Source organism: Oculina patagonica, chromosome 12 (genome assembly GCF_052425735.1).
Source record: "Oculina patagonica isolate OP01 chromosome 12, crgOcupat, whole genome shotgun sequence".
Classification (NCBI taxonomy): domain Eukaryota; kingdom Metazoa; phylum Cnidaria; class Anthozoa; order Scleractinia; family Oculinidae; genus Oculina; species Oculina patagonica.
Genome location: NC_135769.1, coordinates 20,857,402 through 21,144,576, shown reverse-complemented (window position 1 = coordinate 21,144,576; position 287,175 = coordinate 20,857,402). Strand labels below are relative to the sequence as shown.

General features: G+C 37.9%; 22 protein-coding genes, 1 long non-coding RNA gene and 3 pseudogenes across 31 annotated transcripts; 17 read left to right on the top strand and 9 right to left on the bottom strand.

Moving 5' to 3' along the window:
• Positions 1-266: 266 nt before the first annotated feature.
• LOC144633692 (melatonin receptor type 1C-like) lies at positions 267-3,293 on the top strand. Its single transcript, XM_078492552.1, has 2 exons — positions 267-294; positions 1,171-3,293. The coding sequence occupies exon 2, from the start codon at positions 1,198-1,200 to the stop codon at positions 2,071-2,073; it is 876 nt and encodes a 291-aa protein (XP_078348678.1). The 5' UTR covers positions 267-294; positions 1,171-1,197; the 3' UTR covers positions 2,074-3,293.
• A 6,925-nt stretch (positions 3,294-10,218) lies between these two features.
• Positions 10,219-11,599, top strand: LOC144633703 (neuropeptides B/W receptor type 1-like). Its single transcript, XM_078492562.1, has one exon. The coding sequence runs from the start codon at positions 10,226-10,228 to the stop codon at positions 11,105-11,107; it is 882 nt and encodes a 293-aa protein (XP_078348688.1). The 5' UTR covers positions 10,219-10,225; the 3' UTR covers positions 11,108-11,599.
• A 4,946-nt stretch (positions 11,600-16,545) lies between these two features.
• LOC144631566 (QRFP-like peptide receptor) lies at positions 16,546-17,421 on the top strand. Its single transcript, XM_078490016.1, has one exon. It carries the CDS (start codon positions 16,546-16,548, stop codon positions 17,419-17,421), a length of 876 nt encoding a protein of 291 aa, XP_078346142.1.
• An 8,497-nt stretch (positions 17,422-25,918) lies between these two features.
• Positions 25,919-26,952, top strand: LOC144633693 (neuropeptide FF receptor 2-like). Its single transcript, XM_078492554.1, has 2 exons — positions 25,919-26,569; positions 26,722-26,952. The coding sequence occupies exons 1-2, from the start codon at positions 25,919-25,921 to the stop codon at positions 26,950-26,952; spliced, it is 882 nt and encodes a 293-aa protein (XP_078348680.1).
• Positions 26,953-35,869: 8,917 nt separating this feature from the next.
• LOC144632015 (neuropeptide FF receptor 2-like) lies at positions 35,870-36,751 on the top strand. The gene has a single exon (XM_078490598.1). It carries the CDS (start codon positions 35,870-35,872, stop codon positions 36,749-36,751), a length of 882 nt encoding a protein of 293 aa, XP_078346724.1.
• Positions 36,752-43,454: 6,703 nt separating this feature from the next.
• LOC144631536 (allatostatin-A receptor-like) lies at positions 43,455-44,333 on the top strand. The gene has a single exon (XM_078489980.1). It carries the CDS (start codon positions 43,455-43,457, stop codon positions 44,331-44,333), a length of 879 nt encoding a protein of 292 aa, XP_078346106.1.
• An 8,961-nt stretch (positions 44,334-53,294) lies between these two features.
• Positions 53,295-54,176, top strand: LOC144633478 (melatonin receptor type 1C-like). The gene has a single exon (XM_078492337.1). The coding sequence runs from the start codon at positions 53,295-53,297 to the stop codon at positions 54,174-54,176; it is 882 nt and encodes a 293-aa protein (XP_078348463.1).
• Positions 54,177-57,412: 3,236 nt separating this feature from the next.
• Positions 57,413-82,065, top strand: LOC144632553 (uncharacterized; annotated as a pseudogene). The gene is made up of 6 exons (XR_013566918.1): positions 57,413-57,643; positions 58,004-58,107; positions 74,891-78,865; positions 79,647-79,740; positions 80,865-80,914; positions 81,011-82,065. The product of XR_013566918.1 is annotated as an uncharacterized LOC144632553 (transcript).
• LOC144632031 (uncharacterized) lies at positions 62,451-68,057 on the top strand. Its single transcript, XM_078490615.1, has one exon. It carries the CDS (start codon positions 62,592-62,594, stop codon positions 67,905-67,907), a length of 5,316 nt encoding a protein of 1,771 aa, XP_078346741.1. The 5' UTR covers positions 62,451-62,591; the 3' UTR covers positions 67,908-68,057.
• A 1,454-nt stretch (positions 82,066-83,519) lies between the features above and the next one.
• On the bottom strand, positions 83,520-97,834 carry LOC144632552 (ras-associating and dilute domain-containing protein-like). Of its 2 annotated transcripts, none has more exons than XM_078491218.1 (15): positions 97,376-97,834; positions 96,772-96,961; positions 92,892-94,801; positions 92,391-92,425; positions 91,772-92,018; positions 90,402-90,800; positions 89,392-89,542; positions 88,544-88,681; positions 88,369-88,420; positions 87,028-87,215; positions 86,418-86,720; positions 85,280-85,719; positions 84,758-84,823; positions 84,325-84,398; positions 83,520-84,104 (listed from the first exon to the last, which is right to left on the bottom strand). In XM_078491218.1, exons 1-15 carry the CDS (start codon positions 97,622-97,624, stop codon positions 84,005-84,007), a joined length of 4,542 nt encoding a protein of 1,513 aa, XP_078347344.1. In that variant the 5' UTR covers positions 97,625-97,834; the 3' UTR covers positions 83,520-84,004. The 2 variants fall into 2 exon arrangements, with proteins under 2 accessions (XP_078347344.1, XP_078347345.1); XM_078491219.1 differs by having other exon boundaries at positions 88,369-88,417.
• Positions 97,835-98,261: 427 nt separating this feature from the next.
• LOC144632554 (von Willebrand factor A domain-containing protein 3A-like) lies at positions 98,262-138,897 on the top strand. Of its 3 annotated transcripts, XM_078491221.1 has the most exons (41): positions 98,262-98,574; positions 98,676-98,747; positions 99,152-99,326; positions 101,727-101,851; positions 108,663-108,746; positions 108,998-109,052; positions 109,743-109,844; positions 110,730-110,836; positions 111,354-111,479; positions 112,473-112,581; positions 112,809-112,874; positions 113,318-113,476; positions 113,903-114,044; positions 114,248-114,354; positions 114,784-114,861; positions 117,568-117,662; positions 118,205-118,324; positions 118,935-119,009; positions 119,970-120,064; positions 120,205-120,254; positions 120,659-120,854; positions 121,428-121,498; positions 122,037-122,087; positions 122,559-122,675; positions 123,543-123,593; positions 124,375-124,537; positions 125,371-125,469; positions 126,064-126,161; positions 127,238-127,356; positions 127,636-127,669; positions 127,969-128,077; positions 128,388-128,425; positions 129,312-129,418; positions 129,715-129,859; positions 130,397-130,453; positions 132,158-132,252; positions 133,127-133,174; positions 133,264-133,342; positions 136,722-136,819; positions 137,345-137,394; positions 137,767-138,897. In XM_078491221.1, the coding sequence occupies exons 1-41, from the start codon at positions 98,417-98,419 to the stop codon at positions 137,826-137,828; spliced, it is 3,987 nt and encodes a 1,328-aa protein (XP_078347347.1). In that variant the 5' UTR covers positions 98,262-98,416; the 3' UTR covers positions 137,829-138,897. The 3 variants fall into 3 exon arrangements, with proteins under 3 accessions (XP_078347347.1, XP_078347348.1, XP_078347349.1); XM_078491222.1 differs by lacking the exon at positions 123,543-123,593 and having other exon boundaries at positions 137,767-138,870; XM_078491223.1 differs by lacking the exons at positions 98,262-98,574; positions 98,676-98,747; positions 99,152-99,326 and adding an exon at positions 100,103-100,340 and having other exon boundaries at positions 137,767-138,895.
• LOC144632176 (zinc finger protein 862-like) lies at positions 104,507-107,823 on the top strand. The gene is made up of 2 exons (XM_078490774.1): positions 104,507-106,139; positions 106,373-107,823. The coding sequence occupies exons 1-2, from the start codon at positions 104,507-104,509 to the stop codon at positions 107,821-107,823; spliced, it is 3,084 nt and encodes a 1,027-aa protein (XP_078346900.1).
• A 2,276-nt stretch (positions 138,898-141,173) lies between the features above and the next one.
• Positions 141,174-275,086, top strand: LOC144633984 (L-xylulose reductase-like). 2 transcript variants are annotated; one of them, XR_013567130.1, is made up of 9 exons: positions 141,174-141,323; positions 141,517-141,614; positions 142,493-142,647; positions 144,223-144,265; positions 144,592-144,691; positions 147,155-147,219; positions 150,614-150,731; positions 152,145-152,345; positions 274,958-275,086. XR_013567130.1 is itself a non-coding variant. In XM_078492919.1 (8 exons), the coding sequence occupies exons 1-8, from the start codon at positions 141,272-141,274 to the stop codon at positions 152,246-152,248; spliced, it is 735 nt and encodes a 244-aa protein (XP_078349045.1). In that variant the 5' UTR covers positions 141,174-141,271; the 3' UTR covers positions 152,249-152,538. The 2 variants fall into 2 exon arrangements, 1 of the variants encoding a protein (XP_078349045.1); XM_078492919.1 differs by lacking the exon at positions 274,958-275,086 and having other exon boundaries at positions 152,145-152,538.
• LOC144633981 (meiotic recombination protein DMC1/LIM15 homolog) lies at positions 152,390-158,947 on the bottom strand. 2 transcript variants are annotated; one of them, XM_078492916.1, is made up of 20 exons: positions 158,803-158,945; positions 158,508-158,619; positions 158,246-158,290; positions 158,088-158,138; positions 157,804-157,878; positions 157,566-157,586; positions 157,366-157,448; positions 157,233-157,246; positions 157,094-157,132; positions 156,903-156,944; positions 156,700-156,764; positions 156,326-156,333; positions 156,080-156,171; positions 155,773-155,846; positions 154,848-154,962; positions 154,540-154,571; positions 154,337-154,355; positions 154,194-154,203; positions 153,971-154,087; positions 152,390-152,626 (listed from the first exon to the last, which is right to left on the bottom strand). In XM_078492916.1, exons 2-20 carry the CDS (start codon positions 158,568-158,570, stop codon positions 152,557-152,559), a joined length of 1,035 nt encoding a protein of 344 aa, XP_078349042.1. In that variant the 5' UTR covers positions 158,571-158,619; positions 158,803-158,945; the 3' UTR covers positions 152,390-152,556. The 2 variants fall into 2 exon arrangements, 1 of the variants encoding a protein (XP_078349042.1); XR_013567129.1 differs by lacking the exon at positions 152,390-152,626 and having other exon boundaries at positions 154,194-154,355; positions 158,807-158,947.
• Positions 166,614-180,067, bottom strand: LOC144633972 (uncharacterized). Its single transcript, XM_078492907.1, has 13 exons — positions 179,539-180,067; positions 178,019-178,077; positions 176,789-176,896; positions 175,807-175,928; positions 174,371-174,436; positions 173,915-174,031; positions 172,653-172,727; positions 171,376-171,421; positions 170,662-170,787; positions 169,900-169,946; positions 168,359-168,419; positions 167,357-167,446; positions 166,614-166,925 (listed from the first exon to the last, which is right to left on the bottom strand). The coding sequence occupies exons 1-13, from the start codon at positions 179,673-179,675 to the stop codon at positions 166,843-166,845; spliced, it is 1,137 nt and encodes a 378-aa protein (XP_078349033.1). The 5' UTR covers positions 179,676-180,067; the 3' UTR covers positions 166,614-166,842.
• On the top strand, positions 180,396-201,981 carry LOC144633962 (uncharacterized). Of its 2 annotated transcripts, XR_013567128.1 has the most exons (14): positions 180,396-180,536; positions 180,642-180,845; positions 184,538-184,710; positions 186,945-187,039; positions 191,643-191,732; positions 192,222-192,311; positions 192,973-193,024; positions 193,682-193,767; positions 194,307-194,488; positions 195,403-195,509; positions 196,166-196,307; positions 197,132-197,559; positions 198,156-200,167; positions 200,201-201,981. XR_013567128.1 is itself a non-coding variant. In XM_078492897.1 (13 exons), the coding sequence occupies exons 2-13, from the start codon at positions 180,763-180,765 to the stop codon at positions 199,484-199,486; spliced, it is 2,859 nt and encodes a 952-aa protein (XP_078349023.1). In that variant the 5' UTR covers positions 180,396-180,536; positions 180,642-180,762; the 3' UTR covers positions 199,487-201,981. The 2 variants fall into 2 exon arrangements, 1 of the variants encoding a protein (XP_078349023.1); XM_078492897.1 differs by having other exon boundaries at positions 198,156-201,981.
• LOC144633590 (uncharacterized) lies at positions 204,477-212,910 on the top strand (annotated as a pseudogene). The gene is made up of 5 exons (XR_013567074.1): positions 204,477-204,613; positions 205,371-207,751; positions 208,192-208,399; positions 209,167-209,500; positions 211,460-212,910. The product of XR_013567074.1 is annotated as an uncharacterized LOC144633590 (transcript).
• On the bottom strand, positions 211,450-225,556 carry LOC144633591 (zinc phosphodiesterase ELAC protein 2-like). The gene is made up of 14 exons (XM_078492435.1): positions 225,119-225,556; positions 223,424-223,743; positions 222,742-223,031; positions 221,915-222,126; positions 221,529-221,673; positions 218,604-219,124; positions 217,841-217,979; positions 217,236-217,267; positions 215,847-215,951; positions 215,269-215,347; positions 214,276-214,396; positions 214,098-214,176; positions 213,725-213,869; positions 211,450-213,068 (listed from the first exon to the last, which is right to left on the bottom strand). Exons 1-14 carry the CDS (start codon positions 225,280-225,282, stop codon positions 212,973-212,975), a joined length of 2,448 nt encoding a protein of 815 aa, XP_078348561.1. The 5' UTR covers positions 225,283-225,556; the 3' UTR covers positions 211,450-212,972.
• LOC144633477 (putative G-protein coupled receptor No18) lies at positions 225,964-227,720 on the bottom strand (annotated as a pseudogene).
• Positions 229,889-231,670, bottom strand: LOC144633476 (melatonin receptor type 1B-B-like). The gene has a single exon (XM_078492336.1). The coding sequence runs from the start codon at positions 231,065-231,067 to the stop codon at positions 229,889-229,891; it is 1,179 nt and encodes a 392-aa protein (XP_078348462.1). The 5' UTR covers positions 231,068-231,670.
• Positions 234,141-252,226, top strand: LOC144633969 (uncharacterized). Its single transcript, XM_078492904.1, has 20 exons — positions 234,141-234,340; positions 234,419-234,529; positions 243,232-243,307; positions 243,398-243,449; positions 244,186-244,293; positions 244,916-244,961; positions 245,157-245,215; positions 246,293-246,328; positions 246,479-246,531; positions 246,699-246,756; positions 247,232-247,303; positions 247,827-247,883; positions 248,085-248,242; positions 248,863-248,908; positions 249,213-249,278; positions 249,453-249,512; positions 249,825-249,907; positions 250,481-250,547; positions 250,654-250,678; positions 251,340-252,226. The coding sequence occupies exons 1-20, from the start codon at positions 234,298-234,300 to the stop codon at positions 251,372-251,374; spliced, it is 1,311 nt and encodes a 436-aa protein (XP_078349030.1). The 5' UTR covers positions 234,141-234,297; the 3' UTR covers positions 251,375-252,226.
• LOC144634003 (uncharacterized) lies at positions 238,099-242,298 on the bottom strand. Its single transcript, XR_013567139.1, has 2 exons — positions 241,302-242,298; positions 238,099-238,969 (listed from the first exon to the last, which is right to left on the bottom strand). It is a non-coding gene; the product is annotated as an uncharacterized LOC144634003 (long non-coding RNA).
• LOC144633985 (uncharacterized) lies at positions 254,692-256,080 on the top strand. The gene has a single exon (XM_078492920.1). The coding sequence runs from the start codon at positions 254,785-254,787 to the stop codon at positions 255,517-255,519; it is 735 nt and encodes a 244-aa protein (XP_078349046.1). The 5' UTR covers positions 254,692-254,784; the 3' UTR covers positions 255,520-256,080.
• On the top strand, positions 264,992-266,454 carry LOC144633016 (uncharacterized). Its single transcript, XM_078491792.1, has one exon. It carries the CDS (start codon positions 265,153-265,155, stop codon positions 265,822-265,824), a length of 672 nt encoding a protein of 223 aa, XP_078347918.1. The 5' UTR covers positions 264,992-265,152; the 3' UTR covers positions 265,825-266,454.
• LOC144633976 (adenosine receptor A2b-like) lies at positions 271,477-273,540 on the bottom strand. Its single transcript, XM_078492910.1, has one exon. It carries the CDS (start codon positions 272,905-272,907, stop codon positions 271,966-271,968), a length of 942 nt encoding a protein of 313 aa, XP_078349036.1. The 5' UTR covers positions 272,908-273,540; the 3' UTR covers positions 271,477-271,965.
• A 1,717-nt stretch (positions 275,087-276,803) lies between the features above and the next one.
• On the bottom strand, positions 276,804-278,706 carry LOC144633977 (adenosine receptor A2a-like). Its single transcript, XM_078492911.1, has one exon. The coding sequence runs from the start codon at positions 278,159-278,161 to the stop codon at positions 277,229-277,231; it is 933 nt and encodes a 310-aa protein (XP_078349037.1). The 5' UTR covers positions 278,162-278,706; the 3' UTR covers positions 276,804-277,228.
• Positions 278,707-287,175: the final 8,469 nt, after the last annotated feature.

Sequence of the window (287,175 nt, the reverse complement as noted above, 5' to 3'; positions counted from 1 at the left end):
AAAGTCACCGTATCGACTTCAGCAAAATTGTCAGCAATTAATTTAGATTTGAGTTCAGTGGGAGCCTCACTGGAATTGAAAGAAGGGAGATTGGACTGGTTCTTTCTGTACAATCAACGAAGACTAACTGACCGTTAGGTATTCACAATTTGAGTTTAATTTCACACATCCAGACAACATCTGGTTTTTTCGGCAGTAATTTGCTAGAAGACTAATTTCAATATCATCATACGATCGAAAGTTGAAACGAAGAGAGCAGAGCAAAACCGTCCAAAACAAATCGAAACATATTTTGTAAGTATTTCAAGTCTTTCGATTTTAAAACTCTATCTATCTTGTCATTTCAGCTTAGCCTAAATGGTAAACATATTCAATTTAGAAAAAAATGCAGAGATTCCGTCTCCTTTGGACAATTCCAACGATATTCTTTTCAATTTTTCGCATCTGCACGGTCAGTTAAATTCTTATCCATCGTGCAAAGGAATACCAATACTGAACCCTTCATCTTTTGATTGTTGATTATTTATAAGGTACGTTTTTCAAAGCCTCTATGTCCGTTATCGCAATATTTTGTAGGTTTTGGAATAAACTAATTTTTAGACGAAAAGTCTTTGAAAATGTGAATTTATAAAATTTATAAGGCAGAAAGAGCTTTACAGCATGTTTCTCGTTAGACATAAATTTTCAGGTATTGGATTCAGATTTTTATTTTTTGATTCTCTACCTTTTGGTTTAAAATGATTCTTTTTGGTCCTTATGTTTGTAATTTGCTCAACTTGGGCAAATTTTTCAACAAAGAACATTAATGTGTTGAATCATATTCCGTTAAACTTTAAGAAGATGAAGGCAGTAGACGCTATATAGCAAATTTCTCGCTGTTTAACAACTCTGTTGAACAACGTTGACACAGAATTCTGTTTGAGCCCAGTGACTTATGAGATATGCATCTTTATGTTTTAATTTTTATGTTGAATGTGTAATTTATTTTTTAAGCGCTCAAGACTCCTGTTGATAGCAGGTTGCTTTTAGCCCCTGCAATTAGGACTACCCTGAGCTGTATAATTCAATAGAGGTGTCTGTTCTGTATGTAAATACACCCTATTGTGGTCATTTTACCAGTAATAGAAGTTTGTTTACCGGAATTAAATTGAAGTGAACATCTGCTTTCAGAGAATAGTTCCAATTTGGATTCAAAAGATGGAAATATCTACTACCTCTTTGGTGTACGTTCTTTGCCTCACAGCCATGATGATTTTCAACATAGCAGGCAATTCCCTCGTGTGCCTTATGATGTTAAAGAAGAAAGCAATGAAAACCTCGATCAACTGGCTTCTTTTTCATCTGGCCATCGCTGATTTACTGGTCGCTGTCTTCTTCATTCCTCCTTGCATTCTGATCCACGTTATCGAGCAACCAAGTGGCTTTGTTGGAGACATGCTGTGCAAGTTCATTACCAGTGGAACCTTGGGTTGGGTGGCAGCTTCAGCCTCGAGCTTTCTGCTAGTGGTGATAGCTTTCGAACGTTATAAAGCCACCTTACATCCATTGGAACAACTCAGTCGTGATCGTTCATCTTGGTTGCTGCCAACTGCGTGGATTATAGCGATCTTACTTTCAATGCCCTGTTTCCTAGCATCGACCTACGATATAGACAGTCGAGGTTGCGTGAAGCAGTATCAAGGCACAATGGATCAATTGTATAGATATACTTGGGCAATTGCCAATTCATTGCTGCCGATATGCATCATGGGATACCTGTACACGAGAATTATCTTGTGTCTGCGCAACCGTGTTCACGTCCCAAGTTCCTCTCCAATGTCCGTTTCACAATCCAGAAATAAAGTTACCAAGATGCTCATTTCAGTCTCCGCCATCTTTATCGCCTGCTGGACCCCTCCCACACTGCTTTGCGTGCTGACTACCGTGACTCCTTTCAGTGGCTCTACAGTGTCCAACGTGTCCGCAGCAAGTGCGCTGTTAAATTCCTGCCTCAATCCACTGGTGTACACCCTTCATAGCCAAAACTTCAGGAAAAATCTCGCTTCACTGGTGTCTTGCTCTAAGAGAAAGTAGTTTCCATTATCCAGTAAAATGGATTCTAAAAAAATGACCTTTCTTACAAAGAAACAAAACCATACAGTCTGTGTAATTTTTAAAAAAACTTAAACATTTCAGGTTGAGTTATTTAACAGGGGACACAAATACAATAGCCCGATCACCGTGTAATATTTTACAGAAGATTTTTTAATCGAGTACGTAAGTATTTAATGGCGAGGCTGTTTAACTGTAAATGTTTTAATATGGCGGGAATAGGAAGTCTGGATTCTGCTAGATCCTTGTAGCGAGAATAACATCGTAGAAATTATAATATAACTAAATGCACCTACATTCAACTCGTATGACTTTTTAAGAAAAGTAATTAAATATAATTGTTTTCTGGCTTCATGGCACATATAAGTTTTGATTAGCTCACTTGTATTGTAATGATAATGTCATCTTCAGAGCAACCAAGGTTAAGCGTTTGAACCTAGTGACCAACCAGGCTGGAGCTATCCCGGTTTCCGTAGCATTAGGCGACTAGGGGTACTTTTCGTCCCACACCCCAGATGGGATGCTAGTCCATCTCAGAGTTACCTCAGCGTTAAATTCGCCGGTACACATTTACACACCTGCGTGGAGAGAGTGTATCACCTGCTACTTGTTACGACAGTAACAGGACTACTAATTTTTTGCTGCTAATCCTTGGCTTTGCAGATGTCATCAGTTTCTGCAAGACAAAATAAAAGCAAACATTTGTTTGTATTCTGACTGGGCTTTTCACCCAGCTGAATTGATAACTTGTGCTAGTTGTACGTAGTTTTAACCAAAAGAGGGGCACAAAGCCATCACGAAGAGAATGGGGATTATACCGTTTCTTATTCCTTACACGTTTTTAGTCAACTTTAACTCCACAAACGCCGTATACCGTAAAATTCCGGTTATAAGCCCTCCCGCTTATAAGCCCCCCCGGTTATAGGCCCATCTATCTGGCAACAAAAAAATACATCCAATTATAAGCCCTCGCGGATATAAGCCCCCCTCTGTCGGATGACAGTACTGAACAGGGCTAACTGTTGCTTTATTATGCGTTGTTAACTTAAAAACGTATTTCGATCAACACTCCCGTGGCTCGTTTCGAAACGTTTGTTTTATTCCGCTTATAAGCCCTCCCGGATATAAGCCCCTCCGTTTATAAGCCCACCCAAAACCCCTTACGAAGTTGTATAAGCCAAGGGCTTATAACCGGAATTCTACGGTATCGTACTTCTATGGAATATATAGGTTGTAAAAATATAAATGCAAATACAAATCGGATAACAATGGAAATTTAATGTCTTTTCTCCAATGAAATAAACCCGTTTTCTTTCACCAGAATGGTTAACCTAAACTGAAGAAGTAATAGTAAATGCTATAAATGAAAACGAGAATACATTATCACAAACATTATAAATAAACACTGAGTAAGCGCTTGATATATTCTTAAGCGTTTGTAGCACAATCTGTAAAGATTAAGGAGAACAATAGAGGTCACGTGTCCAGAACTTATGACATCACAGAGTAAAAGTTAGGGTTATACTTAACCTATAACCATGTATGGATAAGGGTTGTAGGATTATGGCTTATGGGAAAGGGGTAAGTTTGAGTTGTTGGGTTTGGGGTTAGATTTAGGGTTAGGATTGCAGTTTGGGCCTGGGCCAGTCACGTGACCAGCCCTCCTGCCACACTGAATCTCGTTAGTTGAAGTAATTGTAGCCTTGCTACTGTATTGCGCCCCAATGAAGTTTCTGGCCAAGCTATAATGTCAAATCATTCAATTTTGTGTTGTGGTATGATGATAAAGGTTTTGAGGGGTATTGCCATCTACCTTCCTCTCCAACTTCTTTTCCTGTGCTCAAGCTGACATAAAGATTTGCGTGGGGACAAGTGTTGATGAGCCTTGCATGGTTGAATCGTCTCCGAATTCGAAAGACGAATTGACTGACAAAAATTAATTTTGGTTAAAAGGCACTTACCAATTATCTTTTTTTATTGTTTAAACAAAATGTAAAACTCGCATTCAATTCCTTTTATACGAGCTGCTAAAATCGGTTGCTATTACTTAAAAATCACCAAAAAGGAACTACCGTAGAATTCCGGTTATAAGCCCTGGGCTTATACAACTTCGTAAGGGGTTTTGGGTGGGCTTATAAGCGGAGGGGCTTATATCCGGGAGGGCTTATAAGCGGAATAAAAGAAACGTTTCGAAAAGAGCCACGGGAGTGTTGATCGAAATACATTTTTAAGTTGAAAACGCATAATAAAGCAACATTTAGCCTTGTTCAGTACTGTCATCCGGCAGTGGGGGGCTTATATCCGGGGGGGGGGGTTATAATTGGATGTATTTTTTCGTTTCCAGATAGATGGGCCTGTTACCGGGAGGGCTTATAAGCGGGGGGGGGGGGGGGGCTTATAAACGGAATTTTAAGGTAGTTAATCTGATATGTCAGTTAATAACCTTTGTTGATCAGTGAAAGAAACTTAACCGAGATGTATTTTCCTCTGATGCAGGTGAAAATATATTCGATCTGATTTTACGACTCAGTGATAAGATGTCAGTCGACGCGGGAAATTGCAATAGTTTAACGCAAGCAACATATCCAATTTTTTGTATTTATTTCGTTTTTCTATAGTTTTTTTCTACGTTTTTTCTAAGTGATTAAAAATGCAAAAATGCCTGAGACATGATTTACTTACGACATCATTTACTTAGCTGTAAAAGTATAAAGTAAAACGTAAGGAAAACTTCGAGCCTTTTAAATGGGCTCCAGAACCGTGAAACCAAAAAATCTGCTGTTTCAGAAGTCAAGTTAGGTGAACAGGTTGTGACGGGTTCATCTGATAAAGCTTTTAATTCTTATTTCACCCGAATTAACGAAGAATTAGCTAAGGAAATTCCTAATTCAGATGTAGACCCGCTGACTTATACGTAAAGCCTACAACAGCTTTTTCGGCTTCGGCAAATCACTATCAATGACGTCCTTTCTTTTCTCAGAAACATTGACACGAAAAAGGCTTCTGGGCTTGACAAAATTCCGTCCAAGCTCCTTAAAATAGGCGGAGACACTCTTGCCCCCTCTATCACTGCCATTTTCATCCGATCACTTTCGACAGGAATATTCCCACATGATTGCAAGAAAGCAAGAGTGTCCCCAGTTTTCAACAATGGTAGTAAGCTGAATCTGAACAACTATCGCCTTATCTCAGTAATCCCGCTTAATGCAAAATTTTTAAAAAAGCTTATTCATGACCAATAATACCATTATCTAAATATAATTTATTTTCCGAGTTTAGTGGCTCACAAACACTTTGATCTTCTTCACCTTCCGCCTCGAATAGCTACGCTAATTGCGGGAGGTGAAAAACATTGTTAATATTTATGTGTGAAATAAAGTTTATTGTATTGGTGAATATTGCTACTTCATATCTAAAATTATCCCTGGTTCATTACTTGCTCTATTCTCGTCACTGTTAAAATATTTCATTAAATTAACACAAACCGAAGGTGGAGTCCGATATTTTATTGAGCTTCTACATAAAATATCATATTTGTCATGGTAAAAAGGTGTTTGGAAATATCAAATTCGACTCCTCTTTCCGCGAGGAAGGGGAATGAGGCGGAAGTTTAGTGCTAAATCATTTTGCCTATGACTGTACGTGCGTTGCATTTAAATTCCACAGGCGCATCACCTGTCTTGGTTGCCAGCTGACCTTGTAACTATATTACATATAAGTCATGATACGATTAAAGGTTGACACAGTTAATAAACCAGAAAGGGAACAGGGTCGTCCAAACATTGGAAAAACCATTTTGTAAGTATTACAAACTTTGCCATTTTAGAATTTATCTCGTGTGATAGTTTTTTTTATTAATTTTCCATGTGTGTTGATTTTTTAACAATCGCAGAAAAGTATATGAAATCCTTCTTTTTTTCGTATTGGTAATCATCTAACATATGTTTTTTTTTTTAAATTTCAATGCGGTTTCCTAATGCGCAAAACAGATTTTTTTGCTACACCATATAATTTTAGCTTCGTCGGTTTAAAGTGTGTTCAAACTAAAAATTCACTGGAATTGACAAATTTAAATTCTCAGTATTTAGTCCAACAGCAAATATGTTCAGTTTACATAAAACTTCAGATTCCGTCTTGAATTGACAATTTGTTGCATCTACATGGTGTGTTGAATTTGTTTGGACATAGAAAGGAACATAAAACATTTTCATTTTTTCAAGTTAAAAACCCGGGGGGTGGGGTTAAGACATTCTTTTTGTAAACTTTTATATGGAATCACTTGAGGACGTTCGCGCTATTTGTTTATGCACATCCTTATTGCACACGTAATTCATATCGTAATATCACGCCACTGCATGCATCGAGCACGCCGGCTGAGGAATAAAGGGCTGGTAGCCGTTAGTTTGATCTCTTAAATAGTCAGTGAACCCTACGTTTTTAGATAAACAACTTTCTTTTCCACTTCTCGACAGATTGTAAAAAAAAATAACAAAAATCAAGGTGGGAAGTTTAAAAATGTTAAATCTTTTCTACCCACGCAGCATCGAATCCTGACACCTTGCGGTTGTCAGCCGAGCGCAAGTGTGGGTGCTAAATGATTAAATTTACTTTAAGGAACGTGATAAGTTGAATCAATTTACTCAATAGATCAGTTTCTACAAAATGTTGACAAAGAAAGTTGCATTTCAGGGATTTATTTGCATATTTTTAGACTAACGAAAATTGGACCCATATTCAGCAACAAATATTGATTTGTCAGATTTACGTTGGTCTTTTGGACATCTTTTCTCCGCAACGAATCCGGTGAACCCCATTTCTTGCATTTCTAACATGACTAACTCATTATTTCACAGTGGTGAAAGTTTTAGAAAAACAATTATGTTAGAAGATTTTTACGCGAACGTACTTAAAAGTGTATGTTTTACCAAGCTTCCGTGTAGTTACCAAATTTGCATCAAAGAAGTTAAGATCTTGTCATGAACATTGTTCCTCCTAGCACTTGACATATTTTTTAAGATTGTGTTACACATGTAATCTGTAAAGATTATCAGTGACTGTTTTAACTCTTCTATTTAAAAACTAGTTAAAGCCTGAAGCTTGAAAATACCTAGAATTTAGTTTCTGCAGTCGATTGTTTTTACCATTAACTAAAAACAAGAGAAATTTATAAAGAAACTTATAAAGCTTAGATGTCAGTCCAAACCTTGGTTGATTAATATAAAAGGGAATTTTACAAAATATTTGTTTTTCGCTTTGATATAGAACAGGTTGATAACATCCGGATATGGATAATCCGTGACCCATCATAGCAAATACCTTATCAAAAATATCAGATATCGGACTTTTCATTTCTCCACGTGACAAAAATATTGTAATTAAAGGCAGCATGCTCATTTTGTTTTAATCGTTTTCTATAATCTACAAGTCTCTTTATTACAAATGAAAACTAAAGACCACGTGCACTAAAATAATTACTGGTGAATTTACACAAGTTTGACATATCAAACATTTTTTACTTAGCTGAAAAAACGTTGCTATACCTCGTCTTTTTGTCTCAAAATATTAAATCTCATTACTGATGGTGTACATTTCTGGGAAGTCTAGATGTGAGAGTTTGGTGATACATTAGGGCATTGATTATTTACTCTATTTTCGTCACCAAACACGTCTGTTACAGTAAAAAGTCATCAAACCTATATCAAACAAAGTGGGCATCAATTACATATCTGAATCTTAGATTTGTGTTCGAACAAAAACCTTCACTGGTAATGTCAATTGATAAAATCCAACTGGTTTTCTCATGTGATGTTCGAAGGCTACAAGTAAGTTTTAATTCAGTCAACTGCGACCCTGTGGCATTCTTCGAATACCAGCGACGCATCACCTGATTTTTTTAATAGAACCAACTGCGAGCTGACTCATCCATAAGGCATTTTGCCCATCATATGAAGATAAACTTCACCAGCGACAGAACAGGGTCGCCAAAACCAGAGAAAAGACGTTTCGTAAGTATATTTGAATTATAAACTGGCTCTACAGAACGTCTCAGGATTTAGACCAAAATAGCAAACATAAAACGTTCGAATCAGAAAAACAGACTATGTTGACAACTCGAAACTGACAATTTTTAATCTTTACCATCAATATTTATTTCTAACCCACTGAGCATAAACGTGAATGTCAAACATCCTATTTTTCGAGTAAAAATAATCAGACGTACTTTTTTGAAAGTCGCTTATGTGCATTATGGAAAGTTTTTCGCGAAGAAATTACTCTTAGATCAAACGTCTTTTATAAAATAATAATTTAGCGATAGCATATTTTTCGTAAAGCTTTTATTCCGTAAAGTGATGAGCGCGGGTTATAGGCAAAACCAGTCGAGGCCATCTCCCAAGGAAGAAGTTATAAAGTCGTGCAATATTTAAAACGATACTCGTTCCGCATTTTTGTAATAACTGAAATTTGTCGCGTATTCATTATTTGTCATTATCGATGAAAGTACGAAAATTTTCCTATATTAGGATATAAATAAGTTTTACAATATCTGAAACTTGCGTTATTGCACGTTGTCTGATTTTTATCAGACCAGCTCGTTCTCGGAATTGTTTTCGCTAAATGAAATTCAGATTATTTAGCAGTTTTTCCTCGCGTCTTAAGGCTATGTTTGATTATTTTGGCTTGTTTCTATTGTAAGAAGACATATCGGTGACTTTTTGACAATGACATGACACATGTAGGCCCAGACAGATTGTGCTCGGCAACTTTTGAGCAACTTTTGGCGTTTGGAGCAACTTTTTCCAATTTTAGCAATTTGAGCAACTTTGTATTGATATGCCTAATAAGAATCACAAAAATTAACATGTGGTTGAAATTTTGAAAAGGAAACATCTATTTCTGTAAAAACATTAATACTTTGCATACTAGCAGGGAACGGGTGTTGAGGAGGTGTTGAGAGGATCATAAGCCCACCTCGTCCCCAGTTATTTTTCGGTTCACTACCACTGCCTGGTCGCCCAAGCTTTCTTGGCCTGGTTGCCCAGCGTCGACATTGACATTGCTCAATAAGATGCAAGAGCATTTAATATATTAAGTTTTGTTCTGCAACTGTGCAAACCTTTTATAATATACATGTGCTTAAGATATACACTTCAGATTAATATATTGAACTTTCTTAAGTTCCAATTATCCAAAAGGAACAATGATTGATGATATTTAATAATATTTGTATGAAATATTGATATATTAAAGTAGCAACTTTTGAAGTTTAAGTAGCAACTTTTTGGGTTTTTGGGCAACATTTTAGCAACTTTTTGGCTTTAAAAAGAGCAACTTTTCATGATTTTGCGAGCACAATCTGTCTAGGCCTAGACACATGCATCGTCAAAAGAGAACAATACGTCAAGATTTTTTTCTGGCTTTACAGGTACGTGAGGGAATTTGAGAGACTGAGGGTTATTGATGGTTTGCAACCAATCTCGAGATATTCAAAGAACAAAGATTGGTGGAACAAACAAGAGAAGCTAATAATAATAAGAAATCGTTTGTTCATGTCCAACAACATGACGGTTGTGACGTCACTGGCAAACCAAGAATTATCCTCACCTACGGTGTTTTAAAAATTTTTTTTCGCCAACCATTTTTCTCAACTTTCTCATAATACCAACACAGAGGCAATGCGTTTTATATTAAAAGGGGCTTAAAAAAGGCAAGTAGTGAAGTGGAAGAAAAAATATCTTTGGCATTTCTTATTGCCGCTATGATTTATGTGAATTAGGAAAATCTGTCAAACTTTCACTTGCCTGGTGTATCAACGTCGAAATCTTTTAATACAGTCACAATTTCATCTCAAAAGTATAAACTTGAAACTGAAAATAATATCACATTTCCAAACTTAAGACATGTTCTAGTCCGTTCAGCAACGTTCAAGCCATGTCATTGTTTAGCATAACCAGGTTGCCGATCTATTTAACGAGAAATATCGATTAAATTAACTTAGGTGCACGCGCAGTGTGAGGGCCTTCTATCGATCACTTGCCAAATATCAGCCACTAGGTTCTATTTATCTACATTAGTTTATTTACCATCCTAAGTTAACATATAACTTCTTCTTCCAGAAACGATTTCAAATCAAGAAATGGTAATTTCAACAGCCCGTCTTGTGTACGTACTGTTTCTCGCCGCCATGATAACTTTCGACATAGCAGGCAATTCTCTCGTTTGCTATTTAATACTGAAGAAGAAAGCTTTGAAAACCTCGATCAACTGGCTTTTGTTTTACTTAGCCATGGCAGATTTACTGGTCGCTGTCTTCTTTATGCCTCCTTGCATTCTGAGCCACTTCATCGAACAACCAAGTGGTTTTGTTGGAGACCTGCTGTGCAAGTTCATTTTCAATGGCGTCCTGGGTTGGGTGGCGGCTGCAGCCTCGAGTTTCCTGTTGGTAGTGATAGCATTTGAGCGTAACCACGCCACCTTACATCCATTGGAGCAACTCAGTCGTGGTGGGTCCTCGTCGTGGTTGGTGCCAATTGTGTGGATTATTGCGTTTCTACTGCTGTTGCCCAGTCTAGTAGTATCGGCCTACGATGAAGAAAGTCAGGGTTGCGTGCAGAACTTCCCAGATTACACAATTGCTCGAGCATATAAACTTACTTGGTCATTTTGCAATTCAGTGCTGCCGATATGCATCATGGGATATCTGTACAAACAGATTATGTTGTGTCTGCGCAACCGCGTTCTCGTGCCAGACTCTTCTTCCAACTCCGTGTCACAGTCCAGAGTCAGAGTAACCAAGATGCTCATTTCAGTCTCTGCCATCTTCATCACGTGCTGGACTCCTCCCGCGGTGCTTTGCGTGATGAGTCCCATGATTCCTGGCGGGTACGTCACAGTGTATTACGTGTCCACAGCAAGCGCGCTGTTGAGTTCCTGCCTCAATCCACTGGTGTACACCCTTCACAGTGAACAGTTCAGGAAGAGTCTCGCTTCACTCGTGTGTTGCCCCAAGACCAAGTAGTTGCCCCTCGCAAACCCAAGAAAAACAAACCGTCCTGAAAATCAAATGAATCAAAGTCAATTATCCATGTAACGTAAAGAACATTCTACAAAGTTTTAGGTTAAGTGTTAGGTTAATAGTTAGTACCGTGAATTCAAGAGCCATCATTGTGTATTGTTACTTAAAAAGTTTTTTTCAGAACAATATATAATCCAATGTAAGCATATCAGTGCGAAGCTGCTAGCTAAATATATATGTAAATAAGATGCTAAGAGTTGAGCTTCTATAAGGTTAAGCTGAGAAGACATCTCTTCGCACAAAAATTATAAAACTGTTTTTTGCTTGCTATTGAGCTATTAAGGTAAAACGAAGGTCGGAATATAATGTAAATCGCTTTTACTAGAGTTTTACGGGTGGCAATGAGAGGCGTGTTTTTTGTGATAGCATTTATAAGAATATTATTTTCAAGATAAAAAAGTAAAACGTAAAACAAATTACTGTACAAATAAAACATGATTGATATAAATATATTTAAAGTATCCGAGTCTGATTCCAAGACCCTGGATTCAAAGGGGCGTTTTCGTCTTTTTTTTCTTGTAAAATATGATCACAAGTCATCATATCTTTAAGACTTCTGTTTTATCCCATCTGGAGTATTATTTTGAATTTTCAGGCTCCTTATGTTTAAAGGTGACTTTAAAGAGTTATTTGATACATCCGACGTACGGTAGCTCTTTTAGCCCTATTTTTTTGGGGGAAGGGGCAGAAAGCACCCCCGGTGATTGTAAGTGTTTCTATGGCAAAGGGTGTTTTACTGAAATTTGGAGTCTTTATATTAATGTTCATTTCTAATTAAGTATTCGTTTTCATGAGAGATTTTTACAAAACATTAATAGTGTTTGCATCTTTTTTTCCAAACAAATCACGGAAATTTCTGAAATCTCTAAAAAAAATTGTGAAATCAAAGATGGCGGACTGTTTGGAAATGTATGACGTCACTTTGGCATTTGATATAAAGTCATTACTGACACGTCGCATAATTCCTATTGTTAAGCTCGTCTATAGTTAGTTTTTTACCACCTAATACACTTGAAGAAAATTAATAAAGCAAAGATGTCACTTACAACTTTTCATGATTAACAAAAGAAGTTTTTACCAGATAGTACAACACCAGAATCTCGATATTCCATAGTTCATTCTGTAGAACCATAACCGGAAAACACCGACTCGTATTCATTCATGTTCCAGTGTTATTTTTAATTTTTTTTTTACAGACAACTATCTTCTCTACAAACGCGGACTAAATTTAATATTTTTGCCTCTCCAATACTAGAACAACTGGATCGTTCTTAAAACGCATAATTCCCATTGATCAGATTAACTTCAGTTAGTTATCTTTACCACCAAATACACTAAAAAAACTAATAAAGCAAAGATTTCAGTTACAACTTTGTTGATTAGTGAAAGGAGATTTTACCAGATGTTTCTCCCATTGGTATAGAGTAGATTAAGATATATAAAATTGTATAACACCAGTATCTTGATCTTCCATGGTTCATTCTATATAACCACAACAAGAAATCACCGACTTATATTCATTCATGTTTCAGTGTTTAATTCTTTTCTACTGACAACTCTCTTCTTTACAAATGCGGGCTAAATTATTTAAATTTAAATGATTACTGAAACATTTACTTATAGCTGCGAAATGAAATGCCGTTTTGTCCCGTTTGGTTGCTCAAAATAGGTTGCCATTTGCCGGAATTTAATGATACATCAGGACAATGTTCATTATTTGCTCTATTCTCGCCACCTGCTGCTGTCGGTGTCGGCACCGTATAGACTTCAGCAAAATTGCCAGGAAATGCAAATAATTTTTGATTTGAATTCAGTGAAAGCCTCACTGGAATTGACAGAAGGGAGATTGGACTGGTTCTATTCACAATTTGAGTTTAATTTCACACATCCAGACAACATCTGTTTTTTGGCATAATATACTAGAAGACTAATTTCAATACGGTCGAGAGTTGAAACGAAGATAACAGAGCAAAACCATTGAAACATATTTTGTAAGTATTTCAAGTCTTTCAATTTTCGAATTATACCTATCTTGTCATTTCGGTTTAGCCTAAATGGTAAACATATTCAATTTAGAAAGAAAACGCACAGATTCCGTCTCTGGGTGCCGTCTCCTTTGGACAAATTATTCCAACACACATTCAGACAACATCTGTTTTTTTTTTTGCAATAATGTGCTAGAAGACTAATCTCAATATCAGCATACGGTCGACAGTTGAAACGAGGTGAACAGAGCAAAACCGTCCAAAACAAATCGAAACATATTTTGTAAGTATTTCAAGTCTTTCGATTTTAAAACTCTATCTATCTTGTCATTTCAGCTTAGCCTAAATGGTAAACATATTCAATTTAGAAAAAAATGCAGAGATTCCGTCTCCTTTGGACAATTCCAACGATAAGCTTTTCAATTTTTCTCATCTGCACGGTCAGTTGAATTCTTATCCATCTTGCAAAGGAATGCTAATACTTAACCCTTACTTTTTCGATTATTGTTTATAAGGTACGTTTTTCAAAGCCTCTATGTCCGTTATCTCATTTTTTGTAGGTTTTGGAATAAACTAATTTATTGACAAATGTCGTTGAAAAAGAGAATATATAAAATTCAAGGAAGAAAAAGCTTTACAACGTGTTTCTCTTCAGACATAAATTTTCACGTAGTGGACTCGGATTGTTATTTTTGATTCTCGACCTCTGGGTGTAAAATGATTTTTTCTTGTTCTTATGATTGTAATTTGTTCAACCTAGATAACTGAGTGTCGAATCATATTCCGTTGAACTTTAAAATGATGAAGGCAGTAGGCGTTCTATAGCGAATTTCTCGCTGTTCAGAATATTATTAGCTATTATTTACAAGGCTAAAAAGTCGAAAACGTTTGGTTTCTTTAAAAATTTTATAAAGTTTTAGTCTTGTTAATAACATTTTAGCCAATATTATGACAACAAAGAACAAAGTTTTGAATAATATTCTGTTGAACTTTAAAAATTAAGAAGAAGGCGCGCGGTAAACTCGCTCTATAGCGAATTTCTCGCTGTTTTAAACTGGGTTGAACACCGTTGACGCAAAATTCTGTTTGAATCGAGTGACTTATGAGATATGCATTTTTTTGTTTCTTTTTCTTTTTTGGTTAAATATGTGATTTAGTTTTTGAGCGCTCAGGGCTCCTGTTGATAGCAGGTTGCTTTTAGCCCCGAAAAGGACTACCCTGACAAGTTTAATGTCTTTTCTCCAATGAAATAAACCCGTTTTCTTTCACCAGATACCTATAACCATGTATGGATTAGGGTTGCAGGGTTATGGCTTATGGGAAAAGGGTAAGTTTGAGTTGTTGGGTTTGGGGTTAGATTTAGGGTTAGGATTGCAGTTTGGGCCTGGGCCAGTCACGTGACCAGCCCTCCTGCCACACTGAATCTCGTTAGTTGAAGTAATTGTAGCCTTGCTACTGTATTGCGCCCCAAAAAAGTTTCTTGCCAAGCTATAATGTCAAATCATTCAATTTTGTGTTGTGGTATGATGATAAAGGTTTTGAGGGGTATTGCCATCTACCTTCCTCTCCAACTTCTTTTCCTGTGCTCAAGCTGACATAAAGATTTGCGTGAGGACAAGTGTTGATGAGCTTTGCATGGTTGAATCGTCTCCGAATTCTAAAGACGAATTGACTGACAAAAATTAATTTTGGTTAAAAGGCACTTACCAATTATCTTTTTTTATTGTTTAAACAAAATGTAAAACTCGCATTCAATTCCTTTTATACGAGCTGCTAAAATCGGTTGCTATTACTTAAAAATCACCAAAAAGGAACTAGTTAATCTGATATGTCAGTTAAAACCTTTGTTGATCAGTGAAAGAAACTTAACCGAGATGTATTTTCTTCTGATGCAGGTGAAAATATATTCGATCTGATTTTACGACTCAGTGATAAGATGTCAGTCGACGCGGGAAATTGCAATAGTTCAACGCAAGCAATTTTTCGTATTTTATTTCGTTTTTCTAAAGTTTTTTCTAATTTTTGTTATTTAAAATGCAAGCTAATGCCTGAGACTAGACTAAAATAGTCACTGATCAATTTACATAAATTTGACATGTGGGTCGTGATTTACTTAAGAAATCATTTACTTAGCTGTAAAAGCATAAATTATAACGCTGCTATCTCGTCTTTTGTTTCAAGAGCATGAACAGGGCTTTAATTCTCCTTACTAATTGACATACAGATCCTGCAATGTTAGTTGTAAGAATTTAGAGAAACATCAAGACAATATTCCCAGTTAATTGTTTACTCTATTTTTGTCATCTGTCAGTGCAAAGTCACTTAACCTGATATCAACCAAACTTGGCAGCAGTTACATATAATCTTAGATTGTGTTCAAAGGAAAACTTCATTGGAAGTGACAAAAAGTGAAATTTCTCTGGTTTTTCAGCGTAATCGTCGAAGGCCAACTGTAAGATTTTATTCAGTGTACTTGTGGCTGTGAAGCTTTTTCAATCACTTCACCTGCTTTTTGTATACGTGAACCAATTGCAATTGCTTAATAACTAATTACATAGAAATGCTCGTACGATAAAAAGTTAAACGATAGTTAAAGCAAAGACATGGTCAGTCCAAATCAGGGGACGATAAACATTTAAAGTTTAAACTTTTACCCCCTTTATCATTTTTAGTGCAAACTAGAAAATACATTCTATTTACAAAATTTGCCCAGAATCCGTCTTTTATTTACAATTCAAAATTGGAACATCTGCTGATTGTTGATCTATCGGAAAACTATTTCTTTTTGTCAAGTTTGTATCCGCTTAAGATCATGCCATCTTTTACAAAAAAAAAATTCATGCATGGTGAAAATTTGTATTACAGAACTTTTATTCGGCTACTGCGTAGATGTATAGTCTTTAGGTAAAATGTGATCAAATGAAAATTGACAGGAATTGTCGATGAAAGCGAAAAGTTAAGTTATAATTTGTGTATTTAAATTCATCTGTGACCCCGGATGGCATTTTTTCTGTCACAGGTACATCGTGTGTTTTTCGTTGCTAATGCCCAATAACTAAATTACGTACTCAGTGGGCATAAATTTAAAACAATAAAATAGGGAGACGGACACAGGGATGTCCAAAGTTGGCATAAACTGGCATTTTCAGTGTGTATTTCAATTTCAAAAAATTGATCTAGATAAATCCTCAAGTTTTAATATTCAGCTAAATCTCAATAGGAAAATTGGTTGAAATATCAGTAAAATTGCAGTAATCGGTAAAATTCGCCAATAAAAAATTTTGTCATGTGTCCAATATTGACATGTCGTTTGTGTTCGTATTTAATTCAGTACTAATGTATGTACTGTTTTAATTTAACAGATTACGTCTACCTGTAGAAAAAAATCATCACAAAATGGCATTGCCCTCTTCCCTAGCGTATGCAGTATGTCTAGCTGCCATGATAATTTTCAACATAGCAGGCAATTCCCTGGTTTGCCTTGTGATATTGAAGAAAAAAGCAATGAAAACCTCCATCAACTGGCTTCTTTTCCACTTGGCCATCGCTGATTTACTGGTCGCTGTCTTCTTCATTCCTCCTTGCATTCTGAGCCACTTCATCGACCAACCAAGTGGCGTTATTGGAGACATGCTGTGCAAGTTCATTTTCAGTGGAGCCTTGGGTTGGATGGCGGCTGCAGCGTCGAGCTATCAGCTGGTTGTAATAGCATTTGAGCGTTATTATGCCACCCTATACCCATTTCAAAAGCTAACAGGTGGCCGGTCACCGTGGTTGGTGCCAATTTTGTGGGTTATAGCGATCCAACTGTTGTTGCCTTGGCTCTCAACATCGGCCTATGATGTAGAAAGTCGAGGGTGCGTACAAAAATTCCCAGATTACACAACGACTCGTGCATATAATCTTACTTGGTCAATCTGCAATTCAGTGCTGCCGATGTGCATCATGGGATACCTGTATGCACGGATTATTTTGTGTTTAAACAATCGTGTTCGTGTGCCAGGCTCTTTTCAAAGGTCCGCGTCACAGTCCAGGAGAAAGGTAACAAAGATGCTTATCACAGTCTCTGTCATCTTCGTTACGTGCTGGACTCCTCCCACAGTGCTCTGCGTGCTAACTCCCGTGATTCCTGGCGGGTACGCCACAGTGTATCACGTGACCACAGCAAGCGCGTTGTTGAATTCCTGCCTCAATCCACTGGTGTACACCCTTCATAGTCAACAGTTCAGGAAGAATCTCATTTCTCTGCTGTCTTGCTGTAAGAGCAAGTAGTTGCCACATGATCGGATCGATATTTCTCCCGATATTTCAACACACGTGTAAGAGAACACCCTACAACGGACAGGGCATCTTACATTTTAACACCTTGAGAGCTCACAAACATGCCGCTCTGTATGCTCACAGGCCAATTTTGACATCATCGATCGGGCTTCTTCAAAGCTTGCACGCAAGATCAAAGAAGCGCTTCACATCCGTTGGGTAAAACCAACATTTAACGCACAGGTTCATCACCTTAATTTAAAAATTTCTGCTTAATTTACTAATTTTCCTTACTATTTATACTTTACTGTAACTTCCTTTAAATCACACTGAAGATGGCAAATGTTTCTACCGAAACATGTTTTCAAAACGGAAAAGTGTCGTGTTTTTTTTAATTTGTTTCGTCGCTGCTGTTTCTTAGACCTTTCAAATATAGAGTTATTACTTATTTATAAATGGCTCATAGTGTTCACTAACCCTTTTAATATTTTCTTTGTTATTTCCGTTCAAATGTAGTTTTGTGAGGATAAAAGAACTTCGATGTTAGCGATCCACGTTTTAATTTTAAACCTGATAGAGTACCGTTGCTCGTTAAATAAAAAAATATATGTAATATAATATAATTTAGGTAAGAAACGAAACTCTTACGAGTTTCTGTTTACCGATGCAATTCCCGGTATATTTTAAATACGAACATTTCAATAACAGTTTACATATGATGATAGATGTTAATAGGTTTTTTATGTCATTGTTTGCTGACTAATTGGCACAAAATGGGTCAGTTCAGCCTCGTTATAGTCACACAATAATAGGACCGGTAAATAATAGTATGGCTTTGATCTTGTCATCAGCTTATCAGCTTCTTAGGATAGGAACCCAAATTGACCATATATTATCTAAATACGTCAAAAAGACATCTTCTCATATTAGCCCTTCTATTAATTTAAAAACCCGTGGTAGAATTCTACGTAGATTTTAACAAAGAAACAACAGCGAACTAGTAAGGCATTGCTGCGGCTAGCTTGCTAGAAAGGCCGCCGAAGCGAGGAAATTCACTGCAAAGACAAATCGAGGTAAATACAAATTTAAGTCTTAAAGGGACATTGTCATGGGGATTTTAATGTTTTTCAGTAAAAAGTACTAAAATTGGCGAATAGGTCTTCTCGTACATGAAATGCACCTAGCACATCAGGATGGAGATATAAAGTAAATTGTTGTTGAAGGAAGAATGGAGCCATAATAATTTTTAGGTGTTTTTCCAGTCCACAAGGACAAAACTTGAAAAAATCAGCCTGGCTTTTTCAAGTTCATTGAGATCTATAGTTCCTGATGGCATCACAATAGTGGCATCACTTGTTTTTCGCTTCAGTACACTTGCATGGTGATTTTTAACAAAAATGGACCACTATTCTAGTTTCCATATGTCTTTAGGCTCTTGAGTTTTTGAAGTGAAACTGGTGACAGTGTCCCTTTAAACGTTTTTCCTTCGCTATAATTTTACAATTATATTTATCATATCACTTCGCGTAATATAGTTTATAAATATTACCGTTAAATTCATGTCAAAAACAAATCAATAAAAGTGGTATATCTTTTCTACATGAAAAGCTAGTGAAATCTCACTTGTTTCCTTCTCTGAAAGAAGTAATCATTGATTATTGTTATAATTCAGAACATATTTTTAGAACTTGTTAGCACTGACATCTTTTGTAAGAATATGATGCAGATATAATCTACAAAGCATTCTGTCTGAATTTCGGTCGAGTCTAAAACTAGACTATCACGCCCAAAGCGTAGAAGTTCTTGTTGATGAACAACAGCTACCACCTCATCCGCCAGGAAGGTAACTAATAAAGCTGCTGAATGGCAGTTAGAACCTTTTTGTAAAATTGCAAGACTTGTTACCCTCCAATGCAGAACTGCAGGTTATTTTCCGCAGTATGAGCGATGAGTGACCATGTTAAAAAATCTTTGGAAAAGATAGGAAGTACTCTCTTTAATGCTAAGCTTTCAGCCGCCGTTTTGCAACCTTTCACGAATGATAAACTAACAAAAAAAGAACTATGAAAAGTTGCCTCATGATTTCATTAATTAAAGGTTGCAGACTGGCAGCAGACACCTTATATATTCCTAATCTTTTTTGACCAAAGAACGCTTTTAATCTTTTTCAAATAGGGTTTTTTATATTGCTACACTTCGTCGGATCTCGATATGCCATGACTCATCATGACTCGTAGCCTTTTCTCTATATAAAGAACATTGATAGGGGGTCTTTTACCGGCGAGGTAATATCGATAATATGATAGGGCAATAAGATTGTGAATTACATGATTTTAAAAATTAAGTTTAAAGTGCATATGAAACGAAATAAAATAGTTGCCTAAAATATTAACCCTTTGTTATTTCCGATAATGTTTTGACTGTAAATTTCTCCATTCTACGTTTCTCCCCTCGAGCTTCGGAAAGACCTGTGATCATGGGCGACGTTTCTCGCATGGCCGTCTTGGGTCGATGACGTCACAGGGTTTGCACGTCTCGGACCAAGTTTGAGGGAACTTAACAGGGGAGGGGAATTTAATTTTGAATACTAGATTCCTGCTGATTGTTTCGACCAGCAGAACATGTTTTATTAGTTTTTAAATCATTCAGCCTTGCGTCGTGATCTTAAATCTAATATTAAAAAACAGTGCTGCTCGTTTATAAACATGGCAAAATATAATTATATGTATGCAATAAACTGGCTAATATATATTATTTAAAGACGTCGCATTATCATATTTTATCATATTTTTTTATTAAGCCTATCGCCTTGATAGCTTCATCTCTTTCAAAGTGACTCTTTGTGATGATAATAGGACGGGCTTTCATCATGTTATCATTTTATCAGTTTCTGTAGGAGCCGAAATTATCATATCACCTGAATTTATCAAACATTCATCATTTTTCTTATTAAGCCTTTTATCGAATTGTGATGACTTTTTCTTTACAAACTTGTGGCGGTTGTTCCTAGATTTTACCACAACCAAACGACACCGAACCGAAGTTTTCGCTGCAGCTACAATCATTGACAAAAGTGTTGACCCATTGTCAATTTACGCCCTTTTTTTATTGTTATATGGACCAATTTCATCCTTTTGCCCCACCTTTCCAACCCCCTCCCCCCAATCAATGTTGTAGTTTGTTTCTAGGAGTCCTTTGCTACCATTTTACAACATTGGATGGGGACGAGGGGGCTATTTTAGCAGACAGTCATGGAATTTAAAAACTAGTGGTAAATTTGTCACAAAAACCGCAGAGCGAAGTCAATGTGTCAACTACTTTTGTCAAAGATTGTAGCTTAAGACGAAAACACGAACGGGGCAAAACCTTCGCAAAGAGAAATTCAAGGAAATTACCTCACAAATTTAAATTCTTAGACTCCTTTTTTGTCAGTTTAAATTTTATAGTCGCAGTTTATCATACTTCCGTTCAATAAAAGTAAAAAATGAAAGTTTAATAGACCTTTCCGCGGTAAACCCTGCCATTTTGAAAATGTACCAAACATGTCGCAAAATACACTGTTTGTATGGGAATTTCAGCGATTTCGTTGTGAAATAACTTTCGCGAAATTGAATTTCTGCGTTATTTATCAACCATAAACTTATGATATTAAGTAAATGATTTTTCTGATGAAATTTGAGGGCTGTGGTCTGAGCTTGAAACCTGTAATAGCGTTTTTAGTTTTCCATACAATTGTCTATAATTTTTTCCATATACAACGGCGCCGCTTAGCAGACAAATTGCTAGAAAACTCAAACGTACTGATCTATTCTTTTCTCTATAAAGAATAAACTAGTCGTTAAAAACTTTAATCTTTCTTGAAAGAAGGTATAATAATATTATAAATCAGAACGTACTGCCGTATTTCTAGATCTTGTCAGCGTTACCGCCCTACCAGCTGGGCAATTTTTGTCAACAATATGATGCACATCCAATCTACAAATATTGTTGCTGCTGTTGAGCTGATCTAAATCGATTTCAGCGAGTTTAATTTTCTAGGACTGCAATTATATTCAACGCGACTATAATGTGACTAAAATACAAAGTGTAAATTAGGCCTAAGCTAAGACTTGGAACTTCTGATAATTTATTTCAGTCACAGAACGTGCATTGTAATTAAATAGAGTTATTCTGAGATTGATATACATGTACTTTGCAAAGATCATTAATTTGGCTGAGTCTGTCTTACATAAACTCCTTCGATAGCTTATGCCCAAGGCAATTTCCTTATAAGTGAGACAGTCGGTTGTTCTTACTATCCAATACACCAGAATGGACCTAACATAGAACTGCTAATACCCCCAGACACGTTTAATAAAGGTTTTTGTTGTTGTTGTTGTTGTTAGAAGTTTTGTTGCTTATTAAAAGGAAATTTCGTATTCGCAAGATCATGGGTTTTTGCTCTAATGTAGAACAGGTCAATGTGATATTACAGCAATCGGGTCTGGATTTTCCATGACTCATCATGGCGGAAACCTCATCAAAGATATAAATATTGACCTTTCTGTTTGTCTGTGACAAAAAGAATAATTACATTAGTTCAACGTAAGCAAAATGTACTCTGTTTATTTTTAGTCCTTTTGTCAAAAACTCTTACTTCCGGGGAATGTTGATGCAGGGGCATGGCAACCTGTACGCCAGTACGTACGTTCGTACCTGTAAAATATGACCGGGAAAGATCAAGTAAGCGGTTGCTGAATAAAACCATAAGCGCTTACAGTGCGACTACTCAAATCGGCCACTTGGAAGAAGAAGAGTCTGTGATGGACTAATGACACATTGTTTAGCACCACTGTTTAACACACTATGAACTCACAACTTGGTAACTGGTACTGACAGCTAGCAGATGGCAGCAAAAATCTCCTCCGCGTTTTGTTTTTAAAAATGGCTATTTGGGGACTGTCAATCAAAACCTTCTTGTAACTTTTGTTAACGTAAGGTCATGCGCAGGTAGTAGCAAGTGACAATACGCTTATGCACATGAATGATTGACATGTTTTGACGTGTTCCCAAGGTGTCCAGCCAAAATAAAACAACGTGAGCAATATAAAAAATTTCCACGTGTAATTCTCGCTGATAAAAACTAATCATATACAAAAAGATCAAGAGATTCTTACGCAACAGTCATTAGTTTACGGCAAGAACAAATTGATAATGCAAATTAGCATAACCACACTGACCTACTATTGGTAATCGCGCAATCTATTGGCTACACAGGTGCCTACTATTATCCGTGAGGCTCTCGGGCCGCGCTTAGTTTTCGCTGAATTTTATCAATCAAAACATTCAATAAATCAACTCTAGCTATATTTTGTGTTTAATAGATCGGTCAGTGGTTTATGCTAAACAATTAGACCTCGCTCTCGTTTCTACCGGCTTTTGATATTCTCGGGGCTCGCCCCTCCCAACTATCAGCCGGTAGAAACCTCGAGCTGCCGTCTAATTGTTAAATAGAAGAACAGACTCCAAGTGCCACCTTCCTCCATCATTACCTACAAACAAGGTTACAAGATTTAAAATGCAAACATCCGTAATTAACAAGCAACAAAAACACATTAAGATATTTGCTTTGGCCAACATTTATTATTGCCTGAATAATCGGGACGAAGGATAGTTGCTATAACTCCGTTAAGTGATACTGTACAATTGGTATATATATAAAACGGTACGTTTCAGTACGTAGAAATTGAGAAATTGAGAAATTTGAGAAATTCCACGAAAGGCGAAGCGAAAGATTAGATTTGGATCAATAAGGCCGAAATTCGATTGGCCTTAAGTAAACAGTGGTCAAAAGTAATTATCACACTTCATTCTTTGAGGTACGTATATGGTTTCCTGGAAACAGATCGATCAATTATTTCTACAGGAGATCTGCTTGGGAGCGAGTCCGTACCAAGAGAATATATCATTTAATCATGATTAAATGTAGATAATTGTCAAAACCCATGGCCTACAAGGCGACGTTACGATTTCGATTCTTAATCCGTTTTTTTCTCTTGATTAAAAATACGCTAACTCCTCGCGTAATACAAAAAAATTAAAGGCGAATTTACACAGATTTGATATATTTACTTAGCTGCATACAAGTGTATACGTTACTATTATGTCTTTCGTTTCAAGACCATGCTCAAAATACTAACTCTCATTAGTGATCCCATACATTTCCTGCAATACCAGTTGTGAGAATTTAGTAGCACATGAAAAGTACATCCCTAGCTGATTATTTGCTGTATTCTCGTCACCTGTCAGTTAAAAGTTGGCAGCAGCTTCGTATTATCTCACACTGATTTGTGTTCAAACAACAACTCCACTGAGATCGACAAGTGTTAATAGTTCGACTGGATCTTCGATCCGATATAATCGTCGAAGGCTGAAAGTAAGTTCTGATTCAATTTACTAATGACTGTAGGTGATATTGCCATTTCACAAAAGTACGTAGTTACATCATCTGCCTTTTAAAATAGAACCATTTGTTAGACGACTAATATCTCACGGTATCAGATGTTATCCATCATACGGTAGAATGCTTTAACATTCTAACTTTTAAACCTCTATCACCCCAACTCTCGGGATTTTGCCCAAAATGGCAAACATTTAATTTTAAAAACAGGCCTTTCTATGATCATTCTAGACCGAGAACGTTTAATTATTTGCGTGTAAAAGATGTGTTTATTTTTTGTCTTTTGTTAATGGAATATCAAACCTTTTTCTTCTCAATTGACAACGTTTAAGACGCGTTTTCCAAAATCGACCAAAATTTCAAATTCCATACCATGTTCAAATGGTTTGCATTGAAGATTTTTTGGTAGTTTTTGCAATGAATAAATTTCAGGTCTTACGTGTATTTGCGTCATGTAATATATTGCCAACAAAGCAACACTTTTTTCATCGAACTTTTGCCATATGTTAACAGCTTCTTTTAATTATTGAGCTATAAAAAAAATCAAGATAAGTATCTCTAGCTTAACTGTTCCTCGTCATTCCAGTGCAAAAAAAAAAAAAAACGATTTACTCTTATCCAAGTGCTTGACATATGTTCGCCCCAAGTACATATTTCATGATTTTGTGCAAATATTGTGTTCCCACGATTTTCAATCAGGATATACAACAAAATTATACAGTTGAATGTGGACATGTTTATAGGAATAGAGACAAGTTCTTTTATTTTTTTCTCAAGCATCTCAGCGGTCCGGAATCCTAAATTCTTGAATTTGATTGGCTTATTGCACGCGCTCCAGCTGTCCGGATTTTCCCATCCGGACCCCGCCTACGGACCGCTTACGGCCCATCATTTTGCGGAACAAACCGATGAAAACTTTGCTCACCAAAACCAAAATAGCTGCTCACCAACCGTTTAAACGTGAAAGGACAAAAAAGCAGCGGAATTAAAGCTCTTGAAGGTCTCTATTAAAGGGCGGGTATTTATTCCTTTTTTCGACACAATTAAGTTTGTGCATTTCGCAACGATTGTTGCCGGTTTTCAGACTCCATTTTTAAGTTAAAATGCCTTTATTATCTGCCACATTTTTGCCAAAACCAGACACTATTTGCCATCATTCAAGAAAATGAGATTATTTAATTCAAAACAGTCAAATATTTTGCTGTCCGTTCCACTCTGACAACTATTCATTCAGTTTCATTTTCGCACACTGTTTGTCAAAATAATTATAAGCTTAATTCTGCTAGGAATAAACGCAGAGATTATTCAGTGGATTTGAATACAAGTGTTTATAGCTCACCTAGAGAAAATGCTTTTCAGTCAGAGAAATAGGCTTAAACAGCCCTTGTAGAGACAATTTAAGCTCACAAGCCGACTGATTTAAAAATGTCGGTAATGATTTGATGCTGCATTTTTGACCATTTGTGCTTAATTTATTATTTCAGTTGCTTTTCTTCATACTCTCAAGTGTGAATTTAATATGATGAACCTTTCCGCTAGTACAGTTGATATTAGAGAAGCTATTTTATTCAGATTTATACAGTTTTATATAGCAAACACCATTCTTCGATTATTCTTGACGTAGCTAACCCCGATCGAGTCACTCATCATTGAATGCGCGCGTATACAAACAATGATTTTGCGACACAATCTTTCCAGGTTTCTTTACCAAGCAAATAAAGTAGGAAAAAATAAAAAAGTTTTTTTCAAGGCCTAGGTCGGTCCGTATACGTGAAAACTGTGCCCTAGGTCTTCAGCACTGCCCTCAGCCTTTCCTCCTCACGCCTTCCTTAAGATCTTTGACGCAGATTTCCTTATGTCCCGACAGACAAATACCATATATGTCTGTTCACGATGCACTGATTAATATTTTTTTGACATGCGCAAGATGTTTCATTTGTTTAGCACAAAGAATTTTAAAGCGTGGATCATCGGCTTTGTGAAATATGCAAGTAAATGTTGTGATTTTTCCAGGCTAAAAGCTTATTTCAAAATTTCTCCTACAGAACACGCCTGCTTTCGAATCAAAGAATGGCAATATCGACTACCTCTTTGGTGTATGCACTGTGCAAAGCTGCCATGATTATTTTCAACATAGCAGGCAATTCCCTCGTGTGTCTTGTAATATTGAAGAAGAAAGCAATGAAAACCTCCACCAACTGGCTTCTTTTTCACTTGGCCATCGCTGATTTACTGGTCGCTGTCTTTTTCATTCCTCCTTGCATTCTGAGCTACTTCATCGAGCAACCAAGTGGCTTTGCTGGAGACCTGCTGTGCAAGTTCATTACCGGTGGAAACTTGGGTTGGGTGGCGGCTTCAGCCTCGAGCTTTCTACTGGTGGTGATAGCTTTTGAGCGTTATAATGCCACGGTACGTCCATTTCAAACGCTAACACGTAGTCGGTCGTTCTGGTTGGTGCCAAGTCTATGGATCCTAGCGATCCTTCTGATAATTCCCAACCTCGTGGTATTGACCTTCGATGTGGAAAGTCAACTGTGCAGGCCGAAGTTTCAAGAGGACAAAACGGCTGAAACTTATATTAAACTTACGTGGTTTTTTTCCAGTTCAGGTCTGCCGATATGCATCATAGCATACCTGTACGCCCGGATTATAATGTGTCTGCACAACCGTGTTCACGTGCCCAGTTCCTCTCCAAAGTCTTTATCACTGTCTAGAAATAAGGTAACTAAGATGCTCATTTCAGTCTCTGTTATCTACATCTTGTGCTGGATTTCCCCTTTAGTACTTGCCATGCTGAGTCCCGTGATTCCTGGTGGGTACGCCACAGTATATTCCGGTCAGCATCACAGTCAGCATCACAGTCCAGAAAAAAGGTAACAAAGATGCTCATCACAGTTTCTGTCATCTTCATCACGTGCTGGACCCCTCCCACAGTGCTCTGCGTGCTAACTTCCGTGATTCCTGGAGGGTACGCCACAGTGTATCCCGTGACCACAGCAAGCGCGCTGTTGAATTCCTGCCTCAATCCACTGGTGTACACCCTTCATAGTCAACAGTTCAGGAAGAAGTTCATTTCTCTTCTGTCTCGCTGCAAGAGCAAGTAGTTGCCACATGATCGGATCGATATTTCTCCCGATATTTCAACACACGTGTAAGAGAACACCCTACAACGGACAGGGCATCTTACATTTTAACACCTTGAGAGCTCACAAACATGCCGCTCTGTATGCTCACAGGCCAATTTTGATATCATCGATCGGGCCTCTTCAAAGTTTGCACGCAAGATCAAAGAAGCGCTTCACATCCGTTGGGAAAAACCAACATTTAACGCACAGGTTCATCACGTTAATTTAAAACTTTCTGTTTAATTTACTAATTTCCCTTACTATTTATACTTTACTGTAACTTCCTTTAAATCACACTGAAGATCGCAAATGTTTCTGCCGAAACTGTTAACTTGTTTTCAAAACTGAAAAGTGTCGTGCTTTTTTAATTTGTTTCGTCGCTGTTGTTTCTTAGACCTTTCAAATATAGAGTTATTACTTATTTATAAATAGCTCATAGTGTTCACTAAACTTTTTAATATTTTCTTTGTTATTTCCGTTCAAATGTAGTCTTGTGAAGGTTATAGCACTTTGATGTTGGTTATCCACGTTTTAATATTGAACCTGATAAAGCAGTGTTGTTCGTTTAATAAACATTATATGTAATATAATATATTTTAGATCAGAAACCCTTATGAGTTTCTGTTTACATGCAAATTCCGGTATATTTTAAATACGAACATTTCAATAACAGTTTGCATATGATGTTAGATGTTAATAGGTTTTTTATGTCATTGTTTGCTGACTAATTGACACAAAATGGGTCAGTTCAGCCTCGTTATAGTCACACAATAATAGGACCGGTAAATAATAGTATGGCTTTGATCTTGTCATCAGCTTATCAGCTTCTTAGGATAGGAACCCAAATTGACCATATATTATCTAAATACGTCAAAAAGACATTTTCTCATATTAGCCCTTCTATTAATTCAAAAACCCGTGGTAGAATTCTACGTAGATTTTAACAAAGAAACGACAGCGAACTAGCAAGGCATTGCTGCGGCTAGCTTGCTAGAAAGGTCGCCGAAGCGAGGAAATCCACTGCAAAGACAAGTCGAGGTAAATACAAATTTAAGTCTTAAAGGGACATTGTCATGGGGATTTTAATGTTTTTCAGTAAAAAGTACTAAAATTGGCGAATAGGTCTTCTCGTACATGAAATGCACCTAGCACATTAGGATGGAGATGTAAAGTAAATTGTTGTTGAAGGAAGAATGGAGCCATAATAATTTTTAGGTGTTTTTCCAGTCCACAAGGACAAAACTTGAAAAAATCAGTCTGGCTTTTTCAAGTTGAGATCTATAGTTCCTGATGGCATCACAATAATATCACTTGTTTTTCGCTTCAGTACACTTGCATGGTGATTTTTAACAAAAATGGACCACTATTCTAGTTTCCATATGTCTTTAGGCTCTTGAGTTTTTGAAGTGAAACTGGTGACAGTGTCCCTTTAAACGTTTTTCCTTCGCTATAGTTTTACAATTATATTTATCATATCACTTCGCGTAATATAGTTTATAAATATTACCGTTAAATTCATGTCAAAAACAAATCAATAAAAGTGGTACATCATTTCTACATGAAAAGCTAGTGAAATCTCACTTGTATCCTTCTCTGAAAGAAGTAATCATTGATTATTGTTATAATTCAGAACATATTTTTAGAACTTGTTAGCACTGACATCTTTTGTAAGAATATGATGCAGATATAATCTACAAAGCATTCTGTCTGAATTTCGGTCGAGTCTACAACTAGACTATCACGCCCAAAGCGTAGAAGTTCTTGTTGATGAACAACAGCTACCACCTCATCCGCCAGGAAGGTAACTAATAAAGCTGCTAAATGCCAGTTAGAACTTTTTGTAAAATTGCAAGACTTGTTACCCTCCAATGCAGAACTGCAGGTTATTTCCCGCAGTATGAGCGATGAGTGACCATGTTAAAAAATCTTTGGAAAAGATAGAAAGTACTCTCTTTAATGCTAAGCTTTCAGCCGCCGTTTTGCAACCTTTCACGAATGATAAACTAACAAAAAAAGAACTATGAAAAGTTGCCTCATGATTTCATTAACTAAAGGTTGCAGACTGGCAGCAGACACCTTATATATTCCTAATCTTTTTTGACCAAAGAACGCTTTTAATCTTTTTCAAATAGGGTTTTTTATATTGCTACACTTCGTCGGATCTCGATATGCCATGACTCATCATGACTCGTAGCCTTTTCTCTATATAAAGAACATTGATAGGGGGTCTTTTACCGGCGAGGTAATATCGATAATATGATAGGGCAATAAGATTGTGAATTACATGATTTTAAAAATTAAGTTTAAAGTGCATATGAAACGAAATAAAATAGTTGCCTAAAATATTAACCCTTTGTTATTTCCGATAATGTTTTGACTGTAAATTTCTCCATTCTACGTTTCTCCCCTCGAGCTTTGGAAAGACCTGTGATCATGGGCGACGTTTCTCGCATGGCCGTCTTGGGTCGTTGACGTCACAGGGTTTGCACGTCTCGAACCAAGTTTGAGGGAACTTAACAGGGGAGGGGAATTTTATTTTGAATACTAGATTCCTGCTGATTGTTTCGACCAGCAGAACATGTTTTATTAGTTTTTAAATCATTCAGCCTTGCGTCGTGATCTTAAATCTAATATTAAAAAACAGTGCTGCTCGTTTATAAACATGGCAAAATATAATTATATGTATGCAATAAACTGGCTAATATATATTATTTAAAGACGTCGCATTATCATATTTTATCATATTTTTTTATTCAGCCTATCGCCTTGATAGCTTCATCTCTTTCAAAGTGACTCTTTGTGATGATAATAGGATGGGCTTTCATCATGTTATCATTTTATCAGTTTCTATAGGAGCCGAAATTATCATATCACCTGAATTTATCAAACATTCATAATTTTTCTTATTAAGCCTTTTATCGAATTGTGATGACTTTTTCTTTACAAACTTGTGGCGGTTGTTCCTAGATTGTACCACAACCAAACGACACCGAACCGAAGTTTTCGCTGCAGCTACAATCATTGACAAAAGTGTTGACCCATTGTCAATTTACGCCCTTTTTTTATTGTTATATGGACCAATTCATCCTTTTGCCCCACCTTTCCAACCCCCCTCCCCCCCAATCAATGTTGTAGTTTGTTTCTAGGAGTCCTTTGCTACCATTTTACAACATTGGATGGGGGCGAGGGGACTATTTTAGCAGACAGTCATGGAATTTAAAAACTAGTGGTAAATTTGTCATAAAAACCGCAGAGCGAAGTCAATGTGTCAACTACTTTTGTCAAAGATTGTAGCTTAAGACGAAAACACGAACGGGGCAAAACCTTCGCAAAGAGAAATTCAAGGAAATTACCTCACAAATTTAAATTCTTAGACTCCTTTTTTGTCAGTTTAAATTTTATAGTCGCAGTTTATCATACTTCCGTTCAATAAAAGTAAAAAATGAAAGTTTAATAGACCTTTCCGCGGTAAACCCTGCCATTTTGAAAATGTGCCAAACATGTCGCAAAATACACTGTTTGTATGGGAATTTCAGCGATTTCGTTGTGAAATAACTTTCGCGAAATTGAATTTCTGCGTTATTTATCAACCATAAACTTATGATATTAAGTAAATGATTTTTCTGATGAAATTTGAGGGCTGTGGTCTGAGCTTGAAACCTGTAATAGCGTTTTTAGTTTTCCATACAATTGTCTATAATTTTTTCCATATACAACGGCGCCGCTTAGCAGACAAATTGCTAGAAAACTCAAACGTACTGATCTATTCTTTTCTCTATAAAGAATAAACTAGTCGTTAAAAACTTTAATCTTTCTTGAAAGAAGGTATAATAATGTTATAAATCAGAACGTACTGCCGTATTTCTAGATCTTGTCAGCATTACCGCCCTACCAGCTGAGCAATTTTTGTCAACAATATGATCAGGCGCGTAGGAGGGGGGGTTCGAAGGGTTCGAACGAACCCCCTTTCGAGGTCAATAATGGAGGACCGAAAACGCAAACTGTTGATTTTCAGCTTTTAGCAAATAGTGGGGGAATGGAAAACAAACTTTGAGAGTTGCAGCTTTTAAATTCCCTGCACGAAAACGCTAAAAGTATCGGGAAAGTATTAAATTGTTAGGAGAATGGATCTTAGTGCCCTAGTATTATATGTAGTCAAAATAATCCCATTGCTGAAAAAGTATTTCCTTGACAGGCGTCCGGGATTTGATAAATGGAGTATCAATAAACAAAATGCGGGGATTACAATTTCGGGGGACCCAGGTGATACGTGCATTCATAGTTAGTACTAACTATGGTGTATTTAGTGCATATTGACGATTTGACGCCGCTTTTACTACATTGAAGGTGGAGCCGGGGTGGGAGCTTAACCTTTGCAGCACACATCAAGCTTTTGTAAAACGTTTAGTGTACTAAGCCGGTATGTATGTATGGATGTATCAAGTTAACAAAACGCCGGAAATATTGTTGTTATGACTAAAAATACCTGTTATTTTACACTCCATCGAGTTTGAAATATTGACGTACACAATGCTGAAAATAGCATTTCCGGGCCTCTAGATTCAAAATATTCTGGGGGGACATGCCCCCAGATCCCCCTAGAGGCTCGCGCCTTTGCCGCTCGTATTAAATAACCCCCCTTAATAAATATTCCTGTCAATACGAACACCCTTACAAAAACTTCAGCTACGCGCCTGATGATGCACATCCAATCTACAAATATTGTTGCTGCTGTTGAGCTGATCTAAATCGATTTCAGCGAGTTTAATTTTCTAGGACTGCAATTATATTCAACGCGACTATAATGTGACTAAAATACAAAGTGTAAATTAGGCCTAAGCTAAGACTTGGAACTTCTGATAATTTATTTCAGTCACAGAACGTGCATTGTAATTAAATAGAGTTATTCTGAGATTGATATACATGTACTTTGCAAAGATCATTAATTTGGCTGAGTCTGTCTTACATAAACTCCTTCGATAGCTTATGCCCAGGGCAATTTCCTTATAAGTGAGACAGTCGGTTGTTCTTACTATCCAATACACCAGAATGGACCTAACATAGAACTGCTAATACCCCCAGACACGTTTAATAAAGGTTTTTTTTGTTGTTGTTGTTGTTAGAAGTTTTGTTGCTTATTAAAAGGAAATTTCGTATTCGCAAGATCATGGGTTTTTGCTCTAATGTAGAACAGGTCAATGTGATATTACAGCAATCGGGTCTGGATTTTCCATGACTCATCATGGCGGAAACCTCATCAAAGATATAAATATTGACCTTTCTGTTTGTCTGTGACAAAAAGAGTAATTACATTAGTTCAACGTAAGCAAAATGTACTCTGTTTATTTTTAGTCCTTTTGTCAAAAACTCTTACTTCCGGGGAATGTTGATGCAGGGGCATAGCAACCTGTACGCCAGTACGTACGTTCGTACCTGTAAAATATGACCGGGAAAGATCAAGTAAGCGGTTGCTGAATAAAACCATAAGCGCTTACAGTGCGACTACTCAAATCGGCCACTTGGAAGAAGAAGAGTCTGTGATGGACTAATGACACATTGTTTAGCACCACTGTTTAACACACTATGAACTCACAACTTGGTAACTGGTAACTGACAGCTAGCAGATGGCAGCAAAATCTCCTCTGCGTTTTGTTTTTAAAAATGGCTATTTGGGGACTGTCAATCAAAACCTTCTTGTAACTTTTGTTAACGTAAGGTCATGCGCAGGTAGTAGCAAGTGACAATACGCTTATGCACATGAATGATTGACATGTTTTGACGTGTTCCCAAGGTGTCCAGCCAAAATAAAACAACGTGAGCAATATAAAAAATTTCCACGTGTAATTCTCGCTGATAAAAACTAATCATATACAAAAAGATCAAGAGATTCTTATGCAACAGTCATTAGTTTACGGCATCCCCCCCCATCATTACCTACAAACAAGGTTACAAGATTTAAAATGCAAGCATCCGTAATTAACAAGCAACAAAAACACATTAAGATATTTGCTTTGGCCAACATTTATTATTGCCTGAATAATCGGGACGAAGGATAGTTGCTATAACTCCGTTAAGTGATGCTGTACAATTGGTATATATATAAAACGGTACGTTTCAGTACGTAGAAATTGAGAAATTTGAGAAATTCCACGAAAGGCGAAGCGAAAGGTTAGATTTGGATCAATAAGGTCGAAATTCGATTGGCCTTAAGTAAACAGTGGTCAAAAGTAATTATCACACTTCATTCTTTGAGGTAAGTATATGGTTTCCTGGAAACAGATCGATCAATTATCTGCTTGAGATCTGCTTGATCTCGATCTGCTTGATCTGCTTGAGAGCGAGTCCGTTTCAAGAGAATATATCATTTAATCATGATTAAATGTAGATAATTGTCAAAACCCCTAGCCTACAAGACGACGTTACGATCTCGTACATTCTACGATTCTTAATCCGTTTTTTTCTCTTGATTAAAAATACGCTAACTCCTCGCGTAATAAAAAAAAATTAAAGGCGAATTAACACAGATTTGATATATTTACTTAGCTGCATACAAGTGTAAACGTTTCTATTTCGTCTTTCGTTTCAAGACCATGCTCAAAATACTAACTCTCATTAGTGATCCCATACATTTCCTGCAATACCAGTTGTGAGAATTAAGTAGCACATGAAAAGTACATCCCTAGCTGATTATATGCTTTATTCTCGTCACCTGTCAGTTAAAAGTTGGCAGCAGCTTCGTATAATCTCACACTGATTTGTGTTCAAACAACAACTCCACTGAGATCGACAAGTATTAATAGTTCGACTGGATCTTCCATCTGATATAATCGTCGAAAGCTGAAAGTAAGTTTTGATTCAATTTACTAATGACTGTAGGTGATATTGCCATTCCACAAAAGTACGTAGTTACATCATCTGCTTTTTATAATAGAACCATTTGTTAGACGACTAATATCTCACGGTATCAGATGTTTTCTATCATACGATAGAATTCTCTAACATTCTAAATTTTAAACCTCTATCAAACTCTCGGGATTTTGCCCAAAATGGCAAACATTTAATTTTAAAAACAAGCCTTTCTATGATCATTCTAGACCGAGAACGTTTAATTATTTGCGTGTAAAAGATGTGTTTATTTTTGTCTTTTGTTAATGGCATATCAAACCTTTTTCTTCTCAATTGACAATGTTTAAGACGCGTTTTCCAAAATCGACCAAAATTTCAAATTCCATACCATGTTCAAATGGTTTGCATTGAAGATTTTTTGGTAGTTTTTGCAATGAATAAATTTCAGGTCTTACGTGTATTTGCGTCATGTAATATATTGACAACAAAGCAACACTTTTTTCATCGAACTTTTGCCATATGTTAACAGCTTCTTTTAATTATTGAGCTATAAAAAAAATCAAGATAAGTATCTCTAGCTTAACTGTTCCTCGTCATTCCAGTGCAAAAAAAAAAACGATTTACTCTTATCCAAGTGCTTGACATATGTTCGCCCCAAGTACATGTTTCATGATTCTATGCAAATATTGTGTTCCCACGATTTTCAATCAGGATATACAACAAAATTATACAGTTGAATGTGGACATGTTTATAGGAATAGAGACAAGTTCTATTATTTTTTTCTCAAGCATCTCAGCGGTCCGGAATCCTAAATTCTTGAATTTGATTGGCTAATTGCACGCGCTCCAGCTGTCCGGATTTTCCCATCCGGACCCCGCCTACGGACCGCTTACGGCCCATCATTTTGCGGAACAAACCGATGAAAACTTTGCTCACCAAAACCAAAATAGCTGCTCACCAACCGTTTAAATGTGAAAGGACAAAAAGGCAGCGGAATTAAATCTCTTGAAGGTCTCTATTAAAGGGCGGGTATTTTTTCCTTTTTTCGACACAATTAAGTTTGTGCATTTCGCAACGATTGTTGCCGGTATTCTGTCACATTTTTGCCAAAACCAGACACTATTTGCCATCATTCAAGAAAATGAGATTATTTAATTCACAACAGTCAAATATTTTGCTGTCCGTTCCACTCTGACAACTATTCATTCAGTTTCATTTTCGCACACTGTTTGTCAAAATAATTATAAGCTTAATTCTGCTGGGAATAAACGCAGAGATTATTCAGTGGATTTGAATACAAGTGTGTATAGCTCACCTAGAGAAAATGCTTTTCAGTCAGAGAAATAGGCTTCAACAGCCCTTGTAGAGACAATTTAAGCTCACAAGCCGACTGATTTTAAAATGTCGGTAATGATTTGATGCTGCATTTTTGACCATTTGTGCTTAATTTATTATTTCAGTTGCTTTTCTTCATACTCTCAAGTGTAAATTTAATATGATGAACCTTTCCGCTAGTACAGTTGATATTAGAGAAGCTATTTTATTCAGATTTATACAGTTTTATATAGCAAACACCATTCTTCGATTATTCTTGACGTAGCTAACCCCGATTGAGTCACTCATCATTGAATGCGCGCGTATACAAACAATGATTTTGCGACACAATCTTTCCAGGTTTCTTTACCAAGCAAATAAAGTAGGAAAAAAAAGGTTTTTTCAAGGCCTAGGTCGGTCCGTATACGTGAAAACTGTGCCCTAGGTCTTCAGCACTGCCCTCAGCCTTTCCGCCCCACGCCTTCCTAAAGACCTTGGACACAGATTTCTTTATGTCCCAATGTCCCGACAGACAAATAACATATATGTCTGTTCACGATGCACTGATTAATTTTTTTTTGACATTCACAAGATATTTCATTTGTTCAGCTCAAAGAATTTTAACGAGTGTATCATCTGCTTTGTGAAATATGCAAGTAAATGTTGTGATTTTTCTAGGCTAAAAGCTTATTTCAAAATTTCTCCTACAGAACACGCCTGCTTTCGAATCAAAGAATGGCAATATCGACTACCTCTTTGGTGTATGCGCTGTGTAAAGCTGCCATGATTATTTTCAACATAGCAGGCAATTCCCTGGTCTGCCTTGTAATATTCAAGAAGAAAGCAATGAAAACCTCCACCAACTGGCTTCTTTTCCATCTGGCCATCGCTGATTTACTGGTCGCAGTCTTCTTCATTCCTCCTTACATTCTGAGCTACTTCATTGACCAACCAAGTGGCTTTGCTGGAGACCTGCTGTGCAAGTTCATTACCGGTGGAAACTTGGGTTGGGTGGCGGCTTCAGCCTCGAGCTTTCTACTGGTGGTGATAGCTTTTGAGCGTTATAATGCCACGGTACGTCCATTTCAAACGCTAACACGTAGTCGGTCGTTCTGGTTGGTGCCAAGTCTATGGATCCTAGCGATCCTTCTGATAATTCCCAACCTCGTGGTATTGACCTTCGATGTGGAAAGTCAACTGTGCAGGCCGAAGTTTCAAGAGGACAAAACGGCTGAAACGTATATTAAACTTACGTGGTTTTTTTCCAGTTCAGGTCTGCCGATATGCATCATAGCATACCTGTACGCCCGGATTATAATGTGTCTGCACAACCGTGTTCACGTGCCCAGTTCCTCTCCAAAGTCTTTATCACTGTCTAGAAATAAGGTAACTAAGATGCTCATTTCAGTCTCTGTTATCTACATCTTGTGCTGGATTTCCCCTTTAGTACTTGCCATGCTGAGTCCCGTGATTCCTGGTGGGTACGCCACAGTATATTCCGTGGCCACAGCAAGTGCGCTGTTGAATTCCTGCCTCAATCCACTGGTGTACACCCTTCATAGTCAACAGTTCAGGAAGAGTCTCGCTTCACTCGTGTGTTACTGCAAGAGCAAATAGTTACTCTCAGAAAATAAAACAAGCTTCTTGTTTGGATTGCGACAGACTTTAACTTTGTTGGGAAAACCGAACTCCAACCATAACATTCTAAACTAGGGTTCTACCACAGTTACGTACAGTAGTAGATAACAGTAGATAACAGTAGATACAAATGCAAGAGTCTGACTAGGTATTGTGTAGTGTTACTAAAAAAGATTTTATCCAGAGAATTGTTTACGTTTTGAGTGTCGCTGTGGCCCAATGGTTAATGTATAGCCTCCGGACTGAAAAAAAAGACAACTCGAGATCGGCCAGAGGCCGAGCGTCGCTGGCTAAGGCGCCCTGGCTACGCCGACGCAACAGACACTTAAACGACATCGGAAACCGCGCAAAAAAAGAAATCCTCTGGCATCCAGTGGAGGTTTGATAAACCTGACGCTGAATTTCCATAAATGCCGTCGTTATCGATTCAGAACAACCCATCGACAGTTCCCGACGAGTGTGTTTGCTAGCTTGAATGGCATCTGGACTTATTTGTTATTCGTGATCGGCTCGTAGAATGTGACAACATTTTGCTACAAAGGTTAACCAGTATTGCGCTGTATTGCATTAGTATTTTCTATTGTCAGATAAAGACAATAAGCTTTAACTGTATGTCCGGCTGAAAAAAAAAACCATCAATAATGTTATTAAATTAACTTTAAGAATCAATATCAGCAAGTAGAATGTGTTGCTCAGGATTTTTCATTGACTAAGGAAGATTATTACTGAAGAAAGTGTAGAGCAGAAAGCTGATATAATGAAATCCATTAAAACACCTTTCAGAGCGTGACCGCTTTTGAATTCTTGTGAAAGCAATCTCCGTTCCCAACGATGCGAAAGAAATAAATTCGTGTATCCCCAGGCTAAAAGAAAACAGATGTAGCCATTTTAATGCAATAAATCCAAGTCGAAGTGCCATCGACAACTAATAGAATAACCACATTTTCAGCGTATCTCGCATCCACAATTGGCTTTTTAAATAACCCCCTCATTTTTGTCGGATCGGGCTGTATGTTTGCCACAGAAAGTCAGGTAGGATAAGTTTGAGAATCACTAGTTTTTAAAATTCATTTTGTTCTGCGAAAAAAAGGAAACTGCAACCAAAAAACGACCGTGGATACGCATTCTGCAGGTTTTCATTACTTGAGATAGGACCCCATCGGTGGTAAACATTAATACAATAAATTAGGTAGGTAATATCTTAGTTGTCTCGATAAATAATGCACAGACCGCCGTTCGTGGTTAAATTTTTGAAGTTTCAATTGTCTGCAAACTTAGTATGTTGTAGGAACTTCCCTAAAAGTATGTTTCTCAGACAAGGTTCATGCTTTTCAACAACGAGGGCTTATTTTGTAATGCGTAGTTTATGGTGTGGAACAGTAAACGTGCGAGTACGCGCTTTCGGGAAAAATAATAATAATAATTTCACAAATGCTGGTACGAGTTCTCTAAAAGGTTTCTGGTTTTCATGGGGGAAGTTGCAGGAGACATTCTACTTTCGAAACGGACGGTCTTGTCCTGAATTACAACCTCCGCATGAGAAAAATCAGTAATTATTCATAGCATCTCATCTTTTTAGTTTCGGTAGCCAAGAAGGTCAGATGGATTGCAATTTCAATTTTCAAAATTACACTTTCAAACATATGAAAGAACATACTACAAACGTTTTTTCAACGTAAACAAACTAATGGTCTGCCTTATACCCTTTGAAAATATAAAATGATTCTTTACACTTAATTGCGATGGGCATGTGACGTCACGTAACGTCATGACGTCATGTGACGTCATGGGAATATGACGTCATGTGCCTTTTAATATACATGACAGATGAAAAAGGAGGCAAATAATCACGAATCGGGCGTAAACTAAGGCTAAAAATAGTAGTTTTTAGTCATAATCCTTAAGAGTGCGTCCAAGAGAGAACAGGGCAGAAACAGGCAATAGATGATACAGCTCAAATCACCGATTTCACCCAAACGTAGCATAAATGTTGGGTATGGTAAGCTATTCACTGTGGCAAAACATTAGCTCAAAGTATTTTATTCCCTTAGAGTTATGGCACCTTTTGCAAAATTGGCCATTTTTCACTAATTTATGCATATTTAATTAGCTGACTTTGAATTACCAGTTCCACAAGAAAAAAAGACTTCTGAAAATAAAACTCACTGCATTATATTCTGTGGTTATTAGACTTTAAGTACAATAATTTACTTCAACCGTCCGATTTGATTTCTTCTCCTCAAACAGACTTTTGGAAGGTACACATTTCGTACTGCTGGAAATAGCCTTCAATTAGTGCCAAATATCTCCCATGAGCAACAACTTATATACATTATTCTTACATGGGTAATGAAATCCATCATTTAACTTCACAATCAACTAACTCGTCAAGACAGTGCATTCAATGGTATTTTGGAGGATAATGCCCGAGGCTAAAAAATTGTCCGCCTTATGAACAGCTGGCCGAAAAGCAAAGCTTCGGGAGCAACTGTGAAGTTTTGAGGACAATCTTTCAGCGAAGGGCATTATCCTCCAACATATCGGCAAGCCAGAAAGGGGTGTACTGTATTTATTTTGTTATTCTCCGATTGATTTTTACAATACGTTTTATAGCGGTTGAAAAAGAAAAACTTGCAATGATAAACACGACGTACATCGGGTGATGGATATCAAATTGGACTAGATATATTGTCTGAGCGCGTCGAAATTAGGTCAGTGACTTGATTTCGTAGGATAATACGCAGGACAATGAAAAGAGCATTAACACGATCGAATTCGAATGGCACAAATTAAATAACGGAACGTAACTTGTTGTGGGGAAATATACTTCGTTACTTTACTACGGTAAAAAAGACGTTTCAAACATTTCTGCTTTATTATATTTAAATGAGTAGTATAGTAGGCACTGGATACTCCCCTTTTGCGGAGGAATATCATTAATTTACGGAAAAATACATTAACGGGCGTGACATCATAGACTCATGAATTAAACAGGGAGGATTTTCATTATCGTATAACCAGTTTGACAGACTTCATTTTATTTTTGGATCACAGTATTGGTTTTAAGCATCCTTTTTATTTTATTCAAAATCACTGAACCATTCAGTCTGTAATTATGCAAGCTTCTTATCGCAAAAACTATCTACTGCAGACATCATTGTTTCGGACAGGTGTTCATAGTCGATGTCCTTCAGTGATCTTAGGGGTAAACGCTACGATTTTAGTGCTGACCAAAAGAACAGCAGCCTCTGTGGACGAGATTGTTTACAGTCCGGATCGAGCACATGTCGGTCTTCACAGAAAATATCGAGGTCTACCTGGACCGTCCGGAACAAGCTTTGAAAACATGACTTTACGACTGAATCAAAGGTTCCTATTAGCCAGCTCCTGAGTTAAAGACTGTGGGCTATTTTCTTTTTGGGGGGGAGCATATGTTGTATTTTCTACCTAAATTATGTGCTACGATTTAATGAACACTAGAAGTGAAAAGAACGTGATGACATTGTCAAGACTTATTTTTCTGCCTTGAATGTTTGGAAAATTATTAGGATTTCTACGAAAAGGAGTTGATGGATGTTAAATTAAGGCTTGCCATTCAGCAACATGTTTTGCTTTTAAATCCTCTAGCTTTCTGTTATTCACACTGTCACAAAATCCCACTTTTAATTGTAAGTATCCTCAAAAATGGTAATCTTGGCAAGATCTGATTAGTTTATCACTTACTCTGCATTAATACATCGATTCCTGTTATTTCACGTAGTTTTGCGTAAAATAAATTTAATCAGAAACACGGGATGAACAAACATCTTGGGCTTCCCATGGTTTAGTCAGAAAGCTATCTTGGAAGTCAAAATTGTTAAAGGTCCCTGTTACTTAATAAAAATCAAGCTGCTTATGTAAATTAGTTCCTCTTTGCGGAAGCTGTTTTGAACTAACAATGACACAACATTTTGTTCAATTAAACAATCTACCATTGCTTTTAAAAGAAAAAACTTTCAACTTCCATGCATGTCTTGTAGCAGGCGCTTCGTTTCTCTGAAATCGAAAGTTGTACACCTTTGCAAACGAAATTACAGCTTTTGTATTGATAATTGAAGGATTCCAAACATGGAACAGCCTTTAGTCGTTTTAAAGACCTCTTTGGTTTCTTTTCGGTAGTCGAGTATTTCAAGGGCTATTTCTTCCATTTTGAACTCCAAAAAGGTGTTTCTCATATGTAGGAGAAGAGAAAAACCATCCGAAAAAATCCGAGGCCTTGATGTTGTTGTTGTTGCTGTTTTCTCAATTCCATATAACATGTCGTTGGAAAAAAAGATTCTCTTTTTATGTCGTCTAAAACCTACCAAATAAACAAGAAAGCGATTTGGAAATCAAAAATAGCAGGGGAAGTAGGAGATAAAGTGTTTCCTTCTGTGAAGGATTACCAATGTGGTTAACGCCTGGGCCCATTTGTTCAACGGGTGGTTAACGCCATTCACTGAATAAATCACTGTCCAGCGGATAAGTGTTGACAAAACAAACTACTCTATCCACAGGAGAGTGATTTATCCGGTGGATACCGTTATCCACCCTTTGAATAACCGTAGCCTGATCGATCGTTGGAGCTAGCGAGCGTTTTTTCTTACAAAAACTCGTTCATTACGCTTTGCGCATTCACGAGTGAAGAAGAACTGTAGAGTCTTTACCCAGTCCAATACTTAAAAAATATTGAGCTAGTAATAAAGCATATTGATTGGCACATTTTGGTTATGGACCCTCTGGCTCTTCATCTCGAAAAGCTTAGGAAACATATCAATACCAAACTTTCCATTTTTTCAAGACAAAAAGATTAAACAACGTACACAGTATGTTCTATTTTAATCCTTTTTACAGAAAAGTGTATTGATCACAGCGTGGGCTAAACATAGATAAAAATAATTACTGATGAATTTACAAAAATATGAAAAGATTTACTTAGCTGCAAAGAAAAATGCTACTTTATTGTCTTTTGTTTTAAAACGCAAACTAAAGCCCATGTAGATTAATAATGGCTAAAGGAATTGACTTAAAATTTGACGTCATTTACTCAGCTGAATGTTATCAAACATAGGCTAAAGCCCACGTTGATAAAAATAATTTCTGGCGACTAACTTAGGTGTAAATTGAGAAGAAAATAAGAAAAACGCTGCTCAAATATATAACTCTCCCTACATATGAATTTTGATTGTGCATCAAAAAACATTTTTAGTTGAATGTTTACTCTAATTCTGTCAACTATCTGTTAAAAGGTTTTAAAAGTCACAAAATCAATATCAGCAGAGAGACAGCCAAAGTTGCCATCAATTTCTGTTATCATAGATGTGTGTTCAAACGAGACATTCATTGAGATATTGACAAATAAGAACGTTGACGGGTTCTTTCATGTAATCATCAAATGCTGAAAGTAAGTTTTAATTCAATGTACTAATACCTGTAGGTAGCATTTCCATTCGACATATATAAACCCATCATTTTTAATAGAATCAATTGATATATCAGATGTTAGCTACCACATCGTCGAAAAATCTTAGTTTTTCATTTTTTAACCTTTCCAATCTTCTCTGGATTTAGTCCAAAACGGCAAACACATTTTCAAAACACTCCATCTTCTTATGGCAATACAGAACAGAGAACTTTGAACTTTTTGCATTTACAAGATGTGTCCATAGCTTGCCTATTGTAAAAGAAAAGTGGAATCTTCTCTGTGTAAGACAGAAAGCAAGCAAACAAGCGAAAAGTTGCTATAGGGTAGGTAGGTAATTAGGTAGGTAGTTGGTAAACTAAGTAAGTGAAACCTTTATTTTAGTGCCAATTGATTTAGCTTCATGAAGAAACTAATTGACGACACTTCTTCTACAAGAACGAAACTAAAAATAAAAATAAAAGTTTGAATTTGATGGTATATCAAAGCAACATTCTCAGTTGAATGTTTACTCTGTACTTGTCACCTGTTTGTCAGAAGTCACGAAATCGATATCAGCGCCGAAAAGCTGCCAGTAGTTCTATGTCTTAGATTTGTTTTCAACGAAAACTTTCCTGGGATTGACAAATTAAATACGAAACTTAACTGTTCGAAAATCATAATTACAAATTTTAAAGTGCTAGAACTTTGTAGTTATTTTTCATACGCCGTTTCGGAAATGACCCCTTCTTCTTTGGTGAACTGGTGGGAAACAGTTTTTAAACGGTACATCGCTATAAGACCACCATTTAAGTCACAATTAAACTTTGATTTCTTGACAATATTCAAATGACGTGCATTTCGAATATTCTGGTTTTCATCCCTTGGGCTGAAGGAATTCTTGAGTAAAACGTTTTTTTTCTTTTTTTTAAAAAAGTAATAACAGTATCGTCCTACGTTTATTCCCAAAATGTGTGCTTTCGTCATTCGGGTGCAAAATAACTCACGTTCGTCTTACGTAAATATTTGATAATATAAAAAGCGTTGTTCTTTAGTTTTGCCAAGGTGATAGTTAACAACTTTGTACTTTGAATGTGATCACGTTAAAAGGAATAGAGATCTAGTACGTTCACAACGTACTTGTCAACATTTTTAATAATCGCAATATATTCATTCGCAATTCACCTTCGCAAATGTTAACCTGTGTTCACTTTTTTAATTTAAAATTTCTCATACAGAAAACCTCTGTTTCCGAATCAAAGAATGGCAATATCGACTTCCTCTTTGGTGTACGCAGTATGTCTGGCCGCCATGATCATATTCAACATAGCTGGCAATTCCCTCGTGTGTCTAATAATATTGAAGAAAAAAGCAATGAAAACCTCCATCAACTGGCTTCTTTTCCACTTGGCCATCGCTGATTTACTGGTCGCTGTCTTCTTCATTCCTCCTTGCATTCTGAGCCACTTCATCGAGCAACCAGGCGGCCTTATTGGAGACATGCTGTGCAAGTTCATTACCGGAGGGAACTTGGGTTGGGGGACAGCTTCAGCCTCGAGCTTTCTGCTGGTAGTGATAGCATTTGAGCGTTATAACGCCACCGTACGTCCATTTAAGAGGCTAAAACGTCGTCGGTCGGCATGGTTGGTGCCAGGTCTGTGGATCCTATCGATCCTTTTAACAATTCCCGGTTTTGTGGTATCGACCTACGATGTCGAAAGTCAAGCGTGCGTGCAGAAGTTGCAAGAGGACAAGGCGGCTCAAGCGTTAAAACTGACTTGGTTTTTTGCCAGTTCAGGTCTTCCGATCTGCATCATAGCATACCTGTATGCCCGGATTATAACGTGCCTTTTCAACCGTGTTCACGTACCAAGTTCTTGTCCAAATTCCTCATCGCTGTCTAGAAATAAGGTAACTAAGATGCTTATTTCAGTATCTGTTATCTATATCTTGTGCTGGATCCCTCCATTAGTGCTTAGCATGCTGAGTTTCGCGATTCCTGGAGGGTACGCCACAGTGCATTCCGTGGCCACAGCAAGCGCGCTGTTGAATTCCTGCCTCAATCCACTGGTGTACACCCTTCATAGTCAACAGTTCAGGAAGAGTCTCGCTTCACTCGTATATTGCTGCAAGAGCAAGTAGCTCCACTCGCCCATAAGACTAAAGGAAAACAAACGGTCCTGGAATCAAATCATCAGTTAATTAGGTTTTTGTCTGCATTTCGACAGACTTGAGCTTTGCTGCAAAAATGGAACTTTCAAAACATACCAAACTAGCGTTCTAGCACCATAGTCACGTACCCTTGTAATTTAAGATAAATTATTTGCCTAATAGTAGATACATATGCAGGCGGCACTATTTAGTAATGTTACTAAAAAAAGTTTATATAGAGAGGATTGTTTACGTAACGGGTGTCGCGGTGGCGAAATGGTTAATGCATTGCCTCCGGTCCGGCTTGAGCTCTCTAAGTTCGAGTACTGGGCTTTGTCACTGTGTTGTGTTCTTGGGCAAGACACTTCACTCTTACAGTGTCTCTCTCCGTACAGAAGTATGAATGGTCCTCTGCAGTAAACTGTTTAGGACCACGACAAAATTCTGCAGGCGCGTAGGAGGGGGGGTTCGAAGGGTTCGAACGAACCCCCTTTCGAGGTCAATAATGGAGGACCGAAAACGCAAACTGTTGATTTTCAGCTTTTAGCAAATAGTGGGGGAATGGAAAACAAACTTTGAGAGTTGCAGCTTTTAAATTCCCTGCACGAAAACGCTAAAAGTATCGGGAAAGTATTAAATTGTTAGGAGAATGGATCTTAGTGCCCTAGTATTATATGTAGTCAAAATAATCCCATTGCTGAAAAAGTATTTCCTTGACAGGCGTCCGGGATTTGATAAATGGAGTATCAATAAACAAAATGCGGGGATTACAATTTCGGGGGACCCAGGTGATACGTGCATTCATAGTTAGTACTAACTATGGTGTATTTAGTGCATATTGACGATTTGACGCCGCTTTTACTACATTGAAGGTGGAGCCGGGGTGGGAGCTTAACCTTTGCAGCACACATCAAGCTTTTGTAAAACGTTTAGTGTACTAAGCCGGTATGTATGTATGGATGTATCAAGTTAACAAAACGCCGGAAATATTGTTGTTATGACTAAAAATACCTGTTATTTTACACTCCATCGAGTTTGAAATATTGACGTACACAATGCTGAAAATAGCATTTCCGGGCCTCTAGATTCAAAATATTCTGGGGGGACATGCCCCCAGATCCCCCTAGAGGCTCGCGCCTTTGCCGCTCGTATTAAATAACCCCCCTTAATAAATATTCCTGTCAATACGAACACCCTTACAAAAACTTCAGCTACGCGCCTGTTCTGGTAGGGTAACCTGTACGGCTGTCCACAAAACGTTGCTCGAAATTTCTCAAAAAGTTGCTCGAAAGTTGGTCCAAAAAATCCAAAAAGTTTCTTTTTATTAAAAAAAAAAAGTTGCTCGAAAGTTGCTCCAAAACTGAAAACATTTCTCCAGATATGCTTATTTCTCTTTGAAGGTAAGATTTATATGTATTTCCATGCAATTTCGCTGCAACAGAAGTATCTAAATAACATTTAAAGTCCAAGGATTTTTTTCACTAAGAAAAATCGGCAAACTTCGTTAATCTTCGGAAAAGTTTTTGATGTCAAAATCTTTGTTCTAGAAATCGCTCTTAACGTCAAAAGTTGCTCGAAATATGAAAAGTTGCCAAAAACTTGCCGTGCAACTTGTGGCCAGCCCTAGACTGACCTGTGATGGACTCGCCGATCCCATCCAAGGAAAAAAACAATACTGCAAGCCGAACTTCATGCTAAGAAAACTGACGCCACTGTTCGAAAAAGGCTTGGAAAGGTTTTACTTATTTTAAAAACAGTATTGTAAATTTACGATGGATAACTATATCAGTGTGAGGCCTTTATTAAAATAGAGCTAGGGGAGTGAATGTGAACGGTGAAACATTCTTTCACCGAGGGTTCTTCGCTGAGTTTTCTGCTTTTGCTATCTCCATACAAACCAAATACTAAATACATTTCATATCATAACGAGCTGCTGAGAGCTTTCAGGGTAAATAAAATTACGTTTACAAGGTTACATTTTACATTTATTAAACAGAACGTTTTCTAAATATAAACACTATAATTAAATTAAAGTAACCTTCGAGATTATGATGTACACCTACTCTGTAAATATTACTGGCAATGTAATGCTTTACCTTTACTTCGTTGTATATCAACTAACTCATATTTAAGACAGAATTGCTTTATAAGTGCTCATTCGTTTGGTTTTACCGCCATATCAAACTTTGGGTTTGAATTTCGGATAGATAATATCACGCATTTCCGCTCATTATACAACCATTCCTATTGTTTGTAAGTTTATCATTGTATGGTAAATAAAACAAAGTTTGAATACCTTGAGTACCAGAGATATTTAAGTCCAAAAGCGCGGCGGCGGCAATGGCATTGTGCAGGTTTTTTGAGAGCTACCACTGGTAACTGACCTTCCTCTTCGCTCTTTTCGCCTCCGAAGACAGAAAGATGTGTTGTTCTCCAACTAGGAAAGCTTTACTCATCTCTGCTGTACAGATCTCTCTGCCACTATCCAGTGCCTCCCACATGTACAGTTCTACTTTCAAGCCGGTGGACTTCGTGCCCGTTTTGCACACATCCTTATAACGAAATATCGTCTTCCTCAGTGTGGATTTAGGTCCAACAGATCCACCATCGACATGATCATTGCCCTCCGCCAACTACAAGAGACGTGCAAGGAACAGCAACAACCCTCTACCTGGCAGAAATCGACCTCACTAAATTATTTGACTTGGTAAACAGAGAGTCTCTTCTTATCGTCTGTCCACCTCCGCTACTTATTATAGTCAAGTCCTCCATGTATACTCTCACCCAGGGTAAGGTTTCAAATAGGACTTTCCACAAGTTGCTCGAAATTATTCAAAACGTTGCTCGAAATTTCTAAAAAAGGTGCTCGAAAAATGCTCAAAAAATAAAAAAAATTGCTTTTGATTAAAAAAAGTTGCTCGAAAGTTGCCGCAAAAACCCAAAACGCTGCATTTTATCAAGAAAATTTCTCCAAATATATGCTAATTTCCATTTTAAGGTAAGATTTCTGAGAAGTTTCGTGTAATTTCACTGTAACAGAAGTATCTAAATATCATTTTAAGGCAAAAATTTGTTGAAATACAAGGATTTCTTTCACTGAGAAAAATTGTGAAGATATCGATAACGTCATGTTTGCTGACAAATTTTGTAATGTTTTAATGGGGAATTAGTCGAAAGTCCAAATGTCTTCGGATGTTTCACGAAAATCTTCGGCAAAATTCGTTAATCTTCGTAAACGTTCGTATGCCCTTCGGACAATTCTCGGACAATCTTCGGAGACCTTCGGTCTAGAAATTGCTCAAAATGCAAAGTTGCTCGAAAGGAAAAAATTTGCTCGAATTATGAAAAGTTGCCAAAAAGTTGCCGAGCAACTTGTGGAAAGCCCTAGTTTTAAAGAACTGACGCTGAATCTTTTTGAATGCCATTGTTATCGATACACCCATCGTCAATTCTCGACGGGTTGGTTTGCTAGCTTGAATGGCATCTGGACTTATTTGTTATTCGTGATCGGCTCGTAGGATGTGACAGCATTTTGCTACAAAGGTTTACCAGTTTTGCGCTCTTTCGCACCAGCATTTTCTTCTGTCAAAAAAGACAATGAGCTTGAAACGCATGTCTGGCAGAAAAAATTATCAATAATCTTATTAAATACAACTTTAAGAATCACTATCAGCAACAGGATTAAATTTCTCAGAATTTTTTCATTGACTAAGGAAGAACATTACCGAAGAAAGTGAAGAGAAGAAAACTGACTGATATAACAAAATAGATTTAAACAATTTTCAGACCGTGGCCGCTTTTGAATTCTTGTTAAACCAATTTTTGTTCCCAAGGATGTGAAAGGGTCAAATTCGTATATCCCCAGGCTAAAAGAAAACAGATGTAACCATTTTTAAACAATAAATCACCAAAGTCGAAGTGCCATCGACAACCAATAGAATAACCACATTTTCCGCGTGTCTCTCACGCACGATTGGGTTTTTAAATGACCGTCCTCATTTTATTCGAATCGGGCTGTATGTTTACCCCAGAAAGTCAGGTAGGATAAGTTTAAGAATAAGTAGTTTTTCTTATTCGTTTTGTTGTGCGAAAAAAGGAAACTGCAACTAAAACACCCAGCCGTTGATTCATATTCTATATGTTTTCATTATTCACCATCTGCGGAAAACAATAATACAATATCCAAGGTAGGTCAGGTCTCAGTAGACTGGATAAATAATAGACAGCGCGCCGTTTATGGTTAGATTTTTGAACTTTCTATTCTTTGCAAACTTAGCATGTTGCAGGAACCTTTCCTAGAAGTTTGTTTCTCAGACAAGATTCGTGCCTTTCAACAGAAAGCGCTTATTTTTATTATGCGTAGTTGATGGAGTGGAGCAGTAAACTTGCAAGTGCGCGCCTTTGAGAAAAATAATAATAACTTCACGAATGTCGCCTGATGGGACTTGGTTTCTTTTATGTGCACGTAATCCAAAATTAAAGAAAATATAATTGAAATGAACAAACAAGTATGTACGCCATAAGTGATCCTTAGCGGAGTTAGCAAGTTCAACCAGTGCCTTATCTTTCTTCTTTGTTTACTCGCGCTTTGTCATTAATGTTTAAACGTCTTTTCGTTCGGCCTTTTTCAAAGTAGAGTGTTTTAAATTATTGTTTACAATTATTTCTTTTTTAGCGTTATGCATATACTTTCTCAAAGTCGTTTGGCGGTTTTGCTAAACGCGCTCTTCGTTCGTGCGAGCTCGACTTGTAGGCAAGTCTACGTTATGCAACTGGCTGTCAGAAATTTATATCAGTTAAGTTGTGGACTGTTTGAGTTCCCTCGTTCCGCTGTGGTTAAAAGAGTAGCTTTTGTAAACATAGTATTTATATTTTCATCTCGCCTTAAAAGGTTTGCTAATAGAAAGAATTACCGTAAAATCAATAGGAAACAAAAAATTAGCATAGCTTAAATCGAGAAAGCAAAATAAAATAAAAAGAGTATGAGTGACACCTTTTTTTTATATATAATTTAATAAGAATATCGGTGGCTGCAATTCTAGTAATTTTCATATCTTACAAGGTAAAAAAATATTTTACTTTACCATACAATCAATATGTATGCATGTACCTCTGTTTTGGCTACAGGTTTACGTGCTTTTCCAAGTCATTTATTACCATTGCCAAAGATGCCAGATTTTACACACTGTAGTCTGTTTCTGGACCTTTCTGTGGTTTTGTAATGTAATTTGTCTCGCGTTTACTTCTTTTCAAAATTCGTACTTATCTCATCACTTCAGCCTATGTATCAGAAACAACGACTCTTTGGACTTTTCTAATATCTTTGTCCTTTATAGAAACAATTTTGAGGATGTGCGCGTTTTTGAAGAAAAATTCTGTTTTTACCAATTTCTCCAATTAACAACTGGCTGGTCTTTGAATTTCATGAGACAGAGAGTCTGTGTAAAAATGTATAGTTCTATTCAACCTTTTTGCAACAATAGAAAAAATGTTCAGCTCAAACCGCAATATTACAAGCGAAATTATATAGCAAGAACTGTACAGCAATTGCTTATGAGCATGTGACGTCAAGGGACGTCACGACGTCATGGGCATATGACGTCAGCTGCCTCATATGAAAAATGAGGCAAATAATCACGAATCGACGTAAACTAAGACTTTGAAAGAATGATTTTTGGTCATAATTCATAAATCAGACATGACAGTTTCAAGGCAATCAATCACCTAACTCGTCAAGACAATACATTCAATGTGGTATTTTGGAGGATAATGCTCGAGGCTAAATGGTTATCCGAAATATGAACAGTTGCCCGAGAAGCGAAGCTTCGAGGACAACTGTGAAGTTTGAGGACAATCTTTTAGCCGAGGGCATTATCCTCCAATAGACCAGCAAGCCGGAAAGAGGTTTATTAATTTCATCACCCACCGCTTAATTTCTTAAACGCGCTTTCTCGCGGTCAAAAGAAAAAACCTGCAGCTAGTGTTAATCACGGCGTAACTGCGGGTGAAATAAATGCAAGTTGACTGGTTTACTTAATTTATTTTAACATTATGATCCGATTTAAAAGTTAGACCTAGAGAGGTGAATTTGTTCGTTTGTTTTGCACTTCTCTATAAAATCGGCGACGGATAACACGACGGATATCGAATCTGACGCCACGGGGTATACTTTGACCACGTGAAATGTTTTGTCCAATGAGAGCGCGAAAGTTAATCAAATGCAAAAACTCGTTCATTAAGCCCTGGCCAAACGGTAACGCAAGTGGACACAAGCAGTCGTAAGTTGAACTTGCGTACAGACTTGCGTTGGCTGGCCAAACGGACTCGCAAGTTTACTCGCAAGTGCACGCAGGTTGTCAAAAAGCCATTTCAATGCCACTGCGCGCGCTGCAATTCAGTACTATTATTTGAAGTAAGCAGCAAAACTTGCGTTGACTTGCGTTGGGTGGCAAAACGGTGAAAAACTTGCGTTGACTTGCGTGCAAATTTGATCTCGCCAAAGTGAACGCAAGTCAACGCAAGTGCACATATGTCCTGGCCAAATGGAGTCGCAAGCGGACGCGAGTTTTCGACTTGCGTCTGCTTGCGTCTCCATTTGGCCAGGCCTATACGCTTTGCGCATTCAGAAGTTAAAGGAGCTGTAGACACTACCCAGTCCAATACTTAGAATATATTGAGCAAGTAATAAAGCATTTTGATTGGCGTATTTTGGCTATTGATCCTTTGACTCTACATTGCGGAAAACCCAACAAACATATCAATATCAAACTTCTTATTTGCTCGCGACAAAAAGATCAATCAACGTACACAACATGTTCTATTTTTAATCCTTTTTACAAACAAGTGTATCGATCAGAACGTGGGCGCTAAAGCCTACATAGATAAACGTTTTTACTGATGAATTTAGAAAAATCTGAAACGATTTACTTAGCTGCAAACAAATATGCTGCTATATTGTCTTGTGTTTTAAAATGCATACTAAAACCCATGTTGATTAATAACGGATAACGGAATTGACTTAAAATTTGACGTCATTTACTTAGCTGAATGATGTCAAACGTAGGCTAAAACCTATGTTGATAAAAAAAAAACTTTTGGAAACTAACAAAAAAAGAAGAAAAATAAAGAAAACGCTGCTCAAATATATTAAATCTCCCCACAGATAAATTTTGATTATGCGTCAAAAAACATTTTTAGTTGATTGTTTACTCTATTATTGTCAACTGTCTGTTAAAAGGTCTTAAAAGTCACAAAGTCAATATCAGCAGAGAGAAAGCTAAAGTTGCCATCAATTTGTTGTTGTCTTGGATTTGTGATCAAACGAGAACTTCACTGAGATATTGACAAATACGAAACTTGACTGGGTCTACCGTGTAATCATCGAATGCTGAAAGTAAGTTTTAATTGAATTTACTGATTACTCTAGGTTGCATTTTTTATCTTCTTTTAAGAATCAATTGATATATCAGATCATGGGGTTAGCTATTATATCATTGAAAAATCTTAGTATTGCATTTTTCAACCCTTCCAAACTGTGTTTTTAGTCCGAGATCAGCTCAGTTTCTCATAATCGTAAACGCATTTAATTTTCAAAACACTCTTCATACTAATGGCAATACAGGACAGAGAAGTTTTAATTATTTGCATCTACAAGATGTGCATGTAGATAGCTTGTTTATCGTAAAAGACATATGGAACCTTCTATGTGTAAGTAAGTAAAAAATAGATAGATAGATAGATAGGTAGGTAGGTAGGTAGGTAGGTAGGTAATTACATTAAGGTATGTAGGTAAAGAAAGTAAGTAAAGCCTTTATTTCAGTGTCAATTGATTTAGCTTCATAAAAGGACTAGCTGACGGTACATCTTCTAAAAGAGAACGAAACTAGGAATAAAAATTAAAATTCTAAAGTTTGAATTTGATTATTCACCAAAACAACATTCTCAGGTGATAGTTCAAAGATTCCAGGGAGGCCTTAGCTACTGTGTTATGTGTTATGCTACTGAAGGAGAACTTCAAACGTTAAATCAATTCTCAGTTGAATGTTTGATATGTGCTATCCACCTATCTGTTGACTGGCACCCATCAGTCTCAGACTCAGAAGAAGTCACGAAATAGATATCAGCGCCGAAAAAGCTGCCAGCAATTACATGTCTTAGATTTGTTTTCAATAAAAACTTCACTGGGATTGACAAATTAAATACGAAACTTGACTGTGTGAAAAATCATAATTACAAATATTAAAGTGCTAGACTCTTGTAGTCATTTTTCATAAAGCGTTTCCAAAATAACCCTTGCTTCGTTGCTTCTTTAGTGAACCGTTGAGAAACAGTTTTTGAACTGTTTAACGCTATATGACTAAGATTGTCTAAGCTTTTTCTACCAAAATCGACCTAAATTACACTTTGATTTTCATACAATGTTTAAGTGACATGCATTCCAGATATATTGGTATTGTCTTTTGGGATGAATAGTTCTCCAGTAAAACGTATTTTTCCAGCAATAATAATAATAATAATAATAATAATAATAATAATAATAATAATAATAATGATAATAAGAGTATCTGCGAAATATTGTTTGTCAAAGCCAAGAAAATATTTTGCATTTACGTTTTTTGCCAAAATGTCTGCTTTCGTCATTCGGGTGCTATTAACTTTTACTGGTCTTGAAATAGGTTCGTCACACGTAAACATTTCATGCAAAAAAGGCATTGTCCTTTAGTTTTGTTAATGGATGGAGAACAACAGTGTACCACATGTATATGCTGTTGAATGTGATCACGTTAAAAAGAATAGACATCAAGTCTGTTCACAATGCACTGTTCAGCATTTGTTAATAAATAATAATCGCAAAGTACTCATTTGTAAGTCAGCTTCGCAAATGTTAATCAGTGTAAACTTAATCAACTGTAAACCTTTTCATACAGATAACGTCTACTTTCGAATCAAAGAATGGCAACATCGACCCCCTCTCTGATGTACACACTGTTTCTGGCCTCCATGATAATACACGACATCGCAGGCAATGCCCTCGTGTGTCTTGTAATACTGAAGAAAAAAGCAATGAAAACCCCGATCAACTGGTTTCTTTTTCACTTGGCCATTGCTGATCTTCTAGTCGGCGTCTTCTTCATTCCTCCTTGCGTTTTGAGCCACTTTATCGAGCAGCCAAGTGGCCTTACTGGAGATCTGCTGTGCAAGTTCATTACCGGTGGAGCCTTAGGTTGGGCGGCGGCTTCAGCCTCGAGCTTTCTGCTGGTGGTGATAGCATTTGAGCGTTATAACGCCACTCTACATCCATTTAAAAAGCTTAGAGGTAGTCGGTCATCTTGGTTGGTGCCCGGTATATGGATCCTAGCCATCGTATTGATAATACCTAGTGTCGCAGTATTCACCTACGATGTGGAACGACAAGGGTGCCTGCAAACGTTTCGAGAATACACGGCGGCTGAAACTGCATATAAACTCACTTCGACATTTGCCCATTCAGTACTGCCGATATGCATCATGGGATACCTGTACACGAAGATCATTTTGTATCTGCGAAATCGTGTTCATGTGCCATGTTCCTCTGGAAGGTCCCTTTCAAATTCCAGAAATAAGGTAACAAAGATGCTTATTTCTGTTTCTGGCATCTTCATCGTGTGCTTCATCCCTCCCACAGTGCTTGCCATGCTGAAGTCCGTGATTCCTGGCGGGTACGGCACAGTGTATCGTGTGGCTACAGCATGCGCGCTGTTGAATTCCTGTCTCAATCCAGTGGTGTACACACTTCATAGTCAACAGTTCAGGAAGAACCTTGCTTCACTGTTGTGTTGCTACAAGAGCATGTAGTTGCACGAAATCGCCTTGATATAAGATACTGTGCAGAAATTAATGGTTCTGATTGGTGTCGTGAAAAAAGCAAGGTTAAGACTTTTTCATTTTTGGTTACTGAAAAAACTAGATAATAAGTAATCAGTTATTGTTATATGGATAATAACGGAACGTTAAAGTCACTGAACGAAGTTTAAGTTCCATGATTTGATCTCTTACTCTAAAATTCTCAGTGATTCATATCTAGTCATCAAGAGTATAACATGGATGAAAAGTGAGTATCCGTGATAGGTAGAAGAGGCCGTAGCAATTGTTTTGTTTTCTTCTGTAAAAAACATTCTCTTTTCAGCATTAATCAAATCCTAATCTTCTAATCTAAATCTTATTACTGTACATAGACGTTATGTATTTTGTCATAGTTTTGTTTGATATTTTAGTAGCAGCTTTATAAGCTGCCTTTTATTGCCCTGTATGTTAGTTATGTTATGTTGTTATGTTATGTTATTGTATGATATTACTCTTCGCAGCCTTTTCTACACTTTGTAAGCATATAAGGCATTAGTTGCACTTAATTCATTTTATAAGTGACGATGGATGTTGTACATCCGAAACCTGTTTTGCAAATTTAAAAGTGTCGTTTCCTTTTTTATGGAAAATTTTTTTCATAAGGAGCTTTCCTTGTGGAAGAAATCGGAAGAAAGTAAATGAAAGAGGGATAATGTAAAACTAACGGGAACGTAAATTGAAAGAATTGAACATATAACAGCATTGTAAAGTAAGAATATTAAATACGTTTTTTGAAGTCTCTTTTGGCTAGTTTTTGCTAACCACTCCTGTACGTCCTTCCAAACGTGCAACCCCCTCCTCTTCCCGCCCCTGCACAGTAACCTTAAAACTCATGGATCACATGTTACAGAAGGTACTCAAACGACTCAATCTCGTCCCCAGGGTCTTTCAAGAGTTTAAATCCAAGATGGCGGTCACAAATTGGATTTGAACGCTTGATATACCCTAACGACGAGTTAATAGGAACGTGTCTGGATTACGAGGGAGTCAAATTCTGAAATACTGAGCGAACTGTTACAGTGAGATGTTGCACGGACAAATCACAACATGAACAAACACAAGAAAATGTAGCGGGACTTGTTGCAGGCCTGCAGCGACACGTCCCCTCGTGTGTGCTGATACTTTCCGGGGACATGTCACTGCAGTATGTCCCGCTTTATTGTGCGTGTACGTGTTTTGAATTGTCCCTGTTACATTTCGCTGTAAAATGCCGCTGCGACACGTCCTTTCGTGTTTTAGCACCTTAAAGCTTTGTTTGCAACTCGAAAATAGTCGTCAGCTGCAATGTAAGTAGTTTGGTTTTTATTGGTTTTCAGAGATTGGTTTATCTTTTATTTGTTAATTGATAATATTTGCTGTGTTTTTGTTACAATGTTTGGAAAAAAATACTTAAACTGCAATCACTAGAAGTAATGCCCTTAGTTCCACTACGACCATTAGAAAATTACAGGAATGTTTTTATAGGATTTTTTTTTTTAATACTAAACTAGCAAGCAGTTCTTCTGCGAACTGAAGTTGTAAAACTTGTTTATTCTTCGACTCATGTCGTCTAACCATCGTATACTATCATCGTAGACTTCTTCAGAGAGTTTTACAAACACACACTTAACGCCTGTACTGATTTAAGCCGTGCATATTTAAGCCACACGCACTAGGAACACAAAAAGTCTAAAACCGCAAAGTGTTTGGCCGGATTTACGGAAGGGAACAGGCGCAGCTGTGAAATATTTATGTAAAGCGTGAAAAGGTTTTGGGCGCCACGGCTTTAGCTGAAACTGTGGCTCACAGACCAAACCACAACGGCCAAACCCTTTGCGTCTTGTGTTCCTCGTAATAGCCGCTTAAATTCAGGCGTTTAGTGCATGTTTGTAAAACTCCTTGAAGAAGTCTACGCTGTCTAATGTTTATAATGTGGCACAAAAGTACAAGAACAATAAAATGTCGCAAAGCTAATTAAAAATCACTGCTAAATAATTAACAAAGGTTGAATTCACCAATAAGAATTCGAATAAAAACAGCCAATCCCAAACAGAAGAAAAGTTGAATTACCGTTGAATTATTGTGCGAAAAGCGACTCGTCCCAGGCCCAGTGGATTCGATTTTGAGAGATTTGCACTTTCCGCTTATTCACTTATCGCGCATTGATATCTCAAGTAAAAAAAAAATATTGAAACCGTCTTTGCAGTGTAGACACAAAGTGTGTCCTAATGACAAAAGAGCAATGCGTTGAGCTCACAGGACTGTTAATCATGCAAGAGCCACTTGCGCTTACAGGAACAAATTGTAGCCGGATCTTTGTGTAGATCAGGATCAACAATGGACTCAATAGTCTAAACAACCTTAAGAAACAGCTGAAAATGCGTTTTATGTGGCCCAATGTTCTGTTTGACAAACGTATCCTATCCGAGCGCTTTTCTCAAGCCGTAGTGAGTCAACAAATAACAGGAAAAGGAAAATAACGGTACAGTTTTCCAGTTGTCCACTTCTTCGGTAAGAGGAAATCGGCCGTCTCATTTTCGCTTTGCAGATGGAAAATATAGAGAACACAAAGTTTATAAAATCTGTTCATTTCTTTTGCCCGTTTCTCAGCTTCTTTAGAACAAATATCATTTGGATGCTGGGAGGGTTGTCTGCCTTTTTCCTGGATCATACAATTGTCGAAAAGCGGAACTTGACATTTGATTTCCGTTTTCCGAAAAAAAATCCTGAAATTTCGGTTGGGGTGTAAAAATTGGTTTGCCCGAATGAATACATTTCCAAAATAAACGGAACGTCTTGAAAGTCTTGAAAGGTAGTGCAAAATTCCCAACTGGAAAATGTGCTAAACATTTGTTTCATCTACCAGTTCCAGGCCTTTCGTCACCAGTAAATTCTGGTATAATGGAACACGCCAAATCTCACCAGAAATAAAATACAAACAGCGGCAACAAACATAACACACGGACTACACATGGTCTGAAAAAAGAATCTAAATTTACTTGACGTTTCGCAAGCGAAAGATTCAGTTTAAAACTTAAAAAAACAAGAGCGTTTATGACGCACAAATCTCATTCGGAATTTCCATTCAGGGTTTTTGTTTACCATTTGCCTGACCATTTGCCCAAACTGTGAACTAACCGGTTTCCCTGTGTAAATTGTAAACAATCACGGGAAATATGAAAATCGAGTCTACTTTCAATTTCGTCGGAAAGCTGTCGTCCGACTTTTTACTTCCTGTTCGCCAAGCCCGCCAAAGAGACTAAGTCGAGTTTCCGGTTTTCGCCGCTGACCAGTCGCGGATTGGTGAAATGTGAACTGCGAGTAAAAAATTGTGTTGGCAGCGAGTCATGTGGGCGATTCTCCTGGTGTAAAAGTCAAAAAATCTTGTGCTACAATCCACCAGTAATCACAGAAATCAATAGCCTTGCTTCACCAATCCGGTAAGTTGAACGCAGTTCCATTGCGCGGTGCCATTCGCCAGAAATTGTTACACTTTTGTCCATGTCGGAGTGTGGAAAATATAGGAGCAACCGACATTTAGCTCATGATAATATTGTAAACGCAGACGGCGGAATTATTAATTTGACCTTTCATGACCACAGGCTTTGCTGCGTCAAAATTGGTAATTAATGTTGGTGCTTGAAGTTTTCTGTGATCCTGGGCGTGCAAAGATTACCTCTTGGTGGAAACCAGAGGGAACCGGCATGCATGTCGTGGACCAACGCGCGTGTGTATGTGCGCTACGCGAGTTTTTTCAAGCGGCGTATTAAATTTGTATTTTTGGCTGCGGATTCTTTCAGATATGGAAGGCGACGGGGACTTGATGAAAATGCTAATGCATGCTGACCCTTCAGATGAAAATATTCAAGGGCCCATGGATGAGACCGCGATGGTACAATCAGGGGTATGAAGTGAATAATTGTTGATTTTTGCATGACCAGTCTTTCTCGCTCGCTTGCAACGCGCGCATGTGCGTCGAACTGAACAATACAATCATTGATGGCATAAAACCAGATGTATCCACAGATCTTTGTTTTCGTGCGGAAGTTAGAGACATGTTACTTCCTTGAATAATGCGAGCTGTGTCTCGTGTTATTCCTTGAGGCGGTGGGTTGCCGTCTTGAATAATATCGCGTCTGAATTTTCACATAATTGTGGTTTTTTCGTGCAGTTTCGTGATACGATGTCGAAATCAATAATGTATTTGCCTACTGTTGAGGGAAATTCAACAGGTTGTGAGTAAATTTTGAGAGTGTTAGTAACAGAAAAACTGTCTGTTCTGTGCTAATGAACCTCAGATGTCATACTTTCGTTTTGTTATCCTTGCTTTCTTTCGTTATTCTACTTCATCGTATTACAATCATTTCAGATTGCAATCTCCTTGGTGTTTTTCAAACGTTGCTTTCGATTTTAGTAGTGAGTTTTGTTGTTACATCAAGAACACATCCCTTAATTAGCTAGTGGTTTCCATTTTATTCATTGCCTGCCTGCGTGATAATTTACATGAACATGTATGTGTTAATGTTACATCACATGTTGATCGCTTTTAGGCAATTGAGGGTTAGGCAAGTGACTTGTTTGGTTCATTTGTGGTTCATTTGCATGAAAACATTTCAAGCTTACAAAAAAACGTGCAGTTCCCAAGAGTAATTGTAGCCCTGGTGTTCATGTAAGGAACAGACGGAATGTAACCCAAAAAAATAATAAAATTTATTTATTTTAATTTTATTACCTTTTTAGTGCAGAATGCACTATTGTGATGGTTTGGTGGGTTGGCGGTTGCTAAACCCCTAGACCGCTAACGCGGTGTAAACTTTTAATCGCCAATTAATTAATTGATATCAATTAATTAATTATTTCTGTGAAGGGGGAGGGGATGGAGAGCACCTGACCGTGTGCCCTTGGTAAAACGGGAGGTATATACTTACGACACTTACAATTAATATAAAGAATTCAAAGGTATATATTTGTTTCAGAAAGCACTATGCTCTCCTTGTGGTACTATTCTTTCTGAAAAAACACTTTGTGCTAAACGCATGCGCAGATTAATATGCGTCACGAACATCGCGTGTTTCTTCCTGCGGACGGATTCCTGTAGACTCCGTGGCTCCAAGTTAAAACCACAAATTAATTGGCGTTACAGTAGTTCATGTGAAATAATTCTTGAGATGGCAACGCTGTTATCTTAGAAAAGGTGATCTAGCATAATTCAGAAAAAAACATTCCTTGAATTAATCAGCAATATCTGTGTAATAATCGATGTTGCCCTGCTTGCAGAAAATAAATCACATTACCACGTCATCTCGTTACATATGTTTTCGAGAAAAACAAAATCATCATGTTACATATGTTTTCGACAAAAACAAAGGTTACATGTTTTCGACAAAAACAAAAGTATCTCGTTTGCTGTTTCAATATCAATCTGAAATTCAAACAAACGAAAATTAAAATAACAGGGACGTGTTTAGAAATTTTGTATTAAAGCCTAATGTGGTGCGCTTGTAGAATCCGTGACGTTAATTTAGCGATCTAAGAGAAAAACAGAAGTATCACGTTACATCCGTCACTTCCTTTCCTTTGATTTGTTCTCCATCGGTTGAACTAACTTCGGTATTATTTTTTAAAACCTCTGCCAGAGAGGGGCTTCGTGTGGAAGCGAAAAAACTCTTTAGTATTCGCACACGCTTTCGTGACGGTTCCGACATTTCCTGAAAGAAATCTTCACACTACGTGCTTCTCGGCTTCATGCTTGAGTGAGCGTGTGACGTGTTCAGCAGACCGTGGAAAAGCCGCAATTTTTCAGCGACAGTATCGGGGGAAAAGCCGCAATTTCGAACATTTTGTATGCTTTGTAATTCGTAATTTGTGCTCTGCTTGTACACTGTTCTGAAAATTGGTAATTTTTAGGTCTTTTTTCTAAATGCTGAAGGGGACAACTGATGCGGTAGGATTGTTGTAGAATCCGTGGCGTTAATTTAATTAGACTTTAAGGCGTCACAACGGTCTAAGAGAAAAACAAAAGTGTCATGTTACATACCTTTGCACGAAAAGTACAAATGTCGCGTTTGCTGCTTCAATAGTCTTTTTGAAATACAAGTTAGCGAAAGTTGACATAAAAAACAACGGTTCAAATGACAAATGACGAAAAAATTGTGCTCTAGTACGAGTCCTCTTGTGCTATAAATCGCCCGTGTGTGTGACGTTTCAATTAGGGCAATCTTTTTCCCGGATGTCGGTTGTCACGTGATTTAGTTGTTTGCTACATTTTTTACGATCCGCCATTTTGGAAAGTGGAAGGAGATAGCTTGACTGATCTGCTGATTAGTTCGTGTACAAGAAACATTAACGAGTGTTGCAGTGTTCACGTTTATGCTGTACACTGCTTATCTGCATCTGAGCTCACTTACTTACAATACGCACTACGCGTTAGCAGGCGCCCACACTAAATTGAAGCTTCGTGTACGTGAGCATTTGTTTCGGCCGGGCAAAGGCTTGCTAACCGAAGTACTTGAGTAGTATTTGAGTGGTAATTGTTGGACTTGAATAGTATTTGAAGTTTGACTGTTGTGAAGACTAGCCAGTTTGGAGGAAGACTTGACTTGCGTGAGAATTCAAAACAAATTTGAGGTAAGACATATTTTAGTTAACTCAAGCTTTAATATATCTAGTTCTTGTTTATTGAAAACAGTTAAAAGGTAACGTCAATATCTTACCATGATTTCACTCATGCAGTATAGAGTGGCCGTGGGTTTGCACTATACTTTTCTGAAAGCCAGAGAAATATCCCGCTGTGTAAAAGGGCAGTTTTGGTCGACTTTGTTGTTTATGTTTTATCTGGAGGCGATATACTTGCCTGCATTACAGAGACAAGCACGTTTATGGCAAATGAATTATTATGTCAGGTTTTGGTTCACTCAAATGTGGTTGTATCGCTTTTACCTTCCAATGGTAATTAGATTAGCTAACGATGTTGAAACGAATCCTGGACCTTTCTTTTCTGTGGACACGTCAAAAACAGTTAAAACTGCTCATAGTACTTCCATGAAGGTGTTAGCATTCAGATTATCTCAGCTAGGATTAAGACCCCTGGATGTTGGTGGTGCTGGAGATTGTTTTTTCAGAGCTGTTTCACATCAGTTATATGGTACTGCAGCTTATCATTCACAGGTGCGAGCAGTAGGTATTGATCATCTTAGAAACCACCCTGAACATTTTATTGAAAGCAATGTTGAATTTTCTTGGTTAGAGTATCTAAATAACATGTCAAGACAGGGAACTTGGTGTGACAATCTCATTATACAGGCTGTAGCTAATGCATTAAACTGTACAATTTATATCGCGGAAAGTGCTGAAAACTTTGCGGAGAGTAATGTTATACATCCTGCCGATACACATGAAAGACCCGGGACAACAATTTATATAGGACACTTGGATGAAGTTCATTATGTTTCAACTGCTCCCATGGAGAATGAAGAATGCAACTTTCACGGACAGCAGAGTCAAGTGGCTACTCCAAGCAAATTACCAGCTGTAGAAACTGAAGAGAGAATCTTATTTAATGATAAAACTCAAGTTTGTGTTACAAAAATAGACAGTCCAATACTTCAAAAGTATTCTGATACCCCTCCTATTAATGATAAAGCGGAAAAACGTAGAACGTATATTAGGCAATATATGCAAAAGAAACGGGCTGATAGGCAATTCAGAGAAAGAGAGAATAAGCAGAAACAACAAAAAAGAAAGGAAAACCTTGAAAACTCACGAAAAAACCAAAGGGAAGCTTTGACAAGTTATGAACAAGTAAGTCCAGAGAAATTCAAACAAAGAGACAAGAAAACAAAAACAAGAGGACGAGAAAGTAATCTAGAGAAAGTTAGAGAATGCCAAAGACGGCGTTTTCTTAAATATAAAGAAGCAAATCCAGAGAAAGTCAAAGAGAGGGACAAAAAAACAATAACAAAACGACGACAAAATAATTTAGAGAAAGTTAAAGAGTGCAAAAAAAGGGGTTTCCTAAAATATAAAGAAGCAAACCCAGAGAAAGTCAAAGAAATGGACATTAATAAAAAGAGAAAACGACGGGAAAATAATCCAGAGAAAGTGAAAGAATGCAAAAGACGAGGTTTTAATAAGTATAAGCAAACAAACCCAGAAAAAGCGCAACTAAACTACACAAAATACAAAGCTCTCCTCCAAAATGCGAGAGAGAGTCAAAACGTTGAAATAAACATTGAAAACAAGTGCAAAGACCCTGGTCAAAATAGAAAACGAACAAAGGATTCAGGCAACCAAGACCAATTTCAACAAGAAACTTGTAAACGAAAAACAACTGATGAATTTGTGCAGGAAAATAAGAAGCTAAAATGTCAACGTTCGCTCGACCAAACAATGACTGAACAAATTGAAACTTTTCATAAGAATATAAAATGTGGCCCAGAATATATCTGCACTTGCTGTGATCAGTTATGGTACAGATCATCTGTGACAAAATGTAATCCAAATGTTTATAAAGTGTGTCCACAAAACATTCTTAAAATATCCCTAACTGGAGTTAAAAGTTTGAATAATATTGAATGGATTTGTTCTACGTGTCATTCTAACCTGAAAGAAGGCAAATTACCAAGTTGTGCCAAAGCTAACAAAATGACCTTTCCCGATAAACCGAAAGTATTAAATCTGACTGTTCTTGAAGAAAGACTTGTATCACCACGGATACCATTTATGCAGATAAGGGAATTACCTAGTGGTGGTCAGTTGAGCATTCATGGTAATGTTGTTAATGTACCAGCCAATGTCAACTCTACAGTTAATGTTTTACCAAGACCAGTAAACGAATCACAGACTATTCCAATTAAACTAAAGAGACGTCTCAGGTACAAACATCACTATCAATTTCAGAACATCAGACCTAGCAAAGTTTTAGAAGCTGCGAAATATTTAGTTCAGACAAGTCAATTATTTCAGAATGAAGGTATACAAGTTTCCGATGGTTGGCTGAAAACATTGAATGAAAATAACGAGGAGTGGTCAGAATTTCTTGAAAAGCCAAACAGCAAAACCTCAAATACGGTTGAAGAGATTTATGATACAGATAAGAACCAGGATGAAGAAAATACATTTGTGAACAAAAATGATTGCAATGACGACAGTGATAGTGACGATGACTGGTCTGAAGAAAGAGAACGTCCATCAGGAGTTATGGATACTTTGCTTCAAGAACCAGACATGAATGAAAATGGGGATAACATAATGAGCTTTGCACCTGCTGAAGGAAACAGACCATTAGGACTGTTTATTGATAGAGATTCTGAATTTCTGTCATTTCCAACGATATATTGTGGAAAACGTAGAGCAGATAATAATGACAGATTAGTTCCTGTGCATTATAGTACAATCTGCAAATGGGAGCTACGAAGTCAAGACAGAAGGGTTGCACAAAGTGTACCAAACATTTTCTATAAGTTAAAGAAGTTGCAAGTCAAGCAAATTCAAGGGAGTGCATCACTCTCTCTTCGGAAGTGCAAAAAAAAGGGTAAAAAATATACAGCAGGTGATTTGAAATCAGCAGGATCTTTGGAAAAATTGATACATCTTGATGAAGGCTTCAGAGTCTTTAGAAATCTTCGGGCGTCACCTCCTTTCTTCGAGAGATGCAAAAGAGACTTGTTTGCAATGATCCGTCAGCTTGGCAAACCTACGTGGTTCTGTTCATTTTCAGCAGCAGAGACAAGGTGGACTCATTTGCTAAAAATATTAGGACGGCTTGTCGATAAAAGAGATTATACTGACAATGAAATCCAAGATATGACTTGGCAAAAGAAATCAGACCTGATTAAAAGTGATCCTGTCACATGTGCGAGGAACTTTGAACACATGGTCCAATTATTTCTACGTGACATTATAAAAAGTCAACTGAAGCCTATTGGTGAAGTAGTTGATTTTTTCTATAGAGTTGAATTCCAGCAACGTGGTTCTCCACACATACATTCTTTGTTCTGGGTGAAAAATGCTCCTCAATATGGAGAAAATGCAAATAACGATATTGTTAAATTTGTTGATAGTTATGTTGCATGTAAGGTTGATTCAAATGAACTGGGTGATCTGGTTAATTTGCAGAGGCATCGGCACTCAAGAACTTGCAAAAAACAGGGTCATAAGATTTGCAGATTTAATTTTCCATTACCACCAATGCCAAGAACGATGATTTTAGAACCCCTTTATGACGAGAAGGAGAAGTGCTCAGAAAAGAAAAATTATGAAAAAATAAGCGAATTATTAGATAACTTAAAATACGATGAGGAAATGAATTTTGAAGAATTTCTTCAGAAACTTGGTTTTACAGAAGAAGAATATATCATGGCTCTAAGATATTCACTAAAGCGTGACACACTTTTGCTGAAAAGATCTCCATCTGAAATAAGAATTAATAACTACAATTCTAACTTGTTGAAAGCTTGGCAAGCTAATATGGACATTCAGTACATCTTAGATCCTTACGCTTGTGCTGTATATATTTTGTCATATATTACTAAAGGACAAAGAGGAATGAGCAAGTTACTGAGAAGAGCATCTGAAGAAGCAAGCTCTGGTAATAAAGATATCATGAACAAAGTCAGACATATTGGAAACAAATTTCTCAATGCTGTTGAGATAAGTGCGCAAGAAGCAGTGTATTTGGTTTTACAAATGCCTTTAAGAAGGTCATCTCGTGAATTTCAGTTTATTAACACATCCAACCCAGAGGAAAGAACGTTCCTACTGAAAACAATGGATAAGCTTCAAGAACTACCAGATAATTCCGAAGATATTGAATCTGATAATTTGATCAAAAGATATCAAAGACGACCAAAACAAATGGAAGAATTATGTCTAGCTGATTTTGCGGCGTGGTACAATTGTAAAAAGCAAAATAAAAGCCAAATAGAACATAGGAGTCAAGTTGAAACTTCTACTTCTGATGACTGTCTACCTGAAAATGATTTTGATGATAATGTTGATGACGATGTCAGTGACGATGAAAAAGAAATGTGTATTGAAATCGAATTAAAAGGTGGATTTAAACTTGTCAAAAGACGCAAGCCAAAAATTATTCGTTCAGTACGATTTAACAAAAACAAGGACCCTGAGAATTACAGCAGAGAACAATTGATGTTATACACTTGTTGGAGAAATGAAGGCAAAGATCTTATCGAAAACTGTAAAACTTACCAAGAACGATATGAGCAATTTAAGAACACCATAGCCCAGAACAGACAACGATATGAATGTCACACCGAAGTGCTTGACAATGCTTTAGAGAATAATGACGATGATGAACTTGAAGAATTTCCAGATGTTGCACCAAATACACAACATATTGAGAAACAGGATCGAGAAATAGGGGCAAAACCAAGTGCATTATTTGGATGCTTTGATCCAGGAACAAATAAACAACACAATCAATATGATTTAATGGATGATATTGGTATTTTTCCAAGAACTAATGACGATGAAGACCTTGTGCTTAAACGCATGACTGATGATGATTTCAGAAAACTTGTTCGTTCACTTAACATTAAACAAATGGAATTTTTCTATCATGTCTTGCATTCCATCAAAACTAGTGATGAGGCACTTAGACTGTTTTTAAGTGGTGGAGCTGGCGTTGGAAAGACTACGGTTACTAATGCTCTGTATGAAGCCTTGATCAGATACTTGAATAGTGTACCAGGTGAAAATCCCGATGAAGTCAGAGTACTTAAAGTAGCTCCGACTGGGAAAGCGGCATTTAATATTAGCGGCAACACTCTTCACTCTGCCTTTAAGATACCTGCCAACCGAGGTTTTCAGTATTGTACACTTGATAGAGACAGACTTAACACTATTAGAGCACAGTTAAGAAGACTTGAAGTTATTTTCATTGATGAGATAAGTATGGTTGGCAGTGGCATGTTTACATTTTTGAATTTACGCTTGCAACAGATCATGGGAACAGAAAAACTATTTGGAGGAGTTAATTTGATAACTGTTGGTGACCTGTTTCAATTGAAGCCAGTATTTGATAAATGGATTTTTGAGAATTCAACAGATTCCTATAGTGCATTAGCCACAAATATTTGGCAAGAACATTTTAAGATGTATGAACTATCGGAAATCATGAGACAAAAAGATGACAAAGAATTTGCAGAGCTTTTAAATCGATTGAGAGAAGGGAAACACACAGAGCAAGACGTAGAGGTCCTAAAAGGAAGGATTTTAAAAGTAAAGCCAACTGAAAGTAGGGATTATCCTGTGAACGTCACTCACTTATTTAGTACTAACAAAGCAGTGGACAGTCATAACATTGAAATATTCAATAATTCGAAAAACCCAAAAGCTCACATCTCTGCAATTGACGTTATAATTGGAGATTTGTCTGATGAACTTAAGGAAAAAATGAAACAAAAAATCCCAAATGATCCAACCAAAACCATGGGATTGTATGCTGTCTGTTCTGTTCATGTTGCAGGGAAGTATGACCTAACAACAAATATTTCGGTTCTTGATGGCATGACCAATGGAGCTGAATGTACCATTGAAAAAATTGATTATAGAGTACTTGATTCGACCAGACCAAGTGTTATATGGGTTTTGTTTCATGATCCTCACATTGGCCGTCATTTCCGAAGAGAATATGCACATTTATATAATGTACAAATACAGAGCACTTGGACACCAATCTTAGAAATCACAAGACAATTTAGAATTTACAAACGAAATCAAGTTCAAGTTCTTCGTAGACAATTTCCTTTACGACCAGCAGCAGCAAAAACAATACATCGTTGTCAAGGTGATACACTCAACGAAGCGGTTGTTGATTTGCCAGCTTCAACAAGAGAACACATGCATTACGTTGGTCTTAGCAGACTTAGGAATATTTCGGGTTTACATGTTTTAAATTTGAATGAGAAAAAAATTGCAGTGAGCAAAAAAGTTACAGATGAAATGACTAGACTAAGGTCGGAAGCATCTTTAAAACCATGCATCCCTTTTCTTTATGAAATATCAAATAGTAAAAGTAACTTGAAGATTTTGTTCCAGAATGTAAGATCTTTGCATCTCCATATTGAAGATGTAGCCTGTGATTATAGTGTTCGAGCAGCTCATTTGAATATTTTTGTCGAATCAGCTTTATGCTCAAGAGACAATGATGAAGCATATAACATGGATAATTTTCGCCTCTACAGAAATGACCACGATCCAAAAAGTAATACTGGAACAACATACGGAACAGCTATGTATGTCAGAAATGATATAGAGTGTGCCTGCAATCCCTTTAGATGGAACTACAACAATACAGAAATGACTGTTGCCATTATAAAGTTCCCTGTTTGTCAAGTACATATTGTTGGTATCTATCGCTCAAAATCTAAAGTTGTACTTTCTAAATTAATCGAAGCGTTAGAACACTTACATCAGACTATTCTTACTGAGCCACAGACTCCAGTCATAATTTTGGGTGACTTTAATGTGAATCTTATGGAACCCTCTTCTGAACAAAAAGCGTTTGTGAGATATATGATCGAGCAGAAAGGTTACACTCAGCTAGTAAAACAGTACACGACAGATTATAAAACTCAGTTAGACCACATATATACAAATATTCCCCATAAAGTTCAAAGCTCTGGTACATTAGAGTCATACTTTAGTGACCATAAACCCATTTTTGTTTGTCTTAACCTATAAAATTTAGCTTTAAAACAAATGATTTTCCATTGCAGTTTGTTATTTTCACAGGATACAGGGATGATGAGGTTTTTAGTTATAGCTCAATTTGTTGTTACCTTTTGTTTATAATTTTCTGCCTTAAGATTTTTTGTCTTTTTACCACACTCTTTGTAATATTGAGAACCACAAGGCCAAAGGGGAAATGTAAAGGTATTGTTGTTATTGTAGTTGTTGAGTAAAATGTTTTACCTCACTCGTACTAGTGTTACAGTGGTCAGGTAGTGACACAAGTCACTACCTGTTGTCCCTCCCCGGAAGCTGTCACAGTTAAATGTAAGTTGTATTTACTGTCCATGATGTTAGGTGTTAGAAAGTGAAGTTTGTTTTTGCAATGTAACTTGATATGTATGCTATAAACAAGGCTAAAACATTACATTTTAGCCTTGTAAATAGCATACATTTTATGAAGCGAACATTATGGACATTAACTTGATATAATATGGTTAAATTTTTGTTTTTTGTTATGCATTGCATTGCAGACTGCTGTTTGGAAGAAAGTAGACAGAATGATGATGCTTTCCACAAACATTTAATTTCAAAGGATGTAGTGTACTTTCAAGACACCTTAAAGTACTGCAGATGCGATCCTTTATACTTTCTACTTGTTTAAAGATACTGAAGAACAGTAATGGACGTTCTTCTTACATGTACTACATGTATGTTTCATATGTAGATGTTTCATACATCGAACTTCTGATATTTTATGGAATGCACAAGATCATCCCATTTCCAACAATACTAGATGATGCTCTAAATATCCCGCTGAAAGTGTCTGAAAAAGTTTTGCCAATGGAAGTTATTCTGCATGGTCTACAATTCCACTAAACTGAGTTCCAGGAACAGTTAATGCATGTGGCTGTCAGCTGGTCTAAATATGTCACTGAAAAGATGAAAAAGATTCGTGTATGTGCAGCCCATGGTCTGCTTTATAACAATTCAAGAGACACTACAGATGGTACTGTGGAAATACATGTGCATCTCTGATTATGTAAAATGACCCTTCAAGGATTTATAAAAACACCAAAGATGTTACTCAAAAAATGTTGCCATAGTCACCAACGTTTATAACTTGTAGATGTACATAATTATACAATGTACATATACAGTAAACAATGTGGACATCAAAAGAACAGACCAAAGTTACCAAGTTACTGCCATTGCAGATTTAACGTAGGGCTGGGCTACTCAGTCCAAGAAATACTGCAGTAGTGTGTCTCAGTTGTATGTCTTTCAGTTGTAATCAACAAGGTATCTTAAACATGCCATGACGAGTAAGAGATAAATATATATATTTTCTGTTCAAAAAGTACACACGCTGTTAAGATTATGACTGTTAATTAAGGTTCCTAACAGCCTACAGATCACGAGGGGCAAAGCCTGAGCCAACTGTCAAAGTCTTGTACTGCGTTAACACACCCGCTCCCACCGCCCCCCCCCCCCCCCCCCCCCCGCCAAAAATAATCAGCAACTGTTCTTTAGACGAACCATTGGTGGACAGTGTGTACTTTCAACAGCCACCGTCAACCTAAGTGCATTAGGTTTGGATGGGAAATTGAGAGGCAAGGCGATGGCGTGTTCATGACAAGGTCGAAATGTATTACGTTTCGCCTTTCAATGTCTTACCGGAAATAAATTGAAGCAAATAAACATAAAAACAGCGTTCCAAACTGAAGAGTAAACTCATTTGACTTATTCTCAAGGGAAATTATTATTCTGTCAATTGTTTTTCCATATTGCATTCTGCACTTACCAAATCATCGAGATTTTTTTACATAAATTTACACTTTCTCTAAGAGATAGTTGAATCTGAGTAACAAAATTGGCCATCTGCTAGTACATGTACATTTAGGTGCATTCTTTCTCCATTAAATAACATGTTATCGACTGTTTTAGAAATCCACACTTGAACGGGAAACAATCCCGATTTCATAACAGATACTTTAAACCCTACATCAAATTAAAGGTTTTAAAAGCCTTCTGGCTTGTCTCTTGGTCTGGTTTTCCGGCTCCTCCTCCACCTTCGCCTCTCTCTTGTCAGGACTATGCAGTGAATTGTACTCAGAGTCACTTTGAAAAGCGCAAAAAACTGTGTCTCCATTTTCTGTTAATTAATTCCAGTGAAAATATATGCATATTTTTGTAAATTGAGGGTAAGAAAAACTGGAGTGATCGCACGCGAATTGCCATTAATGAGACAATAATTTGAGAAATGTGGAATTTGCTGACATGGGTTTTTGGTGGATAATGTGCTAATCTATGCGCTCTCCAAAGTTGACAAAGATAGGACAAATTCCCTTTGATTTGTATTTCTTTAAACGCACTGCTATTGGCCCAAATATATTTCGGGAAAACAGCATAACAACCCAACCAGTAAAATCTCCCCTAACGAATTTCTCCGTCGTTTTTTACTCAATTTCCACTGAATGAAAGATCAACATGGAAACTTCATGTTCTGTGGAAAAAAATAAAATAACATGTACTTGAAAAATGTACATGTTGCTCCTAGATTAGTACTTTTTATTTGTGATATCTCATGTTTCCTGTATACTTTATGCACCTCAGATAATTATATTAAGGTTACCGTATACCTTCAAGGGGTGATTTTTTCCAAAATATTTTTTCAAGCCAAATGAAAGATTTAAAGTTTATATCCATTTTTCAAAAAAAGGTATTTTAAAAAACTAGAAACGCTCCTGAGTTATCTACAAAAACATATTTTTGCAACATAACTTTTTAGTCCGCTAAGTGTTATAAGCCAATTAGAATGTGCCAACCGCAGAGCCTACGTGACATCTTTTTGACATCCGCAGACTCGCGTGTAATTATTATACAACAATCTAAACTTTTGTCGGTCGGGAATAAACATTTGATCTTTTAGCTCATCGCGTCGAATTCGGTAGCCTGCTAAAATCGAATTCCGCAAACAAATTTTGTACTTGCACTTCTAGCTCTATTCAAGGCTTTGTGTGAAGATGGAATTGTGTGAAAATTTCCCCCAGGAGGTAACCAGACAAAAACAAGTCAAGCACTGATTGGCCCAGTCATCTGAGGGCAGTTTGTGGGCGGTGTTGTTTGTGAAGCGACAGATTTTTTTTGAACACTATTTTCTTCCATAATATTTTTCTCTTGATAGGGACACTTAAAAGAGCTAAAACTCCTTTGGACGCGATTTTGTTCAATTGACCTCAAATTTTCAGAGGAGTTAGTTTAATATGTCAGCAACAAAAACTTGTCCACAATTTTTATCGTTCTTAATTTTCTTGCCTTGAGAGGCATTTCTGTACAATCAATCCATGTAGTTTTAGCCCTTCTTCGAAAATGCTCTGTAACTTTTTAGTGTAATCAAATACGACAAAGCGCCAACACATTTTTTTTTAGCGCTTTGGGAGCGGAAACCCTCGAACAAATCAAATTAGCGAAATTTAAAATTTGTTGGGACTTAAAGCTTTCAATAGCTGATTCCGACTTTTGCATTTGTTTGTCGTGAAGAAATCAACAATTTATTTTATCACAAAATGGATGAAATATTTAGAATAGCCAGTTCTATGAGGTTTAATTTAATACAGGGTTTAATGTATCTACAATTTTACCCGGATGCACTACAGAGTTTTGAGGTGAGACACCCCTGAAGGTATTTGGTAACCTTAAGGTAAAGAAGTCACTATTGCCTGCTCTTTGTAGAGACAGAGACAGTCACTTGTAAAATTGGGGCCTTGGGCAAGCCTGGTTCATAATTTGATCAGGAATTCTCTTTAGCTTTTTGGTGATTAGATGTTGTGTGTGCCATCACATAGTGTATTTTTATTTCTTTGTATTAATAGTTATTTCATTAACCGAGCTGCCTGGGGTGACCCATCTTTAGTGGTCACCTGGGACTTTAAATCTCGTTTTGATCAGTTTTGGTTTTGTACCACAATCCCTTGTGTTTCATTTTGTGCACTTTACCCTGGCAATTTATCCATGCTACAGATTTTGCTTCTAAATGCTTTCTACCAGTGGTGTTGATTCAAACCGAGAAAAGTGTAAACTGTGTGAGTTTTTAGGGTTTTTGTGTTCTGGTCACGTGACTTACCAAATAATATTGTCATGACTACCGAAAATGAAGACAATCTCCAACAGAACAAACATGGCCAAAAACTAAACCCAGGATACTAATGGAGCCAAAGATATGATGGTAAGAAGTCATCCATAACAACCATTTTGTTGTTAAGGGTCACCCCCCTTAAGATTTACCAGTACATGTAAAATGGTTTACTAGATTTCAAGAATAACTCATTCTCAAATATTTTGCAACTGAATACCCTGGAGTTGTGCCCAGTATTGCTTTTGCACCCGCTTGCCATTTTAATTTGGTCCTGACAACAGTACTGTTAATCAAATTTTGAAGTCTACACTGGCCTTTACTCCAATTTATTTGCAGATATTTTTGTTTTATTTTTGGTAAATTGCATGGAAATTTCCTGAAAATTCCTTTGGTTGATTATTAATTGCCATGAGATGATTTAAAATATAGAATAAAAAGATTAGTCATTGGCTTGCAAAGTAATATCATTGGCTAAAGGTACCCCACCATTTCTGAAAATGTCAGCTTTAGAACACTTATTTTTCATGAACTGTTTAATTTACATTTCATGGGAGCAGAAAACATTTGACAAAAACAATACTAAAAGTATCCCATCAACCATAAGGAACATTTTGGAAATGTGTTTCATGATAACAACACATCTCTAATTGAAAATGGGTGAAGATGTTCCTTGTATGAGTGTTGCCAAGGTAACAATAATCTTTTCAGTGATTATTTCCAGTGATTACTAGTTCTTTTTCTCATATTAAGAATGGTCTTCATGCACTTATTGAATCATTCTATACAAGGTGAATGATTAGGGTGCCACCACCTCTATGAGAAAATGGACAAAATTGTGTGCAGTGATGAGATAGTTTTAAATTGCGACAGTGCCCATTCTCTTCCTTCTTCCCCAGCCAAGGTGGCGCATTTTAGGGTTCAAAATAGCAATGTTTCTTTGGTGAAACGTCGCTGGCAAGTGTGCCAGCTGGCAATGTCATGCTTTGATTGGCCAACTTAAATCAAGTTCGCTGCAATGTTATAAATAACGTTTCATATCAGACAATTAACCAGCCAAGAAACGCTTTAAGAGCTTTTTGGAAAATTTTTAAAATGAGTAGAAAGAGCGGACAAAAGGTTTGGAAATTTGAAGTGTACAAACGTTGAAATCAGGAGAACTCTTGTTCACCATGAATGACTAAAAATATCAAAGATCCGATACCATTATTCATCATAAAATAGTTATAAGGCGTTCTCTGGTATAAATGATTTAAAATTATAAGCTTTAGGCAGCTAGTCTGCTGTCTTTGACGGATAAAAACTATGTGATAAAAATAGTAGTACATAGTTTTCATTCATTGAAGACAGCAGACTGGCTGTCAAAAGCTTATAATTTTAAATAATTTTTACAAGAGAATGCCTACATTCGAAAGCTGCAAAAAGACAAACATCTCACAATTGATTCTTCTAATACAATCCTAAGTAACATGCAGGATTTGCAAGCAGTGGGTGGTGAAATTATGGGGAACAAATGTTTTCATTACTGAGAGCCGGGGAAAATGAGACCTGGCAAAAAAAGCATACACAAATTCAGGCCAAATGCTGTGATTTTATTTTGAATCCTGCATTTAGACAACAAGATATTATCCCAGGGCAGGTCATTTTAAATTTTCCCTTGGCCTTCTAAAGCCATCAAAGCCAGGAATACAAGGAAAATGCAAATTTTTGTAGCTGCTACTCAGATAAACTTTTGTTTGTGTCTGAGAAAGTTTTTTTTTTTTGTATTTCTGCACCTTTAATTTAGTGTCTTCTTATTAGTTGTGTTCAATGTGCGCATGCAAAAATTAATTGGTGGGTTATAAAACTAAATATATATAGCTGACAAAGTCGCGATGAAGTTCAATACCATATTAAAGTTCAAGTTGAACTGGAAATGAATGGGTACAGAATATTGAAATGCTCAATTCAAACAAAATTTTGAAATCAATTTCCCAAACAGTTTCAAGAGTCATCACAATCCTGAATATTCTCATCATTAGGACAGTGAAAGACTGTTTGATCAAAGAGAACAAGACATGGATTGCTGCACTTTCATTTAAAGCCCAAGTACAAATTTTTCATTTATGCTCAAGGGGCTTAATCTGTGCCATCACACAGCATCACTTAAACAATTCCTCATGGCCAGTGAGCAAGCCAAAATTTCAAAAGTTTCAGTATATGGGCATTTGCCTGGAAATGTTACCTGTTCCAAGAAGCAAGCAGTGTTCCAAAAGCAAAGCTTGATGAAAGCTAGGATCTTTGTAAAACAGTTAATATTCAAGGACAAATCCTTGGACATGTTTTTTTTAAGCCAAATGGAGACTGTTTCGATCATTAACTTTGAAATATTTTCAAACTGAGCCATTTAGTTATGGCCAACTAGTCAAAAAATCTCTGCGTCCATTTAAAAAAAAAAACTTGCTACATTCAGTTCTACTGAATGGGTGAACAAAAGAAACAACATTTTAAATCTGAGATTTGTTGCTGCCACTTCAAGATTTGTTGTCGCCAAAACAGTCAAGAATGCTAAGGGAGTGTTCATTATTTATGGTTGAGGGAGACAGAAACGTTTTCGGTGCATCCTTGGTGGGGGGTCATTTGAGTTTCATTAGACTTTTTCTAACAAATTCAAGTAGACAAGTAATGATTATCTTGAGAAAATGCTTTCACTAAAAGGCAAAATTCTCTTACTGGGAATAAAAGAAAATGTAAGAAAATTGGTGAGGAGAATTAACATGCTGACTTTAGGGCTTTAAGGTTTCAAAAACTTATTTGACTGTTGTTATCATGTTGGCAATGCACTTTAACACATCATTTGACTGTTCATGTTTGTTTATAGGGATACCCCCAGACAGGCATGGGATTTGGTTCTGCCCACTATGCAGGCATGCAGCAACAGATGCCCACAATGAGTCCCCAGCGACAACAACAACAGCAGCTTGGTTCTGGTTTTCCATCCATGAATCCAGGCCAGATGATTCCTAGAAGTCCAAACAATGGAATGATGCAGCCAGATATGGATGCAGTGCTCCAACAGCAGCAGTATCAGCCTCAGCCTCAGCCTCAGACTCAAATATATGGTAACGGAAGCTACCAAGGATACAATGGAGGTTACCAGGGTCCTAGCTCTGTGTCCCCCCAAACTCACTCCCAAACCATGAATCCGTACCAGGCTGGTTTTCCATCAGAACCTGGTTACCCTCCAGGAGCCAGTGGTGGCCAGGTTATGGGGGAGTTTGGTCCTCAGGCAGGTCATAATCAACCCATGGGAATGCCTGGACCCGCTTCCTTGAGCCTGGCAGCCATGAGTAATAGGCAGCAGTTCTACTCTGATGGTTATGGAATGAATCCACCGGTGTCTCCAGTGCAGAAGCAGATGTCACAGGGTGGGGGATTTCTACAGCCATCTGGGATGCCTTACTCCCAGCAGGTGCCGTCATACCAGTCCGGTTCATACCCCAAGAGGCCACCATCCTCACCAGTGCAAACACAGATGCAGGGGTTTAGCTCTGGTGGATCTTCCTATACACCGAGATCAAGTGCAGGGATGCAAATGCCTAACTTGCCGTACCAGTCCTCCACCAACCCATACCAACCACCACGTTCTCCCAGTAGAAGGTCTTCTTCCACATCCCCAGTGCCCCAGCAAGATACAGGGATGTATGGCCGGCAGCATGAACCCTTTCCACAGCCCAGGTCACCATTTGGGCCAAGTCAGGGACATTTCCAGCAACAACAGCCACAACAGCACAGTTCTTGCATGTTTGTTCAACCCAGCACGACACCGCCACAGACCCACTACCAGTCACAGCAGCCAATGGTTGGCACCAAGGCTGGAGGGGTTACTCAGCGCCGAGCGTCATATCCTGGACAGCAAAGCACAGTGCAGATGCCTTCTTCTCCTCTAAAAAGATCTCCTCCATCCAAGACCCCATCTCCAAACCCCAAAAGTCCGGATGTCTCAGGGCAGGCCAGCTTGGTTTTGAAGAGAGAGGGTCCATCAAAAAACCAGTAGCAAAGAAAGTAAAGGCTTCCTCTCCACCAACCAGTGATCCCAGTCAAGGAATCTCAGAAACAGCAGGAGCTGTGTCAAATTCTGTGCAGTGTTCCTTCAAACAGAAAGCAACTACTTCAAAGAGAGTGGCTGAAAGTCAGAAAGGTGCACCTCGCCAGCAAAGGAGCGCCTCCGATGCTGAACGTCAATCTGTGTCACCTCCAACTGGTAATAAGAAGAGCTCTGATGAAAATGCTGAAAGAAAATCTAAGGAGTCCAACGGATCAAATGGAAACTCAAAGACTGAAGTTTCAAGTCATTCTCCCAAGATGGGGGAAGGTAATCAGAAAGAGATGGGTTCGTCGGGCAGTAAAGGGGGCGAGTCTTGTGTCAATGTTGGGGAGGAAGGAAGCCAAAGTGAAGATAACAGAGCAACACCAGATAAAGGAGTTGGAGAAGAAACAACCTCAATATCTTCTCAGTCTACTTTTAATATTAAAGAGGAGCACAAAGAGGGTGATGCTATCAAAGCGGACATTGCTGAATCGGGAAGTAATGCCAGGGTTCCAGTCAGCGAGTCCGACAAAACTAAAGCCTCTCTGCGTGAGAATGCCGAATCCATTGAAAAAGAAGAGGTTTTGTCCAACAAAAGCCAAAGAAATAGTTAACGAAACTCCCACTGAAGGCAAAGACCTCTCTAGCAGTAAAAATGTTTATTGTAAAGGAGACGAATTGACCGGTAAAATGGAGCAGAAGAGTGCTCATACAGAAAGTGAACCCGCCAATCCTGTGACGACTGTCAAAGATGATGATAAGAGCCTCAAACTTGGTGCAGACACTAGTCAAACCATCTGGTGAAACTGATAAAGCTGAGGATGAAACAAGTCAAGCTGGTTGTGAAACTGGCAAAACTAGTGACACTCTGCCAATGCAGATATCAAATCTGAGGAAATCGTCTCAGAAACAATAAAAACTAGTCAACCGATTGATGGAGCCATTGACAAGTCCATTTATTCCGGCAAAGAGAATGGAAAATTGGAGATAAAAACCGGAGATGAAACCAATCCTGGTACGTCTATTGCGGCTGTTGTGAGTATCGATAACACAAATACTGCTGATGAAAACAAGGAAAGGGACAGTGGCGATAAGGCAAATAAAATACAAGCTTTGACCAAGGGAGCTCACAAACCTGAAGAGGTTAAAGAATCAGTTAGCAAAGGGAATCCATCATCCGATGAACATGAAGCAGGCAGCAAAATTGATAGTGGCGAAGGAAGCAGTAAGGTGTCAAATGCAGCTAAGGAGGAACAATTTCCCCAAAGCACCGATGGTGAACAAGCTGCAAAATCCCAGGAGAAAAAAGACAACCCAGTAGTGCCTTCCTTGAGATGTGACGAACACTTGTCCTCAGATGATGATGACCGCCTACTAGATAAAGCGAGAGCAGAAAGTGACAGCACTCGTGTTGTCGAGAACAGAACGCTGGGAATTCAGACAGTACAGCAGAATACATCTACAACTCGTGCTACCCACCAACAGGCGGCTCCCATCAAGGCCACAATCATTGCCAAGGGCAAGTCTTCACAGAACAATCAACAGGTCATGGTGGCCAAGACCACAAATGGGCAAATGTACCTCATCCAAGGCAACATCTTGGTGCCAGTGCAGACGGTTAGTACCAAAGATGACGCATCCAAGCAGAGTCCCCAGTTGATTATTGTGAACCCGGGTAAGACGGCTTCAGGGCAACAAGGAGGAAACAAACAGCCATCTACAGCAACTAAGGGTGTCGATGGAAAAGAGGCATCTAAAGAGAAGAAAGATGGGCGAGCTCAGGCTGGAAATTCCCAGAGCAGTCGACAAGTCAAGGCGTCAAAAGTTTCAGGCAAAGCAAAGGCTGCTGATGAAAGCTCATCCTCTAAAAAGAAGAGCGAAGACATTGTTCAGAAGTCAGAACGTTCGCCTAACACCAAAACTGCTGTTAAGAGTGACAAATCACCAACCTCAAGAGGCCCTAAAATGTCACCGACACAGCCTGAAAAAGGCAGCGACACAGCTGTGAAAGAAAAACAAACTAACAAAACTGAATCTCCTCGCGGTAAACACAGTCCAGACTCGAAAAATCCCGATAAAAGTGAAGAAAAGTCCTCTCCAAGCCAAGCAACGTCAACGCAGACAAATCAAGAGTCACCGCCAAAGTTGGCCCGGGGCCGGCCTCTTGGAAGCAAAGATAAACAAAAGCGAAAGTCTTTCGTCCATAAAAATAAGCGAAAGCAAGACGAGGTAGAAGAAGTGAACGCACAGGAACTTGATAGTAATAAACGTAAATTCTCAAAAACTGCTGTTGCTGTGCAAGAAATGTCCTCGTCTGCCGAATCTTCAGCTACGTCTAAGCGGCCACTGGAAGTTCCAACGGTTAGTGCGAGTAAACCTCCGAAAAAACGCAAAGTTTCCACATCGAGTTCACCCGTAAAACACATCTCAACCAGACCTCGTGGTGGCATCGATGGCGACTCGTGGGTTTGCTCCCTTTGCGGTAAGCGAAACGGTTATAACTTGTTAGGAGATCTCTACGGACCTTACAAAACAAAATTCTCGAAAGAGAAAACGGACAGTTCCTCTAAGGAGGGCAAACAGTCGCAAAAATTATCCTCGCCGAGCCGTAAGTCAAGCTCGAGTTCAGATGTGCAAGCGGATAGCGAAAGCTGCGATGTAGACTTGTGGATACATCGAGATTGTGGTGTGTGGTCCCCTGGGGTCTTTATGCTCGGTAGAACCATTCATGGATTGGAGCAAGCTGTGGAAAGTGCCGCACAACATGTAAGTTTTACTTTCTGCCTTCTTCTAGATCTTCTTTAGTATGCCTTTGTAGTGGCGTTGACGCCTGTATGCCAAATTCTTCTTTCGGCGAACATGTTTCTTTCGAGATGTGATGAAAAGTAATTCTACTTTTAATTTAAACTCGGGGAAAGTAAAAGTTTCAAGATACCTAAATATCACTAGATTTGTCATATTTAAGGTATTCGGATTCGTAAGGCGTTTGCATTACAGAGGCGTTAGGTTCGAATCCGTTGACAGATGCCTACAGCCCGGGGCCTACAGGGTCACTGAACATTTAGTTTGCGAGTTGTATAATGTACGTAACCCAAGAAGTATTCGAATTCACAATTATTTCTGTTAACCTGCCAACTGTTCTGGATTCATAATTTTCGGTTAAAAATTTTCCAATTTAAATTCTGGAATGGATTCATGCAGGAAACAGAACGTTTCACATTTTATCAATGAACTTTTTTCCGAAACGTTTGCTTTAGTGTAGCCGAGATGACCCCATTAGTTGAGAAAGCGGTCGTTTTATGGGTTGCCGCGCAACGATGTGGCGTGACGATCGCACTCCTAGTGCCAACTGAGTTGAAAATGTCCTGAAGTTCTCGGCCAGAAATGATGAAGTGTTTACTAAATTTTGGGAAGGTTTCGTTCAGTTTTCTCTCGATCCTGTACCCTGTCGGCGTAATGATGCCAACAAAGGAGGGTCTGGGAACAAGTGTGGTCCTTGTTTCGTCTGATAATCATGCTTGTTAAGTTCTTGTTTTCTTTTCAACAGAAATGTACCAAGTGTTCAGAACTTGGCGCTACCTTGGCCTGCTTCAAACGAGGATGCAATAAAATGTTCCACTACGCGTGCGCGAGAGATTCAGGTGCCTAGCTTGTAAATTTCATTGGTTGACCATAAAAGAACCATGACGTATATTGCCTAAGCTCAAAATCAGTATTCTTGGTGATGTTTCCTTATTTATTCTTTTTGTCATGAAGATTAATGAAAAAACACAGTATTGGAAACTTCCGAAAATAAGCCCTGGGCTTATGTTCATTTCTTAACGGGGAGAGGGCTTATATATTTCGGGGGAGGGGGGTGTATATTTTCGGAATGTAATTTGCGTTTTAAAAATCCTTGAGTTTCTAGTTGGACAGGGTATTATGTCTGAAATGTTTTCAGTGTACACAACAATATCACATAGTAAAACTCTCGTAACATAACGATATAAAGCCCAAAACAAGTCATACAGGCGTTAAACAAAGATTGCAGGTCTCTGAGCATACTCTATAACGACGTAAAATATAAAACAAGCCCTACAATAGGGGTAAGTTATCTTTTTCTCTATCTCTTTCGGAAAAGTTATCTCTTTAAAGGCTATAACTAAATAGAAGGACATGGGCTTATATTCGGGAGGGCTTATTTTCGTGAGGGATTTTTGCGTCTTAGATTTGGGGGTGGGGAGGGGGGGGGCTTAACTTTCTTTGGAAATTACTGCTATTTTCAACCCATTTAGTTCGTATAGCGGCTAAGAGAAAAGGGGTATATTTATCGCAGACTAAAATTTTTGAGAGAATTTTGAGTTCGCGCAAAACCTTGCGATTGTCTCAAGTCTTTTTTGCAAGGTACTTTAATTAACTTAAGGTAACCCTGTTGACTTCACGAAGGATTATTTCCATTCTTTGTCAAAATCAAAAGGTGCCTAAAATCTGGATAAACTTTGGAATGGTATACGAACTTATACTTATGTCCCGCCTGGAATAACCACTTTCATTGGCGGCCTTTTATCTTTTTTGTGTGTTATTGCCCTCTGGCCTCGTTTTGTACTTTTTTCCCTGCGGGCCAGTGGGCTCATGCCCGGGCCCCCTATTTAGTGCCATAGTGTTTTAGGGCAAATAATGGAAATCGCTACGGGTTCTGTCATTTGTTTGTTTTTCTGAAACTCGTATTAGCCACTGTTTCAGTTAGAACTGTTGTTCATTCTTAGCGTCTTATGTTACTTTCCAGGTTGTTCCTTCATCGAGGACAATTTTACGATATTCTGCTCAACACATAAGGTATGAAAATGTTGCCAAGTTTAATTAAACGTTATAATGAAACAGCGATTTGATTAACTGAACAGATATTTTCCATTTCTTTTGTTTATTTTTCAGTAACGACGACCAGTCCGGACCTTGCAGTACTGTTCTGTTGTGATGCAAAATGCGATCTCTCATATTTTCTTTAAAATTAATTCCTTCTAAAAGTCTGTCTGCCCGCAAGCGTAAATTTACCGCCTCTTGTTGTAAGGAAAGTGGCTGCTTTCTGAACTGTAATCTGTAACTCTCGGTTATGTTTTGTGCAGTGAGACTTCAAAGTTGTTGTTAGGCCTGTAATGTTTTTCTAGTTTTGTTTCTGTACCACAAAATTTGGCATGTTTCTGTGGAGTTTTCGTTCAATGGGCTTATTTCTTTATTTGGTCAATGTTGTATTTTCTTATTCGTAAACGCCTCATTGTACTCACTTGAGGGAGCAGGGCCTTTTTCAGTACGGTGAAAAATAATTTTTTAGGAGAAAAGTTGTAGTAAAAGAGGTCGCTAAGCAACATCTCATATCTACGTGTCGTGATGTCACCATGCCAACGGGTGGTTGAGCTGCGTTCTAATTGGATAATAAAAATTGGACCTCCTCGGATACTGTGATATCATTGGAAAAAGGCACTGTTTCCCTCATTTATATACTGACAAGTCTCCATTCCTCTTGACCAGCGGTCGTTATTTTCATTTATCAACCGCAAGTCATTAGGAACGGAGTCTCAAAATAAGAGCTTGTTACTTGAGGAATAATGAATACGCATGCGCACGATAATTTTTTTCGCGCGCTTGACAAACTCAACAACTGACTGGAAACTTGATTGCATAAAATAAATGTGATTTTGAGAAGTAATGTTTGACGAAATTTCGGGACAGCGGTGGATAGGATGCAAGTTGGGTGCGTAACAAACACTAATGTAAAATCGTAAGTTACGTTGCTTTTTGATCACAAAGATTGATCCTCTTTCCAAATCAATTCGAGCTTAGTTTTTTTTTCGCGGCTGGGATGATTAAGTATCCCAATATGGTGATTCGCTTTCTTTTGTTATGTTACCGAGAAGAAAAGGTTGTGTAAACAGGCAAGTTGAGTTTATTGTGAAAAAGGAGGTTTTTTAAAATAAACATTTGATCATACTGATTTGTTTGCTTGCGTTCCTTGTGCAATGGCATTGGGCAGTGGTATCTCCGCAAGTGGACACGCTCACAACAATCTTTGAGTGATAGTCACACCAAGCGTACAGTTGTACCCACTAGTAAGCAGACAACTATTGTAAGTGAAAAGCTAAACTTTGTTAAAAAGGTATTTACTTTATAGGAGAGACAGGACTCACTGCCTATAAATGGTAGTAGTTTAACATCGATAGTCTATAGTAGACTGTTGGCGCGTTGATGTGTCGCACATCGACACTGCGAGTTTAGTTTTTTTTTAAGAAGGGTGGGGAGGGGGGAGTTAAAATACGACACTTTACCAAGGACGGCTTTTATAAACTGACAAACCTTGATATCCAGACTTCCGCTAACAAGCATAAAGCTGTTTTGCCATGTTTGTTTTAGTCAAGGTCCCATATTCGGCAATCATAGTCTATTTTTGACATGAACAACTGATGCAAAAAGCGTCGTATGGGATAAGGAAAGTTGTGATATGATAAAGACCCCTATGGTATAGACCCTTTGCATAAATGGCGTCTTCATTTGAATAACAATACATACACATCTTAAGCCTCACATTCACGTAAAAAAACCTTTGTCTATAAACATCCACATGAGGTTAAGGATGTACGAAGTATTGTTATGCAAGTTTGGGCGCCATTTACGCGAAGCGTCTATGTGCGTGAGAGTTTGTTCAAAGCGCAGTTTAGGACTGGTACTAGTTCTGCACGTACGACGTTGATTTCGCGATGGCATCCATCCTTAGAACCAACTATTGATTGCAGGCACACCATCCCCATTCCATAACAACAAAAACCTAACACCAACTACAAAAGATACGTTGTTGAATAAGCGGATCCAATTCACCCAAAAATCCCGGAATATATCGCTCTGTGAACCATTTGAAGGTACATACACCTTATTCGATGTTTTAACATATAATATGCACGGATAATTTGTGAGTGCGCTAAGTGTTTTTGTCTGGAAAGTTTTCCCTGTAGGGGTGAGGAAAAGAAGGAGCAATGAGCAAAATCAGTCCGCTTGTATTATATGTTAACCATCGAATAACGGATTTATTATTCCACTACTTTTCCACTAAGTGACCGTGATTTGGTCGCATATAGTCGGTAACTTGATATCGTAGGATATCAGGACAGTAGATCGCGCTTCTGATTGGCTACTTCCGTATTTTTGCCCTGTGGTACAGTATAATAACGTGGCATATTTTGCGCATTTTAGCCCTAATATGGTAAAATGGCGCAATAGTGGAATAATAAATCTAGTATCCGCCTTATCCAGACAATGTTTGGTATTTGGAGAGAAGCAAGTTTTCCCCAAGAGCGCCCGCGGCAAACAGGATCGAAGTCAAGGAAATGAAAACATAGTCAACAGAAAAAGCGTAAAAAAATTAAGTTAGTCAAAGGAAGCTGAATAAATACAATGCGTTTAATATATTCTGTATTTTTACTCCAAAGCACGATATAAACAACCAAGGGCTTTACAGACATACGAAAAGAGTATAAATTACGGTATGCAGAACGACTTTAACTGTCACATCACTCTAAAATGTGTTGTAAACTGGCTTTAAAATATGCACTCTCCACTCTTACACAGATACAAACAGTATAAAAATGCGTTGCTTGCGAGAAAGGCAAGTTAGCAAAAATATTATATTCTTGTGAAACGCTGAGTAAAATTTGTCTGCAAAAGACGATAAAAGCACTAGCATGGTTTAAAACTGTCCAAAGAGTGTTAAAATGACGAAAAATGTCTTCATTATTGTCCAATGTAATTCGAAAACTACAACTCTTGAACTTGAACTCTTAATATTTTTTTATGGAGGCAGCTCGTTGTTTCAGTGCACAAGTCACCTCCAATATCGTCATCGTCACGTGATTGTAGCATCGCTATGGTTACGGGAGAGTATCAGCAGCTGGAAGCAGTTATCTTCATTGCTACATGAATATCGGACTTCGCCACCAGGAAAGATAAATGTTTTCCTGCTTGTCGGATCTGTTGCATGGCACTGAAAACAGAAAAAAGTTGACTTGACATTTTGACACTTTTTCAATGCTAAAATACAGCAAACATTTTACTCTTGGGCATACATTTATTAGGGTGGTCGGAGCACAGGGTAACCGCATAAGAATTGTTCATGGGCTTCCTGTGGGCAGTACAAGAATGGTGTCTTATAAAGATACGCTTATTCTTCGGCACAGTCATACAAATTACTTCGGACCACTTACCTTTGATAATCAGCCCCGACAAGACTTGTTCCATTCACTGCAAGAATACGATCACCGAGACGGAGGCGACCATCCTACAAACAAAAGAAACCAGCCTTAAATTCGTAAATTCTCTTTTCTCTTCTAAAAATAAATTCAACAGGGCAAGTTTTGGGAAAAAAACGCTGAAAAAAATACTTAGTATTTTCAAGTCACTGTTTTATACACAGTGGTGAATAATCTATGCAGGTCCTCGAGTTTGGCACATGATGTTGGAACGATGTAAACAAATTATCTTAATACGATACCAAAAGATTGCTTTGTATGTTGCGTAAGTTTCAACCAATAAAGATTGTGTGTTGTGGGATTCACGTAAAGTTGACATTTGTACACTCAAATAGTATAGGGAAACCAAAGAGGAGAAATTGTTAGGCTATCGCTAGGTTTAACTGACCTTCATAGCTGGGCCTGCTGCCACAAGCGTCCGCACATAAATCCCTGGCGATCGTAATGGTGTGTACTACAAATGAAATTCAACGGTTAAAAGACAGCCATAAGGCAGGTGTGCCAAAGTGGGGCTAAGGGGGAAGCAGAGCCCGGGAGCCTTAAAATTTTCGCCTTGGACGTTGCAGCCCCATTGTTTTGCGGCTTGGAGCCCTTTACTGTGGAGTGTAGAGCCCTAAGATTGTTTGCCTCAAAGCCCAGAGCCCGTTTTGGGAGGCTCCGGAGCCCCCCCGGCTTATTTTGGGCCTGCGAGCCCAAAATGCCTTTGAGACTAGGGCCCTGAAAAGACTGAAATATTTAGGAACCTTCAGCATAACTCGTAAATTGTCCATTTAAAGGTCCCCGCAAAACATGGAATTGGTGGCAAGCGGCGTGGCAAGTGTGGGGAAGTTGTGCGACTCAGCCAATCCAATGGGTCACACCTATTCTACAAAGCACACGAGGCACTGAAAAAGAAATAATAACCCCTTACCAATCCGTCGATCAGTCCCAGGCCTATCCCGTCATCTCCTTTCTCCAGCTCGACAATAAACACGTCATCTTGTCTGTCATCAGTCTCCCTCATTCCTTCTATCTTGGCCTGGAAACCATTCGCAGTCTCTGGTATATCCGCAATGTCGACATCGGACTCGTTTCTCAAGCGACTCAAGAGTTTCGCCTTCTGCAGTGCTCTTCTCTCGTCGAATTCCTTTGAAGTTTCAATTGTGGGATCCATGGCTATCTGAAGAGCCAGCTCTTCGTTGGTTTCCACATCGTCCACAGGAAGCACGGATAACCCGTCCACGTTGTTCACGGCATCACGTGTCACTGCGCCTGTCACTTCAACCCATTTGGAGTTGTCATTGGTGTAAGGCGAAGCTGCTCTCCTTTCCACGTTCTGGTTTTCATCTATAGGTTCGTTAATAAATGCATCTGACGAGCATAAATAACTAAACGGTCATCTTTTGTTGCGCAAATGTGGATGTGAACTTAAAGGGACTGTGTCACGCCTGAGTTTAGTGTGTTTTATTAAATTTTGACAAATACTCGCTATGAAACTTTATGTTTGCGAAGAAATTACTTCTATACATGCAAATCGACAAAACCCTAGCTTCATAACAACCAAATAGGTCTCCTGGGCATAATATTTAAAGTTACGAACAACCGAGATTAACTTTTGAAACTGTTCAGCCGAACAGTATTTCAAACACCCATATCACAATCTTCCTCAAATATCGTTTCAGTCTTCCTCAAATATTGTCCATCTGTACCTTCTTTTGTATTTGCTGTCGTTATTGAGAATGTTCCTTAACTGTTCTAAGTGGCTATTCTTATATTTCACCCAATTTGGTTGCCATTTTCCGATGCCTAAATTTGGCTAAAATTCGTGATACAGTCCCTTTAAGAGTCATAAATACTTATTTGTCATATAAATCCCATCTCGAAAACCGACTGAGCTCGCCATTTTTAAAGAGTTTGCTCCAAAATAGCCAAAGACGTCATGCTGACGTCATAACTTTCCTCCCCGTTTTTAATTGGATGAAACTAAATGGACCTCTTGAAACCTTCCAGAGAGGTATGCTAAACAGATCAATTAGTAAAGGAAACAAAGCAGAAAACGTTCTTTCTACCTGAGTTCCTTGATTCTTTTTTCTTCAGTGCTCTAGCAGAAACCACAGAAGAGTCCTCAGCAGACGACCCCACGGAATCACGGCCCTCTAAACGGTTCCCTGGATAGCTGGCGGTCACTGTATAGTTTTGGCCGGACACCAGTCTGGCAAGAGGTCTCTTTCCCCCTTGGACAACTTCCGCGTTCGCTGTCGGATCTGAGATTTTTGGTTTGCTTGGTGGCGTTTCTTGTTTTCTTGGAGGACTGTCTCTTCTCTCAACTGGGGTGGCTGATCTTGTGTCACGAGGTCCAACAGTCTCGTTTTCTAATGAGACAAACAGCCACGCTAATTTTAAAATCTGGAGAAACGACCCTAATATTTGTCGTAGTACTTTTTTCGTTTCGCACATTTGGAGCAAACGATTACTCATTCAAAACCAAAGATATGACTTGAATAGCTTGTTTCAGATATTTTGTTTCGCTGGTCGATTTTTAGCGCACTTTAATTTACTGGCCTGAGATACCCATGCCTACTTAGGGCATTTGAGTGAAAGCAGAGCTGTAAGAAATTAGTTTATGCCTGCGCTATACGAAGTTTACACCATCAACTATCATATTATGCCATTCTCTACCTTTTCTCGATGGAGGAGAATTGGACATGACAGTCTCGAATGTGAATTCCTTCTTCTTTCCAGTGGGTGTGTTGGGTTTAGGCGAGGCTGGAGAGACTACCAGATCAGGCACGTGTTCTTGACTCTGTGACAACGACGAAGTACGAATCACGTCCGAGTGGCTCACTTCCGGTTCCGGTTGCTGGACCCTGTAATACAACATTCATGTACAGTTTACTTTATGTTAACAGCATCTCTTTACAACAGCCAGAATTTTTAGTCCCCACCGTGCGCCGATCCACACATTTAGCTCTGAATAAAACAACTAAAAGGCCATCTCTCTACAACAGAGAAGCTGGGCCACAACAGACTAGACTATTCTGGCCCAGCTTCTCTATTTTTCAACGCAAAAGAACGCGAAGGAAAAAGAAAGCGAAGCATCCAGTTCTCTCGCAAATTCTTTTCCGCGTTCAACGATCGAAGAAAAATGCGAGAAAATGAAGGGCTGTGAATAGTCTACATCGCCAGTTAATTCTACCCTGGGGTGGCCATAAAGAAACGTTCTTAACAGTAGTTTTTGAAGTTACGTTTACTTTATCTCCTTATAATACCCCCCCCCCCCCCCCCCCCCCCCAGAAAAAAAAAAAAAAAAAAAAAATAAAAAAACCTTTTTCCCCCCCCCCCCCACCCGCCCCGCCCCCCCTTCTCCCCCCCCCCGGTGTTTTTTTTTTTTTTTTTTTTTTTTTTTTTTTTCCCTAAAAAAAAAATAAAAAATAAATAAATAAATATTTAAACAACACCCACCCGACGGGGGGAAAAAAAAAAAAAAAAAAAAATTTTTTTTTTTTTTTTTTTTTTTTTTTTTTTTTTTTTTTTTTTTTTTTTTTAATAAAAATAAATATTTTTAAAATATTATATTAATTTATTACAAACCCCTAATAAGCGGCCAACCCCCAATAAGCCGCCGCACCAACCCCCCGAGGGTGGCCGCTTAATAGGGGTTCTACTGTAGTTTCAATATGTGTCTTATCCCTATCCTAATTAAGAGAGCTAGTGCCTCACTGATAACCGGTTTTAAAAACTTGTCAAGTTCTCTGTTCCTTATTTGTCTCAGGGTTCCCCAATCATAACCATTCTTGTTCCTTGTTTTTTCCTACTTTAGCAAGATGTTATTCCGAGATTTCTTTCCTATTCAGGGTAATTTTAAAGAAAAAATGACTTAATAAATCGTTACATATCTACACAAGGCTTTCTGAAGGCGACGCGAATTTTGAAGAATTGAAACAGTCAAATAAACTTCCCCGGAAACGAAACTTGTTCCAACAACTACAATCAAAGGTGCAAAATACCTTGATCACTAACCTGTTTATTCCATTAATTCTTGTCATGTCCGATTCTGTAGTACTACGATCTGCTAATTAACAAAAATACCTTGATTATTTGGGAAAGTAAACATTAATTTCGCTTTCTCGATAACTCGGGTTAGTCTTTAGAAACGTTGGTTTTTCTCGAAGCATGTCTAGTTCTAATTTATTACCTGGATTCATCGCCTGTTTAACCGCATCGAGGTAGTGGTAGAAAGACTGATCCGCCGGTCCCGTCTCAAAGTCCAGTACAAATCCTTCAGTCGGTAGTTTCAGCGGGGGATGTTCCGAAAAGTTCAGTAAGATGTCCGCTGTGAAAAAAAGAAACTACGCTTAACTTGTATTGAGCTATAGGCGGTTATAGAATTGAGGCCATTTCAGTCTGCCCATACTTAGTAGTTTAACCATGTTACTCGTCTAAAAACATGTAGACCTGAAAACTGGGAAAAAAGTCATACCATTTACAGTGCAACTTCGATATAACTAGCCTGCGTTGCAGGCGAACTATTAAAACCCGGGGTTTTGTTTGTCTGCAACGCAGGCTACGATACAACGAACTCGCAAAGGGTCTAGCCTGCGTTGAGATGGAGCGCAAAGTTCAGGGATGTACGTAAAGAGGTGTACAGAACACGACCACCCAAAAAAATTAGAATGAGCGTTGAAAACATTCTTTTTTTTTCAGTGCAAGAAGCTAATAGATCTGCTAGCAGTCGAACGCTGTATTTATAAAATAATACTTCACATGGCGTATAAAAGTACCCATCCCTTATTCTTTGTTCGAGTTGCTTAGTGGCAACAACTAAACATGTTTAGGGAAGCAAAGCGATGATATGTGTTTTCTTCTTTTTAGAATGAAATTCTACTTACTTCATACCTCCTAGAAGGGCTATTGCCCGAAAAGTTTGGTTTCTTTTTAAAAAACCCTTTTTGGCACCTTCCATCCCTATTTTATTTCACTTGTAATTTTCTAGTGCCACGCAGTTTTTGGAACTTTTGTTCTCGTTATCGATGTATTACTTACCTGTACGGAGCGCGGGCTCCACTTCCTCTGGAGGGGGAAACCAGCCTCTTGGCCGGGACTTGCCTGGACCGAGTTGGTATTCACCCAGAATTTGCTGCACTTGAGCCGGGTTGAGTGCTGGGAAGTCTCTTCTGATTGTCAACCAGTCAGCCTTCAAGTAGAAGAAGTCACTAATCAAAACCTTGCCTAATTGTTTGCTAATTACACAAATGCCGCGTGCCGTTTTCCAAATGCCGTTTGTTAACTACACATGTGCTGGTATGCCGTATGCCATCTGCCAAATGCCGTTTGTTAACTACACAATTACCGTATTTTGAAAGCTGCAAACGGACGCGCGGTCAATAAAATGACGCCCAGAGATAATGGTAATAATCCTTTGACTATATCGTCTTCAGGTGCCTCAGAAAAGAAGAGAAGCTAATAACGCTTTGAAGATTAATGTAGTAATCTCATCTGACCTTCAAACACATCAACCGGTAAAACATAGGCGCTTTCCATTTGTGTGGAAAAATCGGTGAGAATTTTCCGACAAATGGAACAAACACAATTGAACGGGACGAGTGTGTACCATTTGAAAACCTTTCACTTCTCACCGAAACAGCCGCGTATTTTATCGATGAGCATGGTGATAGTGCAAAAATGCAAAATAGTGCAGTGATATTCCGAGCATTCCTGTACAAATGAGAAAAAAAAATACCTATGAAAGTAATTTTTCCCGTAAATTTCCAGGGGAAAGGACCGCCGGTGACATTTGTTTTTTTCTCCGGAACAACTTGTTTCTCCATACAAAGGGAAAGCGCTCTTTTTGTCGGGTACCTTTTATTACGAACTGTTAATATTTCAGAAATCAGTTATAAGGAATCCATTTTAGTCGAATTCCCGTTAGTTCGCGTCACTTTTGCACCTTACGAAAATTTTGCCTTTGAATTACTTTTATTTTTTGAGTACTGTTATGTAAGGCCACTACTGCTTGGGTGTGTGGAAAACATGCTAAGAAGATAGGAACTAACCTGTAGAAGTTGCACTTTGGGCGTGGCCAACAAATCAGCTGCGGTAGAAAGTCTGGACAAATACTCGTTAGCCTCGTCCTGAAGTTGCACCTGCGCTGCCCAACTCTCCAACAAATCCAGGTTGCCCCGTATCTGCGCTCCTTTCGCCCAGCGGTAGAACTTGCCCCCAGCTCCCCGCTCCATCAACGTGTTGAACAAGGAGGCGTTTGTGAAGAAAAATAAATATGCAAAGAGCTGGTGAATTATGTCTTGGTGGACGGAATACGCTTTAACAACATCGAAAGTGGTTTGGAAGATGCTGATAACAGTTTCTACTTCCTGTGGTTTCTTCTCGCTGTCTTCATCTGTGTCCTGGAATGGATTCGTGTCCAAAATGGCGGGAAGGGCAATATACAAAACCTGAGAGAAAAAAGGCAGGTACGCTTTTAAAAGTTGATTGATTTATCAGATTAATATTTAATTTTCTCCCATGTCGTCCCAAATACAGCAGAAAAAAAGAATAAAAACTTTTCTACCACTTTTGCCATATTTTCGGTTTTCAAAAAAAGTGAAGAACCTGCAAAATTCAAACTTTATTTTCAAGTTACCTAATTTTTTTTTTCAATATTACATGTACACCAGTTTTAAAAGTAATTTATATTAATGCAGCAATATATATGATGTCACAGGTCTGCACAAAGATCTGCAGACATCATAGAAGTTAAGTCGCCAAAAAAATCCTTTAGACTTATATGATCAGGGTGACCATCCCTCCTCCAAGGGGGCGGGGGTGGATGGGCGGGGGTGGTAGGACTCCCATAGAAATGCCTTTCGGATAATGTGTATTAAACCCTACTGCTAAAGAAGACCAATCTGGGTGTGGCTCAAGCTATTTTTGACCCCTCAAAGATGCTGTTTTTCATGTCTAATCACAGTAGGGGGGGGGGGGACAGGGGGGCGGGAGCCCGGGAGAAAAGGGGCGGGAAGCGGGATTTTTAAGGTGGCGGGAACCGGGAGAAAACGAGTGAAATTTCGTAACATTTCATTATATTTCGCAATGGGCATGGAACAAACAGGAGAGAACCGCTACGGAAAGGGGGGGGGGGGGGGGGGAGGGGGGGGGGGGGGGGGGGGGGGGGGGGGGGGGCCCCCCCCCCCCCCCCCCCCAGATTTTATTTTTTATCTGCAACCCAAAACAAACAAGGGAAAAAAAAAAAAAAAAAACAACCAAAGAGACAGAGCTTAATTTCACCCAAAAGTGAGACAACAAAATCCCATCCCTTTGATATGGTAGTCCCCTCCTGGGCACCTCCTCCTGCATACTAGAAACAGTTTAAACTCCAACAGTTATATCAGAGTATCAAACGACAATAATTTCAGCATGCTGTTACCTTAGTAAGATGGTAGACAGTCTGCTGAAAGGTATAAATGATAACTTCTTCAAGAAACATGAGCAGTTCCTCATCAGCGTTGACCAAAGCTTCATCACCATACTCAGCAATTTGAGAAGGATCTTTGATGTACTGAGACATGTTAGCATGAAGATATGGCAGCATCTCCAGACAATTGCCCATCCAAAACACCACTGGACGCAGCTGAGGCAGAAGCTCTTCTAATGCTTTTTCTGGAATTGTTGTTCTGTTGGAACAAATTTTGATGTTCATTTTCATTACAACTGTGCAGCTTTTTCCTTTCTCTGGTATCTGTGACCTGACCTCTTAAATTAAAATGAGCTTACAATAAATATTTTAATAGAGTTCGCTTCAGACATCCTTATTAAGTCATTAATCAATTCTAATTCTTCAGGAAACCACTGTGATTAAAATAAATTGGATTAGGGGAAAAGTTATCTTTTTGATCAATTAAACAAAAAAAATTATCTGAAATGAAATGATAGTGACCTCTGCAGCAATGAACCAAAAGCAAGTTAAAAGAGAATTATGAGGTACTAATGAATTGGAAAGCATGAACTTGACAATAACAGCTGCAAATAATCTCTTTACCCCATACCTCTCTATTGTCTTTGACATTTCTGCTGTCTTCTCCTAAAAAAGGAAAAGAACAAAAAGATTCCATAAAAAATGATATCATTGATTGTCAATTTGTTTTTACTTGCAGGCAGTGCAGCCTTCCAAAGTTGAAAATTATTAGCTAATTAATAACAAAGTTTGTGTGTGGTCAGGCCATTACACAGTGACCCCTTATGAGATGTCCCAGGAGCATAATTGGGGTTACAAATACAATGTTTATTTACTGGAATGATGGAAGGTGTTCCCTGACTGAAGGTTACAAATATTAGCATTTTACTGCATGTGCAAGATCAAATTTACAGTAGTAAGACCTGGTTTATTAGCCTGCAAATATAGCCACCTCTCATTGCTGGGAGCAATGAGAGGCAGCTATATCTGTAGGATATACCCCTTTATAGTAGGTGTCCCAAAATAGTGGAGAAGTACAGTAAGGTTCAAATCAATGTTGGCACAAAAGGGTTAACGAAATTGCTGAACTTACTGATGCAACAGTCTGTATCGCATTTGACATCTTGATGAGAAGCTGCCTTGTTTGCAGTTCCGTGTGATACTTTGCAGAATGTTCAATACACATGATCAACAAATATGCTGGAGACAACTTGTAGCCGTCTCCTGCTAAATCTACAATGTTCATTATCATATCAAGCATCTCATCCTCGTCCTGTGCCAAGTAAGACAACCGTAAACCATTGCTTGGCTCATCTTGAATGCCAACAACATCCACAACGTTTGTCTCAGCACTGCCTGCATTTCCATCACGAAAGCTCTGAAGTCTTTGTGAGATTTGCAACTTGTGAAATTGCTTCAAATTATTAACCCAAGCTAATTTCATGGAACTATCTGCAACCTGAGAGGGATCTTTAAATAAGAAATAGTAATGCTTCCCAAATGAAACTAGGTCCCCCGGGTTGAGTTTAGTTGGTGACGAAACAGCAGCACCATTTACACAAACATCGGCACCTATGGAAGGTTCTAAATACACAGCAAAATTCACATCATAGTCTTCTTGTTCAAAATCTGGAGCAGATGATTCAACTCTTTTACTTAAAATGCAATGCTGAGGTAAAACATCTGGAGCAAACAGTACAATATCAGGAGCTTGGTCTGATTCACCATGATGAACAGGGTGACCAACCACTGCTAATTGTTCATCTAGTCTGTGGTATAAGTAGTCATCAACATTACTACAGCCTTTAAGAAGGAGGAGATAGGGTGTGTCTGTAGGTGCAATAAATGGCGATGCAATCATGGAGGCTCGTCCGGAGCTCCCTGCCTCTTCCACACCAATACTTGACAACCGATCTTCACCTGATATTGATGACATGTGCGACATCTCACTTTGCCCTGTATCTCGGCGGTTTTCTTTGATATTTGGAGGTACACAAGCTTCACGCATTGATGCAGCTCTCATGACTGCAACACTGCCCCTTGGTTTAAAGAATGATAAATCCTGTGTTTCACTTCGTTTTCGTAGTTCAAACCTGCGAGAAAATCCTCCAATTGGCTTCCACAACTGTTGAAGCACCAGAGGTTTCTCTTTGTCACTGATCACCCTGGCGTACTCTGTTATCCACTTATCTGCGTCTTCCTCGGGACTTTTAACGCTGCCTGTCCTTTTTGTAAAGTATCCAATCACATCACAAAGCACATAATCTGAAGCCTTTTCCCTGGACAGTGAATACCTCTCAAGGGCCTGCTGAACAATTTCATCTGCAGCAGTCATCTCAGTAGCTCGCACACTCTTGTAGTTTGAACCAGGTGAAACATGGTCTCCAAAGACCTTAAGAATACCAGGAGCCATTTGCTCAGTGGACAGTTCAGTGTGTGTCTTTTCCTCTCCTTTTTTCTTGATTTTCAGACGTCCTAAAGATCCTTTCCTTTTGTGCTTTGAACGGGCCATTTTGTTTGCAGCATGGGAACTCTGATCAGACTGATTTCCAACTCCGTCAAAAAACATCCCGAAAGCATTTCGCGGTGAACTGAAAAAGTTTCTCTTCTTGTCACCTCTTGATGAAGAAGGCATTTTATCATTTATTGTTTTGTGAGCTAGTGGTGGAGTTTTCGACTTTGTAAATAGCTTTTTGCTTGGAACAGGGCTTTCATTCCTAAACTGCGACTGCCCAGCGGAGCTACCGGTGGAACTATTGTCACTACCAGCAGTGCGTGTGCTGGCCAGTGACGGACTTGGAGAAGGAAAGCTGGGGTTTGTAGGACGATTACTCAATGCTGTTCCATTAGCCACTGATGTCTTGTTTACGATGCTTTCACCATTTGATACGACAGATGTCTGGGGAGGGTTCTTGTAATCCAAACGCAAAACAAATCTAGGAAGCTTTTTGGCATTTAATGCAATTTCAAGAGGAGCATCTGAAGGATCTAAACAGATTTCATCTGCAAGAGAATTAATAAAAGGGCGTTAAGTAACCTTAAATCAATTAAATGTAGTTTTAAATTTCAAGTCTGTGGATAGATCAAAGCTATTGAGCCATACTTTTATGCAGTACTATTTACCCTGCTCTACAACTTAAAGGACCCAAGTCAGCCTCTGCCAGTTTCGATGCCATTGAAATTATGAAACTGTATGGCAAAGCGAAACCATCGCATTGCTGTAAGCTACGGTGTTAGTGCAAATCGTTGAAATACTTGCAGGATCAGTGATCTCTTGTGTAGCTCTGAGTAAATACAATCACTCTCGTGGACAACAAAGGTGTGGCTACTAGGCCCCTTAAAGGTAGTAAGTTCTAACGTAATGAGTATGGGTGACACCCTAGTTAAAAGTATGTTAAAACTAAATGAGAGCTACTGAGCGTAATTTGCAAGTGGCGCTATCTGTTCTTCAGTAATTTGATAAATGAAATTGGAGATTTATTCAGTTTTGAACTCTGGTGCTCTTGGGGTGAAAGGCTAAATAGCTGTAAAATTTCAAGTTTCCTATTAGTATTATGCACTTTTCAGATTATAATTAGACAAACTTCTTAATTCACGAGTGGATGTATGTCTCACATACTCAAGACTCTGCCAGAGATTTCCTAAGCCATCTTGAGAGTACATAATCAATGCAGTCTCAAGCTCGAGAAAATTATGACAATTAATCTCCAGTCTGATCGCTCTGCATATCTTTTTACTGTTCATTGGTGGTCCCTTAGCTAGTACACAATTCTCATTGTTCTTGTAACATAGATCTCTGCTTAACAATGCATTGCGATATATTAAAGATAATTATATGTTTAGCACTCCTGGTAAAACTTGTGTATATTGGAATTTTATTGATAAAGGAACACAGCATTGAGTCTGGTGTTTGTCTTGTTCCTCTAACATGTTTGGTAAACAACTCTGTCATAGAACAAATTAGTCACTTGGGAATAATATTTCATTGAAGCAACAGATCTGATCTGTAGACCCACTCCACAATGCTGTAATCCCACTACAAACAATAACAATCTTTTTCATTTTATTTTTTGCAAACAGGTAAATTTGTAAGGAAAGAAAAAAGCCGACTTTTACAGCTAAGAAATTCTCTATGAGGAAAATGTAGACTACCGAAATTTACTATCTTCATAATTTGCCGTTGTGAAGTATGTGTAAAATCCTGAAAATCTACAGCTTATCAGTGAATTGTAAAAATTATTTTGACCTTTTTACAGCCTTCCTCTAGTATGTTTTCTATGTTGTGAAAACCCTCTTAAGAATTCATAAGAATTTTTAGAATGTAAAATGAACCGGAATTTACACTTTCGTAAGGTAAAAAATATGTTAAAATTGCTTTACATGTACAATCCAAAATGTACCCTTATGAAGCCAATTAAATGCTTGTGAACATCGCTATTTAATAATGGTAAGCTATTAGTCGCTCCATCAAGTTTCAATTACACACAATAATACCCATTCTGTGAATACTTGCAGCACTTCTGAATGGATTTTCCACGCTTTTCCGTGAATTAAACGTTGTATACAAAGATTTTGAACTCGCAATTGAAATTTTTTCTCTTCCGTGTTTAGCTCACAGGAGTTGCAATAAAGATTGTCAACGTTGCTATGTTTGGAATGACCCACAATGTAAACACTACAAACTTTACGCAAAACAATCATTGGCATTATAAAGTTGTGGCGAAAATCGAAGAAAAAAATACCAATCAAAGCTTGTTTAAGTGATCGCTTTGAAATACCCCCATCGCCATGCGGTAATTAAGTTAAATATCACATGTAAAGTGTTTTGATTTCAATGCTGAAGAAAACTGAAATACATTCAATGTAAATTTCGATTCCGGTAATTATTGAAAAAATACTTGAAGGACACAACGCTTTCATAATGTTTGCTCGCTATGGTCTAGTTATGAGTGTTGGTAGTCTCAGATTGTTACCTTCTTCGTAGACTTCGTACAGTTTAGCTTTTTTCTCGATCGCAGAGTTCAGCAAATCAGGCTTGAACTTTTCGATAAGCGTCGGCAACAACTCAGAAACCAGTGTTTTGTTTGTCAGCCGCAGAGCCTTTGTCAATTCTTCTTTGCCGTCTTCAAAGTAGAAACGTAACGCTCCTTCGAAGCCTAAATCCTGAAAGTGAAAGAACAGTATTATACATCATCGGTGATCAAGTGTTCTAAAGCACGCTTCACATGCAAGCAATTCCGAACGCCTTTTATACTGCAGGTCTAATACGATTTATCGGAAATGCAATTTTACCTTCCGTCAAGCCTGCTACATGCAGGCCAGTGACACTGTGACTTCAATAGGATTCTACGAACCGTAAAATGTCAACCACCGAGCGATTAATTTTAAAAGTTATCTGATTGTTACAGTAACTCAATTTTCACGGCCGGATTTTAAGTACTTATTGGTGTCTATGTCCAAGCGAGACACGAGCAAAATAGTGTGCTACAGATTTCTAAATTATCATATTGTTAAGATATAAGCACACATTCCTTCGCCAATATATATCGTTCGTGACAACGCTCTGCGTGCACGCACCTCCTTCAATATCAGTCGGAATGCCCCGTGTTGGTTTCCTTTATTGTATGCCGCTATCTTTAGCCCGAGCTCGCGTTTCGTGTTTTGCAGCTCCGATTCCTCATCCTGCTCGCGGTCCTTCTCTGAGCTTTGCGCCTCCTCGGCCACGATCCGTAAATGAGCTAAAATCCTCGGATCGGAGAGAATATTCGACGATGAACGCTTCGAAAATAAACCCTGAGGCTCCTGATCCTGTATTATGTCATCCATCGGCGCGCAAAAGCCATTCGCACGCTGCCAGTGAGAATGAACTTGAATGGTTTATAGCCAGACTTGGTGAAGTGCGCGGTTATTCAACATCTTTCACGAATCGGAAGTTGTGCACACACCGCACAGCGGCGCTAGGTGATTGACAAGCGAGAGATATTTTAGATTGCTGTTTGACAAACGCTTCGATCATTGGTTCTAGAACAATGCAACATTTATGAAGTTTTCACACCATTGGCTGTACAAAGCGATCGCTTACGCACCAAAACAACAAAGAGATTAACTTGTCACAAAACACTTGGAAAACGAGCGAAATTATTTCTAAACAGCGCTGTAAAATGCTTTGAACGGTCTTTGGATATAAGTAACTGTTTATATAAATAAATAAGGTAAAACAGCGAAATTGAACAATACCATATTAGCGAAACAAGTACTTACGAAAATATAATACATAACATACTGTATTACGTTAATAATTTAATATGCAATTTACTGAATCTAAAAAGACTCTATTAAACAATCAAGTTCGTGGTAGATGTTATCTATAATCTCAAATTTGAGAATTATGCTTTCCGGTCCGCTGACGTAAACTGGTAAATGTCGTTTTTTATTTGGGAGCACTTTATCCGCCAAATCGACGCGCTAAAAAAAGAAACAATTCTTCATGGTCAGCAGTGCTTCCCATAACAACTCGGCTCCAAGGCAACGCGAGATATTCTGGAAGTTCACAAAATGGCGTTCGTGGTTGTTTAGGAATTCGAAAAACAAATTTAAGGCAATTCATTGATCGTCCGAATGAAGGAGAAATGGAAGAAACGTTTGATGAAGAGCTTCGCCATGTCTAAGAGTTCCTCAAGTTCGAGCTCGTCGAGTTCTTCTTCGGGTTCGGAGACGGAAGATCGACAAGATACAGAACCCGCCGCTGTTGTGACCCGTCAACAGCAGGAGACCGAGTAAGACTTTTGCCTCTTGCATTTATCTTTACGCTTATCTATAAAGTCCAATTGCTTATCTATAAACCGATGTGTCCCGTTCTGTTGTTTTCTTTTCGCAGACCTCCCGAAAGGCGATGGAGTATAACTCACTCGAATATCGCAGTCCAATCTCAACCTGCAGTAATTACCAGGTAAATTATCCTCCCTACTTCTCTTAAACAAAAAATATAAAATGATTCTAATTGCTGCCGCTAAAGTTCCATTCATAATAATATTATTATTTTAGTGGTTTGGTTCTTGATTTTGAGAAAGGATTTCGCGCAGATTGTATTCAGAAACAAAGTGCTTTCGTTTCTTTTGTCAGATTTGCTTTCTTCGATTCCTAATGAAATCTGTGCAAAAATTTGACACACTGTTGCAATAAAAACATGTCTTTCAACAAACTATTTTGAACGGTTCCCTTGTAACTAAAGCAAAACCGATAACAATTTTTGTACCCTGTGTTTTCTTATGAAACATTTAAATTATCCAATTAATATCCCTTTTTGAAAGTTCGATTATTAAATAAATTATAATGTACACTGTTTGTATGCAGACCCCCCAAACCCAAGCCTGCTCCAAGAAAACAAAGGAATACTGATGTTGCAAGCAGTTATGCTGAAGAGGTTACAACAGAGATTCGTCCACCATGGCAGATGTTGAAGACAAATGATGCCGTACCACCCAGGGCACTAACAGTCACCTCAGTTTCTCAGGCCCATGATCTTCAGGTAGTCAAATCCAAGTGTTAATTAAAATATTTTATTAATATTTATTTATTATTATTTATTACTAATCTCTGTCAGTGATCTATCTTTTCACTGCAAGCTCAAGATATTATTTCTTCTTAACTGATTACCATACATTTCTTCGATATGTCAGTTCCGAGAGTTTAGTGATTCATCAAAACAACATCTGATGGGATCTCCTGGCTGGTGATATTTTGCATTATATTATGACCTGCCTTATAAGTAATAAAGGGGTTGGGAGAAATTAAATCAAATCCTCCCTTACTGGTTCTCACAATCAGAAAAGCTAAAAATTATATATCTGTAGGACCCTTTATGCCTTGTATGTTATGTTTTTCCACTGGAAAAATTTCTAAAATCAGATTGACATCAAATTTCTCCTTGCAGTATTATCATTTTCGTTGTTGAAATGACAGGTGACGAGATTAACATGAAAACTACGAAATTTAGTCTTGATGTAGAGCTTTAGTGTTACTTTATAATCGATTATAACCACTATGATTATAACGAACAGATTTATAAATTCACTGATCTTTTACAATATCTTTTCAGTAATGTTTATTATAGTTTTATGATTTTTTTTATCTACATGAAGCTCTTTTTTACTCATGTTAATTACCCATAATTTTCAATAAAGAATTCTGTTGTTTATTTTTATAACCAAAAAAATCACAAAGCTTTTGCCCAGAGCACATGTATTATGCACTAGAATGAGATTGTGTGACAATTAGTCTATTTTAAAAAACCTCATGAATAAAAGATCATCATTAACACCTGCAGCTGATGTGTCTTGGTTACTAAGCTCAATGTGTGCCTTTGAATAGCAATACCAGACTCAATATTGGAGAGAAAATTTAGTGATATGTGAGCCTAGAAAGTAATAGCTGACAAAGCAGTGGTGAAATTTGAAATATTTTTTTCAAATAAGTCCTGGTTAAAATGTTGAAGGAAAAGTGTATAATTTTCTCTTCAAATGAAAGTTTGGACAAGGATGAGGTACATTACAAATACTGTAGAAATAATTGATAAACAGAAGCACAGACTTGAGTGTGTAGGAAGAGTATTTAATGTATTGTTGTGTTAGATCTAATTTTAATTTTAGAAAAGAAATGTGTAAAGTGGGTAAAATGTATACATACTTTATGCTGAATTATTTGTAGTACAATTCAGGCATAAATGTTATATTATTCTATAATCTTTCAAACTGAATGACTTTTTAGTTACAATTGAACATGTCGCTCATGGATTTCTCGTTTTTTTCTCAAAGCTACATCAGTTCTTTAAATTTGTATCTACCTAGTCCAGTTGATAATTCATCATATCCATCCATTCATAAATCTAACAGTTAAGTCAGTTGACAGTACTTATTTGAATGAATTCTTTCATGCAATGAATCTGAGAACTCGAAGTTAGTTCTGTGTGGAAAAGTTCCTTTGTCTAATAAGTAAAAACACATGCAGTAGTATTATAAACTCTTCTGTTTTTCGTAATCTAAACCTTCTCACAGCCATTCTATGTGTTTTTGAGTTTCAATGATAATCTTAAACTTGTTGGTGTTAATTTTAATTTTAGAATCATTTGATGTTGCATCTTGATAAAATTGGCCAATTTTTTCAAGTTTGTTATTCGTAATCCGTCTTAATCTTCATCAATTGTAACCATCCTAGTTTCACTTTTTTAGTGTTTTTTTTTTAACCTTAGAAAATTATTTTTTTTAGGTTTCCTTAAATTTGAAAGTAGTTTTTTACATTACAAAATCTCAGACTTTAAATATTATAACATAGCTCCTTTTATTTTCAATAGGATTGACATTTTTACATACAGTAACACTAGCTAGTATGTCCAGTCAGTAGACCCTTCTGTTTGCTATAATTTAAAAAATCTCACAACTATTTTATGTGTTTTTGAGTCTAAGATCATCATAAACTTGTTGGTATTTAATTTTAGAATCATTTTATGTTGCTTATTTAAGAGCTGCAACATCGATAATGCAGCTTGAAAGAATTGGCCAATTTTTCACGTTTGTAATTTGGTAGTTTGTTGTGATTTTAGTGTTTTTTTTTTACCTTAGAAAACTATTATTTTTAGGTTTCCTTAAATTTGAAAGTAATCTTGTACATCCCAGGCTGACTTAAAATATTATGACATAGCTCCTATCCTTTAATCTTCAGTTGTCCAATTTAGCCTGGGCAAATGACTCCCTTTACATGCACTTATAGTATATCGTCCAGTCATACTTAACCCTGACCAGTACAAAATCTCTTTAGACTGCTAGCTGGTAAATTTTGGCAACACAGTACAAGCTGCAAGGACGTTAATTTCTATGTTATTTTTGTGATCTGCCTGTGGCGTGTTGTGACTCAACTTTGTGCCAATTTTTAGGCTGTGATTGGACTTGAGGCAGCCCATGCAGAGGGTCAATCATCATCTGACTGGTTGGGACGACACAGTGTGGAAGCTGGGGCTCTTTCATTTGATGAGATTATGAAATGTGGAGTCCCTGTCAAGTAAGTACCGTCGCTTGCATCTAAGCGTGAACACATGCTGCCGAAACATGATCTAATTGGGTATTAAACGTGTCATAATTGTTCGTCAAACATTTGAATTTAAGAAGACCATAATTAAGGGACCAATCGTTTATTACGTCCCAAGGGGGGGGGGGGGGCGGTGGTTTTGGAGGGGGGGTACAATTTTAAAACAAGCCCTTTTTTTTGGGGGGGGGGGTTAATTTTTCTCTGGTAAAAAAAAAAATGAGGGGGTCAAATTTTATGACACAGCAACAGCAGTCTAGGGAATTTGACGTCAGTGATCTATCCTCGATCCCAAAAGAAAAGAATTTGACGCGAGTTCAGGTCCCGAGGGAAGGGTTGTTTGACATGGTCGCGCTTCAGCCTGGAACAAGCTCTCAATCCGCCATCTTTAAAATTACCCAGACGGCTGCTCGTCAGATGCTCGCCAGTTTGCTCGATATTTTCGCGTTATTTGCCATATTGAATGCTATGTAACCAAGCCTTGTACCCAGCGCCTTATCAACAATACCCTAACTAGACCACCTACAACTATATGAAATTTCTAGAAGCAAAAACGACTACAATTTCATTGACAGACACAAACAGTTAAACTTTAATATTTTAAACAATGTAAAATAATACAAACAATAAACGAGAGAATAATAAAAAAAAAAATCTGTCTCAGGAAGGACAGAGAGAATTATGGCCTCCTCAGGAGGGGGGGTAACATTTTTCAAACAAGAATTGGGAAGGGGGGTATAATTTTTACCTAAAATTTTTTTGGGGGGGTTCAGTTTTGAAACACTACACTTTTTTGAAAACCACCACCCCCTCCCCCCCCCCCCCGGGACGTAATTAACGATCGGTCCCTAAACACGAATTTTCGCAATCAAAATCATAAACACTGAGTATGGGCAAAACTTAGCACAAGAAGTGATTGATTCAAGTGAACCTGAAAGTGCATATCGTCACAATTAGCAGGATCAAATTTTCAGAAGAAGTCTCTATATCCAATCTTTCTGCCATTTCGAAACTGGAATGTGTTGAACTTTCAGCGCGGAAGTTCCCATTATGGTCTGCCAAACTTCAAACGTTTGATGACCAATCATGCCATGTTTAATATCCAATTGCAATGAAATCATGTTTAAGCGGCACATGTATACACTTAGATGTAAGTGAGGGTGTTTATAATTTTGTACTTTAGTCAGTAACTTGCTTACTTGTAAGGTCTAAAGAAATATTTTTATAACACAAGTTTTCCAAAATCTTTTACTAAACTTTTGCTTCTAGTCTCAGACTTTCATAGTTCAGTTCACTTGTTTTTAGCAGACAGAACCAGTTTGGAGGACATGACATCCTCACATCACACCAACCTAATAGCAATCTCACATCACAGTAAATATAACAGTTATACAACCCTCCAAGTTGCGACCATTTTAGTCGCCATGGCGACTAAAATTTTGGCGCTGGCGACTAAATTAGAACGCAAGTCGCCAGCTCGGCGACTAAATTTTACGTGACCTACGCGTCAGGAGCTTGAGCGAACTGTCTTCTGGAGCGAAAAATAAAAACGCGCTGAGCGTTAAGAATTCATTTTGTAAAGCTAATTGTAATGGGATTTTTACCTATAGAAATGGAGACTGAATAAAATGAAATGTTTCACGAAAAATAAAGGAATTGCTTTCACTTGAGTTTGGGATGCGACGCGACGAAATTCGTTCCACTCGACTGAACTTTGGCACGTGAAAATCTTACCTTGAGGCGTGAGACTACGCACGCAATCTGAACATTTGCCTTCGGAAAGAAGAGGAAAAGCAAAAGCTTGGAAAGCTCGACCACAATATATTTAAGAAACATCCAGATGTATTGGAGAAACGTATTTTGTTAAAGAAAATGTAAGACAAGCACTAGAAATCTAATCAAAACATGCGCGGTAATATTTATTCTTTAAATAAAAAAACCGCGATGAAAAGCGGCTCGTAGTTCAAGTAAATAAATTTGACTTGTGTGAACGAACCTGGGTTAATTGTAGGATATTTCATCGATAAAAACTATAGTGATTGCCTTCAAACTTGTGAATTTTTTTTTTCGCATTCTGTTTTTGCATTCCGTTCGCAAATTAAATTTACAACGACAAACAAATTAAGCGTTAACTTTTCTGTCCATTTCAATACGCAGTCTTTTTAATTTCCAGATGAAGTTTTATGTTGTTTGCTGACTTTGCTTATTCAAGCAGAAAACTTGGTTGAACATTTAAAATGATCATAAGCGATGTGATAAAAATAGTTTTCACTTCACGGGCTTAGGAAAAATTTGATACCGCCAAGATAAACAATAGAAAACTTTCCGCCATTCAGCTGCAACTGAGGATATCTTTTATTTTAACTTGATATAACCTGGGTCGTTTGATATGTATTTATTTTGTGTGAATTACAAATTATATATAAAATATTTCTGTGCTTTGTGAAGTGACTTTTTTAATCTTAATTTTCATCAAATATTTTCGCGGGGAAAATGGCGGTAAAATACACGTTTCATTCATACATGCTCACGCTTTTTGATGGGTTGATTTCACAACCAGCTTTGTGCGTCAGTGTTGAAGAGTCGGTCGACTAACAGGAGAGCTTGAGTTTTATACTCTTAGCAGTTGCTATGTCTACATTGAGCCACGGAATTAAGGAAGACCTAATTAATCTCCACAAAGAAATAACAGTTGGAGGCACAAGCCTGGCATTGCGAAAATATGTGGAAAACCTGCAAAAAAAGTACGAAAGCAAAGTGGAGCAAGATTCGCCCTGCGACTTAGAAGTGTTAACAAAATTGAGAAAAGATGATTTTGGTTCGGCCCTTGTTCCACAGGAAGAACTGAAAGAAGAAATGGAAGCTTTAAAAGCGAGTGCAGATGGAAACTGTCTCTTCAATTCTGCGTCAATTTTAATTGAAGGTGGCGAGTCTGCTAACCACGTGCTCAGGTTATTAACCGCAGCGGAGCTCTTCATGAACCCCCAATATTATGCCAACCATCCGAAATTGACTGCTGCCAAAACGTTCTCGAGCTTTTCTGACATCACTTTGTTTTCTTTGCTCTTAAGTGACAGTGGACAGAAAGAGTTTGAAAAAAAAGGTAGCCGGGTGGATGCCATTCAAGCAGAGGCTAAGGCAACTTGTAGATTGGGAAAGTGGGGCACATTTTTGGACGTGATGGCACTAGCAACTGTGTTGAAGCGACCACTTTTCTCTCTTTATCCCTTATTTGAGGGTAACAAGGGGATACGGCCACTTTTGAATGGTCTGTTACAACCCCGTGTAAAAAGTGAGAAAAACAGTGAAGCATTCTACATATTGTGGTCAAGAGAAGGAGGATTTGATAATCGGCCTGGTGTGGTATTTCAACCAAACCATTTTGTCCCTGTCATTCCCCACCTCTCAAGAACCCAGCCAAGCATGACCGCTAGCAAGGACACGCCTTCTCCTAAAATTAAGGCGTCACCCTCATCAGGAAAGCAACAAGGAATCTCTGCATTCTTCCAGCCTAGTAAACATGCTATGAAGAGGTCTTCTTCTGAGGCGGGTTTAACGTCAGTTAGTGAGCATGGTAGCGTCCAGAGTGAAAAGGTGCCCAAGAAGCCAGTTAATACGATAAGAAAATTCCAAGATTCTTGGAAAGTCGAATTTCCATGGGTTATTCATGACGCTGGCTCAAACACTATGTTTTGCGATTTTTGCCAGAAGGCTGGAGCAAAAATTGCTGGTAAAACCGATTTTGTTTCTGGTTCAAAAACATTCAAGAAGGAGACACTGAAGAAGCACGGCGAAAGCCACAGTCATCTACGTGCACGTGATTTTGTACTTAACGAGCAACGCCCAGTGACTCAGGGACCACTGTTTAAAGGTCTCAAGAGAGCTGCTGAGAAGATAGAGGAACAAGCATTTCAAGAAGTATCAGTGAAAATGAACACGGCCTACTTCATCGCTAAGGAGGAACTGCCGTTCACGAAGTTTCCTGGTCTGCTCCAGCTTCAGCAGAAAAATGGCATTAAAATGAGTAATACCTATGCAAATGACACAAAATGCGCGGAAATGGTCTCTACTGTTGCAACTCTAATAAAGGAGGAAAATGCCTTCAAGCTACAAAATGAGGCAAGGTACATTTCTGTTATGATCGATGGTGCCACTGATACCTCCAGCACGGAAAATGAAATTGTTTACGCAAGATGCGTAAACAACGGTCATCCAGTCAATCTTCTTGTGGGGCACAAGCCTGTGGAGCACGCTCATGCAGAAGGTAAGTTCAAATTCAGTAAAAGTACGACCGTGAAAGTAAGGTGTGCTGTATGAAAACACCTGTATGAAATTAAAAAAAAAGTCTTAATAAAAATTTTAAGGGACAAAACATTATCTGTATTAAACAAGTATTCAGATTTTAGATTTTTCACAAGAGTATTTAGATGTTACATTTTTTCACAAGAACATTAATTTTGCATCTCATGCACTCCTTCCTTGGCACTTCCTTGGCAGGTCTTGTGCAAGTTGTTGATGGTTGTTTTCAAGACCTTGGGTTCGAGCACTGGAAAAAAAGCGTGATTGGCTTTGGAGCGGATGGCGCCTCTGTCAATCTGGGAAAACGCCAAGGTGTCGCAGCCTTGTTAAAGAGAGACACCAGTCACTTGATTGATATCCACTGCCTGCCACATCGGTTGGAACTCTCAATGCTTGAGTTGCAACGAGAATGTAAATTTGTTCAGAATGTCTATGATATTTTGCACCTGGTGTGGAAAACGTATCATTTTAGTCCGAAGAGTAGAAGGGAATTAGATGCATTGGGGAAGGAGCTTGGACTGGATGTTCTCAAGCCTAGACCTGTCAAAGGCTCAAGGTGGCTTCCTCATGTCAGTGGAGCACTGAAAGTGTTCATAAAACCACAAAAAGATGGAAACATCACTCGTGATCCAGCCCAGTATGCAGCTGTTCTTACGCACATGGAACACCTTGCCACAACATCAACCAATGCTGATGTCAAAGGAAGAGCTAAGTTCGTCATAAAAGCCATGAAAACGGTTTCTTTTGTAAGCTTTTGTCACTTCCTTGCTGACTTGTTTGAAGTTCTGAGCAAGCTCAGTGTTCAGTTTCAGCGAAATGAGCTCATCCTCCCATGTGCTGTATCTCTTTTGGAGGAGACCGTCTCAAACATCACTCTCCTCTGTAAGCGCCCTGTTTCAGGTGGAAGGCTTCACACTTTTTTGAGTAGCTTACAGGCTTCTAACGGTTCAGCTTCTTTCATGTTTCAAGGCATCATTCTCTCTGGAGATGCCAGTGGTCTAACAACTGTTGAGATCACTCACACAGGTGGTGTAGGGGCCCAGATAAAAAGAGCCACAGACCTCTGTTTATCTGGATTGAAGCAAAGATTTGGTGTGCTGTTGCAAACTGCTGACACAGTTGTGCCTTGTGGTCCAAACCAAGCTGTCAAAGACATGTTGGTCTTTAATCATGATGCATGGCCCACAAATCAATGTGAACTCATTGATTTTGGACAACAGGAAATTGAGCGTCTTGTCACATGGTTTCAGCCTCTGCTTAAGAGTAAAGGTTGCTGCATTGCAGCCATTGCATCCCAGTGGGTATCTTTGAAGATCCTAGTCAGCACCCAGTTTAAAGATAAAGGTTATGTAGATCTATGGGCCACGCTCTTGACGAAGACACCATACAAAGAAGATCTGAAGGATGTTCTCCACCTGGTCGAAATTCTTCTGGTGCTTCCAATCTCTGCTGCACAGTGTGAGAGAGCCATTTCAGCCCAGAACAGAATCAAAAATGATTCACGCTCCTGCCTGGGTGGTCGAACACTGGAAGAATTGATGCGTATCTCACTTGAGGGCCCATCCCTTGCAGAATTTAATCCTGAATCAGCAGTGAAGGAATGGTTCAAATCCTCAAAGAGATCACGAAGACCATTTCTTCAATCTTAAGTCCATACCACACTTGGTGTTTAAGTGTTAGTGCAGAAATATGGATTTCTGTGTGCTGGCTGTAGACTTGCATTGCAAATAAGTGTAACTAGACAAAGTATAAATTGAAGATCAAAAAACCTTTATTTCATTGCATGAAAGTTTGAATTGTTTGGATTTATCAAGCCATTCCAAAGTGGCTATTTAAGTGTGATTATAAAATATTAAAAAATCAAGCAAGAGTTTATAATGAAGACCGTCTGAACATTTGTTTTTTTGATATTTGTGATGTAACTTGAATCTTGTAAATCAATGGAACTATTTGAAGGCATGTACATTTACATTGTTTAATTGTAAAAATTTATCGAAAGCAAAAGCCAATCAATTTAAAATGACTGAATGAGAACTGTGATCAACTCACAACACTGAGGCTAATATGTACTTTTTCATTATGATCAGAAGCTATTCTCATATGATGATCAACTGTTGCAATAAAAGCATGTACTTAATTCAACATTATGTACTTCTTTCACCTTACTCCTTCAATTTTTTAGATAATAAGATTATTATTAATTATTAATTAATTAATTATTAATTAATTTGTTTATTAATTAATTAATTATTAATTAATGCATATATTTTGGCGACTAAATTTTTTTACTGGCGACCAAACCTGAACAGTCAGTGGCCAAATGGCCACTAAGGAAAAAAGTTAACTTGGAGGGTTGTTATACCATTTCTGGTTCAACAGAATTTGAGAACCATCCAAGTCAGTGGCTGAAAGACAATAACTGAGAACTTACATAATAATAATATTACACTATCATAATGGTAAAACGTTTTCATCGCTATTTTTTCAGACCTCCACCCGGTGCAGATCTCAGTCAGGTTCACATGAAATATGATGCCGTTAAACTACAAGATTATGAATTCAAAATAACCAAGTAAGTCATCAGTCTTGCATCAGGGATATCAACAGTACATTTCTTTGAAAATGGAGGTTATCTTCTCGCTTCTAAATCAAAAAGCAAAACTGAAGAAAAAAGGCTTTTAATTAATTTATTAATTATCAACTGATAGAAGAAAAAATCTGTCTAATTTCCTGTTAATGTTACACTGTTTGATGTACATGTAAATGTGGTGAGTGACATATAAACTAAATTTATATTTTGTCATTTGTCTGTTTGTGTTACAGTCTTATCCAGTTATGTCAGCAGAGAATTAACTGGTTGTTGAGAGGAAGTAAAAGGGTAGGTTTCATATAGGACACCTGAAGATTTCCTTCTGACTGAATCTTGCTTTGCTTGTTAGTTAATAACTCTCTTTCTTGAAATCATTGAGCTCATTTATAAGAAGAAGAGTTATCCTTGGTAGGATGGTCACCCTCCCCCCCCCCCCAGTTCACAGTTCACAGCTTTTTATAAAGAAATGTATGAAAAGCTCTATCACCTGGGGTGGTTTGGTACGTAGGGTAACCCTCAAACCATGGGGAACCCTTCTCCATGTGTAAACAGGCCCTCAGTTAGTTGCATACAGTCATGTTAAGCTGAAAGGCACAGTAGCTTAGTGGTTTAACTTAATAGTACTTTGGATTCCAGATTAATCTTTCAGGTTTGATCCCAGGTTGGGGTCATTGTGCTTAGTTCTTAGTTAAGACACTTGACTCTCACAGTGCCTAGCCGGTGGAACTGTGGCGGGTGCCGGCTTGTTTTGAAAACCCTGTAAATTGTTAGCTACCTGTAGCAATAAAGAGGAACCTGGCAAAATGTTGGATGTAACCTGCGATGCAGTAGCTAGCATCCCACCAGAGGAAGTAACAATACTATTACTTGCTTCATTTTGCTTCATGCTACAAACCGGAGCCAACGGCAGCAGTTAATTAATGTGGGCCACTGGTTTCACAAAGACTTACTTTATTTTGTACTTGTGTTTTATTGTAGGCATTTGGTCTGGTGAAAGGTCAGAATGTAGCCTTGCTGGTTGATGCATCAGATTCTAATTGTGGATATGGAAGATTACAGCTGTTCCAAGAGTCATTAGCGGTATGATGCACTCATTCAAAAGTTTACATTAAATTTTACATGCATCATAGGCTTGTTTTTAATTGACTTTTGAGAAGGTTGACACCCACTCTTAGTCCTATTCATTCATTTCCATGTCATGCAGGGCTTGAAAAACTTGAATATTTCTAGCTTGCCCTTCAGACAAACAACTGTCTATAGTACGTAATTGATTTTCCTTACCCAGGGCAGTTAAATACATGCTTGCCTTAGGTTACTTTTTTTGTTTCAAAATCATAAATTAGTTTGCAGACATCTTGTCTAGGCCTTGCCCATTCAGGCAAGTGAGCATGAAAAATTCCTCGCCCAACACTAGAGGAAAAGCTACATGTCCCAGATGACTAGACAGGACTTTTGTCAAGCTCTTTCTCCTCAGGGATATAAAAGGGCACTGGCAAACTGATAGGGTAACTTGACAAAGTGCTTGGTCCCAGCATTTTGTCAGATTGCTTTTCTCCCTCTGGAGTGCAGTGTACTGAAGACCCAGTGTTGGACAACTTTATGCTATTAAAACTGGAGTAATTTCTGGTAGTAGCTTGTCCCAAGTGCACATTATGCACAGTCATGTACCCTGAATTTTGTAAGTGCGGTAAATAAATATATTATGAAGGGCTTTTGCTCGTAAAAGGTCTGACTCCATATGGGTATGTAGTGATCTTAATATTGTGTGGTTCCAGAAAATGTCCATACTCCCCCATAGAAGGGATTGGAAATTCCTGGGGGTGGAAGAGGTCTCAAAGGCCAAAAACTTCAAGGAAATGTATGAAGCTTAATTGGAATTTCCAGAGGGGTGGGTCTTAGGAAAAATGCCTTCCATGGGGGAGGAATGGATGATTTAAGGAACTACACATAAATTTTCCATTCTAGGAGCTTATTGAGGAGCAGTTGGTCAACAAAGAGAGACTGTTCTTAGTATCATTTGGAACTCAACCAAAACCATTATGGACTGTGGTCAGAGATGTCAATTGTAGAATGTAAGTTTGCACTGTTGATTGATTAATGATTAATAAAGATGGCATTAATTTAACCAGGAGTAAAGTTATTGAGTTTAAATAAGGCTACCAGCTTTCAAACGATATGGTCAACACTTTACTAAATCTTTACTAAATCTAAACAGTTTTGAATATCATTTATTTTCTGCCAGATGGGATATGCTGGTCCATTGCAAATTAGTCTACTAGTAAAAACTTTTCTCATGTTACCCTTTGTAGCAATTTGCTGTAAGCCATTTTAATTTTTCAACATGATACAAGGGCCTACATGTACTAAGCCTGGTACATGATACCACTGAATTATTTCTGTCTTCAGGTCGTGGATCTCCACGTTACTTAAAAAAACTATAAATATTATATTAATTATTTTCTCAGAGTTTCATGGCACATTTTCCAGCACAGCACATTTTCACCTTCTGAAACCCATGAAATTTAGGAAGTCAATGTACTCCATTTTATTTTGTGGCAGTGTATAATGTGATTTCAATATTGTTTGCAGAGTTGAAGAGTCTCACTGGTGGGCGAGAAGTCTTCATCCTCAAGGAGGATGCAATGTACTGTCAGCACTCAAACAGGTCATCAAGAGAAAAGAGATTGACTCCATTGTTCTTGTCTTAGGAAGCTGGTATGAATACTTTTGTAACTCTTGCTTTGTGAAAGTAAAGTCAGTAACATTGACCTGGATTTGGCAAAAGTAGTTGTTGTTAGGATTCATTTTGACAGGGACTACCGATATCATGACAGGGCTGTCTGGGACTTGTTCAAACCTTGCACCTGATTGTTACTTTGAATTAAAACTTCTTTGAATTGAAAACTTCTGATCCCGCATTAAGCTCCTTGGTCATAACATACATTATACCATAAAATTCCGGTTATAAGCCCTGGGCTTATACAACTTCGTAAGGGTTTTTCGGTGGGCTTATAAGTGGAGGGGCTTATATCCGGGAGGGCTTATAAGCGGAATGAAAAAAACGTTTCAAAACGGGCCACGGGAGTGTTGATCGAAATACGTTTTTAAGTTAAAAGTGCATAATAAAGCAACGTTTACCCCTGTTCAGCACTGTCATCCTGCAGAGGGGGGCTTATATCCGGGGGGGGGGGGGGGGCTTATAATCGGATGTATTTTTTTGTTTCCAGGTAGATGGGCCTATAACCGGGGGGGGGGGGGGGGGCTTATAAGCGGAGGGGCTTATAACCAGAATTCTACGGTATACAACTGTAAACTGATCAATTAAGAAACAAAATAGGTCCCCTGGTGAAATTCCTTCAAGGATCTACAATGTTCTTCCTAAAGGATCTTTGAGGACTTTTAATTAATAGTCCCCAGTATCCCCAAAGATGAATCCTGCAAATAATTTATTTTAAGATCCTGATAAAATTCTCATCAAATCCTTGAGGACCTTGAAGAATCCTTGCAAAGATCCTCATCATCAAGGGTCTTTTAAGATCTTCCTATGATCCGTATCTTTTATGATCTTGAGCAGATCTTTGATGATCTTGAAAAATCTCTAATCCTGCAAGGTTTTTTTTTAGGGGACATCCTTCTAGGACTTAAGAACACCAAATTTGATGCCGGGCATTGTTCATTGGTTTTTAAATAATTATTATTGTTTTTCAGCCCTGATCAGAACCCCAAAGTCATCTGTGAGTATGTTCGTGAGTCTCTGGCAGGAAGACATGCTCCTTTGCACACTGTGGCTTATGACTGCAGCATCTCGGCAACTAATGTAAGGGTTGATGCATTATTTCATTTATTTAAGAAATGTAATGTTTATGACAGTATATACATGTACTGTCTTGCTTTCAGAAGTATGATTAACTGTCAAGTTCTATTCTGGAGTTACATCCTTGACAACAGTCCCCAGAGCGCAAAGATTTTGATGACTACTTAATCAATGCCCTAACTAATTATGAGTTGTTGCAACTTAATGAGATATTTAATCAATCATTTCAGATGTTCCTGAAGGAGTTGGCAGAGCAGACAGGAGGGAGATACCATTGTTATGTTTCAACTAGTGATGTGAGCGCACAAGTACATAAAGAAGATATGCTGTGTTCTACAAAGGCTGTATATTGGTGTTTTGCTTTAATTAGATGATGACATATACAGTCAACTCTCTCAACGCAGACACATATATAAAGTGCATGTGGAAACTTATAAGCTGGACAGGATTTGTAGCCAAATTTCACATGTTTATGGTAGCTTAACTCTTTTTAAGACAGACACTTGTATAAGACACACAGCTAGAACTGCTCCCAAGAGTGTCTGTCTAGAGCTTACTGTTCACTTATTATATAAATTGCACTCTGTTTGGAGGATTCCCTGAGTAAATTTCTGAAGTATACTTCACTTTTATACTGAATATTGCTTTTTGGACCAGCAGCTAAAAGAATGCAACAAGAAAAACCTTTTTTTAGGATCAAATGTTAATATTTGTTTAATTTCTTTCTGATTGTTTACAGGAACAAATTATGACAGGGACTGATCTCAGTTTAATAGCAGAAGAACTGAAGAAGGCTAAGGAAGTTTTAAAGAAAATCCAAGAGATGAAAAGTGGAGTGATTGCTGTTGGCGATAAAAGAATAGCTATTCAGACTAGTGCCAGCGGCACTATGAGCACTGTAAGTACAATTATAATGGATTTAGGAAGTAGTACAGAGAGCTCAAGCTAATGTAAATCTGTTTTTTAAGGGGGAGGGAAAAAGAACATTTGACACATTAATTTAAATAAACTAAGGTGTGGTCAACAACTACTCTTTGTGGTTGGCGGCAAGTTCGGGACTTGGGTATCCACGAGGTGTAAAAACCTTTGCAAAATAATAATTGTGCATACAGCCAGTATTAAAACTTTGTTGTGTTGAAATAAACATGAATTAGGTAGCAGGGTGGGATGGCGCTCACAAAAAATTCATTTACCAGTTGGAGATGCCGTCCCTTTATTTAAGTTTAAAAAGACAGCAACCAAACATGTTCTTTCTTATGAAAATAGTTTTCATGAAGTTGACAAAAACCACCAATTTTGAACTTGTGTCCTTTTCATTTCTAAGATCTCTTCTAGTCTGGACCTGATGAGGCTGCCATCTGAGGAGGTTGAGATAATCAAAACTGACAGTTCTCCCCTGGTGGTTGAGCACCCTTCATTTCCTGCCAGAACATCAGCTGAGTGGCTGCGACAACATGGACTAAAAGGTAACAACAATTAAAAAAGCCTTTATCATGCGTTGTTCTGTTGTAAAGCACACAAGGATGGAAATGAAAAACTGGAAAAGAAATGACAAAGATAAAGAGGTCTATTGTTGGTAATCCAAACAACTCTTGATTGCTTAATTATTAACTTCTGACTTTTAAGCAAACGAAAATAGATTAATGTGTGTTCATTTTTCCTTCTACAGCAAAGGGTCTGAACCTTTATCAAGTGCTAGCCCCTAATTCATTCTCCTATGTGGATGGGTATATTTCTGCCATCAACAGAAATGTGCACTCACTGGTTTATGAAAGGGTAAGGCTTCAAAATCTTTACTTTGCCTCTTACAGATGAAACATTTGTGTAGATTTGTTTTCTGAATCAAATTCCAGAGTCACTGCAGATTGGTATAAAAGGTACCACAATAACTCTAGCAGCTGTCATTTTAGGTTTTAGCCCCCTAAGCAGTACCAATCCCCAAATTTTACTGCCTAAAAGTTATGACTAGTATCCTCATAATTTTAATAGCGGAGTTTTCTTCCCCCGGGTGTACCACCCTGTTTTCTTTTTAAGTCAACAGCATGTTTCTCACCCGACATGGTACTAACTTGCAGTTTATTAAATCCATCTCTTTGAATAACCAGGCCCAGAAGTATATAAAGTAACGAAACAATAGAGTTGAATGTATGCGACCTTACCCTTGCCTATTCTTTACATGTATCTTTATTTCATTTTGCTACACAGAGTATGGCTCAGTTCAAATGGCATGATGGTACTGTAAAGAATGTACATGTTGATCCAACATTACTGTTTGACTATCAGGTTTGTCCAAATTGTTACGGAACGTTTTTCGGTAAAAAGGTAGATTTTGAAACAACACAATATTCTGTTATCGTAAAGCTAGTGTATAGGTGTTTTGCACCTGCTCTTAGAACAAAGCCTTCGAATAAGAAATGAGCTCCAGGTTTTAAGGGCGTGAAAAGTAATATCCTCAGAATTTTCTATATTTGTATAGCTTACGTAAGTCAAACTTAGTTGTCGAAACGCTATTGGCTACAACTCGTTTATGACAATTGTCCTTTTTGTGATAACTTTGAGTTCTGCCTGTAAGCGAGTGAGTTAACATCTCCATTAAACTCCATGTTCCTTGATGATGTTTTGGTCCACTTGATATAAAAGATCCTGGAAGGTGGCAGGGCACTTCCCGCTCAGCCATAGAGTTAAATCCCCAAAAAAGACCCTGCTACATTGGTGGAGAAAGCGGTTATCAAGTGGATCAAACTACACATCAGGAATGGTAAAACAACGTCTTCCAAGCTCACTCTCAAGTAAAGTTCAAGACCAGAAAGAGGCAGACTCCCTCAGTGAAGCCTGACAAAGCAGTGCGTTTTCTGAGTAAATCTACATGAATCACCAGATGGACTAAGAAAGATTACTAAGATTTGTGACTGTTTGCGAAGATAGAATCATACCTGGACTTGACATTGAAAAACCAAGATAAGAAGCAAGAAAGGAACGACAAATCCAGCGACGGATGCCACTCACTCAAAGCTCCAGAAGTATGAGTTCGCTCAGTTTGACTTTCTACCCCAGCCGAAGAAAAACAATGGATTTTGTATCAGCACACCAAAGCAGTCAAAGCAAACACTGACGTGGACGAAGAAAGACGAGATCAGAAAGCCCATCGCCCGGAAAGATACTTCATATTGAACATGTTGATAGTGTTGTGCTTGCCAATTACAAGTATAGTTTTCAGATTCAATTTTAAGCTGAGCGTAATTTTGTGACATCAGTTCAAGTATTTTTCAGTTGTACCGTTGTCGCGCATCGTTTTATTGAAGGCCAGGAGAGCCTATGTTTCAGGTTTAGGACCAGAGGAGTCCACGTTTCCCGTGTCACGAACATCGCTAAGTTAAAAAGAAGAATTTAGTCGCTACAAGTAAGTTTGAAAAGTGCAATGTTTGTCATTTGTTGGATATTGGTTATCTTCGGATGCCTTTTGTTGGATCATCCTATTGCGTAGTTTTTCGTTCTATTAAGATTAAGAACTCTTCGTTAGTTTTTATAATCCTAAGTGCTGCTGTTTCCACTCCCAATTTCTTGTACAGCTGAGGACAGCTGAAACTAAGGAGGGAGGAATGTTACGGAACGTTTTTCGGTAAAAAGGTAGATTTTGAAACAACACAATATTCTGTTATCGTAAAGCTAGTGTATAGGTGTTTTGCACCTGCTCTTAGAACAAAGCCTTCGAATAAGAAATGAGCTCCAGGTTTTAAGGGCGTGAAAAGTAATATCCTCAGAATTTTCTATATTTGTATAGCTTACGTAAGTCAAACTTAGTTGTCGAAACGCTATTGGCTACAACTCGTTTATGACAATTGTCCTTTTTGTGATAACTTTGAGTTCTGCCTGTAAGCGAGTGAGTTAACATCTCCATTAAACTCCATGTTCCTTGATGATGTTTTGGTCCACTTGATATAAAAGATCCTGGAAGGTGGCAGGGCACTTCCCGCTCAGCCATAGAGTTAAATCCCCGAAAAAGATCCACCACTGTGATAATAGGTTTTTTGGCTCTCTAGACTATTTCTGCAATGTCTCTATAGCACTTCAACTCTGGGGGAAACACACGCTTGCTACGGAAAGGCCAGGATCTGTTACAGGAATATTATCATCGAAGACCAACTAGAACAGGCAGACTTGAATCCAACATAAGGTTTAATCCAACAAACATAACCAAGGAATATTTTACAAAGCTCTTCCATTTACAGGGAAAAACGAGATTACATCATATAATTAAAAAGTCTTAACTAACATTAGATCATGCGTTTCAGAAAGCAGGATTGGCTATAACGGAATTCATCTTTTACAACATTAATTACTTTCAAAACAAGAAGGAGGGATTGGTTTAAGCGGAATTTAACTTTTACAAAATTAATCACTTACAAAGCAGGGCAGGTAGATAACAGTTATACAAAAGGCTAGTGCGGGTTCCGTTACACTTGAACGCTAATTACAGTTATTATCTTAAACAAAACAACAGGTGACTGCTACGGTTAATGAACTGGAACATTAACCTGCTATTTCAAAACCAAAACAAATAACTTCTATGTTGGAATTTTCTATTTTTTTATCAGCGAATGCGAATAAATAGAATCAAACTAAATCATCGTAATTTCTCTCCTCACAAAATTCCCTTTACACTTCAAAAAATTAATATTTAATGTATGTTCGTTTTTGGTTCTGGATTTAATTAGTAAATCGTAGGAATAGCACAATGCAGGGTAACTGCTCAGTGGCCAGTTTTTACAGAAAATAATGAGCAAATTTGCTTCTCTATTGTATGCCTTTCTTGTTTTCTTGCATTACTTGCACATGAAATGATAGTTAGAAAATGGGTGTTTTACCAACTCGCGTTATTCCTCTGCAACAAAAACAGGATTGTTCACAAATCGCTTGCCACGAAATGTCTACACAGCAGGCAACATTATACGTGTTAACTATTTGTGATTCGATACCTTCTTCTAACAGCGTCATTTGGAGTCTGCTGTCCATTTGTATAAGAGACGTGTTGACTGGCTGTCTATTGGCTGTAGAAGAATATTTGGCACAGTGGTGGAAAAAAGGTGACTGTAGTCTCATGTTGCATAAATTGAGGAAATAACTCTGACTTCTAGCAGTCTGTGTTTAAGCTTTGTGGCCCATCAGGCTTTAGCTTGTTTCCAGTTTCAGTAGCATGAAGCAACTAGGAGTACCGGTATTTCTCTCTTTCCTCGGATGGGATGCTAGTCCATCACAGGTCATAACCAACATGGTCAAAAGAATTTTTCTTTGATTTGTTGGGCTAATGCTTAGAAACAAACCCATGGGTTTAATTTCAGCACTTAGAATTACATTCAGTAATTTCTCTGATTTCCAACTTGCTCCCAATTGAAGTTTTTTTTAGGATACATGCAGTTTTGACTTTTGTGAACAAGTTTATTACCTGGAACTCTGATTTTCAGCACCAGACAGGCTACTTTTTGCTTATTTCTCTTACATTAATACTGACACTTACTTTGTGGCTAATCCTCTTCAGGCATATCTGCACAAAAGGCTCTCACACTATTCTGCCTCTTCTCCTCTTCATGGACCCTTGTGATGCATTTTATTTTTTTCCTCATTGCAGGGTAATTGTGTTGTTGGACATGTCAATATGCATGTCACCAGCTGTTCCCAAACTACAAGAAGATCTCAGACTTTTACTTGAACAGCAAATGGCTAACAAGACCTCCTACAATGTTATTTGGTAAACTTTTATCGTAACTAAAAAGTCTATGTCAAGTAAATTTTGTGTCAGTGCAAATAACTTTTCAGCAGTATTTTTTTTCTTAAAAACACTTCTTTCTATCTTACTGACTTATTGCCAAAGCCCTAAGTGGGCATAGGGCCGGACTTCTTTCTATAGTATATAATATTTATATACATAACATTACATAGACCAATTCAAATATGAATGCCGTTACTTTTTGGTCCTCAGAAGAAACATTTGTCAACAGAATCAAATCACTTTGCCTTAAAGATCAAGTCAAAAGAAATCAGTGTATTCCTATCTAACTTATGGAAAGTTACCAGGCCATTTATATCATCAAAAACATGAAAACAAGGCTCGTCAGGCCAGAGTGGCTTTTTCCACACAAGTCTCTTAAATTTAAGTCAGTCACAACTTTGCAGCCTTTAAGCCAAAATCAATGAAATTTCTCAGGGTAGCACATTATTCCTGTCCATTAATTTTCAAGTGTCACTACCAGTGCTTTAAGAAACTTGATCAGACAGCTGAAGACACTGGCAGCCTTTTTTTCATAAAGTCTATAGGGGAGCATCAACACACTGTACTTACACTTTGTGTCTGTGTTTAGTTTTGGTGACAAGACAGAGATGTTTCGTCCAGTCATGGTAGAACCTTCTCCAGAGTATCTTGAGGCTACTTGGAAGTAAGTCTTGTTTCATTCAGGGAACAGGAAGCCATTGTTTGGTCTCAATCCTATATAAGATAATTGTCTGTGTTTGAAATGTTTCAGATTTTGACATGGTAATTGCAGCAACTTGCACAATTTTTGTGCTTTTTCTGATTGGAAACTCTTTTGTCTTGGGTACTTCAGTAAGGAAGAAATAGCACTTGTTCCCTTACTTTTATGGTGGCAAAAATGAAATTGTCCCAAAACAACAGCTAGGGAAAGATATCGTTCAGTCTGTGACCTCGTGCACAACGTTCACAAGTTTGACTCTTGTTGGGAGAGCTCTGAATTTGTGGAGGAAGTGCAACCATTAAGGAACTGAATCTACAGTGTATGTGACGTTTCAGAGGGAATACGCACAAACTTTTATGTGGGCTGGCTTTGTTCAAGTTTGATCAAACATTATTTGCCCATTTGCCACCCCATGTTGTGTGCAACAAACGTGATGTTGGACGAAAATGTTTGTTATTATAAAGACAATCAGTGTTGTCACAAAAAGGATAATGAGCCAGTTGGAAAAATAATCCAAACAAAATGTTTGCACTGATTAGATTTGAGCATGTTGCACAGTCCTGCAATAAATGATAGACTTTTGAAAAAATTCCAAGCCAACAAATCATAATGTATTACATCATTAGAATGACTGGAAGTATTCAAAGTATGAAACAATTGAAAGCATGACTACTTTGTTAATTTTGAAATTTTGCAAAAATTCAGACTGTAAAAAGGGTATAAAATAGCTTACTTAACATGATTCTCAGCTTCACATAACTGCAAATGATGTTTTTCAGAAGGATAACCAGTGACTGACGTTGAAAACTTTGGCTGTGTTTCCAATTCAGTTAAAGTGGCCCAACATCATAATCATGTTTAGATGAAAACACACTAGTAACTGCTTGTTTAGTCCAACTGATGTTTAATCCATTATTTTTACAGGTGGCTGCTTCGGAGAGGATGCGCAGGGAGTAGGAACTTTTTAGATGCCTTTAGAAAAGCTGTGGAAAATGAAGAGGAAAAGGCCCATGGTATTGGTAAGTTTAAAACCTACCCCTGCTGAAAAAGAAGCCATGTCATTTGTAAATTAGATGTAATTTGGACAAACTCTGGCAGTATGGGCTAGTGGTCTAAGTGTGACTCAAGCCAAGTTTTTTTTAAATTTTCTTTTGTGCAGAAGTTGAAGGAATTTATGTCGTTACAAGTGGAGTACCTGATGAGCCAAAGGTATAGTAATTACACTGTTGTTTGTATTTTTGACATCGTTGAAGTGTTTTACTCACTTCATATTCGTGGAATTCTTAAGATTGTTGCTATACCTGCATTCAAGCCAATTTTTCCATGCCCCTTATTTCTCACACAACCAAGTAAAGACAAAGAGTAAATACCGGCACAAGGTGTGGGGGTTGGGGGTGGGGCGGGCAGCGAGCCCAGTTCTCTTACAATTCTTTTCCAGCGTTCAACGATCAAAGAAAAATACCAAAAAATAGAAGGCTGTGAACAGTCTAATCAAATAAATGAAAATGCTACACTGAAAAAATAGCACCTCACGGCTCAGGTGACCCATTAACTCTAATTTAAATTTTACATTTTTTGTTTTACGGTGACTGCAATTTCCTTTGTCTTCATAGGATGTAGTTTGTGGATTCTTAAGTGAAGCCCTAGCTGGTACCAATACAGCAGTGCACACTATTTTCTATGAAGTTGATGATGAGGATGGCTTGGTAGCTATACCAGGAAAATATGCCGACAGAGGAGAGACCGCTGAATGTCTAAAACAGATGGCTCATGCTGTTAATGGGCGGTTTCATTGGTATAGGAGTGGAGGTGAACTTACTCATTACATGTGTCTGTAAAATCGCATTTCTCAAAGAATTCTTACGTTCAGATTAGCTAATGATGTGATAGATTAAATGCTGAAATAGAAATCTTAAGCACTGACGTTTTTGAGCCACAGATAGTAGCTTGGTGGAAGCTGGTGTTCCTTTTTTGTTATTCTTATTTTTTGGTGCGCTTTCCCCTTCCAATGGGTTGGATGGCTCTCGTTTTAGCTTAATTTGCAAAAGCCGATAATGTGCGCCAAACAAGAGAACATTAAACCTCTGGTTGCCGTCTAAGCTTATTATCTGCCTATTGTGACCGTTGATTACACACTAGGAAGATTAACGAAACATGTAATTTTCAGATAAAACTGAAATAGTTCTCTTCTTCACTTCCCATATTTATAAGATTTGAAGTCAGTTTATCACAGTTTTATCGCTGATTTATCACCTAGAAACGGTTAGGAGAATCAGAGCTCACAATAATTTCAAAACTTTAAACACCAAGCACACAAAATGTTTGCAAACTTTTTTTGGAGTAATAACAAATTGTTGACTTGAAAATTGTTGTTGTTTACAGCCATAGTAGAGAGTGATGACCTCAGGGCTGTGATCAATGAAATGGATAAGGCCTTCAACTACTCTCAGAAAGTAAGTGTGCCTCCTTTCCTGTTTTATGTACAGTAGCTTTACTGCATGTTCTAGCAGTCATTGTAACTCGTTTATCTTTTGCCATAATCTTCCGTATATTAACTGTCATTGTAACATTTCCAGCATTCAAAGTGCTACGTAGTGACATACTTGAACATCAGTGGCCTTCGTGGTCTTATCTCGTGTTCTTTCCTAACTGCAAAATATACATGTAAATCTTATTTTCGTTTGAGTGTGAGCTTTGTGGCACACACAACGTATGAAAAAAAGTTTTGGAAAGTTGTGAAGTGTGAAGAGAATTGAGGAGAATGTCGCTCGTGAGTAACAGTGCTTAAGTCCTCAATGCGCACTTCCCGCTACAATGTTTTGGGAGAAAGGAGAGATTGTTTTTCAGTCTTTCCTATCTCCTGATTGTTGTTAAGGACCCACAAGAAATCTATTATCTACTATTATATAAAGTTTAGATAATAAGAGAACACAAAACGAAGCCATTAGTTTGATAGTGTTTTACTGACTTTGTAACGTACGTTCATTACAGACTGCCATTCTGTTGGAAACAGTTAGAAAGAGAAAGCCAATGGCACAAGTGGTATGTAAAAGAAGCTTTTGTATTGTTTTCAGTAGCCTTCAAAATGACTCTTTTGGCTTTCATATCTCTTTCTTCTAATACAAAGAGAAGTGTCAAAGAGAAATTATGGTGCTGACGCGTTTGTGACCAAGAAAAGGATTTCAACTTCCAGTTTTAATTATGCCCATCAAGAAGGCAGCCAGTCTTAATTTTTGGAGATTGGTGTCTGACGTTACTTCTGCAATTTTATCTCGTTTCCTGTTATTATTTAGTGGTATGGTGTCTTTTGGCTCTCAATTACATGATTAAACCATCTTGAAAGTCTTTACCTAAATCCAACCTGATCGAACTGGGTTCATGCACCCTGATTTTAGATCTAGAGTGCTGCATCTTGAAGTATTTTTTCTCGAGTAAAGAGCATCAATAATTGCTCAACATCGATATCCTCACCATCATTATTCTTTGCTTGCTTTGTTCTTTTTCTTCTACTAGATAAGTGACTCTACTGACGGTGAAAGTCAACAACTTGTACCCAGGCCGCCATCTGCTAACAAGTCCCGTTTACCGCTGACCCCACCAAGACATACTGCACTCACCAAAGCCCGAATGGTACGCGATCTTTTTTTTCTACACTACCAAAGACCCTCATGCCGATCAGTGGTCATTCTATCTTGCTTTTACCTTACCTTTTCCCGAGTGACGTAAATTATCAATAGAATGAGACGTTTTATTTGTTGATCTATTTCTGTTCATAATTAGCCATTCTAAAGTTTAAAATGGCCCAAATTTGCTAATTTAATCTAGTTAAATCTCGTCACGAGGGATCATGTTAAAATGAGTAAGGTGACAATGATTCATTGAACAGTTCATGCGAGTTTTTAAACATCATTTCCAAATCTTTGGTAACGTCTTTCTTATTGAACCTTGATCCTAGGACTAATCCGCCTTTTTATAAAAGAAAGCGGGAAAGTGGTTAGGGTGGTGTCTCCAAAGTACATAATAACCTTACCGTACCTTACTAAAACCACAGCCATCTGTATCAATACAACCTTTGCCAAGTCATCTTAATAACCTTTCATCTTTGGAAACTGTAAAAGACACAGGGCAGTAAATCAACATGCTGTAATAAGTAAAATAATTGACATATGCAGACGAAATGGTAACTGATTCATATCATAAGTGATATTTTAATTTTTTTATTTTTTGGGGTTGTTAAAAATCGGTATAACAGTATCAAAGCAAAAACAAGGTAATGAATCATTTTCCGTGAGTGTTTTTAAATCATTTATTTAGCTGCTAAGTCATTGGTAAACTACTATGTAAAAAAACTTAGCTTCAACGTTAAATAAGAAGGAATGGTTAAACAGTAACCTCCTAAGACGTTACTTATTAGGCATACCAATTTACAAGGTGTTTAACTTTTTAAACTTTTTAAACGTTAGACACTACAGTTTGTTTTGTGTTTTGTTTGTTTAGAAAAAGGGTGGCTGCTCTCTGCCTCCAATTAAAGCTGCAAGCGAAGATTCCGTAAGAATTGAACGTTTTGAAACTTAAAAAACTTTTCTCTTTTCTGTCTTCAAATTCTTTGAGTGTAAAATCACCATCGTCTATTCTGCGGCACTCACATTCACTTTGGATTGTGTTGATAGTTAAACTGACTTTCAAGCTAGCACTTCTTCAGAAGTTTTATTTACAACAAAGTTATGTTAAATTTTATTATAAAATACCCTTAACACAGTTACACAAATAACATATTTTAGTTGTAAACAATAAAAAACAATAAAATGAAACTAACCTTGATGCAAAAAGAAACAGAGCAGTTATAATCACCGCACAAAAATCAAACTTATAAGTCAAGAGTAAACAGGTGCAATGCAGCTAACTTTTAGCACAATATAAAGCACTGCCGTTAAATTTCACTTGGATAATATGTTAATTCCAAAATATCCCTCCTAGTGATTCCTCTAACACTTCGATGACTAACCCAGAATTGAAGCAACTGCAATAAAATAAGTTGAAAAATGCCTTTTTTTGGAAGCCTCTTTAATTGCAAGGAAAACTCTGAGAATCTTTTCCTCACTTACATGTTACAATGTATCCACAGTTCATTTACGATTTCGTTCATTACGCATCACTTAAAATTCTTTTACTAAATCAGTGCCCTTTCATTAACTTTTTTTTTATTGTATTTACTTATTTTATCAAATTTACAGTAAATGCACGGAAAAATGGAAGTAAAAATTTGAAGCCAAATCACACCTTATTGGGCTTAGAAGACCTCATCGTCTTCGTTCAATTTCTGTTTCAGAATGTTCGTCCCCAGACTGCAGGCTCTAGTCGACCCAGCTCCTCAACAAGTGGTAAAAAGGCCAGGCCGCACAGTGCATCATCTCAGACCAAGGAATCAACGTTGAAGGCGTTACAGTGGAAAGCGCCCACTGCAAACAGTACCACCTCACTAATACCTGCACGTGAGTTGAACTATCTATGTGCACAGGTGCAACATTTGCATTACCAATGACTTCTTATTATGTAAAAATGCAGAGGAACAACAGTTTAAAAGAGAAAATTTTTATTCACATTTACATAGTAGTTCGCTGATGATAAATACTGACTTTCCTTTGTTTGGATGTTACCTTACGTTTGGAGGAAATGGAGGGTCCTAAGGGCCTCTTTACATGAGAGTTTTCGTCTCGGGATGAATTCATCTCGGTGTTTGGTCATTTTCGTGTTGCTGTTTACATGATGATACATGATTTCGTCCCGGGATGAGTTCATCCCGGACGATTTCATCCTGGGATTAAACACCGGGATGAAAGCCCGGGATGAGTGACGAAAAACCTCATGTAAACAGTCCTTCCCGGGATGAAATGTAATGTTATGTAAGCACGGGCGACATGAATTTAACTCGGGCGGGACCACTTATCCCGGGATGAACACGCTCATGTGAAATGAATTTTTTTTTCATCCCGAGACGAAATTCATCCCGGGACGAAACTCATCTCGGCTCTCATGTAAAGAGGCCCTAAGAGTAGTAGTAGGTATTAGTAGACTTTATTTAAAGAGGGTGACCCGTGACAGTAACTTATAAGTTACTGATAAACTTGGGGCTCTTTAGCTTAAAACAAAAGGATGATTAAATATATTATTTACAATAAAATGCTAAAATATCAAGCACAGGTGGTGACTGTGGAGAGCTTATCTCCCGCTAACGCCAACACTTGAAGCATATTGTTTTATGTTAGTAAAAACTGTTAGATAACACAGTAAATGGTTTGAACCCGTTATTATCTCTTTTACACAGCTCCTCCTTCTAAAACTGTTATCAAGGAGAGAAGACCATCCTCAGGTGGCGTCAGACCGGTTCAGCAGGTTTTCTATACTGAATGGAAAAATGAAACAGGTTGGTCACAGGTTCTTATTTTTCCAAGCTATGGTACTGTCAACAAATTTGCATGGTGTGATCAAGTTGACCTGGACTATAATAGTATAGTAATCGCTATAAAAGTAGCAATATTTGAATACAGTGTTCAAGAAAACTGGAGGAAGACGTAGGCAGGCGTTTTCATATAGCTGAAAGCGACATTTCTTGCAGCGTTGGAGTAGTTGCAAAGAAATCCCAAATCAAATCTGAGTCTCTTGGTGGCTTCATTGTTGAGTTTTTAGAACATTTTCATGGTATGTTGAATTCTATTAATAAAAGTCTTAGATTTTGTTTCTCAGATTTTCTTTGCAGCTGCTTAAGTTGGTTCACAGCTGCAAAAATTGCTTTTATCTTTATTGTTTTTATCTTGTATTGTATAGAGCGGTTTTAGATTGAGTGTCGTGAAGCCAAACCCAAAGTTATCACCCTGACCATTTACAAAGGACACGGGCAATCTAGTGAACCAATCAAAACTCAAAGCAAATATATATACGAAGCGCGGGAAAACATGTGTGAGTGAGTCACGATTGGTTTGGTATACACATCATCTCAATGTTTCTGCTGTTTGTATAGGTGCAGTTTTCAGTCAGTATCCATCAAAAAAGAAATCTAGAAGGCCAATCAAACATCCATTTATTCCTGACAAAGAGGACAACGTTAGCACCAGAGAGGTAACATCATATTTTCTTTATTATAAATTGCCAGTTGTGCGAAAGGGTCACTTTTTTATCTTTGCCCCTTCTTTGAGGCTCCGAATTCAAAAAAGTTGCGTGCAAATTTTTGTTTTCATGCAAGCATACCATATTCCATGGGAATTTCCCTTAAGGTGATTCCACGGAATTGCATTGCGCATCCTTGCTGCGCATAAGTTTTCGCGTCATTTAGCGCGCGCACACAGAACACTATGAGATTCCCTTCAGGCTAAGCTCGGTAGGGAATTAAATGGTTGTTTTCTCTTAAACGAGCACGGTGACCCCCATTTTTTAACGCATTAATTTAAATGTCATACGGTTGTCTACAATATATCGCGATTTAAAGAAAAGTTTAAAATTCTACATTGAGATATTTTAATTTCGATGACGTAAAAAACGCGTTTTTAGGTAGTGCCGTTAACGTGCGCACAAAGCAGAATCTTTCATTTCTTTTATTATCTTAATTCCTGTACAAAAAGAATAGTTTTTAATATAAGATCAAAGTCTATTTTGTTGAACTAGACTAATACTTTAATGCAAAAAATGATTTTTTTTCTAGAAACAATAGCTTCCCATTCGGGTTACTAGGGTTCCTAATATATAACTCGCGGGTCGTATATTTACTATAATGCCCATCCATTTGTCACAAAAACTAGCGCGGTGACCCCCATTTTTTATTTCATTTTTTTAATGCTCATAACATAATTGTAAACTGGACCAAGTTTCAGAAAATTTTTAATACTCCTTCTATTTCAGTGGAATCACCTTAATTCAAGTAATTGTGACATTACTGAAGAACATAATTTGTGACATTCCTTAGACTTTAAACAGACCCTCTATAAATTCCCGCCCATTGAAAGAGGAAAAAACAAGAGATAGGCCTAGGGTTTTGACAGCTTTCTTTACCTTCATACCCTAAGTAGTTAAGTTTAGTCCTGGCGTCCTTGATGTTGCTCCGAGTTCAATAGGTAAACGTTATTACCCACATCGTTCGTAAATTACCTTGTTGCAATTTTTGCCAACTTAATTATATCAAAACTTCGTTTATTTTGCAGTGGATGCGTCACTATAGTCTTTCAAAGGTGAAGTTGGACCTTAATACCATTGTGGGATCTGCTGAATGTTCCCACGCTAAAGGAAAAGTGTCATCTTTAGGACAGTCAGTACCAGCAAGGTAAGATATCAAATTCAGTCCAGAATTTACACCAGAAAGATATTTTCTATTTATCATTTAAATGTGGAATCAAGCAACTGCGGTTTTTTGTTTGCAGAACTCTGCAACTGTTTAAAAACGTAAAACTTGCTCAAATCATAAGGATGCAGTTGTGGTCTTCGCAATCAACCACACTTAATCTAAAAGCAATGAATTTTTTATTAACCATTAAGAAAACCGCTGTTTTGAAGTTTGTCATACATGTTACTAGTGTTGATTTGTTTTGGTTGCCTTTTACAGATACTGCAACATTTTCCCAAGTGTAGAAGTAAAGGTAATGTTCTAAAACTGTACTTAACGTTGTTCATATTGAGCCTTGTAAAGTTTCACAACCGATTACCAACTCTGTTTAGTTTGCTCAACATTTCGAGGAAACTATTTTAAAGTAAGGGACTTGGTGTTCTGTTGTGTCCTTCACCAATTCTTGAAGAGGTGATTGAGGGTAAAGGAGGGGGCTGGGACATCGTTGATTTGCAGGGAGAGGGTAAACCAACCAGGGGGGATTTGCTTTTACCAGTCTGATGGTATTTTACGATAATCATTCAGGAGTAAACTAGTGATGTATTGTTTCAGGGAGTTGTGAAACATCTTCATCTACTGCCACATGAATTAGAAGATTATGAAGAACAAGTAGAGAAAGTGTTAAAAAGATACGTGAAAAGACTACAGTGGCTGTTAAGTGGTAAGAATGACCGGCTTGGTTTCACAGTCAAATGAACAGCATACGTGGGCTTTGATTGGTTGATGGTTGTCGCTGGAAACCATTAACCAATCAGACTTTAGGCTAATTTGCCGAAACGACCCCATACATTCTAAATAGGTCCCAAAGCTATTGTTCAACCAACGCCGGAATTCCTAGTGAAGATTTGTTTGGTATTGTACCGAAAACTTGAAGAAACTCCCTTGTTTTTACTCTTGTGGCTTCGTTTCTTTCAGAGCAGTTCTGCTCTCGGCTGTGAAGTCTAATCATCATCAATGTTTTCGTATTTTAGGTAGCAGACGCGTGTTTGGCACGATAGTCGAGAAAAAAGTAAGTACTTGGCTGAACAAATATATACTGTTTTAATGGTTCTATAAAGTGAAGCTATTGATTATATACCATTAAGACGGAGTACATGTATTTCATATTTTAGAGACTATATATGTTCTTTTTTTCTGGTTTCTCTGTTCGATGCTGCAATTTGCTTATCCATTCAAAAAGGGCTTTATCCTGTAAGTAGTCGCCGTAACTTTTAGAAGGAAAAACGATGCAGTGCATGATTCGTAGAAGTTATAGAAGTTAACCCTAAATCTAAACCCTAACGTTGACAGTGAGGTAGGTGATGTGAATAAAAGGGGTATCGAATGGTCTTTGCGAGCATGTGCGAGCATGCGAGCACAGCGCTTTTCATTGCGATTACGAGCACTGACAAAAGCTAGCCTTGCGAGCAACGAGCACTTGTCAAAAAGCTACCTCCACTTAAAACCGAGCATGTGAGCACTTGTAAAAACATGCGACCACGAGCAAACGAGAACCTACTAAAATTTTGCGTGCATTCCGAGCACAAGCCTAATTAAGGGAGCACTGCAAAATTGTGGTGCACCATTCATGACCCCTAATAAAGAAAAAATTCAACTAGGGACTGTACTGTCTTTATGTACCACCAAATTTTTGGAACTGACATTAAAGAAATACATGACAATCAGTGAGTTGAATAAAATATTTCAAGTTTGAAACTCATAAGGAGCAGTGTAATGTTATGTGTTAGTTCCTCTCAAAAGTGTCGAAGAAATCCTTCTAGATCATCCGCAGTTTTAACCATCTTCATTCCTGTTTGGTGTCATTCTACTTTAGTGAACAATTATTCTAAGGTTTCCTTCGATTTAGAGGCAATTTTAAACATCACAGAAATGAATTAATCTATTCGTTTTCTTAGGTGGTGGTGTTAATCGACACATCAGGCTCCATGGTCAGCAGTATGGATGAACTCAAACGGGAACTGGCCGCGCTTGTCTGGGACCAAATCAGACACCACGCTACTAAGTAAGTTTACAAAACAGAACTTGAGTGGCGCCATTACTCGTGCCAAGGCCCCGCCGGCTAAGAAAAACGAAAAGGGATATGGGGACGAGAGTGGCGTGGCGCGCTCACGAGTAAACCACAAGCGCCAATTTTTATGTTTTGTTTTTTGGGGGTGGGGGTGGGGGTGGGGATGAAAAACCTCGAGGAGAAGGTGGCACTGCTTAGTTGTTTTACTATCGATGGACATTTGTTTTGCTTCCTTGCTCCAGTCACGTGAAAGTCAGTTGTTTAACCCAGTCTTTCACGTTCACTTTCAGGTTCAATCTCATCCGGTTTGCGTCTGAAGTAGTGTCATGGAAACCAAGCTTAGCATCAACATCCGATGACAGCTGCCAAGATGCAGTTGAATGGGTTTCTGATTTTGACGCCAATGGAAGCACGTGCACATTAAGTGCCCTTCAGGTATGCTTGAAATTTCATGGATACCATTGCTGTTGGAATTCCTTTCAGTGACAACAATGTGAAGAACAAGTTACAACTGTTACGGTCGGAATCGTGTCTCCGAGCACGGACTTATTGAGCCCGCGGCTTTCGGCAGGGATGTAACTAGAGGACATTACATATTCTTGTGACGTCAAATTGACGTAACAACTTTCGTAGTGCTCGTTCTATTTTCTGTTTGGACAATTTATAATTAAAAGTTCTTCGGGTACTTCAACTAGGATTTGCCAAGTTTGGCGATTATTCCTCTGACTAAGGAAGTCAGATAGTAATAAATACAAATTGTTATTGATACTATAAGACGAAACGCATGCCTCTGCCCCTTGATCGTATTTGTTTAAATTCTCTGCGAATATTCACTTTTGCCCCTAGCGAAAAGCCTTTGAGCGGGCTACTTTTTCTATAACTGGACGTCCTCATACCAAATACTTGTTTATGTGTACGTATATGTATCTTGTCAAAGCACAACTTAAATGGAAAATTACCTTGTTCTTTCAGCTAGCATTTGAGGATCCAGAAGTGCAAGGGATATATCTCCTTACTGACGGAAAACCGGTTAGTTTACTACGACTTATACGCTTTCAGTGTTACGTGCATAGCTACCTTTCGATATGCTGTTTGAAATGAGCCAATCAAAACCGATGCATACAGGTGTTGGTTTCATGCAAATGAGCCCACAAGTTCAGAAAGTCATGTAATGGACTGTGATTGGTGGATTTCGCTCCGTCTTGTTTGTTTTGTACGTCGAAAGATGGATGTCAATAGAAAGCCGCTATGCACGTAACACTGAAAGCCGTTGTAAAACCATTAACGTACCAAGGTAAATGTAGTTCAAATGTCACAGAAATGGACATTGGCATCTATTTGGATTGCGCGTGCATTGACGTCACAAAGCCCCTAACGGTTTAAAAAACCATTTAAAAGAGTCGAAGCGCAAAAGTACGACTTTCGAACGAATTTTTGAGTGAACTCACCTTTCTCTTCTTTCTGAAACTCAACGCTTGCTTTCTACTAAAAACACAGCCCATCTTCAAGTAGATCATGGCTTTTTCCAAATACAAACTTTATCAACTTCACTCTACAAGAGCTTACGGTAAAATGACGATTTCTGTAAACGTGCGTCTCTTATATACCTGAAGCCATTGTGACGTAATAGCGCGCGCTGCAGAAGCTGACGACATGCTTGTTTAAAACCCTGAAGCAAAAGCGGGGATTGGTCAAGGAAATGCGGCCACGTGTCGATCACATGAATCTCAGTAGCCGTGCTTTGTCCACCCGGACTGTATCAGCAGTGTGTTTTAAAATTATAAAAATCTAAAACACTTTCTGTTAGGGACGGACCATAATTTTTTTTGGAGGGGGGGGGGGGGGATGGAAAATATTAAAAAAAATTGTTTGCAGGGCCTGGTAGACAAAATAAATTGTTTGCAAAAACGATATGTATAACAAAAAATAGTAAGAATTTCGAAAAAAATGTTTGCAGAGGTGCATAAACTAAAAAAAAAGTTTGCAGAGGAAATTTTTTTCATCCCCCCCCCCCCCCCCCCTCCAAGAAAATAATGGCCCGTCCCTTACTGGCTGTTGAAGGTTTACGGTGGAAGAATAAGTTCAGCCTGCAATGAATCGCACTGAAATCGTGCGGCTGAAATCGATTCTTGTTCACTTCCGTGAATTAAAATTGCAACATGTGCGCGCAAATTACACCGAAAAGTATTTGAGCATAAGAACAATAATGTAGCTTATTTTCTTAGGCTTGGGGTTGCCAATCTCTAGTCTCTCCTCATCCTGCATTACTTTTTCCGCGGTGATTTTGCTCGTTTCTCCGTAAGATGCGCTGGGGAGCGTGTAGTCATGCTTTTAGGGACTGATCGCTATTTAGAGGAGGGAGGCTGGTGCAAACAGGCGGGTCAATGATTTTTATGCAGGAAAAAGCGGGGGCCACTTAAATTTCTGCATCGATATTGAGTAGTTAAATAAGGGAGTGGGAAGGTCAGCAAAACATGTGCTTCACCAAGGGGAGGGTCAGGAGAATTTGAATATGGCCTCGCTCCATTTGCACTAGCCTTCCCCCTTGAATAATGACCAGTCCCTTAGTTTCCATGCTGATACACTGGTCTATTGAATGATCGTATGTCCAATGCAGTGGTAAAGCACTACAGTGGTACATCACGGTCTACAACAGACTCTAGCTTCTTCGTAATGCAATGCTTGCTAAGGATCGTTTATCTTGTTAACACTTTTTGTTTAATTTTGTTATAGGATAATAGTACAACTATGGTGCTACGAGAAGTAGCCAAGTTAAACTCAGGAAGAAATGTTCGTGTTCACTGCATTTCGTTTAACTGTGACGACAGGTGGGTGGTGGCACTTGCCGATAACGTGTGCAACTAGATTTGTGCTTTTGTTCAGTTGTGATCAATGAGAGGAGATAGCTTCAAGTGTTACAACTGTTAGAGACCAGGGCTGGGTTGTTCGAAAGCCGATTAACACTAACCCAGGATTAAAAGTTGATCGAGGGTTCAATTTCTCTTGTATAAAAGTGCTTGTATTGCTTATGTTTTGGTGGAATTTGTGATAAGTCGACGTCAAAAACTGGAAGGCGGAAAATATAAACAATTAACTTCTGAAATCAAAATTCGCGCTAATCCGGGATTGTGCTCTTGTTTGCGTTGGTCTTGCGCTTGATCTAATTCCTGCTCCAACTAATTAGAATTAACATGCTGGTGTCGCTTTTTTCAACCAATACCGTACGTGACATTGTTTCGAGCTCTGGTTCATTTTGTTGTTATTTGTTTTTGTGGTGACAAGCCAGATGTGACTATTTTAGTTTTGGTTTCAAGGTAGTCATTAGAATCCGTTCTATCCTAGGCTTTAGCACAATTTTAAGGAAAAGAATAACAGAATTGGGAAGGGGGCCAAGTTTTCTTTTCCTACCCTCTACCCCACCCCACCCCACCCCACCCCACACTCTTCTCTCGTATTGTTCTGTTGCGAAACGTATTTCTGCTCGACGAAATCAACTCTACACTGATGTACAGTGGAATCCGGATTTCTCGAACCTCTGTCTCTCAAGTCTCCCGATACCACTCGACGCAAGAGTCGTTTCCCTCTTTCAGTCGAACGCTGTAATGTTTGGAGTTTCCACTGTATACTGTTATTCCGTTAACAAGTGATATAACTTTTTTTCTCTGGTTGCTTATTTTCATTTTTTCTAATCATTTTATTCAGTGTGGCCAACAAGTTTTTACAACTCCTCGCCTCCCAGACCGGGGGAAGGTAAGAATGATTGACACTTTTCTGTATATTGCGATCTCAGAATACCGTTTCCCCCCAAAACCTGTCTTACAGGTTTTTCCATTTTGCAGGTATCACCGTTGCCAAGGTGATCCAGATGGTCACCTGTTCACTCACAGGCTTCTAACTGAAGGCTTTCGAGAAGACGAGGTAAAGTCAACCTGGAGTTGTAGGCTTTCTTTAATCACAATTTGCTTAAATGTCGTAGTGTATATGTCTTTTGCAAGCTGCCCTTTTGCAGGCGACCCCAGATATGCTTCAGGAACTTAATTGGGAAACCCTAGCCACCAGACGGAAAATCGCTAGACTATCTTTTATGTATAAACTCTCCCACAACCTGACCGATTTCTCAGTAGCTGCCCATCTTAAACCAAATTATGAAAGAAGAACCCGTGGGAGCCACGATTTTAAATTTTTAGTTCCTAGGTCAAAGAAAGATGTTTTTAAATTTTCTTTTTTCCCACGAACAATCTGTGAATGGAACTCCCTTCCAGATTATATTGTAAATATAACGTCTGTAAATAGTTTTAAATCTAAGTTAGTCAATAGTTTTTAATATTTTATTGTATTAGTTTTATTTAGTTTTTGTGTGGACTTTAAAGTCTACACATTGTTGTCATGCAGTTTTTTCCGATTGGGGGGTCACTTTCCGTGAAAACTCGGGTTAGTGCTTTCGGAAGTTTTCGACAGTGATCGGAGAATCCGAAGTTTCGGTGAGATGGGCAGCCAAGGCAGTAAACCCAGAAATTCGATCAGTATCGAGTAAGTCGCACTTTATTCTTGAATCTAGAAGCCTTTTTTGACACATCTTTCGAAGAGCATGTGGTGGCTGGAAAAAATACATCAAGGAACAACTTCAAAGGCAGCGGTGGCGTAGATGAAAAGTGAAATAACAATCGCGACGGCTGAAATCTGCATATCTAATGAGCTGAACAACTGCGGTCGTAGGTCACGTTTCTTTTTTCACACTTTTGACTCACTTTCCGCAGTGTTTGTTTTTCTGTGTGGCTTGAGCATTTTTGATTCGCATATTAAAACGAATCAAATGTCTGGTTATTTATTTCTTTCAGCTTTGCCACACACAATGAATGCACAACGAGTTGTATCAAAACAAGTTCGCTGATCATGTTGTTTTACTTGTCTTGGACTCCGGGATATAATTCACCTGCTCCATTTCTCTCAAGTAGTATACTTAACAAAAGACCGATGTCGAATTCAAAACTGAACTAAAACATTGTCATGAAAAGAATAAAAATAACATCGAACCGTAGAATATGCATATATCCAAACCGTGCGACAAAATAATTTAATTGTCGGTTCAAATAACGTCCTTCGCCGCCTCTCAAAACACCGACTTCAAGTGAATATTTCGTGAACAGAAAAATATATTTCTCCGCCTTTCTACGCAAGCTACTAAGAAATTATTTGTGAAAGCTTATTGAAACGTTCTTATTCCAAAAAGGTTAAAAAAAGAACTCATTGAAAGAAAATAAGTTTTTCGATGAGTTGTTTACACAAGCTTTACACAAAAGTAAGGGTTGTGTAAACAAGCGATGTGAGACAGTTCACGTGCTCCACGCAACATTTCTTTTTTAATGAAAATAGTATCCTATCTTGCTAGCGGTAAGGAAAGGCTTTTGGTCTAATAACTGTTGTTCTTGTAGGATTCTAGGTTTTTATTTGCATGAAAAAAAAGGGCATTTGCCGTGAACGACGTGACAAAGAGTCACACCACGCTCCTTCACATTGTGTGACATCCCAAGTGGCACTGGTAACGCGTGTTTCTTGAAGCGTAGTACATGAGACAAGTAATAGTACACTTTGTTCTTGCAACAGTCTTGTAAAAAATAAATTGATTGATAAGTTCTTTGTTTTCTCGCCTTGTATCTCGAATTACTCGATTGGAAACTTGAAGTTGTTGACTGCTACAGTAACTCATTGATTAATTCGGGGGGTGGAAGGGGAATAATGAATAATGAATAACGGGCTAAAACAGAAAATGAATAAGGAATATTTAAGGTTCAATGCTAGGAATAATGAATAAGTCATTTCCAGTAAAGGAATAATGAATAGTGGTTATTTACCGTGCTCAAACATAATCTTCTTATCTTCAGGCCAAAGAGAGGGCGGGACACTCAAAATAATTACCTTAAAGTGTTGTATGATGGGCACCTAAAATAGTGCAAAACTTCTACCAGAATGCCTAAAATAGCGTTTGTGGACCCGGACCCCCCTACTTTGTTATGTATCGAGCAGCATCAAGTCCATCCCACTAACTATCTGGTTGCAAACAATCAAAGCTGGCCCACAATTATTGACACAACAACAATCACGTCCCATCAATACACTATTAAAGTATTTTTTTATCACTTTAAGCTGCAATTTTGTCTGATACCGTATTTATTCGATTAAGCGCCCAACCTCGAATAAGCGCCCACCTCGAATAAGCGCCCACCCTGTAGGTGGGAAAAGTTAATAAGCGCCCAGCCTCGAATAAGCGCCCACCCCTAACCCCCTAAAATGAGGATTCAAGAGGAATTTTGATTATTGTTGAAGTTGAGATTAAAATTGACTAAGTACTACTAAGAGACTATCCCAAAGACCGAGTTTTTTTTAATTTTCTACTGAAAATTCAGCTTTCGTACACCTTCACGCTTAGTTATTACATATTGTTTTCTTGCAAAATAAACATACTACTTGTTAAAAATGGTGACAATTCAATAAGCGCCCAGCCTCGAATAAGCGCCCACCTCGAATAAGCGCCCACCCTCAAGGTCCAAAAATTTAATAAGCGCACAGGGCGCTTAATCGAATAAATACGGTATTCAAAATTTAGCTTGATATGTTGTCATTTTTTGGGGGGAGGGGGTCATATAAAAAAATTAATATTAGTCGAAGGGGGCAGCCAAATTTAGGCAATAGGGAATAACGAATAACAAGAAAAGTCTAAAAATAAATAATGAACAAGTCATGCAAAATGTGAAGGAATAATGAATAAGTCAGTTCCCATAATTCCTCTTCCACCCCCGAGATTAATTCATAATGTCAACTTTGATTCAAATGAAAGTCCACACATGTTCGCATAGCGGACTCACTTTTACTGTTATTAACATTTTTAACATTCATTTTAGTTTTTAACGGTTGGTGTGATATCTTAAGATTTTTACCGACCTAATTATATGTAGATGTAGATGAAGATGAAAAGACAGGGAAATTTATTTTGAGTCAGGGTAAATTGACATTTTGAATAAAAGTCAGGGAAATTGAAATTATGTAAGACATAAGATTTTCTACCATTAAAGTTGGAAGAAACATTTCAGGACAATGTGATCTCAGCGACGTTCTTTTTGGAAGTGGAGTCTGGAGGCTGCTACTATATCTGACATTCTGTATTGATTTGGTCAGGGAAATTTTATTATTATTGGGGAAAAGTCAGGGAATTTTGAAAACTGATGTCTGTGGCAACCACGATGAACAAATCAAATCAACAACAAACCTCTTTGACACATGAATATTTTTGTCCATTCAGCCACTGAGCATGCCTGTCTTTGAAGGGGATGACCTCCGTAGATTAGCAAGTGAAATCGCTCTTTGTAGAAAGTTCCTATTGCAGTCCAGGTCATACAGGTAAATGTGAAAGTATTTTACTGGCTAATTTGTTGGGTAAATCACCTTAACCTATTGCTAGAAACTTCAGCTACATTTTTGAAAGCATTCTTGTACAATAGCATCTTAAGGGATAGCCTAAGACTGGTACTGGACTATTGTAACTCCTTGGTATACGTTAAGTATCTTCTAATCGAGCTGCAACATAAACAAGCTGCTTTTTTGAAGCTCCTTCTGGCTCCTGAAAGGTTAACGCCATTACTGCTGACTTGATTAAACTTTACTGCCTTTCTGGCAGCTTTGGCTAACCACATTACACGACGTTTTCGTTTTCTGATTGGATTGATATCATTTGGAATTTTCTGGATGCGTCAAAGAAGGTTTGCTGGAAAGAAGCACTTCTTTTCTCTACCATTAGCTATTAATGGGCTCCAAATTACTTCGGTTTGGGTTTTATGGATTATCAAAATTTTTTGGAGCAAACTTCTAACCTGCACGTTTGATGTCGTAATGTACTGACGCTTAAATGTACTGTCTTTTGTACAGGGCGATGTTTCCAGACAACACGAAGCAAGGAAAATCTGAAAAGTTAAATGGTAAGTTAAAATAGCTCTTCACTGGAAGCTGCATTTGTCTCCTGATTGAAAATATCTTTGAAAAACTGATATGGCCTCGCTTCCCGAACCCTCGGGAGAGATACGTAAGATTAGAATCGAAAAATTTGTCCTGAAAAAATTATTCTTAAAAGGGTATAGTGTCTCGTTTTTGTTCATGCAGGAAAGCAACCAATCAGGCGCTACCTCCATTAGCAAAGTATTTTTCCCGCTCGAATCCCAGACGTCTCTTCGTAGGACGCGCGACGAGAGAAGTTTGTTTTCTCGTTTATTGTCTTGTTGTTGATTGGGGTAAGTAGAAGCGGTGAATCTTTTGATAGATAATAAAAAGTTTGCTCACTTTTATCTTTTTAGGACAATCCCTGCCACCACAACCAAGGAATTCTAGATCACAACTGGAAGTCGCCGCAAGATAGTAGGGCTGCTGTCAGTGAATAGATATGCGACATGAGTATATAGAAACATCGTATCAAGTTAAGACAAACAAGTACATTCCGTCTCCGACAATCGACTGAGCTCCGTTATTAACCTTGTAGCCCCCGCATTCACCTTTTGGGGTACTGTTTATAAGTGTGCCCTGTAGGCAACTCTATTTTCTGAAAATGGCTTTGCCATAGAAAAGTTGTACTGTGTTTGGTTTCCTTGTGTCCTGTGTTGTTACCAAGGCATTAGCGTTTTAGTCGGGTTGCCTATAAAGTTCCGATTGTTCATAAGCCAATCAGGAAAGTGCTCGAACACTCCGAACACCACAACCGCGAGCTCAATCGGTTCTCGAAGACGGTGTTTTGAAGACAAATGTTTATTTATGAGAACTGTTTCCACTGATATCCCGGGGTAAACCCCATGGACAAGTCATTTCGTTCATTATAAACTGTAGATTTTAGGATTACAGAACAGAAATATAGAGACTTCTATTCAGTCTCAAAAAATGTAGTTTGATTTCGTTTAGCTGAATATAGAATTAGTATTAACAGAAATTGGTGCAAATGTAGTGTTATTATGACTTCGGTGTGGTTTGTTCGTGTTATAGTCAGATGTAGAAAGTTGAGATGAAAGATATTGAAAATCTTTGTACAAACATTTGTTCTATAGTATAGTTTTTTCTACGGAAACATTTTTGTCGTATTGTACAGATCCCCCATTCACCTCATATGAAAGCAATGCCTTTAAAAGGTATATGAAAACAACCCGGAAGTTTAAGGGGCCTACGTCACGGACGGTTCATCTCGAAACATTTTGCAATTTTTTTCAGGTTTGTCGTTCGAAATCCCTCGTAATCTTACTCATTCGTATTTAAACCCCCCTTGTTTAGTTTTGGTTTGTTTTTACTTCTCTGGCGACTTTATACCTAAGAAAACTATTTTTTGTGGTTGTCCTTCATAATGAAGGCATTTTTTTTTTACATCGTTCAATAAAATATCAGACTTTTCATGGCAAAAGTGGTGTCTTGTAATGTGTTTACACATAATGATTTCCCCCGGTCTCAAGACCTCAAAGGCTAGCCAGGGTACAATAACAACAAGAAATGGCACCGAGACTTAGGAGAATAAAACAAAAAAGAATTTAGTATTTATACATACCAAAAGTACGATATGTTTTTTTTGTTTGTTTTAGTCTCTAAAGGCTCGTTGCCAGCATGTTAGAATTTCAATATATCGAAATGAACAAGGGAACATACTAGCTTGGAAAACACTAGGGAACGCACTGGAAATGCATAAGGAACACACTGGAAACATACGGGTGAACACGAAGGATTGTATTGGGAGTAGACGAAAACGAACAAAGAGGTCTTTTTTTAGGGGGGGGGGGGGGGGAGAAAACGCACCAGGAGGAACCGCACAAGAAAATATACGAGAATAGGCACTAGTGAAACCACGGGGGAAGACAAGGGAACTCAACGGCCCGTTGAGTTCGGAACACATGGGGATTTTTATAAAAACGGAACTCGTGGGGAAATGTACAGGCAAACAGTAGGGGTAAATCTGAGGAAACGCACAGGGGATTCACCAGGTCTAAACTCCGTAACGCACATCGTATAATAGGGAGAACAGGGGAGAATTGCAAGGGAAAATGCACCAAGAGCGCAAAGAGGAACACGAGAGTGCGCCAAAAGGAACGAGGAAAAAACGCACTAGGGACACAGTAGAAAGCCACGTGGAAACGAAGGGCCGAACACCCGGGTGAGCGAACAGAGAAATCTTTGGCGGAGAACATTTGATATACATGTGGAAACGCCTGGGGAAAATGATACGTTCGCACCGGGAACGAGTTGGGGATTGCAAGCGGAAACGCACAAAGGAAGGTAAAGGGAACCCACGCGGTGAAATGCTTAACGTATGGGGGGAGCGCATGGGAACGCACGGGGTTGGGTTTTGGCCCGGACTTTGAGGTTGGCCCAGGAGGGCACGGGAAAGATACACGAGAGCGCACGGATCGAATGCGTAAAGCACAGGGATTAAATAAAATAAATAAATAAATAAAATGTCTTTATTGCGCTTATTAAAATAGTAACAAACGTTACATGTAAAAATCACTTAAATTATATTGAAATATTAAAAAGCCAGATTATACTTAAACCTTAATCTATTAAAAAAAAAAAACTATTTTTAAAACGTTCTGTATTAATCCTTGGTAATTGACTCGCTTATGATCTTAGCCTCTTGGATGACTCTGACTTCCGGCAAAAGGGCATACAATGGATGGTCAACATTGCTCTTGATCTTGATCTGCGGTCACACTTTTCCAAAAGATCGGAAATACTAATTAACACAGATGTGTAACGTCGCTTATAGCACCTTTTTAGAAAGCATTGTATAGTGTTTAAATCAGCCTGGCTGGTTCCGTAGACTGGAAGTGCGTACGTAATCTTTGTCAGAACAATAGCCTTAAAGAGATGATCTATCTCTACCCGCGTGTCCGATCTTAAAATGTACAGACACTTGATAGCTTCTCCAAGTATTCTCTAACATGAGATGAAAACTTACAGTCGTTTTGTAGTGTGACACCTAATAAAGTAAGACCGTCATTCTGTTCTATGCCACACAGAGAGGGGAAAATTAGTTGTTACACCTTTTTTAGCCATACAGAGTTTTTTGCATTTGCTTGTGTTACAGCTCATTCCATTAACCTCCGTCCACTCAAAAAATACATTAAGTGCCTTTTGTGATTCATCTACACTGTTCTTACGCACAGTCACAAGAATAGAAGTGTCGTCTGCACGAAGTATTTACGGGGAATGCATGGAAGATGCACAAGGTAACGCGGGAGGGGAGGGAAGGATTGGGGTAGACAGGTTGGGTGTAGATCCAGGGTTAGGGTGCTATGGCTAGATTGGCTATAGTTTATCCGCTGATTGAAGAGGTGGACCGTGTAACGGACAAGGGAATTTAGGAAACGCATAGGGGACGCACGTGAGAACATATGGCTAATCTCACAGGAAAAGCATGGGAACGAGAGGAAGAAAGTAAGGTCTATCGCATTCAGCTTTCATTTTAAAGTGTTCCGTTCCTCCGTATTTTTTTATTGTGTCCCCAAGAAGTCCTAAAAGCGAGACGCAAGAGGTGCAAGCAAGTAAAGACTACATTTCCAGTGATCGCTCGCATAGCAGCTTTAGGTACGAGATTAGCAGACGCATCAGTTACAGCATCACCCAACTTATATCTTATTCCTTATTCACAGTCCACGGAACTCGAGAACTTGTGTGTGGCAGCGCACCATAAAGAGACTGGGTACCAGTGGAGATCGCCTGGGACCCAGGTCTTTTTGGTTTCTTTACCGGCAGAGAAGAACTCGGCGCGGAACGTGAATCACGCTCGAAATACGACATTGTGTGTCTTCATTTGTCACTATTCGAAAAGCTATGGATATAAATTTTAAAGGGAAACGCGCTTTAGTGACCGGTGCTGGGAAAGGTAAGTATTCCTTCTATGAGTAGTAAAAATGGAGTTGTATTTAGAAATAATGGCGCACGCTCCTCCATCACGTTCGTCACGCAAAATTTGAAACAATAAAATAAGCCAATTGCTAGATCCACACAAGACAATTTGTAAAGTCGACTTCTCGACTGAAGAACACGGTGATGTTATCTTTTCTTTTTGTTCAAAGGGATAGGTCGCAGTACTGCTAAGATGTTAGCCGAATGCGGGGCTGAGGTCATCGCTTTATCAAGAACCCAAGCTGACTTGGACAGCTTGAAAGAAGAGGTAAGGTCACGCCCTGTTAGAAAATAGGGCACGATTTTCAGATAGCCCCATACTAACTTATTTATACACTTTTGTAACTCTTGTTCCTTAGAGTTAAATACCTGTACACCCCCCCCCCCAAACAAAAAAAAAAGAAGGGGGGTGGGGGATTGATATTGAATTTTGTTAACAAAAGTAACAGCCAATCAAAAGAACCGTTTTAAAATCCCTTTGATCGAGTTGAGTTGATTGTCTAGATTTGAAACTCCTTTTGTCAAAATCTAGCCAATCAAATCATGTGTCCCTGGAGCCACTTGTTTCTTGTGCACAGACCCAGCCAGCTAAGTTGGGGATAGGAATGGCTTGACTCCAGATTGAGTGGTCTGGGATCTAGCCCTAACTGGGGGTCATTGTGCTATGTTTTGGGAAGACACTTAACTGCCCCAGGGTCTCCACCCAGGTGTATAAATGGGCTGCTGAGGAGTAACCTTGCAATGTATAAGCATCCCATGCTGGGGGGAGAGTAGAAATACTCCCAGTTGCTTCCAATGAGCATCGGCCTGATAGGCCTGTAGGCGTGAGCCAAGACTACCTTTTTTGATGTTAATATAAACAATATTAAATGAATTATTTCAAGCAGGACAGGACAATTGTTACCTCTTTGTTAACAATCATTTGCATGGTTGGCACCTCATTATCTAATCCTCTCTTTCCAACGGGCAGTTTAGGGCCTCCAAAAATAACTCAACAAATGTGGCAATCAGCTTTAGTTAAAATTTGGTTCCACTGACAGCAAAAAAGTACATCCCCTTTCTATTTGTAGACTTCATTAATTTAATTTGGACAATAAGTACACTTTTAAGCTAGCTTAAAATGTATTTTTTTTTCTGTTTGATTAGGTACCAGCAATTCAAACAGTTTGTTTGGATTTGTCTGATGTTGAAGCTGCAACAAAGATCATAGAGGGCCTTGGTGACATACACCTGCTTGTTAACAACGCAGGAGTGGCAATATTGGCTCCTTTTGAAGAAATCAAGTTGAAGGATTTTGACAAGTAAGTATTCCTTTGTGGTGAGTTTTTAGGTCTTGTTAAGGAGGGTCATTATCTGTTTCAAGTGCATCTCAGCATGGGGTCCAGAGTCCACAGTCCTTGAGCCTGGTTCATTTATTACAGTCAAACCAGATGTTCTTTTGATGGGAACTTTGCAATGTTGCGGCGCAATGTTCCAATATTGATTGACAGTTTGCTCATCGCAACTTGCAACTTTCAATTCAAATTTGCTCGAGCAAGTTGCCAAGTTCCGGTTTTCATTTTGCCGTATAAAACGAGATTGTACCACCTTTGTTTCAAAGAAACCGAAAATAATTGCCCCTTATTCGACTGTTCATCAACAGAATGCGAGAAATAAGCGACAGGCTTAGTTTACATTGCTAAGTTAGGAATTACGCTTCAAAATTACAAACGTAGGCCGTAACTTGCGGAGCAAATATGAATTTTTAAGCGAAATTCAAAGTTTGGCGATTTCAACTAAGCCTGTCGCTAATCTATCGCAGTCTGGTAATAAGCAGTCGACCATAGGACAATTATTTTATCCTTCTTTGAGACAGAGGTAGAATTATTATGTCTCATACGGGAAAAATGAAAACCGGAACTTGGCAACTTGCTCAGGCAAATTTGAATTGAAAGTTGCAAGTTGCGACGAGCAAACTGTCAATCAATATTGGAACATTGCGCCGCAACATTGCAAAGTTCCCATCAAAAGAACATCCGGTTTGACCGTAATTACTAGTTTAGGTCCATACTGAAAGACTAAGTGCAATGTTCTTCCAATATAATTTTTTCAGCACATGGCTAGAGCTTCTTGAGAAGTAGCACATGCTGTGACTAGCTACAAGTCAGTGCTGTAATGCCCCCAGAAATTATGAGAACTGTTATTGCCCAATTACAGGAAAAGCAGGGCGACTATCTCAGCCAATCACTGGATGTGTTATATCTTAAGAGAATTCCCCTGAAATAGAACTCAACTAAACATAGAGTTCCATTCAAACTTTTCCTATTGGTTGCTTACTGTAGGGAAACTTAAATTTTGAAATAAAAAAGAGGGGTCACCATATTTTGTTTAGGAGCAGGAAGACCTGGTATATACCGCATATAATAATTTCTCTGAGAGTACTGGCAAAGTGCATGTTTCTGGTATTAATTTATATTTCAAACATAGAAACCAATCTGTATTCATTTTATAGAAAAAATTGATCACTACACCCAAAAATGAAAAGGACTGATAGATCACCATACTCGTTTGCGAAAAAATGACAATTTTTCTCTCGCGCAAAAAAAGAAAGAAAAGACGAACAAGGATCCTGCAGTTACCGGTAGCTTATGGTGTGGACCAAGCTAATGAGACTGATCGATATAAGATGACTGTATGATTAAGTTATTTTTTGCACTAATGATTGTTCAATTTGCAGTCCACACTATACCATCCGAGTTTGAACTATAAATTGAACAATCATAGTGTGCACATCAATTACTTAAATATAGCAATATACATGTAATAACAGACCATGAAATCAACTTGGCATTGATTCACAAGAGTTGAGTCAAAGCAGTTTTTTTTCTTTTTGGTAGGATATTTTCAATAAATGTCAAGGCACCTCTGTTCATTGCACAGGTAAAATTATCAGTAAGCTAAAAACTATCAATTGTAAATTATGCTTAATACAAATGAAATGTAATTCTTGGTAACAGAGAATTATATCATCTTTCAAAATGGCCAAGGCATTTAGCTTAAAAATTGAGAATAACATAATGAATCCAGGGTGAAATTGATTCTTTATTTTTTAAACATAAATTTAATTCAAATATCAAATGTTGACTGGACTAACACAGTGGATCCTGATTCAGTATTAAGCAACCAAGCACTGAAATTAATTTTTAGCCCTGTTAATACAGTGTATTTACTCTTTTGAAATCATGAATGTGTTGTTTTATCATTAGGTTGTTGCTAAAAAAATAATTGCCAGTGGGAGTGGAGGAGCTATAGTTAATGTTTCCAGTCAGGCCTCAATGATGGCTCTGAAAGACCACACCTTGTATTGTAAGCAGCTAAACATGTTTTAATCTGGTTACATTCTTTTTCAAGCCTTAATACTTTTATCCAATGTGAGGGCATGTTACACATGTTGTTGAACTGATTAACAGACAAAAATTCTGTAGTTTGATAACTCTTAGGACTCTTGGCCATTGAAACAATGGAAACTGGTGTAACTGATTTAATTGGGTTATGGTGGCTCGTACCAGTTTTCAGGTTTTCGACTGTGTGACCTTTGGAAGAAAATGGCCAAAAAATCAATTAAAGATCGTAACAAAATTTTTAGAATAAAAATCAGCGAAAATAAATGACATTTCGATGAATCGCGGTTCGTCATTATCAAATTCTAAAAAAGTCAGATTCTGATGAGTTCAATATATATTAAGAGTGCGTGTGAAAATCTCGTTTCATAAGATTAAAGACTATACAATGTGAATTGTATAGAGTGTTAATTACGAACTAAATAGTTTTGCTTTAATGGAGTCAGATTGAGTGTTCAGTTTAGGTTTTAACTCCTGGATAAAGAGCATTTCGAAGATCAAGCATTCGAATTTCCCGCGACATTTCTTCAAGATTGTAAATTGCTTGTTAAGATCTTTGTTACTCTGGTTGTGGGCGTCACGCAGGTGGTTTCCAATAGCTGAGTGCTTATGTTCATCAATGCGTTGGAAAAGGTGTCGGCGAGTGTAGCCTACATAATCCGCATCACACGAATCACATTTAAATTTGTAAACAACACATTTACAATCTTGAAGAAATGTCGCGGGAAATTCGAATGCTTGATCTTCGAAATGCTCTTTATCCAGGAGTTAAAACCTAAACTGAACACTCAATCTGACTCCATTAAAGCAAATCTATTTAGTTCGTAATTAACACTCTATACAATTCACATTGTATAGTCTTTAATCTTATGCAACGAGATTTTCACACGCACTCTTAATATATATTGAACTCATCAGAATCTGACTTTTTTAGAATTTGATAATGATGAACCGCGATTCATTGAAACGTCATTTATTTTCGCTGATTTTTATTCTAAATTGTATAACGAAAAACAAAATTTTTGTATGATTAAATTACCCATTGTGTTGTTGTTCCAAAATACCAATAATTACGTCATCAGTGGTTACCATGGCAATGATAGCCAATGATTTTTAGAACCCTTTTTCAGCTTTCAGTGCTTATATCTTGAAAACTAACTTGATGACTCCCCTTTTTTCTCTCCTGATAACTTTTGGCATCTGAAAAAGAAACTGACTGTATATTTATTTTAAAAAATTTCTATGGAGCGGACTTTTTGCAAATGCAAAAAAGGGCAATTTGTATGTAATTAAAAATTCCTTTCGTAGAATTTTTTTAGATTTTTTCTGTCATTTCCTTTACATAAAAGGAAAATATTAGGGCAATAAAAAATAGGGGTCATCGGGTTAGTTTTCTTGCTAAAGCCTTCGCAATTCCCATGTGTGTTTCCGTGCACTTTAAAATTTCGATTTTATAAGTTTGGTTTTCACTCATGCTCAGTTCTGACTACCGCTGATCTTTGCGGCACATACGCGCGCAACACGCGCGCGTGGACTTTCCCTCGCTTTGTCTGCGAAACTTTTCGGCTAAGGATTGCATGGGATTTAGCTAGTTTCAGTTGGCGCCAGTTGTGCCTCTTGAGTCTTACTTTTAAGTTTTTCTTTGTCTGAATAATCATGTGTTTGACAGCGAACTCAAATGAGCTGAAACGAAAAAAGTGGAATTGACTCACGATCTCGGACAAGATTGATCCTAGCACATGCGAATTTGCTTTTGTAACTCCAGCAGTGAGATCCGAAAACATTTTGACTGACGAACATTAAGTTTACTTAAAATGTTCTTGTTGAAACAACTTCAGTTGAACGTGGAATTTTTCTTAAATTGAAGAAAAGCAACCTCGCGCATATGGCCGCCATGTTTGTTTTCCTTTTCAAAGCTCGCACATGACTCGTGAGTATGAAGCGTGATGCGCGCGCTAGTCACCAGACTTCCCACACAAGAAAAACTGGTACGAGCCACCTTAAGTACTGAAAGCTGGGCCATGTTGACAATTTATCACAGTGTAGATCACAATTGCACCGTTTTGTTTTTGAGAAGTTTCATGACTTGGGTTTTGGCAGAACGATTTGCATAGTAAAATATATGCAATGTCAATAACAGAAAAATTCCTAGTAATTGTGAGATCATAGAACTTGATAGCTCTTACCCTTTGGAATTCCTTACCACATGTGGTTACCTTAGCTGACGGTTTACATACATGTACATTCAAGAAGAAACTGATAAAGTTTCTCTTTAACAATAGGAAAACAGCATTTTTGGAAAGGAATCCATTTGATTTTTTTAAAATTTATTTCTCCCAGTTATTCAAATCTGCCATCCATTTTGCTAAAACGCATGGCTGTCAGCTGTAAAAGCTTGTTTAATACTTACATCACTATTACATATTAGGTTCTACAAAGGCTGCCATGGACATGTTTACAAAATCATTGGCATTAGAACTGGGCCCTCATAAAGTAAGTAATACAAACTGTCATAAACAGAAAAAAAAACTTGCTGAAGAGATGTTTAAATTGAAAAGAAAACAGCAAGTTGACAAGGGAAATGTTAATTTTTAGAATGTCTATGCAGTCATTCATAGCAGAGCTCCCAAAGGGCTGCAGAGCAGAGCCCCATACCCATAGAAAATTAACAGACCCATGCTTTTGGTTTTTCTTGGTCACAGGGCTCAGAATAACAGCCAGTCAGCGGACAATGTCGGTCAAGATGACAATTTGTCCGGACAAAATTTCGGTTTGCCAGTCATTTTGACTGGTCACGTACATGGCTTTTAAAATGATAACTGACTACCAGAAAATATCTTACAGCCAAAACAGTGAAGAAATAGCGGGTCTTATTATGCCACGCAAACTAAGACGATCTAACGAACAGCAAGACGAATGGTAGTTTAAAATTGCTATTTTGACCGGTCACAAACAACATGTGACTGAGCTTAAATCTGTTTGGCTCGTCAAAATGACCGGCAACTGTCAGAAAATTATTTTGAACCCTGTGGTCATCATGGCTAGCGGTATGGTTCATGGGCGCCTGCGCCCTAGCGACGACGACGATGTTGGCCCAACATGGCGGCCATACTCCAGAAGTAGGTTTAAGGTTATGGCAGAAACCCATAAGGGTTGAAACGTGTAACTCCCTATGATTCGCATTGTACAAAGCGTTTGCACATTCGTCTACACTAAGTACCATATTTGGAAAATCACAAGAAACATTTGACCAATCAAAATTACTATATTTGAATTAAATAAAGTTAAATTTGGTTAAATTCTCGGCTGTTTCATCTTCTTGAAGTAGTCTGGAGAACTTCGCTTCGATACACTTAATGCATTTCTTTTGTTTCTGTAAGAAATTTAGGTCGAAATTCAAGCAACTTACCGCAAAACCAAAAATTATGTTGCGTGTCATTACGTGTAAAAAGCATTTGTAGAAGACCTAAATGTAATAACAGACCCTAAATGTAATAACGTTTGACCTTAAATGTAATAAACTCCTAATTGTGACAACATTAAGGCTTATAACGTTATTATAACGTCAACGTAACCATCACCTCATTGACCCTATCCAGACCGGGGGGGGGGGAGGGGGGGCACGCCGACTTTGAACGCTTATAACTTTATCAAGATTCAACCAAACGCTGCCAAACTTTGCGAATTTATCTAAAAATTATCTGAAAATATTTTGGTGGGATAGGTTGCTGTGTCGGAAACTTGACGTTACCATGGCAACTGCATTTTGACAAACATGTTTCCCCAAATTTGTAATTTTTGTGTTTCTATTAACGAAAATTACCTTTAATGCAATTATATTATTTTCACCTTTTTAGGGGTTTTTGCACCGTTTTGAGTTTGAGTACTTTTCAGTAATTTTGCGCCGTTTTCTGACGTATGGGGAAAATTTTGAAATCCAAGATGGCGTCGGTATCCAATTTGGCGGCTGTTTTGACATCACGATGGAATTGTCACGTGATGTGGCGTCATCATCCCACGTGATGTACATCAAAAGATAGATTTTTGGACAATGACATTTTAGGCATTTTAACACTAACAGTAAAACCTTAACTGTAACAGTAAATTTTATCCAGAAAAAACAAACAAAAAAAAAAAAAAACGGCTCCAAAAAGGCCAATATTATTTGATTTAGTATATTAAGAAGGTTTCAGCCATTTTCCGACGAATCCCGATCATTTCGGACGATTTCCGAAGACTACCGAAGATCTCCGAATACAGCAGAAGATTTCCGGAGATTACCGAAGATGTCCCAAAAGTAACGAAGATTTCCGAGGAGATTTTTAACTTCTGTTAACCGTAATGGAAATAAATTAACCGTTAGCCGTAATAAAAAAGCCCAAATTTTAACCGTTAACCGTAAAAGCCACCACCCCATTGAGTTGTTTTAGACTGAGTGGAAAGCCCTGCGCGTACTCTACTGTCTCTACAAGATGACATAATTTTTGTTGGCTGTATGACATATGATGTCATTAGAGCCGTCATCTTGAGTCCGCCATCTTGGATTTCTTTTTTTTGTTTTGTTTCTCTCTTACTTTCTTAAAATCAAGCCATAATGCTTATAGAATATAAAATTAAAAAAAAAACTGGAAAAGATAAAGTAAAATGTAAAAAATAACGATTTTTGGGAAGACCAGCTTGTTATTATGACGTTGCTATGGTCACGTCAAAAGTCATGGACACATGGTTGACCTATCAAAATTTCTGCAAGGGTTGAAAGGACAGCTACTGAAGGTACAGCATTATAGAGTAAATCTTTTCAAAATTACGGTAAACTTCAAGGGGGGTGGGGGGTTGGCATCCCCTCCACCCCTGTACGGCCAATTAAGGGTAAAGACGTATTGGTTACTTCATTGATGACGCTAGTATCACGTTATATATCTAAGCCCAAATGTTGTCACACTTACTAGGAGCTTATTACATTTAAGGTCAAATGTTATTACATTTAGGAGTTTATTACATTTAGGTTCAGTTATTACATTTAGGTCTTCAACAGCATTCGCATACAAATTCTTCGTGTTTCCAAATATGGTACTTAGTAAAATGAATATTCAAACGCTGTGCGCACGCGTTACACGTTTCAACCCTTATGGGTTTCTGGTTATGGTCAGCTTACATCTTTGATATTGGACATCCATGTCATGGTCAGTTGACAGCTGTCAAAACAAGGTATCTGCTGACCAGTATCACATGACTATATTGCGGGCTCACATAATAGAGCTCATCCAGGTCGAATGTTTTTTTTTGAAGTTTACTGCTGACCAAGTAATGGTTTGCAATGGATCAGTAAATTCGGATTTTCAAAAAGGGTGAAGCAAATAACCGGGGAGCTCCGCTTTTAGGCTTGGCTAAATCTCTACTTATAATTTTGGACCTATACTGTAAGTTACAATGCGAATTTTTGCTCCATCAGATGTTTTTAAAAGTTCTTACAAAAGATTTGTTTAAAAAAAAATAATAATTTATTTCCACTTGCGTCAAGGGTTGTACGAATTTTCAATTTTGATTATGAGGACTGTTAAGCCTAGTCCTAAATCTGAAAATTAGATTGTTAAGAAGATTTTGTCAGGAAAGACAACCACACAATAATTAATCTCATATGCTTCTTGCCTCTTACATGTACTTTAAGAAAACCTATAATATTATCAGTTTGTCAATAAAATAATGTCTGTCATTTTATTTTGTGTTTGAGTAATTTGAGAGATGAAAGTGAAACAAAACTGGACTCACAAATTTTAAATTACTTTTTTTTCTGACATAAATTTTTTATACCACCAGTAGAAAGGTATATGTACCTCTTATACTTCCTGATCATGAGCTGAACAACTTTCAATTTTTTTTCTTCCAGATTAGAGTAAATGCAGTGAACCCAACTGTTGTAATGACAGATATGGGTAGGTTAGGATGGTCAGATCCTGCTAAGGCAAAGCCAATGCTTGACAGAATACCACTTGGAAGATTTGCAGGTAAGGTGTGAATTTATTTATGGAACTTTTTAAAGTGTTACCTTGCTTACATAAATCACTATCCAGTGAATGGGTGCTGATAGGTGCATGGTTAATAATACATAGAACTGTAAATGTAGACAGTGGAATAGAGTGATTTTCGATTGAGTTTTGTAAAACCAAAACCGATGTTATTTTGGCCAACCACACGGCAAAGGACACAGACAGAGTCCAGCAAACCAATCAAACCTCAAGTGGGAACATCCCGGGGGGGGGGGCACTGGCCTCTCAGAACCCCTAGACCCCATTATAGTCATATTCTATGGCCAATTATAGACCCCATCTTAGTCACTTTTGGGTAAATTTAATTTTTACGACCCCAACTTAGTCACTTTCTGGGAGCTGTTTGTCAAATATTGAACAACAGTAATAAATACGGTAACATTTTTTTTGGCGAATATTTCCGTTCATAAATCACAACTTGCCAGAATTTTCGTACTCTCAAAATCCCGGAAAAGTGTGACCCCATTCTAGTCACCCTATAAAAAATGCTTGAAATGGCGACCCCATTATAGTCAGTCCAGTCGTGAAAATGCAACCCCATCCAGCGGCACATCCCCATTAGCCCATTTAAAGGAAGTGCCCCCCCCCCCCCCCCCCCCCGGGGGAAACATACATGCACGCGAGTCATGCTTGGTGACATGATTTTTTAAACCAATCTAACTTTAAGATAGTATTGCAAAACCAAAGAAAATGTGTTAATACATTTGAAGTCAGATCAATTTTCAGTAGTTGGTGTTTTTGTGGTTATGGTAAGGACTCCAAACTTCCTCAGTGACTTGACTAATAGAGCTAAGTTCCCAAACACCTCAGAAATCTGTCTTGATTAAATTTTTTCAATTTCCAAATTTGCTCAAACATTTTATAGAATTTTTTGGGTGTGACTACCTTTGCAAAAGCTGATGGACCAGTGCTCTTACTACAATCATGAATTTGTTGCAAGTGAGTAGCACTGATGAATAAAGTCAGTGTTCACTTGTAATAGAGCAGTTTTCAATTGAGTGTCGTAAAACCAAAACCAAAGTAATTACTCTGGCCAATCACAAAGGAAAACGGCAATCCAGTGAACCAATCAAATCTCGAAGCAAATACATGTAGCTGGCACGAAGCGAGGGAAAACGTGTGCGAGCGAGTCACGATTGGTTTTGGTTTTACTCCTGATTGGCTGAGAAAGTGGCGCGAGATTTTTAAACCAATCACTAAGCGTAGTAATGCAAAACCAAAGCAAATGCAATTTACTTTCGACACTCAAGTGAAAACTGCTCTATGTGCCCAAAATTAGGGGCAAAATGTTCAATTGTCAGTAGCAAATACAACTTCTGTCTTCTGCAATAAATTATTAATGATACCTTAAACTGGCTTATTTTCTTGCAGAAGTAGAGGATGTTGTTCATGCCATTGTTTACCTCTTAAGTGATAAAGCTAGCATGGTAACTGGCACTATGTTACCTGTTGATGGAGGTTGTCTTGCAAACTAGATAGACTGTTTATAGTTACACAAAGAAAAATATATTTGCAAATAAGAAGAAAGTAGATCAGAAAAGAAAGTTTGACTTTTAAATATACAGTTAGAGTGTAGTTCTGTGTACAAGGTGAGATAAAAATTTCACGAAAAAATGTCACAAATATATTATTCAGTTTATTGCAGACAATTTTTTTTAGTTTTTCACAATCAAATATTGTATGATTTCCTCTTTGTCTTCTATTAAACATTTTCAAAAGTGACATATAATTAATAAATGAAAAAGATTAAATGTTCATTTATTTTTGTGTTGATTGTAAAACATTACTCTTTGGCATCAGCAATTCCCCCTGATGTAACTGCAAATGTGGCTTCATTTTCTGGAAGGTCAGGACTGTAACACAAGAAAAGTATTGTCAAGGTTAGGTACATCCTCAGAGACCCTGGGGCAGTTAGTGGGGCGGGGGAAAGTCTATAGCGGGCGAAAAAAAAAAAAAAACAGCGAAGAAATAGGTAAAGAACCAAAAGAAGAACTCTTTTTTTTCGTTCTTGACTTTTCTTCACCAATTATTTTATTTTTTGCACATATAGACTTTCCCCCACCCCTCTAACTGCCCCTGGGCCTCTGAGGATGGTTTAGGTAGTATAATGATGTCTTTACTTATTAGATCAGCACTATGCATCTAGCTTAACTAGTGGCCAAGTTTTGGTACATAAATAATTTAAGACTGTAACATAAATTGTCTAGTTTCGAGTTGACTGAATGAAAAGACTTCACCTCTATACAGCCTCAATCTGAAGTAAAATATCCACAAAAACTAGCAGTAAAGGGCTGAGGCATAAAAGGAAACAATTCACTGAGTTGCAAGCAGTTCAACATTTTCTCTAATATTTGTGAATAAATTGTACTTCTGATCGAGGCCAACACTATACAGATGGAGTTTGAATAATGTGCCAGCCAGCAAGCCATGCAAGCCAGTGATCAAATTTATATGATGTTACATAAATCTATAGTATTACCCTTACCTACAAATGAAAGCTAACCATTCTCAGGCTAACTGAAGTGCTATCTAGGCTAACCTTTAAGCAAATCATGTGAGCCAGTAGGTGAGCCAAATGAACCAGAATCCCTAATCCCAATATAAAGGCTTACCACAAGCTACAATGTACCTAAGTTAACAGTAGACTATTTGGAGTGCTATTTAGGCTCACCAGTATAGCTCAGCTCACATGACTGGGATCTATTTATTCAGTGGTCTTAGTTAACTGAGAAGTTGACTGTTGTATTTGATAGTTATTTCAGATCAAGATTGCAGTCCATTAGGCTCAAAACAGACATTTGGTGATTCAAACTTGATGTATAATTTAGACTTGTTACCAGGAATGCCAAGCCAACGACCTTGTGCTTGAAAACCGTGTTTATTTCTTGTTTTGATTTCAAGGCCGTGGGTTCAAATAATTTGGTTGCAATTAAGACCTCAAATAGTTGACAAGTCTACAGTCCTTTACTTCAGGCAACATACGATCACTAAGTACATTGTGCTCTGATAAGTATATCAGCATGGTAAATTTGGGCTAGCAAATTATTTTGCAAAGTCTGGTCCTGGATTTAGACATTCCTGTCGATACTGGCATTTTCAAGTAATCAAAAATCAGACGTTACAATCATGAACTAGTTTTAATTTGTTGTGTCTCTAATTCATATTGCTATTTGGAGTTGTAAAAGTAGTTCACAAACCTGTCATATATCTTGGCGATTCTTGTTTCTCCTCTACCTTTCCTTAAGCTAATACGAGTTGTAGAGGCATGTGCGAGTATGTGCCCACCAATCGGTTTCTTAGGATCAGCTTGAAAGCTAAAGAAGGATGAACAAACTAAGTTTATTATCATTTCTTGTTCTAAACAATCCCAGCATTCTAATTTATTGGAAAATGATTATATATGCAATCAACGGCAATTACCTCATTGTTGCTGTTTAACCATCGACATCCAGCCAGCCATGGAGGAAATTCGAAAGAAATGTAAAATAAGAATATTGATTAATTAAGTTAATATAATCTTGACAGTGACACCAATGATCAATAAGTGAAAACTGAGTACAAACCTCCTGGGTCTGCTGTCATCTGCAAACAGAAGAATTTTTGTATTAGACAAACAAACAAATATTTTTAAAATTTGAAATTAATCAAAGCTGTGAGTTTTTAGACAATTTTCAGAAGAGAGAGTTCGAAAAAAAATGAAAGAAATTATCTAACAGTAATTCCTCTGACTGATCATCATTGGTTTAATAAAATTGACATACAGTACCTGATTGGTGATGAAAATTGCAACATTGAATTCTGTAAAATAGAACCAAGAAAATAGTTGTGAGAAAGATTTGCAATTTTTCTTGTATGACTAAACTGTCAAGTTACCTTTTTTATGTGACGTGACAATCACATAGCTTTGCTTTTTACTTTTTAAGGTAGGATCACAAAAATAAATTAATCTAGGCAACATATTTGCATGTCAACATTGTAAATACACAAACAGAATGTAAGAGAGAAAATGTATGCTAATAAGCACAAACTATCATGAAAGTGAAACTATCTCAGAAAATAAATCATAAAGCTCACCCTCAGAGAGTTTTTGCAGTCGTGATAACATCTGTGCAAGTTTTTGTTGCCTGTCAGCCAGTTCTCCTCTGCCACAAAAATCCACTCTGAAGAGTGCCATTATTGAGTCAATTATCTAATAAAATTAAGACAAAACATTTGCTGAAATATCAGAAGTGACAAACTATCCTGCACGCAGTTGATGTTGTGAGACAATAGCGAGACACCTCATGACATATTTATACCCATGTAACACTCAGTTCATGTAAAATGCTACTGACTAAACAGCACTGCGGTTAGCTCCGGTTAGCCTAACTAGCACTCCGGTTAGCCTACTTTAGCTTGGGTTGCTCATGGTTAGCTTTTATCGTAGGGTTAGGATTTCTATCTAAAAAATCAGGATTCTTGGCAGCTAGTCGTCGGGGTGGCCTAGTGGATATCGCTCCTGCACGGCATGCCGGCGACCCAGATTCGAATCCTCATGGTCTCAACTTTTTTTAACTTAAAAAAAATAAGTTAAGTGTGATTTATACCTCATGTATGAAAAAATAAGGAGTCTCACAACATCAACTGCATGCTAAATAGTCACTCCCAATAGCAGAAATCCTTTTAACTGAATTCATGACTGACAGGGACTTGAAGTGTTATAAAAATAATGTTGACATAATTATACAGCATTTCCTTGTTTAAGTTTCCTTGCTTAAAGCTTCCCTTCTCAATATCCATTATTTATTGAACCAGCTTCATTTTTAAACAATTTTATTTTGGAATGGCATGGGCACTTTATCAAGGAAATTCATTAAAGTAAATAATAAACATGGTAGATTTTAAGCTCGGTGATAAACAGTGAAGAAATTATTCTACATGACACGAGCGTGGGACAAAGAAAGAAAAAAATTAATCACGAAATTCATTAAATTTAAGTTTTTGATTTGTGAATATATACCATAAGCTTGAATACTCCTGGTTCTTCATGGAACTTTGCAGCCACAGTATCCATTAACTCATACTGGTGTTCACCTATGGATGGAAATTAATTAAGATAGTAATTATCTTAATTCATTCTGATTATTAGAGCTTAAGTAATAACGATAATGTACATAACTTTCCACTGTAATCAAATAGTGGCTATCTTTATGGTCTTCAGTTTTCAACTGTACATTATTGTGTACTGTGATAAACTCGAAGCCACATGAAATATAAGCACTGACAAGGTGAACAGGCACTGATCTCTAGTTGACATTTTACTTTACTTGTGTAGGCTCTGCAGTAGAGAACATTATCCAACATTGCATTCTGGTCCAGGTTGAATCTGTCTGCAATCTCTCTGAGTCTATCAGGTCGACTATTATTGGTAAAGGAATTTTTCTTTAAATTTTGTTGGGCACACTGGAATAACCAGTGACAAATTTGAATAATACTACATTAAAGATACCATTAAAGGAACATGTAAATCAAATTAAAAGAACAATTGTTAAATTATCATGTTCAAAGGATACAAAGTGTTCTACAAAAAGAGTAATAAAAATAAAACAAATTAATAAATAAAACATATTCAGGCTAATCACTTAAAGGCTGGTTTGGATATTAAATAATTGCATATTTTAACATGAATTTAATGAGCCATGTACATGTGGTACAATTGAAATATTAAATAGTTGTTAATTGTGGTCTAAAGTATTAATATTGTGAGATTAGACCATGGTCAGTTTGAATCAATTTGAAGTAATTTTTTAAAAGTCGATATTTAAACATTTCATTTTCCTTGTTGATTACAGAAATAATTTGAAAAAACTTTCCATTTTTTGGCATGCACCATATTAAGGTAGTACATTTTGAGTTACAATACTTGTGCAACACTTATAATAGTTACCTCTGTATCAATGAAAATCACTTTCCCTCCTGTGTATCCATTTGCTCCAGGCAGCTGTGCTGTAACTAGTGAATTAAAAATCAATATTGCTTTGATACTGAGAAGTTTGTGGCAAAAAGTGTCCTCTGTTAGTTATGTAAAGGGTGAGGTCATATTAATACTGGTATGAAAGACTGTATTGAACAATATCTGTTAAAACTCACCGCAGAGTGTATGTGACAGCTGCGTTTTGCCGGTCCTGAATTCTGTTTAAAACAAAAAAACAACTTTCAGTTTTCAACTTTGGACACTTAGGTTTTCAAAGTGGCTGGATAACTGTGAAATGTTTTATGTACCTGAATTAAAGTCGGACCTCTTAATATGCTATCACTATAATACTTGTAAGTTATCCTACCTCCAAACACCTCTGTTATTGACATGCTTTCTATTCCTCCTATAACAGTTCAAGAGTCAAAATATGAAATCAAGCCAAAATATTTTAAAGATCACAATATGCAAAAATGTACATGGAAAAAATGCTCATAGTCACATACCTCCAAGAAGTTTGCTGTAAAAAAAAAAAAAAAAAATTGGGAAATTGTTACTACCAGTAATAATGTCTCAGTGACGAATGTTTCAGAATGTTTATAAAGACTATCTAGTAAAATTTGATTTTAGTTTACATACTCTAGCTCGGTGCTTCCAGTGGAAATCCTGAAAACCATTTTCCTCATGTCACTATACTCCAAAGCTGTAACAAAGCCAGCGTTCTGTAACATGAAAAGTATAGATTACAAGGAAGGACTAATGCTTATTAAATGAAATTTTATTTATTATTTTTTTAATTCATTTTCTGTCAACAATTTCAAAGTTTATAAAATACTTACAGCTAACTTAGCAGCAGCTTCCTAAAATTAAAAAAAAAAATAAACATGTTAAATGAGGCAAGAAAAAAATGCCAGAAAGGAAACTGATTAATAAATTTGAAAAAACATTGTGGAATTGTGGCAGAATCTAGCTATTACTTTATGTGGAGTTTGTGGATAAAAATGCAACATTATTTTGTATTAGAAACTTGATTTAGGAGGAATTGAACATTATATTCCCAAGGAAACATTAATTCACCTTGATTTTCTCCATTTTTGCTTCTGATATTCCTTTTATCTGGCACATTTTTCGCCTTGTAGTCATCTGTACCCCCTGTGGAAATTAAAAGTAATCAGTCAATTCAGTGGCATTTAAAAATTATCCAGATTAAAATTAATTAGTAACATTTTGTAATTATTTTTCTAAATGTCCTTTAAAAGAAGTATAGGATCTTTTCATGTTTTTTGGAGAATAATTAAGCTTAATTTTGTTAACTAAAACTTTTCATATTATAACTTTCTACTTTCAACAAGCAAGCATACCTTGACAGTGCATATTCCAGCTGACTTGAGCTTCTTTATATCGGCAACATTCTTCAAAAACAGTAAATTAATAGTAAGAAACAAATCAGGAAGACAATTTCCAAGTACTCAGGGAAACACAAATTAAACTACAAGAAATGACTGCCCTGTGTACTCACAATTCCATGGTTCTGTAGAAGGTCTATGTCTTGATAAAATGATTCCTAGTGTAAACAGAAGAATAGTTTTTAAAAAAGAATCACACATTCGTGGAAAGAACAAGAATTTATTGTGCGTTTTATGTTTTCGTTTTCCACAGTCATTTTTGTTCAGGCTAAATGTTATAAATTGATTTATTTTGAAATTCTACAAACTGAAAGCCCAAAACATTGAACAAAGATTTTTCACAAATTTGACATCCTAAACTCAATTTATCCATACCTCTTCTTGATCGCTTAGTTCTTCCTCGACTACCTGGTCGCGAGCAGTAGCAGATTCCATCATATTTGAGTTTCCTTAGGTTTTGTTTAGCTTTAGCGAGCTTTATTCAACCCTGTGGAAGATTGAAATGCCCCATTTATACAGTGCCGTCTGTTGGTGTTTGTACAGGGAAGGTTTCCTTTGAAGAAAGATTGCGTATGTTTGCCCAGGAACCTAACTGAAACAGTGAGCTAACCATAGACATTTTTGCACAATTTTGCACAATATAAATTAGAAACCCCCTTGTCATATTTACCTGCCTTCCAAAATAAAAAGGAGCCTCTAAAATGTGATAAATTTTAGCTGTCGTGGTGAACAGTAGAGCTGCTCAGTGGCTTTGGGAAAACTTTGCATGCAGTGCGCCGGATTTTACCGCCAAAGTTAGCCGCGGGCGCGCGCACAATTTCCCGCCATTTTCAAACCTGCAGTCGAGGCCCCAAGATGGCGTTTCGAGAGTTAGCCCTTTGTTGGAAAACAATTTTTCTCGAAATGTTAATTTTCAATACTTCAGCTTTTCAAATAAATTTGTCTTTTCCTGTAGACGCCAAAAAAAAGAAATGTCAAAAACGGTGACGTTGCAAAAGGGCAATCCATTTTCGGTCAGTGTTGGGGCAAAATAATTTAATTTAAAACGAGGAAGAACCTGGAAGGGGTTCATCTCGGGTCTCTAATGTTGTGAAAACAAAAATGGTTATTGCGAGGAAAATGTGAATGAGTCGTTTTTGAAAACTGCTTTTCACTGCGTATAAAACGAGGTACTAGTAAACAGAACCCTTAGGGAGAAAATTTTGAAGTTAGTGGTAACCCCGCCCTTATAAAGTGAACAATGCAGAGCATGATTGGCTTTTTGTCTCTTTTAAGGTCCGAATCGAGAAGAATAATAAACTAATAGAGAACACGGCAAACTGTGCTTGACGTTGATTCTGTTCAGGTTCTCTCAAAATATTAAAAGAAATCCATTTGAAACATGAAAAATTAAAACGGAGTAAAAACAATACCGTGTGAACGGACAACTTTTTAAATACATAGTTAATAAGTTTTTTTTCTCATATCCCTTTTGCTGTTTTCGATGCTGTTTACATGATAACACGTTTATGTTTGGACAGGGTTGAGGTTCCTTTTATTGATGAAGCACGTCTTCGTGTTTAAAAGTTATCATGGTTAATAGTTATTCAAAACATTTTTTTTTTTCAAAAGAATTTGTGACGTATTTGTAGGTAATTGTTTTCAACTTTTAATCCATATTCATGACAAGCATAACACTTGAAGTCGTTGAAGGAAGGCGTGCTCGTGTTCTTATCGAAGACGAGTTGCACGTTTGAAGAAAGAAGAACCGAGTATTAAAGACTTCTGCAATGAAAGGAAAAGCAACATTACGCCAAGCTTTGCCTACAGTTGATGGTAAGTAGCTAGACATTTTTTGCTAAATTTAAAGTGAACTTGAAATGTGCGGTGTTTAAAGCGTTGGTACGCGCTGAAGGTGACTCGGTAGTTTCGTTCCGAATATAATTTCAAGCCGTGGAACTTACAATTTCCTTTCCGAGCTCTTGGTATTATTACATACGAGAATTTTTACTAAGTAAGAGTTTTACGAAAGAAGAGTTTTGCTTTTTGCTTGGAGGCCGCATGAATTTTCGACGGTGGTCGGCACCGCGGGCAAACTTAGCTTTGACGCGAAATGGGAGCTTCTACACAACAACTTTGCACCTAATATAGTTATGTCTATGATGGTGTCTTTCTATGCGAATTTAATAACGGAACTGCAGGGGTTGATTTGCTGTATAAGTCATTGCACTGCACGGCTTCGAAAGAATCAAATTTCTTGTGCTACACACATTTTACTTTAATGTTACCTGGCGCACAGAACCACTTTGGCGATTGAGGGTTTGGTAATTACAAATTTAAGAAAATTCCGTTGAAGGTAACTTGCATTTTTGTTTGTTTATTTGTATTTTTAGAGGGGACACGACACATGCAAGTACACAAGCAGAAAGGATAAAATCAATTGATTGTCAAGTGCTAGACAAGACAACTCAAAGATAAGCCGAATTTAACGTTAAAACTTAACAAACTTCTGATAAGAATGGTGGCTATATTTAAAAATACACGCGCCTTTTTAATACATTTAAAAATTTGGGAAAAATTGTTGTTTTGGATATTTGACGAACCATTTGATTTTTAAGTCTTCGTACCGCCGAGTGTATAGTTCAGTGAACTGAAAATCACTTCAATATTGAAAATATTTTGATGTTTGCAGAATACACAAGCCACTATTTTTGTCAGAATGTACATAAAATTTTCTAAGAATTTTCTTTTCACGAAAGGCTTATATTGAGCGACCACTTTACTCATACTTCGATATTTTCAACTTATAAAATTATAAGTGAAAAATTCTGACAAATTATTGTGGTCGTTTAATATTTGCTTACAAATTTCACTTTCAAGAAGCGATTATACATTTTCCGGGGCATCCGAGCAAGCAATTAAAGACTACAATTTGAAAAGGCAGTTAATTTTAGGAAGCAAAGCTTAAAGTCACGCATCGTAGCTATTTGGTCGTTTTAAGGTAGTTTAGCGTTTCTTCAGTGAATTTCTATCAAAGTTCTTGATTTCTCAGCTTTTTTGACGCATTTGTATGAAGTCGAAGTTGTGGCTGGGTGCCCCTTGTGTAACGACGAAGTGGAACTTCCAAGTTAAGTCGCACTGTTGTCAATTTTAACAAAACCAAAACAGACAGACAAATGTCGCCATTTTCGTATCACGTTAAATCAAGTTTGCTAAATGAATTGTCTTGGAAACCTCAAAACAATGATTTTCTTACTTGTAATTCTTTTTGTGCTTGACCAGTAGAAAATACGGTTTCTTATGCTCTTGTTCATCTTTTCCTGAAAATTTTGATTTGCACCAGTTGAAGTTCCACCTTGTCTTATCACATAACGCACTGACAGTTTTTAGAATTTTTTTTCTAATCCGAATTCATTTTGATAGTTACATTTGGAAGTTTTCGTTACCAATCTGTAGTGAAGCGAAATTGACTTGAATATTTTCAAAAAGTAAAGTTCATTCAACTTTGTTGTTGTCGTTTTTATTTTGCCATTAACCATGTCTGTTCAGTGTTGCTTGCGAAAAATATTGTCATGGTAACCTCTGTTCAAAATTTTTTAATTTTCCCGCCAAAAAACTTAGAAAAATACGGGGCGCTCAAAATACGCATGCGCCAAATTTTTTTTACATTTTTCAAAGGTGGCTTGAGTAATTTTAAAGATATTAAATGGCAATAAAGTTTGTATTGTTATTTCATATTGTTTTTGTTGAAAATAAAGTATCAACAATTGTTTTCTTGTGCTGTCTATTTTCTCTTTATTGTTCTTCTTTTGTTTACAATAAATTACAAGTCAATAATTTAATTAATTAACTTAAATTCAATTAAAAATAAAGTCACAAGTTTTTTCCCCTCTATATACTAAGACTTTTGGCGGGAAAATTTAAAGAAATTTGCACAGCGTTTCCCTTGACAACAATTTTGGACAAAAATTAATATGGAGTATGCAAAAAGAAATTTTCCCGCCAAAAAATATTGTACAGCATCTCGCACAAAAACTGAACGCAATTTTCGAGTTTCCTAAAATGTGTAGTGAAATATCTCAACAATAAAATCCCCAAATTTACGAACTAATTTTTTTAGAGCCAGTTTGGTGTGCGAGATGCTGCACTTGAACAATAATATGGACGTAAAGTAACATATATAACAGGCCTGAAACTGTTTTTGCTGCGAACATTGGCCGAGTAAATGCGTTTTTGTCGAAATAAAACACTGTCTAATTATCTTAGTGGCCTTAGTACTCTTTACCGTACATTTTGTACAAAGTATTCTAATCTTTTTGTTGTCAACTTACGAGTTTCAAAACAGTTTGTAGCCTGCTATGTTACCCCTATACTCCATAAAAACCAGAAAATGTTACACAGGAACCGAGAAAGTAGAACAAAATATATGTTCTTTGCCAATTCATGGTATACAACCAGTCTCCGATATTTTTTACAATTTAGAAAAAACTGTCAATTCGCGACGACGGATTTAGTTTTACAGTCAATGTAAAGAAATGATTTGCTTCTTTCTCTCGTCCTGTGTTACATACTAATTTAATATACTACCGAGTCCTGAAAAAGCAATGTCTGGCTTTAAAGAAAGATTATTTTTTCACGACCGTTTTGTCTGCTTTTGTAGTTCGTTTTTGTCACATTAAACAAATTATTTCACGCTTCGAAATTATTTCCCAACGTAAATTTTACTACTTGAAGCGTTTTGGGATTTCTCTGATCAGACAATTCACACTTGAAAGCTTGGACGTTTCAATATTGTAATCGCAAATAGATAAAAGAAAACATCCTTCTTAACCCAGACATTACCGATTGCTACATCCGGTATACCCAGCAAAACAAAAAATCAGAGAATGTACGTGCTTTAAAACATTTTCCGTAGCGATTATAATGCAAATCGAAAAAACAGAAAAATAATGGTTTGGTCAAATAACTAACAAGAATTAACTCGAGAGGAAAATAGAAAATAACATTTTTGCCTTACAATTCAAATGAAAAATATATGCGGTTTGTTCAAATTAAAGACGATAACTCAGTGGAGAACTGAAAGACATTCCATGCATGCATAATCGTTGCGTTGAAGGAAAATTAACTCAGGAGAAAAAGTAAAACATTTTGTCACCCGAAAAAACAATCAAGTTATGCAAGTTCGTGATTAAACAAAACTAACGCAGAAGGAAAACGCAAAAAAAAATAATATTTTGCCGTTCAAAACAAGACAATCTAAATACTGTACACAGGTTCGTTACAATAAGGAAAACTTAACTCAGGAAAAAAAAGTGAAAAATATTTTGTCGTTCGAAACAACTGGGACAATTCACATATGCGAGTTAGTTCAGTAAAATTATGAGCTTGTAACTCTAGAGATAAAAATGTAACGTGCATAATATTGTGGTTCTTAAAACACGAAGAATCATACAAGCTCATCAAAATTAAGCAAAACTAAGTCAGAAGGAAACTGTAAAATAATGTTTTTGCAGCTACGGAAACTAAACAAATCCAAAATACAATTTTGTCAATTTTTTAGTACTCGAAACAAGACAATCCATATACGATCAACTCGGGAGGAAAATTGAAAGATATTTTTCTGCTCAAAACATTGTTGATACGCATTCGTTTAAAATTAAACTGATAAGGCGAATTAATTCAGCAAAATTGTTTTTTCAAAGCACGTACAGGTTCTAATAATGTTTAAAGTTAAGATGGCACTGAAGTTTGGTTTGAATTTTGCTTACTGTAAATTCCGACTACAAAACAAGCTATGCACAATATTTTTTGGATATTCTAAGAATGTTGCAGTTGCAGTTACTGAAACCAAACCAAAACCAAACAACCAAACTGTTTCCATTACCTGGAGCTATTTTCTTAACTAAAACTAAAATGCAAAACGTTCAGTGCCCATCTTATAGTTGCATCTAGTTAGAAAATAATACAACATTGAGCTATCGGCTTGACATTTTATATCGCCCTGTAAACGGGCGAACATTTACTAAGAAAGCCAATTACACGCGCGCAAATAAAGGCCACGACGCGATTTTAAAGATTCATAAAAACAAAGGACCTTGTCGCTTAAAAACTTCTATATAAATGTAAAATAAATCTTACTACGAAAAAAAAATTGAAAAGCAAAAGATCGCTCAATGTTGGAATACCTTCAAGGAATCTCCGATTAAGATGGTGGCCAAAACATGCAGTTTTGTTTTGAAGTGAATTTCTAAATTTAAAACGAGAGGATGCAAATTGACTTTTACGTGAGTGCAGAAAATGAAGACCAATGAACTGCCAAAGTTACGATTAAAATTTGCTAGTTTGTATCGATTTAAATTGAAATTGTACCATACAAAGCCACCATTTTAATTGGAGTTGATTACTACTTTAATATCTTATCTTTGCGATCCCTCCTCCTAAACGTGATGTACAAATCTTGTCCTGCAGAACTCTTTACTTTGTCCTGACCATTCTTTTTAAGTCCTCTCTCTGGAAAGAAAATAAGAAAAGACTTAAGAAACCAGTAAAATTCGAGGTTACACGAAAACTTAACAAAATGGGACAAAAATGCATGCCGGCTGAAGGAACAATTTCCGAAAATTTTCCAAAACTGCTACGAGTTGTTGATTTTTAATGGTGAAGTAATTCTAAAATTTCTCGACTTGTCAAAAAGTATCTGCTACATAGCGCCACCTCATAGTCAATCTTTCTCGTTTGACCAACAAAGAAATCACGTTCCCGGTATCTAGGAGCATTGTTATTCTGCTATCTGGCCAAAAGCAACAAATTTGTTAAACGCCGTTGTAGTCTTAAATTTCCACGCTTTTAAGCTCAACACATGTACAGAAATGTGATTCTATTTTTTTAATATCGAAAGAAGTTTGTGGGCGGCATTTTGAAACAACGCGCCGAACGAAACCACAAAGCACGTGTTCACTGCAACTACTTTTTAATGGCTTTCTTTGGCTAATTTGTGAAGGAAAACGTTCAAATATAAGTACTCACCATTATTTTCATTCTACGGAAGCTTCTGTGTTCCAGTTTGTCTTCTCTGTCCTTTAATTGAGTTTTCTTCGTTGTTTTAGAAGAAACGACTCTTCGTCTTCACACGAACACGTACTTCTCGAAATGAAGCAAAAAACAAGATCTCTGATGAATATGGATTATAAGCTGGGGCCAATCGCTGGAAAGCACGTCACATACCTTGTAAAAACGCACGCTTTGCATGCATGTTTATTAATGAACAGATGACGCTTATTAGCGTCCAAAGTTGATAAACAAGAAGAGATAAAAGTTACCGCGGTAAACAATTTTTGGCTGACTTTCATGCAGAAAATCTTGCTGTCTTTTCGTTTTTGGAAAACGCAATGTATGAATTCAGCGCATTTATCGGAGGGAACCTAAGACTCTTTTGCGAAAATCGAATAAGGGTTTTTTGGCCTGCTTGAAGCTGTGTTATGGCTGAAATAATGAAATAGGAAGAAATTGAGAGCGAAATAAAGGGAAAAAGAAATTTGATGTAATTGTAAGGGAGAAAACATTGTTGCAGAAACATTTGTGAATTTCAATACTTCCATTTCTGCTTACCCGTTAACGCAACGTTTGTCGCGGACGCAAAGTTTTCTTCCAAGAAGCGAAAGTTTACCTGAATTCTTTATCAGAATCTGATTATTTCACATCCGTAACGAATGTTTCCCATTTGCAATGTCTTGCTAGAACATTACAGTCTAATCAACATTTCCAAACTCCCCCAATAAAAAAGAAAGAACCCCACCTACAGTAGTTTATTTTAATGACGGCACATAGTGGAAATACAAAACAAAAACCATTTAAATACGTGTTTGTACCTCACCCTCCTCACGCCTTTAAATGTCGGATTGTTTGGAAGATTTTGTTTACTGTTGCAGTACAGTGTTTACGATAAATAGCACCCTCAAATGCCAGCAATGAGATTCGTTCATGATCATATGGCTATGGTAAGGGAAAAGAGATAGCTTCTGTTCATCAATATTTTTCGCCACAAATTTTCAAGATAAAAGTTGAAACTTTTCCAAAAGGCGTGCATGGGAAAATGTAGAAGGTATATTAAGTAATGGGCCGGAAAAAAGCAGGCTGTGCCAAAAGACTGAGGTCAAATGTGGTTAGTACTGGACCAACTATAGGGCAGCTAGTTTATGGAGCCGTGTTCTTCGTCCATGCATGGGAGTTTGTTGCATCTTTGGACACCCTGGGGCGGTTTACAGGGGAGAGGACGGGAAAAATGCAGTATTGTTATGCTGAAAAAACTGACTACAAGTCCGAGTGTTTCTACGAGTGAATAGTTGGCCAATTAGTGCAATTTTGCCAATAGCAAGATAGTAAGACTAGGGGTTTTTCGAAGGAGAAAAGGGGGGTGGGAGGATAGCGGTAAGGAACCCAAGCTTCTGGTTTTGAAAAATATCACCACCATTTATCCACGAACCAGTTCAGAACAACAGTTCATGAGAATCTTTACTTGTTTTATTTTTTTAAATAAAATCTATTTTTTTTATATTATTATATTATATTGTTTCTCTGTTTTCATATTTGTTGCTCTATATCGACTATAAAAAGCTCTGTACACAATTCACTTACGCGACCTATTCAGCAAGTACTAAGTACTCCGTCTATTGATTACAACACACAAAACTTCATAAAATATATATCCTAATTTGTAGCAGCTCAGAAGGCGTTATCCTTGAATGTAGTCATAGTACTGCTCCACAAGGTGACTTATGTGAGCAAAAGCAGTTCTAAGACCAATCTTTAAAAGACCTGAGAAAACAAATAAACGACAAATGAGTAAAAACAATGTACAATATTACTACAAAACGAATTTTGGTTGAGTTGAACATTACCTAAAGTTTTGGTAATAAAAATAGATGAGCATTCAAATGATACCTTAAGAATTTTTTAGAGAGGTTTTCAATTGAGTGTCGTTAGACCAAAACCAAACTAACCACTCTGGCCAACCACAATGTATTAAACCAATCAAAATTCGAAGCAAATACGTGTAGCCGGCACGAAGCACGGGAAAACTTGTGGAAGGCGGTCGTAATTGGTTATGGTTTTCTTTTGATTGGTTGAGAAAGTTGCGCGAGTTTTCAGTTTAAAGCAATCACTTAGCGAAGTAATGCAAAATAAACCAAAGCAAAGATAAATTACTTTCGACGCTCAAGTAAATAGCTCTAACCATTAGTTTTTACCTGATTTGTAGCTTCCTTCCAGCATTGTCTGCAGTGAGTCTTGAACGTCAATTTGAACTAGTAATACTGCTTTTGTGTGCACCAAGGAGCCTGGAGGAACAATGGAAATGGTCTAGATTTTTTATCAGAACGATGTATAAATTATCCTTATGGACGCTAAGGGGCTATCTACAACGCATGAAACCCTTGAGGAATAAACAGAAAGAGGGCCTTAAAAGAGTTTTCATCAGCTTAAAGCACATAAAGATAAGCTAAGATAGATGTAAGACATGTTCGTAGCCCTTAAAAAAGCAATACCAAATATAAGATTGTTTCCCTATTAGAGAGTGTCTTGGTTTTAAATTGCTTAATAAACATTAAATTTGTAATTAAGTAGTAATTAAGTAGTTAAGGGTTCTAATGACAGGGAAGGCTCGATATTAAGGCACTTTGTGAGCCCACGTTCCATGAAATTGAGCCTAACGAGAGGGCGGTGTTTTGACATCTTAGGTAATCGTGTGCCGGTAATCCTCGGGAGTTTTCGCCCATGTTTGGAATCTTTCGTGTGATCTTCGGTGATGTGCGGAAATCTTCGGGTGATCCTTACTATGTGTTATAATAACTGGCCGGTAGCCCTATAGATTCCTTCTCAATTCAATCCCAAGTTACAAGTAAATGAATCCAAGCAAAGCAAAGTAAAATCTTTAACCTCGGGTGAGATATTCTTTGAGCAGAAGTCTTCCGTTGCCAAACCGACTAAGCCGTTCGATCTAACCCATATCAGGACTTTCGGGATTAAAAACGAGCGTGAATGATCACATGTTCTCTAGAGACTTCGCAGACTACACACAATCTGCGAGCACGCTTACGACTGGGCAACAGTTAGGCCCTAAACTCGAGCACGTTCCCAGACTACATGCACGACACAAAGTAACGTGCCATCACACATTCAGCGCATTCTCTTCGAGGCGACATGAACTGCTAAATAACAAAGCTCACAGAAGCGTCGAAGAAACACATTACCTGATGTGGTTATAGGTGATAATACAAATCCCGACAAACCCGCCTGAACTCTCGTGAAACCCTGAAATCAGACATATTAGCGTGTTATCTAATTATCAACTCACCCACACCCTAAAACTGAACATGTCTGAAGATTAACGCGCGCAGTTGATGCATTATCACCTTATCACGCACAATCCTATTAGTACATAGTTATACTGATCCATGATGCTCTGACAGACCACCTCTAAGCTTTTTCCTAAGTCTTGCATGTCTTATACGGTTGCCACAGGCATCAATTTCCAAAATTCCCTGACTTTTCCCTGACTTTTTCCTGATAAGAATAAACTTTCCCTGACCATGATGCTCTGACAGACCACATCTAAGCTTTTCTTAAACCTTGCATGTTATATACAAACACGCAAACTAGCTATGTCACGATATTCATAGTTGCCACAGGCATCAGTTTTCAAAATCCCCTGACTTTTCCCTGATTTTTTGGAAGCCTCTGCTTGCAAAAAAAAACACATGGCTAAGATCACACTGACCTCAAACGTTTCTTCCAACTATCAATGGTATTAAATCAGAGGTGACATAATTTTAATTTCCCCTGAATTTTCTTCAAAATGTCAAAAAGACTCAAAATAATTCTCCCTGACCTTCAAGAATTTTATTTTTCCCTGACCATTCCCTGACCTTTGGAAACCTTGGATATGCCTTTAAATCGAAAGAAACTTTATAATAACAGTTTAGTAAGCTAGAAAAACACAACAGAGGTTATATTAAACCCTAATCGAACAAGATTGTTGCAAGATTGACACGGATCAGCAATGCACGAACTCGAAAAAATTTAGGAAAAGTTTTACAAAATACTGTCAAAATGCACTATACATGACGAATGCTCCTTTAAATTGAACGAAGCCGCTCTCTACAGCGTTTCGAAAACTCTTTAAGAAACAAAAAGTAAATCCAAGCAAGCCGGAAAACAGACCGATTGGTCAAGGTTAGAAAAGAATGAAACAGATTGCGTGGTTTCTATTGTTCAGAAATCATTCTATTTCACATTTGGCGACTTTTCAAGCGGGTTATCGCCTTTGAGTAGCAGCTTCCTGTTCGCTTTGTTTGAAAAATGTATCTGACGGTTTATCTTTTAATCAAGTCGGACAGGAAAATGCTATTACTAGGCCATGGCCACGAGAGAAGACTGAGCGGTGAAACTGTTTGAAATGTTGCCAAATTCACTTCTTAACCTTGTAAATCCCTTTCAAATAACTGAGCATAAATAAAATAAACATAATGATAAACCTCATTTTACTTTGCTATAAATATAACAGAGCCAAATAAGTGCCGTTTTGGCCAGATCCGACTCCCGAAAATAACCCTCCTCCCTCAGAGAACTCAGTGTGATCCTTATTGTCCAATTAAAACAACACAACCACTCAAATTTGTGACGACAGCTTGTCGTCCTTACAAGACGTCACGTGACTTCGTAATGCCGCTGTCAAACACTGCAGGATTGGTGAATTTTTTCGGATACGAATTCTTTCAAAAATGGTACTTGCCTGCACTTGTGGGATTTGCGAGTGATGCGTTGACCATAATACCATTCCTACAATATAGTATTGTGCAAACGAGAAATTAGCTTAGTTTCAACACTTAAAGTTGATCACTTTAAATCGATAGATAAAGCATGCTCTGTTAAAGGCTTCCGCTAGAAACCACAAGTAGTAGATATTTACCTCATCAACTTAGCGGCAAGTAAATCATGGGACTTTGAGCCGGTTAAGAGTTACGCAAAATGCGGAGAGAGCGGTACAACTTTGAGCCTTGTTGCAGTTTCTCGTAGCACAAATGCCTGTTGCTACAAATCCGAAAGATGCGCGGAGTAGTTGACAAACAAAAACGCGCAAATATGCACACTAGGCTGCAACTTGCAATATTGCACATGACTACAAAGCAATTGAAAGGTAAAGTCTGCGTTCGAGCCCAGTAGCCTAGTGGCCCATCAGGCCGGAGCTTATCCCGGTTTCCGTGGCATGATCCAACTAAGAGTATTTCTTCTCCCCCTGGATGGGACGCAAGTCCATCGCAGGATAACCCCCAGCATAAAATTCGTCGGTGCCCATTTATACACCTGGGTGGAGAGAGGCGCTATGAAACTAAAGTGTCTTGCCCAAGAACACAACACACTGACCCTGCCCAGGGATTGAATTAGGACCACCGCGCCTCCCACAATGGCTACATAACAAGTTGCATAAAATTGTTTACAGTACAATTTCAACTTTCTAACATTTTGACCTGTCCCAAACTTAAAATCTTAATACCTGACGTTCCATTTCTAGTTAAGTATGACGGCATCCACATTCTCTGCAGGCACACATCCCGCGGGGAGGCACTCGGGAGAGGAAGACTGTATTTATTGTACACGATCCAAGCATGTGGGATAGACTCTACAAGCAAGATAGATAGAAATATGATGTTAAAGAAAATAAACATACTCAAAATTTTTTTTTTTTGAAAAAAAAAAAAAAAACAAACAAAAACAAGAGCCGAACACTGCGAATTTTATACGCCCGATTTCTCAAACTAATTTCCCTTGCAATTAGAAGTTAGAGAAATAAGGATTTCACTGTCAGTGGTATATGAACGTGGGATAAGCCCCCGCCGCGCCTCCTGGATTGGCCACACTCCCTCAGAAGAGAATGTAACAATGTGACAAGACAAGCCTTGCACTACCACCCACAGGGAAAGAGGAAAGTTCCCAAGGAACAATTGGAAGCGATCCATGCTGCAGGAGTTGGAAGGAGTAGGCTACACCTGGGAAAAAGCTAAAGCATTAGTAAAGAACCGTGTGCGCTGGAGGAAACTGGTGGACGCCCTATGCTCCCAAGGGGGTGAAAAGGAACAATGATGCGCCTCCTATTTTCGCGCTCTTTCCTGACGAAATTCAACGGTGCCTGGGAACAAGGCAGTAAATTTTACAAATCAACAAAAGTATGGTAAACAAAAAAGTAGAGAAATCAAGAAAAGTGTGGTACCATCTATTTTCTGTAGAACCTCTTCTCCGCGAAATGGTTGGTCTAGCTGAAACAAAAATGAAATTTAAAATTGACTAAGTATCATCTTGCATTAACATACCAGCGAAAGGTCTCGTTAGCCCTCTTATGCGAAGAAATTTGATCAGAATTTAAAGTTATAAGCATAATGAGATCACACTTCCTAAAAAAAGGATTGCTATATGCAGGGGAGCAGGGATGGTGCAGTGGTGAGAGCGCTCGCCTCCCACCAATGTGGCCCGGGTTCGATTCCCGGACCCGGCGTCATATGTCGGTTGAGTTTGTTGTTGGTTCTCGTCCTTGCTCCGAGGGTTTTTCTCCGGGTTCTTCGGTTTTCCTCCCTCCACAAAAACAAACACCTCTAAATTCCAATTCGATCGGGAATCCGAGGGCCCCAGGTTTGTCAGTCGAAAGACTGTTATGTGCAACCCTCGTTAAACAAAGTTGATTTATTTATTTATTTATTTAGGCTCCTGCTATAGGGAATTTAATGGCAGGCACCCTTTTTCTCCTGGAAAACAACTACATTTGTGATCCATCTGTCACACTCATTTCGTAACAGGCCCTTAGCCTATTGAATCCAACCAAAACCAGCGATGGGTTTCAAAGGGAGATTGGAAACATAAGAACTTTTCCAGTGGTACGGAAAATTTCCGACTTTGCGGTCGGCGGGACTCCTCTGGAGGTACCCGACAATTTCCGAACGGATTTTCCGATATTGTCTGATCCATTTAACTTTCAATCGAAATAGTCCGGCGGCGGTCTGAGGGTTAATGGTTTTAAAGAAACAGAAGAATCGTTCAAAGTCTTCAAATGGTGCGGAAATTTTCGTACGTTCCGTTCGAAGGAACGCCTCTGAAGGTACTCAACAATTTCTTAACGAGTTTTCTTGAGATTGTCTGATCCATTCAACTTCCAACCTAAATATTCCGGCTTTTTGGGCTAAAAAAAAATCGTTCAAATGGTGCGGAAAATTTCCTGTGTTCCGGTCGGCTCTGCGGTCGGCGGAGCACCTCTGGAGGTACTCAAGAATTTCTTAACGGATTTTTTAAAGATTGTCTGATCCATTTGACTTCCAACCGAAATAGTCCAGCTTTTTGGGCTAAAAAAAAACAACAGAAAAAAAGTCGTTTAAATGGTGCGGAACATATACTAATTTCCGGTCGGTGGAACTCCTCTGGTCCCCTCTGGAGGTACTTAACAATCTCCGAACGCATCTTCCTCAACTATGAATTCCTGTAAAAGGATTTTTCTCTCACCTTGCCGCCTTTTTGCATCGCTAGCCGAAGATAATCATAGGCGATGTCTGGATGAACTGGAATAACTCCCTCGACCTAGGATTAAAAAAAAAAAAATGTGTGTGTTTAAATGAGTGTTTTTTGGGGGTTCTTTATTTTTTCCGCTTTTTCTACTATTTTCTTTTAACGTTTTGTTGGGCCTTTTACATCGCACTCATTCAGGCAGCTTTTCAAGGACTTTTTTACGCGTTATTAACTGATTCTCAAGAACATCTTCTCAAATAACAAATGAACTTTCTCCGGGCATTATCCTTATGCAGTGCTGTCCATCGCTATGCCTGCAGTGTGGGTACCTCAGTCTGGAGATGCTACCTGAGTGTAGTGAGTCCATTTGCACTATTAAACATATTAAGACGGAATCTACTAGGAAGTCGAGTAATATTTATTAAAGTTGGACAAAAATCAAGTACCAGAATAATTTAAATCCTATTGCGTTATTTCCTACCCTTAATAAAAAGTAAAGATGTAAGTAATTATCCGTGGAAACACCAACAACAATTTCTTATCAGAGTCTGAGAAAATGAATTTCAAAGTTCACAAGGTATAGGCAAAAGCTCACATCTTTTAAGCGATTCATGGGAATTCAGTGGAACTTCGAAATTTGTTTTCGATGTTTGGTGTTGTTAGAAAAGATTTCTTTCGATAAGATATTTGAAGCAGTAACACAAAAGCTTGCAATCAGGCGTAAATAGCTTTGGTACATAATTTTGTCCAATAACTACTCGAAGTCCTGGCGGATTTATTTCCTCTTAACTATTTTCCATCAGGGCTCCTGTTGATAACAGGTTGCATTTAAGCTCCTGAACGAACTACCCTGAGCCGTATAATTTAATGAAGGTGTCTACCGCTACTACTACTGCCTCAGGTGTAATCCTGTTCCTTAAGATTACAAGCACTCACTTCAGTTTTAAGATAGTTCTAAAATTAATAATACAGTTGAACCCCGTTATTTCGAACCGTCAGGGGAAACAAAAAATACAGTTGACCCCCTTATTTCGAACCGTTAGGGAAAACAAAAAATAGTTTGAAATAGCGGGAGTTCGAAATAGCCGATAGTAAATGACTGAAGGGCAAATCCAAGGGAAACGGGTTTTAGTTCGAATTAACAGGGAATTCGAAATAACCGAGTTCGAATTAGCGAGGTTCAACTGCTGAACTGCGTATAGGCATCATAGGCACACGAGGGCTACAGCACTCAGGCCTTTGCATGGATTGTAGTTTACCTTTACAGCAGCCTTGTCATTATGTGTAAAGCTAAGTCGTGATATTGTTATTCCATTCTTGGTATCAGTTTTCTTCCAGTTCCCACAATCAATGATTCCGCAAAGATTCGTCCATTGCTGTAAAATGCCACAATGACAAAAATGAATAAATTATCCTAAAGTTTACAAACAAGCTAGAGGTTACTGTACTTTGGAGAAATTAAGACATACTAAACAAGAAAATCAGGGTGGATCCAGGTTTTATTGTTATTGGTTGTTATTGTTTTATTGCTGGCAAGTGAGTGGTGAATAAGTCTATGTCCTTTGTCAACAACTGGATCATTATTTTTGCAAAACTTGTGCAGCACTGTGTATGAATGTGTTTATTGCTTTTATTATTATTTTGTTTATTTCTTAGTCAGTTAGTCTTACTTAAATATTAGTTTTAAAATAAGGAGCTGCCTCAGTAACATTTACCTCCATCCTCTGAAGAGGATCCAGACATACTTCTTCTTTGGTACCATCTGTCCCCTTTTTGCCAGACTGTAGACAAAGCCAAAGGAAATACAGAAATAAATTATTAAAAAACATAAATGTATGTTTGTAGTGGTCATGCACTTAGTTTTGAGTAAGCTATCTTCCAGGCATGCCACTCAAACAGGGGTTCAATCAAAAAAGCAGTAAAAGAGTAAATTAGTCAAATAAATATAAACATGCAAACTGTAGACAACTTCAAAGTTCTAGCACAAGGCACAGGCCTTTTGGATGCATGCCAGGTGTAGGAGAGAAAACGTTTTTGTGTGTACTTTAATTCATTTCTAATGTTTATAGAGTCTTAACTACTTGCATTTGATTTATATGTTTTCATATCTTATGTTGTTATATAGCTGGAATTTTTTTCCCAACAATGCACGCTCTCATTGGCTACTTGGAGGTCACATGACATCTAACAAGAAAAATGTTTCCTGCTAGCAGTCTCTGAGTTGGTAACATTGCAAAATCTATGATGTCAGAATGTTGATCAATGACTGCCGTTTTTCCAAGTCTTCATTGTGCTATAAAACAAATTGCTTAATGACTGGTCAAGATTCTGGTTTAGGTTCTTGGGAAACAAAATTAACTGTTTCCCTCAGAACCAGTCATTAAGTATTTAATGCATACTGGCAAACTGTTTGGAAAATCTGATGAAATATAATCCCATCTAGGAAGGGAAGCAATATTTTTAGCCACTTAATACTGCAGAAAAAAAAGGGCAGCCCCGAGCCAAGTGGCCCATACTGACAGAGCATATCTCGGTTCCAACAGCATTAAGCAGCTAGGAATATTTCTACTCCCCCCTGGATGGGATGCTAGTCCATCGCAGGGTACCTCCCCCCCCCCCGCTCCACCCCAGCATTATTTCGCCGGTACCCATTTATACACCACCAGGGGTGGAGAGAGACACTATGAGAGTGATCTTGCCCAAGAACACATGTACAACACTGACAGTGACCCGGCCAGGGCTCAAACCCAGAACCTCCAATCCTGAGTCTGGTGTGCTAGCCAGTAGGCCACTGCGCCTCCCACTGCGCCCTCCCACTGCGCCCTCCCACTGCACTCTCCCTCTCTCATAACCAGTAGGCCACTGCGCCTCCCTGGAGAAATATTAGGGACCTTCAGATTTGACTACGAGTACGACATTGAGTATGAGTATGACTTTGGAATTTCTACGCTTGTATCCCCCAAACTATAACTCTTTCCTGTTGCTGACTAACACATAAATAAACGTTAGGGATAAGATTTGTGTGATAAGTGATTATAGGAGGCACACGATTTGGTTTGAAAACTCGTACTCGTACTCAATCTCGTACTCGTAGTCCGATCTGAAGGTCCCTATTATTATTAGCAAGCCACTTGGCTCCCAAAAGGCTTACCCTTCTGTTCAGCCTCTTTTTAACACTTATTCTTCTCTTGTCAAATTTGTCTTGTGTCTCTGTTTCAGACTCTGTCGCAGCATTAAGCACTTCCATCCAGCTCAGCTTGTCATCTACAGTTTCTGTTAGGTCAAAAAATGCTTACACTATCATAACAGAACTTGTTATTTACTTAGGGACGGATCATTACTTTCTTGGAAGGGGGGGGGGGGGGAGTATGAAATATTTTCCTCTGCAAACTTTTTTTTAGTTTATGCATCTCTGCAAACATTTTTTTTTCGAAATTCATACTATATTTTGTTATACATATTGTGTTTGCAAACAATTTATTTTGTGTTTTTTAGGCCCTGCAAACAATTTTTTTTTCAATATTTTTCATACCCCCCCCCCCCCCACCCCCCATCCTAAAAAATATGGTCCGTCCCTTAGTAAATGTACCTGAGTAGCTAGCTGGTTGAACCACTAAGGAGCAGGCCAATGGTCGTTGGAGAATAGTTCATCAATTTGACATTCCAGAGAGCCCCATTGGGCAAAAATACTGTAGCTTCAGAAGAGAATAATTTCTTATAATAAGCTAGTTCTTTTAATAAGCGTCACTTCCAGACTATAATTATTTTATTTTAATTTTTAATTTTTTTTTGGACTAATAAATTATACCTGGAGTGACTATTAACATCTTATATCTTGCCAACAATGAGTTTTCAGTCAGCAATGCAGGCACTCTAGGAAAGATTTCTGTGTTCTCCCAACAAGAGTCAAACCTATGACCTCCTGGTAACTAAACTGATTGCTCTAACACTGCACTGAGCTACAGGAGTTCTACTAATCAGAGCCCATTGACCATTGAACTGTATAATTTAGTACATCTTGTTCTTTACCAAAAGATAACAGTTAAAATGATAGTCAGTCACCCTACCTTCCACTGGCTAACACATACACCCACCACCACCCATAGGGAGGAAAACATTTGAACTCCTCTCACCACAACTGATATAATAAGTTCTCCTGGCAAAGTTGTCAAACACTGGACCAAGAGCAAAGCAGTTTGGTTTTTTCTTTCTTTCCCCTTCTTCAAGTTCACGTGCAGCATCTACAGCAGGAAAAAACATGTGTAAAGTTCTGACAAATCTACTTGAGAAAAGATGTATAATTAATTACACTGTAAGTATAATAAGCTTAAGATATCTAGTACAAGTCTAAGGAGAGTTTCATTGCCACACACAGCCATATAGCTTATCCTGGTTTCCACACCATGATGTGGGTGGCTTAAAGTATTGATACTCCCCCCCCCCCCTGGATGGGATGCTAGTCCATCGCAGGTTAGGCTTCAGCATTACATGTATGTCAAGTTTCCCTAATGGGTTGTGATACCCATTTCTACTCCTGGGTAGAGATCAAGAGAGGTACTGTGAGAGTTAGCTTTATCCAAGAACATCCAATGATCATGACCAGTATGTATAGGCAGATCCAGGGAGAGGGGTTGAAGGGCGAGGGTAGTAACTCATATTATGCATGCACCTTGTCAGATAAGTCCAGTTCGATTTTTTTACCGCTAAATGAGAGGTGCATGTTCCCCATGACAGGCATCACAAAGTGTCCTCATTGGGTAAAAGTTCACCAAAACACACCAAATTCTGTCAAACATGAAGTAATATGTAAATGTCAAATAACACAGTCAAACACGAAGTACTCATTAAACAGATACTTGCTTTCAATCCTGGACATAAGCTGGCTCCTTGACTCTTTTGTATTGCAGCATTTTTCTGAATTTACCCTTGAGGTGTCTCTTATATTACTGTAAGTTTCAGCAATAACTGTATCGATAAATAAATACTTATGAGCCTCTTTATGGGTACCCGCAGACTTTGTTTCCGTCATATTTTTTTGTAAATCTTTGATTTTTTTAAGCAGATCTCCGTTTTATGTATTTTTGTAGTTTTCACCATTATAATGACTTTCTGTGGTTTCCTTGCAATCATTGTTAATAATGCCATGAAATGTCAAAAATTGAGAGATGAGCAGAGAAGACAGATATTTCTTTTAGTTTTTATGCATTTTATATCTTAATATTCTATCTGATCACGCAAATTTTTGAAAATCTTCGCTTCAAACTTGAGATCTTCGCTTTTTTTTTCGTGGTAATTGTCGCATCTTTGATTTCTTAAGAAATACCCATTCTGAGAGGCTCACTTATGTTTGGTCAAAGCCTTACAAGTTGAATCAAGTTCGATTCTTCCAGCTGGCTGATTTGACGCTATATCGTCCATTTTCCTACAAAATATAACCAACAACAAAAATTCTTGTCATAATTTGCTTGTCATACCATTTCATTCTTACAGTTGTACCCTTTTTATATTCATGGGCATCATCATTGGTACTCAGAAAAAATGTTTTTATTTATGAGGGTGATAAAGGGGGTGGGGGGGGGCATAGAACACATTTCACAGAAAATGAAACAGCCCTTTCACAATTCACGAAAAAATGATAATATTAGCATTTCATGCTTCACGAAAAAAAGAAGCCATTTTGGAAAATCAGGGTTCACAGCTACTATGGAAATCATGATTCACAAGGAAAAAATAGGCATTCACAGCTCATGCGAAAAAATAAGGGCCGGTCACGGGTCATGAAAATACCCTCACTCTCATTATTTTATAGGGTGTCTGTATTGAGTGGACTCGTATGGATAGCGTCACCAAGTTAAATGTGTTTTTAAGAAAACAAGAAAAAAATAGCAATGAAAATACACGATTATGTAAACTTTTGCAAAGTCTTCACACATTTTGGCTGCAATATGTCTTTCACTTAATTTTGAATTACTTAACTTTTTTGTGAGCCGAAATGATTCAACTTATAAAAAAAATAAAAAGAACCTTATCTAAATGTCGGTGAATTTGCACTGTTGTGCTAATTGTTTGACAATGTAAATCAACAAACCAAATATATGCAAATTGGACAAAACTTATAAAGAGTCCCAACAGTGGGGAGGGAGACTTTATGGGCAGTAATTGGCTATTCAAGCTAAGGTAAGGATGTGAATACTAGACGACTGCAAACAAATCAAGTTCTATGGAGGATTTAAAGCAAGGACCTCAAGATTTCAAATCTGCAAGATGACTTTTAACAGATGACATTATCACGTTCCAAAAATCATATAATGTAAAAGCGCTAAATGTCTGTTAATGAATTTAATATTTGAAAGTGTCCACAGTAATGAAGTTGACTTTGACATAGAACACTGTGCACATAAAACTGTTTCTGTCAGGGCAGGTATAAATAAAAGCTATTCACTTGTGGGTTATTTCGTGATGAACCATTCGAAAGTATTTTATATCGAAAGTACTCTTTCTTTTTTTTCAAGGTTAATCATAAAATGAAACCTTCAGGTGTCAGCTGTAATAGAATACCTTAAAGTTTGTGTAAATATAAGCTTATGAAGGTTAATGCGATTGTTATCAAATCACGAGAACAATATCACTCAGAAAGGTAAACTCGGACGAGCCACAAAGTCTCGAGTATCTTTATAAAGGTCCAAAGATCTTCCACAATATAACCTTAATGGCAAGTTGCGGGTACGTTTCACGTTCTTGTCACGTTGAGTAATAAATATATTAATAATAATGTTCGAGGCCATGACTACTCATAAAAGCCTTGGGCTTGCATCAAATATTTATGTAAGCTTTTGCTACCGTTAACAAAAGTACCAAAAAACAATTATTACAATCGACGCACCTGTAGTAGGACCATGATGTCCCGTGCTGATTTCGCACTAGCCGGCACCATCGCTTCCGCCAATTTGTCTGACCAAGGACAGCTTGCCCGCTTTCCTTTACTGCCCAGCCTTCCTTAATAACAAACTCGTCCTCCATAAAGCACACAAATATTGACTCAGTCAAACAAACAAGATATTCTTGAGCGCAAACGAGCAAATGGAAATGAAAGTTTCTCGTCGGCCATTTTGGCTTTTACCCATAATTCATTTCCCACCTGCATCACGAAATCTGAATGCAAATATCGCAGAGCGAAAATACAACAATTTCGCTGCCGTAGGGTGTACCGGTCATACGGTACGGGTAGTCATATTCATTGAAACAGTAATCGAAATTTCTCAATTATATACCCTATTCAAGACTTCTAGAAATGATAAATCCACAGAAAATTATTACTTAGCCCAAGACAAAAGCCCTAACCTCTATTCATTTAGTGGCTTTGGAAGGTCCCCGCATTTACAGCTAAATGATGGGCACCCCCTCACCGAGAACACCTATGGTGCTGAAAATTACCTTTTAAATTAGGATCACGTGATTCCCAGCTGCAAAGGGCCAATTCTGGATATGCAAGATGTAGCTAAATGTAAAATAAACATTGGTGAAAGCAGAAAATGTCGGGTAAAGAACGCATTCTCACGTAATAAAAAGGTAGTTTCTTTGAAAGGGAACAAAAGAAATTTAATCTCCAAGAGGCGAAAAATGAAAGAAGGAACCAGACAAACGAAATAAAAAATATCAAAATTTGTTTTATGACCAGAAAATTTCGACTAAAAGATAAATACGCGTAAGACAATACTGCTATTGTCTCCGAGACCAGACCCAGTCTATTTGGCCGCGCTATCAATACATGGTATCACGCATTTGGCTCGCGGTGGGATTCCAAAGGCCGCATCGCAAGTTCTGGTTAGAGAGTAAGTCTTTTCAAAGGGTTTAAAGTGAACAAATTCGCGATTCTTTGAGGTAAATAGAAACGGATTTCGTTGTTTACATGACTAAGGCGATGTCTGATATCATTCTGTTTGCAAATGAAGGGGCTAATGCGTGGCTATATTGTGATTTTGACAGACCTACAAAGCTCGGGAAGATGGCGACTTGAAGAATTCTGTGCGGTCCATCGATCGGTGTAGCTAGCCAAGAAGGATGTAAGTGCTTGTGATGCCTTAAGTTATCGCGGAAAATCAGTACAATGAAAGCTAACGGTGGTGTAAACCCTGGCGGAAAAGACAGAAAACGGAAAATTGCGAGCGACCCAGCGACTGAACAAGATAGGTGAGCTAATTCATGTCCGACTATAAATAAACGTAGAAAGGTGTCACCTTAGTAATTTAAGTTCACACTGCATTCTCAAGCACGCAATTATAGAATTCATTATTCTAGCTGCATTTAGGTCGCTTGACTGCAGTCATGAACGTTTGTAGTGGGGTGATCTAAAGTTCTAGGAGGGAAAATCGAGCGAGCGAAACTTCATTCTTTTGGCTGCCTGTATTAGATCTAATCTTCTTAGACTTCCATTTTCGCCAGCGAGTAAATATAATAGTCTGTTTTGTGGCTTTGTTGCAGGAACTAGCCGTCATTAATCAAAGAAACTGTGAAAGACGCCTATGTTTTCATTAAATTCACGTTAATTTGTACAGCTTTTGCGCTGTCAAATATATTTACGCTCGGCTGACTTGTTTTGTGATGGGAGAGATTATCAAACGCTTCAATCTTTTATAATTTTTAGCACCGGCACGTATAAAATAGGTGTATTGTGAAGATAAAATTCACAATGTATAATTTATAGATTATTGTGCTAGGTGATGGTGCGAAGTGGTACGATAGTGCAGCCGAAAAAGAGAGAAAATTAAGTAGAAGAAGGAAATTATGAAATAAAAGTTTGCCATCCTAATTTAGTTTATTTAAGAAATTGTCTTATCCGCGAAAGATTGTGAACGACTGTGGCGGAAATAGGCATAGCAAATTAATGAGACACTTGAACCTTCATGTATGTTTTTTGCATTTGCAAGTATTCTTTTTCCTTTCCTTTGTAATATTTCATTGGTGAATCAAGTGTTTATGCATTCCTTTTTACTCTAGAATTTTACTTTAGTTTCAGCCAGAAGGTTTCAATAATTAAGGGTATTTTAGGGACAGTGTTAGCTTCAAGGTTAAGGAAGTGTAATGAAGCCCCAAGGAGTGTTGTGGCCACCCTGCGTGAATCACTTTACTCTCTGTGAGTTGTCCCTACAAGAAAATCACTAATTATTATTTCACACCTGTTTATGTTGGGTGAATGGTTAAAGAAAAGATAAAAATGCTTAATGATGCATTTAAAATTTATCTTTCATTGTGAACTGCTACACAGAGGATTTGTAAGAAGGTGCATGGCTTGATTAGCTGATGTCCTTGAAACTTTAAATTCAAAATTAAATTTCCTTTGGTGAAGTGATTATGTAATTATGAAAATGTTCCAGGTTAATCTCTGCATCTGTTGCAACAGTATTGCTGTTGTTAACTTCAAACTTCTGTTCCTTCAAAGCTTGCATTCAAAGGGTTGGGTTGGTTTTGAGAAAGCTTTATTGTTATTTTGAGTGATAATATTTTTTTTTATCTGAAAATCTGTTTGTTCTTGAGGAGTGGCAGCTCTGATGAATGGCTGCAGTGCAAAGTGCATGAAAACCACACATTCCCAGATATCAGATTTAATGTTAAGCTTGAACAGAGGGATGGTGTAAAGAGTCTTAAATTTTTTGAAACAACAAACAATTTCAGCAACTAAAATTAGTTCTTGTGCGGTGGTATGGGTCTTGTAAGCTAGCTGGTGTTTAAATATAGAGTGGATCGATGACACATCAATTGTCGATGAGTGATCAGTCTTTTAGAAAGTTGCCTGAGGGTGAAAATGAGTTGATTCCAAGTTGTAGAGTGCATTTAATTAACAATAGAAAACTCTGTGAGCAACATTTGAGAAGTGAGCTCAACCTTGAGAAAATCTGCAGAACAATTCACTGATAATCTTTAGAACTATGCAGACATATTAAGTTGCTTATTAGATTAAGACTTAAAGGCAAAAAATTCTTTCGACCAAAAATTCAATTCAGGCTATACACTGAGAAAAGTTAGACCCACATTGTTTTATAAACATCCCAGAGAGTTTTCCTCGAGATTCTCTGAAATATACATAGTGCTGAAGGTACTAAAGTGTCATCAAGAGTGCCATCTCTAAATTCCTTCCTTAAGCCTTACTGACAATTAACACACTTTCAATATCAAATTGGAATAAAGCCTCACACATGCACACACACAAAAAAACCCTGCCAAGAGTTCATAATGAAGACTGACAACAAAATTAATAGTGTCTCTGAGAGCTGGAGAATAGAAAAGTAATTTTAGGAGTAAGATCTAGTTCGGCAGTTACTGACTAATGAAACAGGATTAATCTCTAAAGAAAGTTAAGTTACACTATACAGGGAGACAAGGGCATAACTGTAAGCCTGGAAGTAATGAACGTCCGTAAATTACTAGTAACCATTATTTTTAATGATGCCTTAAATAGTAAATAGCTTTTGAAACAAACCAAGAGTTAATTTAACTCTGTTTACTTTAGAGATGTGTCTGTTACGTGATCATTATGCTTTGCTTGTTTGTCTTATTTATATATGAATTTAAAAAAAAAAACACATCTAATCACATGGCTATGATCACGAAGTTGTATTGTTAGTTAACACATTCCGAAACAAAATTATTGTTATTTGTTATGACGTGATAAGTGTTAGCCTTGTAGAAATCACTGACTATCAAACCCAAAACCAAAACCCGAAATTAGAAATAAAATGATGTATTAGACTGAATGGGAAAGCTATACTGTGTTTTGTGGACTCGACATTCTTGGCATTGCTTAGCCCAGCTTGATGTAGTTACTGAACGTTCAGGCTCGATACCTTTATTTACTGACTATGTGTGCATTCTTTGAATCATTAAGTAAACCTGCCCCTGTGTATTTTAATTAAAAATGATTTTTTGTGTAGGGCACTTTAGTGAATGTAACTAAATATGATCTAAGTTATCTTATTTTATACCCAAGATATTCTTTGTGAATGGTTAAACCTGTCTGTTTCCGTAGGCTAACAGATGTCTGTGAATTTGTAAATTAGAACCATTGATGTTCGGTGCATATGTAGTCCCACCATCTTTAATTTATTACTGCTGCAGTAACTTAATTAAAGGTCCATACAAAATGAAATTAAAAAGTGTGTTTATGACTTGTTCATGCTAAGATATTTGAAAGTAAAACCACAAGAGATGTGTTATTCACAGCTGGTAATCCTAGCCATTAGACAACATTAATTTGCATTGCTAACGACTTGCTAAAAATAACGCACTGCACTTAGTGTGGAATGATTATAATGATCCATTTCCTTTATTTTTGGCATAATTTGTCATGCTGATTATAAGTTTCTAAATTGCTATCAATGATTCTCATTATTTTTAAAGTGAAATGTTAAATTGTTTTCACTTCAGAAAGAAAGGTGAAGATATCATAAAGTGTCTCCCACTCTGATTTTGTTATACAGTCGAAGCTCTCAACGGACACTCCCGTAAGCGGACAGCTCTACTCGGCCACCTTGTTTGCCCGTCCCCCCTCTTTTTCTCTCTGCGACATTCCTGTGCGGCCGCACCTCCGCTTTTCTTTGTTTTTGCTCCCGTGCGGACACCCAAAAATCTCCTCTTTTGTTTTTTCTATTCTTCCCTTCGTCACTTTTGTGTCGACTATTTCTGTTGGTTCTCCCGTCCGGTACATTTTTACACACTTGTCTGGAGCTCCCGTGCGGCATCTTCCCTCCCGTGGCGCCGGCCATTCGGCGGCGCTCCGCGGACACTTTTTCTCGTCCCGGGTGTCCGCTCGAGCTTCGACTGTATTACAATGTGCGATGGTGATAGTAACTATTTTCAATTAAAACTATATTCTGTCGCAAACACAGGACCAAAGTGCCACAGAGTGCATCGCGACGCCATAGAGAAAAGATAAATGCAACTTTAGAAGAGTTAGGAGGTCTTCTTCCGCTGCCTGAGGAATCAAGGTCGAAGTTGGATAAGCTCACAGTGTTGAAATTGTCAGTTAGCTTTTTCCAAACTCAGAATTATCTCCAATCTGGTGAGTCTATATAAGTGCATGTTTGGCACCTCTATGTGCCTAATGCATTTTGCTCCACAATTTGTTTTGTTAAATAAATGTTGTTTAAATGTCAGTTAATTGCATGGTCAAATACCTTTTTCAGCGAAAAGAATATGGTAAAAAAAGATAAGCATCTTATGCACACATGTAAGAAAACATAAGAAAACATAACCTGCACGCAAGCGTCTGAAAAAAACCAAGGTTAATTATCACCACAGTGCTAATGCGATTTTTCGCATTAGCATTAGTGCCTCAGATCACAGATTGTAACACAGTATATGAAAACAAAATTAATACTATAATAAAGTATTATTTCGTTTGTCTCACGCGTAGTCATGTGTGATGGAGATCGCACGCGCTGCTACTGCTAGTCTTCATCAGGCGATAAGGTGCTGGTTGTGCGTAGCTTATAAAGCACACGCTGCGCTGTGATTGGTTGGTTTTCAACAGCTCTGATTGGTGCATTTCGTCCTCGGTGTTCTGCATGCTGGTGTACTGTTGCTCCCTCGGCGGTCCGCAGTCGTACAGTTCTCCTTTGTTGTGTTTTTTGTCGTGGCTTCGGTTTCATCCACTGTCCCTGTTGATTTATTGGGTGAGTCTTTGTGTCGCCTCTGACCCGGCGTGTGTACCAGTGCGAGTCACGATCAATAAACTTTACCTCATTCCAAAGCGGGTAGTGTCCGTGTTGTTGGTTGCTCTGCACGGCGGAGTCTGGGTGCGTGCGGTCGGTGTCCCGGTCGTGTTCTTTGTCCTATCTTGCTAGGTCTTCCTCTTGCGTGAAACTTTGCCACATTACGGGTCCTGTAAACAACGCCATCTTGCTTAGTCGAATCAACAGCGTCTTTCGGCACACGCGCGCCGTGTGCTATAAGCTACGCCCAGTCAACCTATCCCTGATGAGACTAGCAGTTGCGTCGGTTGCGTTCCTCAACGGGAAACGAAAAATACTTTATTATGTACTACGATGAATACAACATTTTTTATGAAAAATTCTTGAAGTCCAGTCTAACATGTTTTTATAGTATTATTCCTCCCAAACTTTTCTTTAGTATTTTTAGCAATTGTACTAGGATCAAAAATATCTGTTTCAATTGAATGCACACAAACCTTTTCTGCCTGGACATCTGACGTATATTTTATGGACTCCATTGTCACAATGTGAACTCTGTTAAAAAAAAAAAAAACATTAAGAAATAGACAGTAGGGTCTGCTTAATTTTTATCCACATTTTTATGGTTCAAACTAACAAAATATTGTGTGCATACATCACTTACTGTACATGTAATGCAATTTTAATGTCTTTTTTTGGTAAATAAAAAGGACTGCTTTCTATGTTAGTTTTGAACAAATTTTAGTGGTGATTTATATTGTTACTAATATATAAATTCAGTAACTGGGAATACTAAACATGCAACAAACTCAAATAAATATCCATAATTGTTAGTGATATTGTAAAAAATGAGTGATCAAAATAAAGTTTGTACAGTCATTTAGCTACGTTTTTTGTCCCAAGGAAACACCAATCTTGCAGTTCTTGCAATTTATCACGATTCAATTTGGCACTTACCGGTACAAAATTCTGTTTATATCATGTCTATAACAGTACATATCATTTTGGAAAATAGACCTATTGTATTTTTTGTAAAACCTTGTAAAAGTTTTCAAAAAAAGTTACAGATAAATATAATGGAAAAATTTAGGTAGCCTGATGAAATTCCACTTGATTTCTGGCACATTTAATAAATTATAAGCAGCCTTTAAGCTTTGATAAATATAGAAAAAAATGTTACAGTAAAATATGGAAACTACTACATGTACATGTAATTAGATAGTCTGATTGAATTCTGCTTGATTTCTGGCACATACATGTGCAGCCCTCAAGCTTTTATTAGCTGTCTTACGATTTTAACACCTCAAATATTTTCATTTTTTTCTCTGAGCACTATATATAGCTTCAACTCTGTATTCTAATTTAATTTGATAAATGATGACATGGAGAAAAATTGTTCTATCTTCTTGTTGCTAATTTTTTATTCTCAAACATTTTTCATGAATGCCCAAAAGAATGTAAGCTGTTAAGTGTGTAAGTGAATAAGGATGTAATCTAGTTAAAAAATTAATTAAAGATAATTTTTGCAGTTTAGTGCAGGTCAAGCAGTAATAAATGAACGCTAATTGGTACACTTATGTTAAATATACTTCTATTTTAATAGGGAAGAGAAAGAGAAGAGGGGATGAAGCGGCTGTAAATGAGATTACCAAAAAACTTGAAGAGTGTAACATCAATGTCAGTGATATCTCTTTGGAGGTGAGAAGTTTTTATATCTTATTTGGCAATTTGCGCAATTGCATTCATCTATAAGTTTTTCAGTTAAAGGGGCAACAGGCGAATCTTCATTGGCTGTCACTTGAGAAAAAAGTAGCTGCTGTTCTAGCTTGAAAGTATGTACAGTGGATCCTTGTTAATACCACCGCAGACTGGCAGTAAAACTTGATCACATTAACAGGGTGTCTATATTAATAGGCCGGCTACATTGCTGTGACTGTAATCATTGAATTTTAAATCCCCAGAGACTCCTGTGACACAAGCAAGTTTAATTGTTACGGAACAAAATATTTTAACTACAGTATGTCTATTGACAGTTCTCACTCACTTGTCATAGAGTGGCCTAATAAAAAAGATTATTAAAAAAAAAATAAATAAAAGCTGGGGACTTAAAAAGGTGGTGGTTGACTATATTAACAAACCAGAGCAGAAAGGGTTTTTATTTTTTAGATTAATAAAATGACTGTAACGAGGTTTTGTTCGTACCAAAAAACAGCTGTAATAACAACATGAATGTATTAACAGACTGGTCGTAAGGCAACATTACTCTGCGCAGGATATTTTTGAGCAGGTTATCTGATGCAGGCCTGCCTGTTACTTTTGTTTAGCTGCCCTATCTAAAAACTCTTGAAAACCTAAAAACGGAAAAAACCTCAGGGTGTCCTATTGATGTTGTTGTTGTTGTTGTTTTATTTTGTTATTTTTTTTAGAAAATGCTGGAAAATACACCTTTAAAAATGCTTCATTTCCTGGAGATACATGCTCCTCCCCTGGACATCCCCTTCCTATATTGACCACTTTTCAAATTCAGTTGCACATTGTTAGTGTTCTTGGTTTACTGGTAATACTGAGTTGAAGATTTATAACATTTGTTTTCTTCTTCTGCCTTTCTTACATGTTTCTTTTTGATTGGTTATAGTTTCAATAAATTATAATTGGCATACTGTGTCCTGCATGTACTAATACTAAGAATATTGGTACCAATATAATTATTTTTGTTTTTTCCTATTGTGGTATTTGCTTTCAAGCAAAACTTCATATTACCGGTATTTTTTATAACTTACTCTGACCTTAAAAACAATTGCAGATAAAACCGAGTTGTTCAAAAAATTGTGCAAAAATTTTAAAGGCTCTAACTTGTTAGTCTTTCTCAAGGTTACTCAAAAAGCATTTGAAATTAGTTTTGTAAACATTTTAGATGCTCAAAATTCAAAAACTGTTACGAGTAAAAACAAATCAATATTCAACTCACGTTTGCTTAGTACTGGCTGGCATTGTTACAGAAAAAAATAATTTTTGATCATGAATGATTAATTAAATACTGAGTACTGCTTGTCATTGATAGGTTTAATGGTTTCAAATCAAGGTTAATATTGAATATATAAGGCCGCTTAAATTAAGAAGTAAATTTGTCAAGTTAAATAACTATTGTGAGTTTAATTTTTATTATGAAAAGAGTTTAAGAGGGGTGGATGACAGGATGTGTGATTAACATCTCAGCCGTGTCAAGTCAAGCTGTTATTAATAATGTATCATTGTCCTAGAAATTAAATTGTCGATTTGCATTTCAAAGAGAAAAAAATTAACATTAACCTAAATTTAGATTTGGGGTCAAATTTATGTGGCTTGCCCCCTTGTGTAAAAGTTTATTCCTCCCTTCCATGGCACATGTTATGTTTCACGCACTCTGAGACAGTTTTCAATGTGTCTAACTACTACTAAAATTTGTTTGCACTTCTTACTAAATCTATTTAGTAAGAAGTGACTTCATGTGCAACTGTGAAAATTGGATAGTGAAAGTTGCATGGTTGAAGCCTGTTTGATTTACAAATTCATGGCTAATAATCATCCAACTTCAAAACAAGTGAAGTCAATCAATCATGTAATCAATCTTGTTAATCAAGTGTGAAGTTGCTAGCACCAGGAGTCTTAAACTACGTGACTAAACTTTTACAAACCACCAATATAAATGGAAGGCACAAATGATTTGTGAAAGCCATGGTGACTAGTAAACAATGTGTTTTTGTTTTTTACGAATTTACTTTACTAGAAAGTTCAACAATTCAGCTTTTTAAACAGCTACTGGTCGCATTATTTGTATGTTAGTGAGCGTGGAAGATATAAAGGTCCCTAATTAACATGTATGCAAAATCTTTGCCTTCATGATGAGAATTGACAAAAAAAACAGTAAGCTTTAAACTAAATGGTTGGTTTATATTTGTGCCTCTTGGTTTGTGGGATTTTGATAGCTCCTGTAAAAATATTTAATGTTATGATTATCTTATGATAAAGGGGCAAAATTATGAAGGGGTGAAAACTTGCTTTGCATGGTCAAGAATAATTAACTACTTAAGCTGCAGTGAAGAAATTGTGAAATACCGGTAATATAATCCTCTGTGACTCTTGACAAACAAAATAATACTGTAATAATTATTATAGCCTGTCAGGGTTTTCACAACAAGACGGTGACTGCCGAAGTTCCGCCAGCTACTTGATTATATGTTGCCAGTTATTCTGGTCATAGCAATTAGCTCGCAACAAACAAGCTTGGCGTTGTCACAGCCGCCTACTCTTCCTGTTGCTGACACCTACTTCAAAACATTTTGAAACCCCTGGCCTGTAGGATCTTTTTGTAGGTCTTTTCATTCTTTAACTTTCAATTTTAGAAATTCATTCAATTTAAAAACAGATATGAACAAATAATAAATTTATTATAACTGGAAAAAGTAAACAAAGTTTAGTAATAGTGCCAAGTTTGGAAGGAAATGGCTCAAAATCTGCTTCAATTGATGCATTAAAATATTTGGAAATTTTCAGGCATTTGTATGTCTGGTATTTGGCTGGCAGCTATTTTCTCTCATATTTGTTACGGTTACTAAATGGCACAGCTGGTATCAATAAATTGTATCTTTAAGTTTTCCAGACTAAATTTAATTTTCAGATTTAAAATTCAAATTTTAAAAACCACTTTATGCTTAATGCAGAAGATCAAAAAATGCCGACATACTTACGTAAACAGATCGCCCTTACCCTAAGTACGTCTGCCCACCTCCCTCAAGAACAAATGTGAAAAGGGCATCTGTGTTGCTGTCATTAATCATGTTTTAGGGTAATTTAACATGAATTAAAGAACACATGATTGTGATTCTGGCATGGCACATGGAGAAAAACAAAATACTTTTTCAATAATGTGGTGTTTGTAAGAGAGATAATTCATTGTCCTTCCAGAGTTTGGTTGTTGGAACATACACTTTTTGTATAAACAACAGAAATTATGGAAAATCTTTATTTGAATCCTAAGACATGGCTTGTTATTTTCATTCATGAATGCTCATTCCACAAAACTTTGAAATTCTTCGTGCAAATCTGAACACCCTGTTTTCTGGTGTATTTGTATGAAATTATAAGTCAACTCTACATTTTCCCTTGTTTGTTGTGTTAAGTCGAGTTCAAAATCCTTTATTAGTATTTATTAGTCCTCCTTTGCTCTTATTTTGAAGTGTCAATTCTCAGACAGATACAGTCTGCTACCCACCGGCTCTGCACAGTGTACTTTGTGTGGGCTTGATACATGAATATATAAACTATACCAAGCCACACCTTACTGAGGGAAGTCTGGAGCCCAGGGGGGGGTACTCCGGCTTGTAAATGACGGGGATGATCGAATGGAGGCAAAACTCAGGACCCAAAAAAATCCCTAAGTCTTCCGACATTACCCAAAAAAATCCCTGGACCAAAAAATAAATCCCAAAAAATCCCTTGTCAAATATTACCCCTAAATTGCCAGGAGGGACAATAATATAACACAAAGAAAACCATAAAAAATTGAATGCTCGTGTTTGTTTGTTCATCATACCATAAATACGCCAAGGCCGCGCCAAGGCGCTTAAGTTCGTTTTTAATACCCCAAAAAATCCCCTATTTAAATCAAGTCACCCAAAAAAATACTTGCCAAATTTTCCAACCCAAAAAATCCCGGAATCGAAAATTTCAAACCCAAAAAAATCCTTTGATCATCCCCATCATTTACAAGCCGGAGTACCCCCCTGGGGTCTGGAGGCCACCCTGATGGCAAAAGCAACCCTAAATGATTCAGAATCAACATTGCCAGGGTTCAAATATTTAGCGCGTTACATGTAATTTAATAACTTCGGGCATAGCTACCAAGTCAAGGATAGCCATCCACTTATTTTTTAGTTTTCATGTCACTATTTTGAGCCTATGATATTAAATCTTTACACATTACTGGTACATATATGTTAAAGCCAATGAACATGATACATACTGTAGTTGCTTGCAACTGTTACATGCAAGCTACACATCAAATAATAAATTTTGTGCTGGCTAAATCAAACCAACAACTCGTCAGTGTCACAGTTAACTGTAAAGACACCCCAAGTTAAAGCTTTGTACAGTTCAGCTAACTCCTAGTCAAAAATATTTTTGTCCATTCATTAATGTTATTAACTTTGATTGTATTTAACATGCATTTTTTAGGGTACAGGCTACCAGTTATTAATAATGAAAAATGTTTTACAATGTTGGTGAAATATTTATTTTTGTAATAATCTTGTTATATCATCAGGCTTTGGATTCTTTTTTCTTGGTGCTGTCTGAAACAGGAGATGTTTTCTTTGCCTCAGAAAATGTCTACAGATATCTTGGATATACACAGGTAATTCACAAAAAAGAGCCTGAAGCTCAGTCAAAATGATTTTCAAGAGTAGTAGGCAAGATGGCTGGAGTAGTAGGCAGCAGACAAGACCTTATGAAGTCAAAGATTTTAATCACACTCTTCAAATCCTTTGAGCAATAAATTGTATAAATGGAAAACTATAAGTTTCTAAGTTTACATACCTGATACCTTTGAAAGAATTTAGAAATCTACAAAGTAGCTGTGGAATTTTTGCCATCAGCTTGTTTGGAAGCCACTTTGGAAGCCATGGCTCATTTTCCCACATACATACATGCAATGCATTGTTAGAGGATAAAGGCATTCCTAGGCCCCTTTAACTTCACCGCTCAACGTGCAAGGTCCAGTTTTGCAGGGCTTGGTTGGTGAATAGGGTTTGACTTTACCATTCCATTAAAACATTCATTTAAAGGAAGTATGCTTGTAATAGTTTGCCTTTTTTATGATACATACTGTGTTATTTTTCAACAGACATTTTTGATGCACCAGAACTTCCTGAATTTTGTGCATCATGATGATGTTTTAGGATTTGAGAGATGCCTACGTCGGTCAGCAAGAGCAGTGAGTAGCAAAAAACAAAGGCACAACTATTTCAAAATCTAGGGTCTTATCACAAAGGGCAATGGAATCTTCTCCAATATTTTAAGTTTGCTTTAATAAAACATTTTGCCTCATGTGGTGACACACTTGAGGCAAATAATTATGTGAAATATGCCTTCCCCCGTGGAAGGCATATTTCAGTGGGGTGTAAATGAAACCTGTCGGAATCTGGAATTTAGAGTAAATGACAGGTATCAGAATCACCATTTTACCCTGTATTAGGGGTGTTGGAAACGTAATTTTACATTATAATCACAATTTACATTATAATCACAATTTTACCCTATATTAGGGGTGTCGGAATCGCCATTTAACCCTGATTCTCAGTTTTCCATTATGCAGCAACACCTATCTCAGGGGTGTCAGAATCTAAATTTACTTAAAATCAGGTGTGAGAATCTGAATTGGGAACAGGGTACCTGTCGGAATCGTGCCTTCCAAAGGGGGAGGGGGTGCAGATAAAAACTGGAATGTCCCATTGTCTCAATGTACATGTAGTTGTACTTCCAAATTCCAAAATATTGAAAGAAACCCATTTCTAAAGTGAGATTTTATCTGAAGTCCCGAGTTGAGTTTGGTCTGTTTGTTTGTTTGCTCATAATCTCATTTTAACTTTTTTCAGAGGATTATGGAGCTGGATGATGGACTTGGACTTGACTGTCAACAGTTCGAAGGTATTGATATGTGTTTTAATAATGATGATGATGATATAAAATAACTATCAAAAAGTCTGCAGGCCTACGCTGTGTTTTATCTTATCCTGGTTTCCATAGCATGAAACAACTACTGAAAGAGTATTGTTGATGAAATGCTGGTTCATTGCAGCTTATAGCCTTCAAATTGTGACGTCATTGGGCTTCTGGTCCTGGTTGTTCAAATGATGGACAATGCTATCCACTGAATAAATCACAATCCAGTGGATAGCATTGTTTGTTTTGTTAACACTTATATATTTGATATTCACAGGATAGCAATTTATCCGGTGGATAGTGTTGTCCACCCTTAAGATAACCAGGCCCTGATGTTTGGTTGGCTGAGTACCAAACCTCTGCATTTGGTTTGTCTCCAAATTTTAGTACATCCTCTTTAGTGCAGGTGCAAGCAGGTTGTTAAAAAAGTATATCCGGTACTTTCCAATTTCTACATGTGAAGATCTGAAATCATTGGGAAACACTTGTAAGTTCCAGATCATCCGAAATTTTCCAAACAAACCCACATGATTTATTCCAAGCAGGTTATTTTATGCAGGTTACATATTGTACATATAGTAAGTCATTAAAATTAACTTGTTTAGGAAAAATTTATAGACCTGTAATAATCTTTGTTTCCAGAGCAACCAATTCCCCAAGTGTGTTTCTGTAGCATCAAATGCCATGCTGGAAGACAGTCAAGCCATGTTAGCCCCTTTTATTATAGGGTAGGTGGTGAACAATAGTAAAAATGTTCAGTTATTTGTAATTATGTAAGTACACAAACTGGAGTGTACAGTTGACTAACTTTTGTCTGATCAAGGCAAAGTTTGAAAGCTGCTTGTCTGAAGGGCGAGCTGGAACTATTTTTTTTTCCAAGCCCTGATGAGTCAATGTTCTTTGTTTCCCCAAAAAAGTGCATGTTTTCATCTTTTTACCCAGTAGTCAGAGGGAGACGGGATAGCGCAGTCGTTAGAGCACTTGCTTCCCACCAATGTGGCCTGGGTTCAATTCCTGGACCCAGCGTCATATGTGGGTTGAGTTGGTCTCATCCTTGCTCCGATGGTTTTTCTATGGGTTCTCCAGTTTTCCTCCCTCCAGAAACTGCCAACACTTCCAAATTCTAATTCAATCAGGAATCCGAGGGCCACAGGTTCATCGGTCAAAAGACTGTTACATGCAACCCTCATAAAAACAAAGTTGATTTTTTTTTTTATTTAATCATTATTTATCTTGATGTTTTTTATCATTATTTTTTACAATACAGTCATTTAAATTTGATGGCCACATTAAGCCCCTGCTGAGTGGTAAAATGAAGCAGTATGGGTTCTTTGCCCTGTGTACTCCTGTCAACCCTGCCAACCCATTTACAAGTACTCCTAAAGAGTTACTTCAAATGTACAGCTGTAAGATGGGTCTTGATCTCAGGATACGCAAGCTGGACAACAGGTAAATGTTGCCAATTATTAAAAACTAGCAATGGCCTGTATATTGCAATTCCTATGTTTTGATTGGTTAACATGCAATGGTATATGAGCTCATATACCATTGACCAAACAATGTGGTAGCCGATGGGCATCAATGAAAACAGATTGGGAGCTAAAATAATGCAGTTCTTTGAGCATTTTTAAAAAAACAATTATTCCGCTTGCGCTTGTTGGATATGAGATCGTTTTAGCAAACTCATATCCAGTGCCCACTCGTGAAATAATTGTTAAATATTCGAGTCTGATTCTGAGCTTCTTGTGTCATGGCCAAGTGATTAAGGTTGGTTGATTTGAAATCTGGAGGTCCCTGGATCAAATCCTCCACCCACCTGCCACTAGCTGAATTTGTTCTGGGTAGTTCGAGTTTGACTCCTCAGCTATGCTTTATACATAGCCAACTGGCCAGCCTTCCACTAGTCTGTGATTCTTAGCATGGTTTTGTTCCATTCACAATGTTTTGTTTGCTTATTTTGAGTGTCCTCAATTAGCAAAGCAGTGCTAAATAGCACTAAATGGTCTTTGTTTAGTATGGCGTTACGCATCCTTTCTGTGCATAATTTCATGTGTGATGACAGAATGTGCATTAAAAAATTGTACCTTCTTTATCTCAGAGAGGTAAATGATGGCCTATTATTTTTATTTTTGCTTTAAATTGAGCAGTAACATTTTTTCTGTAAAATACTGGTAAATGAGACCAGTTGAATGCCCAGTGCAGAAAAAGATAATATCGTCTGAAAGGTGAATTTAGCAAGCAATCGTGCATATAATAATGACATTAATATAATTATGAAATTTATTTTTTTTTTGGACATGATCTCTCCATTTTACTACTGAATAATCACGTTAAAAATGTTCTTGACTGCTTTGTATTAACAGAGGACAAAAGAGTTTGTTCTATAGCGACAAGGAGGCTCACAATTTGTCTGGCTACATGGTTGCTCATCCTGACGACATTCCATGCTTGATGTTGGCCCATCAACAACGTGAGTTATTTTTCTTGCTTCAACTAATTCTTTCTTTAAGATTTTTCAAATAATACTTTTCATTTAAATACAACTCTAGTAGTAAGCATACTTTTTCAAAGAAAAAACAATGAATTTATGCCATTCTAGGTTTTCCTTTAGTTATAAAAATGAAGCTGTTTTTTCCAAGTGGTTTACTCTGTCTGCTAAGCAGGCTACAGTTCAACTTCACGATGGCTTGTGCGAAACGTTGTCTGACACCCTACAAACTTTGAAGGTTGATGACAAATCATGCAACATTTAAAAACCCAATTATATGAGAACCTGTCTTTGTCAGAGGATTCAATTCCTCACCTTCGCTTTAATTCAAATCGGGCCGCTGCGATCAGAAACTAGATGTTGATTTGAACACTGATTGGTGCTTTTATCTTTAATAAGATGAATGCATTCTTGAAATTGACTAACAGATTCAAATTTCAAATAATCAAATCATTAATGTACTCTAGGGGGGTACGCTTCACTTGGCACGACTGTAAGTTGTTTTAGGATTGCACATGTCTACTGAAATGCTAAAAAAATTCTCAAGGATGTTTCAAAAACTCCGCCAGAGCTATAAATAGAGGCCTTTTATAGTCCTACAGAGATTTGATTTCATTGTCTTTTTTGTTCCATTGCAGTTACTGTTGATGGCGTCACTGATATAGTGTTTCGACTGACAAATGGTAAAGGGGTGTACCAGTGGGTCAGAGGGAAGGCAAGAACTCTGTATGACAAAAATGATAAGCCAGAGTGCATAACTGCTGAAAATGTTCTTTTGAAGTAAGTCAAAAGTTTCATGTATTGTAAACATGTCATAATGTGATGACACCTTCCAAGTTGAGGTTGCAGCACAGGGCTGCAAATAACAGTTGGTCATCAGACATTGGCTGACCAAAATTTGCTCATGTCTGACGAGATGCCAAGTGTGGTCAGACATAATGTCCGGACAATTTTTTGATCGTAAATCAGTTTACGGCAATGATGAATAAAAATTCAACCACTTAATTTTTGGCAATGTCCGATCACAATTTTGTTTTGTCCGACCATGATGGTGTCTTAGTATGTCCTTTCAAGTGAAAAAATTATTTGCAGCCTTGCAGCATATTATATTATGGTACATTACAATCAGTAACATTCACATCAGCAAATTTCATCTTTTGTAAAGTTTTATCCTTACCTTTAAATTTGGAACATTTGAAAGCCTGGGGATAACGCAATGGCTTAGAGTTATCTATAGAAATTTGGTGGTTAAAAGCACTCTTCAGAGTGTATTCGAAAGCAACACCCCGCCGCGTCGCGCACTGAGAATGCTGTATCGAAATTTTATCAGTATGTGAGACTTGATGGTTGAGATCATCTCAACTCTGCCCCCATTATCTTTTCTCCCCATTATATTTTTGAAAAAGATGACCCTGAGAGTTGATGTTCGACAGCAGCATATAAACTCTTATTCCTAGAGAATGTGCTTCTAGTTCTTAACACTTAACCTGCATCAGTGTGCTGAAACGTTGTAGTTGGACTTCCTCATTGATCATTTGATGTGATCCCTTCACATAGTTGGATACTTTAAACTACATTAACCTTTCATCTCTTTATCATTCTAGCGATGACCAAGGCCCTTACTATCGAAAGATAACGTATGAAATAATGTGTGAATGGAAGGCTAAGCACAAGGGTCTTCCTTCTCCAATGAGTGAAGATGACAGGTCACCTGCCAAGGAGAGTGATCAAGATGCACAACTTCCAAAAGGTGCACCACCAGAAGCAATGCTCACTGCAGGCGGACCACCTCCGTCAGGTGTACCACTTCCACAGGGCAGACCATGTCCAGTGGGTGGACCACATATGCCAGATGGACCACTTCCACCAAACAGACCATGTGCACAAGGTGAAGCACATCCACCGGATGGACAGTTTCCACTGGGTGGAGCACTTGCACCAGGCAGACCCTTTCCACCTGGCAGACCTCTTTTACCAACTGTACAACTTCCACCTTCAGCAAGGGAGAATGAAGGCATGAGTGGTCGGCAAGGTTGGTTGATAAAATATCAGTTGTTTTGTAACAGCGTTGAAGATGTATGTTTACATGTACACGGTAGACATCCTCAGAATGTAATTTCGGGTTCTTCTGTTGTCATGTTTTTTCATACTGTACAGATTTCATTCTGGTATGTGTTGATTACTAGTATTTCTGCATTTTTCATTTCAGTCTACTAAGTCACTGATTCCGTTCTGAAACTAGCAGACTTTCATGTTTTTTCATGACAGTAGTGTGGTGTTTTGTTCAAGAGTGAGAATTTGGATCTAAGACAATTACCGAAACGAACCAGTATGAAACATTGTAGTTGTATATTGTGATGAAAAATTGTACCAGCTCTCGAGAAAAGCTTCAATAGGTTCAAACTTATGGAGAGTGCATGAGAGTTGTTGAAAGTTCATGCGAGTTTCAGGCCAAACGAAATTAAGTGGTCGAACTTGTTTAGCTACTGGGGTGGGGTTGCTATTCAAAACTTGTAATCTCGAATGGGTTCGTGTGGGGTGGAGGGATTTTGAACGATAACACCTAGGCTGTACAACCCTTTCTTGCATCAGTACTAATTAATCGTATCAAATGCAATGCCTCTGCAGAGCTGACTGTCATGCCTGATGAAGAGATGTTAGAAGATTCAAAGGACATTGAGATCATCGAATACAGTAGTCCAACCACTGCAGCTGAAAGCAATGGGCCTTTGTTGCCATCTCTTTGTCTCTCGACAGGCTCATCAGAGTCGTGCATGTTTAGCTCACAACACCTGAACAGGTCCCCAGTGGAGGAGAAGCCCAGCATAGCGCAGGATGGAACGATTTACGGCTTCAAGACGGAACACAGGAATGGCGGTTCTGCTCATATCGACTCAAAACGCAATCACTCTGCATACGAACAAATTAACCTCATCAAGCAGTTCCTGATGGGTGCAGATGCAAACCCTCTATCAAATGTGCACCAAACTGACAACAACGTTAGGGTAAATGGAGAAACCATTCATGATATTCCTCCGCTTTGGGCGGATTATCCCGTAGAGAGATCGCCAGTGCTGACAGAAATAAGCTACCAGCAAGATAATAGAGGTCAGGGTACTTATCCACCGCAGAACGGAATGCCACCATCCTTTCAATCAAATGATTGTCGTGTTCCAGGGATGGGACAAGGTCTCGCTAATGGTCCACAGTTTGGCAGACCTCAACAGCCTGATACAAGTACCCTTATATACCCATTTCCACCAGACATAAATGGCCACGTGAATCCCACCAACTCATTTACAAACGGTGTAAACAGACAGGACATTCCTAAACAGCCACTGCCAGTAAGTATCGACAGCTTCAACAAGTTGCAAAATGGTTCGGAGTTTATTCCAGCTTTCCCACCACCAGAGGGAAGCCTTCATCATTCTTTTCAACCGCAATACCAGACTACCCAAAATGGACCTTATCCCGCTGAAAGAGAAGGTGGTTTCTCAAAGGTAGCTGGTCCCACTACTGGAAATCACCTTAGACATGATTTTATCATGAATGCAAGTGTCACAGGAATACCAACAAATGCAAGTGTCACAGGAATACCAAGGCAAGACACCGGCCTGTGGTTTTCATCAACCGACACTGCTCAATTAACTCAGAACGTGCAATTTCCTCCGATTGAAGACGTGTTAAGTGTGGATGAACTAACTCCCAGCCTGTGTGTGGAACATATGGCTCCTTATAGAAATTCTGGAAAGTACCACAACGGTTTCCACAACGCTAACGTCACGGAATCCGTGCATCCAGCGAATGTGTTTCCTCCTAATGGCATTCACTTGAATCAGCCGATGGGACAAAGCTTTCAAAAGCAGAACTTTCAGAATACACCTGGAAGTACTGAGGGCGTGGATCAAACATTCCAATCAGGTGGTAACAGCTTGCTGAAAATGATGCTAACCTTGTGATTAACTAGTTTAAACTCTACCTGTTGTTTACATGAAGACGGCATTAAGTGGAGGCGTTAGAGAATCAAATGATGACCACTCATTCTTCATCTGTAAACAACTGCTCCTGTTTAAACGAAAGCTAGGTATGTGTTATAAGAAAGAGGACGAGCTGTTCACGGAGTGTGCAGCCGGTGATAGTCCTTCATTACAAGGGTTGATTTGTACTTAAAGTGCAAGAGAAATAGCGAGGCTTCGGGTAAACATAGCGAGCAGCTCCAGATTTTCACCTGTGGCTCAAGTGTTGGCCAACTTTAGCCGAAGAGTTGTTGATAGTTCGTTTGTTGTTTGGAATCTGTGGCTGGTTGGTCGGGTTGTTTGTTTGTGGAATGCCCGTGGAATGTTAGTAGTATGTCGGTAGTAGGTAGAAATTCGCCAGCTGGTCGGTAATCCGTTGATTAGCTGTTGGTAGTTTTTCGGTAGTCAAGATTGTTGGTAGTCTGAGGAACGAAGAAAGCCGGATGTTTGTCTGCAGAATTGATAGATGTCTGGCCGTAAAATGTTGGAAGTCTTAACAATGCCCGTAGAAAGTGTGAAGTCTTCCCGCAAAATGCTGATAGTTCCTCGGTAGTTTCATAGAATGTCGGTAGTCTATCGGTAGTTTTTCGGTTGAATGTCGGTAGCCTTTCGGTAGTTTGTCTGGTGAATGTCAATAGCCTTTCGGTAGTTTGTCAGTTGAATGTCGATAGTCTATCGGTAGTTTGTCGGTTAAGCGTCGATAGCCTTTCGGTATTTCGTCGGTTGAATGACGGTAGTTTCTCAAAAGTTTGTTGGGAGAAAGTGAATGCCCGTTGTCGGTGAATTAGTCGGTAGATTGTCGATAGAAAAGGTGAAAATGGGGGCTGTTCGCTAAAATACCACGTCTCAGAACTCAAGACCAGATATTTGTATGAGGACATTTAATTAGTTTTATGAAAATCACTCATAAAGAGATATTATCGCGTCTAATTAAGAGTTATGTAACATGCAACATTCAAATACAGCTGAGTTGTAGAAATACGAGCATAATTGAAAGAGGTGTCAAACCCTGCGTGTTTGACACGCTATAGTGTCTATAAAATATGTAAAACGCAAGCGTTTACCTGAACTTTGTTAAAACAAAAGTCTTTCTCGTCTTCTGGCAAGTCTAAAACAGGTTATTTCGGTGCGCCGTAAGAAATGGGTCTGTAGATGACAAGTATAGAGTATATTTTCATCTCGGTTAGCCAACCATGCAGTCATGTAGTCAGCACATTTCGTTATTTAGCATTTATACCATAACCATCAGTAGGTGTTGTGTTTTTAGACTTTTTACTCTCACAGTGCCTCGAGGTGGCCTCGCTTAGGAGTATAAATCTTAATGGGTACTGGAGAATTGTTAGAGCAACTTGAAAAAAATACTTGAAAACCAAATTAAGCAGTGTGGTCCTTCTGGCCTGTGAGCAAACTATACACTTAATTTATGACAAGAGTTTTATGATAAGTACGGGTCCATTATCATAATCATTATCATAATAACGTTAACTTATAGATCAAACATAATTAGCAAGGACACTTGACCGTAGAACAGAATGCGCACGCATTCAGTGAGCTTCCTCTTACTGGCACCTCTGAAGCGGACACGTGATGGCGGCCCCTGTCGATCTTTGCAAGTTCTTTGTTCGTAATACGTCTCCATCTTCCCCAATCTTCAACCATCCTCGTTCGCTTCTTGTTTATTGATACCTCTTTGATATTTTTCTGCTTTAGTGAAAAGTTATTTCAAGGTTATTGCATTTGATTTGAAGTAACTTGACTTTGCCCTGAGCGTGCCCGCTTCTAAGGAGAATCATTGTTAGCAAATAGAGCGATTTTCGATTGAGTGTCGTCAAACCAAAGCCAAAGTAACAACCGGCCAATCACAAAGGACACAGACAATCCATTGAGCCAATCAGAACTCGAAGCAAACCCATGTAGCCGACGCCAAGCGCGGGAAAACGTGTGTGAGCGCGTCACAAATGGGTTTAGTTTTATTTCTGATTGGCTGAGAAAGTGGCGCGAGTTTTTTTAAACCAATCACTAAGCACCAAAGCAAACGCGACTTACTTTCGACATTCAAGTGAAAACCGCTTTATGCAGATTCACATTCCCTTTGAAGTCCCAGGTCATTCTTATCAACATCCAACAAGGTGTTCTGTCATATTTGTCTGATATTGTAGCTCGCCAGTAAATCTATTGGTTTTGCGTTCATTTGCATTTATATTTCATTTGTAACCTTGGATTTTTACATTAGTTTAATAATTTAATAGTACAATTGACACGAGAACGTAATCTTGATTATAAAAAAGCTTATTACTGTATATAATAATATATCCAATATATGATCAATCGTGTATTATATGTACATAATTGATTAATGGTATTTTATCTCGAGTTCTTCTTGTATTAGACATAAGCCATTTTGCCCAGTGCAAGTTAAATTGTAGCTGTTTATAATTCTTTGGGGCATTGTCATGCATTTCAGCTGTATTTGTGTCGTCACGTGACGCTTCTCCCACCAAGGGAGCGTTGCGTTATTTGAGTCGTCACGCAACACTTCTCCCCACTTGCCGAGCGTTGCGTGACGGCCTAACTAACGGCTTCGAAAGAGACTATCCTCATTGTGCTTCGTGAAACACTGAACGCGTTGATTTTTGTAGGACTGTATTCGGCAAAAAATAGGAGCCAGTAGGAAGAAGACTAGCGATGGCAAGCATCTTGTTGCAACAGTATTTCAAATTGCTTTCTAAATTTAGATTCCATAAAGAGAACTTTTTATTCCACCCATCAAGGAACAATTTCTTGCCTTTATTAAAGTTAAGTTTTGAGCGAACAGCCGACATCAGTTCTTTCCATGAGCAGTTTTCAATAGTGGAGGGGGACAGGGGGGGGGGGGGTCTGACCGTCTGCTTCCCGAACTTCTTCTCTCGCTTGACCGCTTCCCGCCCCTTCGCGTAGTGGTTCCCTCTTTGTTCCATTTCTTTTGTAAAACATAACGAATCGTTGTGACATTTTTTTCAATTTCTCCCGGTTCCTGCCACCTTGGTAACCCCGTTTCTCGCCCTCCCTTCTCCCGCCCCTTTTCTCCCGGGCTCCTGCCCTTCAGTCCCCCTCTACTCAATAGACTATATTCGTATTCTCCGCATTGGAATGGAACTGCACATGTAATGGAGGCTAATGCGGGGGATTAGCATTAAAAAGAGTTTTAGTTCATAGCATTAAAAGCATTCTCCCACCTTCGCCTTTATTACAAGCTACGGTAGTTCCAGTCCAATATCGAGAAAACGGATATGTTGTTGAAGTCCCCTCCTGCAACATTTCTAAACCAATCAGAGAAAACACGTGGTTAAAGCAGCGAGGATTTCCCGGTACAATATTGACCGATCAGTGTGCGCGTAAAGCACGCACGTGACGTAAGGCGCGCTGAGGAACTCAAACTTACCAGTCATAATTTTGTAGACAAACTGCAAAATGCAATAAACGGCACGCAATGCATGCAGAAGTGATGACGTTTCTCGTGACAAGCGCCTCTTTAATATTTTTTAAAAGTAGCTGACAACTTGTGAAGCGTGCCACTGATTTGACTGACTCGCCAGAATTTTAAGAATTTTAATTTGATATTACAGGAATCGTATATTTAATTTTAGATATCCTGTTGTTTTTTGTTGTTGCTGCTTTAACAAAATTTGCGTTACATTTAAGAGTCACATTTCGTAAACGACATTCGATACCTGGCGTGGGCATGAGCTAGTAGTACTATATAAAGGTCAAATGCCGTCCTTGATTTCGAATTCTGTTCACTTATATTCGGAAAATGCACATTAGATCATCTTCAAATAAGCCCACTGTGATCGTTAGAGTTTTCGGATGTTATGGTTATGCGTTTTTTTTTTCTAATCGAATCCAATAACTTATTTTCCAACACTCTCTCCTTACCCAAAGTCTCTGTTTTAACAGGAAAAAACAAAACAAACAAACATAGTTTGCCGATAATACAGGTTGCAAAGAAGTATTCCCTTTCACAAATACCTATACCACAAAGAAATGAGCACTTGGGGTCTGTGCCGCACGCAATGTATCAATCACACTGCATACTGATACTACTGCAGATAAACCAGTTCTTCACAAAACTGTTAAGTAGGAAAAGATCCAGTGAATTGAAGGAGAGATGGAGAGGACCCTGGGAACGAGGTCTAATCCTGATATACCCCAACTTGCATCCCGACATTAAGTGATAGCCATCACTTAAAAATGACAGCAAGACAAATTGCAGCCAATGTCATTATAGTAATATAGTAATTGTAGTTTTCTTGGACCATTCTGTCCAAGGGGGAAAGGCGCAATGAGGTTAACCCTTTGTGAAGCACCAACCCGTGAAACAAGACCAGACCACGACACCGGGAACTCCGTGCCCTACACTTTGCGAGAAGTTTGTGGTTTCTTGAACGTCCCCTGCTGACCATATAACATTGAAGATGCAGGAGGCGGGACCTACGGTTTATCGTCCTTTAATATCCGAGAAGACTAGAATATCTAACCATTTGCAGATCTCATATTGCAAAGGCAGCATGTTCTCCTTAGTTATTTTAAGACCCTGAGTGTTGGTCCGGTCTGGGAGTCGAACCCGAGACCTCCCACTCAACAGTCCGGCGCTCCGACAAACTGAGTTATGAAAGTAGTGTTTGTGTTTTTCAAAGAGTCAGAGGGGCAGTTTGGAAAACTTCACAAGTGTTGATGTACTGATCCTGCCCTACGGGACTGACAGCCAAAATTTTGTATTAAATCACGTACATCTAGTATTGGCAATTAGGCAATTTACGAGTTAATGGGTCTAGAATTTGCTAGAATCCAATCCTCTTAGGAATCCCCTTGTTCCAGGCGGTAAAAACACGTGTGCAGCCGACCATAAACAATAGGACCCAATAGTCTGTTTCCATAACAACATTGGCCCATTGTTCGTTTTTGCGCGTGCCCAGGCTTGGCACGCCAAAAAAAACTCACTCAAATGCGGAGTGAAGTGTGGTCACAAAGTGTGAATGGAGCATGTAATGAGATATGCATCTTCTGTTGCTTTGAGCATGAAAATTCCAGGTACGAATTAATTTTAATGTGATGGGGAACAATTGATCAACGGCAAGATCGACAGTGCTGCGAAATTCAAGTCAAAAATTTGATTTGAAGCTGGAAGCACGATCCTGTCAGACACACAACTCTTTTATAAAGTGAAGTCCATTTAGCTTATTACTTCCATTGTACTCGATTTGCTTTTATTCCTTTGGAAATACTGGATTATACCCAAGCAGTTGTTTCTTTTATGGAAGCAAGACTGTTTTAATTTGCATCTAGCAGTGCAAAGTTTGCAAAAGTTTGGAGTGCTTGAATCAATTTGTAAGCTTATATCGTTCGTCAAAACAAATAAACAACTCACTCGAGTTTGAGGTTTACTTGAATCTCCGATCCGAAACATTGCAATACTACAAGATCCATCCCCAGAAATTTCTTTTGCGTTAAATTCTGTTACATCTACGATCTACCATCGTTAAAGACGAGTTAAAAATTTTACTTTTGTCGACTTAGTGTATTTGTGTATTTGAAAGAGGTTCACCCACGCTTGATCGGTCAACTGATTTAAGTTAAATTTTAATTTGGGCACACATGACTATCGATCTTTACTTTGTCCAAAATCTATTCCTTTAGTCTGAGTGTTGCATTCACATTTTACACTTTGATATCTTTCTGTTGCGTGAAAAAGGCGTCAAAAATCAATTAGGCAGAACCTTTTATATATGCAATGTTTTTGCATGGATTGCTCTGACTAATTCAGTGCTATTGTTTATTTTTTTTGTAGTTGAATTCTGTCCCGCTATGTAGGGAAAATGAGAAGTCCTTCTGGGCTCAAAGAGAAGGAAAAGATTTTGCAAAGAGCCAGTAAATCATGTCAGAGCTTCTTGGATCTTCGAGGTCTGCACCTTTCAAGTGTACCTCCAGAAGTTTTCTCAAAGCCTCTTGCACAAAACTTGAAAGTTTTGGAACTAAGCTGTAATGGCTTTCAGTCACTGCCAAGTTGTATTTGCCACTTGACCTGTTTGGAGGAGCTCTACTTGGGACATAATGACTTGAAAGGCTTACCAAAAGAACTTGGGGATTTGTCAAACTTGAAGAAACTCGACCTGGTGCATAATGTTTTCCAAGAAGTGCCTTTTTGTGTTTCAAAACTTTGTAAACTTGAATGGCTTAATTTGTCAGGAAACTTGGTTGAGATTGTGCCACTCTGGGTGTTCCTTTTACCACATCTTCGCCACTTGTTCCTCATTCACAACCTTATTGAAAATATTCCCAGAGATGTCTACCTGCAAGGGATAGAGGAAATACGCAACTACTTTAGATTACCATCCATCAAAGCAGTTGATAGCGAGGGCTGTGACACCAATCTTGTGCTCTTATCTCCTACGAGAAAGAGTTTGAACAAAGTTCAGTTGCGCTCAAAAAACCTTGACAGAGTAGAGTGTGACAAAGTCTTACCATCGCCTAAACTGCAACTGTAGAATCTCAAAATCCCTGTGAACAGACTTCTTCTTGTTCAACTTTTCCACCATCTGAAGATTCCTTGAAACCGGTATCTTCAGCTGTAGAAACTTCACCTGGTGAATATTTGGAGCAACATCAGCATGTAGTTTCCAGTTTGGAAAAATCACATCAAAATGGGTTGCATCTCGTAAAAGAACAGACGAAAAAGATTCTTCTCAACCAGGAGCTTAGAAAACTAAACATTGAATATCTTCGTGAAATCAAGAACCAGCATCAGCCACAGCCATTTCCTTTTCCAAGAAGAAAACTGACCTTTAGCCTTGATTTAGAGAATCTTGGCCCAAGACGAAACAGATGCATGACCACCAGTGAGTATGGAACTTGTTCTTCTTTCACTGGGAGTGTTGGAATTGGAGAGCACTTTCCTCTAGAAAGGAAAGATTCATTCATGAGTTTTCAATCATCGATAGATAATGCTATAAACAACAACATGCGTGTAGTCCCAAGGCAGAAGAATATTTCGAGTGATAGTGACAGCTCATGTTTGAGCGACATCTCTGACAATGATTGTTATGTAAATGACTCCGACCTGGAGTCTATCACAGACAGGCGCAGACACATCACTCTTGGAGACATTTGTGTTATCATCCCAGAGGAAAACCTCTCTGGTCATCTGCAGTCAGAATTCACCCTTGAGGTCATTGAGGACATGTCATTCTGTCCTAAACTAAGTAATCGGCAAGTGCTGGCAAGTGAGGTGATAGAGATGGCACCGCATGGAGCGCAGTTTTACAAAGATGATCCAGCCATTATAAGTTTACCTTATGACGTCAAAGTTGGAAGAAATGACATTGTTACTTGTCTGTGCAGTAACACAGGAATGGGGCAGAGGACAAGGTGGGAAAAATTGAACCCAGAAGACTACAACGTCTTCACTTCCCATGTGGAAATCAGAGCTTACCATTTCAGTCTTTTTGCTATTGTCGTGACCAAAGGATACCCTGAAGCCCGTAAGACCATAAGAGCTGGTGTGGGTGGATGTCTTTACGTCCCTGAAGTACCTGGAGTCGAAGTTCTCTTTCCGGAGACGTCACTGTTTCATGATATTGAAGCATCTGTCAAGGTTCTCTACGCAGATGAGCCTTACGATGTCGACCATTCAGATCCTGAAGCATTTGCTCTTGCAACGCCAGTTGTCCAATTAGGACCTCATGGCTGCGTCTTCAATCCTGACTCTGCCGACTTTGTGACTGTGCGCCTGCCACTACCAGATGGCAAAGAAATTCAGGAAAGGTATGGAGAGAGGCAACTCACATTCTGGTGTAGTTCCACAACAGAAGATGAAGATCTGGAGTGGCAGCAGTTTCAGCCTAGATTCACGCACATTGATAATGATAATGACAACCTGTGCTCTGTGTACTTTTCAGTAGAGCATTTCTCGTACTTCAGAGTTTTATGGAATATCGTTGATGCCATCCTGTGGCCAGCAAAGTTTGGTGCCTCATGCATCAAGCCCATGTTTCAGTTTAATGTCTCATTTCAAGCATTGATGTCGGAAGTGAGTGAAGATGGGTTGAGGTTTGGCATCTGCATAGCATGCTACAGATTTGGCAAGCCTCTGGAGGGCATCGGTAACTTTCCTATTCTTGTTGGTAAATGTATTGCACCAAAGATGTTGAGCACTGGGAAGTTACAGATCAGGTAATGTTGACTACATTCAAGAATTTTTCTATATTTTTAAATAGTTTGCATTTTTCTATTGCATGCTATTAATTTAAAACTTAAGTTTAATGTACCCTGTTACACTAGGCAATGTTTTGAGCAACCTGCCGTGCGATTTTGTTGCACTGCTGTAGGACAAGTTGCATGAATCATTGCTTAATATAACATCACCTGGGTAATGTCCCTAAAACAATTGTTGCAGGGTTGCAACAACTCTTGATAAAAGTAGAACTTGATTCTTCTTTGTGCAGTACATATTACAATGAAAACATTGTGAGACATTCATTTCAGGGTGTGTAACATTAGGCAAAGTTGTAAAAAAAATGCCAACTGGTGTCAGTAACAACATCACCTTAAGATTCGCCAGTCCAAGCTTGTTGTACTAAGCCATTTTCTCAAAACCCCTTTTTCTGCATCAGGTTGGAATCAAACCATTTCAAAGCTGACACTTCAATCGGGATGAAAGAACTTGTTGCTGTGGAGAACTTTACAGGTTGTCCTTTTGTGATTCAGTTTGGATGTCAGTTTACTGGTGAGGCTCCTTATGGGAACTTTGGAAGTGTATTTGTGGAGCAACCCTCGCAGTATGGTGGAAACAAGTCAATTCTGTCATTCCTCTTAAATAAGGTTTGTTACTAAGAAATATTTTAAAATAGATCAAGTTATCTTAGATCTATATTAGATAAATTTGCTTTTAAAGTGTGGAAGCTGAGTGATCATATTCCAGTGATCCTTCCCAGGATTTAAGAAAGGAAGGGGCCATTCTGGTTTGTATCGAAGATTAATCAAGATTAATTTCATTAATTAAAAAGGTACTAATGTACGTAACTCTTGGAGTATCATAGATCGGATGCTATATAATCTGGAAGTGTCAACGACTATAAGAGCTTTGGATCATATTTTACTGATTTTTTCTGGGAATCTGCTACACTCAACCCCTCCCCAAAGGCCTAACAATTTAAAACATACTGTAAGGGCCCATCTGGGCTTAAAATGCTTAGGGTTGAAAGGGAGGGCGCAGTAGGTGAGAGCACTCGTCTCCCACGAATAGGCCTAAATTGATTCCAAGACTCGCTTCATGTGCTGAAAGTATCATACAGCTTTAATTCTCGTCTTTACTCGAAGGGTTTTTCTCCAAGTCTTCCTCCCTTCACAGAAATGAATACATCAAAAGTTCCAATCAATCGGTAGAATACACAAATGCAGGGGCCCACTGGCTTTAAAAGCCTGATGGAGTTAAATAAAGGTAATCCACTACTATTTTAATTGGGGTTATTTTTGTGCCAGGGTATAAGCACTTATGGATAGACTTGCAACTAACTATTCAATGTTGATATTTCAACTTTTGTACTGAATGTAGCTTATTAATTTTCTACCATAAACCTTTATAACAGCCTCGTGATTCTGACGCTGCTGATGCTTCTCTGGACTGGGAATTACAACTAACCAAAGAACTCACAGCATTGTTGAGCATCAAGGCTGAGAAAGACATGGGCGATGAGGTATGGCATGAGGTGGCTGAGAATCTGGGTTATACTCCGAGAGAGATCAACAACTTGAGCAGCTGCGACAATCCCTTGGCAGCTGTTATTGCTGATTATAAACGGCGTGGAGGAATACCACACCAGTTTATCACTGCTCTGTACAAAACTGGGACCCCAGGAAACATGACAAGACAGATGCCAAGTGGAAGTGGATCAGTAAGGATGGTGGAGGATGATCAGTCAGGTGAGAGTATGTCACAAGTACATGTATGATAAATGGGAATCGTGGTGGCCTAATCGTTAGCTTGCTGGACTTCAGATCGAGCAGTCTGGACTTGAGCTGGCTGCAGCTGGGGTCATTGTGTTGTGTTCTTGGGCAAGACACTTTACTCTTACAGTGCCTCTTTCCACCCAGGTGTATAAATGGGTACTGGTTGGTGAATTCATGCTGGGAGGTAACCCTGCTACGGCTAGGATCCCATTCAGGGGGGGGGGGGGGAGGGGGGGTCTGGGAGTAGAAATACTCCTTGTTGCTTCATGCTACAGAAACTGGGATGAGCTCTAGTCTGTATGGGCTACTAGGCTTGATGCAGACTTAAGGTGGCTTAATACAGTTTTGAGGGGGTAAGTGAGCCCAACTTTTAACTCTCTTTAAAAATATTCAGGAATGTTCTTTCTTTCTCTTATTACTGTTTCTTAAAGCGTATAGCCATCATATGCGACAATTTACCAATAAAAATGCTAATAAACAGTCAACAAAGAGCCAAAAAGAATGGCCGAGTGCTTAGGAGGGGACTGGGCACTAGTTGTTTTAACAGCATTTTTCTCAAAATCTACCCGTATGACCCCACCTCAAAATTTCAGAAATTACAAATTGGCTTTGATTTAACATTCATGCAGGATAAAATAAAAATCTGTAAGACAGATTTTTCGCAAAATCGGAAAATGTGATATTTTGCCCCTTTAAAAAATAGCTCAATTTCTGTCTTACAGATTTTTATTTTATTTTGCATGAATGTTTAATCAAAGCCAATTTGTAATTTCTGAAATTTTGAGGTGGGGTCATACCGGTAGATTTTGAGAAAAATGCTGTTAAAACAACTAGTGCCCAGTCCCCTGCTAAGCACTCAGCCATTCATTATGACTCTTTATTGATTGTTTATTAGCATTTTTATTGGTCAAATGTCGCATATGATGGCTATATGCTTTAAACAACAGTAATAAGAGAAAGAAAGAACATTCCTAAATATTTTTAAAGACAGTTAGAAGTTGGGCTAACTTACCCCCCTCCCGGTTTAAACCAAAATTAAAATTAAGTGAAATGAGTAAATCACAAAAAGAATATTTTAATAAAAAATGGATAATAAACCTATTAAAAAAAGTATATTGTTATTTCATGTTACTTCCTTGGCTACCCGTGTGTGTTACTGGTTGTATAGTGAATGTAATATATCATATTTATTAATTAACTTTATTATTATTATTATTTTTTTTTTCATTATAATTTTTTTTTCTCTTTTTTTCCTTTCCTTTGGTACTTTACTGTGTAATTAATGTTCTTTTTTGTAATGCAATAAAAAAAAAAAACTTACCCCCTCCAAACTGAGTCAAAACTGTATTAAGCCACCTTAACCTTACCTTGCATGCATGTATAAAGAAACCTTTAGCCTAGCTACATTCTCATCCCCAGAGGCCACAATGCTCTTTTCGTTCATTAAGAAATTGTGAACTATGGCCAGGCCTGAATCTTTGAGCTTGCACAGATTTCTCACTTTCTATTGTCTTTCACATTTCCTTTGCTTCACCAGCCAAATAGAAACAGATATGAATAAAACTTAGCCTGGACATTGGCATGATTCATAGAAAGACTTAAACACACTCTCTGTTTCCTCCTCCTCTTGTTCTAGGGATTTGTTAAACAAATTTCTGTATCTCTGATGCAAATTTGTGGCCAAAAATGTCAGACTGAGTTCCCTGGAATGCATAGTATAATGTCTGAGATATTCACAGAACCAGTTACAAGTTGCATGTGTACACTGCAGTCAGAAATTTACCAAGTAACATTTTGGTCTTGTAAATCAAACTGTTACAGCAATCTTTACAGCCTTGCTAACAGCACAAGACAGTATAACTTTGAGTCACCAAGTTTTGATGTAGAAGTACAACATAATTCTGTTCTAAACTTTTAATTCAATTTCAATAGAAATGGAACCCAAGATGTGCCCCTGTGTGAAGAAGAATGCCCGCAAACGTAGACTTCATGAGCCTGTTAACTGGGAAGCAAAGTTTCAAGACCTTGCACTAAATGTTGGAAATGGTAAATGGAAACAGCTTGGTCGAGTATTGGGTGTTGGTGACAATAAAATCCAAGAAATTGAACATGACTGTACGCTTGAGACAGGACGGCCTTCAAGAGAAGGCATACCAGGTTCTTATTGCATGGCGTGATCAATATCCTGACCGATGCAATCTGAATAACCTATCATCTGCACTGTGCAAAGTTGGGCTTGGTTATGTGGCAAGGCAATACTGTCTAGCTGTTGAGATGGGTTAATGCCAGCCCTAAATGATGAGAGCTTTTATTTATTAATTTTTATGTAGTGTACAGTTTTGTTTCTCTCTGTACTGTAGGGTGAACATTTTTCAACATGCAGATAGTTGAGGGAGGTCATTTTTTGAAGTGGCCTTTGATCCACTGAGTGGATTTCTCAATAGCAAAGTTTCTGGTAAACTGTAGTGTAAAAGCAAATACCACTCAAACACTCCAGACGTCTTTCTCTTCTTGTACTACATGTAGGTTTATTTTCTGTTTGCCTTATGTGACTAGAATGTCAAAGGTGCACGTTGTAAATTGACTTTAGAAATTTCTACACATACACATACATGCATTGAGGGGACTAGTGAAAGCTCACTTTGAAGAAATGTTTTAATGTGCCAGTGTTAGTATTATAATTAATATTTTTCTCTCTAGTAAGCCAACAATCAGCTTACAAGACATACATATACAGTTAAGAGCATGCCACAAGGTGCATGTACCGGTAGATTTATTTTTGAAAAAATAATGTTTTATACAAAAATGCAACACTGACTTTTTTAGTTTTATAAAATTCATCCATGTTGAGCTAGTCTTGACACTTGCATTTTGTTTAGATTATTTTAAACAGGTTTTATTTAGCTGTTTAATTATTATTTTGTGTAACGTTCTGTCCTGTGAGCTGGTCTCAGCAAAAGCAGTCTGCAAGTCAGGGTAGTTTTGCACCAGGGCCACGTACACATGTTTAGACAACTATGAAAAGTGTTGTCTTAATAGGTTTTCATGTTATTTTTATCGTTTTTGTCTTGTACTGCATTTGTAAAAAAATGCCACTTCCTGGTGGTTGAGCTAACTTAAAGCTTGTTTTTGTTAGATGTATTAATTAATTTTGTAATGTATACTTTTGGGAGACAACAAAGTAGATTGCATTGTCATGTTGATCTGTCATTTTGTAAGTAAAAATACTTAACAAGTGTAATATTTCTGCTGTAACTAAAGAGAAGAAAGAATGAGATATTTTTCATCTGTAAGTAATTTTGTATCTTTGGGAAAAGTGAAAATGAGTTATATACAATAATTTAATATAAATAATTACAATAAAAATTGAGGTATTCAGTTTGTCTCTGAGATGACTATTACATGACAGTTTATTCTCTTGGTGTTCTGTTGATTTAAAAAACTGTCACTTGGTTTTGCTCATTTCATCAATTTCCTCTGCAAAGACAGTTTTCAGTGGCTCAAGAAGTCGAGGAATCTTTGAAAGATTGCTTGAGTGAATCTGCAATGAAAACATATTTTCTGATTGTTAAGGACTTGTTCTAAAAGCAGAAATACATTTATGACCTAAACAAACTGAAAAGATTGGTCTCTCAAACAAAAGAAATAATTTATTTTGAAATAATTTGAGGAGCAGAGATGGCACAGTGGTGAAAGCACTATTCCCACCAATGTGGCCCGGGTTTGATTTCGGCCAGGTACCATATGTGGGTTGAGTTTGTTGTTGGTTCTCATCCTTTATCCTAGGGTTTTTCTCCGGGTTTTCTGGTTTTCCTCCCTCCTCAAAAAACCAACATTTCAAAATTCTAATTCGGACTTTATAGAGGACCCTGCGTGAAAACCAGCTGAAGCTGATGTGGCTTCCTCTCTAAATATTGTAGTTTTTTTTTTTATGTGTGTTAAGTAAATATTAATTAGTAATAATTATTTTCTCCTTACAATTATCAAGCACCCCAGGCAGGCCTGCAATGCATCCAGAGAACTAGTCAGAAAATTATTGTCCACACGAGGAATAGTGCCTACAAACAGACATTTTCTTGATGCTTATGTATCAACAAATAATTCTCAGACCAAAAAGCTTGGGACTTTGTTTCTGATTATTTTTAAGTTTCATTTCAAATGAACAGTCTTTTATTCAATTCTGCCTCCAATGTTTACCTTCATGTGATCAAATGCAATCCCTATGTGGCTGGTAAACTGTTCACTGAACACAGGAATTTTGGGATAACGTTGACTGAAGTGATTTAACATAATAAACTTTGCATCCATCTTCACACCACTCTCAATTGCCTCTGTTGTTGTACTACAATGAAAAATGAAAATAATGTACATTCAATTTTAATTAAATATTCCTCGGCCTACACACAAATCTTAGAAGATTAGAGGTATAAGGGATGCCTTTTTTGATCAAAGGTGTTGATGTCAAAAGTGGAATAAAGGCCAATGCTTGGCAGGGTGGGTTTAGGCTGGCACAGGCATCAATAGGATAATTTTCTACCTACAGATGTAACAATAAATTATATCACAAAACCTGTGCTTTTTTGCAAGAGCTTCAGCCTTCAATTCATCCTCCAGAGTAGCTTCATGAATAAGGAGGTCAGCATCTTTTCCTGAAATAATAAATAACATCCTACCTAAATAAAAATAATCAATTAAACAATATTGCTCACAAGTCAAACAGCATTTTTTATCACTAGCTATAGACTTACCAGCTTCAATCAGTGCTTGACATGGGCGTGTATCACCAGAGTATACAATCTTCCAGCCTCGCTGGTGTTTTAATACCAAACCATAGGCCTCAGCACAGTGGTCTACAGGAACGGTTAAAACCTAAACACAAATAAAATTTATTTTAATATCTGTTGACCAACAACTATAATAATGTCATGCAAGAAGTATTGCGACTGTCATTATCATTTTGATTATTCTCATCATATCAAGCACAACCACCATGAATCCCCATCAGTATCACTATAATGTTAGTGTTACAGTGGAACCTCGATAATTTTATAACGAAGGGCCAAGGGACTGGCAAAATATGTTCACTATAACAAGGTTTCGTTATATCAAGGTTCTTTTCCATATATTTTACTATTTCTGGGGCGAAGAATATCGTTCGTTATATCGAGGACTTTGCTATATAGAGGTTCGTTAAATCAAGGTTCCACCATAGTTACTGTCATCATAATGTTCATAACAGACAGTTATTTTGTCAGTATCGTGATCATTGTCACAGTCACCATCTTCAGTAGCAGCAGTGTAATTAATCGTTGTTGTGGTCATCATCATCATCACCATCAAAATAAATATCAGTGCCACCAACACATGTCAGTATTACAAAGGACCTCTAAGGAGACAAAGGGTTATCACCATCACTTGTACATAACTGTCATGTATTTAGCAAAAACTTAGGCCTTCCTTTTACCAGCAATTTATAAATTGTGAAAAAATTATTCACATAGCAGTAAGCAATATAATTGTTTTATACCTGAACGTAACATTACTGTGATGGTAAAATCATATAATTTGTAGAACCAGAAATTAAGTGCATGAAGAATAGTTTGTCAGGATTAAAACGTTTGCTAGCTACCCTCAGAAATGCCTTAGTTTCATAGCGTACAAATATTTTTGCAAGATATGTAAGAATTAGTAAAACCTTGTTGTAAAACAGTTAAAGTCAGTCATGGGGGATATCAACATACCTCTTTGGCATCCAGATGGCTATTTACATCCCAATAATCACCATCCCTTTGTACAACCAATTCCATACTGTCCACAAACCTGACAACAAATATTTGATTGTCAAAAATTACTGCCAGTTTTATTAATATAACTACAATCATTATGGAATCCTAATTTCTAGAACCTCCCATAACTGAGGCCTTCCAAGGTGTTTTGGCAACAGGCGACATTGCTCCAAAAAAGCTAAAAAAGCAGCGACAATCTTGTTCCAGAGCACCGACAGCTGACAGAAACTAGCACTGACGAAGTGTATATTTGCAACAGCGATGTTTCCCTCACCAAATAGGTGACAGGTGGGTTGGAATCGAGCGACAAAGCTACAACAGAAACCCTCTTGCGAGGCGTCATAACTCATTTACCTTGGAGGAGGGGCAACCATTAGGCGACTGCATTCCCTAAAAGTACTCGTATTTCAGCCTATAGTTTCCTAATTTTCAATTTTGTTATAATATTTTGATCTAATCTTTTCAAAATTTTAATTTTAAATTTTATTAATGCATATAATTTTGCCCTACTTTATTTTATAATTTTAATGTACCTGTAATGAATGTCCTCACACCAGCTGTCATACTCCTGCAACCATTTCCCTATCTTGGCAGGACCAATGATTAGAAGATAGTCCTCAGGAGCCTCATTTTCCAAAAAAAAAATGGTTTTTGCAAGTTTCAGCTTGGGTGCCAGAGTATTTTTCCCTTTTTTCAGCGAAGTAGGCCCCGCTCTTCCGCTCGCTTCGCTCGCGTAAAAACCCCACTCGGGAGCCTGTTCGCAGGCTACAGCGAAGCCACTATCTATTCAACATCTTATCTCCACATACAAAGTCAATAAATTATTGTCAGTACAAGGATTGTAGCAAAGATTAATTGTGTTACCATGATCTTGGGACTTAATTTTTATGTTGTGCAGCCATGATATGACTGAGGGTGATTCCTTAGAAATAAAAGTTGTTGAACAATGTTTTTGGAACCTTTTCTGAATGTTCCCTACCTGATACTGTTTAAAAACACACAATAAAAACTAATATTAGCTTACTATGCATGCTCGCAAAAGAGATATGATGGACCAATATTACCCCATTTATGCCTGTTCTAGCACTAATCCGTATGTTATTTCATCAGTCAACATTACATTTTGCTAGCTGGAAGCAAGGTTTATTTATGTAAAACTTATAAATAAATAAATAAAAACATAAATATAGGTAGAAAGTCTTGAGTATATGGAACATCATAATATGTAACTTATGGAAAAAATCACACAAATCCAAACGACATGGAATCAAAACATTCCTCGAGTCCTTGTTTTCAAGGTCATAATTTGCTTCGTTGAGTAATGGTTTTGTGCAGGCATTCAGCTATATCTTTTTTTTTAAATTTGCTTATGATCAATTTTTTTTACAATTTTCTAACTCAAAGAGGACAATATGTACACCAAAATTATGCAACATATAAAAAAAATAATATAGTTCACCATGCTCATCTTAGAACAAACGATGATTAAACTCCCTTGTGGGCCAAGCTGTATAGCAAAGCTGCCATTTTGTTTAACTTGTGCACTGTGCACAGAAAGGATTGCAATGCAATACTAAGGAATCGCCTAATAAACATGCTAATCAGTTTTAACTGAGTAGACATTAAAATGTCAGACATTAAAACATCATTAGACATTATATCAGACATTAGAAGGTCTGTTTTTTTAAAACTTAAAATAGCTAATACATAGCTAACCAAGAATCTATGATCATTTTTTTTTTCAAGACTCTGCCTGATCATGCATGACATCTTATCAATAGTTGATTCTCTGTTGAATCGTCATAACTTTTATTACAGCTGTTATAATTTAAAAAAAAATCTTGGCACTAATCATAATCACTGTTCATGCCAATAAAGATCAGTTTTAGGCCATTTTTTTAGTCGACTGCGGACTTACCAAATTGAATCTTTTCTCCAGTATACGTATGAGACCCTACAACAGAGTAAACAATAAAATGATTTAGGAAGATATTTATTAAGTTCCATTTACTCAACTGACAAAGTCATAAATACAAATGGAATAATAGTAAAAAAAGGCATATACTCTAGATCTGTCACTACTGACAGTCACTACATGGATATCCTACAGTATACATAGAAAACTAGGGGTGGCAGAATGTTTCTGTACCCCTAAGAATTCTTAACCCACTATTGTTTAAATTAAATTAGATTGTTTATTATAAAGTGTTTTTTTTTGCATAGATGTGTGCCATACCATTACTGCGCTGATTAAGATTGATTTTTTTGACACCTTTTTGGCAACTTTTTAACAACTTCTGATGATTTCATTTTATTTGACTAACTAGAATCTCTGACAAGTGCAGGTTGGTTGAAGCGTCATTGCAAAGTTTGGCATGTGGTCATGTAAGAAAACTCCATATAAAATATCAAATCAAAAAGAACCAATCAGAAAGTTGTCAATTTTTTTAAAAAAGAATAAAAGAGTGGCACAGCTAGCATACGTCTGTAACTGAATTTATATATTATTCTGTGTTAATTTCCATACCAAGTGATGATCAGCATGAATGTGTGATATAAACACACATTTAAGTTGAAACAGCACACGGTCCACATATTTGCCATAATGTCGATAGAGTTGACCGTATGTTCCTTCACCGCAGTCTAGGAGTATTGAACCTTTCTCACTGCACAATACGAAACAAAATAAACAATGGTTGAAATAAAAATAGTTAGTAATAATAATTTAAAATAAATTAAATTATAATGATGATGGTTTAATAATGATCCCACAAGGTGGCTAAAATGCTGCATATACTAAATATACTAAAAACTGCTGTTATATATAAAGTAATTGGGTGCACAGAGATATGAAATTTCTCTTCAAGTGTTTAACTTGATATCTCATTAGCTAGTGCAAGGAACGAGTGAGATATTGAGTTAAACACAAGAAGACAAATTTCACATCTCCAAGCAACCATGTAAAATCTTGTTTATCATGAGGTTTTTGATGTGTTTTCGAAGATTTCTGCCCATTTTCCAAAGATTTCCAAGGATAATTTCTTTGAATGTTGTCAACCAGGTCAAAAGACCTGTCACATCTGTTGGCTGTGATTGGTAGCTTTCAATCCATTTCTTTTTTTTTTTCAAAATTCGTTAGTTGTCCCCAATTGATGTCAGCAAAAAACACAATCGTTAGCTGGGTTTTAAACTTTGGATCAGAGTTTGTGTGTTTCTGAAAAGCGCAATAAACAGTGTGTTCTCAAGGTTATTTGTTCATGTCACTCAAAGGTTGACCTCTCTTCTTTTACCTCATATTGATTAATGTTGAGCTGACATTTCTGTACTTTGATGGAATTGATGCACCAGTTCCAAGGAAAACAACCTCATAGTCCTTGTGTATGCCCTGGCGAGCTTTCATGGCCGTTATTTCGTGCACAGTATAACCATGTTCTTCAGTATCTAGAAAACGTACTCCAACTGCTTCCAAAATTTCTATGGTTGGATTCGGAAATCTACTAAATGGGTCTCTACGTGGGCTTCTGATTAAGTCCCTTGACCCAGAGGAGCTGCTAGTTGACAGTGATCTTGCTGAGCTTGCTGATGATGCTAATTCTGTTTTGTCATGACTTCTTTGTTCAAAGCCTGTTGCACCTAATTGATTCAATTTACCAGCCAATAAGGTTTGAGTTTCTTTGATAATTGAGTCACAATCTAACTTTTGCAACAAGTCAGTCCTATCAAATCCTTCCTGTTTGATTGGTCGAAGATGAAATTTCAGTAAGTTCTCTCCAGGAAAGCAGTTCTTTGGTAATTGATCTTGTCTAACTTCCTGAAATGAAATATAAAAACAGTTTTACCTTGAAAAGCAGGATGCAATTAAGAAAGGTGAGACTGATCTGACCCTTCATGGTTGTAAATATGCTGACCAACATTTATGGTTGGCTTGCTGACCAGTGATGTCTGGGCATCCAACTGACCATGTCTGACCCATCTATGTGACCAACAAGGACTTGTTTGTGATAACATGGATTGCCAGAAATGGTTGGTAAGGCCAACTGAGTATGGCTAACTGCAGCTGACAATTGATTTGTCGGACAAGTACATTATTGATCTCAGCTGTAACATTTATTTTACCTTCACTGTACATTCATCTTAAGTAACAATTAAAAGTAAAGGTGGCAATCACATCTTGCAGGACAAGAACTGCATCTCATGCAACACAATTCTTGAAATTCAAAGACACAATTCTCGTATAGAAAGATGAGGTACTCGTCTTTTGTGAAAGGGAAGCTTTAAAAACTGCAAGTATAATGGCCTAAACTTCTCACAAGATTTTAATGGCCTACTGTAAATCATACATAATTAATAATTAACTGCGCTGCGCAGTTCTTGCTCTGCACGTCCTTTTTTTTCTCAGTGACTAGACTGATGCCCCCGCTCGGCCAGGCTGTGGTCACGCAAGGTTTAAAAGCTAGAAAACACTTACTAATGGGAAATTTTCAAATGCTTTGGTCTTAATAAGCATGTTTAGCGTGAGATGTCCGATTTTGAAGCGTTTTTTTCAAACAAAATTCTAAATTTTCATGCCTCGAAAGAAAAATATATTTCAGCGGGCCAGAATCTGTGAATAAATACCATTACGTTGGTGTTAAAGAATGCGCTGACATGACAAGTTACACATCGAGTCACGTAATGTAAAGGGAATCCTTTGGTCTTTACTTAACAAATATATTGTGAAGTATTTCTCTCTTAAGTGTAATCTATTTTTTGGCTGTACCATTGAAAGGATTTTAGAGATATGAAGAAAAATTCCCTTCACAAACATGCCCTGACTTGTAACGCTTACGTCATTCCATAGTTAATAGAGGGCATTCGGTATGCTAGGGAAATTCCCAATACCATTACGTTGTTGTCAAAGAATGTGCTAGATGACATGACAACTCTCACTTTGATAACTTTGCGTATCCTCTGATCTTTTTCTCCTTTTTTGTCTTTACAAAGACTGTTAAGTGTGAATTATCTGATTTTGAAGTGTTTGACTTATGGAAAATGATAAATTTCCACGCTTTCAAAGAGAAATATAATTTCGCGGGACAGAATCTGTGAATAACTACAAATACGTTGGTGTAAAAGAATGTGCTGATATGACAAGTTTCACTTTCGATCGGCTAGACATCGAGTCACGTAATTTTTCATAGCTATTATTAGCTACCTTTCTTATCTTTGCGAATCCTTTAGTCTTTACTTAAAAAATTAAGTGTGAAGTATTTTGAAGCGTTTGAATCAAAGAAAATACTAAAGTTTCATGCTTTAAAAGAAAAATACGCTTTAGCGGGCAGGAATTTACATTTATTTACATTACGGTTGTGTCCTGGAATGTGCTAGCGTTAGCAAATTTTTAATTTCACAAGGCACTGATCGGCAAGAATCACGCAATGCTCTGAAAGCTTTAAATCTGCTACAAATGGAAACTGAACAAATCCTTTGAACCTAGCATGTTAAGTGTGAAATGTTCGATTTTTGAGCGTTATGTATTTTTGAAGCTGTGTCATCTAGAGGATTTCTGAAATCTGAAGGAAAACCACTGAGACAAACATGTCCTGACTCGCAAGATTTACGTCATTCAGCTAAAAGCAGCTCTAGTGTTCTTCTCAAATTCGATTTAACTATTTGCTCCAATATTAGGAGCGAGATATTCAATCTTTAAACGGGAATTCAATACAACACTGGATGCTGACTTAAAAAAAATTTTTGGTTTCACGGATCAGGATCGTGGGAATTAAATTTGGCCAGCATTAACATATAAGAAAAATAATTAATTGCGGATGGAACTAGTCAACCATGAAATGTCACACAAGGTGTTTTCTTACCATTTTGTTTGTCAGTCGCGACATTTTTTGACGTGACGCGGGTAAAGGGGATGGGGGGGGGGCAATTTTTATTTCCCCCACATGGCTCCCCTAGGGGGGTCACGTGACCAGCGCAAATTTAAGCTCTAAGAGCTTCTTGTTATCATAGAAATTCACAACAATCTAACTCTTAAATCAGAGAAAACTATGATCATTGAAATTCAAATATTTAGTTTTTAGTAAATATTCATGACTATCATTGAGTGATCAAAGATGGAAAAAAATATTTAGAGCGGTTGGACCCTTCAAACTCTACATGTACCTCTAAAGCTGTTGTGCGTGACAAGCATCGCCTATACCTTACAAACTGTAACAGATACTCACAGGAATATCGGTGGTTTCTAGCAACGGGAAAATCTCTGGATCAATGGAATGCAGTTTACACTGAACAGTCGCTTGTGACTGAAACACTATGGGTGTGGCACACACATCCTTGTTTATCAACAAATGGGACACTTTGTCTCCAAACCTGGTAACAAATGAAATTGCACAGTAAATGAAAAAAAGGGCTTTCCACATGCTTACACCCTTTGCTCAAGATTTCAACTGATCATTTGGCTTAGTGAATGATAATCACAGGCTCTAACAAACTTTATTTCATTCTGATGAAGGTGAACAGAGGTTATCGAAAATTCAGTGAGAATTTTGCTCATAGATACATTAACCACTTAAACAACACCTTCAAGCATATCAAATACTTGCATTATTACCTTTTCCTCCACTCTTCGTACTCTTCACTCTGAAAAATGTTCATGGGAGTCAAATGTACTATAACAGCAGGTGTCACACATGGCCCTTCCTCCCAATACTGCCTGAGGTGCTCGTTAGACACTAACGATGAGATGAACATCGGCGTTGGACAATCAACGATGATGAACACTGGACCAAGCTGACAAGGTCCTGTTACTTCCTCAGGTGTTACCTGGAAAAACAAGGTCATGAGCTTGTGCAAAAAAGAGTTATTAATAGTAGTTTATGAGACAGATTGTTTAAAAAAAATTTGGGATCAGTTTTGTCTAAAGTGTTAGTCACAAGGTGATAACCTAAACTGTTCAAAACAGGCCTTGAAGAAGCATGTCCCTTGTTTTGGATAATCAGCTGATAAAATGGAAAAAAGTAACACAATAAACCTTGAATAAATGGACCAAGAAAAACCACCAAAAAATCAAGGCCAACCATAGATCTTTGATCCGAATTTCATTTCATGATCAGAACTTCTAAGTTCTATCTTTAAAAACATAGACAGAGTCCAGAATCTGGGCCAAAATTCTCAGTTTATCTGCAATCCACAATCTATCTGCTTTTTTAAGGCCCAATCTGTTAATCAGTGAGCCTATTAACCCCATTATGTAGACTCTAGCCCCTTCACATTAATTTTTGTCCTGAAAACATTTCATTTTTTTTACGTGCAATTGACACTCACATTTTATGCTATTATTAGTTTGTTTCTTTGGGCCACTGACTGACCAAAATCACAGTAATATCAGTCATTACAAACAGTAATTTATTATAATAATAATTGTGGTTTCAAACTGACCTGCCGTCCATCTTCTAATGTGACAGTTTTTCCCGAAACTAAGTCAGCAAACGAAGGCCCTTTAGGCACTCCAAGCTCAATGGCTTTGTTAGGGAAAAACTTCCCTGGTAAGGAAGCAAGCTGACAGATGTAACAAACTGACGTAGATTCGTTAGAGTCAAGCTTCCATTTCTTGATTGATGGTTGTTCACTTTCATCGCTTGAAGAGGAGGAATCATCTGTTGATTTCATTGTCCCTTCTGTATGGGTTTTTCCAGACCATGATGTTATACCGGTACCTTCACGTTTTTCTATTTACAAAATAACAACAATACAAAAAATAAAAAAATGAAAAAAATGAAAATTATTTACTAAACCTACTCTACAGATAAAACCCTGTTCTATACAGTCGCACTATCCACCCTTGGGGAAATGGTGAGTGTGGCCGCTTAATAGAGGTTGGCCTCTCTTACCACTCTCCCTTCCCTCCCTTCTTACATCTCGTCCTCTTCCCCCTCCCTCCCTTCCTCTACACCTTCCTCTCTTCCTTTCTGCATCCCTTACTCCCCCTCTGTTCCCTCCTCTAGCCCTCCCTCCCTCCTTTCCCCCTCCACTCCCTCCCCCCTGTCTTGCACACTCATCCTTCAGGTCTCACTTCCTATCCTAAACCTTTGACAAGAAGTAAAAATAAAACAGCACTAACCATTTAAAAGAACAGGCCATATTGTCAAATTCTCATCTTCATATTTCTCCCCCTCCCTTCCTGTGAATCCAACACAGTCAAATTTCAACTTTTCATGGTACAGAAAGAACCTTGTGGCATGAATAAAATGAGGTAAGTTACTGGGTCCATTTAAACCAATGTCCGATTTTCCATTGTCCCTTAGCGTCATTGTCACTCCTGGCAATCCTCCGATATACTCCCAACATATTCGCGTAAAGAAAATGTTGTTTACTCTTGTGAGTCTCAGTTTGTGTTCATTAAATATTCTTTGAGTCCCCTCTCCACAGTTGAAAAGATATCTGTTGATAGAAAATAGAACAACATGTTATAAAGAAAGCTATATGCATTAGGCAGCAATCACTGGTAATTATTTCACTGGTTATTTTTATTTTCATGTGTGATCAATAACTAATTTCTTTTTGCAATATCGACACATAATATTTGTCAAACTAAGGCATAAGAAGAACAAAGAATATCATCAACTCATGGATACAGTTTCTTCCCCTGGTGCTTTGCCTTGTCATGGCGGGGAAGCTTGCGTGCCCTAGCAATCCCCTGAGAGCTGTGCTGGTGGAAGCCTTGCACTCCTGGCACATTCAACCATACCGGATTCGTCTGCAGAAGAGGGGTCAGACAAAACAAGCACCCTGGCCCTCCAGGGTTTTTTCTTTTTTTTTTGGGGGGGGGGGGCAGGGATTTTGACAGCAATTGTGTGCCCTTGGTGGAGACTTTTGACCGTTTTAGTGGACTTTCTTACAAAATTTCATTGAGGTATAGTAACTTATCACAAATGCCCTGCAGTACGGCATTTGAATAGAAAATCTCAGTTAAGTTCAAATGCCCCTCCAATGCCCGGCCTCCCCCCCTTGTGGCTTAACACTGATAGGTACATAAATATGTACATGTTTTCACATCTTGCATAGATCTCTGAGTATACTATGTGACTTCTCTTTGTCTTAGTGAGACGTTATTACCTACAGTAACATTACCTTTACAGGATTTTTAAAAGTAGCTGGCTGCTGGTGAAATGTTCTGTCACATTTTGACCGCGGTATGATGCAATCCACCCATACATTATGTAATATTAAGATTACTACTTTAGAGGAAAAGCTAAGTTGCCTATAATTATTTATACCATGCCATAGAAAATACAGCCAATCAGAATACAGGAACCCAACCTTCCCATAGTGCGCTGCGACTGTATTCTCGACGAAATTTAGTAAGCGTATTTTCTATGGCATGGTATAAAATAGTTACACAACACTTTCTCGTGGTATACTATGGAATATCCCACTTGTCACTTGTATTTTCTTGGCATACACACTCGCCTAAAGGCTCGTGTGTATACCGAGAAAATACAAGTGACTCGTGGGATATTCCATAGTATACCACTCGAAAGCGTTGCATAACTAGTATATATCAAACTCCAAGGAAGGCAAATAAACGAGTTAAATAAGTCATAGTTCCCATGCAGAACAAATTTATAGTCCACAAAATGTATAAATAAGAAAAAGTAAGCTAATAATGGGCTGTTAATTTTGTGATAAGGGGAAGCCCTATACTACGTTTTAAAAAACTGTGTATACATTGTACATCCTGGATTGTTAGATGAGCATGAACAGTGATGAAACATGTTAATTTAAGTTAAACCATACTTAAATATCAACAACTCACCTCTGAGAATCGGCAAAAAGAAATAACGACGGAGTTGTGTCCCGGGTTTCTGTTCCAAGAACTTGAAGATAAACTTTTGCGGATGCTTTAGCACTAGTACTCAACGAAGCAGCCATTAGTTTACATTTTCTTTGAATCTTGCTAAGTCTAAATAGTACTCTCATTCGCGATTAAGGAGGAATAATGTGTATAGATGTCACAATGTTTCCAAGCGTGCAGCAGCCATGTTGGATTTTTTTTCGATGTGGAAGTAAAATTGATTCATACATGAAGTACACATGGGCAACTGAAACGACTGCTGACCAGCTCTGCTGATCGGCTAACTAGTTCCCAGTTTTTCCTCGGTTTCAACTAACATGGCGGCGGAAATGATTTTTTTGGCACACAAAAAATTCTCGTTGTGGAAGGAACAGCTCAATATATAAAGTATAAAGTACAGCACCCTTTCAGCTAAGCACGCACTTCTGCGGTAGGAAAAGAATTACTCCAAAACTTGTAAGTGACCAAGATCGTGACTCAGGTAATTTACTGTTTTGTGATTAATGAGTCCACCGCCTCCCACCCGGGAGTTGTTGCATGATGATCGAAATAAGGCTGCGAAAACCAACTAACAGCAGCGAAGGAGTCAAGCTGGTCTAAAGCAGTACCCAGAAATTCTCAAAATCTCACAAGTTGCGCCACAGTGGGAAATTTTTAATTTTCAGACGTTATAAGTACAAGTTACACGAAAAATCGTCTAGTAAAATATAACAGTTCTAAATATTTTTCGCTGTTTAGTTACATCGAATTATTAATGGAGAAAAAAGCACAAAGTTAGATTACATCCAAGTCAGCTTCTGTTCATTTTAGAGCACATCAACACGACTTTTGACGGAAATATTCATCATAACTAACCCAGCTTCAACTACACCAAGAGGAGCATTTGTGCTTGTTTCTAGAAGTGTTACATTTGTGCGTCTGAACCGTCCAGGAACAAATCTCGAGTACAGATCAAGAAATCCCTGCTTGAATGCTGAATTGCGCAATCCATACATAATAGGATTACATATACTGTTCAGATAACCGAGTAGCAACGATGCCATATCCACCGCGCGAGGCAAGGGGCTTGGATAATACACATCAAAGAACATGGTTATAGCAAATGGTGCCCAACAAATGATGAACAGGGCGACCACGAGAAGAAACGTGTTTGTCATTTTAGTTTCTTCCGGTGTGACTTGAAAGTTCTGCGAATTTGTTTCTAAATCCTGTTTAGACTCGCCTTGCCTGTTCATCTGTGGATTGTCAGCCATGTCGTGGTCTAGTTTGCTATCTTGATTGTTTTGAGGATCATTTTCTTCTGTAGGCTCGCGAAATTGGTAGCGTTGAGGTTGTGGCGTGAGGTTATTCCTTGAAACCGCAATTCTTCTTTTCAGATTCTTTGTGAATGTCAAAATGTTGTAATACGAAAAGGCCATTGCGGCTAGAGGCCCGAAAAAGCAGACTGTGATCATGAAATACATGAAGTACACGTTTGAAGGCCAGTAAACAAAGCAGTACGATTTTCCAGGAATGAAGCGGTATTCTGCCCAGCCGAAAAGCGGAGGTAAAGCCAAAGATATCGAGACTGCCCACACTGCGGCGGCGTAGAGCAAGGCTTTTTCTTCGAGAAGGTCTTTCTGTAAGTGTTCCATTTGACGATGTAAAAATACCGGTTGATAGCGATCATACCAAGAGATAAAACGGACGCAATAAAAGATAAAATTGTAAAAAAGCCGAGCGCAATGCAAGCTGTGTCACCGAACATCCAGCGCCGTGTAATGACCGTCACCACAGTAAATGGAATGCTTAGAACTGACACCATGATGTCTGCCGCGGCCAGGTTTAGAATGTACAAGTTGGTGATGGTGCGAAGATCTCTGCTCTTGTATACGATTATGTATAAGCTTAAATTCCCGATTAAAGCCGCCAAGCAAATGACACAGAGGATAGTTGTCTCTGAGACCGTGGCTAACAGACTTAATGACATGTCAGAACTTCGTTCAATTCCGCGAATCCAAACTAATGTATTGGTTTTGTCGCTAAACAGCTTAATGTTGTCGGAGTGTTCAAGTTGTCTAGTACGCAAAGAAAATTTCCTTTTTTAAGAAATTGTTTCCGAAACGAAAACAAAGGGGTATAAAATTTTGCTGTTTGTATGACTATATTTGTGAAAGTTCCAGCAAACGAAAAAGATAATAGATCTCTCCCCGACTGCCGTTTTCGCAAACCTTACCTGCAACCTACTTACTATTTTGAGAGTCTGTTTCTGTTTTCTTTCCATCGGAAAGGCAATTTGAATAAAAATAACGATAGGAAGTCCGTTGTTTGCTCAGTCGAAAGACTATATTCAAGAAGGAAACAATGGGTATAATTAGGATTGAATACTTTTGTTCCACTACAAATTGACGGTAAAAAAATAAAATGTATATAAGTTTTCAATATAACAGGGCAAACGGCTCTTGCAATTGGGGCAGAGAATTGGGGCTTGCGAGTTAAAACCGGCGCGAACGAATTTATAGTTGGCTATCGACTTCGCTTTCCTTAATTCATCTCTATTAGTGGGTACGTACGTTTTGTAAGCAATCACCTGCTTTAGGCAACATTATGTCCTGAAAAAATAGGCGAGCACTTAACAGGAAGGTGGCCTACGTAAATAACGCAGTTGTTTTATTCCAGAAGTGCACAATTCTCTATAAACGTGCTGGACGTTCTTCATACTGCGTGGCACTAGAAAATTGCAACTGAAATAAAATAGGGATTGAAGGTTCCAAAAAGGTTTTTTTTTTTAAAAAAAAAAAAAAAAAAAAAAACCGACGTTTTGGGCAATAGCCCTTCTTCACATTTACCACCGCAGAAAGGCTATTGCCCGAAACATCTGGTTTCTTTTTGAAAAATCCTTTTTGGTACTTTCCATCCCTATTTTATTTCACTGGAAACATCACGACCGCCTGTTTGAGTACTGTAAAATTAAAACAGAACGGTTTTCCAGTTCTTGCTTATGTTGAAGTATTAGCAAAGGCTGTTCACATTACTCGAGCCGCAGAGGCGGCGGAGCGTTTTGAAACGTGGGGGCCCACCGTACTCCAAGCCAAGTGCATATCCCCCCCCCCCCCCCCGGTGGGGGCGCATCCACCTACTCAAATTTTCCAAAATGTCTTTAACAGTGTCCGTTGTGTCCGCAATCGATTTGGGACGATGTATAACTAGGCAGTTCAGACGATCCTGCTTCAGGGTGCTTTTTTGGCTGTCCTTTAGATGTCGGAGGGCAGAAAATGTACGCTTTGCAGTCGCTGATGTCACAAGCAATGTCAAATACAATCTTTACAGATTGCAGACCTCTGATCTCCTAGTAGCGTTTTGGGGAAATAAGTTTCGTTGAAAGTCCAACAGCATAATATCCCGCCAAGGACGATCCTGATAAAACGATTTGTGTCTTGACAAACCAATTGTATGCTGCGCTAGCGATACTTTCGGCACTGAAATATGGGGGGCTGATCCCCCCCCCCCCACCATTTTTTGTTTGGGGGGCTACAGCCCTCTGATCCTCCCCCACTGCTCCGCCGCCTTTGCGAGGAAATACATACAAGGGTATTGGTTCATCTTGCTTTCGTTGCAAGACTGATATGAAGGGGAGAAAACGTAACGCTTTATTTAATCAAAATGTTTAGTTCAACACAGTGTTCGTATGGGTCATGGAGAACCTGGAAAGTGATGGAATTGAAGAATTTTTTTTCCAGGCCTGGAAAAATATGATATTTAAGTGTGGGCCATAGAAGTCATGGAAAATTATGTTGATTGTACAAAATAAATTTGGCAGAGTGTTTTTTTTGTGAAGGAAGAAAGGTAAGCATGGTAAGACCGTATCCGAAATCAAGATAATTTTTGAGAATTTCCAAAAAAATGATCAAATTTAGGTAAAGCTGAGTATGAACCCTGTCATCATATATTTTAAATTCTTATTTTCATTTTGTACCCTACAGAGCTTTTCCTTTCTCGTTGCGTTGTTTCGAAATTCAAATCAAATGAAATCAATTTTATTCAGACACGTAACACCTAGGAACATGTCTAGGAGCACTTAAGTTCTCGTAATTAACGTGTAACGTGTTTCTAATTGAAAGCCTGGTTCTCATGTGGTCGCCCCGATCGTTTCTATCGCATCGATTGTTTGCAACTACTGAGACGATTGTAGGCGATGAAAGCGATCAGGGGGTTCTCATATGATCATCCCGATCGCCTGGTATGAGCGAAGACCTACGAAAAACAATCATTATAGCGTTATATTAGATCCAGCACAATGACAACCTTCAATGAAAGAGCAAAACTTGTGGCGTCCTATCTTGTCAGTATTGCAGTTTTACGGCGAAGAAGGGAAAGAAAAGCTAGAAGGAAAGAACACGGGCGATTCAAGCGATCATGATCAACCCAATCGCCGCAGACGTTAGCGATCGTCTGTGTAATGCTCTCAGAGAACCAATGCTCAAATAAACAATATATTAAAAAGAAACTAAATCCAAAAATCTAAAACGTTTAAAATTATTGTTGACATTTACAATTAATATTTACAAGTGAAATAAAACATATTGAAAATGTTCTCAGTCATTTTTAAACTTTCAGACGTGAAAAAAAAAGAGCGGCGGAACACTACTGTTCTAAATATATTTTTTTTTTCGATTCTATTACGTTAAATCGAATTATTAATCGAGAATGGAGCACAAAGTTTGATTAATTTCAAACCAGCTTCTGTTCAGTTTAGAGCATGTTAATGCGACTTTTGACGGAAATATTCATTAGAACCATCCCAGCTTCAACTACACCAAGAGGAGCATTTGTGCTTGTTTCTAGAAGTGTTACATTTGTGCGTCTGAACCGTCCAGGAACAAATCTCGAGTACAGATCAAGAAATCCCTGTTTGAATGCTGAATTGCGCAATCCATACATAATAGGATTACATATACTGTTCAGATAACCGAGAAGCAACGATGCCATATCCACCGCGCGAGGCAAGGGGCTTGGATAATACACATCAAAGAACATGGTTATAGCAAATGGTGCCCAACAAATGATGAACAGGGCGACCACGAGAAGAAACGTGTTTGTCATTTTAGTTTCTTCCGGTGTGACTTGAAAGTTCTGCGATTTTGATTCCGAATCCTGTTTAGACTTGCCTTGCTTGTTTATCTGTTGATTGTCAGCCACGTCGCAGTCTAGCTCGCTATCTTGATTGTTTTGATTATTATTTTTTGCTGTAGGCTCGAGAAGATAGGCTGTGCGAGGCTGATGTTGTTGAGGTTGTGGCGTAAGGTTATTCCTTGAAACCGCAATTCGTCTTTTTAGATTCCTTGTGAATGTCAAAATGTTGTAGTACGAAAAGGCCATCGCGGCTAGAGGCCCAATAAAGCAGACTGTGATCATGAAATACATAAAGTACACGTTTGAAGGCCAGTAAACAAAACAGTACGATTTTCCAGGAATGAAGCGATATTCTGCCCAGCCGAAAAGCGGAGGTAAAGCCAAAGATATCGAGACTGCCCACACTGCGGCGGCGTAGAGCAAGGCTTTCTTCTTCGAGAAGGTCTTTGTGTAAGTGTTCCATTTGACGATGTAAAAATAGCGGTTGATAGCGATCATACCAAGAGACAAAACGGACGAAATGAAGGATAAAAACGTGAAAAAGCCAAGCGCCACGCAAGCTGTGTCACCGAACAGCCAGCGCCCTGTAATTACCGTCACCATAGTGAATGGAATGCTTAGAACTGACACCATGATGTCTGCCGCGGCCAGGTTTAGAATGTACAAGTTGGTGATGGTGCGAAGATCTTTGTTCTTGTAAACGATGATGTATAAACTCAAGTTACCGATTAAAGCCGCTAAACAAATGACACAGAGGATAGTTGTCTCTGAGACCGTGGTTAACAGACTTAACGACATGTCAGTTTTTTGTTCAATTCCGCGAATCCAAACTAATGTATTGGTTTTCGTCGCTAAACAGCAACTTTGCCTGAGCGTTCTGCTTCAAGTTGTCTAGTGCGCAAAGAAAATTTCCTTTTTTAAGAACTTTTTTCCGAAAACGAAAACAAAAGAGATGGAAAATTTAGCTGTTTCCATGAATACATTTGTGAAAGTTCCAGAAAACCAAGACGATAAGAGATCTTGCCCTGTTTGCCGGCTTCGCAAACCGTGCTCGCAACCTGAAAGTCTGTTTCTGTTTTCTGTTTTCTTTTGATCGGAAAGGCAATTTGAATGAAAATAAACGTTAGGAAGTTTATTGTTTTTTTCATCGAAATACTATAGTCAAGAAGGAAGCACCAGGGATAACACAAGTTTGAATACTTTTGTTCCACTACAAATTGACGGTAAAAAATAAAATATATAGTAGTTTTCATTATTATGGGGAAAACGGTTCTGTGGCGGACCGAACGAATTTATAGTTGTCTATCGACTTCAGTTTCTTTATTAATTCGTCTGTGTTAGTGGGTACTTTTCGTAAGCATTAACCTGCCATAGGCTACATTATGTCTTGACAAAATAGGTGAGCGCGGGGGGCGTACTGGAAAGACAGATAATTTAATAATTTTTATCTTGATATTCCCATAAGAAGTGTAAAACTTTCGTTTATTCAGGGTTCGTACGGGTCCTGGAAAACCTGGGAAGTCCTTGAATTTTATTGTGGCACTTTCCAGGAATGGAAAGTCCTGGAAAAAGACTACCGGTCCTAGAAAGTTCTGGAAATAAGACAGTCAGGAGAAATAATATTGAGATCTTGGGAGTGAAAGGGTTAATGTGAATTTTGGAGGCCTGAAAAAACAATCTGAGTCCTTGAAAAGTATTGGAAAATTGTTTGTGAAAAAGGGTACGAAGATTGCAGTATAAATACGCAAGGAGACAAGTTTCTTCAAATAACGCGCAGATATAGCTAACGAGGCGAACACCTTTCGTATTTTAAACACATCTACAATTATGCTCGACGGAAGGGCTAATGAACGGAACTTTTATTTTTCTTGGGGTCTTATTCTTCTTTAATTAATTTCACTCTGAATTATTTACAGCCTGTTTTGATCAATGAATATAAACAGTGTTCACAATCCGTTTGACAAGCGGACGAAACGAAAAGGTTTCATTTAAGCGCAAACTCGGTAACATTTCGGTAAGGTTCGGATCCAACCGACTGTATGTAGGGCTTCCGACGGCAATGGAAATCGGAGGAGTGTGGAATAACGCGTTACAATCCGCTGTCGCTGTTCGGACGACATTAGCTTCTTTAAAACTTTATTCTTAGAGTAAAAATTCCAGATGTTCCGCTGGTCTCATGGCCGCCAGTGGAAAAACAAAGCTAACGGAGCTATTCTTAAATGGTAAACGAATCCGAGAGCGACCCATTTGTAAGCGAAGATGCTGTCAATTACAATCTGGAATCTAACAGCTGTGTTGATTTTAGTGTATATTTCATTTTCTTGACCAATTAGAAACCCAGTTGAAACAAATCTTAAAATTTGTTGCCTTGGGAACAGTGCTTAAAATAACAGCAATCATTTTATTGCTTTCAGGGGCGTAGCTAGCCTATAGGCCCGTAGGCCCGGGCCTACAAATTTTTAACCCGCTCAAATTTTCATGTATAATAGAGAACAATTCAGGCTGAAGCACTTTCAAGATGAAATCGAAAGCGCAAAAAACCTTTCGCGATTGGTCAAGCCTCAGCAAGTAGAAACTCGGAAGACTTCTAGAGTAGCCAGCCAAGTGATAGGGTATGCGTCGTTAAAGACAAGTGCGTTTGTATATTTGACAATGTCTGAAAGTTGGCCTATTCTCTGTAGTACAGTGGAATCCCGATATAACGATCCTTGATATAACGATATTCCCGATATAACGATGAATATTATCCGTCCCGGCAAAAGTTACAGTACAATGTATGGGTCTGAACCCCGATATGACGATCTTCGATCTTCCCGATTTAACGATGAGAATTTAGCGGACCGAAAGTAAAATCTTCCCCGATATAACGATATAATCAGTATACACATTCACAATTTGAGCAAAACATCGAATTTAATGCAATAACATAACAGTAATCGAGTAATCTTTAACGTTTCTGTTAATAGTTTTGTACGACGATATACGAGAATGATACTATGTTCAAAGGCTCTTTATCAACTTTATCCTCTTTATCCTCCTTTAATATGCAGTAAAAAGTATTTGTTAAGTTTACCCCGATATAACGATATTTTCGGTCATTTTACGGCCATATCGTTATATCGGGAGTTTCAATATAACGATTCTTCGATATAACGATATAATTTTACTGCTCCTACTGCTCGTTATATCGGGGTTCCACTGTAAAATGTAAATATCTAGCTAGTGCTGTGAAATTGCAATTTTGAGGGTCCCCACCTGCATCCCCTACCAAGAAGCGGCCAGGCCTACCACTCTTCAGAAAGCTGGCTACGCCCCTGGCTTTACAAAAAAACCCTGAAATTTTTATTTCGCGTCTTGGATGTATTTTTTTCTTAATTTTTTTTTTTGTTTCTTTTGCCTACATGTAAATTTCTTGAAAAATCTTATCATTAACCCAAATTCTAAGGTACCGCCTCCTTTTTTACCTTAATATAAACTAAATCCGTACATTCACTAGTAATTTACCAGTTTTTGTTAGACACAATAATTACTTCGCTGAAATAATACAATTTTGTGTTTGGCTTTACCAAATAAACTTCCCTTTGTGTTGAATTTTGATTCGCTGCTTTTCAGTGCGTTTGCAATACAAACAAATTTGACAGTGAGAAACTTTATTCTTAAACAGTTTTGAAGAGAATTTCTATCGGAATGTCAACCCATTTTGTTGAACTTAGGGTTTCATTTGCGATTGAGGAAAACACAACCCTTTTACAATTTAACTGAATTTCGATTTGCTCTGCGGTGATTGTGTGTGGTTAAATGCGTGGTTTTTCTAAAGATGGGATTAAAGTGATTACTTATTTATGAAGTCGTTCCAAACGAATGACCATCGACATCTATAATCAAAATAATGAATTTGTTGATTACTGATTGAGCGTAGGGAATTGTGCTGGGCATATGTGAATCAAACTTTCGCTCAAGATGTGAACTGGCGATCGCTGGGGACGAAAAACGCACAAAATTTAGTTCACTAGCATTGTAGCCGACAGATGACGGCTTTGCAAACAGAGATTCGTCTCAGCAATCTCAAAAGTAAGAACGCATCGCTTCGCTGAAGATTTCCCGCCCGAATTTTTCAACCCGAAAACTTTGATCTTTTCTCTCTTTCAGCCGTTGTTCTGAGGTTGGAAAGTTCCTTAAAGAAGCCTGTGCGAGATGATAATTCCCTGTTAGCTCCACTATGTGAAGGAATAGAGGCGATTTTCAGGCTTGGATTAAAGAGTAAGTGGATGACATGCATTATCATAATTATGGCTGTGGTCGCGAATTGCTTCGTCTTTTAAGTAGTCTTCATCGCTCGTTCACGAAATCGCTACCGGCGCGCGCTCACAAAACAAACGATTTCCCTTTAACAACAAATCTTACTTTACAGAATCGCTTTTCGTTTTATATTTCCGTCATAAGTTAACAGTTTATTGCGTCTTCGTGTTGTTTCACTTCAAGCGTGGACATTCCCCATGGGTCTTGCTTAATTTGCATCTCAAGTAGACATATCTGTTCTTTATGGATGTTCGCGCTTCCTTCGCAATTCCACCCAAGATCAAAGAAAAATCAACCCTTATCTCAGATTATTACTGATTCATGGCAAAAACGTTTATATTTTCGTATTCATCTCAACAGCAGGTGTTACAAGAACCCGTTGACGGCTACTTTGCAACGCGAAACATATTCAACTTCATTTAAAACGCTCTGCACTTGAATGGGTTTTTAAAGTGTTTGTGTCATTGTTTGAAACTAGAATCCACTACAAAGGCTTCCTTCCGCTAACAAAAGGTCTGACATCGTTTTTAGAAGCTTGAAATAAGATAAGAGCCCAAAGACGTGTTCTTTGAATATTTTTTCGTGGCTAAACTTGTAAAAAGGAATGGAAAAGTTCGCGTTTTTAGGCGAACTGAAAACCAACCATGTGCAAATAGTATTCAGTAAAGAACTGGCGACACATAAAACTTCACTTGGTCTGGAAATTTCCACCGCAACAAAGGGGTTAAAATCATATCACAGAGTATAGTGTTTGCTAATAAACAGCTTCTCATTATACGTGATAACCATGCTGCTTTTGAGTTGCAAATATAATTTACTCTTCTGGAGATAATGCGTTAGGCAAGCAAGATGTTCGGCTTCGAAATCTTGACAGCCGTCCTTGTATTTCAGCTTCCGTAGATTCGCAAACCAGCTAAAACTTTACGTGGAATTGTGCTCTTTCCTTTTAAAAAAACGTTTGTCACACACGAGAATGCAAGAAGAAGTTTTCCATATTTGCACTTGTTAGCACATGTGTACTGTCAACGATTTACTAAGTATTAAATTTTTTCGGTTTTGTCCATTTTGCGAAGATTGAATTGTGCGTTTGGTAACTTTAACTCAGGAGAATTTTTTAAGCAGAAGTATTTGTAGTGCTCTTTGTGAACTACCCTTTTTGTAGATAATTGAATTTTCAGGCGCCACCAAAAATATATAAAATAAAGTTTAGTTAGCTTTTAGCAATTTATTATTCTGCACTTATGGTCGAATGTTTAATTCATATGTTTTTAGAATTCTGGTTTTTGAGCGCTGAAGATAAGGGCTCGTGTTGCTTCATGAATGTAAATTAATTGTCGATAATTAAATTCAAGATAAACTGATTTTACATTGACACAAATTGAAGTAAACGAACTGTTACGACTTAATGAACACTGTCGTAAAGTTTATTTCTGTCAATGGTGTTTCTAGTAAGTTGCTTGTGCGCAGACCTCCAATTTGCGTCTTTTTCATTTTCATAATTAAACCGTCAGACGAGTGTATTTTTAATGTCTTCGCTTGCCTAAAAACGCAGCGCAAAAGTTTCTTTCAGGAAACGGATTCACGATTCATCGATTTTACTGCTGTTGAATGCACATCAACTGTTCTACCAATCGCGTTAGCCGTAGATTGTGCGCAGACCTGTATTCCTTCCTTCCTTTCCATGCATTCATAATTTAACTCTCGAGGTATTTTAAATGTCTTCGCTTGTGCAATGACGCAGTACAAAAGTTTCATTCAGGAAACGGATTCATGATTCATTGCTCCTATTGTGATAGATAAATATGGTAAACAATGAAGTCCTGTTGTTGTTATCGCGCCAGTTTTGTAGGAAGTATACTAGGTCTTTCAAGTGTGAAGAACTTTCTGCATTTGCATACTATTCATCGCTCTTTGTTTATTACCCCACGTACGCCTTTCAGCGTATTGACTGAATTGTTCAATATGCAACCATAAGGTTTGGAAAAACGGGGTCACGAGGCTCACAAGAAGAAGAAAGTCGAAAACTTGCGTCTTTTGCGTCTCCGTTTGGCCAGGACTTGCGTGTCCTTGCGTTGACTTTCAATGACTTGTGCAAACTCGCTGGGAGAGAGAGACCCTGAGAATTAAGACGGAATCCACTAGGAAGTCGAGTAATATTTAATATATAGATTTAGGCAAGCCTAAAAGCGGAGCTCCCCAGTTAATTATTTTGCACTTTATTGAAACCTGAATTCAAGCCATTGTACAATTTTAAGGCTAAGAATATAATATTCGTTTTATTTTTTTTTTTATAAATTTTAATATTGTTACTTACTTTTTTTTACCGTGTCCCGGGGGGGGGGGGGGGAGAGGTACTCCCTAAAATTTACTCAAGGGGTGTGCCACTGAGTCGCTGAGACTCTGGACCTGTTCCAGAGAAAAACGGCTCAATTTGCGACCCTGTTCCAGACAAACAGTGCAAAATAGGTACCCTGTTCCAGACAATATCCACAATGAAAAATATATGAAGATAGATATAAAAACACTAGCGTACATCACAAAGCGCTCACTTGACTTTGTCTGTGGCTTGGAGAAAAACCAATGAGAGGAGCGGATTTTCATAGCTAAACTTGATAGTGTTCCACAGTCAAAAGAGTGATTTGTATACCCTGTTTCAGAGTCAGAGAGGCAAAAGGCACACCCTGTTGAGCAGCACATACCCGTATAGCCCTTATATGGGAGTACCGTATACAGCAACACCAAATAAGCCGAGAACAAACAAAATCAATCAAAACGTTTTAATTCCACCGACAGCATTATGATCCAGAAGTCTGGATGGGAAATTATGCTGCAAAACGGGTAATTATGTAACCTTCGAAGATAAGGAGGGGGTAGTAGGGCTGCATGTTGGGGTAGATAGGCATATCACGTGGTAAATTAGCAAAGCACTTAACATTTAGAGTATATAGGAAATAATATACATCTACATTAAGAATATGGTTAATTTTCTTTTTTTCATTCATTCATTTGTTTTTATTTTCACTATTTGCCTATATTTTAATTTTGAATGGAAATGGCAGAGGTCATACATGTAGCAAAGGGTTTATAGCATATTGCCATAAGCTAATGCCAAGCAAACCGGAGTGAAAGCTAACCACAAGCAAACTAGAGTGAAAGCTAATCCCAAGCACACCGGATGAATAAAGCTAACTGCGAGCAAACAGGGGTGAACCTAACTACAAGCAAACCGGAGTGAAACTAACTGGAAGCAAAGAAGGGACATTCTGTAACCCCATCCCACCCCCCTCGCCCCCCCCCCCAAAAAAAAAGGATGATAGCACCTTTTTTACTTTTACATGTCTTTTTGAGTCCCCTTCCTCTTAAGGGGTTTCACTTCACTTACAGAAATAAAAAAAAACAAAAATTCTGGGAAGATAGAATATTGTTTGTGTGTCTCAAACTCAGTTTTGTTCTTTGATTACGCAGAAAAAATAGAATCATGTTTGCTTGTGTATAAAACTATGCAAGAAAAAAAGCATCAATACTTTGACTGCTCTTTTAAAAATTTGTATGCTTTATTGTACACATTTTTGTGGAGTCATGTTGCCCATTCGTCATGAAGTTCACAAAGTAAGCAAATGAGTCACAATTTGGTTGCTTCATGGTACCTAATGGATACTGCAAATTTAATCTGGCTTTAGAATATTTCACTAATTTTAACATTATAGCTGTTCTTATAAATTGTACGCAGCATACAACACATAAGAATGAAATTGGTATTGCATATTGCTTGCAATCACGATTTTAACCTCTATACTTAAGAATTACACCAGTTTCAGCATTACCAATCCAAATTCAAATTATTACATTGCTTTTTACCTCCACTACCTCCCCCAAGGTCAACCAAAGATCTTATGATATACAGTAATTAGACAACTACATGTAAGTCCTGTGTAGTCGAGGGCTCAAAATATTTGGACACTTACAGGTCATGTTAACCGGCCAAAGAGATTTTAGCTTGGTCACATGTGGTTTCTTACCAGCCAAAACATTGAAAATAGCAATTTTAAACTCCCATTCATTTCTGCTGTTACTGTTTTGGCTGCATAAATTATTCTTAAAAAGATCACTTCATAATGCCCTTGTTACATCTAAAAAGATGTGAAAGAGACAGGTCAATCAAGAAGTTGTTTTCTGAAGTACACTGTAAATACGTTAACATTTAAAATATAAACTTTGCTCATTTGCAGCTTTTCTTGATTTCAATTTACATGTAATTTACTAGTCTCTTGAAAATGGCATCATGAAGACACCCAAACATCAAGCTGGATAATCTTAATCCTTCCTGTTTTCTTTTGATGTCCTTGTCCACATTCTGTTTTTGTGTCTGTGGCTCTGCAAATTCTGAAATTCATGTTAACCCTGAAAAAAGTCAAATGCCACAGATTAAATTAAAATTGATTAATTGGTATGAAAATCAATAATTTATAAAACAAAACACTTAACGCAAGCTTGTATAAAGTGAAGCAAAACTACTGGATGCGAAAGGATACCTTATATATTTAACAGAGATGTATCAGCACAGACTATTTTTTTTACTGATAACTGCGAAGTCAACTACAGAAAAAAAAACCGGTAACTCGAACTCGGATAACTCGAACAACCTTGCTAACTCAAACTCACTTCCATTTCCCTTGGATTTGACCCCACTTTTCAGTCATTTTTACTCGGTTAAATTCGAACTCGGATAACTCGAAAACCCCGCTAACTCGAACTAAATTTTGTTTCCCTTGAACAAAATTTGGGTCAAACTTTTTACGCTGATAACTCGAATTCCAGAACTTGCAACTCGCAACGGTTGCCCATTGATTATAGCAATGAACAGATCATGTATTTGACAGTCATTTTCCACTCTTAACAAAAGAATGTGTGGTCGCTTTAGAGTTTCTGGCAAGATAAGTTCAATTTGCACAGTACTGTATACTGAAGTGCTTAAAAATCAGTAAACTATCAATTATTAACTTGGCAAATAAAATATTCAATCAACCCCGCTAACTCGAAAAACCCCGCTAACTCGAACTCATTTTCGTTTCCCTTCAGAGTTCGAGTTAGCAGGGTTCTACTGTAAATATTTCAGGACCTGAACAATCGATGAAAATCGATGATCGGAAAATCAATCGATGACAATCGATTAATTACTGTTGATTGGCATCGATTGGCATCGGCCAATCGATGATCAATCGATAATCACACTTTGGTGGTCGCGAACTTCATCGATTGCCATCGATTGGCATTAAACACACAATCAATCCGAAGCATGAAGTAAATACTTACATATGTTGTTTTGTAAAAAAAAATAATAAAGCTCCTTTCCATTGAGATGAAGTTTACATCATAAGCTTTAATGTTTCTGTTTTTCATTCCAGTTTCCTACTGTTTGCTAGCGCTAGAATTCCAAAGACACTTCGTTATTCGTGACCGAGTCAAAAATGGCGGACGTGACAGGCGAAACTCATCACCAGACTCCCACTGTTGTCTCGTTTTCGTTCCGACGTACGGACGATGTATTTTTGAGTTCTCTCTGCTACTGTTTGATTTGAAATATTTCGGACGAGCGAGAAAATGTTTATGGACTACAAGACAGAGTTTTAGAAAAATTACATTGTACTTAGACAGCGAGGAATTCTGTAAGTTGCGATTTCTATTTACTTTGCCAGGAGTTGGTTCGAAAGCAAACCAGACCGAAAAGCGTACGCTTCGTTGATGGAGGCGAATAAGACTTAAGCTCAAAACGTTTGTTTTAAATAATTATTGCCTTATTACTGTTAAGTTAGTAAGTTTCTCGTTGTATTGACATTTTTTGGAAAGGTTATCATTGTTGTTGCTAATAAAATATAACATACAAGAGAGACCGTGTGTTTTAAAGTAAACATATTTATCAAATACTAGTCAAATAAAAAACGATGGCAGTTAAATGATCGATTGAATTGGTAATCGATGATATTGATAATCGATGAAAATCGATGTTAGTTAATTGATCGATTGTCATCGATTATCGATGAAATTGATAATCGATGACAATCGATAATCACAAAAACTTTAGCGATCGATTGTTCATCGATTATCAATATCAATCGATTAATTGATATCGATTGTCATCGATTGTTATCGATTGCCATCGATTATCGATTCCATCGATTGTTCAGGTCCTGATATTTTAATAAACTCAAAGCATCACTGCAAACCCTTACACTCCCTCTTTAAAAGGTTTGACCTTTAAATACTCCCCCTCCTCTCTACCCCTATATATACATGTACATGCATAGGAAAAACATTGCCACATCTTAAAAGCTTTTTTCTTAACAGTAATACTAAGATTTTTAAAGATACACATTTAATTAATAATAAGTTTGCATGCACAGCTGCATACAGTGTCTAAAATGGCATGAATTTACTCACAAAGATTCCAGTTTTCCAGTAGTCATTAACCTTTGTTGTGTGCATTTTCCAAATTCCACAACAAGATTGTGATTTTTTTATGACAAATATAACATTTACTGTTGACATTCTGAATGAAACCAGCAAAACAGACCTCAAAATCTCAAAATTGTTGACATTGTTATGTAATCCACATGAACGCTCAATAGTGAACAGAACTACATGACAAGTGGATTATTTAATATATTTGGGAACGAAAGAGCTAAGTAATTAAGCTGAAGTTTATTTACTCTGACTAAATGAACAGTAATTTTACCTCCATCATGAATATCAATAAACTGCATACACTGAATCGATCTATTTCACTCGGAGTTAACGAAATTCCAGGTGCTTCGTGCAAACTGACATCACTTTCATTCTCATCTCAGCTGCTCTTCCAGCACTGTAAAACAAAATAATCATATCACAAGCATTTAAAAATCGTAAGCTTAATTTTCTTCGAGATGTGTTGAAGTGATATTCTTTGTGAATTCGTTCCTCGAAGGCCCAACAATTATTTGTTTACATAATCAAATCCTCCTATTTGATCAGTAAAACCTGGTAAAACTGAATTTTAAGGAATAGTATTTTTCAACATTGTTCATGTTACAAGCAAATGCTTAGTGGCGAAAGCAAGTAAAATGTGCCGTCAATATAAGCTTACTTTGCGTATAAAGTAAGCTTAAGACAAAACGTAGAGATATTAAATGACGGAAACACTGCAGTTTTGTACTCACCAGTTGGCCGCAGTAGGTACACTTGTCTGCTCGTTTTATCTCCGTTCCCTTGTTCTCCGCTATTTCTTTGCCTGTTTCCTCGGCACCTCTCTTGCTATTTTAGTCGCTTTTCTTCGCTACTTTGCTACCAGGTTCGACAGGCGCTTTGCTATACTTTTTCGCCTGCTTTCTGTCCGGGTTTTCTGGATCTCTCGCGATCTCTTTCCCGTCGCAAATCGCTTAAACCCTGTTTCCTCGAAGTTAAGTTTACCCTGCTCTCGTTTGTAGTCATCGGCATAACAAGGAGCCAAAATAAATGTGTTTGTCTCAAGTTCTAACTTTCAGACTAGCTGTTTAGACCTCACACTTTTTTTTCCTCACACTGCAAAATTATTTCGCGCCAGTACTGCGCGAGTTGTCAAGACCTTTCAAGATCCCGGATGTGCGCAACACCGTACGTACGTTTGTACGCCGCCGTACGCGCCCGCGAGGCATGCCGCTAGCCATGATGACCATGAAAACTCGGATGCAGAGGTTTCCTATTTTATTTCATGTGTTTTTTTTTTTTCATGTGTTTTTTTTTTTTATGAGTATGGTGCTCCGCTCTGCGGCCCTTACGGGCCGCTAAGGAGCTCCGCTATTAAATTTGGACAAAAATCAATTTCCAGAATAATTTAAATCCTACTGCGTTGTTTTCTACCCTTAATAAAAGGTAAAGATGTACGTAATTATCCCTGATAACACCAACAACAATTTCTTATCAGAGTCTGAGAAAATGAATTTTAAAGTTTACAAGGTAGGGCAAAATCTCACGTGAAGCCATTTTGTAAATTCGTCTTAAGCGATTCAGTGGAATTCAGCGGAACTTCAAAATGTGTTTTCGATGTGTGGTGTTGTTAGAAAAGATTTCTTTTGATAAGATATTTGAAGCAGTAACAAAAACGTTTGCAATAAGGTGGAAATAATTCTGGTACAACAATTTCTTATCAGAGTCTGAGAAAATGATATTTAAAGTTCACAAGCTATGGGCAAAAGCTTACATCTTTTAAGCGATTCAGTGGAATTCAGCGGAACTTCAAAATGTGTTTTCGATGTGTGGTGTTGTTAGAAAAGATTTCTTTCGATATGATATTTGAAGCAGTAAAACAAAAGCTTGCAATCAGGTGGAAATAGTTTTGGTACATAATTTTGTCCAATAACTACTCGAAGTCCTGGCGGATTTCCTCTTAAGTCTGTTCCGGGAACAAAGTGTCACGCATGCGCATAAATTCATTGTCAGGGAAGCAAAAATGTTTTTGACTTGAGGCAAAAACAATCTTTCTTTCTGTGAAGTAAAATTTGTTTCCGCAACATATGTCTCCCGCATGGCTAAACTGGGAAACATTTGCGTCCGCAACAATGTTCCTAGTTAAGCCAGGCCTTAAGTTTAAACCCCTTTGGCTACCCCCCGATTTGTTACAATACTTATTTTTGTATTTCTGTTGTTTTCAGGCTCCGTGTTCGGTCTCAAGAAATGGGATTACTGGAGCTGGATAGAGGCACTTATCAACCACCTTCAAAATGATAAGTAAGTGAACACGACCTAATTTGTTTCCTGCACAATAGTGCATAGCAAATGAACTTCATGTCGCTTGTAATGAATTTTTCTTCTTTTTAGGCAGAAGTTGGCCTATATACACGTGGTAACGTTTGTAAAATCTTGTAAAAAGGTAAGAAAATGTTTTGTCATTAGATTAAGCCTTGAAAATCACTCTTTGAAAAGTCTATGTTGTACACGCACTGGAAAGTCTTGGAAACTAACTTGTAACGATTTTAGTACTTGTGTTTATTGCCCGGGGGGGGGGGGGGGTACTCAAAAAAGTTTTGTACGGGGAGGCTCCGCCCCGAGCTCTTACCCCTTACCCTTTTATATACCATTTTGCCAGAAATTTTACCCCTTTCGTATACCTTTTAATGAAAAAAGGTACCCCTTTCATATACCTGAAAGTCATGGTATAGGCTTAAAACATGACGTTTTCTCGTCATTTTCAAGTACCGCTTAATAAATTGAAATAATACAGCCATAAATTGCATCTGTTCAAAATATTTTAATTAAAGGCCCTTTCGAAAATCTAAATGACAGATTTCCATACCCTTTCGTATACCTAAACTTTTGAAATCCCTACCCTTTTATATACCTGAAGCCTGAAAAAGGTACCCCTTTCGGGCGGAGCCTCCCCGTATAGGCCATTATAGGGAGTACCCCCCCCCCGGGGTTTATTGTTTTCTGACAAAAGAAGTGCTATGTGTTAATGCCGCCTGGCCTACGCGCAGACCACTAGGAAATAGGACCGTCTAGTTAAATGAGCTGTACATTGTTTTCAGTCTCGCTGCCTAGTTAAACAGTGGCGAATGTAGGGGAACCTCCTCCTGTTCAGTTAATCAACTTGTACTTTATGATTGCAGCTAAACTCGTTCCAGGGTTATGGCCGACAATTCATCCGCCTCGCTCTGATGAAGAGGCTGCTTCCTTACACCATACAAAGTCTAACCGCTAATTCAGCCATACTCAAGGTACCGTAACTCTAGCGGAACTCAGAGGGATTCCGATAATACTGACAATATTAGCGGCTTTTTTTCCAGAGCTATAGATCTAGAACCAGTCCCGTGTAAACATAGTCACATATCAACCTAGTAAATGGCCCAGCTCACAACGAGTCTCTCGTAGCTCAGTTGGTTAGAGCGCCCAACCGGTATCTGGGAGGCCATGGGTTCGATTCCCGTCGTGGACTCAGATTTTTTCTTTGTCCCACGCTCGTGTTATGTTGAATAATTTCTTCACTATTTATCACCGAGCTTAAAATTTACCATCTTTATTATTTACTACACATTTGATGATTTCGACATTGCTGATCCTAGCAGTATGCAGGACGCGCGTCACATATCAACCTAGTAAATGGCCCAGCTCACAACGAGTCTCTCGTAGCTCAGCTGGTTAGAGCGCCCAACCGGTATCTGGGAGGCCATGGGTTCGATTCCCGTCGGGGACTCAGATTTTTTCTTTGTCCCACGCTCGTGTCATGTTGAATAATTTCTTCACTAACTTTACTTCCTAATAGAAATAGGCAATAAGTAATACGTTTGCAAGGAGAGTGCAGATCAAAACGTTTAATCAGAGTGGCTCTTTTTTTGATAGTACTGGTACAACGACACTGCAGTGATGCGGGACAAAGTTATGAAAGGTAAGAAGTGAATGAAAGATATGCTTACTAGATAGAGATCTAACGATAATAGTTTTGACATAACGCACGGTCTACAAGTGGAAAGCATGACTCTGATTCCCGCTACAAATGCGCTTGTGCAAATCAAAAAACTATACCTCCAGGAAATAAAGGCTAACTTGACGCATTCTCGCTATCTGTTTTCTTTTTTTTAAGAAACTTTCATGGAAATCCTGAAAGAAATAAATGAGCACGTATTCGCCTTGGATTTGAAGGTAGGTTAAATAGTTTTATTTCTTCGCTCGTGTTTGAGCTGTTTATAAAGTCGCAATGGTGCGGGTTCTCAAATAAACCGGGAGAGATGTTGAAACGAGAGAGAAACAAGCTACGCTAGTTTTACTGAGCTAAAGTGTCATCAGAAAAAGGCGGGAAAATCATGTACGGAGCGAAAACTTGAGAGGGTTAGGGTTCAGATGTGATTAGTTAAGAGGACAGACAAGGCTCCTCTCTGATTGGCCAGCCTTTTTCCAATCAAAGATGTCGTAGAAAACTCTGAATTTTATTTTCGTATATCAGTCTAGGATAAAGATTAAATTCATCACAGTAGTAATTCTTGGTTTTCATGTTACGTCATAAAATTCTGAAATCAAAATTTACTAGGCCTGCTAAATTTTCGTTGTCATTAGGCGAAAGATAAACTAAAAATATATATTTTTGCAAATTTCCAGATCGATAGTGTCATTCGTTTTTAAAACAGAGCATTTTGAATATTTGAGTTCTCCGTCGTATTTGACATCAAGCTGAGTGCCGTGACAAAGCTGTTTTGTTTGAAAAAAGGCATTTCCTTTCCATTTTGTGCAGAATGAACATTTCAGATGTAATAAGTGGTGTTTATGTGAAAGTGTACTAGTTCTTAAGACAAGGATGGCCGCTGTTGTAAACAGAATTAAGTTCCAGATGGTTTCTCTGACATCACGGCGGCCATTACTGTGTCCCTCAGCAGGACACAGTGATGGCGGCTCCATACTAAGCTTTATAAATTTGCGTGGAAAGGTTCGTCAAATAACTCGCGAACGGTACACCGCACAGACCTGAAACTTGGAGAAATTGTTTATCTATTTATCATCTATAATATTTGAAATTCATAGCTTCTGTAGTTGAATGGTTTCGAATTTATTTTTTGATTGCGTGACAGTGAAAACCAGCAATAAAAGAAAATAATCCAAACAAAAGTACAAACGAACTTCTCGTTGTCCATTTACTAGTGGAGTACTTAAAAAAATGACGGTAAGTTATTGTAGTAGTACTTAATTCATTATTTAGTTGTCCTGCTTTTTCCCTTTTTTTTACAGAACTGCAGTTTTCTGGATGAAACCTGGTTAATTCCTGTGAGTTCGTTTTACCTTTTTTTAATTTTTACTAAGATTTAAACCATCCCTGGACCTAACTTTTTTTATGGCCCCATGCTCCCAGAGGAGACTTAGGATTAGGATGATGGATCTAATTGTTTGTTTTCCGCTTTACCTAATTGCCTGTAGGATATCACACATGTTGACATTGTACCGTGTAAAGAGCTTGGGTTGGTTGTAAGGTAGGTAACAATTTTAACGGCTAAAGCAGTGCAATGGCAACATGAGCCATTTTCCTTGATATGAGACTTAGCTTAACTTTAAGGCCATCTACATCTGTTAATGTTTACAATTTTTTTTGTGCTAGTGTTAGTATCCTTGTGTATTTTGGAACTGTTTTAATTCGCAGAACCGTAAATGGAAGAGTGATGGTGGCTTGTGTAAGAAAAAACAGCGCTGCGGAAGATGTAAGTATTATGTCGAAAGTTTTTGCCAATATTAACTTAAAGTGCTGTTTTTTAATCGGATAAGTCTTCTTCTTCTGGATCGGCGATTAGTCTTTAGGTTCCTCCCCAATCTCCGTCCTCCCGCAACTCTTTCTAGGACGGTTCTTTCTAACTGATGCTACAGGAAGCAAGCCTTATTGGCCCATGCTGCTCCTCTAGGAGTATCACGACCTCCTGTACTACACCTAAATTGTCGAACGTTGTTTCAATGGATATCAGAGTGCAAATTCTGTCCCTTTTTCTAAGGTCAAGCTCTCGTCATACCTTTTAAAGAAAGTTTTCTTAATTTAGTTTTAGTACATAGTTTTTAGCCTGGACTGGGTTGATGTTTTCGTGTAATTTTATGATGCACGTAAAGAATTTGAGCAAGTTTGTTCTGTAATGAGAAAGAGTGCCAAGTAATGTTTTTGGTTAACTGATCAATCATTCCCTACAGGTTGGTATTGCATATGGCGACATACTGGACGAAATGCTGGGGATTTTCCTGTATAAAGCAAAAGCTGGCCGGGTAAGTAATGAAACTGCACTCGTAGGTATAAGGCCTTCTGATTAACTCTTTTCAGCCCGTACAAAAACACCCCATTTTCTTCATAATGTTCGTTTTATACTAGATGTCTGAGATAGTTTAACGCGCGCAGCTCAGCCAAACTCCAAATCCTTTGCAATTCACCTCCGAAACCAGTCAGAGTTTAATGCAAAATATATGTAACTGGTTTAGTGCAGGAAAACGTGAAACCGGTACCAAGCGCGGGAAACTTGTTATCGGTGCCAATCGAGGATAAAACGGATAACCTGTGCTAAGCGCGGGAAAAAGTGTAACTTGTGCCAAACGCGGGAAAAACGTGTAACTTGTGCCAAACGCGGGAAAAAGTGTAACTTGTGCCAAACGCGGGAAAAACGTGTAACCTCTTCTAAATAAGTTCTGCTGACATTCTTGCCCGGATGAGTTCGAGCAGAAAAAAGTAAATAAACCCAGGCAAATTGTAATTACTCGTCAGTTAATTGTAGCCCGGCCGTCTTTTCTCATTCAGGTTGTTGATTTACTGAGACGAAACACTGGAAGGCCTGTGTCTTGCACGCTAGTGAAGGTAAGGTCTCCAAAATATTGTATGGTGCCGTCCTGTATATCGCCTGCGTAGGCTCAGATTTAAGATTTTTTTATCATAACACAGTTTACAAGTAACAAAGTATTGGACATCACGTCGTATCCTTTCTTTCCTATTCACAGATGCATTATTTTAGTATTTAGGTATGCCGCACCTCCTTGACTCTCAGTTTCATTTCAACAGGGTAAACTATCCACTGGACAGTTTTTCCCGCCTGCTGCAGAGCGCATGGCTGTAATAACCGCTGACCCGTACAAGGAGGACGAAGGGAATGATTTGGACAAAGCTCCACAGCAGCTTACAGGATTTGAGGAGACTCCAGTGCATGCCTCGGACACCATGTACAGTGAATTATTCATTTGTTATTACCTAACCAGTTTGCTAAAAAAAACTCTCCCATCGATTTGAATATATCTTATTATAGGAAATTAACGCTTCATGAAATTAACGCGAATTTTAAAAAATTCGCGTTAATTTAAGTCGCGTTAAAAAATTTTGTTTGCGTTAATTTCCGCGTCATTAACTGGTTAAGTAAAACGTTAATTTCCGTTAGTATTACCCCAAATTCTGGATCCCGTCCAGACATAGTTTATGGTTTTATTTTCTACGATATCTCCAGTCCATCCCTTGTTTAAGGTGAAGTCCGTTTGAGCTTACTAGCCCATACGGCCGCCGGTTTCTGAAATATGAATCGACTAGGAGTATTTCCGCTACTCATGAATGAGATGCTAGTCCATCGCAGGGTTAACCCCCACCCCATTCCCGGGCGTTTAACTCCCGGTACCCATTTGTACACCTGAATAGAGAGAGGCACTGTAAGAGTACAATGTCTTGCCCAAGAACACAACACAATGACCTCTGCCAGTCCGGAGTCCAGCGCAATAACCAAAGTCCGTAGGCTTTCCCGATTTTGACATTTCTGCTCTGCGCTCGTTAATGTATTCTTTTGTATTTTTTCTAGAGCTGTATATTCAGCAACGTATTATGGAAAACTAGACGTTGGTGAGGTGAGTTGTACTGCCTCGGTTTTCTTTTCATTTTTGAGCGTTTTATTCGCGCCACGCACTTAGTGTGGCGAGGTGATATGTTAATTTTTTTTTATAGTGGGGCGTGAGACGAGGTTAAGACGGTAGAGGTTAAATGTGTTCTCTTAGATGGGTGCCTAGAAGTTGAATATCTTAAATTTGAGAATGTTGTTCCAAACATCTTTTAATTAAGAGAGTGGTCGTGTGGTAAACTGCAAGGCAACTAATAAGTAAGTTCACAGTTCCGCCGACTAATGATTATTTTTACAAACGTTTTATTTTAAAGGATGGAGGTGTTGCAGTGATAGAAGATTCCATTTTGGAGGTTTTAAAACAGGCCAGCAAACCCAGGGTATTGTTTCTCAATTGATTTTGTATTTTGCATTTTGTTTTTTGTTTTTTTACTTTTACCAGTTAAGGAAATAGCTAACAATGTTGTCATAATCCTGTCTGTTGCTATGGAAATTAAAGTTTACTTCTTCTTTTTAAGTCTCTAACACATTTTTTATCAATTTTCTTTCTATAGGCTGTTTTTCTAAACCTTTCAGAGACAAACATCGTTGTTACAGACCAAGAGACGTCTAAGGTTTGATTTATCTAGCCTCCCAAAAAAATAAAATTGCAATCATTATAAAGGTTGCTAAATCAATTCTTGATCACATTAATTATATAATCTTCCCGCAATATATACAGCTGTGAAGTTCAGTGCATTAACAGTGAATTCTCATTGGGAAAAAAGGTCGCTCTCGGAATGGATGTATTTATAACCAAAGCCTAGTTGTTGTTCTGTATTTACGCAAAGTGAGACAACGTGCCGAGGTAATCAAACTGACGTGAATGTATCAATGGTTGGCGTGGCGTTAACGGCCGGTAAATCATGCGCATGTTTTTTTTACAGGTTTTGGGAATTCATTCATTCACTGAAACATCTTCCTGTGGTCGGCGTGCTGACAAAAAGGAAATGATAGCTTTCGTTTCAGGGTAAGCGTTGTCACTTTTCTACCTACCTACCTACCTACCTACCTACCTACCTACCTACCTACCTACCTACCTACCTCAGCTTATCGGTCTGTTTGTCCGAGTGTCTGTCTATCCGTCCTTATGTCCGTCCGCCCCTTTGCTGTCTGTCTGTCTGTCTGTCTTATTGTTTTTGTCTTTCTGCCCGCTTCTCCTTCCTCCACTAAGTCTTCTAATTTTGGCTTAAAGGACCGTAGTCAGCCACGCCTTTTTTGTTTACATACTAATGTTATGTATTATATTTTACGCAGAGCGTGTCCAAACGAAAGAGATCACTGTGAAACTGTTAAGGCATTTAAGACTTTCGTAACACAACTTACAGCAATGAATAACATTTCGCTTCACATCAATTTCATAGTTCGTGGCATCGAAAAGCGGAGGCTACTAGTGTTCTTTAATTTAAATTTCAGCCGATCCAATTCCGACTCTCAAAACCCCCCCCGTGGCGTTGTACCTGATGTTTTTGGTCTATTCTTGCCTATCTTTCCTTTTCTAGTTAAACTGTCGTTAAAAAAAAAACTCGTTATCTGATTTCAGGGAAACAACATGTACTTTGGCCAAGAATTTTTACTGTTACGTGTTTGAAATGTCAACTGAAAGGATTGTAAGTCTTTCATGTTTCTTGAGTGTTTTAATGACAGTGATGTTTCCATTTTCCTTTTCAAGACTTTCTGTACGTGAATAACAATTGCCCGTCTTCTTTCTTTCAGGCCAAGGTCGTTTTGTTCAGTATAGGTAAGAAATGTGAATAGTTTTGGTTTACGGGTAAATTTGTTTCAGCTGTTTAGCACATTCCATGTTTCTTCTACTAAGGTTACTATGTTGTTGTTCTTATGTAAAGAGTCCCGCGCGAAAAAAATTAGGGGGGGGGAGGGAGAGAGGGAGGGATAGGGGTCTTTAGTGAACTTAGATAAACGCTTTTTTACTCAGAGCGGTTTTCAATTGAGTTGTTGTAAAACCAGAACCAAAGTAACCGCTATGGCCCACCAAAAAAGACAAAGACAATCCATAAAACCAATCAAAACCCGAATCAAATACACGTAGTCCGGGAAGTGCGGGGAAGACGTGTGCAAACTAGAGACAATTGGTTTTGCTTCTACTTCTGATTGGACAAGAAAGTGGTACGAGATTTTTTGACCAATCACTAAGCGTAGTAATGCAAAGCCAAACCAAATGCGAATTACTTTGGATACTCGAGTGAAAATCTCTCTAATGTTGTAGTTTATTTGATCACTCTGCTAGCGCAAAGCATCTCTGATCATCGTTGTTAGCTTCTCAAACTTGTTTCTTATAGTCTTTTGCCGTAGTCTTACGTTTTCACAGCAGTAAATATTATAAAATAAATTTTAATTCATTATATTTCTTCATTTTACTTTTATATCTTTTTTTCTGACAGCTGATGGCTTTTTACGTACAGTGTGGTTCGTGTAAAGAAAAAAGTGAACACGACTTCAGACAGGAGGAACAATTTCCAAGAAACAACGGAATTGCCAACTCTGTACACAATGTTACCACAGAATTATATCAATATTTTTTTCACTTTATATACAAACCGCATGCACGAGGCCTTCACCTTTATCAAGTTTACTTATAGTCAATATAACTAGAACTATTTATTGAGCCTTTTTCGTGGCTGTTGTTTAGAAGGTGATCTTTGAGCAGCTTGTTTTGAACAAGTATGGCTGTTATTCTCTGTTTGACAAAAAAAAACTAAGTTAGTCTGTGGTAAAGATCTAGGAAAAAAACAACAATAAATATTACTCTCACTTCAACTCAGTTACCCAAGAGATCACTTTTTAAATTCTCCTCGCCTTTTCCATACATTTTTTTATAATTTACCTTAGGAGAATTTGGTTTTCAGTCAGCTAGTCATTCCTAAGGTATCAGCTTCTTAATTCGCATAACTTGTCTTAATGCATTTGGTATAGAATGGTTAAGAGAATTCCTTATTCCATCATTGCTGAGATAAGGTTTAGAATTAAGCCAGAAGACCAACGATTCTGTAAACTGTTTGTAGAAGAACTAGTTGTTTACATCACGATTTTTCCTCAAATTTAATTTAATTCAGTTACAAAAGTTTAATACAATGGTTAAAGATTACAATTTTTCGAAGACATTTTTTCAATTAACTAATTATAACTAAACATTAGATTTTGTTAATATATATACCTTTTTACTTAAATCAGTTTTGGTATATTATAGGGGCCTTTATTGAGGTGTTTATGACCATTTTGACAATATTTGTGTGATTAATTAATAAAAATAATACAACTTTCACAAAAATCTTTTCTTTCATCTATTTCTGCTCCTCTAGATCATTTTATCTCGTCAATCTTGAAATGAATGCTATCACAACTCTACACTTTGATTTATCCTCATACTGAATGCTCCTGATTAAAATTTACACCCGCTTTCAGGGTTTACCTGCAGTGGAGGGGCACAGCCCAAAAAACCCAAAACCCCCTCGGCTATCAGGGTTACGTCCAGCTATCTTTCGACACCGTCTTTCGACGTGCTGTTTGAAAAGAGCCAAACAAAACCGGCATACCGGTTCAATGACACAAAAGAGCCCACATGTTCAGAAGGTCATGCTTGTGGGCTGTGATTGGCGGATTTCGACACGGCCATCTTGTTTGTTTAGCACGTCGAAAGATGGATGTCGATAAAAAAAAGCCGTTATGGATTTTCCGCCTGCTTCAGTGAAAATCCGCCCTAAAGTATTTTCCGGACTATTTCAATTTAAAAAAACACCCCATAAAAATACTGAATTTCAACGGACTACCACGAGCGAACGTTCAAATGAGTTAAAAGCTGACAAGAGTCGTCATTGACTATCATGAATGTCTGAACAGCTTCAAATTCGATAACAGCGCGTGCCCATGAACAAACTCAAATTCTCGTTTGATCCTGCCCATTATTTTTCCCCGGGTCTCGTTCCCAGGGCTCTCGTTTTTTAAAACAAGTAAAACTCTGGGAACGAAAATGAATCCAGGAATTATGCGTTGGGGGCATCTTCGCTCGCCGTACTTTCATAATCGTTTTCTTGCTTGTATAATAAACTGTAAAAAGGGAAACTAAGGTTATTTATTTTTTCGAAGAGCACGTGTTGGCCAGGCGGTCACGCTTCAGATTGTACACAAGATAAAATAATAAAAGCTGCCCCAAAAAGGTAAATCTGAAGGATTTTATAAACTATTGGACAATCCGTCAATTTTTTTACCTTATTTGGGTATTTTCAGAAAAAGGTGTCACTTTGTCTGCGAAAAACGTGGTAAATGTTTTTGGTTTTATAGCGGTGAGATTTTTTTGTTTAGTTTCATACTCAATGATTTTTATTCTTTATAGGCTAAATTCTAAATATTACAGTTTTAGCGGTGTAAGATCTGTCCGACCGATTGTCTGGAAGATTTTTTGTGGTACACTGAAATATATGTGAATATCAGGCTCTTCGAAGCATTGCTTCAGACAATGGCAGCTGGTCGTCGGTGGCATAGTGGGGATGAACCGCTTGGTCCGCGCCCGGGTTCGTTCTTCTTGGTGTCAACTTTTTTTAATTTAAGGTTAAGTGTGATGTTTACTTCATGTTGACAAGAAATCTCCACGGTCAGAGCAATGCTGGTAATGCTTTCCGAAATATATGTTGAATATAAGGCTATAAAAATGCGTCGTATTTGACAATGTTTATGTTGTTTTGTCTCACTGTCGTCTGGTCTACAGCCAACAATACTGCATGCAGTCCACTTTCATTTTACTTTTCTTTTGGATAACTGCCATGCTACTTGATATATGCATCGGCTTGAGTAAACAAAATTCGAATAGAAACCGAGACTCGCTAGCGGTGAAGTGGACGCGATGATAAAACTTGGCTGCATCAAATATCATTTCACATTGCGCGCACCTGTTGAATGGAAGTTATAATTTTTTTATTGCCACATGCAGGGAAATGTTTACACAAGCGTTAAAAGCCTAATTCAGAAAACGAAACAAAGTTCAGTGAACACAGAAGTGTCACGCAACAACACGATCCAATTTAGTTTACATTTTGAACATCGCAAGGGTCGAGCGAGAACCATGTCTATGTTATAAATTTATACAATAGCTGCTTAGGCAGACTTATGCCGCCGAGATTGATCCATCACTGACTAACATTACGTTAAAAATGATTTATAGCTGTTCGAATAATAGCTTCTCAAATCGAAATTGAAATTGTCTTTTGAAAATGGGGCACGTTGCAAAATATACTGAGGAACAATAAAAAACTGCGGCGACCAATGAATAAACGAAACTGACTTCATTTTAATTCTTTCTGCTGCCTTATTGTATTTTCATAGAAAGAAAATCAGTTAAGGATTTTTTCAGTTTTGTTTTGTCTTGAAATGCTTTTTGTATACTTTTAAAGTGTGTTTGATAGTTTTGTATAATCCGATCAGATGTTTCCACATTACATTTGTAGAATTTAATCTTTAAAATCTCCAGTTAGCTCGGTTAAATACACTGTTTTCTGATAAGATTTTCAAGGAAGATTGATTAACATCGTATATTCAGGCAGACAGTAATTTAAATCTCATACAAAAAATTAACCCCATTTTAAGAGGTGTTTTCTCTATCGTGACTGCTGTTGCACTTGATAACGGCTTTAACCTTTGTTGTTTGCAGCTAGCCTCGAAATCTGATTCGTTAAATCGCTTGATAAATAACCACCAGTCATTGTCGCGATGTGATTGGTGAAGGCAATGTAATAATTTATTCCATTTGGAGAAACAGGTGAATTTCAGATTACAAAAGGAAAATTATAAACACGAACGACACAGGCCAAGATCAAACGTTCTAAACATTGAAGTATGGCGATGGAAGAATTCAAAAAGAAAACGAGCCTGATGAGGCACGAAATTGATCAAGCCGAAGAACGAGAGAAAGCTGCTGTTAAAAAGCTCGCGTACGCGAACCACGAAGCCGACGAAAAAGAAAAGGAGGTTGACGCCTTGAAAAGGAGAAAGCGGCTACTCGAAGAAAAATTAGATGCCGTCGAAGATCGCATTTTCGACAAAGAGAAAATCTACCGCGAAGAGCTTGCGAGAAAAGAGAGAGAAGACAGGCAGATAAAGATTTTGGATGAGTTGGAGGAGGAGGATGAAAGAAAAAATGAGAAGCTCGAAGCGGCGATTAAGCAAAATGAAAAGTCAGCCGATTATAGCGAAAACAAGTGCGCTGAATGCCGGCGAAGATTGCAGACTGTGACTCGGGAAACCGAACGATTTCGACTGCGTTTGATGGCTGCCAGCGACAAACGCAGAGAGCTGGAGGAACAAAACAAGTTCGTGGGTAGAAATTTACGGAAATTGGCAATTTCTGAAGAAAAGCGAGGCGATCGCGAAGAAGCGTACGAAAATAAAATTCGCGAGCTCTGGCAACGAAGGCGAGACGAAGAAATACGCTACGAGGCCGCGGAGAGGAAAATCGGAAGAATGGATTATGAAGTTAGATGCTTGAAGGAAAAGATTTACGAAGAGGAGCAGAAAATTTATGATGTTAAAAGCACGATGGATGAATGCATGAACGGTTTGGGTCGTTTCTGAGGTATACAACGAATTATTTATCGTATACACTAGAGCAGGAAAAAGTCAATAGTAAACAGAATCGATGCGAAACAAAGATTGACGATTTAGTGGCAAATTCCGCTTCAAGCGATCTCAATCAGCTACGAATTTACCAAATCATCCGCGGTTCACGGAAAATGAAACTGGTATAAACGACATTTGTTCGAATTTCATTTTGAAATGAAAATCTCTTGACCAAGTGGACGAGCATTTTGTAGGGAAATCCTCTCCGCCTACATTCAATGCCTTTTGTAGGAACAGACACGGATTTTAAACATTGTACTATTGCTGTACAGTAATTTTTATTTAGGCTTTTCGAACTATCCCTAGGCTTAGCTTCGCTGTTAGGAGTAGATCTATAAGTTTTAGGGTGAGGTAAAAATAAAAATTCATATTTTTGAATTTTCATCAAACAATGACTCGCGATCTGCTTTTTGTTTACTTTTGTAAAGAAATGCAAATCTGTCCATCTAAACACGTGGCTAGCTTAGTAATAAAATCAATAGGTGCCAGACGTCACAGAGTTCGCTGCAAATTCTATTTACTCAAATCAAATGACCATTTCAAAATTAAAAAAAAACTATTATAGTGAACATTCAATGCAAGCAAGTTAGTTTTTAACGAAGTTTCACGGGATTTTAGTCGCGCTTTCAATTGAAATGGAAAAAAAAAATTGATTTACTGAATGTATAAAATGCATTTGCATGAAAATTAGTTTTAGCGGAGCTAATCTGGATCTTTGCAGTCACGAAGATAGTGTAGCAGCTTACGAAAGCTGATAATTCAACTGGTTCTCTAGTGTAGCAGTACCATTTTTTTGTGGAGCTAGGGGTATTGTTCCTGTTGTTTTTTTTCTATTCTTCTCTCGAAGAGTAGCGAGTCTTTCATGTAAGACCTTGCGAAAGCTGCCACCTGACCCAGACATAAGGCTTAAGGTGAACCGAAGTCTGTATCCGGTACCCTCTAAGCTCAGGCCTGCTCTAAGCTATCGAATGCTTAACTTTTTTTTATCATTTCATATTTTCAATATCTCATCTTTATTGACCTTTCTTGAATCCTTCCCAGCTAATTATAACGGCGGTCATTGATTTAGTAGGTAAACTGATGTCACAATTTCATAAATTCCACAATCGCCTAAAATAGAATCATGGGATACGGTGAATAATAACCCCATATTTTATAGTTGATTGGCCAAGTATTACTGACATTATTTCTGAATTGTACGTGCAAGATTTTGCTTCGAGAACCATCTTAATTTTATTCATTTAAGTTATACATTATTTTTTTCCGGCACGTGTAAACACAAAGTCAACAATATGACAAAAGTAATCAGGTCGCGCGCATGCATGATGGACCGGAGTTTTAGACTCTCTCATTACGGCTCCTGTTCGTTCTTGTTCTGATTGTCATGATGAGAAACACCCAAACTATAAAACGATTTTTTCTCCTGACGTAAAACCAATGAGTTTCAATTTTGATTCACGATTTTATTTTGACACCTATCAAACCATACCAAACTTCTCGAATCTGATCGATTGTTATCAGCTAGCAGCCTGATTTTTTAGCCCAAATAAGACAGTGTACGTGTAGTGTTCGTAAATGGACTGAGTACGTATTCATGAACAACTAGAAAGTACGCGCCTTTTTTTACTGTTCTTTGGGACCTCCTTTGGTTTCTCGTGCGTTTTGCTCACTGAAAGGAATCGAACTCGACTGTTATGTTTTTATAAAGTCGCGTTTAGGCAAATTTTGTTATAGTTTTGATTTATTGGTAACAGGACTTCGTATCGTCTAATTCTTTCTGCAATCATACTCGTGATTAACCAAATCGGACCTTCGCTTCGCGGTCGTCCGATTTTGTAAATCACTCGTTGATAACAGTCCTGTATTACAGACTTCACTCAGTCCTATTATTAATGTCCTTGAGATGCGGGTCTCGGTACGAAATTTTGGTTTTCAATGCAATTCTTCCAAAAGCTGTGCAGTGTAACCTGCGATGAGTAGTAACATTCGGGGGGGGGGGGGGTAAGGAGAGGGGTCGGCATCGCTGCTTCCCTTCGGCTTTCACAGCGGTGCGTCATACTAGGCCCCGAAGAGGCATTCTCTCCTCCAAAGACAGATGTGATTTTGTGCATGTTTCCCATGGTTTCTGTAATCATTAATATCCATTTGATGGGTGATTAGCCCTTCAAACTTCACCAGAGCCCCGTTAGCCAGGGGTTTTCAGGGTTCCGTGCAGGCCTTCATGGCTACCGTAGCGGCCCGGAGGAACGAATCCTCCACCATACTTCGCCCTGGACGGCAATCCCCTACTTTCCTGTTACCAGCTACCACGGCGAGGACGAGGGGTTGGACTTTGGTAGCCAGTAGTAACATTACTAGTCGTTTTATGCTGCTACATAAACTAGAATAAGCAGCAGCAGTGCTGCAGAAGTGTGGGTCGATCACTTTGGCAACATATTTTTTACTGCGCATATCACTTTTCTAATACCAGTCCAGCTGGTCAAATAAAATGGCAAGAACTGTACTGTTGCCTCAAGCTTTCCCGTTAACCGAGATATTTTGCTGCTGAAAGCTATCTCGGCAAATAAAAGCTAATTAAGTAAGATTTGATAGAAAGTTGAAAGAATAATACGATAAAAAATCCAACTTAAAAATCTTTTGCTTATGTTGATATGCTGACCGTCTTTGTAATTTAAAAGCTGATAAAATCGTGTATTTTAGTGATACAATTTTATTAGGCTTTTTAACTTCATCATTCGATGTATTTTAAAACCACGCCCAGCAACGAGTGCAAGTAACACATTTATGGTACACTGACATTAACTGAGGCATTTAAGATTCATCTGGTGTGCTGCCAGCGTCTATTGTTCTTTTGACAGCGTCCATTGTTCAATCTTCCGCTTCATTTGAACAACGGTTACCTGCAAAAAGCGTTGTTTGTCTGCCTTAAACAGTAGTTAATATAAGCCCAACAAATTTTACTATTGGAAGAATAACCGAAGGAATAAAACCGATTTAAATAATTTTACAGTCCTCAACACCAAAGACAAATTGGATATTAACGCATATTTCTATTTCAAATGTACAGTATAACGGAATTGGCAATGAAGCTTCGTAAATTCTCTTCTATGATCGTATGCTTCTTGCTTCTCTGAACATCGTAAATTCACATTCTCGCGGCGAATAAAGCTTTACAACTAAAGGTAAAAAAATTAAAGTACATACTTTGGATGTTTTAATATTTAGTCAGACGTATTTTATCTGGCTTATTTTGGTGTCTCGATTCAACATCTTAGTTTTTGCAGTCCTTGCGCATTTCTTCATTCCCAAGGCCTCCAATTTCTAAACGGATAATCATAAATTATTCTTCTTGTGACTGCCAATCGTTTAGCTAACACTGGGTGTAAGCTTATCACGTGACCTAGTGATTGACGTGAAACAAAATTAAGAATTTTACTTTTGGAATTTTAAAGCAAAACACAAATTAGTGCTTATCTATGTGCTGAAGTCGTTTTGCTGAACTTGCCAGAAAAAGCTTCAATCTGATATTCAAGATGGTTTTTAGCGTGATTGGATTCGGTCTGACATCTACAGCATTCCTGATAACGTTTGCCAAATATTTTACAAAGGATTGGTTTGGTTACTTTATGTTCGGTCTGGTGTTATTTGAAGTATGCATGTTTACTTTGACAAAGGGGAAGACGGTTGAACCAGAAAGGCCTCCGACAAGAACAGAGAAAAGCACTGCAAACAGACCTGCTGCACCACCTGATTCGCCCAGCAAAGCTGCATCTGCGAAAGCCTCTAATCAGTCGCCGAAGAGTCAGGCGAGCAATAAGCAAGAGAAGGCAGCCGAGAAGACAGCGAAGAAGGCAGAGAAGGCTCAAGCTAAGGAAGCTAAGGCCGAAGCGAAGGCCGCCGCCGCAAAATAGAGATAGACACATCACTTTTGCTGTCAAAACTCCAATGCCAAAAATATTGGCCGGATCTCATTTCTGATTTCTTCCATTTTGAGACATGCGAAGATGACTTTTAACTAAAGAAACAATTTTATATCGAGAAATGGAGAACGATGACTTTTATGTTGATGGATGAAGTGCCTCTTGGAATATTTGATAATTTATTTATACAGTATTTAGGAGAAAGGAATCCCGGGTTTTTATGCTAGCTATACGTCAAAAACTCCGTAGATGATAAATTGTGCTTGCTAATGATTAAGAAATTAACGTTTTTAAATAGAGGGTTTTCACGCCAAAGTTCAGCAAACATAAAGATTTTATAGACCTATTTTTATTTTTCCTAGAGTAATATTTAATTTGTTGATATAGCCGTTTAACTCTTAGCAACTTGGCTCAAGTGTTTGTTAAACTATTAAATATTTAATGCACAATAACTTTAGCTACAAGCCCTGTCTTTTAGAGCAATAAACTAAAAAGATATAATATGAGAGTTTTATTTTTAATATTCTACTCAATTCTGCCTAATAGGGAGTTTCCAATGTCAGTTCTTAATTTGTACCTTTGGATCTTAGAAGTGAGTGTTTTTTTTGTACTTAATCGAATATCTGAACCTGGGCCTGTTGATGTCCGAGATATTGGCGCGTATTTACGGGCCAAGTTTGCCATTTTTCGACCTTTTAGCGGGAAATTTCTCACTTTATTATACTGTAATTATGCAGTTCCAAGATAAACTAAACAGGATTTATACAAAGTTCGCATGAACTGCTTAGTTTTGCACGCAATGAATGTTGTTTTGCATGTCAAATTCCCACGATTTCGATGTGTTTAAGTTGCTGAAAAATGTCACTTTACTACAGGTGGCTACATTGTAATGGAGCACAAATGTAAGTCTTTCTTGACAAGTTTTCATTTGCTAGCTGGTACTGCAAAACATGCAAATTTTTCCCTTGTAAAAGGGAAAGACTCCCTATAGCTAACAAGCTACGGTTTTAACATGTAGACGTAATATAAGTAATATATTTGGCCGTTTCTACAAACAAGTAAAACTTGTTAAGAAAAGCTTACCGTGCAACAGAACAAACGAGCAGAGCAACTTGTCACGAAAATCTGCTTGTGCACATTTCATATGCTTTCCTTGACTTGTTTTTGTTGCAACTCGTTTGAATAGGGTGTATGCTCTTTAGGAAGGACGCTTGTCAGGGAAAAAATTGTTATGTTTCGTCGAAAGAGGGGCATAAAAGTTTTTGAGTTACGAAAGGGGACTTAATTTTATTCGGATTTCTTGGCTACAGTAGATTAACTGAATTCAAATCTTTCCCCCTCGACTGATAACTAAAAACAAAAGCTTATACTTTCATAACGAAGTAAGTACTGCGTTTATTCGACAAACTTAAAAAAATGATAAAATATATTTTAATGTGCTGATCACAACCATCCAAAATAAATGTGTAAAACTAAGACAATCGAAAGAAAATTGTTAAAAATATGCAGTATTAATTCCTCAAGGAGATCGGAGTTCTATAAACAAAAAAATAGATTCATATTTAATTCATACAAAGCTCTAAATATGTTAATCAAATCCGTTTTTAATTCCAACACCAGCTAAAAGCTAGACGCGTTACTTACTTATATTTCAGGGCTAATTAAATCGGAGAAATTAAAACAAATTCTATGAACCTGTGTGTTTCGAACACAAACATTGGAACAGAAAGTATATTTAGCTGGTAATTTTAACACTGTCCTAGCAGTGATATCAGAAATACTTCATACAAGCAAGGCGGACCAAATGGTAAAAACAATGTAACGGAATTAACGAAAACAAATCGCGTATTAACCAGCTTAGGAATTGCTAATTGTTTTTGAAAATTTAGTGCAGGTGTTATTTGAAGTGCTCAACAGGATGTTGGACACTGTACAAGACCACAAGAAACACAGTCCTTGTAAAGACACAACGCTTCGGCTGGAGCACAAAACAGTCATGCAGATTGACGAGAGCGCTATATCCTTGCTTCTCATCGAGTGAAGTCGTTACACTTCTACAGCTCTACTCTGCCACAAAATTATTTTTATTCTTCAAAGTTGAAAGCAGCGAAAGAAAGGGATTTCAAGGCTTTAACAGAAGAAGAAACGCTGAAGAAGTCAGAAAGTTACGGCTTAATTTGGCGTTAACGTCGTTTTTTTTTTCGTGAAAGTCGCAGACATGTCATTATTTGGACTGGTTGCCATTTTTATCTGCGCCATTCTCTCTGCGCTTCTGTGGTCATACGGATTGGAGATATTCAAGAAACTCGTCAAACTGATCTTGGTTACCATTTTCAAAGTTATCAAGCTTATTTTGTTTGGAAGGAAAACTAACACGGAAGAAGTCGACAAGAATAAAGTGAAGACAAGTTGAGGAAGGGAATTTAACATTTTGCGGCTGATAAACAAGCAAACGAAATTTTAAAAGCGAATTTGAATTGATGCGAAGCGCCAAGACTCGCTAAGTCTCTCGGATGTACGAATATTTAAAACAGTTCTGTAGGCTAGCTAGATTTTACTCTCTCTTTAACTTTTTACTCGACACATAACATTTTATTTTACAATTCACTGAAACTTTTATTTTGATGTGTAAGTGGTGAAACCGTTGCAGATTAGAAGTCAGCTTTGTGCTCTCTAAGCATATATATTCATGTTAGGGTGTGGTTTTTGCAGGTGGTTGTAAATTGATCAATTTCGTTATTCTTACCACGGTATGCTTACCATTGTATGCATATTTTAAGGAGAAATTATCGTTGATCACTTATGAGAATTAAAGGATTAAACAAGACGTTAGCGATGTTTGTGATAATAAACAGACCACTGTTATCTTTCCAAAGTTGTTCTTTTATTTGTTTCTCGCTGTTTTCGCACACTTGCACAGATGGTTAAAACCTATAGCAGTTTTAAAATGTTTCCGTTTGGGAGTCAGTGACGTTACAATAAGGATTTTGAGACGGATCGGGTAGCAGTTCTTGTAAGGTCTCACATGAATGGCTGGCTTCGTAACCTTGTTCTATCTAGTAAAACAAACAACAGTAACCATGCCAAACGGATCTATGGAAACGTCCCTACCTTTTTAAGCGACCAACTTGTGTTAAATAGCCAAGCAAACAAAAGAAGCACTCGCTACGCTTATTTTAACTTGCGCTGCCCGAAATTCAGAAGGGAGACAGAAGGCGGGCGCAATTTTTCTGTTTCTGCCACCCGCCTTTGGAATGCTCTCCCTATCTCAAAAAGGCGAATCGAACAGCCGAAGCCCTTTAAAGAATCTCTCAGAGATCGGGTGTTTTCGGAGCAGCAGCTTTTACATCATTTTATTGTATAGTTTTAACTTTTTAGCTTCATATATCGTTTACTATTATGCATATTCGTATTCAATTTTCAATGTATATAGTGTTTTTATAATATTCTAGTGTAATTTTTAGAGAGGGCCACAGGTTTGTTAGCTTTGCTATTTAGTGTTACCCTCATTTTAAATAAAGTCTTTATTATTATTATTATTATTATTATTATTATGCCCTTAGCCCCCCAAACAGTAGCAACTACTACACTAGAGGACCAGTAGAATTCTAAGCTAACGAGAGCTGCTACACCATGTTTAGTAGTGTAGCAGCTACACCACACTACACTAACTACAGGTCGAGTACGACCTTTTCAAATTTTAATCCAGTTACCTTATTATAGGAAATTAACGGTACATGTTATTAACGCGAATTTCAAAAATTCGCGTTAATTTTATTGATGTATTAAAACAGGTTTGTTATAATCATTTAACCAGAACTTTTCTTTAATTCGCGTTAATTTTATTACGCGTAAATTTTGTTCGCTTTGTTAAAATGCTTCGTTATATTCCTATAATAAGGTACGTTCCCAGGGCCCTCACTCCTTCCTGTTGCTGCCCAGTTGAATGTAAAACGAGGTTGGTGTAAAATGTGATAATCAAAAGCATATATAAGCACTTCCTTTGAAAGTCGTTCTTAATATCTTGCTCGTACCATGCTCTTAAGGTCCTTACTACCAAATAATTTTTGTCTAAACTGAATAAAGCAAAAATATTTGTAATAAATAGAATAATAAACCTTGATCACTCCTGAAAAAACTCCCTGTTTTGCATGTACATTTGGTCTTTGTTAGTGATTTTCTTACTCTAAATGTAAATGTTATTTATAGTGGTCATGCACTAAGCTTCATTTCCCTTCGAGATAGCTAGTTTACAGGCATGCCACTGAAACAGAGGAAACAAATATTTTAAATGAATCGAACATAACATATAGTTAAAAATTCTACTAACAGGAGGCAGACTAGTTGGCTATATGTGTTGATATTTTGCGCGAGTTAAGTTGTAAAATCACAGAAATGATTGACAAAACATTTTTTTGTTTTCGCATATGCAACAAATGTTGCGTATGCACGCGTACGGGAAAACATTTCGACAAGGAACCAATGTTTCCGCAACAGTGTATACCGTTTGCGGCGGCCTTGCAGTCGCCAAAGTAGAATCGAAGGGAACTTATTTTGAAATCTTTCCCACAAGCAAATTTGTAAGTCTACAGTGACAAACTCAAAACATGATAAAGCTCTTAATTCTGGAAACCAGTCAAGCTATAACTAAATATGAAAAAAACTTTCCAAAGATCTATAATATATATCTATATAATATATCTTTATATCTATGTATCGTGTTTCCAATTTCTGTCGTAACAGGTAAAATTTTCAATTTGTGACGTCTTGTTCGAAAGCCTAGTCACCAGACCTAACGCGACTGAAGGCATGTACGACCATGGAATTGGAAAGAACATTCAGTTAAAATAAAAACTTGCTTTTGGCTAAGCAACTGTCAACTAGTTTAATGTTAGTCTTATAGACTTCCTTGCTTTGCTTTAGGGCTATTTATATGAGCCACAAGGAAGATTTTTGAAAGCTGTACTTCCACGCATTTCCTTCTTGTATAAAATTTAGCAGCGGGGGGTAACATAAACAACAGTTTGCCCTGCGCTAAACATTTTGTCAAATTGCCACATTACTGTCTATTTTCCATTCAAAATATTTATATTTTGCGCTGAAATAGCTCTGTACGATGCAATTTACTGTCATCGAAAGTTAAATATTAATTAGCGTGTTTTGTGTGCATTAGCATAGTTATTAAAACATTTTCTGTAAAGAAAAGAAAAATGCAACCATAGGAGGCAACGATTCAAACTTAAAACTTTATTTATCATTAATATTGCTTTTGCGTTATTGTTTACCGTTAAATTTTAAATTTTAAACTCGCATAATCTACCTTAAGAGAAAAGATTTCTTTTAATCCTTCTGAGGGACAAAGATACTTTCATTTAATTAAATTGAAAAGACTCCAAATTCTTTCTATTTAATTCCGTTGGCAGTAGAAACACATTTTCATTTTTTGTTTGCTTTCATGCATAATTAACAAGCGTCAAAATAAAACGAGATATGCTACCGGTGGTCTTTTGTTCTTAATTTGTAAATTGGTGGGAGTTAGTCCCTGGGCTGTATGTTTTGAATACGTCATGGTAATTTAGCAGCGCGCTGTACATATCCCTTCGACTTACACAAACAACAGCGCTTCGTTCAATTGTGGTCGCTTCTTCGGGATCAGAAAAACCACAAAATGCCTGGACCACCGGTGATCGAAGGAGCTTTGAAAAACACAATCAACGCACTTGCATTTGGTCTGATCTGCGCCACGCTTGTGGTGAACTTTGGGAAGTATTTTATACCGAACTTCTTTCCGTACATGGTAGGAATTCTGATCGCCATTGAAGTGGTTTTGTTTTCGTTCGATAAGCCCAAGGAAAATTATGATAAATTCCAGGCTCCAGGCATAAGGGGTAAGCATACGATAGAGGGAGCTGGATCGCCTCAGATTATGGTTTCGGCGCCGCCAGGGGAGGATACTGATGGTTCGCCCAGGAAACGAGACAGGATCAAAGATAAGTTGAAGACGAAGAAAGATCAGAAAGGAAGACGAGAGAGCGGCGTTCCCGGTTCGCCCAATGTTCCTGGTTCACCAAAAAGACAAAGTCTTGTCCCGCCACCAAGCCCTGGGCAGGAAGCGATGGACGGGAAGGACATGGAACACGAGAAAGGAAAAGACAAGTCTGCCGAGAAGGAGAGGAAAAAGGAGGAAGAAAAAGCGAAGAAGAAAGAAAAGGAAGAGGAGAAAGAAAGGCAGAAAGCTGAAAAGAAAGAGCACAAAGAAAAAGGGAAGGAAGAGGATGCAGAGAAGAGCGAGAAAGGCACCTGGAGGAAACGAAAGGCCACTAAACAAGACAGTGTGTAATTATGCCAGAACGGTTCGCGCCGCACTTAGCGTACCTGTTATCGCTCTAGGTGGATGAATGTTATATCAATGAATACTATAACTCTAGGCAATACAATGAATAGAACATAGCTAGTGCCAAGAAGCTAAAACCTAAAGATGGTTAAACGTCTCCCGGTGCTATAATAGCTAGCAGGATCGCTTGAACTGCCATAAATCTTTGTAGATTCAAGCTTAATTGCTTAAGTATTTTCAGTCACAATGGATCATTTTCACCTTTTGAAATCAAGCCATATATAATGCATGACTACGCCTTACTTGAGTATCCATGTAACAAATTAAAGACATGTCATATGCTGTTTATTTACTTTTCGTTAGGTTCGTTTCTAGTAAGCGAGTGGAAACAACATAAACTGAGGGCTTAGCTGAACAATGTAATGAAATGCTCATATTAAGATTCCGGTCATATATTTTGCCATGAAAGCAACGTACATTTTAAAATAAACGAATAACTTCAGATGGAAACAGTTTCATGTCAATTCATTTCGGGTATGCTTTGTAAACTATAAGTAACGATTTGACATCGCGAATACATGTATGTTAGTATAACAATGCGTTTTGCAAAATAACGACTGCAAACAGACATATTAAAACCGTCTAAAAATAACTGAAAATGTAAACAAACATACTGGTGTCAACCTTACAGTAGCAGTGCAATGCAGGGTTGTGGGCGATTGTTCGCGTATTGTTCGCGTATTTTCCTTGGAATCGCAATTTTAAACGTAGAGGGTGGAAACGAGAAGAAAACCCTTGAATGCTATTTTTCTCTCTCCTCAAGCCTCTCTCGAGTTTGAATCCAAGATGGCGTTCGCTTTCTAAAATACGCCTGCATTGCAGATGTAACCTTATCAACACGAAGCTCACTTCTCCTCACAAATTTGCATATTTTTTTTCAATGTCAGTTCTGAGAATTTGATGATATATCAAGAGAACATCCCACAGTTGATGATTTTTCTTTATTCTCATAACCCCTTTTCTTGACAATGTATTGATATTACCTTTTATTTCATGCCATAGAAAATACAGCCAATCAAAATACAGGAAAGCCGTTGTACATTCGACATTATTAAAAACTAGCAATGGTATATCGCAATTCCTGCGTTTTGATTGGTTAACAAGCAATGGTATATGAGCTCATATACCATTGACCACAAAAATGGTAGCCGATACGCGTCAACAAAAACAGCTGGGAGCTCAAATATTGCAGTTCTTTGGGCGTTTTTAATAAAAAAAAATTATTCCAGTCGCGCTTGTTGGATATGACATGGTAGATAGCCAACTCGGCGCTACGCGCCTCGTTGTCTATCTACCATGTCATATCCAACGCGAGCTCGTGCAATAATTGTTAAGTATCCAACCCAACCTTCTCATCGTGCGCTGCGATCTCATTTTCGACGAAATTTAGTAAGCGTATTTTCTATGTATTATATGGTATTAAATAATTACACGACACTTTCTCATGGTATATTTGAGCTCCTCGGCTGTTCCATATTTGTGGTCAATGGTACATGAGCTCATATACCATTGCCGGTTAACCAATCAAAACTCAGGAATTGCAATATACCATTGCTAGTTTTTAATAATATCGAATATCCAACAAATCACTGGTATTTTCTCGGTATACACACCTAAAAACATATTAACCTTGCGTTATATGATTATGTCTTACTTAAGTTGTGGGGCAGCATATTGACTTCGTGGTAGATTATTCTGTCTTACTTGGGTGGTGAGTTCCTAATGGAACTCATGTTATCTGAGGGCAGCATATTTAACTCGTGATAAATTTTTATGCCTAACTTGGGTTGTGAGTTCCTTATGGAACTATTGTTATCTGAGGGCATCATATTGACCTCGCTCTAGATTTTTGTGTCTTAATAGGGTGGTCTGGGTGGTGGGTCCCTTATGGAGCTCATGTTATCTGAGGGCAGCATATTGAACTCGAGGTAGATAATTATGTCTTACTTTGGTGGTGAGTTCCTTATGGAACTCATGTTATCTGTGGGCCCAATATTGTCTTCGTTCTTGATTTTTATGCCTTAATTGGGTGGTGAGTTCCTTATGGAACTCATGTTATCTGAGAGCAGCATCTTTAACTCGAGGTAGATAATCATGTCTTACTTTGGTGGTGAGTTCCTTATGGAGCTCATGTTATCTGAGGGCAGCATGTTGACCACGTGGTGGATTATTATGTTTACTTTGGTGGTGAGTTCTTTATGGAGCTCATGTTATCTGAGGGCAGCATATTGAACTCGAGGTAGATAATTGTCTTACTTTGGTCGTGAGTTCCTTATGGAACTCATGTTATCTGAAAGCAGCGTATTGACCTTATGGTAGATTTTTTTGATTTACTTGAGTCGTGAGTTTCTTATGGAACTCATGTTATCTGAGAGCAGCATATTGACCTAGTGGTAGATTATTATGTCTTACTTGGGTGGTGAGTTCCTTATGGAACTCATGTTATCTGAGAGCAGCATATTGACTTCGTTCTTGATTTGTATGACTTTATTGTTTGGTGAGTTCCATGTTATCTGAGGCAGTATATTGACCTTTTTTAACTTTTTTTCTCTTATTTTACAACTGATTGGCTGTGAAAGTGAAGCTCAGGACAAACGCCAATATTTGTAACCGTCGTGGTTCCGTAAAGGTTACAAAAATACATGAGGAAATAAATGAACGCCGTCGAAATGTGTTGGCGTTCAACACTGATAAGACATGAAAAAGCCTCGAGCCGCGCCGAGATGTGTATCCCCGGATCTCGTCCTTTCGAATACTTGTTACTCGAAAAAAGGTAACCCTTTCATATACCTACACGACATGACATATACACCATTTTAATAAGTCGAGACGCCATTTTGAACATTTAACTTTTCCGCGAATAACGTCGATAATGAAATATTCATTTGTGCCTCGACGTACTAAAATAAAGTATCTACCATTGTAATAGGCCGAGGTGTGATTTTGAATATTTTATTAATGACGTCATTTGCGGAAAATAAAAATTCAAAATGGCCCCTTGACCTATTAAAATGGTGTATACTTAACCCTTTCACTCCCGAATTTTCCCCCCAAAACGCGTTTTTTTAACCGTTAAACTGAGTTTTTGGTGCTATAATCTTGAATTGCTAAAAGTTTTAAAAAACACGAAAAAGTTTTAAAAAACACTGAAAACGGGACCTTGATCAATTACAAAAACGGATCGTGTTTTTCTTTGATTAGCTCTGTCAGAATGCAACCGATATTCAAAATAAACAGTTTTGTAGAAAGGTCAATCCAAGCTCTAGCACATTCTTATCAAAACAAAACCAATGACATGCTAATTGACAAGCTTCCAAAAAGCGCCCCCAACGCGCGTTTATATCCGCGCAAGTACTGGGTATCATGTCTAAAAATAAGGGATTACCTTTGGAATAAGGTCTGTATAGGGGTTTCACTCTCTTACACTTTATCCTCTCTTGTCAAGTCTGATGTAGCGCAATGCGACTCTAATGTAAATGACCGGGTTTTATAGTACCGTATTTTCTCGAATAAACGCCGGACCCCGATTAAACGCCTGCCTCGTATAAACGCCGGGTCAAAATTGCTAGTTTTTAAATAAACGCCGGGGGCGTTTGTTCGAGGTCTCGGCGTTTATTTGAGGTCAAGCTAACAAGTAAATATACTCTTTTTGTCACAAATCTCAATTGCAACATAAACTATTCAATCCGTAATAGTGCACCTTTGGGAAATAATCACCTTTGGATACCCAGGGACACTTTTTCGGGGCAGAACGAAGAGAAAAATCGTCCCGCCTTGACAAACTGCCCTTTGGTATCGAAGATCGGTAACAATAAATCAATCTGAAAACTTGGCAGAAAATTGCAGTCCGTTTATAAACGCCGGGCCCCGATTAAACGCCGGCTTCAAATAAACGCCGGGTTCACAAAGCGTTTATTTGAGAAAATACGGTATTCTTTCTCCCTTTTTTGCCTTCAAATCGTCGAAAATAAATCGTGTTTAATGCAAATAAGGATAGAACGGAGACAATTTCTAGAACTGATACAGCTGGATCAACAAAGCTCTTATATAACCAAACGTGCTGACTACAATTTATCCTGACATATGTTTTTCTCTTTACAATAAAAATTTGCGATAAGACATTCGCTAAAAACATTATAAACTCCGTTTAAAAATTTTAAAAAGGCCACGACGTTTCGACGTTGACTTAACGTCATTATCAAGCAAAGAAAATATGTGATTAAATGTATAAATACTAAAAATAGACAATGGATATTAATTAATAAAAGTTGTGAAGTGAAAAATGTTCAATGTCAAACAAAGAGTTTAGCACGTATGGAGTCCGCCTGCGTATTCAAATTTGGTCGCAGTTTCTTTATAAATAGCATCTCGTAAAGGAGACAGTCAAGTTGATTATTGAGGGGTCAATTTTTTATCGAGGATTTTTTTTGTTATGTTGGAAGCCCTAGGGATGTTTTGGGTCTAGATTTTTGCCCACATTCGATATCCCCGTCACTTGAAATCCCGAGTACCCCCTGGGATATTATCTATAAGTTATTTGCTGTTATTTTTTACCCTTTTTAACTTTCGTTGCTGTGCTGATGTGGCAAAAGAGCAGATGTCCTTGCAGAATTTGATGAAATTGTGAGAGCAACAAACTACCTAACAATATCGCTTCATGCTGAATAAAATAAATTCACCTCAGCGGGTATTTTGCGAGTTGCACAAAGTTGCCTCGGCAGATGGTCCTATCCTTTATTTTATGCGTATTTTGTTTTTCACTGTTAACTGTTCAACATGAACAATAACATGCAAATTTTAATCGGAGGAAATGGCAGTTATCGTTCGGGTCGTTTTCCGGCCGTAATCGCTAAAATCATTGTTGTTTTGAATGTGCGAAATTTTTATGTAATATGGAAAAATTACGTGCAAGACAACCAATGATAGGTGAGCCTTTTTGGACAGTTTGTTTTTTCATTGGCTGTTTTTTGTTATATTAATCATATTGTTAAAACGTAAATCAATTTTTCTTTTGTTGTAAAGCCAAAGATGCTGCGAGTGTTTTCGATGATCTTTTTTTGCTAGAAGGAAACTAATGCGAAACACGGCAAGAAAAACATCATTTTTTTACTCTCTGTGAGTTGCAAGTAAAATCAAAACGAAACGAAGCGATGATTTTCAACGTTGTAGGATTTGGTATCGCGTCTGCAGTTTTACTCGTCACATTTGGTAAGCTTATCACGGACAGCTGGTTTTCGTATTTAATGGTCGCCATAATCCAGTTTGAAATGGTGATGTTTTGGCTCGGCCTCAGAAGACCTTTAGGAGCGGAAGCCACCGATCAAACGTTTGTGGATTCTGACCATGAATTTTCGAAAAATGACACGCCTGTCGATAGGAAACTGTCGAAACGAAAGAAAGAGCATTCAAAGTGACTTAAAATGGGCTCCACGACCAGTTGCAGCAACCTTTCAGACCTTTGACTTCAAAGTTTCAGTCGGCCATATGTGCATGCATCAACGCACTGCATTCAAACGTTATCTTTGTATTTATCTTTAAACTTCGAATTCTGGAGAAATAGGCGCTAGCCGCAGAAAAAATTGGTAAATTATTTCGTCTATGGCTCCAAAAAGGAGCCTGAGGATGTTATTTCACTCTATTTTAAATGTTAAAAATAGACTACATCATGCGAAGAGCCTGACATCGTATTCTATTCAAGAGGTTTAACAACAAAGCGTTCATTCGTTCCAAGTCTACCTCGTACACGACATGATATTAAAAACGCGTAAATAAAACAACATTAGGTTGTTGACATGTAATATTACAGTCTGTTTATTGAACCTTTGAGGATAGCAAAACATGTAAAAACAAGAAAAGTGTGATTTGACTTGGTAAAAACATCTCTCTCCTCCGCAGAGGTCTCTTTCGTGTTTCGGGCTGGGAAATAGTAGGGAGAGAAACGGGGAGAGGTGAAAAGTAAGCGCGCGGAGCCTGGAGAGAATCGAAAGCGCGCGAAAGAGGCCTCTGCGGAGGAGAGAGTGATTAAGCTTGATTGAGCTGAATCCTGGTATAGCATGGCTGGCCCTAGCGCGATGCGCGATTTCTGAGCTAAGACATGTGCCGCAGTATGTCCATGATAGCGTGTCGAATGTGTCTCATCTTCCAACAGTAAATTACAGGGTTTAAAGATGAATTAAGATATACGACAGTGAATGACGAAATAAAATATCCTTTCAAAGCGATACTCGGGCCGTGCATTTTAAGGGCGACGGAGGCGATAAAGTAAGGTAAATAACAAAACAGAAACATGAGATACACGTAAAATATGCCGGCGGCGGATTTAATGAGGGTTGCAAAATTTGCCATTTCTCCAGTCTGTGCTACTTGTTGTACTTGCAGGGCCTGAATCTGATTCTTGTGGTGTTGTACAGCTAAATAAATCCTGATGTAAACCAGTGTTGTAAGAACGAGACAAACAAATGCTAGAATGAAAGTAATAAGTGAGTGAATATCGTACGGTACCCACAACGTCATCGAAGAATATAAAGCACTTAACGCCCATATTGAGATCACAACAGCAACAACACGCTTGTGAGTCACAAGTTCCTGATATCTGAGATGAAGATGAATAGCTAAGAACCTGTCTACACTCAGAGCCACAACACCTAGGAACGAAGCTGCAGTGAAAAACTGCGTAATGATGACAAAAGTCTTGTAAGTGCTACAGCTTGGATTGTTTTGTTGTATCCACTTGACGAGAAGTGCGGTATAAAGTGGTTGGCCTACTAAACCAACACCAACATCAGAAACAGCAAGACTCAGGAGCAATGTTTTTAAAGTCTTTGGCAACGAGGAAGTTTTTCGCATCGCGTAGATTGCTACAGTGTTCCACAGTGTGGCGGTATAGCATAGAAAACTGTTGAAGACACATATAGCGATGAAAGTCGAACGAAGCTCTTCAACTTCGGAGAGTTTGGGGTAGTTCTGCATCAGTAATTCACAAGATGATTTCTTCATCTGGACCAGTTTTAACGTACCTGCGTTTGACATGCAAATTATTTTTTCGAAAGTAAGGCAGTTTCCTTCCTAGTCGCCACTAACCAACTTGATCACTTTTGCCAAAATAATGTCCTTTCTTATTACACTGATGGCCACCGTAAACGAAGGTAGTTAAGTGTTCCATAACTCGCCCTTTCCTGCGATTTTTTTGAAGGAATGATGCTTTGTCAAATTGAGGCGAAACGAAACCGGAACTTCTCGAAACTCAGCCGGAACTTCGCAACTTGCAGGAGAAAATTTCAACTGAATTTGCAAGTTGCTCGAGAAAACTTCCAATAAATGTTGGAGCATTGCATCGCAACATTCTAAAGTTAAACGAAAAAGAACTTCCTTATTGACTGTAATTTAATATTGTCAATTAACTCAAATAAACAAAAGTGTCTTAAAGCGTCGCTTAGTAAGCTAATCGATAGTACACCTGCAAACTGCTTCAAGTTTCATGTGCCGTGTAGCGAGCGCGACTAAAAACACCGAGAAACTAAAGATCCAGTAGAAACGCACTGTTTGAGCGAATATGGCATGACGAGGAACGCTAGATATTAATGAACTCACAAGACACATTAGACTGTTCTTCACCTCCTGCGCAACCCTTGAAGACGTCGTGACGACGAAAACGTTATGAATAAAAAAGGCTAAAGTAAATATGTCGTTTGTCAATCAACGTTGCCATTATAATAAATTAGGCACCAGATCTGTTCATCAGATCGGTAAACAGTGGGGTAACATAACAAAAGCCCTCCAGAACACCCCTCTGTAACAGACCCAGTGGAATCTGAAAAAAGTCACTGGGTTGGCCCGATTTCCCACTGGGTCGGCTTATTTGGGCTCGTTTCTTAAATAGGTTTATTCCAAAATAGTCACACCGAAAAGTCACTGGGGAACCATAAAAATAGGCGGGTTAACTAAATTTTCACTGGGTTGGGAAAAATAATCCACTGGGTCGGACTCCACTGGGTCTGTTACAGAGGGGTGTTCTAGATAGATTTTTTAGCTACTTAAGCCACTTATTCCCGTCAAAATCATTTCCCCTCTTATTTAGGTCCCAGAGCCTTCACTTGTGCTGGTAACCAGAAGAATAGAAAGTTAGTAACGAAATTAATATGTTTTCATTCTTGATAAAACACAGCGCGCAAATCTACAATTTAGTTTATTTTATTTCTCAACGTGCTCGTCCGTCATTTAACAAACGTTACTGGCGTGAGTGCGAGATTTATTAATCAAGCTGTTGTCTTGAAAACTTAAAATCTGTTTCCAATTTACAAAATTCAGGCAAGGTAAATAAGATATCAGTAAGAATACTACTGAATGAAAATCCTAAGCTACATGACTGATCAAATATTAGGTAACACGTGCGTATGAAAATTTCATGGTTTATCGTTTAATATGGTCGGAAAAAGAAAACAAACAAGTGTCTCTCAAAAATCTCTTTATACGCTTTTCGATTGTTCAGCTGCCAACTGCTACAAGTTTTATATGACGTATAGTAAACGTCCCTGGCGCGAGCGCCAGGTTTGTTAAGCAAGCCATGTTTTTTTCAAATTAAACGTTGCATCGAATTTAAACATTTCAGACAAGGTAAATGAGATGTCAGTAAGAGTACTACTGAATGAGAATCCTAAGCTACAGACTTGATAACAAAAATAAGGTAGCACATGCGTATGTAAATTTCATGGTTAATCATTTTATATGGTCGGAGATAGAAAATAAACAAGTGTCACTAAAAATTATCTTAGTATGCTACTCGATGGTACAGCTGCAAACTGCTACAAGTTTTATGTGTCATATAGTAAGCATAGCATTTCCCGGTTCTTCAATAAATGTGATGCGCGATCTCTGAGCCAAGACATGTTCTGCAGTATTTCCATGATAGCGTGTCGAATGTGTCTCATCTTCCAACAATAAATTACAGGGTTCAGAGAAGAATTGAGAAATATGAGAGTTATTGAGAAAAGAAACAATTTCTTCAAAGTGATACTCGAGCCCTGACTTGAATAGCTGTCAAAGAAATAACGTTAGGCAAATAACAAAGCAAAAACACGAGATACCGTATTTACTCGAATAAGCGCCGCGGCGCTTATTAAATTTTTGGCGCCTCAAGTGCGGCGCTTATTTGAGGGCGGCGCTTATTTAAAATTTAAACGCCACAAAGAGTATAATCTTTCACAGTAATAAAAAATTCCCGTCTTTTGATCGTCAGTATTCGTCTCTTGCTGAAGAGTGGCACTAGCTGTCCGGGCAAAGTTCGCGGCTTTTACAACATTTTCAGAACTATATATTGTAGGAATGTTGGAAAGAAAACTAATGGGCGAACGGTAAAATAATCACTTTGAACTAAAAAACATCGCTTTTGATGGAAAACATGTCCAAGTTTTTTTTTAAGAGTTGCTCTGTAGTGCTGTTTTTTAGTTGAAAGAAATTCCTCGAATACGCGCCGCATCGGGGACTGCGGCGCTTATTCGGGGGCGGCGCTTATTAACTTTTTTGTCCCAAATGCGGCGCTTATTTGAGGGCGGCGCTTATTCGAGTAAATACGGTATACGTAAAATACACCAATTGCAGATTTAACGAGACTAGCCAAATTTGCCATTTCGTCAGTCTGTGCTACTTGTTGTACTTGCAGGGCCTGAATCTGATTCTTGTGGCGTCGCACGGCTAAATAAATCCTGATATAAACCATTGTAAACGCCCATACAGATCTCCCGCTCATATTTTATCTACTACGTAAAAAGCCGACTCGAGAACTTCTCAGCAAAATCGGCACGTTTTCTGGTTTATGATTCGACTCAACGTCTGTTCATGCTCCGTTGAGCCTGCGGCAGTGAACAAAAATGCAGAAATTAAAATTTTGACACAACAACAGCCTCCTTTATTTATACACGATATTGGTTAAAAGCAAAGAGTTTGCTTGCGGGGCCATGTTTCTACATAGAAATTAAAACATAATTATATACATTAAAAAATAAATAATAATTATGTACACACTCATCTGGAACATTTGTTTCTTAAAGATCACCAACATGAGATAAGTACTTGCAGACAAGTTCAAAATTCGCTGTCCGTTGTGGTTCCTGCTCAGTCTTTAAAACATTGCGTGCTACTGATTGTACAGGCGCGTAGGAGGGGGGGGTTCGAGGGGTTCGAACGAACCCCCTTTGGAGGTCAATAATGGAGGACCGAAAACACAAACTGTTGATTTTCAGCTTTTAGCAAATAGTGGGGGAATGGAAAACAAACTTTGAGAGGTGCAGCTTTTAAATTACCCTGCACGAAAACGCTAAAAGTATCGGGAAAGTAATAAATTGTTAGGAGAATGGATCTTAGTGCCCTAGTATTATATGTAGTCAAAATAATCCCATTGCTGAAAAAGTATTTCCTTAACAGGCGTCCGGGATTTGATAAATGGAGTATCAATAAACAAAATGCGGGGATTACAATTTCGGGGGACCCAGGTGATACGTGCATTCATAGTTAGTACTAACTATGGTGTATTTAGTGCATATTGACGATTTGACGCCGCTTTTAGTACATTGAAGGTGGAGCCGGGGTGGGGGCTTAACCTTTGCAGCACACATCAAGCTTTTGTAAAACGTTTAGTGTACTAAGCCGGTATGTATGTATGAATGTATCAAGTTAACAAAACGCCGGAAATATTGTTGTTATGACCAAAAATACCTGTTATTTTACACTCCATCGAGTTTGAAATATTGACGTACACAATGCTGAAAATAGCATTTCCAGGCCTCTAGATTCAAAATATTCTGGGGGGACATGCCCCCAGATCCCCCTAGAGGCGCGAGCCTCTAGGGGGTTGTATTAAATAACCCCCCTTAATAAATATTCCTGTCAATACGAACACCCTTACAAATACTTCAGCTACGCGCCTGATTGTACCTTTAAGTGATTGTACCTTTAATTTTATTGTACAAAGTAACAGACAGTGCACAAAAAATCATAGAGTGCACATGATCCTAATGAATAAAGTTGAAGTTGACGTTGGTTCCGCGTCGAGCTTTCTCAATGAAAAGAAGACAACACTGCGAATAAAACTGGAACTAATTTACAAAGCAGACAAATTTTTGGTACATATTCTCTTTCGTTCTAGCACAGAGCATCAAACATTATAAGCTCTTAAAAGTGCCTTTTTAACATTATTCATTCAATATTATATTACTTGGTTAGGACACGTTTTCTTTTGTCCCAATGCAGCCCGATTGCAGACTGCTCGGCCATGGTCTTTCCTTACAGAAAGCGCTTTTCAACAACGGCAAAACTGAATGTAGAGAATCTTCGAATATCATGGCCGACTCTGCGGTTAGTGTGATGCGCGATTTCTGAGCCAAGACATGTTCCGCAGTATGTCCATGATAGCGTGTCGAATGTGTCTCATTTTCCAACAGTAAATTACAGGGTTCAAAGATGAATTAAGAAACACGAGAGTACACGAGGAAAGAGAAAATCTCTTCCAAGTGGTACTCGGGCCGTTAACTTTTAAGATGCCCCAGCTGATAAGATAAGGCAAATAACAGAACAGAAACACGAGAAATACGTAGAATATACCAAATGCAGACTTAATGAGGCTAGCAAAATTTGCTATTTCGTCAGATTGCTCAACTTGTTGTAATTGCAGGGCCTGAATCTGATTCTTGTGGCGTCGCACGACTAAATAAATCCGGATGTAAGCCATCGTTGTAACAAAAAAGCTAACAACTCCAAAAATGAAATTAGTAACAAAGGAAACTTCGAGTGGACCCTTCGCCACCATCAAAGGAATAAATACACTTAACACCCATATTGAGATTACCACAGCAACAACACGCTTGTGAGTCACAAGTTCCTGATATCTGAGATGAAGATGAATAGCTAAGAACCTGTCTGCACTTACAGCCACAACACCAAAGAATGAAGCTGCGGAAAAGAAATACATAATGATGTTAAAAACATTTAATGTATTACAACCAGGATTGTTTTGCTGTAACCACATGACCAGAACTGAGGTATAAAATGGTTGAACCACCAAACCAACACCAACATCAGAAACAGCAAGACTCAGAAGCAATGTTTTTAAAGTCTTCGGCAACGACGAATTTTTTCTTATCGCGTGGATTGTTACAATGTTCAACATGATGGCAGTATAGCATAGAAAACTGTTGAAGACAGAATTAGCGACGTAGGTTGAATGCAGGGCGTCAAATTCGGAGACTGAGGGGAAGAACTGCAAAAATGCTTCACAAGACGACTCCTTCATGATGTCAACTCAAATTTCAACGAGCGTTTGACATAAAAACTGTTTCACGAAGCCGCCACGATTGTTTTCCTTCCTCGGCGCTGGGTCACTTTGCCATTAATGATTCCTTTCTTTACCAAAGTGATGATCCTCAGCAAGCAAGTTAAATAAGTATTCTAGAACAAGCTCTTTCAAATGATATGTTAACGCACTAATCCAGTTTAAGTTTTCGGGATAAAAAAATGTTGGATTACTGCTGTTTGGCTCCAAATTATAAGTGCTAATTTATACGTGGGTTTTTAATTTTCTAAATACTGAACACAATAAAATCAAGAGGTAATACAAATGTCAGTCTTGTATGAAGTTTATAAAACAACACATATGCTTTTGAAAACCTAAAAACCTTTCTCCAATTGGTTTTTTTAGACGTGGTAAATAAGCGATATTTGTTTAATGTTTTCAAAAGACAAAAAAGGCAAAACAAAATGACGACGTATTTATATTAAAAAGCCGCTGTGTATATTAATCGATGGCACACCTGCAAACTGCTGTCATTTTTATGTGCTTTATTTCGACCGTAAAAGCTTTATTAAGCCCCACTTCTCTTTCGAGCGGCAACCCTCCAACCCCAGCGCTGCCTAATAAGCCCCCGTCCAGAAGTTCAACATTGGTTAAAAAAAATCTCTATGAAGCCCATTCCCCACCTTCCCTAGATGTTTGATCATGCCATTTTATGAACAAGAAAACAAGGCAACTTTACGTTTTTGAAGTAAATCATCCAACACATTCGCCTGTTATTGCGGCTATTTTGTGGGAATGTGCTACTAAACAGCACTAAAACATTAAAAAGTCCACTTTCTTTCGTTTATATGAGCCCTAACTGATATATTATTTAAAATAAGCCCACGTGTCTTATAAGCCCTCCCCCCTCCCCCCCCCCCCCCCACACACACACACACACGTCAAAAGGTCTTGGAACAAATAAGTCCCCCGGGGACTTAATCGAGCTTTCACGATATATGGCGTGCGCGACAAACGCTCCATCTACGTACGGTTGGCAGTTTTGCCAGCAATAACTAATTGTTCGAGCTAGTTAGTACTTTATTTAGAGGAACGCTTCATAATGATAAATTCACAATTCGTATATGACTTATACGAATAAACGTGATAAATATGCATAGAGAACTAAAACAAAATGTTTTTCCCGCGCAACCATTTGCGTCGTCATAACATCCAAAACGTCAAGGATAAAACCACGAAGGCAGACACGCAAAAAACTGCAAGTAAGCACCTAAAATCATATGCTTCGTCGAGAACTAGTCGTCTAAAAGCAGTATCACTGTTATATCGATAGTGAGCTCCCTTAATAAAATAAACGTTGTGATAGCCTTAGCTTATCATGTTAAAAAAAAAGGCGAGGGCGTAAAAGGGATTTTGGATGGGCTCCTGACAGAGTTTTTTACTTTTCACGAAATAAATCTCTATATCCAGTGAATTGTTACGAAAAAAGCAAACTATACTGACCGAATAGTTATTTATCTTTGTCTGATCACAAGAACAAAACTTTGTTATTAAGTGACCGTGTGAAGTGCATTTTTTTGAGTTTGTACTGGAATTTTTTTTTGCAGCGTTTCATGTTTATCAACTGAAGAGGAACTGAATTTCACTTTGCATATGTTCAGATACGTTTCCGCTTTTTTTATTCCGTAAATGACAACAACAACAACCGCTTGTTTAATTTCTACCATTAGTTTTAATTTATACTTCATGGTTGTCCAAAAGCGAATACATGTAGAAGCGAGGCAAGCGGATTTGCTTCACTTTCTGTTGACAATCAAATTGGGCCCTTGGACTGTTTTCCTATATAATCAAAGATCTCTTCGAGATATCGACTTTTTGCATGAAGTTAGTATGAGTAGAAGGTTTATCCTGGGCATTGTTGCTCGAACATATCAATTCAAACGTCTGTCAGTTCAAGCAGTTTTTGTTTTTTGGCGGAGGAAATGCAGTATTTGTCAGTCGCGACGGCTGGGCGCTTTGTGACTCATAAGATTTCTACTCGGCTTAATGCAGGGTTCCCGATAAAAGGTTACGCACGACAGAGTTACCTTTTGTCTCGTCACGCAATCTTAACCCCACATTGAGAAGTAAATTTTCGTTTGGATATTACCAAAAGCCGCTTCTCCTCGCGTTATTCTTTACCTTACGGCTACACATGCCATTTCTAACGACTACATTTCCAGTAAAACAGTTGCTGTTTTTTTTCTAATGGCGATGCATTAACTTCTGAACAGAAGCAAAAACTTTTAGTGTTTACTGCTTCCACTGGAAGTAATTTCACAACAGGCTACAAAAAAACTTGTAAATATCACTTCACACCTGCATTGAATGTTGCAATTCTAAATTGTGCAACTCCGCAGAAATAATCAATTGTCACGAAATGAGTTCCTTTTGGTTAACTATTAGCAACGTTTTAGTGTGTGAAAGACTTGTACCAGTACAAATATTATAACTTAGCTTACCTAAATACTTTACACACAAAGAAGCATTGATGTCGGTAGAATCCGCCACAGCACACACCAGACAACTGTAGTAACTAAAACAGTCTATACACTTCCACATCACATTCTAAATTAAAACTGCAACCTAGAAGTCAACAACGCGCTGTTTACAAAACTCAAACGCAAATTAAGGAGCCAAAGAAAACCCCAATCGAAAACACATTGAATACTCGTGTCGCGTATACGCTTATTCCGGTCTACTACAGCAAACAAACAGTTCAGCGGTTCAATACATTCTTCATATATGGCAGCACCCGAAACTAAACTGTGAACAAGCTCAGAACAAGCTTAGCACTGCGATCCTAAAATAGCTACATGTCAGCTGCTCAGTGAAAATTTTAACTGAAAATCACACACTTGCCCTTCGCTCAATTCTACACGTGGAAACAATCGACGTAGTACCTGATGGGACGCCTTTCGAACACATTCTTCTGAAATACCTGTGTAGAGATACAAAAGTCCAGGCAAAAAGGTGATATGCGGCAAAAAATAGGTTGACATATTGCCCAATGCATTGCCTGACAGGTTAAAGGAATTAACTACGTCGGAAAATTCACGATTGCCCCGAAATTGTCCTAGAACCCCAGACATTCTGCATAAGTCTATCTATCTGAAAGAACGCGAATAAATGATTGTTTACTCCCGTTTAGCGTGAGTCACGCAATCGATTGTAACGAAATCAAATGCCTTAGATTAAATATTAGCGCCGCTTTAATACGTAAAACACTTGTAACAGTACAAATTTGTGTTCTTGTTTCAGTGGCATGCCTGTAAACTAGCTATCTCGTTGAGATATGAAGCTAAGTGCATGGCCACTATAAACATATATTTATTTAATTTTTTTATTTATTTATTAATCGTTTTAGGTTAAATATTAGCGCCCCTTTCGTGTGTGACGTGCTTTTACCAATACAAATTTCCGTTCTTGCTTTCGTGCGCTGCACCGCTCACATTCTCCATTGGCTATGTCATGTCTCACTTGAGCTACTCACGTGTAAAAATTGTTATGTAACGTTTGTAAATTTGACAAGTCACGTTTATTCGACGAAAACGCAAGTGTTGACTGACGCTTTGTTCACCCACACCGAAAAGAAATCCCTTGAATTGAGAACGCGAATAAATGATTATTTACTCGTGTTTAGCGTGACTAACGCAATTGATTGTCGCGAAAACAAATCCTTTAGGTTAAATATTAGCGCCCCTTTAGTGTGTGAGACGCTTGTACCAGTACAAACTTGCGTTCCTAATCGTTTTAGGTTACATATTAGCGTCGCCTTTAGTCTGTGAAAGACTTATACGTTGCCTTCATGGGCTGAACCACTCACATTCTCGATTAGTTGTGTCATATCTGATTTGAAATACTCACGTTTAAAAATAATTGTTATATAACGTTTACACATGTGACAAGTCACGTTTTTTTCACGAGATCGCAAGTGTTGACGCAATACTAATGAGAGACCTTTTCATCACCCACAGCGAAAAGAAATCCCTTGAGAAATTAAAACAGTCCCTTGAGAGTTAACAAGAATGTGGTTCCTTCCGGTTCCAGATTACCCCACTTAACCGCTATTCTCCTTCCTTTTGCTTGTGAACAAGCAAAACAGTCGAAAAAAGGACATTTAAAATTTGGAAGAGCTACAATACTTTTTGTGATGTTTGCAGAAAGACTGTAAAATGATATATTTGCCCAGCGCAAATATAGAAAATAGGTACGCAGTAGCAGCAAACAGATCGCTAAACAATCTTTCTACAGAAATTCCCTAAAACGTTTTGAAAACCTAAAACCTTTAAAAACGGTATAATTTTTTCCATACACTTATTCTTTCGCAAATTTTTCAAAGTTGTCTAGTACACTGTACGCTGAGTTACAGCGCCCTTTTACAGCTTGCGCCACAAATTGCCTCGCTTCTGTCCCCTGTAATGCAAATAAAAAGGGTATTTGAAAAAAATGTTCCCGCCGCTAAAATGCGCGACGAATTTGTCATTGATTGCTTCTAGCTTGTAATCTATATTCATCACAACTTGTTGAATGTGCGTCAAACCAAACAGCTCATGGGTGTGTAAAGATGTGAAGCCATCTCTTCACGTCCAGTGATGTCTCTTCGCAGTTTTTGCCTTGAAGAAGAAACAGGAATATTGGAACTCTTAAATTAATGATGAGTATATGCAGTACTTTGAAAATATTATTTGCTCCTTTGCCAAACAGAAATAATTGACATATTGTTTTAGTTTTACGGTTCTCCTTTCGTTCTTTGGCACTGGTGTTTGTAACATTTTGATTAACTACGTAACAAAATCTCAAATAAGATGCGGTCAGTATAAAACACGGACTGCGGACTACGGACTGGGTATAAAACACGGACTGAGGTATAAAATGCGGACTCACTCTGCGGACTAGGTATAAAATACGGACTTCGGTATAAAATGCGCACTAGGTAAAAATAACAAGGAGCAAGGCTGTAAACATAAAAGTTGACTTACCGGTATCTGGACAATGTTATCCTTTTTCCTGCTGTAAGCTTGCTCGTATGTTACGGCAAAGTATAGACTGTCCACGCGCTCATCGATCGAAAAAACACGAAAGAATAGAGGGCTGTGGACAGTCTAGGCAAAGTACTGTCAAAACGCCGATTGTGAGGAACTTCAAAATTTGTTTTTCTTTCCGTTTAGGCATTAGTCTTCCATTCTTGGAGTTGCAGTAGAGTCTCGACTCAAAAAACAAAATGTTGTTTATTTCATTACAGTCGAATCTCTATAACTCGAACCCTCGATAACTCGAACCTTCTCCGATAACCCTCCACTGACTGGTGTTGTTGTTGTTGTTTTTTTTACTAATATTACCTTCGCTAATTCGGACTCCTGGTATCTTGACTCTTGCGATTTCGAGTTTTTAATAACGGGATTCAACTGTATAACTGGCCTCAAGCAGTAGGCACGTGAGAATTTGACAAACGTGACCCTAATTTACGGGTCAGACATATTTTCCCGTATGTTTCTCTTCTGCCAGTAGAATTTTTTTAGCCTTCTCAGTACTCGAAATTCCGTGCCTCTTTTTTGCTATTATGGGAGTGTTGAAATAAGCGAATGGCGAAATGTAAAAACAAACCGTGTGTTCATTTACTTCGTCAACTAAATCAAGCCTCTTTCGAGCCGGAATCACTGAAAGTGCTGCATGCACATTCTGCCAAACCGAAAAACAAACTATAAACCACTTGCTCTTCTACTGTTCTGAAACTAAAGCTTTCTGGGAAAAATTCACCGACTGGTGGTTTTTTAAATTTACACAAGTTATTTCTTTAACAGAATGTACCGTCCTATACGGATTGCATGACAACATCCAAAACAAGCAGGCATTAAGGTCGCGGGGGATACCAACTGCATGAATAAATTCATGAAGGGAAATTTTGCTTGACCTGTATCTTTTAAAACGCTTATTTCTCAGCTGTTATGGGTGCGATTAAGCTCAAATTTTACAAAGACATAAATAAATGACGAAAGATTGTGAATGTCATATCTTATTTGGTAGATTGCATTTAACGGCGATGTTATAGCCTCGTTAGTGCCAAATTGGGAAAAACATAATTTGGTGGCAGAGTTTGCGGAACGAGTAGGAGACAGCACACTGTGATCTTGTCAAAAGCTAATCAGTCAATACCTCAAGAGTGTCATAACAGAAGCGGATTTTTTAATTTGAAGTTTGCCAGCAAGTTATGGCGGTTTAAGTGCGCAAATTTGAATTAAATGTCTTCTACCTCTTTCTAAAAGCGCTCTTTTAAAATTCCGCTTCTGTTATGACACACTACAGTATTCATGGTTTGCCTATCTGCAGTGGCAAGTAATGAAGTTCTGTATCCGCGCTGTATTCTCTGCCACAAAATTGTCGGAAAAGTCCAAACTTTGAGATTTCCGAAGGTGTCCCGAACTAAATACGATCATTTTGCCAAGAAGAGATGTAATTATGGTAATTATATTCCACGCTTTTATGGTGAGAACAATGCGTTTTTAAAAAGGGCACGATTGTTCATGCCAAATATTTTGTGATTACTCTGAGTTGCAGAAATATTCAAATTTAAATGAAAATAAGCTCAAAGACTTCCTACAATCTATATGAACGTATAAAGCTAAGTGTTGTTTTAAATTGGTTAAAATATCAAAGAAACAGGGATTTTTTACAAATCACACGCACGCGCCCATATTTTTGTCCAGTCATAAATATCTCGTAAAGTTGTCGATGTCAGTCGTTGTACTTCGTGCATACGCTTTAAATATATGCATAATGATGAGCCTAAGGTGTCCCCCGCGACCTTAATGTCACTCTCCTAATCGCCAAATATCACATCTTTTCAACAAGCTCATGCGACGGCAAGTTATGTTTTGAAAGCTTTCTCTTACGTATACTGAACCATCTTGAAGTATTAAAACAAAGTTTCACGGTGAAAAACAATCTACACCAATTTTTGTCTATATGGGGTAAAATGCTGTAATTTAATTATGCTCCTTTCTTTTTTTCTGGACAATTCTGCTTAATCGTAGCTGTAAGTTCACTTTCGTTATCGTTTTGTAAATGTATTTGTTTTTGGTAATAGTCCATGGGCCCAGACCCCAAAATTTGGCATTTGGTACCATTCAGAGGGACAAATGCTATCATATATTTTTCGAATCCTTGAACATTCTAGTTCATTTTGGTATGTGATAGCAATTCCAAAAGAGTAGCTTTCTTGCTGAAATCACGTGATTTCTGACGTCATCTTTCCAAAATCAATGTTGCATTTTAATGCTCGAAGGGTAATGAATAATCACTTTATCGAAACTTCAAGCACGTAAATGTTGCGAGAGAGGCCTGACAAAGTACAGCAAAGGCAGATGATGCTAGTCAAGGGCTTTGACCGCACTTAAGGGTTTTTCTCTGTATGGTTTCCATGGCAACAAAGCCGGATTGCAATTTAGACCTGTCATATATCGAGATTGATGTTAGAATTTCAAAATGTGGACCAAGTTTTTAAATAAATCAGGGAGAAAAAAACAAGGATTTGTATTTTACAATACGGACAGAGTATTTGAGGTTAATAAGAGTTTTACTGATCTCTCTTTTTTATAAAAATGAAAGCTTTTTGAACCAAATGATGCGCGCGAGAGGCGGCCTCATTTGACTAAAGCGCGTGGAGGTTTTTATCTTACGTCATTCAAATTACAAATCTTGCCGGTGTATCTTATAAACTCTTTCTTTTTATATATTCTTGCATAAAGAACATAAAAATCTTGTAAATGTGATATCGATTCAGTGCTTTGTTTAGAGGATAAGGCATTTTGACATTTGCAATGTCCCGGATGAACGTGTTTCTTAATTGTCACAGAAAACGTGTATTCTTCATTGTGTTGTTCAATTACAGATGCGATATCAATTACAAAGTAATATCTTAAATAATTTTAAGTGAAGGTGGATAATATTAATTGAAGAATTTTCTCGACTGATGATACGTATTTCTTTGGCCGCCCTATTTGTGTCCCAAATTAAAGAGGGAAACAAACATTAAGCTGCATACTAAACACTGTTTTGTCTCAAAATTATTTTCTTAATAACTCGGTTGTAAAGAATGCCACAGAGCTTTTATTCGGCCTGTTCTACAAACCAATTCCTCTCTCCACCCATGTGTATAAATGGTACTGGCGAAGTCACCGCAGGGGGATAGCCCTGCGATGGATTAGCATCCCATCCAGGGGAGTAGCAATAGTGCTACAGATACCGGGACAAGCTCCGGCCTGATGGGTCACTTGGCTCGATCAAACACAAATTTTTCCTACTTACCATAAACCAATAGTTTTCAAGGACGTTTTTCATACGAACAAACAGTTTCTATAACATTGATATGACCATGTTATGACGGGTCTATTATTTCTACGAGAAATGATAAAAGTCGTTTTCTGTGAAAGCATGGAAACTGGATACAACTCGAGATCATTATTAAATAAATTCCGAAGTTCTTTAGACAGAAGATAACAACTTAACTGAGAAGAAAACACCACGAGTCGACACGAGCAACTTACAGCGTGTTTGCCAAACTTTCGAAACCTGTGAAATGTAATAGTGTATCCCACAAAATATTCAGAACGAGACGGCATTCAGGCTTTAATGCCGGTTCTGACTGAGAAATAACGGTTAACGGTTCTGACTGAGAAATTGTCGTTGTTCCCTTTCTGAAAAATAAGAACATCATAGAACTTAAAGCTGTCTAGTCTTTTCGTACTCAACTTCATTCCGTTCTTAAAATAAATAAATTGACGTCTTTGAAGAAAAAATCTTCCGAAGAGCTCAAGAACAGGAACTTCAAAAATTGTGGCTTATCAGCGGCGGGCACATTGACCACATTGTTTTTGGACACTTCCTCCTCGCGGACTGATATATTAGTCAACCCAGCCCAATTACTTACGTTCTGCTTTTCTCACTTTTGCACCAAGGTACAGTTAAATTCAAAG

Excerpts from the sequence above, each read along its gene's own strand:
- LOC144633692 (XM_078492552.1), top strand. The coding sequence starts at position 1,198 with ATGGAAATATCTACTACCTCTTTGGTGTACGTTCTTTGCCTCACAGCC.
- LOC144633703 (XM_078492562.1), top strand. The coding sequence starts at position 10,226 with ATGGTAATTTCAACAGCCCGTCTTGTGTACGTACTGTTTCTCGCCGCC.
- LOC144631566 (XM_078490016.1), top strand. The coding sequence starts at position 16,546 with ATGGCATTGCCCTCTTCCCTAGCGTATGCAGTATGTCTAGCTGCCATG.
- LOC144633693 (XM_078492554.1), top strand. The coding sequence starts at position 25,919 with ATGGCAATATCGACTACCTCTTTGGTGTATGCACTGTGCAAAGCTGCC. Across the intron at positions 26,570-26,721 it reads TATCACTGTCTAGAAATAAG|GTAACAAAGATGCTCATCAC; the intron begins GTAACTAAGATG and ends TCCAGAAAAAAG.
- LOC144632015 (XM_078490598.1), top strand. The coding sequence starts at position 35,870 with ATGGCAATATCGACTACCTCTTTGGTGTATGCGCTGTGTAAAGCTGCC.
- LOC144631536 (XM_078489980.1), top strand. The coding sequence starts at position 43,455 with ATGGCAATATCGACTTCCTCTTTGGTGTACGCAGTATGTCTGGCCGCC.
- LOC144633478 (XM_078492337.1), top strand. The coding sequence starts at position 53,295 with ATGGCAACATCGACCCCCTCTCTGATGTACACACTGTTTCTGGCCTCC.
- LOC144632031 (XM_078490615.1), top strand. The coding sequence starts at position 62,592 with ATGACTGAACAAATTGAAACTTTTCATAAGAATATAAAATGTGGCCCA.
- LOC144632552 (XM_078491218.1), bottom strand. The coding sequence starts at position 97,624 with ATGGATGACATAATACAGGATCAGGAGCCTCAGGGTTTATTTTCGAAG. Across the intron at positions 92,019-92,390 it reads ATGTCAAAGACAATAGAGAG|AACAACAATTCCAGAAAAAG; the intron begins GTATGGGGTAAA and ends TTGTTCCAACAG. Across the intron at positions 89,543-90,401 it reads CCAAAGTGCAACTTCTACAG|GCTGACTGGTTGACAATCAG; the intron begins GTTAGTTCCTAT and ends TTCTACTTGAAG.
- LOC144632554 (XM_078491221.1), top strand. The coding sequence starts at position 98,417 with ATGAAGGAGAAATGGAAGAAACGTTTGATGAAGAGCTTCGCCATGTCT. Across the intron at positions 114,045-114,247 it reads GCGACAACATGGACTAAAAG|CAAAGGGTCTGAACCTTTAT; the intron begins GTAACAACAATT and ends TTCCTTCTACAG. Across the intron at positions 122,088-122,558 it reads GAAAGCCAATGGCACAAGTG|ATAAGTGACTCTACTGACGG; the intron begins GTATGTAAAAGA and ends TTCTTCTACTAG.
- LOC144632176 (XM_078490774.1), top strand. The coding sequence starts at position 104,507 with ATGTCTACATTGAGCCACGGAATTAAGGAAGACCTAATTAATCTCCAC. Across the intron at positions 106,140-106,372 it reads GGAGCACGCTCATGCAGAAG|GTCTTGTGCAAGTTGTTGAT; the intron begins GTAAGTTCAAAT and ends CTTCCTTGGCAG.
- LOC144633984 (XM_078492919.1), top strand. The coding sequence starts at position 141,272 with ATGGATATAAATTTTAAAGGGAAACGCGCTTTAGTGACCGGTGCTGGG. Across the intron at positions 144,692-147,154 it reads GAAAGACCACACCTTGTATT|GTTCTACAAAGGCTGCCATG; the intron begins GTAAGCAGCTAA and ends ATTACATATTAG. Across the intron at positions 150,732-152,144 it reads ACCACTTGGAAGATTTGCAG|AAGTAGAGGATGTTGTTCAT; the intron begins GTAAGGTGTGAA and ends ATTTTCTTGCAG.
- LOC144633981 (XM_078492916.1), bottom strand. The coding sequence starts at position 158,570 with ATGATGGAATCTGCTACTGCTCGCGACCAGGTAGTCGAGGAAGAACTA. Across the intron at positions 154,963-155,772 it reads CAGGAGTATTCAAGCTTATG|ATAATTGACTCAATAATGGC; the intron begins GTATATATTCAC and ends TAATTTTATTAG. Across the intron at positions 152,627-153,970 it reads ATCGCCAAGATATATGACAG|TCCTGACCTTCCAGAAAATG; the intron begins GTTTGTGAACTA and ends CTTGTGTTACAG.
- LOC144633972 (XM_078492907.1), bottom strand. The coding sequence starts at position 179,675 with ATGGAGGACGAGTTTGTTATTAAGGAAGGCTGGGCAGTAAAGGAAAGC. Across the intron at positions 178,078-179,538 it reads ACATCATGGTCCTACTACAG|GAAAATGGACGATATAGCGT; the intron begins GTGCGTCGATTG and ends TATATTTTGTAG. Across the intron at positions 171,422-172,652 it reads CGATGCAAAAAGGCGGCAAG|CTAGACCAACCATTTCGCGG; the intron begins GTGAGAGAAAAA and ends TTTTTGTTTCAG.
- LOC144633962 (XM_078492897.1), top strand. The coding sequence starts at position 180,763 with ATGAAAGCTAACGGTGGTGTAAACCCTGGCGGAAAAGACAGAAAACGG. Across the intron at positions 187,040-191,642 it reads TCAGTGATATCTCTTTGGAG|GCTTTGGATTCTTTTTTCTT; the intron begins GTGAGAAGTTTT and ends TTATATCATCAG. Across the intron at positions 193,025-193,681 it reads TGACTGTCAACAGTTCGAAG|AGCAACCAATTCCCCAAGTG; the intron begins GTATTGATATGT and ends CTTTGTTTCCAG.
- LOC144633591 (XM_078492435.1), bottom strand. The coding sequence starts at position 225,282 with ATGAGAGTACTATTTAGACTTAGCAAGATTCAAAGAAAATGTAAACTA. Across the intron at positions 223,032-223,423 it reads ATGGCCTGTTCTTTTAAATG|AAAAACGTGAAGGTACCGGT; the intron begins GTTAGTGCTGTT and ends TTTTGTAAATAG. Across the intron at positions 221,674-221,914 it reads TACGAAGAGTGGAGGAAAAG|GTTTGGAGACAAAGTGTCCC; the intron begins GTAATAATGCAA and ends ATTTGTTACCAG.
- LOC144633476 (XM_078492336.1), bottom strand. The coding sequence starts at position 231,067 with ATGTCGTTAAGTCTGTTAACCACGGTCTCAGAGACAACTATCCTCTGT.
- LOC144633969 (XM_078492904.1), top strand. The coding sequence starts at position 234,298 with ATGACGGCTTTGCAAACAGAGATTCGTCTCAGCAATCTCAAAA. Across the intron at positions 249,513-249,824 it reads CAGACCAAGAGACGTCTAAG|GTTTTGGGAATTCATTCATT; the intron begins GTTTGATTTATC and ends TTTTTTTTACAG. Across the intron at positions 250,679-251,339 it reads GGTCGTTTTGTTCAGTATAG|CTGATGGCTTTTTACGTACA; the intron begins GTAAGAAATGTG and ends TTTTTCTGACAG.
- LOC144633985 (XM_078492920.1), top strand. The coding sequence starts at position 254,785 with ATGGCGATGGAAGAATTCAAAAAGAAAACGAGCCTGATGAGGCACGAA.
- LOC144633016 (XM_078491792.1), top strand. The coding sequence starts at position 265,153 with ATGCCTGGACCACCGGTGATCGAAGGAGCTTTGAAAAACACAATCAAC.
- LOC144633976 (XM_078492910.1), bottom strand. The coding sequence starts at position 272,907 with ATGTCAAACGCAGGTACGTTAAAACTGGTCCAGATGAAGAAATCATCT.
- LOC144633977 (XM_078492911.1), bottom strand. The coding sequence starts at position 278,161 with ATGAAGGAGTCGTCTTGTGAAGCATTTTTGCAGTTCTTCCCCTCAGTC.